The following is a 211,659-nucleotide window of genomic DNA, read 5'->3' as shown; positions in this document are numbered from 1 at the left end:
TTTCTTTTAGTTCAAGCCATGACATTTAGGCTCGATGAAAGAATCTTTTTTATGAAACTCAGATGAGATAGCCATGGGAAATTCCTTCTGGCCTCATTCTGTGAGCAAAAGCCTTGCTCCATTAACTGTGAAACAACCGGAATTTCATCCCATTATTTCTATTAATCTTCTATTCTCCTCTTTACTGCACTTCCTCATTAAACAGACATCGCTGAAGCATTTGATGGTATTTGAGACTAGGCAAGGAATTAGAGAAAGAACTGTACAGAAATCTTAGTTCCTTATGTTAAAACAGTTACTTTTAACCAATCAAACTAAAAGAATCATTAAAACACCCTATTTGACTAGGATATATTTTCCGCTAAAGTTCTTGACATATCCCTGTGAAACAGAAGAACATAAGCAGTGACAAACAGTTCTGTAATCTCACAGAGTAGTGGACTAAAATGAAAACTTTATTTACATATGAACAGACTACAACCAGTGGCCAAAATAAGGCTGGAAAGGCTACAGCATTAAATATTTTATACTGCAGTCGATAATGCTTTGCAGCCTGTGAAAAACTGCTCTTAAGCCACACAATTCTGAGTCGCCATGAAATAACCTTGGGCACGAGGTTACTTCACGTTAACTAGAGGATGGAAACACACATACAGCTACCGCAAACACTTCTAGGTTATAAATTCACATGCCCACTTGATCATGAGGACTGATAACTGACTGCTGCCCATGTTCCCTGCGTGTTTTAACAACACGCTCTGCAGAGGCCAATAGTACTACATCTTATTTCATAAACAAATTAAATCGCTGTACCTCCCAGTAAGCAATAGAAACAAGAGATGTCCTTTTTCCAGTAAATCCAAGGCCATGCGCATACCTGCCCGTTTTCATCACCAAGTAAAACGGTTGTTCCGTGCCTCTGGAGACATGGTCGCACAGCACCAGCAAAAGCTTAGGACTGACTGAAAGCTTTACCGAGGGCTTGATGCGTTTCTGTTCCTGAAGCAGCATCCTCAGCTCTGCCTCCTGATCCTGGGGACCATCTCCAGCGCTGCTGTTCAGTGCACTGAGGCACAGCAACCAGCAGGTGACCTCCTCGACTCAAAAAGCCGGGCCAGTTCCTCTGCCGTCGGAGCCGCACATGGGCGATATGTAAAAACATGCAAAAAACAATCTCCAGAAACGTTAGCTCGAACTAAAGATGTCTCCCATTGCCTTTAATTTTCATGCAGTCAAACGTTACTATTGCGATGTGGAACAGAAAGTCACTGTAATGGACAAAACGTGTTTATATTTATGAAAACCGTGTTTTCATCGTTATTATCAATCATTCTAAATTAAAGTAACAAACTATTGTAACTTCTCAGTTCGATTAGAGACCACAAAATGAATGTCAGTGCAGATTTATGTTAAGAAAAAGTGTTACGCAGCTGCAGCTTTGCCCCTTTTTAATGTTTGGAAACATAATTTGTCCAAGTAAGCTGGCATTGGAGCCATCCAAATGAACCAACAGCCTAGCCATGGCAACTTTAATGATTAAAATTGTTTCTGAACAAAATTCCCTGCTCATGCTTGAAAAGTTCAGGTTTCCAATGCCTTAAACAATGTGTAGTCTCTTAAATCTGTTCATACCGATTTTACAGGGAAACATTCTAATTTGAGAAGCCTTCACTCTGTACATGTAATTGTCTTTTGAAAAGATAATAATGAATCAATCCTGTCAAAATGAAATTTGTTAAATTGCTCTAAAAATAACCTTATTTAGATAACTGCAGCCTTTACTTTTTGCAAACTATTGTCTAATACACTGTACAAATTTACATGAGAGTTACAACCCAGTACAGCCATGGACTACACATTCCTTTAGGGCCCTCACCATGTGTGCAAGCACAGCAGATCATCTTACCAAAGAAAGAAAAAAGAATACTAATAAATAAGCTTGGGAAATTGTTGTTATATGCTGTTGGATCATTTAAAATCTCTGCAAGGATAGATGGGAACAGAATGGATTCAGACAAAAATTGCAACCATGTTTTCCAAGATTCTCAATATTCCTCTATTCTGCAAGAAGTACCCTCAAATGCATCCGCACAAATGTCTTCACTGTACTCTTGCCCCTATGAGATTGCTCTATAGCATCTCTAGACTCTTCAAGTTGCAACCCCACTAAATTGGAAGAATATAAAGAAATACTTTCAAAATTACAAAACAAGAAAGTTGCCAGGACATTCAGGGGCTCTGAACTTGTACAGGAATTTCAAAGCCAAAGGAATGACTAAGAAATAAGAGCAGGTATTTCCTTTCAGAGGCTGGCGCTGCTCCAAGGAAGAGCTAGCTTCTGCAAATAGGAAGTAGCCATCAAGTTTTGCTAAGCACAGTTGTTTACCTCCCAGAGCATTTTCCAACAAGAGGCTCCAGTTCTGAACCAGGATGTGCAAACAGACACATTTACCCGAACCGGAGCTTTCAGGCATGTGAGATTTCAACAGTTGGCTGATTTCCTCAGAGAGCTTGCTCAACATGTTAAATACTTACACAGAATCCAGAACATGGGGTGTCAGTTCACTGGGACAGCACAGCAGCAAGCTCAGTCTCTCTTGTATTGCCCAAGCACATTCTGCAACATCAACCCCAACGAGGCACTTGCCGCATTATCTCAACTAAGTGTAGTCACCTTTACCTTTCTTCTATCACATGTATCGCCATGCATCAATGCGCAAAGGTGGATGTGATACCTCTCGGGTAACATCACATCTAAAGACAGAACTCACAGTGCACAACTCTCTCCTCTACTTTAGCCAAGACCTTAATCACATTTGGAAATTACGTTAAAATGTGGCATCTTCCAGGACGTCCAAGCCCTGTGTAATCCACACAACTCTCCAGCCCATATTTTCCTGCCAGCACTATGAAGAGAACTTTGCAGGAGAACACTGTGCTTGGGACCAAGCTAGAAAGAAAATAGCCAAAGAGCTAAAGTAGGACTACAGCATGGAAAAAGATACTGCAGCCAGAAAAAACACTGCCAAGCAGCAGAGATGCCAACAGCCAGGCCTTCGAAAGGGAAAGGGAACCACGCAATGAAGTACGGACAAGGACAGAGCAATGGTCTGGGAAGGGAATGGGCTCAGCAGTGAGCAGGCTGGTTGGAAACGGAAGCCACAACAAGGCAAAGCCCCAGAGTAAGACACTGAACACCACAAGCTCCCCTTGACCTGGGATTCCTCCCCACACCAGCTAGCTGGGGCGCCCACCAAACACAGCCTGAGCTGAGCCTGCCCCCAGCCAGCTGACCCAACGCTGTTTGAGTCCCAGGTGGAGACTCAGGGACTGGCAGATGACATCAATCCTCCCAAGGACACCCAGTTGCTATGTATAAAGATCTGTTTACATGACCAATGTTTGCAAAGCTTTCCTGTAATGTTTCATTTTTGCAGAATTAGCAGTGCAGGGTTGCTGGGAAGCAAGCCTTTCTGTCCACTGCTGTGGGTATCTTGTCTTCTTTTCAATTCCCATGAGTGATGTGCTCCGGTCTCTGAATGTGCACGAGAAATGTGGTTCTCAGTCTGACAGAACAAATGAAATCAAGAGATCTCAAAATACCACAACGACCTTGTGATCAGGCAGGATTCCCCTCTATCATCAGCATTCTGTGGCGGCAGGAGGGGGGATCAGCTCTCAGGTGAGAGCAGGCTGCTTCTGCACTGAGACCTCTGCTGTTTAATAAGCATGTCAGGTTACTGGAAAAAGTAGTAAACTGGCAAAAAGTTGCAACTGCTACAGAATTATATAGCTTAGTTAATTTTTGGGTTTGCCCAAGACCAGAGAATTCTTGAGTTTCAGAGGAGTCTAACAAAATGAAGCAAATGGGAATTGCAATGCAAGGGAAATTCAGGGTAAAGAAGATACTATGTAGATGCAATGAACATTCTGAGCCCTTTATATAGGTTGCTTGGTCTTAAGTTACTGTTATCACTCCAAAAAGATATGATATTTCACTAGACCTTGTTAAGAAAAATCTGCCATCTTGTGTTCTGTAACATTAAAAAAAAGAAATTACACACACATAATGTTAGAAGCCATGAAGCATGAGACGATTTTGCTACCAAAACCCTGTGATGCAGAAAGGTTACTATAGGAGAGGGCAACAATGGAGGTTCATATTTTAAAAAAATCCAGTTTTTCAGTTTCTACACATGCAACTACGACTGGTGTTTGGGAAGTGTGCTTCCCCCCTGCCTTTTGTGTGAGGAACTGCATGAAATGTATTGTTACTAAGCTGCTGGTACACCTGTAATAGGGCACAACCCCTCTGAACGTCGGCAATGCCGCTGAGCTGCCCCGAGGAGCTCCAAGGTGCCTGTGGCTGCTGGAACTGCGATGGCAGTGAAGGGAGACCCTCTTCTCCCAAAAAAATGCCTTGTAAAAGGCCCGACCTCTAGTCACCCATCAGAATATCTTGTTTCAGAAACACTAAAAGCATTGTCTGAGTTAACCCAGACTTCTCTTGGGAACGAGAAGCAAGGCCTCATTGATGAGGCGATGGCAGAACGAATCCTGTTGGGACGGGCAGACGGAGCAGTCTGCTGTGCGGGCGTGTGATCTCTGTCATGAGATACACGCGGCCCCAGTCAACTGACGCTGCCTGCAGAGGCCAAGATGCTGCTGGGGGAGCCAGGCAGAACCCCAGCACCAAGTTCTGCAGGGTAACAGGAGGCACGCAGGGTGCCAGCGTGATGGGATCTCTCCCTCGCCACGCAATCAGCTTGGTCAGAGCACTGAGCCACAGAGATGACCCAAGTCAGAATCTCCAGCCCATGCCTGTGGCCCACCCCACAGGTCTGAGGTGGAGCTGAGGAGACCTACCCTGGCAATTCTGGGTAGTGGCAGGTACCAGTAATGTACGCATGTAGGACACGAGAACAAGGAACTGGAATGCAAGGTACATGTTTGTAAAATGCTTGCAGGAGAGGTTTAAAGTCGGGCTTGCTGGGTCTTTTCCACACTTTTCTGGTGGTACACTGGAAGCAATCGCAGTGGCCAGTGAGGCAGAGTCTCAATAAGAAGTATTAATGGAGAAGGGATGACAGCTGAGCAAAAAATCACCTTTCTGCAGGACTTGCTTCTAGCAGAGTTAAGAGAAGGCAAAGACAACATCACTTCCTACAGCACAGATAGGTTATCAGCTCCATACGGTAGGCAAAGGATACAGATGCTGCATAATTCCTCATACTATAGGAGTATCACCCTTTTGCTGAAGGTATATCACTGTTCCTATTAGGCTTGCCAGACTGCTGAAAAGTGCTATATCCTTTATTGACGTTGCCTGTAAATGTCTCCACCCACCACAACAATTAAGAGCAACCCTTCCACTTGGAGCAAGAGGAGCAGCATGAACCCCATGTATGTTTCCAAAAAGCCTGAACTGTTTAGAGCAGAAGGAAGTGTTGCCAGTACCCAGACAACAAACTAACATGGCTGAGGTGAAACACTTCCCTGCTCCAGCTCACCATGAACTCAGCAACTGGATTAGTAGAGTCTCTTATAGAAAGCTAATTGTTACTTTCCATTTTAAGAGTGAGAGCACTAGAATTTTGAGAGGTGCACTCTTGAATCACAGTGTGTAATGATGAAATTTAAGTAAAATGAATACCAAGTCCATTACAAACATTACAGGTTTGAATAACCTCATTTTAGGCTGCAGAACAGCTCCCTCATTTAATCAGCTACTGATACAGATCTGGGAATACTCCAGCTGTTGACACAAACTTGGGCCTTGGGCCACTTTCCAAGTGTTTTCAGATGCACATTGGGCAAACAAACTTTTTCTCAGACTATGTTTGTTAGTTATATTACCTTTTCTCAGCACTCTATTCTTCCATTTTCTTTCCCTCCCCCCTTTCGTCTTCCCTCTTTTTTCATACATAGATAACATTCAACTCATAGTTCTTTCTCTGTATCTGATATCACACAAGGGAAAAGCCTCTCCACCTTTGTTAAACAAAACTATTTCCTTCGGTGGGTTGGCCACCTGAAACATCCAATGTAAATCTATGTTAGTGAGAACTAATGTTGTTTCTGGCAGGACGGCCGCCAGTATCCTCATTGGCACATCCTTTAGTTAGATGGCGGTGCTGAACTAAAGGGCAGGGTGAGAAGCATCTGAGTAACCAGAGCACTGTCATGTGGGTCGCAGAATTGAATCCAGTGGCTGAAAAAAGAGAAAAATCCAAAAAATGAATGTGTAAACAGCGAGTTACTCACCTTCAAGTCTCTTAATTAAAGCTTTCTGAAAGGGTGTCTTAGTGCAAGACCAGCTTTATTGAACTTTTCTTTACCACTCTTTTCCTCAGTGGCTTAACCGTATATTTAATGAAAGACTTTATGTATCCTAATAGTAGTAAGGTGATATGTGAGAGCCTAAATGTATTTCCAGTAACTACATGACTGGCAGGCTTAGCAATGCTACTAAAATTATTCAACAGGACTAGATTGGAAGGTGTCGTGCCCTTCTTTTGCCAGGTATTACTGTCAACACTAGACATGTTAGCGGATGCCGTTAGATCCAGTAAGAGTGGACACCACCAGTGCCAAGCGCAGCTTCCACTTTTGTGCCTGGTCATTATCACAAAGTGTTTTATTCATGATGACAAGTGTTTGTTGCAAAAAGAAAAAGATGCTTTTGCTCCATATAAAATTAAATAGGAAAATTAAACCACATAGAGATAGGAAGTCAGGATTTTTCTTCAGCCACGGTGCTAAGAAATTGGTGTATCTATGCAATAGATCACATCTTAGCTAGTCTCGGCAGTATAGCTATAAATATCACAAAGCATCACAAGCAGGGGCAGCCCATTCAACATTTTTGTTGTAAAAACAGAGCAACTTACTTGAAATGAATGTCTGAAATCAGAAAAATATATTAATACTGGACCTACATTTTTTTTAGAAAACAGTAAAGTTTTTAATTGGGAATTAGAATTATAGAAAAAACCTGAGTTCAAACCCAGAAAAGACATACAAAGGAGAAGCAGGTATAATAATTTTCAACTATGGGTATCTGAGAGGCTTAGCAGGACCATAACAAACAACTTTTTTGCACTCAGGCTAAAAGGCTTATCAAAAAGTCCTGATATTTTTCACAAAGGTATCAAAGTAGAAAGGTAAACTCTCAGCCTTAACTAAATGTCATGCTGCAGTGAGTAAGGAAAGAACAAACACCAGCTTACAAATGCAGAGTTTGTTCTTTGTATCATAAAAGCCTGGCAGAACTCCAGCACTGGAGCAGTGCCAAACCAGAACACCAGCGCCTTTGAACTCCCAAAGCTCATGTTTTTCCTTTACTGTTTAACCTCTTCACCAATTTTAATTCAATGTACCAACAGATTTCAGAAATAAACATTAAGCATCCAAAGTTCCAGCATTTTATAACAACTCAGGTTGTGGGCACCAGCCACAAGCTAAGCATGGAAAACTTTGGTCGACGTTTCAGAACAAAGCCAGTGCCCAAGGTGGCTTGTATCACTGCTTGTGCATTGCTGAACAGCTGCATTCCCAGGTGCAGACTATTTTGAGGCCTTCTGCCTACAGAACTCTTACTTGTGTGGGCCCAAGACACCTCAGACCTGGTGCCGCCCCCTCAGACACGGGACCCCAGGACAGGGTGCGTTTCCCATCACAGCAACGGCCCTGAGAACAACCCCAGGTGTTCGTGTGCTCTCCTCCAACTCAAACCCGCCAACCGCTAACCTCTTCTCGGTTTTTCTGGTCTTTTAGCCCATTTTTAGCCCATTCTCATGGCACCTGTTACAGCTCCATTCTTGGTATTTCTGTTCCTGCCAGGGCTGCCCCTTTCCCTCGGGCTCTGCTCGCCACTGCTTTGGGACAGGTCACCTCTGGGGACGTGGCCACGGGGCAGATCGGGCTGTGCTTGGTCCCTTCTCGGGACACCCCCCAGCTGCAGCGGCTGCCCCCGCTCCCCCGGCGCGGTGAGGTGAGGTGAGGCCCGGCCGGGTACAACCGGGTACACCCCGGCACAATCCTGACCCCCAGCTCAGGGCCCGCGACCCCTCACAGGCCAGGCCGCGGTGACCCCGCCCCCGCCCGCACTGACACCTCACCAGCCCAACCCCCGCGTCTGATGCAATTCGTTTCCCCCCTTGCTCTCAGCCGCCGGCCAATCACGAGCCAGTCCGGGCGCAGCGTCATTCCGTCCTGGCCAATGAGAAAGAGCCACGATAGTAGAAATCCGGGCGGGGCGCAGGGAGCAGCCGGCTGCCACTCGTGCCGCTGTCCCCTGCGTCGTGTCCCGTTCCGCCTGTCCCGGCCATGGCAGCGCTGCCCGGAGCCGCGGCCCCGCGGCTGCTCCTCATCCCCAGCAGAGCGGCCGAGTCCTCCGGCCCCGCCGCTGGCCGCCATCTCTCCGTCGTCCTGCCGGCAGCGGCCGCCCACAGCCCGCCGGGCCCGGAGGCCCCGCAGCCGGCCCGCAAGCGGCAGCGGCTCACCCACCTGAGCCCGGAGGAGAAGGCGCTGCGCAGGTGAGTGCGGGCTGGCCGGGGGGCCGGCCGTGGGGACCGGCCGCGGGGACCGGCGGGGCGAACATCGCGCTGACGGCCGCGCTGCCCCGCAGGAAGCTGAAGAACCGTGTGGCAGCCCAGAGCGCCCGGGACAGGAAGAAGGCGCGAATGACGGAGCTGGAGCAGCAGGTGGTGGAGCTGGAGGAGGAGGTGAGGGCCGGGGGCTGCGGGCTGGGGGTCGCGGGGGTGCTGCGGGCTCCCTGCTCACGGCTGTCTGCAGAACCAGAAGCTGCTGCTGGAGAACCAGCTTCTGCGGGAGAGGACGTGTAACCTCGCTCTGGAGAACCAGGAGCTCCGCTGCCGCCTCGGCTTAGACGCTCTGAAGACGGAGGAGGAGGAGAGTGAGTCCCAGGTGAGCCTTGTCTCCCCTTCCTCGCAGGACCTGCGGGAGCGGCCCCGCTCCGCGGTGGCTGCGTGGCGGTGGGCGGGGAGCGGCCGCCCGGAGCGCTCGGGCTGCAGCGGCAGAGCTGCCACGGGGAAACTTCATGTGCTGGGGACGCCCTCACCTTCTCAAGAGGCTTTCCCGCAGTGAGCAGATACCGAGTCTGACACAGGTGCCACTAGTAGTGTAAGAGCGAACTGACTAGTTACAAAACATTTTGAGATTGTTTCATGTGCTCTTCTACATTACGTTCTAAAAATGAAGTAGTAACAATTAGTCGTATGCCTCGCTCAAAAGAGCAAGGGGTATGGTGGGGAGAGTCAGGCTCTCATTTGAAGCGGCAAAGGCAGTAAATCTGCAAATGTATGGATGTTTGAGTCAACACTGGAAGCGGTCTTACCATCAAGTTCCTACAAGCAAAAGGAGAACCTGATGTTGGAAGCCGTTGCAGGAAGAGCACGATCTTCAGGATTGTGTACTGTCTGTCACAGCACTTATGGTGACTGACTGGACTTTTCCCTTGGCACAGGTTGTGAAAGAATCGCAGGTGGATGAGATTAGATTGGTGACCGGGTCCGCTGAGTCCGCAGCACTCAGACTACGTGTTCCTCTGCAGCAGGTGCAGGCCCAGCAGTCACCATTTCTGATAACTTCCACATGGATTCTGATGGCAGTGACTCTTCAGACTCTGAGGTGAGCACCCACTCCTTTCCGAAATGCCCGTGAAATTCAGACCTATGCTGGGTTTAAGACTAGTCTTAAACTTCTTGTTGCAAAGTCATTTTAACTTCATAGTGGGCTTGTTTTCCAAGTCTTGGAATGCCATACCTGTGGCTCAAAACAGCTGTATTCAGCGAGTACGGGAGTTCATGCAGCTTGAACAAGTCCAGTTTCCAGAAAATCTTGTGGTATATTGCCTGAAACGGCCTCTTAGCTCTTGCAGCAGCAGTGTACTTGCTCTGTGGAGCCAGCAGGTAGTGTGGTATTTCTATCTACCTGATGAGCCAGGATCTTGAGTATTTAATGGTGTATCTGAATATCAAATGCATATAGAATTCTATGGGGATTGCCGATACCTTTTCAAAAAAGCTAATGGAGAAAGAATTTCTGAAAGATAAGCAATTGCCATAACTGTCTGTTCTGATGGTGTTCTTGGTAAAACTCCTAGTTCTATGGGCATGTTACCATATTTTAGTTTACAGATGAGGTTTAATAGATGCCACAACTGTCCTTCTAAAACAGTGTTTCATTCTGCAGTCTGATCTCCTTTTGGGCTTTCTGGACAATCTGGACCCAGAGATGTTTCTCAACTACGCTGATTCAGACTCAACGTGTCTTGAAAAGCTTGAAGAAGAGATCTGTGGAGAAACAAATTCCATACCAACCTCCTCCTCTCCCCCTTTGGGGTCCCCATCAGCTAAGCTGGAGGCCATTAATGAACTGATAAGGTTTGATCATGTCTACACAAAGCCCCTAATACTGGAGATTCCTGTTAAAATGGGCAACCAAACCAATATGCTAGTGAAAATTGAGGACGTATCTCTCTCTTCATCTGAAGACAAAGCTGTCTCTGAGGTCCCGGTATCTGTGAAAGAGGAACCTGTTGACAGCTTCATGCCTGAACTGGGCATCTCTCATCTGCTCTCCTCTCACCATAGCCTTGCAGCCTCAAGCTATCTGCTGGATGCCCATAGTGACTCTGGATATGAAGGATCCCTGTCGCCCTTCAGTGACATGTCCTCTCCGCTTGATGCTGACCACGTTTGGGAGGACAGCTTTGCCAATGAACTCTTTCCACAGCTGATCAGTGTCTGACTCAGTAGTGTTAACTCCCCTCAGAAAACTGTCCTGGCCAGATAACAGGACACATGACCCTCTGGGGTAGGGGGGGAATCATGTATTCTGAAATGCGTTGCTCGTTTCTACCTGTGCTAGTAGACGGAGCCGATGCATTTCTCCTGGTATGAAAACACCCAAGGTGTCCTGTCCTGCCCACTCCTGCAGCAGTATTGGCTTAGGAGGGACAAAAGTTTCTCAATAACTTGCCAATTCTACATGAACACAAAAACTTAATTTTGTTTTCTATTTCAAATAATGTTAACACCAAAAACTGCAGTGGGATATTCCTATACAGACAACTGCATTTAAACTAAATAGTCTGTACATCTTGCAGATTTACTATGGAAATGCTTGTTTTCCATTTGCTATGTAGAATTGCTTTCTTCATTTAATATTTAACTGTATTGATGCCATTAAAGTGCAATGCAGCTTGCTGACCCTCTTTTGCCTTGAATCTCAGTGAGGAGGGGAGAGTATCTGAACCCTGCAGAGTCTGAAACTAGCAGCTTTATGAGATTGTGTGTCTCTCTCATCCTTACACCACAGTAATGCACCAATCCAGCAGCACTTCCATGGTGTGTGTAACTGGATGCTTTAGCAACTTCTTTTTGCCAGCACTTGATGTTGCAAACTGTTGATGGTATGTGGGTTTGTATGGTGGCCAGAGCAAAGTCTGCAGCCTGAATAGAGAACACAGGTGGCAGCAGCTTGATGTCTGAAAAAGACTAATATTGTCCTGTGAGCAAGGACTGCTGTTCAAAATGGTCAGTCTGGGTGAAGGTGGGTGCATTATTAGGAATGAAGCATAGCCATCTAAAAAATATTTTAGAAAATTTATTGGAAACTGACATACAAAGGGTGATTTGGTCCCAAGAGAAGACAGACCAGAATCAGATCTTTCATATTTCAAAATAAAGTTTTTTCTAATACTGCACAACATTTCTCATCCTGCTTGTAAACAGCATTAATAAAAGTCTTTTAAGGAAGCCAACAACAAATGAAACTCATACAAATACAGAAGTTGAAAACACCCAGTGGCTTGTTGTCTCTCACCCTTTCCAAATGATTGCTACAGCAAGAATCTTGCTCTGCTCTCCCAGATACTTGATTCCTGCTCTGCCCCACTCTTCTCGCCCACCAATTTAAGCAATTCAACCCTGTCCTCTCTAAGGGTAGAAATGAATGATGAAAAAATTAAATGTTTTCCATCAAAGCAAATTTCTTAGACGCAGTTTTTCCCCATGTTGTAGACTTTGTCAATAGTCACTGCTATATTCTTGTTTCAGATGCCAGAATAACAGGTCAGTGATGCTGTATTAGCATCAAACGATTAACAGGAAACAGACCTCTGAAAGTCAACCTTTGGTATAAACCTAACAGGAAAGAAAGTATGCTTAAAAGCCATCTACAGAAACTTCTGCAAATGTGATAGGCAATTTGTCCTTTTTAAGAGGAAAAAACCTGCATATAGATTCGATGTATTTAGGCCTCCCACAGTTTTCTATACCCTCTGTTGCAATTTTAGTGTTGCTGAGATGGTTCCATCAATTTTTTTGAATTTTTTATCCTTTTCAGTTTATTTAGGATTCAGAGCTATCAGCTCAAACAGTTCCAAACCTGAACTTCCACTGTAACCCTGCAAGCTTAAAAACAGGTAATTATTTGGAGGTACCATGTCTTCTACCCGCAGGACCCCGACTTTCTCCAGACTGCACTGTTTTACTTTCTAAGCAATGCAGCACATCAAAGGCTGTAGATCTTAAGCACATCCAGCAGCTTAATAATAAATGAGAAGTTTTATGCAGTACATGCAAGAGATTTATAGCTGACCCTGAAATGAAATTAGACATAATAGCGAGATAGAGCTGCACACGTTCTCCAATTTAAGAAAAGTTCCAGAATGGTAAAGTTACACACTGGTTTCGAGTAATACCTGTTCAAATGTTGGAATGTTTCTAATGAAGCTCTGAAATATTTTAGTGAGAGTCAGCAAATTTCACTCAACCTTTGACAAGAGCAGCAAGATAGACAGGATTTAAACCTTTGAACAAAGCTGCTGCTGTCAGCCGAGAGAAAAGAAAGAATGACTGCAAACAGAGAAGCTTGATTTAAACTAAGGACTAGGGGTTATTCAACAGTAAAAAATACCATCACAAAGATTATGCAAACAGCTGCATTACTGTGTACTTGCTCCTTTATGTTTTGCAAGATGTCAAAACCAGACAGGGACGCTAAGACTCAAACCAGAACGTATTACTTGGAAAGGAATTTCTTACAACAAGCCTCAGTTTAGATATCTCCGAGAAAGCTCATGGACTTAAGAACAGCAGATGACATTCTCTGCCTTGTTTAAGGGTTTTAAGTGTAATAGAACTGCTGTGCATTGAGGAAAGGTACAAGCAATAACTCCTTGAGGACTCCTTAACACCCTAGGCAGGGTACAAAATTCTTTTGGCATACATCTGTATAAACTATGTGATGTTAGGTTAATGGCACATGTTCTGCCTCGAATGGTTACAAGTATTTGACCCTCTTTATGCCAGAAAATCAGCTGTTATCTGATTTTTAAACGATGCCATTTATTTAATCAAAGGTACACTGTCTTCAACTGACTTTCTAACTGGATGCATACAAAGAATCTCAGCGCAATGTGAAATGTGATTCAATTGGCTGAGCACCACTTTTCTCCAGACTTCACATCATTTAGAGAGGGGGGCATCAAAAACCCACAAACACAACTTAGGAGCCAATGAAACAAAGATGACTGAAGTTAGTAGATACCTTGCAAGTCATTAGCTGGTTTTACTTTCTAAAAAGCAAGAGGCTTATGCTGAGCTATAACATTCCTTCCCTACCACACTGCAAAATTCCCACATTTGAGTTTCCATTGAGTACAAACCAGCCACAGATAAAATAGCCATAGCTGAAATAGTGTGAAAAGCTGTATTTCCATAGGGATTGCTTTTCTATCTGCAACTGGACTCAAGTATTTCTTCCTTACCATATCTTTTTGTAGTTCAAATTAAACTAACTGACCAGGCATGGTACATGCACCAGAGTCTTAGTGGCTCAGCAAGTGAAAGATGTGGTTTAAGCCACAGTTACATTCAATGTTTGGCTTTTATACTTTACCAAGGACAGTTAAGAGGATATTTCACCATTAAGCAAGACGGAAAGCTACCTCCTTGTTCCAAAAGGCCTCTGGATTACCTTCTCAGTAAAAACAAGAATATCTAACAGACTGGAGTACAGAAATCTTGGGTTGTTTTTTTTTTTTCAGTTTCCTTAAATTGTGTCTGGCCAACCCACATTCTTATGATTGTTAGCAGGAAAAAACCAAAACCAAACAAAACTTCAGATTCACACATCAAACCAGAAAGAAAGAGGGAATAAAAAAAACAGCATCAAAAAACCATCAGAAGCTCACCACTTCCAGTCTAGTATCTGCCATCTACAACTCCATTTCTTCTTCTGCACACCCAGAGATTCCCAAACTCGCATATGGGTCTGGAGACATGGCAGTCTGTTGCGATTCAGGGAACGTTTCAGTCTGTGGGTCAAAAGCAGCTCTTGGTGTTGGCTGCTTAGCTTGACACCCTTCTGTACTCTGCTGCTTGAAGTTCTTAACAGAAACAGGCTTCAGTTTATCTGTGAGAAACTCAGGAAGGGGCTTCCAAAGCACCAGCTCCATAGACGGACGGCTCCTAGAAGGGATGGAGTCTCTGTTAAATTGACGTTCTCCTATCACAATTATTAAATGCAGGTATCAGTGAGAATTTTAATCCTTTGTGCTAGCCTGGAACTATATTCCAGATTCCATACATCTTCCCCACACCCCCATTAAATTTTGACTTCCTTAACTAGGTCCATTTCTTCTAGTTCTAACCCTGTATTTTCTTTATTTTCTTTCGCACCAAACTTGATGACCACTGTCGGTCACACTTCAGGATCTTCTTCTTTCAGAAACTCTCATACATTAAAAAATCAAGGTGTATTTTATTCAACAAATTTCACTCCATACAAATGAGGAGTACAAACCAGACAGCCTGATGACCACTATTGTTGCACTTCTCTTTTACATTAGCATAGTTTTTCCTATTTTTGACTGGATGAATGGTCTGTTATACAACGTTGGCTGCATCATGCAGTAATTACAGACACCTCCACAAACATGAGACTTGGTCTCTCTTTTCATTTGCATGTGTTAGCTACATAGCACCATAATTTCCTCCAGAACTTACATAGATTCTATTATTTTCTTTGTCAGGACTTCACCAAAATCCCTCTTCATCCCTTTTTTAAGGGTATCTGACAGGATAAGAGTGGGCAGATTGCTAACATTTCCATCAGCATGAACTTCCTCATCTTCATCAATTATCCTAGGAATGGAGGGGGAAGAGGGAGATAAACACTATTGAGCATACTGTGAACAGGTGTATGTACCACAGAGTACAGTTACACTTACGTGCGCCGTGCAGCGCAGACTCTGACCCAGGCTGGGTACCAGAAGCAGCGGGGCCGTGTTAGCACGAGTCTCTATTGGGCCAATATACCCTAAGAACGACTGTTACCATAGGAGCCACTTGAGCAGCTGTGCCACTTCTGGTACCTGCGCTGGCCTTGTTATCCCTGCACCGCCCAGCAGTGCGCAACGCAGGCACACACTAAGAGAAAATAAATAAACCCCTTCAGGGGAAAGCTTGTGATTCAGTCACATTATAGGAGCTTTGCCTGCTCAATTCCCCACATTAGAACTTTGAGAATTACTGAAAACCTACTGAATACGGTTCTTAACCTTTAAGGATGTTGCACAATTTTCTCAGAGATTAAAATGGCATAAAAAGTTGAAGTACTCAGAACAAACTGGAGGTATCTCCTTTGTTTTTGATAAATCTTTTAAAGAAAATTTAACAGAGTAGCTGGGAAGGATGGGGAATAATCCTCTGAGAGGTCCAAAGCAGACTTTGTAGTGCAGATATATCCAGATAATACAGATATACAGCACTACTGTGATTTACCCATAAAAAAATAAAGTCATCTAACAGTACCTTGCTTCCCTTCACGCATCATCTATGGAGTAATCATCTAAAAAAAAATCTTGTTTTATAATTGATAAAACTTTTGGCTTTTTTAACAATTGTCTGCAGTGGTCATTTTGGCTGTTTTGGAATACAACCTTAACTGCACTCAACTCACATATACACGTGACATTCCCAGGAATCTTTCAAAGGCAAGAATGCACAGTGCATGCATTAAATAATTGCAAGACGCCACCCATAGCCACCCCATTACCCCAATATCAAGCCATCTGGCATTTACGAGCAAGATTAACCTCAGTCTTACTGCATATATGCAAAAAGGTCTCTCTGGTTAATGCTATTCTCTACACTGACAAATTCACATCTGTCTTGAGCATTTAGAAGTAATAATCACAGAACAAGCTGCAATTGGTTGAAAAAAGCCGAGCTCAAGCCTGACCAGATGACGTCAATTAAAATTTGAGCTCTGGATACTCACAAAAGCACATAAAACCCCACCACGGTTTACTGATGATGCATGACTGTGAAAAGGTGGTTATGTATTCAGCATCTCTTGCTCTAGCACCCTCAATTTCAGATCACAGTATCAACCCCAAGACTTACAGGACCACAAGTAGCCTAAAAAGCAATCACTTGAACAGAAGGTTCATCTCCGATTTACTGCAGTGTTATCACACTGCTGAGTGCTAGATTTAACCCTTAACACCCACCAAAAAAGGGAAAGCTCAGCAAAGCCAGTCTGCTTAATCCCTGCATTTACCTGTCCTCAATCTCCTGAAGCTTCCTGCGAGCAACCTCGCATTGCTGTTCCCCCATTGTCTGATCCATTTCTTCACAGGGAATTTCTAACATGGCAGTTTCAGGACCGCTGCCACCATACTGACTGGCTACCTCCCCAGCTGCCTGCTGACCTGCACAGAGAATCCATTCTTCAGTGCTGGGATTCAAAGGGCAACTTTTGGCTCCTGTCAGTCTCTTCTTCCTCACAGGACAACTAGGAAACAAAGTAAGTTTACAGCTGTCAAAAGGGAAACATGGCATTCTACAGGAAAAAGTGCTACAGAAAGTCACGTGCATTTCAACAGATTTGACATACTATGGAAACAAAACCTCCACAAAGAAAATAAATCCACACTGTTTTTATTAAAATGTGGGTACCCGTGCAAGAAAATCAGTGCTATGAACTAATTTGGTAACTGAGAAGGATTTGGGCTTATGTGCAGTTCAGGGGAAGAGTTCCAAACAGAAAATGATAGTTTTCCTTCCTGTGTATGTTGTAGGTGAAATGTGCTCAAATCTTCACAGGAAACAAAAAGCAAATTAAGATTTTTTCAGGCTGTAAAAGACAAATTTAATTTACCCTTCTGCCTCTTCTTCTAGCTTATGTTTCTTTCCACAGCGAACAGAAACACTGCAAAAGAAAAACAAATAGTTATTTAGCTTCTAATTATACCTTCCAGTGACACTGAGATTTTGAAAATATATTTTCTTCCCTTTAAAATTCATTTGCAGCTCAGAGCAACAGTCACAGTATTTCATCAGCTATGAAGGGAGTGGAAGTCTTGGACAATAAATGACCACTTTGTTCCAAAGAAAGTCAAAGAAGACTGTAACTATTCAGTTCTTCAAGCAGAATTCCACGCTAATTTCTCCTCCTTTACATTACTTATTTTTTTCCACAAGGGGCAAGACCAACTTTTGCCAAAATTCAAATGCTTCAAGAAGCAACATGTGATTCAATTTCAGCCTCTTAATGTACTGTCTCACAGTGACATACTCAAATACAACCAAACAACAACATTTCATAGAAGAATTTAAGGGATTTGTGCTCACATATGAGAAAGAGGAAGGTTTTTTTTTAAAAAAAAAGTACATGAGATTAGAAGCATGTCAAGATGTTGATAATCACATTTCTTTCCTTTTCGAAGGCCCCTTCACACAGAGTCACAGAATGTCAGGGGTTGGAAGGGACCTCAAAAGCTCATCCAGCCCAAGCCCCCCATGGAGCAGGAACACCCAGATGAGGTTACACAGGAAGGTGTCCAGGCGGGTTGGAATGTCTGCACAGAAGGAGACTCCACAACCCCCCTGGGCAGCCTGTTCCAGGCTCTGCCACCCTCACTGAGGAGAAGTTTCTTCTCAAATTTAAATGGAACCTCCTGTGTTCCAGTTTATACCATTGCCCCTTGTCTTATTGTTGATTGTCACCGAGCAGAGCCTGGCTCCATCCTCCTGACACTGACCCTTTATATATTGATAAACACTAATGAGGGTGCCCCTCAGTCTCCTCCAAACTAAAGAGACCCAGCTCCTTCAGCCTTCGTCCCCCTCTAACACCCTTCAAGGGTATAAGATGACCACAATACAACTCAAACATCGCACGAGTGAAACTCTACTAGAAACAAACAAACAAACTATAACCCGTCTGGAAACCAACGGCCTTTCCCGCGGCCGCAACCGCGGTTCGTACTCACAGGCTGCGGCCCGGCGGGATTCCCGCGCGGCACGACCCCCCGGGCGGCCCGGCCGGGCCCTGGCTGTGACTGCCCAGCGCGGCCAGCGACGCGACGTCGAAGCTGCTCTGCAGATACAGGCCGGGGGAGCCGGAGGCTCCGTCGTTTCCGTTCCCCGCCATCATCACCATAGGGGGCTGCAGACGGTCGTGGCCGGCGGCTCCGGGCGCGCCGAGGCGGTCGGGGGCAGCGGCCTGCGGGAACTCCAGGGCAGGACCCGCGGGGATGCCCTGACAGGATCTGCCCAGCGCTGCCATTTCCTGCTGCCGGGGAGAGAGAGGAGCTCAGCGCCGAGCGGCCCGGGGCTCCTGCCGTGCTGCGGGCGGCCCCGGGACCCCGGCCCTCCCGCTGCTGGCGCCGGCCGAGGCGCTCCCGCAGGAGCCCCGCGCTGAGCCGCGCAGCACCGGGCCGGGCCCGCCGCCACAGCACACGCACAACACCCGCCGCCCGCGCTCACCGCCGGGCCGGGCCGGGCCCGGAGCCGTGCGCCACCGCCAGAGCCCCGCTCCTTTCCAGGCCTTTCGCCGCGCTCGGAGAAGGAGGGCGAGGGCACTCTGGGTGTTGTAGTCCCGGGCGGCCGCGGGGCGCGGCGGGAGCTGTAGTCCCGGTCCGGCCCGCCGGGCCCGATGCCCGCGGCCGGCTGCCAGGAGCGGCGGGCTGGGCTGGGCGGGCAAATCCCAGTCATGAGGCGCAGAGCCCGCGGCTCCCCCGCGCCCGGGGCCGCAGTGCGGGGAGGCGGCGAGCGGGAGCGGCTCCGGGGGGATGGCACCGAGGAACAAGGTAATCGGCGGTCGTTTTCTGTGGCAACTGGGTCGCGGCTGACTGGCGGGTGCGTTTCTGCTCTGACTTCAGTGAAAAAAGCGCGAGCTCTGCCGTGTTAAACATGGGAGCGCTCCCTGTAGCCGCTGTAACGCCTTATGAAAATTGGACGTTTCTGTCATAAAGTCACCAACCACTGAGAAGAATCCCAACGGCTAGAGAAGGAAGGCAAAAAACCGGTGGTTTAATACAATAATAACTTTCTTTGGCACCTTTTATTCCTGTAGTGTAGTTTACTAAATTTTGCAAAGGAAATCAAACTCAGCCCTCACTAAGAATGGAGTCCCAGCCCCTGCTGAGAGGGTCTGGAGCGCACAGCAAGGTAAGAGAACCGTCCTGGCCTCCTCAGGTGCATCTTGCAGGCAGTTTGTAGCTTTGACAATGATGCACACATGTGAAATTCTCTGATTGTTTCATGTTTACTTTTGAATAAAAATACATTAGGTGATCAGGCTTGTAAAGTTTTCAATTTTCCTTACGCACCTAGCTGTAAGAGCACGCATTCTGATGCTTATGTTTTATACTGAATGTAAATTGAATTTTGATGTGACATGTTTCTGACAAGAGGCAAAAGTGCTTATAAAGTGCCAGGAGTTAAGCAGGTTACAGAACAGATAAGGCTGTTGTCCATGCTCTGAGAAATCGGGGTCCAAACTCCTATGTGACACGACGTGTTAGTGCAATGAGCAGACTGACTTGAGCAGGAAAAATGGTACTGTCATAACCAAATATAAGTTAAGTGATGTATGTTCATGATGCTGGGCTTTTTTGTTTGTTTTCTGTTTCTTCTGGATTCCAGGTTGTATCTATGAGACACACAAAATTACTCAACAGTATTTGGTTAATAGAAAGGTCTGAGTGTGCAGTACCTGTATTTACTACTTCTAGTTTTATTTTTTCTACCCTTGTCACTGAAGTCTTTATTTATTACTCTTAATTAATTGGTTTGGTTGTCATTCACGTAAATACTTTTTATTCTCAGAAAACTGAGAGGAAATATTAATTGGATTTTATTTTAGTAAGATCAATTTCAGTTTCTTCTGAATTTCAGTCCCGAATGAAGTTTTGATGAATTATTTTCAGGAAAGACACAGCTCTTTCAGAATACACTATAGCATCTGGAATAACTCAGCGTTTCTGGGAACTGGACAAAGAATGAGAATGGTGAAGAACTACCTTACAATGAGAAATTCAGGGAGTACAAGCTTGCAAAAAAACCAAACCACACTACTGTCTTTTTTTATGAAGGAAGAAGAAATTCGATCACAAGAGTACCTTTAATATAGGAGACATTGTTGTGTCCAACTGAAGTTAGACAAAAAGATACTCTGAGATGAAATTAGAACCTAATTTTTAATGAAACAGTTGTTAAACATTTGAACTCGATGTTATTTTTAGTACTGTCACAATCCATAAAAAGTAGAGTCAAGAAGTATCACATGAGAAAGCCAGACGCTGTTTAAACCCCTAGAGATCTTCTCTGACCAAGAGGCCTCATCCAAAATATAATTTTTTATGACCAGTTAGACTCTCTTGGGGTTAGAATGCGTCATAATAGTGGTTTCTCTTTACCTTAAAACCTATGAGTCTGTGGATCTATTAGTTTTAGTTCCTAAATATCGATTTAGGAACCTAAATAGGTAATCAATGTCGAAAAATTTAAAAATACATTATTTAAAAATAATGCTATGTGGTCAGTGTACCATATGTTGTGATTTAGATACTACGGTTTAGCACCTGCTAACTTGCAGACATTTGGTAATGAACTTAGGGGCTTGCTGAGGGAAATAAAATATGGTTATTTCTCACATTTCAGATGAAATGCAAGTCATGGAAATGGGGGTTTGGTTAATTCTTTTATTGAGTCATTGTGCCTCTAACACCAAAGTGAAAACTCCTAACATTCTTTCACAAAAAACAGATCCTGTGAATGACGTGGTTCATGCAAAAAGCCTTTATACAGCTCAGTGAATGTGTCATCAGCAGTGCAGTGGTTGTATTGCCTACACTTAATATGCATACTTGTAGTTGTATCTCTGAAAGCCATGAGTGATCGTGGCCCAAGTCAGTGCAAAATGTTTCTCCTGCTGTAGGTGTCTGAGAGTTTTAAGTAGTTTTCTAAACAAATCACGGTGATATATTTCACCATTATTTCCTCCTAGATGTTACATGCACGTGGGTTCGTTGCCCTGTTTTCATGCCCGTTGCTCTCTTCTGTTCTCTAGTTCCCCAGCTGGACCTTGTTTCTGGCTGTTTGTGCTGTTGGAATTGGAGGGACCTTTCAGTATGGGTATAATGTGTCCATTATCAATGCACCCACCCAGGTAAAATATCGTCTCTGGTTCGCAGGCTTGTTTTACAGTAATGGAGGGATCTGTCTAACTGGCCAAATGCGCTTCCCCTGTGACTGCAGCAGGAACCAAGGCAGGCTGCCTCTTGTACGAAGCATTCTTGTTGGTTTCCAAAATGGTTTCATGTGGGTTTGTTTGTGAGTACCTCCCATCAGAGGTATTCTGTGTCGGATAAAAGTGCCAAACATGCCACAGAAATACCTCTGGTAAAGTCTGGTTTAGGAGGATTAACTGAATTAATAACTGATGTCTTCCAGTTACACTTTTGAAACTGTGAAGGCTGGATTTGCTACAACACGCTTTTTACAAAGGTTAAAATAAGCTGTTTGTGAAGGAACATGTAATATGCTGGGAACAGAGGGAGGGTCCTGAGAGTTTATTCTTCTGTTAAGTCTTTGTTTGCTGGCTAAGAACAGGAGCTTTCAGTACAGATAAGTGGCAGTTTAAGCGTTTCTAAAGACAAATTTCAGGAAGCCAAGCATGTGGAATAACAGTTTTAAAGCTCTGACACATGAATACTGTAAGAAAGAGAGTGGAATTTTACAGATGCAGAAAGGGCTTGTACTATAAATTGTTGGATTACACTAAGGCAAGAAGATTTAAACCAAGTGCCAGAATGAATCTCCTGACAATAAAAATCATTGGGTTACGTGAGACCTCCGTGCTCTGAGATGCTCCTGAAAAACAGCAGGACCTTCCCGTTCACCCTGTCCCCCTTCTCTCAGCAGGACCTCAAAGCTGTTCCATAGCAGTGTATGGAAAAGTTGTTTTTCCTCTAGTGGGACAACTTCTCAAGGTCGGGTTTGAAAGCAAAGCTGCTCAGCAGTCCTTGGGATATGTGGGGAGTATGAAATGGTATTGTGGTCAAGGCAGATTCTGCTAGTCATCAGTGTTTTTAATATAATACAAGTAAGATGGTATCTTTTGTTAGCTCTCAGAATTGGTTTTCAGGATTGAGGTGCAGGTTATTTATAGTGCTATGCTGTAGGGCTACACATAATGCCACGCATTCATAATTCTTTTCTACTGCAGCATATACACAAGTTCCTAAATGAAACGTGGAGTAGTCGGTATCACAAGGAACTAAATCCAGATTTGCTGACTTTCATTTGGTCTGTCATTGCTTCTATATTTTCACTTGGAGGCCTGTGCGGAGCCCTTATTGGAGGCGGCATGGCGATTCGCCTGGGCAGGTGAGTTACAGCAGCATGTTTTCCTTTCCTGCTTTCTTACTGGTATATAAGGTAAACGAATGGAAAAAGAGTGGGAGAAAATGTACCTTAGGCTACTAGAAATGTTTTTCACTTCAGAGTTTTTAGCAGAATTTTGCAGTTTGTTCCAATGTGGCTTTAAAAGATAAGCCCTGAATAATAAGCCTTCCAGTCTAGCCTTTCCATTGTATTTATTGAAATCTAAGTAGGAGTATGCATGTACCGTATGGTAGAAAACACAGGTCACCCCTACACATTTGCAGCCTTCATGCCAGTAAGGACATGCTGTGTAATCTGTAACATTGCATGCGTATTCTGGATAGATAGAGCGTAAGTGAACAAACCCTCACTCCTACCTTGTCAGGCATTTCTGTCACATTTCTCCATTATCCTTATGTTCAGACTTAAAAAAACCCCATGAGTAAACAGTTGTATCAGATATGTGGATTTCCAGTGAACCGTGTGTTTTCTTCAGTATAAAGCCCATTTTTTTCCCACATTACCAGCAAGGAAAACTTTTAAAAGAACATGTTATTGCAGATTTCCTTTATTTTTTTTCTCCTCTTCAGGAAAGGAGCTCTTTTGGTGAATAATATTATAGCAATAGTGGCCTCCATTTTAATGGGCATCAGTTTTCCTACAGGATTGTTTGAGTTACTGATTGTTGGAAGGTTTTTGATTGGCATAAATTCAGGTGAATTATTTCCTATTCCTACTTTCAATAACCTCTGGTGAATGATAAATGATTGTTACTGCTGATTCTTTAGGTGTTATGGTATGTGTTTGTATGCTGCTCTGTAGATATGATGACAGAAATGCTCTGTAGTCTAACTTGGAATCTAAAGGCAGCTAAACTAATAGAGAAATTAGCTAAGTCTGATTTCCTACGTGTTTTGGTTCAGTAATGCTTTTCAAAGCAAAATCTATTAATAGTAAAATGTTCTTCTTGCAGGTGTTGGGCTCTGTGTGCAGCCTCTGTATTTTGGGGAGGTTGCCCCAAAACATCTTAGAGGTGGCGTGGCTATGGGGAGTTCCATCTTTCTGACCGGGGGGATTCTGACAGGACAAATAATTGGTTTGAGGTAAGAAATACATTTTTTTTTTCCCTGACTTGTGTTACTCGCATGTAAAGAATTCCAGTTCCTGCAAAACATTATGGCCATTGTAGCATTAGCAAATCAACTTCCCACAGGTCTACCTGTAAGAAGAAAACCCTGCCATCGTCACCTTATTCCTACAACTGCAAACCGTCTGCACTATCTCCTCAGGAAAGTGTTCTTAGTTTAGGTGAGTCAGCCAGATCAGCATCAATAAAACAGGTGCATTTATGCTGAGTTCATTTTTTCTGCCAGTTTCTTGCTGAAGACGGTGGCTGTTCATGAGACAGAACTTGAAAGCAAATGTCTCGTCATTTCCATACTGTAGCACTACTGCTGGTTTTGTCCCCTGTGAGGTCAGATGAAGTTACAAGGGACTTTATCCAGTGATCTTACAAAATCCCAAGAACATAGAATGCACAGCCTCAGGATGGAAAGCTGCTCTAAGTCTGTGAGAAGCTTTTCACTGCCTTAGGAGCAACGGCCAGTACTTCAAGTAACAGCTCATTCTGATTTTTCTGTGTCCCTCTACCAAACACACTTAGACTTTTCTTTTTCCTTATTTCTAGCTTCTGAATTAATTGATTTTGCTGGATACTTTAGGTGCGAAGTGCTACAAAATAAAGTAGAACATGAAGTTCAGACTGTATAATCCAGGGTCAGCATTTAGAATTCGATACACTTTATATTGTAACAAGTTTACATTGTCCTCAATGCATCGTCTTGCTGATTCTAACTATACCAATTTTAATGATACCTTTCTATCTAATATACTTTCTCATTAGCTCAGCTTTGAATGGGAGGTGGGACCAGATGACTTTCTGAGTTCCTTTCTATCCCAGATTATTGTATGAGTCTCAAAAACTGATGGAAATGCTGCTGCTGACCTTAAGTCAAGTCTGTACGCTGTTACCCACATGGCCAGGAAACACTGCTTGGGCAAACCTGAAAGTAATACTTAGGAGCAACACAGCAGTAAGACAGTGTTGCTTATCTCGTCCAGGTGAAACCTGCTTTCAGAGTGCCTGGAAAATATTTTCCCAACCTCTTTCTGCTGAGGTTCACAAGACGTAGGTAACTAGTTATGGGAACAGTTCCTGAAGGACAAACATCTCATTCCCAAAAATCTTCTGAATGGTCACCAATAACTAATTACTTTGTTTTTTTTCCTTCTTTTTTCCACACCTCTCCCAGGGAGTTATTAGGTGGAGAAAGGCACTGGCCCCTGTTGTTATCCAGTAGCTGTTTCCCAGCATTTGCCCAACTTTTATTCCTGCCATGGTTTCCTGAGAGTCCCAGGTATCTTCTTATTGACAGAGGTGATGAGCTGAGCTGTGCCAAAGGTAACTCGCAGTGTTTATACTTTCTCTGTCTTCAGAAAGCCACCAGGAGTTGATTTGGTTCCAGATTCCTTTTTTGTCAACACAGCACAGTTGCTTAGTGCTTTTTGGCCCATGTTTTTTCCTCCAGTGAGCTTACAAGGAAAAAGGAATTGTGGAACTCAGGAGTCTGTAATGGGTTGTGAACAAAACTTCATTGTCTTGTTCCAAATATATGTTCATGTTTTGTTACTCTCAAATGAAATCTCTAAAGGTTTAAGAATTTTTCTCTTGAATGGAGTAACGTATCTGAACTACTGAACTTCTCACTGGATTATTTCGCAGGTCCTGTTGCAGATCAGTATCAGTTATATCAGGTATTTTCTTCCATTCGGTCATACTGTTGTACTTCTCCTGTAAGAAATAAGAAATAATACAATAAAAAAGAAACAGCATAAGTAGCTGAAAAATGAGAGAGCTTTTTACTGGAAAAAAAAAAAAAAAGATGTTAAAAAGAGATTAATTGGCTATTTGAGCAGAAAACTCCTTACCCTCCATTTTCTGAATATTTTGTTATCTTTTAAATACCTTTCCCCCTCTATTACATCATTCAGATTAGTTGTTGTGATTTCCTTGATCCTGAGATTACGCAGTTCTCTTTATACTGCAAGATCTCTTTATACTCACAAGAGAATTTCTTTCACAATAGAATGCCAAAAGGAGACGCTGAGGTAACGGTTTGTATCCTGATGTACCATGGATAGTGTTTCACTTCCCAGAGAGACCTGATGGAATAATACTCCAAAAAGTAAAGTATTAGTCACTATAAGTAAGCAGGCCTAATTAATTCAGTTTGAAGGTCTGCTAAAGAAATATGAAAAGAGCCTCTCTAAAATAACTAAATAATCAAATTGAGAGGACAGCCATAACCGAATTTATTTTCTTCTCTCTTTTTCTTTTTAGCTTTGAAGCGATTTCATTGTTCTTCAGAGTATCGAAGGGAGATGGAAGATATCCAGCGGGAATGTTTTGCCTTAGATGGGGAGAAACCCAAGAAGCCCTGGCAATTATTCACTGATCGTGGCGTGAGATGGCAGCTCATTACTGTGATTGTGCTGGCTATGGGCCAACAGCTCAGTGGGATAAATGCTGTAAGAGTTCATACAGGCAAAGAGCTTAAATAATTATTTGATTTCCATCTGTTTTTCAACCTTTCATTAATGTGAAGGATCCACATAGAGAAGCTCAGAGAAATTGGATAAGTGGGAAAGAATATCTTTGTATCACTTTTGTGTTTCTCTTTTCACCTCTGTGTTTCTGGTATGTAAATTTCTTTAAAGAATGACTTGATACTTACATCTTCTGAAAAAGTAAATAAAGTTAAATAAAGCTTATCCCATTGTATCTGGTTTAAAAATGTGAGGTATTATAATCAGTAAGTTGGATAATTATACTTGCTTTTATGATAGCAATGGATTTTTCTAGACAGGAATTCAACAGATTCTTTTTGCTCTTTACATCAAATTAATAACTCATAATATAAAATACCTTGAGCTGTATGTTTAGTATGAACTTGACTTTGTTTCCAGATGATGATTTAACTTCTGGGAATGCCCTAGTATTTTTTTTTTCTGTTGTAGATTTATTTCTATGCAACTTACATTTTTAAACAAGCTGGGATCTCAGCAGAAGAAATCCCGTATGTGACACTCGGCACTGGAGCTTGTGAATGCCTCACAGCCCTCACCTGTGTAAGTAACAATTTATTCTACCTCCAGCATAAAGGGCAACAGTTCTTCTTGAAGAAGAACATTGGTAAACATGAGCTCAATATAGTAACAGAAAATTATGTCTTGTCCACAGGGTTTACTGATAGACTACCTGGGAAGAAGAGTTCTCATCATCGGGGGTTATCTCCTTATGACCCTTTGTAGCGTTGTTTTAACGTTCTCTCTGACCTACCAGGTACGAAGAAGGACTCACATTAAACACTGTGACTATAATGAGTCAAAATCTGTGACAGTCAAAAGAGCTGCATAAGTTTAAACAGCAGCATAAAAAATTACAGCAATTGGAAGATTTGATCAATTCTGCTGCTGTATTTCCTTAAAATAAGAGAATGCTCTCAGCTAAGATTTGATCACCTATTTGTCTTAGAGCTGCAGTTGCATTTAATGCTGACAAAACTAAGTGGTGACAAACCAGCATTTATTCTAGCATATTCTCATTCTCTTCTGTTCCAGGAACTGTACTCATGGGTGCCTTATGTGAGCATGACATCTATATTTGCCTTCATCTTGAGCTTTGGGTTGGGACCAGGTATTTTTACACAGCAATGACCGTTTTGAAGTGGTGAAATGTGTGTCTGGGCCGGGGGATTCAGCAGCTCTGCAAGGCAGGGTTTCCCGTAAGGCTGTGGATGCTCTGGGAAGGAACACGAGTGAGTGCATCCCATCAGAACATTTAGTCTCCCATCGCCTGAAACTGAGCAACTGAATCTTTCTGACATCGGAAGTGCCGCAAATTTAGTGTAATAACCTCTGTTGTTTCTGGAACTCATTTCCTCAGGTGGCATAACCAACACCCTGACAGCTGAATTATTCATACAGTCCTCACGTCCTGCTGCTTACATGATAGGAGGGACTGTCAGCTGGATTAGTTTCTTCACAATTGGAATGCTTTTCCCCTTCATAGTGGTAAGTACACAAACCACGTTTTCCTAATCGACTCACCTCCTGTTTAATCTTCTCTCATAGGATGCACACTACCCCCCAACCAAGTATAACTAGATTCAGTCCCTCTTAAAATATTTTTAGATATCAACATAAAAGAATAAAACATGATAAGTGAAAATTAAAAGGAACACATAGGGGCAATTTTCATGTTGAGATGAAAAAAATGAAGAATGTTATCAAAGCTAGGAAAATTAAATATTGAGATTCAAATAACATATTTCTTAATAGTGCCTTGTACTTTTACGTCAAACTGAAGTACCTGGGGCTACTGATTCACATCTCTGAGAGCTCGCTCAGCTTACAGACAGCAGTTCTGTGATTGGGGCAGCATTAGGGAAAACAATATAGGCTTTCATTTCCAGCTTTGTGTTTTCAGTTTCAGCACTTGAGAGCAAAGCACACAGGAACAGCACACAGCATGGGATCTTGAATTCACAGCCCCTGCTTCTCACTAAGATGGTTGGGTTTTTTTTATGTATAGCATTGAGAAATATAAACATTCAACAAATCATATATAATCTTAAACTATGTGACAGCTAAGCAGCAAGTGCTGACTTGTCACTCATTACATTGGGAATTGTTTAATGTAAAGATAGGTTGAACGTCTTTTTGTTAGAAACTGAGCAGCAATGTTAGGTGTCAATGGAAACAAGAAGTGTTTTATTTTCCCAGACCCACTGTTACACTTGAAATATATTGCAACCAAACACATTTTATTTTCAGAATGGACTGAAGCAGTATTGTTTCCTGGTGTTCTTACTGGAGTGCTCCCTAGTTGCTGCTTTTATCTTCCTTGTTATTCCTGAGACAAAAAACAAGTCTTTTCTGGAAATCAAAAAGGAATTCAACAAGCTTAATTTTGGAAGAAATGCCCAAAAAAAGGAAACAGAACTTTATGAAAGAAGACAACTCCATGATGAATTTTAAAAGCATTCCATGTAGTTTAACAGAATTACCAACAGCAGCTTCTAAATTAGCAGTTTAACACCATGAACAAGTAGCTTATGAAATCCTCCCGTATATTTAGAGGAGGTTTAATTGAATGCAAGTCAATCTTTCTGAAATGCTGTTACAACATGTATCGCTGAAATGCTATTAAAAACATACTACATTATACATAGATGACTCAATGTTTAGATGCAACTTGGTGTTGTAGGGACACAGAAATGCCAGGAGAGGGTGTTCAATGAATCCCACCCCCTGGCACTCTCTTATTTATAAGCCCCTTCTTCAGATTTGGGTGGTCAAATATGTTATTGCTTTACTGAATAAAATATTCTGAGCCATTAAAACCCAAAGAACTGACCTACTGAGAAACTGATATTTGAATTACTGTTATTTGTAGTAACGTTTATTAGAAAGACTTGCTTCCTAACAGGGTACTAATAAAACAGTTTCTGGGGATTCAGTTTGGGTTTATTTGCCCTGACCTCACATCTTAACATTTTAAACTGCGCAACAAGGTAAAACCTCTTGCAATTTTAAGGTCAATTCCTGGCAGACTGAGATCAGCATCACACAAAGCACTAAGTAGCAGAGAGGACAGATGACAGGAATTAAATACATTTCACTTTTAAAGATTTTTTTCAAAGTGGTCTGATACACACAAGGGCACTGCAGGGAACTTGAAGGACCTATTGTATGAGCTTTCTGCTTTATCTCCAGCATTTCGTCCAGAAATTCTTCTTATTTTAGTAGTCAAAAAGAAGGAAATGTTAATTACAGACGGTGTTTGTGTGCCTCTGGGATCCTCCTTGCAGCTGTAGCTGCTCAGACACCAGTCCTGCCTCACCCGTTACACCTCTGCCTGCCTGGTGGCATCTCCTCATTCCATCTAGTACCTAATAAGTGCTACAGTAAGCACCAGATTTCTTTTACGTTCATCTTCCTTCTCTCAGAGTTAAAGCTTTTAATGAAAACATAGGAAGCAAACACGATTTTTGTGATTTTGTAGCTAAGTCAGCTGTTTAATTGAAAATAACATTAACTCAGTGGTGAAGGAGGCGGTATCAGGAAGGGATCTTCTTCTTCTTTAGCTTATCCTCTAAGTTTGCAAAATATTTCATTTTGCCTAGAAGCTTCTTAGCTTCTTGAAGATCATCTGAAATGAAATAAAAACATTACTAGTTTAAAGAGGGAGGCCTGAATTTTCACTTTGAAAATGAATCTCAAGATTCCAGTGACAGCGCCCATTCCAGCAGTAAGAACTGCAGGCTGTGAGGACCACACAGTAGTAAAATCATGTTGCCTATTATTTTCATCTCAGATGGTTTTGGAACACCTCAGCTTAGGTGTTCTACAAAACATGTTAAAATGTACAATTCAGAGAAGAAATGTGACATAAATACCTTTTAATGATTTTTTTTAAGTGGCTATAGTATTGATGTAGCCACTGCAGAATTTTAAGTATATAGACAAGCCAACCTTTTCTTTTTAAACAGACAGTTCCTTGCATCGACATTTCCACTTTTTATTTTGAAGCACAATGAATTAACCGCAACTTCTGTATTGGATTTTATTTAATGTGAGGTCCCAAATATCCTGAATCAGCAGAAATGTCAGCTTAGAAGTATTTATTCTAAATACCAAACAAAGAACCCTTGTTTATGCAGTGCTCCTGTTCTGTAGTTCAGGAAATATTCACCAATAAGAGATCGCGTTTTTTAAAACTATTTATAACTGATATGTATGGCAGCTAAATACTTCATAGAAATAGCTACCTCTTTCAAAAGCTGCAGTCACCTCTTTGGTCAGTTCTTCTTGTTTAACTGTAAAACAAATCATTCACATTTTGTTACATACTTAGTATTTAATACCACTGCATTCCCATTGCCTGTGTTGGAAAACTTCATTACTAGTCTTACAGTCTTTTGGGACCTAAGAGAGCTTTCTATAATATTGCTGTCATTTAAAAACCTTAATGTAATTTCAAACATATATTTACTTACATGGGTTTACAGACAGCAATTCCAATGCAAATCAGTGGCCACTACTCAGAAATCCAAGTTAATTTTGCTCTGCCAGCGTACGCTGCTACAGTTAATTTTCTTCTCTTAGTTTTTATTCTAGTTATTCTACATGTTTTTGGCACACGACTATTATTGCAAAGACTTAAATATAGCAATAAACTCAATGTTTTGGGTATCACCAACAATATAAACAAGATGTTTGTATAAGGATAATAATAATATAATGGTTGCTAAACTGAAGAAAGTAAAGTACAATGTCTTTAGAAAGTGTTTAATGCGGTCAAGTCAAGCATTTTATTTGACTTCATTTTGAGTGATTCCTTCGTTTGGAACAGTCTACTTGCCCAGATCTGCTGAAGGTTTAATAATGAGTTCCTTTTTATAATCAATACATATATATATATATATATATACATATATATATACACCTATTTTGCCATCAGAATGGGTTCTCTTATACAGATTTTCTCAAGACTGACTTGATGTTTAGGTGGCATAAATTGGTACATTATACTAGATACAGTAAATTAGTTCTGTACAAAACCCTCAAATCACAACTTGCCTTTAAGTAAAGTTTCAATTTCTTCAAGGGTATCCTCATTTTTAGGCTCTGCTAATTTCTCGTTAATTTCCATGATTTCCGAGAGAAACTCAGAGTCTGCCTCAGAGTCCGTTTCTTGTGCTGGCTCTACTCCCTTCAGCTCCAGCTGGTGAAGAAACAGGAATCAGGAAATACATATTCTTACATCTATTTTAATGTGAATTATTTTCTTGAACATTAAGTATTTTAGTAGGGCTCGCTCAGATTCTTATCTGATAAACTTCCGGTCTATTCCATGAAATCTGTATAAACAGTCTTAAAATTAAGATTAAAAATAGGTGGACCATAAAAATCAGCAGTTAACCAGAGCCAAGAAAATGTAACAAAGGCTGCCAAGGGCCATAGTGACATTTCAAAGGAGCAGCCATGGCCAGGCACAATGTGTGATGGAAACAAATTAGCGTGACATGAGCAGCAAATGCGATGGTAATAATCAATAAATTGTTAAAATAGAGGAAAAGCTCCTCAATTTTCAGACAAACTTGTTTTCAGTCTCCCTTGTGTCCCTGGTAATCCTCTTCAGAGGAACACAAATCGGCACGTTAACGATGGAGTCAAAGCTCTGATTCGTGACATCAGCACCAGCAGCCCCAGCCACCCACGGTCGGTTACAGGAGTGTTGATAAAACACCTAAGGGGCGCTTTACCAGGTAGAGACCGCGGCTCAGGGGGTTCAGGAGGGTCTGGTACGCCTTGTTGATCAAGGAGGAGTGCTGCTCCGAGTAGTACTGTTCTTCCTGCGAACGGACAGTAACGAGTTAATGGCATGTGGGAAAATACATCACATTTAATTACCAGCAGAGAAATAGTGTTCCTATAGCAATACAAATGTGTAAAACTACAAGCTGATTTATAACAGAAATGGGAAAACAGAGAGAGGGCGATCTGGACCTGCAAGCTGTCATCTTGCACAATTAAGATCTCAAGAACCACAGCAGCCCCTTCTCATCGGCCTGGGTGGAAATGCGTGAGGACGAGTCTTCTCTAAGACCAGGCAACAAAACCTGGGGAGTCCCCGTAACCCCAGACCGGGGGGCCGCGGCTCGGCCGAGCGAACGGCAGCTCCTGCCCGCCGGGCCCCGCCAGCCCGCCCGGGTCACCGCGCCACCCCTGCCGGGGGACACCGGCCGGCCCCGCGCTCACCGGCGGCCTCTGGCCGAAGCGATCGGGGTGAACGGCGCGCTGCAGGCTCCGGAACCGCCGCTGCAGCTGCTGCGCGTCGATGCGGAAGGAGCGGTCACTGCGGGCGACACAAGGCGGGTCAGGCTGCGGCCGGCCCGGCCCGCGCCCCCCCGCCGGCACTCACCAGCCCATCAGGCGGAACAGGTCAGGCCGCGGCCCCGGCGGCTGCAGCGCCCGGCAGCCGGGGCAGAAGTGAGGCGGCCCCTCGGCGCGGGGGAGGGCGGCGCCGCAGCTCCAGCACCGCGGGGCCGGGGCAGAGCCCGGCCCGACGCAGCGAGGCCGCGGGGCCGCCTGTGAGGCGCGGAGCGGCCAGAGCGGCCATGGCGCCCCGCCGAGCCGCCGCAGCGCCGCCCGCATCCCGCCGCGCCGCTCCCGGCAGCCCCCGCGCGCGCCCTGATTGGCTCGGTTCGTGGCGGGGAGCGGCGGGGCGCGTGTCCACTGAGGAACGCGGCGCCGGGGCCGCGCGGCGCGGGCTGCAGCACCGTGAGTTCCGGCCCTGCGGCCGCTGGGCCCGCCCGGCTCTCGGGCGGCCCCGCTCCGCTCCGCCCCGCGGCTGCGCCCGCCCCGGGGCGACCTGCGCGGCTTGTCCCGGCGGGGCTCTGCCGTGCGCTCGCCCGCGCGGCGCCGCGGGAGACAGGGCTTGCAGTGCTCGGGCAGGGCCGCAGGGGGCGCTGCCGGCAGCGCGCAGGGCCGGGGGCGGGGCTGGGGGCGGGGCTGGGGGCGGGGCTGGGGGCGGGGCTGGGGGCGGGCCCGGGGCTTAACCCGCGGCTCCGGGCCCCGCCGCTTCCTTCACAGCCGCTCGGCGCCCGGTCCGGTCCGGTCTCGCGGTCCGGTCCTCAGCGCCGGTCCCAGTGCGGCGGGAGGGCGCTGGCAGACCGCGCTCCCGGCGGTTCTGCTTTGCCTTTGTTCCGGGACAGCTCTGTGCAAGGGCGGCACGGAGGGGCACCGGGCGCCGCCGTGCTCTTGTGTCTGACAATGCAATGTAGCGAACGGGTAAGCGGGTGTGATTAGTCTAGGGTGTGCGCTGAGCTGCATGACAACCAGCTTCAGAACCGAGCGTTGCCGGTACCGGCGGGCACAGGTGAGCGCAGGAGAGCCCGGGGCGGCGGGAGACATTTAAAGTTCTTATTTTTCCTGTTTCACGTTTTCCCTTTGTGTTCAGGGAGCCGCAATAGTTACTGCTTTGTGGGGATGCTTTGTCAGAGGATGCTGCACATGCATTTGTGAAATGAAGTGTGAGCCCTGAAGACTTTGAATAAGAATCTGGGAATAACATTAACTTGTTTTAGAACCAGTAGAGCATCACATTATTTTTTAAAAGGGAAAACATGGCTTGCAAAATTATTGGGGATTTACATATAATGCACGCTTTGGTTGATGGTTTTACTTACCTGAAGAATAGGCTTGGCTATTAATAGTATGGTGTGTGAATGCTTGTCAGTTTTATTTTGCCCTAGTAATTGTTTTTATAAACATTCTGTTTGAAGCCAACATGTCCCGAGAGACTGGAAGCGAAGCCCAGCAGTCCCAAGGTGCCCAGCAGTCCCAGGGCGGCACCAGCTCCTCCTCCAGCGGCTCCCAGAGCACCAGTCAGTCCTCCTCCAGCTCTGGGACCCTCAGTTCCCTGGACACTGTTCCCACGCAGGAGCTGCCGTCGATCCCTGAGGACCAGGAACCCGAAGAGCTCGTTCCTCAGCCTTGGGGTCGACTCTTTGCACTTGGAAAAGGTTTCAGCAATTGTGGTATGTGTTTGCTGCAATGAGCCTCTTACTAAGTACAACCGCATTGAAGTACAAGCTTGCAACTTCTACTATAATGTTGTATTCTGTACTACATCCCAGTGTTTATACTTTTAGTCAGATACACATCTACAGACTTAGAGGAATTCTGGGGTATTTGTGTTCCTCGTTACTGTCTTCATTTTTCCATTTCATAATTTATTTACATATCATATGAGTCTCTATAGCTGAAGATGAGCTGAAAGCTCTACTGTTACTAAACACAATAAAATTACTAAAATATTGTACAAGGTGTTGATAGTGCATGGTGCTTTGTCTGAAGTAAGGCAAATGAGCTTGATTGTATGGGAAGAATCTTGTCTTTGTTATCTTACTTACTACCATTTGGCATCATTCTGTAGTGCCACAGTTAATAACTTCCTGCAATTTTGTGTTATCTCTCTGCTTTACTTCCCCATCTCTGCAGACTGTGTGAATGATGAATACTGGTTTGGCAGAGACAAAAGCTGTGATTATAGTTTTTCTAAGCTGGGATTGTCTGATACTGGCTTCTACCAAAACTATAGCAAGAAGCATTTCCGAATTTTCAGGGTAGGTAATAAAAGGTTAACTGTCTTCTTCTCTTTGGGCATAATTGAAAAAGGTTGGCTTTGGTGGGGGCAGATCTTAAAGAAATCAAAGTTTGAGTACCTTTAGTACTCCGTTAACAAGACTCTAGGCAGTGCTCCATTAACCCAGCTTTGGAAGTAACCTCAGTAATCTGGTTTCCTGAGGCAATGATAATAAATTTCTATAGTATATCATGTCTTTACAGTAAAGTAATTTTTTCCCTACTATCACCTTTCTCATTTTTAATTTTCTCTTTGAGGAAATGGGTCCAAAAAATTCCCATGTTGCCTACATTGAAGACTACAGTGCAAATGGAACTTTTGTTAACAGAGAGCTTGTTGGAAGAGGGAGGAGGCTTCCACTGACTCACAACTCTGAAATTGCATTGTCTATACAGAATAATAAGGGTAAAATGTACTCTAACATAAGTAGATTCTTTGTGTTGTTTCTGCAGTGATTTCAGTATGTTTCTTGCAAGTTGAGCTTTTCATGAGTGCTGTTAAAATACAGCTATGAATTGCTGGTTTACTACTGGCATAAAAATTAGGAAAAATGTGAGAAAAGCAAATGTAAAAGGAGCTGCATCAGGACCCACCTTACTAGAGCACAGACTTTTATAGTTGTTTTCCTTTTCTTGAGACACTTGTGCTTCGGTGGCTGTGGATGTGGTGGTGGGAACGGGAAACAGACTATTCAAGGGAAGCTGAAACCAACCAGGTACTTACCAGATGCTGCACGATAATAAAAAACCCCTCAAGAATTAGCAGGGTTGGGGGGTTGTTTCTTCTCCACTAAGATTCTGTCTTCCCAGTAGTCACTTTGCTTTGTTCCCTGCTGTGACGTTGAAATTCTTGCCTATTTTGTCCTTAAAGGCAGTGTTAATTGAGTGCTGTTGTGAAGTTAATACCACAGATGTTGGTTTTCAGTAATAAAATCACCTTGCTAACCGATAGCTGATGTCACTTATGACATCAATTAACCTTTTTTATATACTTATAGCAGGCAGCATTTTCATAGTTATGTTGTTGACTATAAAAGCTCAGGACGCATAGTTGTTTGTTATAGCAAAATTTTAAAGTTAATAACAGGAAAACGATCTCCACTCATCTTCCTAGTGTTTGTATTTTCTGATCTTACGGTGGATGATCAGTTGGTGTTTCCTAGAGAATTCAGAGAGAAATATATCATGTCCAAGACTTTGGGAAGGTAAGCATCCTTCTTTCCACAGTATTAATTTTGTTAACCGTGTTCAGTACCTTGTGCTCGAATTATTACCAGTGTTAATTGAGCTGCTGTTCAAACAACACAATAACACCTGAGTTCTTTAATAAGATGACGCCTGTTCTTTACAACAGCTTAAACAGGAATTTTGGCTTTATTCCTATAGTTGTCTTGGGTTTTATAGCCTACCATTAATTGTGAAATTAATTTTCTCTAGAAGAGACAAAAAAAAGGTGTAAATTTTTAACAAGTTCTAAAGTTTTGTGTATAAATATAATCAGTTATTGGAAGTAGAAGGAAGAGCTTTATGTCAGAACATGGCTTTCTACATCATCACTGTTGAGGCCTTCGGACAGAAGTGGAAAGACTGTTTGCAGGAAAAAGGAGAGAGGCTGTTATTTCTGTTTTGGAAAAAGATGGTCAGTGAAGAATTTGGAGGAGAATGGTTAAGTGGAGATAAATCCAAGTGCAAAATACGAGGATTTGTTTCTATAATATAATTGCTACTTAGTGGAAAAAAAAGTATTGTCATACCTGTTCTTCAGATTTGTTCAGTCTGGTGTTGAAAGAACTCTTCACTAGATTCTCTTCTCTTAAATGCATTTGTGTGATGGAAATGCTGGCAGAGCTCGTCTTTGATATTCACCGGTACCCTCTGAACAAACAGATTTGTTGCTCTGCTGGTTTACTCCTGCGTTTTTGAATGGGCGGCTCTGGACAGAGCTTGCGATTTGAATAGACCTCCTACTGAACGCTTGCTGGGAAAGTTCTGACAACGTATCATTATCAGAAAGTCAGAAAGCAGCAGCCTCGAGCTGCGTGTGATCCAACGCTTCTGCTTGGTTTGTCTGTGCTTGCTGTGCAGATTTATGAACAGCATTTGTGGGCATTAACAGAGCTGTGCTTTTATCTCAGCGGGGCCTGCGGAGAAGTCAAACTGGCGTTTGAGAAGAGCACTTGTAATAAAGTCGCGGTGAAGATAATCAATAAACGGAAGTTCATGGCCAGCGGCATTAGAGAGGCGGTGGGTATTTGTCTGTCTATCTGTCTTTCCGTCATCTTGCAGTGTCTGCAATATTTGATAACCGCTCTGACTCCCCAGCTCCCTTCAGCTAAAGGAGATTTTCTCACTTAATGTCTTCTGTATGTGATTTCAAAGTGCCTTTTGATCTTACAGAATCTGCAGAATTCTGTAGAAAGTGCTTGCTTTTATTCTTTGACCGCATTTCATTATGTTCATAATTCATTGTTAATGTGGTATATACAAAGGGTGGTGGGGAGTCTTGTGAGCTTTATCTCTTAAAACATATCAGATAAGACACACATAAGCAGCACAGCCTGACAAAAATATACAATCTCTGCTAATTTTGTCATATTTTCCATCATAATACTTCTTAATAAAGTTGTATGAAGCTTTTTGGGGAGGGTTTTTCATGAGTCTGGTCTTGTAGCAGTGGCCTGAATTTGAAGGAGAACAAGCCAAGTGGCTTCAGTCCAACAGGAGGAGATCTGTGCAGTTTCCTATCGGTGACTCGAGGAGGGAGCAGCATTGAACTTTAGGGTTAACCCCTATGGGAAGCACTTGAGGGAGGAAAGCTGTTTAAGGGCAGTGCTGGTATATGCTCTTCAAGATTATTTCTGTTAGTTTGGAAATCAGATGGAGATTTCTAACCTGCAGTGAAATGACATGTCTGGAGCAACATCTTGTTACATATAGCGAGAGAAGACTCTTTAATTCACTGAAGGCACCTGATCAATTTATGGAAAAATATTATATATTATGGTTGCTTAAAGTAGCAAGGGAGATGAACTAATGGCTTTTCTGGTACTGTCTCTTATTTCTGACATGTCTCATTCCAGAGCAGCACTGTCTTACCCAATATGATATTTGATTCTTTTAATAGAACCCGGCTTTTAATATCAATACAGAAATTGAAATTTTGAAGAAAATAGATCACGTGAGTGTTACTGTACTTTTTAATTCCTCTTTGCTGCCTGCTGTACTTCTGTAGTTCACTGTGTTAGTGTAGTAACTAAAGATCAATGGTACCTGTTTAGAAAATATGTTGAAGGATGCATATAATTTTTCTTTTAAATAAGTCTAGTGAATGCTCATTTTTTTCTTAAGTAGACTATGTCTTTACATGTTCTTTAAAACCTTGAATAACTGAGGTGTAATTTTGAGGGGAAACTTCACGGGACAAGTTTCAACCTGAACCACTTTTGTAGAAATCTTTCCTTGACGCGTGTTTTTGTAAATACTGCCAGATAACCGAATACAAAGATGAGATTCCACGGGCAATTTTTGGAATTTGTATCCCCTCCTTCACCTGCTTCTCCTGCCCTGCAAAAGACATTTCTTTTATTTTTGCTGAGTAGAAAGCTTGCGTAGCTTAATTCATTTTGCCTTGCTTCCCAATGTACTATTGCATATAAATAAAATACTGAGAGTTTGGTAACTTAAAACTGGAAAAAATAAGGGTACTTGTGCTGTAGTTACCACAAGAGCTGGATGTGTTAGTGTGTGGAGGTGCAAGGGAGAAGACAACAGACCTGAATATCATGTGTTTGCCAGAACCTGGGCACTAGTGAGTTGTGCTAAGTGTTAGTGTAACTGGCGAGGCTGAAACCATACTGAAATAGGAACTTTAGGAGGATAAACTGTTAATAATTTGTAAAAACTAACATTATATTTCCCTTTTTGTTTGTCCATTTGTGTTCCCTTTTTTATTAGCCTTGCTTAATCAAGATCAAAAACTTCTTTGAAGCAGAGGATTACTACATTGTTTTGGAACTGTAAGTGACTTGTTTGAAAGTAAATGTGTCAAATGAAATATTTTGCAGAGCCGCAAAGAACGTGTGTAGTTCCACACTGGGCTGGTTTTGTTTTTCTTCCGCTGGCCTCCACTGTTCTCTGAAACCTCTGTAAAATTAGGAACTAGGATGACGAGGAGAGCTTTGGGAGCACTCGGTGCTGGGGTAGCTGCCCACTATGCTGCTCTTCTGGATCGTTGCTACTTCTCCTGATTTTTGAGCTCATAAGAGGAGGCCGATCAAAAATCTTGTTACAACTCCCAGTGAAGACTCAGGAGATTAAGCCTAATTCAGCAGCCCATGTGCTGTGTTTATGACATTGCTCACTCATTTGCAGAAATATATTCTGTCTTCGTAGCCAAAATAGCCAAATGTTTTGGTCTCAGTCTTGTCTGATGAGATGAGTCTTTTGGAAGTAACATATCAACTTGTTGCTTGTGTTCGTTTGAGGATGGAAGGAGGAGAATTGTATGACAGAGTGTCAAGGCCAGTCAAGATGAAAGAAGCTACTTGCAAGTTGTATTTTTATCAGATGCTGCTGGCTGTAAAGGTGCGTAATCATTAATTCTACCAAGAAAAATACGGTTATGTGTATGAATGTCAGTCAGATGAATTTTTCTGTCATCTGTGACTTCTGAAACTTGTACAAGCAATCAGCACAGTACTCTTAAGTTGATTTCACAAGGTTCTTTACCTCAGTGCAGCCAAAGAACATTCGAACGCTTGCTTATTAGAAATAGGGACTAAAGTAATAATACAGGCTGTGCTTATTGATGGCAGGATTGTCAGGTGAGGCTTATACTTGTGTGTGTGCAAAGAGTCAAAGAGTAGTAGCCTTCAAAAAGTTAGTGAACAGGTGCTTTACTGTGCACTCCTGAATAAGCATTTCAGTCTGGCAGACAACAGATTAAGATCTAATAGATCTCAGATACTGAATATTAAGTCCTTAGATAAATTTCTTCTAAATTCACAAAATGGTAAATCTATTTCATTAATAACTTCTGCAAGATTCTTTTTTACATTTCACTTGTCGGGACCTGAATAGGTTTTTAGATCAATTATTTTCATTTTCTTTTGACTCCATTTTAATATCTTGCAACTGCCAAAGACAGAAACTTAATAGTTGTTCTGTAGCAAGTATTAATAAATAACAAACCTAGAATTATTTTACTCCTTAGTGAGTAAACTATTGTATTTTTTCCCAAATTCTCATTTTTGGGACAGCCGCTCAGATAATAAAAGTGGTGTTGTTACCTTCTGTTCCATAATGTCTTCAGATATAATAAAGAAAAGCTTCCCTTCAGTGTAAATGTGAAGACATCTTTGGTACGTATTTTGGACAACTAGTTAGAATCAACCTTGTTGCCAGTTAACACAGACTTCATCGTATCTTACTATATCAGTCACTTATGGCCGATCGCTGTCGAACGTTCTCCTGACGAAGGCAGAAATCTGTTCTCAGGTTTGGAGCTGGTATAAAACTGGACAGCAGACTCGCATGTAGACTTGAGAAGTATAAATAAGGGAACAATTCTACTCTTGCCTCAAAGAAGTCACTTTTTCCAAATTCCTGTGTGTATTTTCCTTGGTTTGATCTTGTATCTCCTCCTTACTCACTCTTACCAGTTACATCACCAGGCCCTGGAACCCTTTTCCAGCCTCCAGCTCTTTGACAACTGAGGTGTTTTAAATCTGTTGCACACCAGTGTGAGGACTGGTGTGCACAGTGAACTTACCTGTCTCTGAAACAGAAATGTGGGCTTGTATTTAAGAGGGGTATGGTCAGACAGTGATAATGACCAAGAGAAAGGAGAGATGGAAAACCAGCATTGCTACAAAGGCAACGCAGAACTTTGGTGTTCCTTCCTTCTGTTGCTTTTAGTACAGCTTTCCCGTGAATGGGGAAAACTGAACGCTTTGCCAGGTTCCTCCTGTGTTTGCATTGAGGTCTGAGCTCTGGAGCACAGTGGGTTCTAAAGCTGGTGTTGTGGTTTGGTTGATTTGGTTTTTAAGAAGAGAAGTTCAGAACCTGTGTAGCTTTGAACGTATGAAAGCCTCTTATGCACCCATTGCACTTATCCTGCCATTGCTATATGAAAAATCGTAAAGCTTACATTTAAAAAAAGTTAATGGTCTGGTTTTCTTTGATTCTATATTTTTATATGTCTAGTATCTTCATGACAATGGAATTATACACCGAGATCTAAAGCCAGAGAATGTGCTACTTTCATCTTCTGAAGAGACATGTCTTATAAAGGTAAGGAAACTTACATTTCTTCTTATCCATACAGAAACTTGGGGGTATTTCCTCCCATTCTTTTCCATATTTAGTTAAACATAGGAAAAAAACAAAGGAATTGGTCATACAAACCATGAAATAATTTGAAACACAGAAAACATTGAAACATTTATAAATTTAATTTTACTCTTGTGGATATTTCAACTCATATGCTTATGTAAGAACAACTGAGATGTGCTTGTATAGCACTTAATTGAGTACACAACTTAAGATGCCAATACATTTCTCTTTTAATTCCAATAAAATCTCAGTTCTTGAATGATGAACAGCATTTCCACAAATATCCAGGCTGTACAGTGACTGAGTGGTGGGTTTTTGTTTGCTTTTTGTTCGTTTGGGGTTTTTTTGGTCGTGTGTGTTTGTTTGTGTTTTGTTTTGTTTTTCCCCAGGGTGGTAGGGTTGGATCTTTTTTGTGGGGTTTTTGGTTTTGTTTTCCATATAAAACATTGAATAGATTTGCATGCTAAAACACCTATTTTTCAAGTTATCTTTTCTAATAAACTACATTTCCTTTATTCTGTGGTTGTCCATTTACATCCAAGTCTGAGAGTACTTTACTCCTAGTGTAAATGGTGATGCTCTGTCTTTCTCCTACTCCTCCTCTCCTATTCTCAGTTGTTGTTTACTCACTACTTAATAATGTTTGGGGTAAATTTTGTTCATAGTCATGTACTGGAACTGATTTGGAAAGAAGAAACTTAATGTTACCCCTTGATGTATATTGACAAGGTGATATGTTCTAGTCTAATCAATCCTAATAAGTAATGTGGTGTCACCATTTTTAAATACAAGATTACAGATTTTGGACAGTCCAAGATTCTTGGAGAAACTTCTCTCATGAAAACATTATGTGGTACTCCCACGTATCTTGCTCCTGAGGTTCTAAATTCACTTGGGACTGCTGGATACAGCCGAGCTGTGGACTGCTGGAGTTTAGGAGTTATTCTTTTTGTGTGGTAAGATACTGTGGAGATGGTTCCTTCGTTGGGCATTGACACATGTGGCTCGAGACTTGGCAGCTTCAATACCTTAATAAGGAAGTGGAAGTGTGTCTATAAAAGTGTAAAAGACACTGTGATAGCAGAAGCTTTAAAATGTGTGATTTTAGTGTTTGCTATGACAAAATCTGTGTTATTTAACTTGTTTTCCTCTTTTGCATAGCTTGTGTGGATATCCACCATTTAATGAGCAAAACACCCAGCTGTCACTGAAAGATCAGATTACTCGTGGAGAATACACGTTCATTCCCAAAGAATGGAAGCACGTATCGGACATGGGTACGACTCTGTTACAATGGGCAGCAGAATATTTATTCATACCTTTTTGCTTGTAGTGTTTGTTTTCCTTTAAGTTCTTTCAGCCCTATGGCACATTGCATGTTTCATTTTTAAAGTAGTCTCTAAACAATGTGGGTGTTTGTTTGTTTTGTTGTTGGCTTTTTTGTTTGTGTGTTTTTTTTAATTCCAAGTTGAAGCATTAGAAAGAGCAGATATGTTTTAATTGAAGAGGTTTCTTAGTAATATTTAGCTTTATTAACTACAGAAGTATAGAGTTTGGGCACAGGCATCTGTTCTTCCTATTTTCACTTTTTCTTCTGACTTTTTCAAGTTGTTCTACAAACTTTTGCCCTGCTCAAAGATTCTTCACGTGTTGAACCAAAAATGGCAGGGATTTAAGGGGTATGAGTTAGAATTCCAAGAGAGAAATGTTAAGAGGAATTTCATGGTGCTAGCCTTTGAGTTTAAAATATCAGCCACATTTGTGGAATTAACTATTAAGTTGGGCCCATTCTAAGCTAAATAGTTTGCAAAACTGATGAAGTTTTTGCATGGTAAACTAAAATGATGGCTACTGTCTTCATGTGCTTTCCTTCTTCAGGGCAATTTATACGCACAAAATAATTGTAGTATTTGTCTTTGATACTCCTTTGTATGTGCAGAGGAGTTTCTAATAAATGATGTGATCATTCTTTTTCCAGTAAACTTGCCAAATATAACTCCTTCCTGAATTATTTGAAGCTTATTCAATAATAAGTCAGACATAAAGGAGAATGCAAATCTATGTTAAAGTGGTACATAGTCCTCATGGTATGTATAACAGAATAATCAGATACAATGAAAAGTAAATCTTGCCAAAATTCCTTTATGGGAGATTTGGAGTCATAAAATATGACATAAATGCCATATTTTTCACAGTGTCTATTAAGCAGTTTCCTAAGAAAATAAAGTTTGTGATTGAGCGTGTGTATGTCTTGTCTCTTCTTTCCCATCTTCCCAGATAATCTGCTTTCCAAGACACTGTAAACCAGGACACTAAATTAAGCTGTCTTTGCTTGTTCACAGTATTACTGAAGCTTTTAGGAATGTGCTGAACTTCTGTGCCTGCTCAGAACATAAATTGTAGACTTCCTCAGTATATCTACTGGTAATTTTGGTATACTGAAAAGTGTCGAATCATGTGTGTGGTTACAGCCTGCAGCCCTCTCTAAGCATAGAAAAACAAAAAGTGATCTGCCCAGACAGTATTTTTTGGGCATCATTCTGAAGTGTTATAACACATATTGTTGCACAAAGCTTCTGTGTATGGATATTGCAGAACCTGTTTTCAGGTAATGAATTTACTGATCATGTGCCAACCAACTCTGTTTATTATCTTAGCTCTGGATCTCGTGAAGAAGCTGTTAGTAGTGGATCCAAGCAAACGTCTTACGACAGAGGAAGCCCTAGAGCATCCGTGGCTTCAGGTAGGAACTGAGTCTTGACAGAAGGGCAGCACAGTTGCATTGTTCTGGGGATAACTTCTTGATGTCAATTCAAAGGCAGTTCAATAGCCTGGATGTTATGAGGCTTTGATACTGTGTGATTTGCTTCTGCAAGGCAGCACGGGAACACTGGCTGCTCCGGTCAGCAGAGATGTAATGCGTGCCCGATCCATCTCCTGTGGAGAACACTACAAAAGGGATACGATGATGGGCCGTTCCAGCCTTGGATCATTTCTGTGGCTCCTCTGGCCCCTCTCCAGCAGGTCCATATCTGTCCTGTGCTGAGGACCTCAGAGCTGGACCAGCACTGCAGGGAGGTCTCACCAAAGCAGAGCACAGGGGCAGAATCACCTCCCTTCACCTGCTGCTCATGCTCCTTTGAATGCAACCCAAGACACAATTGGCCTTCTGGGCTGCAAGTGTATATTGCTGGATCATGCTGAGCTTCTCATCAACTGACATCCCCATGTCCTCCTCCTCAGGGCTGGTCTCAGTCCATTCTCTGCCCAGCCTGTGTTTGTGCTTGGGATTGTCCCAACCCAGGTGCCGGACCTTGCACTTGGCATTGTTGAACTTCATGATGTTCACATGAGCCCACTTCTTGAGCTTGTCCTGGTCCCTCAGGACGGCATCTCTCAGGTGTGTCACCGACACCGCTCAGCTTGGTGTCATCTGCAAACTTGCTGAGGGTGCAGTTGACCCCACTGCCTATGTCGCTGATGAAGACAGTAAACAGTATGGTCCCAGTTTGAACTCCTGAGGGACACCAGTTGTCACCGATCTCCATCCAGGCATTGAGCTGTTGACCTCTACCCTCTGGATGTGACCATCCAGCCAATTCCTCGTCCACTGAAAGGTCCGTTTATCAAATCCGTATCTCCCATTTAGAGAGAAGGATATTGTGAGGGACCATGTCAAAGCCTTGCAGAAGTCCAGGTAGATGACATCCACAGCTCTTCTCTTGTCTACTGATGTAGTCACTCCGTTAGAGAAGGCCACTTGCTTGACCAGGCAAGCCTTGCTTTTGGTGAAGCCATATTAGGAAGACATTTATTTGGGGGGAAGTGGAGAAACCTCCTTTTCTCCTTTATTCATTCATTCTTTAATTGCTGACCTGTTTCGTTAACCAAAATGTAGGCTTTTCCCTTAAATATTCCGTATACTACTTAGAGTTACTGCTTTTTTTCACAGGATGAGGATATGAAGAGTACATTTCAACAGCTACTGGCTCAGACAAGTGCTACTATGAATCCACCACAAACATCAAAAATGGTATGTGTAACAGATGATTTGGTGATTAATACTTGATGCATAGAGAAACTAGATTTTTAAGTAATCCATAATAAGAAAACTAATTAATTTTGAGAACTTAGAGAAATGTGCATCTTGGCTGTATGTAGCAGACTGCTAATTATCTCTGCTTTCTGAATAGGAGCAATGGACTTCTGTGCTTTGGCAGGACACTTTGTTTAAATGTATAGAAACAGCCTCCTAGCCTTTAAAAGTTTATTCATACATTTAAAATTAAATCGTTGAACATGTAACATCTGTAATTCTGTGGCAACCACAACAGGCTCTGTCTTACCTGATTTCATGTAGCCATCTTGCTGTGTCTTTCTTTTAGCCAACAACAATGAGAAAGCGTCTCCATGAAGCCGAGGGAGACTCTGGCTCTTCGAAGCGTGCTGTTCCTTCTACATCATTTCAGAAAATGAAGTGAAAAAAAAGAGAAAGTGGCTTATGTTAAGTATAGCTTTTTTATGGAAAGCAGAATTTTTTATTTAAGAAAAATCTTAATAATGGAATAACTGTTGAAGATGCAATTGCTAAATAAAAATAGCTTTATAAGACTGAAGTGACTGCTGTGTATGCATGAGAATCTACACAAATAGTCATGTTGCATTTCATCCTGCTGTCTGACTAGAGTATCAGAAAAACTCATGAACTAAGTCACTAAAAATTTTTAGGCTAGCTTCATCATCACCTACACTCTGTTTCTTGTCTTCCAGTTTCTAGTCCAGGTATGGAAATAATGCCTAGTCCTCATGCATGTTTTGAGATATTTGATATTAATCATTGGTGATGCTCGAAGGACAATTCTTGTACATTCATGTTGTTCTTAATAAACTGGAGGGAGGAACATCCTTGGGCATATGGATGAAAAAAATACCACTGGTTCAAGTCCACTCCATATACACAGGGTGATAAAGCAGAAGAAATGCTTGTCTGTCTTCTACTGACATTCCATTTGTGCGATAGCTTTGTGTGATGGATTGGCACATCCTCAAAGAGTTGTGGTACTTACTGTAGCTCATCTGCCGTTTGCTAGATAAAAGAATCGGAAAGGACGGGAGGGCATTGGGCTACATTTGTGATCAGGGTACTAGCGATTTTAGAAAGACCTGCATCACTACAGACAAGAAGATAAAGCACTAGCTACTACTTATGCTGCACATTAACTGCGATAGGTTCAACAGGCATGGGTCCAGAGCATTTGGGAGGCTCCAGTTTGGATCCTGGTTGTACGAATGTGGTGAGAAGGCAAAGGATGAGCCTAGTGTGCCTGGCAGGAGCCACGCCAGGATGTGGGACCCCGAGCAGCAGCTGCTGGGGCTGCCGCTGCCTTGGGGAGATGGTCTTCCACCTCTTCGGCACCGCAAGGATTTCGGAGCAGTGTTCTCGGTGAAGATGGGCCTTGCAAGCGTTCCCGGCGAGGCGGGGGCCCAGGCGGGCTGCTGCCGTTGCTGTGGGGCCCGGGCGCGGGCCGGCATCGCCCTCCGCCCCACCAGGCCCGAGGGCCCGGCCCGCGGGCGGAACGAGCTGCCCCGGGCGGAGCCGCTCCGGCCGCAGGACGTCCGGGCCGGGTGCCGCCGGGCGGGGGGCGTCCGGGGTCCGAGCGGAGCCCAGCCCCGGGGCGGGGCCGGGACACCGCGGTTTCCCCAGAGCCGGGCCCGGAACGTGGCGCCGCGGGCCGGGCGGCCAGAGCGGGTTCGGCCCGGCGGGGGCGGTGGCGGCCCCTGAGGAGGAGGAGCCGGAGCGCGATGGAGCAACAGGCGCCGCTGCCCGCCCCGCCGGGGGCCGTAGCGGGGGGCCGGGCTCGGCGGCGGCGGGAGCGGGACGCGGAGTCTCCCCGGGTGAGCTGACGCCGGACGGGCGGCGGGAGCGGCTCCTCGGCCCGGCCCAGCGCCAGGCGGCAGGGGGGGCGGGAAGGAGCCGCCGGGCCGGGCGCGATCGCTGCCCGCGGGCGTTGGAGGGAAGTTGCGGGCGGGCCGCTGTCCCGGCCCGGACGGGGAGCCCGCGGGGCGGGGAGGGACGGGGAGCGGCGGGGCAGCTCCCACAGCGGCCGCGGCCGTGCCGGCGGAAGCGGCTGCGGGTGCCCGGGGGCTGCGGCGCCGCCGGGCCTGGGGTGCAGCCGCGGCCGCCCGGCCGAGCGCTCGGCTCCCTCCGCCCGGGGGTTCTTGCCGGGCTGAGAGCGGCGCCGCTTTCCCGGGAGCCCCCGCCCGCTTGGCGGGCCCGGGCCAGCGCTGCGGCGGGAGCGGCGGCCCCGCGGGCCGGGCCCTGGAGGTCCGGGCTGGGCTGGGGACCGGCCCTCGCCGTGCGGACCCCGGGGTGCGCGGCCGCGTCCCGCCGCAGCTCGCTGGGGGAACAGCGGCTGCATCTCCGTGTCCTGCTCCGGCCCCTTCCCGGGTCGCGGCACGCTGGCCGCATGAGGAGTTGGTGGTCGAATCAAACGTGAGTTCTCGCCCCGCTCGGCGTCGAGCAGCGTGTGCGGCTGCGATGTTCGGGTGCTCGAAGCAGAGCAGTTTTCCTGCCGATACCTGAGATTTTATGAAGCTGCTGTTTGTAAACTTGACTGAAGTAGCAAAGACGTGTCCGAGTGCATTTAGAGAGGTGCTGCATGTAGAATGAATTTTCAGGATGCAAAAACTTGCCCTTTATAGAGGTGGTCATAATAATAGTTATAAATCAAGCTACCTATTAGCTTCTGTTAGCAGGAGTAATATAGAAAGGGCAATGATGCACACGAAAGGAACAACATTTTTGGTTTGGTCTACTGTAGAGAGGACAAGAAACAGTACATTTTCTGATACAGAGGAGATTTGGGGTGCATATTAGGAAAAATACTTCAATGATGAAAAACATAATGCAGTAGAACGAGATTGCCCAAGTAAACAATGGAGTCTCCTTCAGTAGTTTAGAAACAGTTTGGAAAAACACCTGTCAGAAAAAACAATGGTATAATCGTAAGGAAAATAAGAGATCAGTAGATTCCAATTTGATGCTTTGTTATTGTTGTTGTTTGACTTCAAAAAAAGGAAAGTCTATAGACCATTTTGATGCTTGAGACAGGATGTCAATTTGCGGCTTGCTTCCCTTTCCTCCTAAAAATACGCCTTAGTTTGCTCTGGTAATGTATTTAAATCCTGCAGTTGTTGTGTTGTGGTAACTATGTGATATTCTTAACCTTTTTCGGTCTGCAGGACTGAAAGTGGGTGACGCCAACCACAATTATAGCAGTCTAAACCTTTAACGAATATTTCCAAGTACTGTGTATGTTACCATACGCACACGTTGCTTGTTGCCAAATCCCAGCTTGGTTGGGTTGAAGGGACCTCTGGAGATCATCCAGTCCAACCCATCTGCTAAAGCAGGGTCACTCAGGCTGAATTTCAAAGATATAGTGATTTCAAATTGGGTCCATCTTTTTGAAACACCTTGTATGATTGCTGCAGAATTCACAACTGTCTTGTAATCAGAGTGGTACAAAGATACTCTCGCTGAGTTTTTGAGGGTCCTTGAGGGACAGTAGGGTGTACATGACAAAACAGTTACCGACTGCACATGAGGCTGATGAAGAGAAAGTGTGTACCAGAATCAATGGAGCTGGGACTTCTACACCTCACTTTAAATAACAGTCATGGTAGTTAAAAGGCTTATACCTGTTTTTCTTGGTTATGTTGTTTTACCTAAAGTTGACAATCTGGGAAGGTGGCTCTGCCAGTGATGACCGTTGTGTTGCTAAAATAGTGTGCCCCACTAAATATCTGCGAGTATCCCCAGTTTCAAAGACTCATCCTTCCCACCTGGAGGTGGCTTAATATAGAGGTGTGTGAGCAGATGTACCTGTGCAAGTTCTTTGGTTTGAAGAGAATTTACCCTTGCTTCCATTGTCTGTGCATACATGTGCTTCTGCGGGATCTACACATCAACCTTAGGATGTACTGGCATCATCTTCACATTCCTACCCGCTGCCTCTTCAGATAAACCTCCTTACCTGGTGACTCTGCAAAGTGTTGTAGAATCAGCTGGTACGGATTAGAAGGAAAAACTTGTGAATATGTGGATTGCTGCATGCTAAAATAGACACCACCTAGTCATATGCCCCAAGAAGGCAATATATCTTGTGGAAGACATCCTTCCTAGGGAATGATATATTTCATGAGGCTCTTTTCTGTTCCTTTGGAACCCCAAAATGTCAACAGATGAACAGTTTACCTTTTTAAGAATCTGATTCTGATTTCATAATTTGTTCTGCAGTAATTCCAGTGGCTTTAATTTTTGCCATATAGTTTTAATATTTTGATGAGTAGTATTTCTTAACACTAACATATAATTTCTCCTTTCCACCTCAGATTTCTTTCTTTGGATCAAAATCTTTTGGAAGAAGTAGTCCTGACAGTCCCATGTTGAGCAAAGCTGAATTTGTTGAAAAGGTTCGCCAGAGCAACCAGGCTTGCCACGATGGTGATTTCCACACGGCAATCGTGTTGTACAACGAGGCTTTGGGAGTTGATCCTCAGAACTGCATTCTCTACAGTAACCGTTCGGCAGCCTACATGAAAATCCAGCAGTACGACAAAGCCCTGGATGATGCCATCAAAGCACGACTTCTAAATCCCAAATGGCCAAAGGTAAGGAAGTGTACTTTATGGGAAAAGCACAGGTGAGCAGTACTTGTCTTCTGGGGAGGGAGTAACTCCTTTGTTCACATACGTAATACCTGATGTAAACAAGCGCATGTATTTCTGTACTAAAGTCTGCTTTTGCTAAAAGCTCCAGATAATAGTATCTTCTGTGTTTAAAAGTTGTTTGACTTGAGCTTCCTGTTGGGTATTGAACTGTTTTCTCTGTCGTTAATTTGGCTGCTCCACGATGAAGGTGACTGTTTACTTAAGGCATCTGTATCTCCACATTTGCAATTATTTAACAGTGTAACTAAATTGACAATTTCAATTAAAACATCAGCTAGGATGAGTGGAACTGAAATACTGAAGTCTGTTGGTGATACTTTCCTCTTTAAAAATAATTCATGTTAATTCTGTTTCCATGAAATACCAGCAAGGGCCAAGAAAGGGATCAGTATCTGGAAAGCTCATTTGGATGTCCAGTTAAAAGTGCAAGCTCATTAACGCTGAAAGCCACACCTATTAGCTAAGCTCCACTAATTTTTGGAGCTGTTAACGAAGTGAAATTCTTTCTGCTTTCAACACACCAGCCATAGCAACTGTCCAAGTGTGGTTAACGTAAATCAGTGCATAAGATAAACACTAATTACTTGTAATTATTTTACCACAAAGAGCTGGCTATTTATCTGCTTGTAGGGGATGGTGAATTGTGCATCTCTAGGCCGACCTTTACATATTTTACAATTTTTTTCTGCATTTCTGGGGAGCGGTGACAGAAAACGGCAGAGGGATTTTGGTGCTTGCGGTAGCTGGAGCTCTTGGGTTGCTCTCCTTCTTTATGGGAAAAGCACAGGGAAGTCTTTGTTTCTTTTTTGCTTAGTTGAGGATCACAAACTGGAAAATAACTTTTGCTCAGAGGAGGCAGAGTGAAGTCAGACGCTGTCTGCGCTACTGGGTAATTTTTTTCCCCTCTTCCCGTGTTACTGACGGATAAACAGGGTGGTTCTCCACATTGCTTGTTGAAATGCCGGTGCTTTGATGGGTGGTGAGCAGTAGAGGGTTGGTGGTATCAGTGCTCCTGGTTGCTGGCAGCCGTGTTACCCAGCAGACATGCTGTGCAAACCACAGCAGAGATGGAAGATCCTGGAGCGGAGGCAGCTTAAGTTCGTATGGTACGTTTTCCTCATTTTCAACATTTACATTTTTTAAAACGTGTATTCCTATTTTTATTGCATGGTTAACTCTAATTTTGGCTAGGACAAGGAAAGGTGTACTTTGGGGGCTAATTAACTAGTCTGATGTGTTTTGAACACATGAATTTCGGGTTGTATCGGATATCTGATATCAGAAAATACGCAGTGGTGTTTATAAACTTCCTATAGGTCTAGATGGCTGGTTGTCAGTCAAGCTCGGTTTGCAGTGCTATCCTTGCATAGTACGTGGACTATTTTTTGGTTTTGTGTGTGTGAAGCTCATCAGCATGAGACGACAGGAGGGCACTGACGTGGAACACTTACGTTGCGTATTTCAAAATCTAAGCTGCTTTATGGATTAAAAAGATTATTAGATTTTAAGTGATAGAACTTAACTGGAAAATTGAAACTTAGGCATATCAAATCTAAGCAATTTTATTCATTAGCCAGAAGAGGGAGCTTAACAGGTGTAGCTTGTATTTTTTTTGAAAGGCCTGCATTTTAAATACAGAACCCAGTTTCCCTTTACTTAGGAAGCTGAAAAATTAATTCGATCCAAGTTTTCGGAGATTTAAGCTACTAAATGTAAATGTCTTTGTTTCTTTTCCTCCTTTAAATGGACATAAAATTTTCCTCTGGCGTTTAAATGGACATAAAGTTTTGGTAATCCCCTTCAATTCAGTTACACTCCACATGTCTGGGTCTGTAGCTGTCAAAAATTCTTCAGATCCAACAATTGCTTGGGTATATTTGTTACATTTTATTGACTGAGCTTGACTGTATCAGTCCAAGTACACAACGTATCTCCAAGTGTACCTAGTTAACCTGTGTCCTGTGTTCATTGTTTTTGCTCTGCTGGACTCAGCTACATGAAACAGTGTTTATTTCACCTGTGGTCTCTGTTTCAATGAAAGCTGCAGTCCTGTGCAGAATGTCCCGCTGTACTTCTCAGATATTTTTACTTGAGTCTTTATAATATAAAATAGATCTATTAAATCCTACAGTTTTTGTTTGTAGACCAATATTTCAATCTTTATGTCTTCATATTAAAAAATAATAATAATAATTTAATTAAGCGCCCCAAATCTTCCTTTCCATAGCTGCTGTTTCTAATAACCCCTCTGGGAGGCCGGTTCCAATCTTCACAGTCTCTGAGATTTTATGATGCATTTTCAGGGTTTCTTTGGGGATGGGAAATGATGATGTTTTAGGGAAAAGATCAGTCTGTTACAGAACAGCAGGGTCGCTGTGGCCAGCAGCAAGATACCTGAATTATACAGAACAGCTCATTCTTATGATACAATAATACAGAGGTATCTGAACAAATTGAAAGATGACATATTAAAAATGAATGCAAAGAAACGTTATTTTTGAATAATCTATTTGTGGTCCATGGGAGCTGATTGTCACAGTGGGCCAGGAGCTTCCAGATGAGAGTATCAGAATTACAAACAGGTTTAGGATGTTGTAGATGGATGAGGAATAAGCTTTCACTTCTGGGGACATGAGGTTGCTCATTAGTGCAGAATTTTTGGAGTAGGAGGGAGAAGGAGAACTTCTATGTTCATATTTCTCTTTCCTGTGCGGTTCGCGGGCACATCCCTTGCAGGACCAGCCTTACCTGCGACTTCAGGTCCTGATTGTGTATTAGTCTGTGCTAGGATGAAAACATTAAATATTAGCTGTATTAAGATGTGGTGGCTGAGATGTGCGACTGCTGCCGTAGTGATCAATACAGGGATTTCCTGACCGTCTAGCCAGGCAGTGCTTGATGACCACAGTCTGTCTCACACAGAGATTGTCAGGGATGGTTTTGTCTTTGGAATTTGGAATGTTTCACTTTTTTGTTTGTTTATTTGGTTGGCAACATTAAGACAAACTCACCAAACAAACCAAGCAAATTTTTGTCTAGTATGCACATTGCAAGCCTCCAGATGTACACACTCTAGAAGATATTGATACCAAAGAAGCATTCTGTGAAATAACTTTAAGATGGCAACGACACTGTGGCATACACAGAGTTTAATAGTAAATGCTATCCTAGCATTGTGGAAGTATTATGGGATTTTCTAACCGCAAAAGTATTTTTTAACTGCAGAAGTGTTTTCTGCCTTTGACCAGCTGGAAAAGGAGATGTTGAAAAACTTTTGTATAATAGGAAAGTAGCAGCCTTGTTGAGACCACACCTGGAATATTGTGTCCAGTTGTGGCCTCTCAGTTCCAGCAGGACAGGGAACTGCTGGAGAGAGTCCAGCGCAGGGCAACAAAGATGCTGAAGGGAGTGGAGCATCTCCCGTGTGAGGAAAGGCTGAGGGAGCTGGGGCTCTGGAGCTGGAGAAGAGGAGATTGAGGGGTGACCTTATAAATGTTTACAGATATATAAAGAGTGAGTGTCAGGAGGATGGAGCCAGGCTCTTCTCGGTTACAACCAATGGTAGGACAAGGGGTAATGGGTACAAACTGGAACACAAAAGGTTCCACTTAAATTTGAGAAGAAACTTTTCAGTGAGGGTGACAGACACTGGCCCAGGCTGCCCAGGGGGGTTGTGGAGTCTCCTTCTGTGCAGACATTCCAACCCGCCTGGACACCTTCCTGTGTAACCTCATCTGGGTGTTCCTGCTCCATGGGGGGATTGCACTGGATGAGCTTTCCAGGGCCCTTCAACCCCTGACATTCTGGGATTCTGTGTGTGGAGACTCGATGAAGAGAATCTGTGTGCAGGTGTCAGCACAGGAGGTCACACAACGTAGCGGTGAGAAGTTTTTTCCCTTTGGTTTTCAGAAGTGCCTAACAGGGCAAAAAGCTGGCTTTATTTAAAATAAATGTCTGAACATTTGCATCATTCCAGTTCTAAGGCTACTGGAAAAAATTACAAACATGTGGCAGAAGAAGAATAAATTTATATGTGTCTTTATACCTAATTGGGGAGAACAGAAGGAGGTTTTAATGATAACTTTGCATGTAATACTGGGGAAAAATTATACTCCTAAGGTCTGCCACCAGTTGATTTGCTGCTGTGGCTTCAAGTTCTTCAGAAGCACAGAAAAGTTTCAGATTTCCAGTACTTTACACAAGGCAAAAAAGTAATTTAAGATATTTATTCTCTCTTTACCGTGTTAACGTGTGAACTTTTTAGTGCTGAAAAACTTGAGTCATTAATAATTGAGCTTATTATGATGATTTATTTTCTTGGAGAATAAGTGTTTTATCTTGAATGAGGAGGTTTGGGCATAATGTTTGAAATGTCAATAAAAATGTAGCATGATCTCTACCACCAAATGTGTGCTATTCACTGTAGCGTGCGTGAAAGCTCTTCTTTGTAACCTTTCTTACAGGGGGAGCTCAAAGCCTTTTTAAGCGACTTAATGTATTTAGTAAGAAATAATTCTGACTGAATCCTATTGTTAGACTTATTTCACTTGAAGAATGCTAGCTACTTGATAAAACCTTTGAGAAGTAGTATTATGCAAAGTGATTCATAGGTGAATGTTGAGGAGCCGTGTCCAGCCATGTGTGGTTAGTTGTGGAATATATATGATGTAGAAACTTGTATTTGTGTTTTGTGGCAGCTCTTAGGTATATGATGTCAGAGATGTTTCCATCCATCACTGTAGTTCTCATCATCTTGCAATGTGACTTGTTTTTGTGGTTTGTTTTGTTTTTGAGTATCTGGTCTTCAAACACTCAATATTTTCTGCATTTGTTTTTCTGCTGATGCTATGACAGATTTGGCAATGATGACTCTGTCACCCTGAAGTCTTTACTGACTTCAGTTTTCCGAATCTATGCTTCACAGCCCACCCTCAGATGCTGTGAGCAGAAAATCCCTGCTCTTGAGTGATAATCCTCAAGTATGAATGTAAATGTGAACTATGCCTAGTGGAATTCTATTTAAGAACTAAGTAACCTCCTTTAATCTAAGATTTGGTCTTTAGGAAAGAGCAGGCAGTATTTGAGTGAGAATAATTAATTGGTTTTTGGCACTGATGCGTGGTCTTAATCTCCTGACAGAAAAGTTGTTCGTTAACAGGAGATGCAGTGACTTTGTCAGACTTGAATGGACACTCACAACCAAAGTCTCACGTGGGAGCAAGAACCACAGAGATGGATGTTTTCAGCACTCTGAGGAGTACCTGGGTTTTATTTTAGTCCTTTGTGAACAGAAGGATGCTGTCTGAATGATTCTGTGTTGCTCTGCTGTTTGAAGCCCCAACAGAGTTTGGGGAGCAGTGTCCCCTGAAGAGCACAGCAGGTGACTGGCCGAGGGGCGGCCAAGGCGGCTGATGGGGTTGAAGATCGGGGTTCAACAGGGGCCTGTGATTATGTGCAACTGTATAAGCCACAGAGCAGGTAAAAGTGTTATTTCTTAAAACAGGGACACTTTTTCCTATCAGCCTGGTTTTGAGCTGCAGCACCCTTTAGAGAAAAGGTGAATAGCCTGGAGGGTTTAGTTGGTGTAAAAGGAACACACTGTGTGTATGTAATCTAAAAATAACTAGAATGAATTACTACCACTTTTTATCAGGCGCAGATTTCTCTTATGATCTTAGTCTGTCTCCTCCACTTCATTTAAAAACGTGGCTTTGTACGTGTTGGTGGAGAACAAATCCAGAAGATAGAACGGGAAGAAGGGGGAGTTTGAGCCGCAAGGCCTCTGGGTATTTGAAGTGCGGGAGGGTTTTAGATGTTGTCATGTAACTGTAGGGGAATTCAACAAAATAGGTTACGCTGGCATGTTGTTTAAGCTACTCCAGCTGTTAGTTATGTGAGCAGTTCTTTTATAAGGAAAAGGGACGTTTGCTGCTTCTCTCACGGTTCGGACTGCTCGGGGTCCTGTGTGTGTTCCCTGTGCTGCAGCAATCTGGAACGACCGAAAGTTTCTCAATGAATTGCCAGTAGAGTGCCCACCCTCAGCTGCATGTAAAACGGCTGAGCGAAGAATGTGACTTGACCACGTAACTTTTTTCATGAATAGGCCTCTTGTTTTTAATTTGATGAGCAAGGAACTTTCCAGTCCTGTCCTCTGGCTTACCATCTGTCTTTAATTTGCAGAAAGATGCATTCCAGTTTTTCAGGCATAAAACTGCTTAACAGATTTTTTTTGGCTTTGCTAGAACTTGCTGTGTTACGTTATCTTGAGATTTGTTCATTGGTTTCTGTCTTTTCATCTCGCAGAATCACAGCATAGTTGTTGGATGGGACTTCTGGAGATCATGGGGTCACCTGGAGCAGGTTGTCCAGGGCATTGTCTGCTTGGGTTGTTAATGTCTCAGGGACGGAGACTCCACAACCTCTCTGCACAGCCTGTTCTGCTGTTTGACCACCCTCACCAAAAAGTTTTCCTTATGTTTAAATGGGTTGAGTATCCCCCTCTTGGATATTTCTTTCTTTTCCAATATTATCATAATGGTCTGAGTTAAGGAATTGTGAAGGAGTACAATGAACAAAGCACACATGGGAGGGCGCTCTGTGCTTAGATATTTCAGACATAGTGATCTAATATAAGTCGTATATAGATATTTGCATTTAGTAGATATTTTCTAAGAGGTATTTAATTATTTTTTTTAAAGTCCATGCTGTTCATGCTGCTTTTTCCTTTTCTTTGACATCAAACTGGATGTGGCTGACATCACAGTGCTAATAAATCAGGGTCCCATAGGTGGAATTTATCCCTGATGCAGAGCCATAGAGGGAGAGCAGCTATGTCTTATGGTTTGCTTTAAAAGTTATTGTATATAACACATTTGTTTTCCTTTGTGTTTTTACTGTTTGCTCTATTTTTGGTTAACAGTGTCTGTCAGCCACTTACTCCCATTTATTGTTCCTTTTGCTACATTTATGTTACTTGCTGCTTTGATTAATCAAATCACAAACACCTGTGCCTCGGAGTGTTTTGGTTTTGTTCTGCAGCAAGTAGTCCTATTTTTGTTGGGTGTTTAGCATCCTGGATTTATACCGACTTTCTGAATTCGTGATGTAATTCTTGTTGTCCAAGGATTAGAATCTGAGCAGCAAAAGAGTGTCTTAGATATTGCGGATTCAAAGGCTGCTCCTGCCGTCCCGCAGCTCCGGGGGACGCGGGGTGTGTGTGATGGTGCAAAGGCAGGAGATGCAGCACAGGGATTGCTGCGCATCAAGCACAGGTACTTTCTGAGTCACAAGCACGATGACAGTTCAAACTAATGAAAACAGCGAAGAAATTTATCGCCATTCTTCTTATCTCTATAAATCCAGTGTTCTCTCAATGCCACTGCGCTCCGTTTGCTTCTGAGGGTGTTCGGGTCTCAGCCCCTCTTCTGAACTGCCAGACAAAGCAGGTGACAAATCCCTTTTGCCACAGCCTTTCTCCTTTGCTCCAAAGGGTAAATTACAAAGCCCCTTCTGTTATATGGAACAACATAAATAAATTACTAATAGTATGGCTACTACCCACTAGTAGAGAATTTACCCCCCAAAGTTTTTTTTCTTTTTAAAGTTGAACAGTACTGTCATTTCTGTCATATGGTGAACGGACACTCTAGTTTTGATTGTATTTTCTGGATTTGAGTTAGTTTTGATCTCGTTCCTTCTTCCCTTTGCTTTGGAATGTCAAGTTTGCCTCCTGGAAGTCAAATAACTGCATTTTTCTAGAAATTATTAGAAGTCTGTCCTAAGATCCCAAACAAGAAATAGAAAATTTGTAAGCTCTTCAGCGCAGTTATTTTTATAATGTCTGATGACTTCTGCAGAAGTTGGCAGTGATACGCAAATTCCTGTATTGCTTTTTTTCATCTAAAGCTGTTAAGGAGCCAGCTCATAGAAGTAATAGATCATATGAATATTGGTCCATATAAAATAGTGTAATAAAGGCATCCTTTTTCTTAAGTGTTCCAGTATTTGAGACTCTTCCTACCAAACTGTATATCTGATGGACTTTTTTAGTTGGACGTTGGTCAGAATCCTGTTCCATGGGCTTGATAGGCCTGTAACTGAAAACTGCGCCTTTAGTTTTTCTTGTGCTGGAGCTCACACGGTGCAGTCATGTGTTAGACAGACCTCTGCTCACTTCCCCTAATGGAAAACCTATTTTCTATTTGGACAAATGTTAAATTTATGGCTTTATGATGCATTTTTAATGGACTTCTTAAAAAATGTATACCAAGCCCTAGTTATTCTGGATGCTAACAGAAAGAAAATGTACTTGGATGAAACCTTTGTTAATAGAACCTCATCTTATGCGTGGCATGGAAAGGAACCGTCTTGGAACGCTGCATTAAATACACCCTTTGGCATAATTTTCCATTGTCGCATGGCATGAAATGCCTAATATGCCTCAGCTTACTGAATATCCTTAACTTTGTTGACTTTGCTTGTGCTGCTTTAGGATGTTCAGCTGATGTTATGATGTGTCTTTCAGGTGCTAGAGACAGATCCAAAATAAGGGTCATAAGACACAATAGAAGACAAACAGGACAGTTTACGTTTATGGCACACAGGGAGCATGGCCATTTCAAACGCAGTCCTTGGTGATTGTTGCGACTGCAGGACAGGAGCCTTTGTGTGATCAGAGCAGGACGAAGTGGATCGAGCACAGTTTAAAATCCTGCTGAGAATGCAGGAAGCATGACTGTCAATTCTGTCGTCAGCTCAATCTGAACTTCTCTTTATAGGAGTTATTGTGTCAGCTGCAGTTTTTATTCTAATTAAAAAAGAAAACAATAATGTTAATAACATGAACAACTGTCACAGTACAGAATAGGGTGGTCAGTGAAGGGTGGAAGAAGCCGCCTTGTGTCTCTTTGAATACTCCGTTCCCCTCAGCTGGTAGATGGTGAATATCGGCTCTTATTCCCCAAGTGGAGCAGGCTGAAGGTCCATGGAATGGAGTTTAGACCCTGGTGGGTATGAAGTGGTTAAGGAAATGGGATGTGCAGGGTGAACATTTACCTTGTACCTGGTGGCTGTCAGAGGTGCAGGGATGTTCTCACCCAGAGCTTGTGTCTGAGCTGCTGGATTTCCATGGTCACTGATGGACTTCTCCTGCAGAACGTAATCATTTCAGAGCCCATTTGTCCTATAGAACCGTCACACTTAGAAAGATTATTAAACTAAATTCTACTGAGTATTGTGTGGAAAAAAACTAACTCAAATGTAATATAGGTTCCCCCCCCCCCCCGTTGCCATGGTAACCGTCAGGTTGTGTTTGCTGGGCAGCATCTCTGTGGGTCCGGCCTGGGACACCCTGTTGGACTTTTGGAATTTTTCAGGATAGGAATTCTGGACAGATTTTCTTATTTTTATTTTCTTGCTATTGTTTCTTGGATAATAATTCACTCTTTATTGGTCTAAAATAAAAAATAATGTTCCTCTTTTTGCCTTTTTTTTACATGAGATGGATAGGAACTGGAAAACAAGCAGTCTAATATTAGATTCTATTGTAAATGCAACCTTTAGCCTCCCTCAGTTATCAAATAGGAATACATGTAAGCTTCTGGATTATCTTTTGTTTTTCATCGCTTGAGCATCTTGTTCTTGGCTCTGACGGTTCTCCTGCAGTGAGCCGTAGTGTTATCAGAGGCTCGTAGTTACTAATAGCAATTTATTTTAATGGCAGTTTCCCTGAATTCTCTGCCATGCCTTTAGACGTATGTGTCAAGCTTCAAGGCCCTTTACTCATATGAATCTTTGCTAGGAACATGGTCGAGTATTTTCACTCTGGAGAACTCGGATGTGCTGCACGCTCATGTTTATTTTATGTCGCTACATTTCATTAAGTTACCATTGTTGCCCGTGTGATCGAGGAAGTGACTTTTTATCATGAGTGCGGTAGAGATGAAATGCATGCAACTGTATTTCAGGGAGTAAATTTTTCATTATTATAGCCCACGGGTACTAAATAAAAAATGTCAGCTTCTTGGATTTGGTTGCACTATAAAGTGTGCCTAGAAATAATGGATTCTGTGACTGTTTGGGAAAGGACAGCTAAAGCACTGAACTCTGCGGGGTTTGAAAGCAGAAAATACGTGCACTTAACTGCGGAGGGAAGTGTTTGGTGTTGCGATGTACAATCGTTAAGGCTTTGGAAAGCTGTAACAGAACAGGGAATGCAGCAGAAAAGGAATGTGGATAAGTGGAGTGTGTGTAGTAAACGTAGCTTTTAAAAGAGCCGAACTTAATGTTCCAGAGGACAAAAAGAAATGGGTTGTCTCTGTGATTTCATGCCCTCCCACGCTTGTTCCGCTTTGTCTTGCACTCAGGCGATGCTGGTTCTGAAACCTGCCCGGAGCAGCCGTGACCATCAGCAACAGCCATTGTCTCTAATTCTTGCACACAATTTCCCCTCCTGTGTCCCCACACAAAATTGCGCTTAAACTAGACCAAAAACGCCCCTGAAAAGTAATTTGTATTATTGGTAATTTAGAGTGCTCAGTACTATTAAGCACAGTGATAAATCATTTCTGGAACTATAAATATTTTCATGCATTTGTAAATATGATGCACATTGTCTTGGTTTTGGTTGCTTAATAAAATAGGTAAATTTAAAACTTGTATGAAAATATCTTTATTTCAAGAACTAAAAATTTACTGTAGCTTCTGTTAATTCATATTTTATAAAATCACACTGTAGAACAGAAAGAAGCAACTTGAATGTAGCAGATCTACAAATCTTGGTTCTATTAATCTGAGAAATGACAGTTTTCCCAGTAAGGTAAGTGTGATGCTCTAGCTGGTCTTTCAGATACTGAGGCCTCTGAAGTGGCTTTTATGTTCGTTTAAGTTAATTTTTTGCATTTTATCACAGTAAAGACAAAGAAGGTGATGCTTACGTTTTACTTTAAGTGCCTCCGAGAATGCCGACGTGTTGCTACAACCCCCAAAATCCTAATAGTACAACATACAGATTGTTACCGTTTTTTTCCCTTACTCTGGTGAACGCCCCCATTGCCCAATGTCTGAATGAAACCATAACTGCTTCAGCTATATCGAGAAAAAATACAATTGGGAAGCAGTATATTTGTTCGTTCAGGTGAACACCAATGCTGTTCAGGTATTGACACATCAGATATTGTGTAGCTGTCAGGTTCGGTCTAAGTCTGCGTTTGAGAAAGTCGCTCTGAAGATGAAGTACTTACAGGTGTGTGGGAACTTCATCTGCTGTCGTGATTCTATGATTTTAATGGGGTGGCAATAATAAAGATGGAAAAACATATACCCTTTATGATCAAGGGCTACAAGGACTTTTTATTGCTGGTAATACACAGCAACCAGGCACAAGAAAATTTTGTTAGTCTTGGAATATTTCCCAACTGGTAAATATCTAAAAACATATGAACAAAATCTAACAGGTTTTTATTTTACTTGAAAACAAATACAGGATATGAGTATTTCTTTAGTAATGTAGACAAAGCTAAGTTTGCAGTCAAGAATTGGAGCAGACGTCCAAAACAACTGGCTTGTAAAAACTAAAGCATCCCCAATCACTTGCACCAACACAAGTTGTTTTGTTTCTTGTTCCCCCCTCACAAAAAATCAACCATCTGCTCATTAGATGTGTTGCAAATGGAAGAGTCGAAATGGAGCTGGTGTGGCTTGCAGCTTTTTGGCAGATGCTGAGAGACGTAAGGAGGACTTACTAGTACTTTTCAATAATAGTAAGTGGTACAGACAGGCCTATATCAGCAATAACATGACCATGTGAGAACTATTTACATTCCAGCAATGCCTATGCTGCACGCATAGCGAGTTTAATAGCCAGCACGGAGGCCTCTGCCACATGTTGCAGGCATGTTAAATACTGAAAACCGTTGGAAGACTATTATGAAATTTCTGTCGTTCACACCAATACAAAACTTGATCCTCTGTGACCTTCAAGTCTATATTTCATGTTTATTGTAACGTAGAATCAGAGGATCATGAAATGGTTTAGGTTGGAAGGGACCTCTAAAGACCATCTAGTCCAAACATACACTACCAAAAGCAAATGTGGAGATGCTTTGCGTCTGCATGAGGTGTACAATTTTTTGAGCAAGCTTGTCTGCCTAACATATGGAGGGCATTTTATAATGGAAAAATTTTCATTTCAGTGCCTTTTGTTTGCATTGAGTGTCTCTTGCTCATCTTTCCCAACTACCCCGAACAAAAAAACCCCAAAAGCTCAGCCAGGGGTCTGCGATGTCTTGCGGTAGGATTTGGAAGCACAAGGGGTTTGGTGGCATGTGGAATTAGAACAAGGAACAGTAATTCTTTTGAGATAAAGCAGCAAATTTGGGGCTTGCTCAAGTTTCGCAAATCTTCTGGCTGGTGCCATTATTCTTGTGAGCTGCAGGTGATAAGAAGCGTGGCCAGTAGCCAGTTTAAATCTCTGTGACCTCGAGTTGGATCCTCCTTGGAACTTGTGCAGGTTCATGGTGGAGGCTCCATCTGACACTTGGCAAAAAGGGAAAATACAAAAAGACATATAAGAAGGAAACTTGGAAAAGGCTAACTCAAAAAACTAGCAGCAATTAGAGTACACACCGCTGATTATAAATAGATATTTCTTCAGAGATAGACTGGATCTTACTGCCTTGTGGTTAAGTCCTTCACCAGAGCTGTTGGAGATGCACTTTTCAAATTATTCATCCTCGTTTCTGTTCCCGGTTTTCTAGGTGAATTCTTTAAACATTGGGTTACCTGATCTCTTGGTACCCTCTTGTCTCCTTTCATCTTCCTGGATGTGAAAAAATGTCTTTATTAATTTTGCATTGAAACAGGAATTCCCATGAAAAACTAGATTTCATAAGGCAGTGTTTTCAATCTATGATGGCTTCAATCAAAAATGCTTTTGACTGGCTTTATTACCCATCTGTTTCAAGGGTTAAAAGAACAAAGTCTTGAACAGTGCACAGGATGATAGTCACGATGTGACTATTAAATAGTTACTCTGTAATAGTGATGGAATTCAGCATCCTTGCAGCTAGAATAAACAAAAATTGATCACTGTAATAGTGAGCTTAGAAGAAGAAAACGACATCAAAATGAGGAGGCCTGTGGACAGACAATTTAATCAGAGAACAGTATAATTTCTCTTTTGATTTGCCCTACAAGGTAAAACCTATTTCCTTAAGTGCACTGAAGAGCTGCTTTGCTGCTGAGCTAGTGATAAGTAATGAGTATCACACAGCGTCTCACCTGCAGAGAACAATGAAATTATACTGCATCACCTACTATTACCTATAGCAAAGAAAAACAAATGTCTTTTGGGAAAGGGGAAATACAGGTTCTCCAGTTTTCAGGTCGATAAAGAGTTAAAAACCCCACTGTGAATAAAAGGAAAAAGTCAGAATTATGGCCTTGCGCAGAGAGAAAATGTTTACAGGCAGGATAAAATACAAGCAATTTAGGAATTCTTTGAAAACTGTTTTCAAGTAGATGGGAAGTAGAATGGGTGTGAGCGGGAGAGAACACAGCACAAGAGTCGAAGCATGAAATGAGGTTTTGCAAGGGAACAGCGTTTGGGTTGGAAGTCAGCCCTTTTCCCCGGGGGGCTCTGGGGCTCGTTCTGGTGGTCTGCACGGTAGAGCCCGAGCTTTGGCAGGCGGGAGAGCGCATGATGTCACCGCGTGTGGAACACACGCACCCGGAGCCAGGAAACGCTGTTCGCGCCGCAGCGCTGCCAGATGTGTGCGCTGGAACGCGCGCTGGGAAATGGAACAACTGGCTCTGTAAAGATACTGAGAGATGATATAAGAATGTCCCGTGCTGAGCCTGGTCCCAGCCGCAGTCTCTGCTGAGCACAAACACACGCTGTGGGGTTTCTCACTCCTGAACCCCGGGTTCCTGCTCTCAGGAGCAGCTCTTGAGAAGGCCGCAATCAGCATGTTTCTGGTGTTCAGAGGTGAGCTCTATTTTATCCGGAAAGCTCGTATTTTATCCAGCAAACATATCTGGAGCTTCTGAGTAGAACTTATTTGCAGCAGATGAGACTCAAAGGAATCCATTCACTTCAGTTCCCACTCCCCTTACGAACGGTCGCGCCATCCAGCGCCGCCGGTGCCAGCCGCTCTGCCGGGCCACGGCTCTCGCCACAGATTCACGTGCTTCCAGCGGTTGTTTGCATCTCTCACTCAACCTGCTTCACGTGCAATAAAGCCAAAGGTGGGTTTACGTTTTTCTGTATTTCAGGATGAAAATACAATTTCATTACCAATTTTGAGGTCAGTTAAGAACATCTGTATTCAGTGCAGTGTATGTTACTCGGTCATCTGTGTACAGAGAGTTAAATTCAGTTGTGCCCCTCCTTCCTTTTGCACAGGCATGTGAGATTCGAGGGAGGAGGGAGCTGTTGGAAGCCAGCAGCAGGACAAAGCCTGCAGAAAGCCAGCACTTCCCTGTCCAAACAGGACAGCCTTTCAAGCTTGAGAGACTTTTTTCTGTTTTGTACATTTGTGCTATTATCCCTGCTAAAAGGATTATTGCTAGCTAGTGAGACTGTGATCTTGCTGGTCTGCGTAAAGACCCCAAGCAAGTGTCCTGTAATAGTTACACAGATAACCTGCCCCTCTGGAATCTTCGGAACTGAGCTGATTTTGCAGTGTCTGTTTCAGGTGTACTCTGGTGGTTGCCAGCAGCACGTGTTGTGCTTCTCAGGCCTCGTCACCCTTCTGTGTCACTTTAATAAGGAAGAGCACAGTCCTGTAAATATCACTGTGCTTGGATAGACATGAGAAATGCTCCCAGATGTCAGACTCCAAGGCATAAACTTTAACAAGTGGCATCAGGAAGGAGTTTTCTTCCTCGTGTACAAGATGCACAATTTGCTATGTTCTTCGTTCTATAGAAGGGAGATCTCTAAGAGGTACGTTTCCCCACTGATCAGACGGATTTTGTCTGTTATGTCAGAAGGATCAAGACCAAGCAAACTAAATGACTGATTTAATAGGCCAGGCTGTCAGATCTAGGGAGCAGCTTCTCTAATCTGCCATGTGGTTCCTGTAGCAGATCAGTTCAGCAACAAGAACTCTTTCTTTTATTGAGGCTGAAATGATTTGGAATAAACCATTGTAAAACTGTTTTAATTTTAGGACTTTAAAGTTATGCTTATTAGGCCTAAGCCTATATACAGATTAATCAGATGGGATTTGTGATCAGAAGGATAATCGTAATCTTAAGTGTAAATATGAGCTTGTTGGCAGCACTTTACCTAAATTATGATACTTGCAGAATGGCCATTGGGTAGTGATGTGCAAAACTGGCGGTCACTCAGTTCCTGAAAGCCTGCTACCCTGTCATGTGGAACAGAGTAAAGGTCTGTGACCAGGCAGAGAGAATATATCAAACTGATCTGGGTCTCTTTTGTCTGTCATCTCTTGTACATGCAGCACATAAAGAAGGCATCGTATGTAACAGTGAAATCCTATAACTATAGGGCCTTCTCCATCCCTCCTGAGTCTTAATAGTGATACATGAGACGGCTGGTGGAGCCTGGGCTTTGAATTCTGCTGTGGATGCAAGAGGTAGTCCTTACTCTGAGGACTTTACACGTGTCAGCAATGATGTTATGGGGATGCGTATTACATTACTCACTCTTCTCTCTGCTCTGTGCATCTGCAAAGAGCTCCCGTTTCAGGGGTATCCACTGATAATCTCAATTTTTAAATGTCAAAATCTGTGTTGGAGAAAAAGGAGGATATAAAGAGTGCAGGTGACCCTTCAAGGACGAGTCTGTGCTTGGGGTCTGCTGCTGGGGGATGAACCTTTGTAATAAATCTTTAGTAAGAAAAGAGGCTAATTGTCAAAACAGATTATGGAGTAAACATCTGTTTACTTAGTCTTCTAATTGCATGGTTTAATTTTTTTCTTTAAAAAGTATTTAAAGTATTGAACCCAGGAAGTTACACTTAAATATGAGAAGAAACTTCTTCCCAGTGAGAGTGACAGACACTGGCCCAGGCTGCCCAGGGGGGTTGTGGAGTCTCCTTCTGTGCAGACATTCCAACCCGCCTGGACACCTTCCTGTGTAACCTCATCTGGGTGTTCCTGCTCCATGGGGGGACTGGGCTGGGTGAGCTTTCGAGGTCCCTTCCAACCCCTGACACTCTGTGATTCTGTGACAGTTAACATTTTATCATCAGTAAGCACTTACGTAGATGCAGATTGAATATTTTCTTATTTTTGGTTCTTGCAAAGAGCTCACCTCTCACCCTTCCCATCAGCCTGGGGTGGAAGTTGCTGCATGGTTGGCTCCTTCTGTTTCTCCATGTAGAAAGATTTCAGTACCTCTCTGAGCCTCACGCTCTTTCAGTGTGGATGCTTGAGCACACAATGTTAAATGAAGCAGCTACATTCTTCTGTATTTTTAGGCTGGAGCCAACAGCTGTCCTAGTTATTCTTAAATATTCTCACAGCTCTATGCTGAAAAATGTCTGGGCTGGCAGTGGGTCTCTGTCTGGAGATGCTCCTCCAGCAGCAAGTTGGACTACATGGTTATTGTAGGTCCCTTTCAATGGGAACTATTCTATTCTAAGAATCTGAGATGTAACCCCTCAGAGTCCAAATCATCCCTGCTCCAGTTATTTCAGTGGTGCTGTATAGTTTTACAGCATCTCAGGGTTGTTTCCCACTTTTAGAATGGTTATCTCTGACATGGCAATGATAAGTTGTTCCTTAAACTATTGCCTAAAGAAAGAGCTGCTCTTTGAACATCTTTCTGAAGAAGATTTATCTGGGTTTTTTTTGAGAGCTCATTGGCTGTGTATCTGTAGACACTTTGTCATTGTGCAGAAGTTCCACTTATTCCTTTCTTCCGTTCTCGTGATGCTGTAACAGTGAGAAGGGCTGCTGTGCAGCTTCAGCAGACTGTGGTTTGGGGAAAAGCTGATACTGCATATGGATGAATTGTGTCACATCTCTTATTCATACCGTCCCGACTGAATATGTGAACAGACACAAACGGAATTTCTGCTTCACATTTTACAAGAAAGTTCAGCAGAAGAGCTGTCTATCATTGTAAATCAGTAAGAGAAGACTCCTTAGAGAGTTATAAGTGCTGTTTCTGACTGTTACAGGATCTTTTGTTGAGTATCTCGGGCTCAAGGGTGGGATAGCTGCTGTAACGTACCTACATTTCCACTGTGGGGAAGAGACATTTTGAATAGACAAAACAGATCTTTTGCAATACAGTAGTTTTATTCTGTAGCCCTTTCAGAGGAAACTAAAAAAGAATTTTAAATTAAACCTTGCATTGCTTTTAATTTAGAAAGTATGTTCTGTGTCCTGAAAACCAAGACAAATTTAATATGCGGAGTATGTCACAAAACTCTGTAGCTTCTTACCCCCATTTCCTCTTCCAGGGAAAACTCTGAGCTCCAGAAAAGGTATTTGTTGTATTCATTGTATTCATTGCAGCAGTTTGTGTTTTTCCTGTTTTTTGCTAAGTACTATAGATTTCTGATCGACTGTCTCAAGGCAGAATCACCACCACTTAGCACCACTTGCTTTGCTTCCTGGGCCTCCTGGCAGACGGGCTGGTCCATCCCACTCTGCAGCTAGTTGCATTTCTTACATGAAATCAATTAACACACTTTGTCTTTCTCCCACACCTCTGTTTTTGTGTCTAGTCTCTTTGAATTACCCCTTTACTGTCCTTCCTGGCTTTTCATACTTCATAAACTTTTTTAAAGCTTCTGTTCTGCAAGGCTGATAAGTGAACACGGGGCAGCCGGCCTGGGGTGGCCCTGCTCGAGTGACTCCAGAGGTCCCTTCCCATCCCCTGGGATTCTGTGGTTTATTGCCTACAGACAAACAGCAGCCTCCAAGGCTCCCACAAAATGATCCAAGCCCTAAAGGAAAGAATGCTTTTTGGTTTTAGCCTTGCCTCTTTCCATTCTTAATTTTTTTATTTTTCAGTAGCCGGTAGTGGTTTAAGCTGCTGGTGGTTGGAAGGCAGGTCCTGCAGAACGGCTGGAGTTGCTTGGCAACGAGCGGGAGCCCGGAGGGAGGCGAGGAAGAAAGAGCAGCTTCCGAATATGTGAACAACAGCATCCCCTCTGAAATCACTGGCGTGTGAAACATGAGAGTTTCCTCAAAGACCTGCAGCACTTGGGAACATTTCTTGGGGACATGAGGGATTATTGTGAATATCGGAACATGGAATGAAATTGTGGTTGCCTTTGAATCCTGCTCCTTACAGTGAAAAATATTTATTTCTAAATTTCCCATTCAGGAGGTCCCCTTCCCCTCTCCGACTGACAGAACTCCCTGTGCATTTGTGTTCGTGGCTCCACAGCATTGCTGCCGGTTCTTTGGAGTCCATCGGTGCTGCTGCTTAATGGAGCGGACAAGGTGTCACGGGTGCTGTGGAGCAGGGGTGCAAGGACAGATGCAGACATGGACATAGACACACACACGCCCACGCACGTTCTCTTTTCTCTCTGTCTCTGGCTGTTGCTCTTTCCCATGTGTGTGCTTGCTTTCCTGCCCTTTGCTCCCCCTATTCCTCCCGCCCTGCCCTGCAGCCCCTTGTTTCTGGCAAGAGAAAACCAGCCCACAAGTTCAACCTGCTTCCTTTGGGGTTTTTATGGAGTTGTTTAAACTTGTTCAGTAGAAAAGATCCCATGGAACTGAACTACGTAGGGACAGGACGCGTCTGCCTTTTCCAGCGAGAGAAAAGCCCTGCTGCCTGGGTCTGCTTCAGAAACTTGACCAGAAGCCTCACCTGTGTGTAAGGTCAAGCTGTGTATTTGTCAGCTTTTGTGATCAAATTAGCAGTGTCACTAAAGAAACAATTAATTTCCTTGACAGCTGGATTTTTTTAAAAAGTACTAGTCTTAAAGATTTGGAAGGTGCCTATTGCACTATTAGTCCAACCACTGATAAACAATAAATAATGCCGAAAAATAAGGCACAGTTTCAGTGCTCTGAGGTAGCAGAACGTTCCCCCGCTCAACCCCAAGCTGCGTTCCTTTGGAACCTGCAGAAGTGTCCTTGCAGAGGGGGCAGCTGAGCCTGTCCTGCAGAGGGGGCCAGCCCCTCCGGTGCAGAATGTGGCTCCGCTGCGGCACGTGCAGATCCCCCCATTGCTACCGGCCTTGCGAGAGGTGCAGATGAGCTCCCTGGTTGTCCCGGTGTGATGCATGTGTCAGGTAGTTACAGGGCATTTATTTGGCTCTTTGAATTTATTACTTGAGAGCAGACAGTGATGCAAGTCAACAAGGGAAGGCTGGGGGAAGAGGCTTCTCCAGGTGAGGACAGAGAGCAAAAAGGTACTTTTTGGTAAATCTTTGCCTCCCAAGCATTACTTTGACCCGCATCTTGACTGAATTACATTTGTCTCCATAGCAGCAGTAGTTGTGCTTCCTATGGAAAAAGGGAGGGGGAAGTCATAATTAGAAGCAGGTCCCAAACACCATGTTTTCTGCTCTGAATCATGTAATGAAAGAGCTGAAGCTTCTTAAGCCAATAACAGAGTCACCATCAACCGTTTGAAAGCAGACACCTTCCTTGGGAAGGCAGAGTTAAAATTTAGTATATATTTCCTATCCAATAAACTAGACAAATATGTGTTTTGCTCTAAGACTATCACATAAACATTTCACAGGCACAACACTACATTTAAATAATGCCTCTCTTGATGAACACAGTTACTAGCCAGAAAATTTCTATTTGTGACTGGAACTTTTGTCCTTGGGCTTCTTGCTCTGGAAGTCCCCCATCTCTGTCTTGCTGGGTGCTTTGCATTAATAGCTTTTCCCTTGCGAATAATGAAGGATTTGGCCCCCGTATTGATTTCTGAATATTTTAGAATATTGGCTTATGTGTGTGCCCATGACGAATCAGAATGCTGTTTAGCTACTTCTTCCCTGTGTTTCGTTCCCGTTTGTCCCTCCCGCAGATGTGTTTGAATGGTTATTCTGTTAATATTAGACTCAATATTGTGTGGACAGACTTCTTTCTAGTTCCTCATGTGGAGACCTGGAAATTACGTGTTCTACATATATCTTGCTTGTTGAAGTGTAGGACATGGAGTGTGCTGGGTTTGGTGGGGATTCCGCACGGAGCCAAACACGCAGCACGTCCAGCAGAAGCCGTGTCCATGCGGGGGCCTGTTCCTCAGCCCCAGCGTGGGTGTCAGCACCTCAGAGGGGATGCTCTATCACAAGATTAGCTCTAATCTTTTATTAACCTATTTGATCATTTCATGGTACCACTGAATAATTTGTAATTAGTAACAGGCACCTACAGCCCTCAGATAATTTAGCCTGTGTGACCACCTCCCTCCCCTGCCCCTCCAGCTTCATGAATCCAGTTGCCAGCAATAAATGCTGTAGGCTTTTTCCTTATCTTCAGTTCTGCATCTCTTTGAACTAAATTGTGCTACAACTCTCTAATTAGTCTTAAGCAACCAGTTTTTCTCAGCTGCTTCTCCTGTCAGAAGTGGTATTTTCCAGATAAGTATATCCTCATTTTTCAAAGCCCTCTCCTTGGTTTTTCAGGCTGGATTATACTGCTGTGAAAGGAGCTTTTTCTACTTGACTAAACAAAGTATTTTCTGTAGTCATTTTCAGTGTTTTGAAGAGAGTCAGCTGCTGAGATGTGAACCCCAGGTAACCTAATAAGGAAAATAATCCCTGCTACTGCTATACAGCGTAGAACAATCGATATTTATTATCAAGAGGACATGGTGAAATGCTCCAGTCCAGAAGCAAAATGCAACAGGAACAAAAGGTAGATGGACCAGCAGACCAGTATAATGTGCAAAAACTTTCCAGGACCTTGAATTACTTTCCTAGTGTGCTGTATTCTTGCCCTTTACTGGGCACTTCCTTGGATTGCACGTGTGTCTGTAGAAGAGAAGGAACCATAGATCGTGTGCCCAAAGCACCTCCCGTGTGGAGGCTGGAAGTGAATTTTGACTAGAAGTTGCACGAGAACTTACCATAAATTAACATCTAGAGAAGACACTTTCTCCCTTCTGTGGTTGTTGTGTGCTTAGCAGCTGCAGTAGCTCAGATAGAGTGTGCTGTATCCGATCATTAAACAATTGCAAGGTGCCCTGTTTGTGTGCAGCATGCTAGTTTGAGGCAGACGAAACGATGGATGCAGAATCATTGTAATGAATTGAAGGCTGCTTTAATAAATTCAGAAATAAAAGGATTTGATTTTATTATGCTTCATGAATTTGCCAAGGGACCTGGCTATTAGGAGCTTGATCTGCATCCCTCTTGCTGTGTTGGTGTGTTGTTAACTGTTGAAGTGCTGGGGTCTTTCAGATTGCCAGTCCAGGGAGTTCACAGGAAACTGTAGGTTGTTAGATCAAGTTGTTACTCTAAATCTTTATGTACCTGCTGAATGCTGTCCAATTAGCTGCTTGCTAAACTGTGCAATGACACAATAAGTGTGCACTTTGGGTAGCCTAACTTGCAGTCTGCTCGCCAAGACATCTCCAACAGGACTATTTTCTACTTGTAGTACATGTGATTGCTTCTAGATGATGCACTTCGGTTCAGCAGAGGGAATTTCAAGGTGTAACAAAGTATTAGAACTTACAAGTTATTAAAAATGAAGGGTTGTGCAATGAGGGACATAGTATATCGTATAGTTTTAGTTTCTTGCCAAAGATTAATTTGAAAAAGACACTTAAAAGATTTTTTTGTTGAGTTGTAAGATGAGATCTGACATCAGATGTGTCTTAATAACACACAGCCTTTTTCTGTGTTGCTGGGAAGCGGAGCTGGTGGTTCCTCTTTGGCCATTTCACCTTTAATGCACTGAGAGGAATTGAACTTGGATGGACCAACACTATCTTCTACTTAGCATTCGTATTATTACATCACTTGTCCACTGATTCAGACTGAACTTTACAAAGCATTAGCACTTGAATTTCTTGGCTTTGCGGATTACTGGAGAAAATGAATTGTTTCACTTTGAAACGGACATGAGGATTCCGTCCTCGTGATGGAGGAAGCTGCCAGCATGAGAGGATGGTTTCAGCATTTTCTGGCAATTGAATCACTACATACTGAGTGGCTTCCAACCTGGGAAGAGAAAGTGGAACCTTAAAAACAAACCCAAAAATCATGCTGCGTTTTTTTTAATCTTAAAGAATTCGGATAACTCTCTGACTTTGAAAAAGTGAATAATGTTTGCCATCTCCTTCAGATGTCAGGCATTTATGCTGCCTTTATTCTGGATATTTTCTATAGCTTTGAAAATAGTGCCAACATTATTACTTTTTTGAACAGAAAAAACCCCCACAACTTTAAATATAGCAGAAATGCCAGTCATTGGAGTGGGAATTAAGATTGGGACTGAACTAGCTCGCTCCCTTTTGTGACAGGTGTATATGCACAGCTCCTGCTTTGCTTCCTCTTAATTATCGTTACTCAGAAAGAATTTCAAAAACCTCCTGTTGATCATGTCAAAACAACACATTTTGCAATCTGTCCGTGAGTTAAATTGTTTCTTTCTGACAGCATTATGGTAAAAGGCATTATCTGAGTTGGAGCATTTTTTTGTCTTTACTCGAGTACCAGCTCTGCCATTTATAGAACTCTGCAGAATTGTCAATGCTTGCGTTTTAATTTATGGAAATCAATGAGTTTTGGGGTACACAGCCGATACTATTAGTATGATAAAAGGGTGTAGCTCCATGGTAGGTGAGCTCTGATGAGTAAAACCAGATGGAGTTCCTTTTCATATGTTCTTTTCTGTCCCTACTGCTTTTCAAAGCTTTATTTTTCCCTTGCATCTTCTTGGCAATTTAATGTAGAGCATGCTGCCACAAGTACTGTTGGTAACGCAGATGAAGGTGTATAAACAGGAACATGGAACGGAGAGCAGGTGTTTGCGGGTGTTGCAGGGAGGATGGGAACTCCCCAGGTTGCTTTATATGTGGTGCTGATGTGTCTGGAGCTGCTGCCCGAGCTTTGGCTTTGCTGGGACAAGGAGCGGCCATGGTGGGGGGATGGCAGCCCCACCATGGGTTACCTGCTCCTGGCTCCCTGTGATCTGATGCGCATCTCTCAGCAGTGAGGAGCTGCCACAAAGATAAACTGACTTTTCTGTTTGCAAGGGACCCAGCAGTGAATATTTTACCCGTGTTTGGATACTACAGTTGCCATTATTGTTCACCTCTGAGATGCTGCACTGTTGGGTGCCAGTCATGGCAAACTATGGCTCTGTACCTCTTCAGTAATATAAAACCAAGTTAAATTGTGTCGAGTTCATCTATTAAGGATTTTTAACTCTCCTGAGACTCTTCCGTTTTTTAGAGAATTGTCTCAGAACAGTATCAAGAGCTCAGGCTGAAGCCTCTCAGAGGAGGGCAGAATGCGGGAGCTGCGCAGCTTCACCCCCGAGAGCGATGGAGCCGGTGGTACCGCGCCCCCCTGCGCCCCCCTGCGCCCCCCTGCGCCCCCCTGCGCCCCCCTGCGCCCCCCTGCGCCCCCCTGCGCCCCCCTGCGCCCCCCTGCGCCCCCGGGCCGGCACCGCTGCGGGACCCGCCGTCGGGCCACGCTGCTGCTGGGCGGGGGGCACCGCCGCTGTGCGCGCCCCCTGCTGGCCCGGAGGTCCGTGCGCGGCTCGGGGGCGGGCCGGGGCGGGCCGGGGGCGGTGGCAGGACCGGGGGCTCCCGGCGGCGCGGGGGGGCGGTGCGGCGGGCTCTGCCCGCGCCCCTCTCTGCCTCCGTGCGGCGGGCGGCGCCGGCCGGGGCTCGCCCCACACTCGGCGCAGGGCGGCCGCGCACGATGTGCCCGGGAGCCGCGGCTCCCTGCGGGCCGCGGGCGTGAGCGCAGCGGCGGAGCCGCGGGTGGGCAGAGCCCCGCTCCTATGGGCCTGGCGGCGGGGTCGGCTCCTCTCCCGCGGGCGCGGCGGGGCGCGGCGCGGGCCTGGCGGCGGGGCCGGGCAGCATGACCGGGGGCTGCCGCCCCGCTGCGCCCGCCGCCGGCACCCGAGCGCGACCTTGATGCTCCGCGACCCCGCTCTACAAATATGATGAAATGGCAGCCCCGGAAGAAGGTGGGTGACGCGCCGGCAGGGCCCGCGGGGGAGCCGGGCTGCCCCGGCAGCCGCGGGCGGAGCGGCGGGGCCGGCCGGGTGCCCGTCCCGATCTCCGTCCCCGTCCCCGTCCGGGACAGCCGGGCCGCGCTCCCCGCCCCGCTCCCGCTGCGGGGCTGGCCCGGCAGGCGCCGGAGGCGTCGCGAACTTTTCTGTCCCTCCGGGGGCCGTCGCTCCCCGCCCCGCCCGGGCCGCCGAGGGGCAGCGGGGCTGGGCCGGGCTCCGGGCCGCCGTGTCCGCCCGCGGGGCCTGGCGGGGTCGGGCCGGTTGTCGGGCCGTTCCCTAATATGGCTGCGGGGCTGGAGCAGCGTTCCAACGCGGGGTCAGCGGCGGGGCCGGCGGCACCCGGTGTCCCGGGGAGGGGCCGGGGCCGCCCGTTGCCGGCCGGTGATCGGCGGCATCGCCCCCCTTCCCCGTGTCCGTGCGGTGGCTCCGCGGGTTCGATCCCTGGCAGGACGTTCTTCAGCGCGCTTGGCAGTGCGTTTTATTGACATTCTTTTAAGGGAAAATCTCGCAAACTGAATGTGCTGGGCTGCCCCTCCTCAGCAATGACCCCTTGCTTCTGGCAGCTGTGGACTATTATACTTTTGGTTTTCTGGTTGGTTTTTTTTTTTCCTTTCTTTTGGAAAAACCTGCTTGAACCAGCAGGGCTCCTTCTTTCTTTGTAGTATGATGTGTGATACTGTGTTTTACATCAGGGAAGAAATAGAAATCATATGTGAAATGCATGAGAGCGTCTCTCGCTTGCAGTACTAGACACTGAAATAAATAGTGCTTCAGAACGTCCTGATTGGAGTGTGTATTGCCACTGCTTCTCCGGGTAATCCGTCAGGCTTTGTGTCACTGATACCTCATCTCTTTTCAGCTGTCCTGAAGCTGTTCTTTCAATTTTTTCAAGCAGGCAATTGCTTCTAATGAGTGGAGTTCTTATTTCACATAATTGTCTTCAACAGGATAAATAGATGAAGGGCAAGCTTGGTGGAGGTGTCTGCATTTTTCAAGCCCCTCTGTGCCTCCTTTCAAACCGATTTTAAGATGTCTACAAGCTATAGATTTTTAAGTGTCTGTTTTTACTATTTTCAACTGAATGTGCAGTCACTCCTGTGGTTATGGCTATGGAAACCCCTCCAGGCCATGGTTACAGCAGTATCGACTGAACCACTGAAATATTATTCTTGGCTGCTGGCTGGACTCCTCGGCTCTGGAAGATTCCGTTTCGAGTGTCAGGATTCACTCTGCAGTATTGGCTCACCCATTTATGCTTAAATCACATTGTCAGTTGTTATTTCTTTTTTCTCTGCATTATCATCTGTGTCCAAATCAAATTGATTTTGGGCAACCTGATTTGACTGTGTAAAGGGCACAGAAGAGCTGAATTTGTCTGAACTGTCAAGCATTTTACTGGTCTGAGCAAAAAATGATTCCTGTTCCTGCTATGATGTGATGGAAACTATGTGCATGTTGGAATAGGTTCTGTTTTAACTGTAGTACCAATAAAATCTCAGCAGAGGTTATTTTGTCAGTGTTGCCAGCATACTCATGTGAGCCAGGGTAGGTTTAGGTTGGACATCAGGAAAAGGTTCTTCACCCAGAAGGTGCTGGACACTGGAACAGGCTCCCCAGGGAGGTGTCACAGCTCTAAACCTGAGAGTGTTCAGTAAGAGACTGGACAACACCCTCAGACACATGGTGTGAACTGTGGGGTTGCCCTGTGCAGGTACAGGAGTTGGACTCGATGATCTTTGTGGGTCTCTTCCAACTCAGGACATTCTATGATTTCTGCTGGCCCGGGCGCCTTTGTAGCGTTGCAGTCATGTGCTTTACAGAGCAGTTTCAAGAAAATGACTCACGCAAACCGCTCGAGAAGGCACTGCTGCTCCATTTCTGAACAGGACACACAATGCGAAGGCGGTGTAGTAGCTGCAGCGTTCCTGAAGCCCTTGGCTCTTCATCGCTGTTGGTCGTTTGTGAAAGTGACTGAGCAGTGATTTGCCCGCCTCTTTCCCGTAAAAATATCGAAATATGAGAGCTGTCAGTAGAAAAGCTGAACATGTGTTCTGCTGTACTAGATTAGGAGTCTTACTTGATTTATTAGATTTGTACTCGCCTTCTTTTGCTCTACCCGCTTTTTTTTTTTTTTTAATTCTTAAATGTGTAAGGTGTTTTGTTCATTGCATGATATTTGCTTTTACAACTGTTAAACTGTGCAGCATAGGTTCAAATGCGGTCCTGTCTGTAAACCTGGAGTAAGCTCCTTTGTTTGGTGATGCTAAGTGGCAACTATCACCTGTAGTGTGTAAGGCGTTATCTTGCCTTCAGCTAATGAAAAAAAGTTCGCATGCGACTGATCTGTCAGAAACCACGTATATTTTTCTAAGCTTAGAAAATTACTGTTGTTTACTAAGTTTTTCCGTGAGCACCAGAACTAATAAAGACTCTTGCCCTGTGGTCTTCCCCGCCTCGCCTCTGGCTCCATTTCCCTGCAGGGTCCCAGGTGTCTCTGCCTGGCAGGTGGCTGCTCCAAGTGCGGTGATAGTGGAATACGGTGGAACATGGTTCTCCGCAGACGGTCAGCGGGGGGGAGCCTGTTTTCTTGGGATCCAGGCTGCAATTCCAGCGGGTATCCCGTGCGTTGGGGTGAGCACAGCTGCACTGCCAGGCTCTTGGGACGATGCATTAAATTATGCATGATCTGGATACAGATACGGCTGGTATGTTATATTGATTATATTCTTTGAAAAAGCATAAAGCTAGTCGTGTTAATACGTTGAGTGGCTCATGCTGCAGGAATTGCATCTCTTTCCATTCGGTCCCTTATCGCAGCATCTCTCTGAAGGCATCAGGGTTTGCTGGGAGGGTGGGTGTGCTGTATTCCTGCCCTCGGGGTGCTCGCTCGCTGGGCTCCTTGGCACATGAAACGAGCCGTTCTGCTGCCGTTCTGCTGCCGTTCTACTGCTCTCCGCTGGATCTTGTCGCCCCGGCCTCACCTCAGGTGCTCTGATCCATCATCAGCTGGGATTCGCTGCAGCCTCTCGGCTGAGGGAAGGAGAACGTGGCTGGGCTGGTGCCGTGGTTTTGGTTGCTACTGCAGCCTCTTTTATCCATTAATAATAATTATAATAAGCCATTATACTTGAGATCACATAAAGGCATGCTGGAGTTCAGGTGAGAGAGCGCTCCTTTCAAAATTATTAAAGCCAGCATGTTGAAAAAAAGTGGTGTTTCAAGGTTATTGAATTTACCTTGTTTGTTATGGAGGAGCAATGTTGTCAATTTTGTGTGTTTGAGAAGCCTGATAGCAGAGAGTGTTTTAGATACTAAAAAAAATTGCATATAGGAGTCATTTGCTACTAAGCTTTTATGACTAAATGCTTGACAAAACCCGAAATCACTGGCTGTGCCAGGTTTCATGAAAGATTCAATAAATAATTAGTAACAACACAGTGATGAACTGCAATATCCCTTTGTTACTTACATGCAAAAGTTACGTATGTTTACCAAGAGCATTCAATTCATGTGTCCTAACTCTGCTATGGACAAATACCTTTTTCAGTTTTCCTGCAGTACAGAAAATATGCTCTTAGTAAATTCATGCAAATCTCATTATATTTCCGCCATAACTTACTCTTTGAGCTCTATATTGGTTTTTTGAAGTCTGAACCTATAGTATTATGATATGCCTAAGCGCTCCATTAGGGTTTTAAATATGTGCTCAAGAACGTAACAGCACATTCCATCTTGGTCGCTGTCATTTTTGAAAAGCGTAACAGCAGGATCCAGAAACTCAGACTCTTTGTTTCCTTTTGGCCTGTAAGCGTGCACCACAATTCATGGCTCCGTCTCTCGATGCTGTGCTTTAATCTGGGCACACACGTCCAGTTCTGTGGGGATGGAGAGGAACCGTTTGCTGTGCAATCAGAGGTGGGGGCTGAATGAGCCCGAACACCTTCTGTGAGACAAGGCTCTATCATTTCTGTAAAACAATGGAAAACCTTTGCATGACCTGGCTCTTGTCAGTGGTGCCTGTGCCGCCTGTTCCGCAGCAGCGCTGCTGGGAAGATGCTGTGAGCACAACCCGGGTTGTATTGAGAAATGTCGGGTCGTAGAGCTCTTTTCCTTGGGGAATGGAATTGGCTGATCCCTGGGCGGCTGCTGGTGTAAAGTGACCTTTTCCCCTGTGTTGTGTGGGGAAATGAGTTGTGCTACAGAAGGGCTGAGAAATGCTTGCAAGGCAATGATAATTTCTGCAAAGGAGCATGAGCTTAGTTGACCCTTGGGCTCCTTTCTCTACAGATCAGTAGGTTATGGGCAATAGTGGCTTCGGTTGCATCAGGATTTACCAGTGTGGCAAGTGCTCTGATTTTTAAAGCTGGAAAATCGAGCCTGCTTTGCAGAATTCTGCTCATACTAGGTGAAAATAAGCAGATTGTGGGGTTTTTTTGTTGGTGTGTTTTGTTTCCACCCCTCCTTCCCCACCACCGCTTCTTCCCCCCCAGTTGTAATACTGGCCATTATCAGAGAGCACTTCAAAGCATTCACAGTAAGCCTTCCTATCCCGTATCTCTTAACAGGCTTTTAAAATCTAAATCTACCTTCTTGTATGCTTAAATAAACAAAAATGGCTAGTATTCCTGACCTGTTAAATATTGTAGATCTTTTCCATTTAAGGCCATCCAGTACTTGGCTCTGGAATGATGTTATGCCTGAATTCATAGTGATCCGAGCTGGTATCTGTGTCAGCAGCGTGATGGAGCTCTGTCCTGCTTTCCTCTTGCAGCGACCTGGGAAAAGAAGCTGCTTCTCAAGCTGTCAGGTCTAAGGAGATGTAGGTTCTGTGGCTGAACCAGCTGCCAACAACAGGACTTGGCTTTTTGGGCTTCTCGGGGTAAATGCTGATCTCCATATATGCACAAGCTGTGACTGCAGGGGATCGGCTTGCTAAAGATTTCTGAAGGTTGTGGCCTTCTGGTGAATCTTTTGTAACAGACTTCTCATTTTATAATATTCTGTTGAAGTTTAACCTGTTTCTTCAACAGAACCACTTAAATTTGTTATAGGAAATTCCTTACTGTCTCCAAAAGAAGACGTGCCCCAGATTGCTGTGGTTGTCTATAACAAATTACGTTGTCAGATAAATTCCTTACTGTCCTATGGAGGCTTGTTCTGTCCAGATTTACTTGGGTACTAAAAAAACCAAATCTGGCTGGATTTTTGAACAGTTTTGTTCGCTTACCGATTTATATCCACTGGAAATCCAGAGTAGCGCAAACAGGGTGGATGTATAATGCATCTCGTTATTTTCTGTGATTGTTGATGTGATAATCAAACTGCTCGTAGCAGAAGTAGTTGCATGTACAGCTAAGGTAGGCTCCTGGGTTGCTTACAGAACTTTCTGCATTTTCAAGTGGTTATTTTATTCCTGTTATTTATCACTTCCAGCCACCCCCACCCAACCCCAGCATTGCACCAGGGTTGTCTCAGCTGGATGAGGAAAGAAGTAGCTCGAGGCGAACAAGCAAACACAGGGGAAGGGAATTGCACATTGCTTGAAAAAGCAGGAAATGATAAACACCAAAGTTTAACAATTAGTGCGGTCTGGAGAATTACTCTGTGTAGTAGGTTGTCTGATGTGAAATAGTGCGTTAGAGGGAAATTTTCCTAAGGGAAATTAGACTGGAAGATGCAGGTGGACTGTATGTCTCTGTCTCATTGAGAAGGGAGGGCTTCTGAGACACAATTAAAATTCTTTCCAATTATTCTCACAACAGACAGTGAATGGATACGTGTGACAGTTGAGTGACAAGTGTATACGCAGACTAGAGCCGGCAGACTGGGTGAATTTGGTTTCCTGACTAAAACTTCTGTTATAAGCTGAATTCATAGTGGTTGTGATTGGGTGTGGAGCTGAATCTGCCGTTCCTGATGCTGATTTCTTTGTTTTCCCTGCTGTGTGTAGCAATCTCTCCCTAGCCTGACGAGGCTGTGGGACAGGGGGTCCATGGCTTCTGGTGGGGCAGGACAACAGTTTGGTCAGTCATTGCACAGAACCTTGGGCCACATGAGTCAGTCTCCTGTTTGCTTGGAGTGTCCAAACCCTTGAGGCTTAAAAGACTGATGACCTGCCAGGTACAACATTTATATCTTAGGTTAATAGATTTTCTAATTTTAACCTTAATCTTATCCTGTTAATCATCTCAGCATTGACCGATTAATGTTTTGGTTCCAATAAGCAGCTAAAACTAGGATTCACCCCATTATAGATGGTCACGTTAGCAACATTAACCTGTACCCTCTTTGTAGACTTGTGTTTCACTGCAGCATAAGTGACCCCAGGTCCTGCCCGTATTGCCAGAGGCATTATTAGCAAGATTATTAGTATCTTTATGATCCTGCTGGTGGTTGACCTGTCCACTTCTATGCAAAATCTGGGGTTTCTGTAATAAATCCTAGAAAACCTGGATCCCACTCCAAGATAATCTATGCCATGTACACAAATGTACTGGTTTGTCCCTTTGGAGCCAGAATATGTCTAGTGCCACTTGATACAAGTGTCAAAACAATAATTATCTTAATGTCAAGCTGTATCCCAGTTCTGTCTGGTCTCTGGCAATCAGTGTTGGTAAACAAGGACGTGTCCCCCTCACCTTCTGCTGTTTGACTTCACCATGTCCTGTTGAATCCATTTGACAAATGCAGATTCCACTGGAACCCAAGCATTTTTTTTTGCCTGATAGTTATTTTAATTGGGAAATAATGTTTTCATTTGAACAGCATTGACTCCTTTGAGGTGTTCAGCCCAGACTTGTTAGGCGGTCTGGATGCAGATAGCACTGAAGCTCTTGACTAGTGCAAATGAGCACTTAAAGCTGCATTAAAATCACTTGTCCCTGAGTCACCTGAACCTGCTTAAGAGGTTCTTACCCAGGGTTTATAGGCTACGGCCCTGCACCAAGTTTCTTTCTATTGTGCCTCCATCTGAAGGGGGAGGTCTGAGGCGCTGGGGCTCATGACCTGGCTTTGTCACGGACCGAGTTCAGAAGGGTTTTCATTTCTGTGCGTCTGGTCTCTCAGTCGGGAGGGAGGGAGCCAGCCCTCCCCTGCTCAGACCCTTTTCTGCGCTGCCATGGAGACATCACCGCTGGCCATCGAACCGCTGAGATGGCGGCTCCTGCTGCTGCGGCTCCTGCCGCTCTGCTGCCGTCAGCACTTTCCCGCTTTGAATCCTGCTTTGATGAATTCTGCCTCCTCTGCGCTTGTAGCACAGTGCCCTGCGCCTTTCTGGGCATGTAGTTGTGGGATGTAATGCTTTGTTGCCCAACAGAAGCTGTCTCTTTTGCTTTGATACCTTTTAATCATTGAAATGCAGCATTTTGAGCTGTTTTTGCCATCTGTTTTTTGCGTGCACCTTCTCCTGGCTGTCACTTGGTGTGTGACAAGGCAGGAGATGCGCGCTCTACCCAGAGCAGTGGTGTGTGCGGGGGATCCAGCTGCGAGAGGGTGACCTGTCAGACTGGAGTACACGCAGTTCAAGTGCGACCGGGGACCTGGTGTGATCCCTGTGCATGAAATGTGAAGATTTCTGCAACAGGCAGAGTCCTGTGGATTCTGAGAAAGGTGCCTGCCTTTATCAGAAATCTATTCTCTTAGCTGTAGTGAAGAACACGCTCATCAGGCAGCACATCTGTGGAAAGAATTTAAAGGGCATTTACTTACTGGCTGTCAAATTAGAATCAATTTGTTGTAGTTTATTTATGTGCTTACCAGAAAATGCACTAAGGGAAACAGTCTAAAATATTGAGGGCTGCTGCTGTATAGCAAAGAGTACGCGAGGAATTCGAGGGAGCAGCAGAGGGGCTGTGTGAGCACTTTGATCTGTGTCAAAGCCAGGAGAGGATGGTGATCCTGCCAGCTGCGTGAATAGTGAACTGTGAACATGGAAAATATCACCGAAAAGCTGGCTTCTTGCAGACAAGCTTCAGAATAAGCAGGTATATGCTGCTGGCAGCGGTGTAGGGTGTTCATTTCTCAGGGGTGGTGTGTGGGTGCCAGAAGGGCCGGCACAGCTGTTTGTGGAGCTGTTAGCGTTGGTCACGTCGCTGAACCAGGCACAGATTTTGTGCATGTGTTTGTGTGACCTGTGTCAGCTTCTGGTACGGCAGTAGAGCAGGAACACCTTCCTTACATTAAAGTGTGCCTCGTGTTACCTGGAAAAATGCTCTAATGCCTCTCAGTGTGTTAGTCACTTGTGTATTTGAGTTTGGCTGTGGGAAATGGTTCCTAACGGAGCCGGCAGCCTGGTGCTGACTGCACTATGTGGTGTCCCTCATGTACTTGCTGTTTGCTACATAAAGCCTTTCCTTACCATGAGATTCCCTGCACCAGGATTAACTTCTAATTTAGTCCCATGTCTCTCGGGTACTGGAACTACTGTAACCGCTTTGAAGCGATCAGTGCTTGTTGTCCCCGGCTGCTTTGTTCTGCTCTCGAGATGAGCTGTGCTGGAGGAGACCAAAGGGGCCGCAGCTTTGTCTGCTTGTTGTTTAATGCATTTCATTCCTTTTCCTCCGCATCCCTGAGCAGGCTGTGCGCTGTGCTGGATGTCACTCCTGCACCTCCTGTCCCTGCTCCTCTGCCTCGGGTGGGAGAAGCTGTAGCGTTGCCACAGCACGGTTGTAGTGAAAGTGCGTGAAAATAGCAAATGGAATACAAATTTGTTCTTAATTTGTACAAGGAAGTTGCCTCCAGATCCCCTTCATTTGTCTCATAGATGGTGGAGGAAGAAACTCGTATTAAAAGAAGGAAAACTGCAAAAAATCTAATGATCTTCTTACAACATGAAGACGTGCTACTGACAGCACTCAACCACTGAACTACTAATTAAAGCCATATTTTAACAATATTTAAAGTTTTTAAATATGGCTTGGAAAACACAAAAGTCAAAAATAGGGATCAGGAAAAGAAATTTTAAAAACTGCGTTCCTATGTTTTCAGGGCAATATTTATTTCATATTTTTTTCCAACTTGAGGGTAGTTTCCAAGCTGTAACGGGTAAAGTTAAAGCTCGTTACTTAACTGTCTTTTAGATATTATTGAACTGACTTTACCAGGCTTTGTGAACAGCACCTCTAGTTTCTTTTCCTCATGGTTATGCCATACTTGCTCTTTGTGCCTCGTGTTTGTTCTGTCCAGATCAATATGCAGATTTTAGAAGGGGAGCAGTAAGCTTCCTTCTTTCTCAGCTGTACCAGCTAGTATATACTAATACATAGTTTTTGTCAGCTACCCTATTGTAAACATATATATATATATAAAATTTAAGCGTGGCTTTAACTCAGCAACAACTCTGTAGATCTGGAAACTCTTCAGAAGTGGCCTTGCGTGCTGCACCGCTGGGTCGTGCCCGGCCTCGGGAGGCCCTTGTGCTGGCTGCTGTCTTTGGTGGAGGTGCTCACACTTCTCTGGGCTGCCAAGCGCCTTGTCAGCGTGACCAGGTTCGTATTGCTTGCCACTGAATTGCAGCCACTGCAAGGTGGCATTTGGGCATTGCTGTAGAGCTCTGGGGCACTGTGGGCAGACCCCGGTGCTTATCTGTACCATTTACCCGCCGCACTTATCATGAAGCTGCTGCGTGAGCGGTGGGTTCGTAGGATCCTGGGGCTGTCACCATCGCATCTTCAGAGCATCTGCAGACAGCTCTGCCTGTCCCCTGAATGTGGCTTTTACCCGCACGAGGTCCTGATGGCTGAGTAAAGTGCTGAGCGGTTCATCATTTTAATTCTCACTGTTTCCTTTCAGCTTCTGGCACCTCTAGTGTTCATGAGACAATTCCATCTTTGTTTCAGGGTCACGGTTTAATGCGTGGCGGCTGGTGACAGTGCTTGCGAGCGGAGCTTGTGAAGTCTGAATTGGTTTGCTCGCATCTGCGTGAAGAACTGAAGCCAAAAGCCTCTCCTTCTAGAGGATTAGAATCACATCATTACTGGAGGCAGTTCAGAGAAGAGTGAAAAAAGTGATTAGGGGCCTGGAGGGACCGACGTATGAGGAAAGATCAAAGGGGCTAAATTTGTATCATTTGGATAACTGACAGTAAATGGGGAGCATGAAAGTCTGATTATTGAATGCGTATAACCGGGGAAGGGTCCAGGAGAAATTATTCAGGGTGGGATGCTGGGGGGAATAGGATTGCATTAGCAAGGGGGGAGCAGCTGTTAAATAGGGAAATTTCCCAACAACAAGATATGTTAGGGTATTTAATTGTCTCTTGCCATAAACCAAATTACTTGAGCTGTTGCTTTTTCATTTACTGATGATCAGACATGAAATGTTCTAAATAGAGGTCGAAGTATAAAGCCGAGACTGGTGCAAAAAATGACTCTATGGCTGTATGTATCTCTGGCCTTGGTGTCCACGTCTGCAAGGTCCAGTGTCAGATTTGGGTGGAACTTGCTGACGAGAGCTGCAGGTAGGACACTGTGAGAAACAGACCTTCCCTGGCTTTTTTTCATCAGGATTAACAGAACAGAGGAGGTCACTTGTCTGTACAGTTTGTCCTTCTGCAGTTATCTGGGATTTCAAGAAGTAATTACTGCACAGGGTCATGAGTTGTGTCACTTTGATTCAGAAGTTTGGACTACAGCCTAGATATTAAATTGGGATCTAGGACTTCAGAATTAGCAATTGCAGGAATTAGTGATATTTTAGATGATGTTTCCAGTATGCTGCTTTAAACGTATGCTTTTTGCTACGCATCGTGTGCTTTTGCATCTCACGGCAGTTTTATATTGATGCCTCTCCTGCTGAATCACTTTGTGAACAACTTGAAATGAGCCCGGGCTTCTGTATGAGCTGATTGTTTATCTTTTCTACTAATAAATGCAAAACACATTTTGGAAATTTTAGACCTGAGTTCCAGCTGAAACTTTGCCTTCAAGCTGCTGTCTGTTTCAGCTGAAGTGGTGGCTGGATTGGGGTCTTTTGGGTTGTCTGGAAAGTTTGCTTTCCCAGCTGGTTGTAGCACCAAAGCCTGGGAGCGGGGTCGTGTGCCATCGCTAACTCTGTGTTTTCTACCCCAGTGCTCATTTAAAGCAAATCTTTTGCATTACTCTGAGCATATCTTTGCCAGTATAAACTGTCGTACCAATCTATTTTTTCCTGTCTAGCTGGGAATAATAAATCTCCAGTTTGAGGGGATTACAACTGCTCTGGACAAGTATGTTTCATGTGACCAGTAAAACAGGATTAAGCCTACGAGGGGTTCAGTGGAACAGTGAGCTGATGATTACGGGTGTGTGAGCCCATGTACGCGCGTGTTCGGACCAGCGCGATGTGTCGGTGCCTTCTCGAGTGCTGGTGCCATTTGTATTTAAAAGCAATGGGGACAGCGTATTCATTTGCTGTTGTGTATTTCAGAGCAGAGGCTTATTGATTCAGGTGCCTGAAATCGTGAGGCTTTGAAGCAGAATTTCCTTTGGGAACAGTCATGTGAAAGGGCAAAGGGGGGGATGATTACAATTTAAACCTTCAGACCCTGCCGAATTACTTTTGCATTGTTTTAAATGAGACTGTATTGTGGAGAGCTACCCACATCGCTCTTTAACTATTGCATCCCCACCTGGGGCAGGTTATTGATACAAGGGGGGTTGAAATGCTGTGTGTGGCAGTTGGGAGACGGAGTTTGCCATGCAGAGATGTTCCTGTTGGACATGCGGTGGCTCTTGGCTGCTGTTCCACCAGATCACTGTACCAGATCTCCCAGTTGTTTATGAAAAGCACAGTCACAAAATAACATGCCAACATCGTTTGATATGTCGCTTTTCTAAGCTTTCCATCTCCCCAAAGGAACATCGGTTGTGTGAGACGTCTGCCTAGTAACTAAGTTTGTATTTGCTGATACTAATGTAGGATGGCAGTGAGTGTCCAGCTAGCAAGGAGGCAGCCTTCTCATGCTGAGCGGCTTCTTCCAGACAGTAAATTATTCAGGTTTTCTGTTAAAAGTGTTAAATGTGTGGTGGCGTCGTGTTTTTTTGTTTGGTTGTTGAGTTTGTTTGTTTGTTTTTTCATGGAATGACTTCTAACACAATGTCAGAATGCAAATGCCAAGATGGTCCTCAAAATACTTTTGTCCTAGTCAGGCTTAAGAGGCTCCAGGTCCAAAGTAGTTTTCCTGAAGAGATTGTTAGAGGGTTTTCTGATCTACTAATGTATGTTTGACTTATTTTCTGATTGCAGACTCTCTTGTGGGAAAACTGTCATATGGTCCACTTCTCTGAGACTGGATGAATGTTTGCAGTTTTTCCACAGCAGCATAAACGTGCAGAATCTGTATTCAGTCCCATTGAGGAATAACTCTAGCGCATTTCTTATCAAACGATAATTATAATTTTTGTGTTACATATAAAATTGGAACATCTGATAGTGAATGTTCTACGCGATATTTATAACAACTCTCCATATTATTTTCAGTCTGTGGGGATCTGTGTTGATTCCTCACAGATCCTTGTCTTCCCCATATTTTTATGCACTGAGGTTGATCAGGAAAAGCTTGCAGCATTGTGCATTTCTGAATATGTTGGTTGAGAGCTGTCTCGTGGCAGTGAATCACTTCTAGTGCTGCCGTGCTGCTACAGACCTTACTGCACAATGTCATTAATAGACAACTGCTTTAAAACCAAGCAAAGGTTTTACAACGTGCAGTCTTATTACTCTGTTAATTATGTACTTGCTAACAAACGATGGTTTCTGCTTTCTTCTGCAAAATAAAAAGAATTGCGTTAAAGAGGAGCGGGTTGTTCTCCTCGGCAGTACCATGAAGGTGAGCACTGTGAACAGATGGTGATGCTGATACCGAGCACGGAGCCGTTTGCTCAGTGACCCGCTGCTGAGAAATCACAGAATCATAGAATGTCCTGAGGAGATAGGCCTGTACTTCACAAAACTGGTGTAAGTGTAGGCGGAAAGGGGAATTCATTAGCGGAAAGGGGGATTCGTTAGCAAGCGCTTGCCTTTTGTGTGGGGAGAGCTGCAAGCACACAGCTCTGCTTCTGAACGCTGCTCTTTCCTCCCAGAGATGCTCAGGGGAATAGCTCCGCTCAGAAGAAGAATTCTGTCGTTTAAAGGATGAACTAGGAGGTAATTGCTTATGCCACCGGGTCACTCAGTATTGATGGGCGCTGCTTCAGGACTCTTATATGTGTATAAGTCCTTGGTGGTTGAGAATTGACTTAAATCCCGCAAGCTTTGTTGTGGGTGTTAGGCGCCTGTGTGTTCATCTTATCTAAAGCAGATTTCTAGGAAAGCAGATTTCCAGGACAGATTGAGTTGTGCTCTTTGATCCTATCATGGGTGATTGAGAGTGGTAATTGTGGGATTTCCTTTGGAAATACAGGGATTTGTGCCTGCTGCCGTACAGTTGCTGGTTAAACAGAGCAGCTATGGGTTGCTGCGTGTGTGCCTGCCCATCAGAGAATGCTAAAAATGTGAGAAAATTAAAACTAAACCAGTAAAATTGGCTGTTAAAATCTGAGTGTGGAAAGCTGGAAAGCTGCAGATAATGGCTAGACAAAGGCTGCGCAGTGCTGGTTGTACTAGAATGAGTATTTCAGTGGGGTCTTTGTCCTCATTCATACTTTCTTGACTTGGTAGATTCCCTGTATTTTTCACTTACAATTAGGTACAGAGTTCTGCTGAGTGAATAGTGTTTAATGTCATCGAGCTATGACTGGGGGCTTCCAGATACTACAGACAGCAACAGTTTTTCTGCTATTGTTCATTTTGGATGCCAGGAAGAACACGTGTAATTAAACAAAGTGGGTGTCTTTGCCAGAGCTGCAGACACTGTACTTGAGGCAGTTGCAGCGGAACTGGGAAGCCGATGTGGAATTCTAATAAAACTGCATGCAGGGACTTGTTCTCACGGTTGTTTGTCCGCTGGGCCGCAGTGTGTGTTTGGCAGCAGCGGGTGTGCGGGGTCTGCGGCAGGTTTGGAGGTTTGTGGTAGGTTTGGGGGTTCGTGGCAGGTCTGGGGCTCTATGACAGATTTGCTGCAGCGCTGGGGACAGCTTGTGTCGCTGACAGCTGGGGACAGGCTTGGAGACAGGACAGCGGACACGGCTTTGTGAAGCCAGGAGCCCACAGGGAGCGTTCCAAATTAAGAGAAGCAGATTTGTAGTTCGTATTGTCAGTCATGTTTATTTTTCCCCAAATATACTTACCTTCCCGTTTACCAAGGCCAATAAGTCCGGTTCCTGGGCCAAGTGTCTCTGCTCACTGTACGTTTTAGAGTGGGAGGACGGGACTGACTGCTTTGGCTTGATGCATTTTTATTTTGCCCCGTGCTGCAGCTGATGCAGCTGGTAGGGCACTGGGAACTGGGGTGAGGCTCCAGTTTGAGCTGGATGAGCCCAGTCTGGTGCTGGTGGTGGGTGCTGGCCTGGGCAGCCCCAGTGAGGGGGTGTCGGGCGGCACTGAAGCGAGTTCAGAACCCTTGGGGATGCACATGGCGTGGCTGCTGGGTCTGCACGTTCTTATCTGAGCGTGGCGTTGGGGAGGGTGAAGAGGCTGTTTTCATCACCTCTTCCCTCTGGACCCTGCTCGTTAATCTGCTCAGACCCATCCGAGTGTCTCAAGGCATGTTGGACTATCGTTAGCTGTGAGTGAACAGCTGCTGACCCAGTATTGACACAGGGATAAATTATTCAGTGTGTCTTATTTGGGAATTCAAACGCTTCGTGATGAAACCTGCAGAACTATATTATGTCTCTGACACTCTGAGATTTCATTATTTTGCCATCAATTATTCACTAAGCCTTCTTGTTGAACTCCTGGCACCCTGATGGACTTGCAGGCTGGTGGCAAGCAGCAGACGGTACTTTTCCACGCTTTGTTCTCGTGGCTTTTTCGTGGTACCTTGTGGAGGAAATTTTCCTCTTGCTTACTGTCTTAAACCTCTTCCCCAAAGTTATTCAAATTTTTATAGTTCGCATAAAGAGGCCACAGCCATCCCTATTGTCTGGAGATTTCCCCAGCAATCTGTAATTATTACTAACTTTCCCCTTCCTTAGAGATGCGTTTTAGTTTTCACTATGGCTGCATTTATCTTGGAAGAACGCGCAGTGAAACAACAACATGCCGTTTCGCAGAAAATCTCCTGTGGAAATGCCAAAATAGAGGCCAGTGGAAGAGGAAGTTGCCTAAGGTGTTTAACGAAGGGTTTGTCCTCAGGAGCACTGCTGATGAGGCTAACGAAGGGTTACAGCGCCGAGCACTGGGATGGACACTCTTGCTCTGTGTTGTCCCTCCTCCGAAGGCACAAGGGGATCAGTCTATAGGTTATTCATTTCGTGGCTGTTGTGAGCAGCAGTGTGGAACCTCTGAGGATCATGGTGCACAGTAACTCTTCATGCTGGTTCTCACTGTCTTGGGTCAGTGCTGATGTGTGCCAGAAGGAATCCTTAGCCATTTGCCCTTAGCATGGCTCTGTATGATGGATTTTACAGTGCACTAGAGCACAAAAATTGCTAATTTTGGACTTATCTGTTGCAGCCCCACTGAAGAATGACACCTATTCTGGAGTCAGTCCATATACTGTTCTAAGAACAAAAGAGAGAAGTGGTAAGGCAACTCAAATGAAGCAGCTGTTTAGCAGGGAAATAATATACAATTGGCCAGTTTAATGGTACCTCTTGACCCTTTCAGGGCTACTCAATAAAGCTGGCAGTTCCCATAGCAACTACTAAATTGGTGCTTCAGAGATCTGTGATAAAGGAGGTGAGTCATTGTAAGTAAACACAGGGTTGCTGTTTCTCCCCTTTGCATTACAAGAGTAATGATCTGGCAAACTTGCTAAATGTGACACCCCTCCTGCAGAATTTTTCCCACGTTCACCTTGGCCAAAGAGATTTATATATTTAGTACTTTTGCAAATTTGATTTTTCCCCTTTCCCCCATCATCAACTTTCTCCTTCTTGGCAGGTGGTGCTGAGTGAGTGCAGAGGGGGCCGAGCCAGGGCTGGGATCCGGGGACACCCGCCTGGGTGTGAATACGGGACAAGTCACCATTATCCTGCACCTGTACTACTCTGTATTTCATCTTTTGTCTTCTGTTGGCTCTTGGAGATTGTGCTGTTGTGTTTTTTCTGTTTTTCGCTTGTTTCTATTCTGAGATAGGGATGTAGCTCAAGATCAGGGGGGTCTTTCAAATGGGCCCATGGAGATGTATGCTGGAAAAATGGCTTCACAGGTTGTTTGCCACAAACCCAGCATAGTTCTGGAGACTGTCAAGGCGTGTTCCAGCACACTTGCATCTCCACACACCTTTGGTTGTATGCAGAGCTGTTGTTTCAGTGGAATGCATCCTGTATGTTGGAAAAATGATCTGTGTTAAAATCCTGAAATGCCTGGTTAAGATACTGCAATGCACTAGTTCTTTTGACATTCAAATTGCTATTTACATTTGGTGCTGATCAAAGTTTATCTGACTTTCAGCAGTTATAGAGGTTTTGAGTCATTTGGATAAAATACATTGGTAGGAGACCTGATTCTCTAAACCTCCCTGTTCCCTCCTTTTGTACAAGCTTAGAACTGTGGCAGCTTTAATGAAATCTCAGAGGGTTTCTGCTGGATCTTTTCACTCTACTGTTGACTGCTACACCTAATATCCATCCACCTCTCTCTTAACAATGCTGATGAAAATACTTCCAGGTGAAAATGAGGAGCGAACTTGCTAGATGACCCCAGAAGTCCCCTGTGCTCCTGCAGTGATTGCTTGGAGACTGTAACTTGGCAGGAGGTCAGAATGAGTCTGTGTAAGACACTTCGGGGATGTCAGTGGACGTGAACTTCATGGAAACGCTGAGCTGTCACCTCTCCTTCACATTTGATTCAGATTTCTAGATGGGATGCTTCAGGAAGATGATACTTGATTTCCCAGTGTTCATTTAAGCCACAGAGTTTTGGTGTTGAAACCATAAGATGATTGCAGCATATGTAATTAGTAGTTTTAATTTTCATATTGGCCAACTCCAAAGAGATCATCTTTGATGTGTCTAGGTTTGTAAGATTTGACAGATAAGTGTTTGCGAGGGATGTGTTCAGACTCGGTCGTGCGGTTGGAGAAGGAAGGCTGAGCTGCTGCTGTGTTGGTTTGTGTAGGTGGTTCAGTGTCCTGAACTGATTTTGAGCCCTGTGCTTTTGCCATAGACAGAGGAGAGCTACAAAGCTGTGGAGATCTGTTATACTGCTTTTCCACAGCCCATCTAGTCAGTGGTTTGTTCTATAACACATTGGTGTAGCCGTACCACACCTTCGGTGTAACCATACCAGCATGGAGGGATTTTGCAGATGGTGAAGCCAAGAGGGTCCAGCCTTCTGGGCAGGGGAGGAGCACCTGGATTTGGGGAAAACCCAAAGCGTGGAGGTAGTTTTGCGTGACCGAAGTGCTGGGACCTGCCTGCCACTCAGGAGAAGAGCTGGGGGAGAAGGACGTGTTTTGGGAGGTGGGGACGCGGCAGGACGCTGGTGGCAGCGGGTGGCAGGTTTGGGGTGAGATGGTCTGTTGATGGATTCCATCCAGGCAGCCAGAGCACTGCCTAGGGGGTGACAGGGATTGTAATAAATTTGTCTCTCTTGTGGTAATTTAGGTTCTGTTGCTTAAGAAACACTCACCTGCAGTCATTGCACAATGTTAGTTTAATCAGCATTCACACAGCTGGAAAAGACCCTTTGTCTGAACTGTGAATCACCTGTTGGGACTGTCCAGTCCACGAGTGCTGCTCGAGCAGACACGGATCTGTGAAATATTCCCTGCGGGATTTGTTGTGAATGCCCAGCCTCATAACTGTGGGCTCACCAGATGCTTTAATGTCTCATTTCTGGATTTTATTGTGGGTTTTCAGTGTGATCCACCTAAACTCGCACAGCCTGCCAGCGTGCAAAATGGAGAAATGCTGAAGGGGGGGCAGTCATTTGAGCTGCTGCTCAGATGAGTAATTCGAAGTGAGACAATGAAACTCTGTGCTGGAACAGTCAAGCTGAACAGCAAAAAGAGTTCTTGTGGTGGATGTCTTCCAGTTTAGGACATGATTTTTATTATTCCCTCATTTCCCTTTGTACTGTTTTTTCATTTGTTTTTGCTTTTAAGAGTATAAGAACAAATAGTAGCATATGTTTGTATTCTTGAGCTCTGCAAAGGTTCTCAACACTTTCAGCATTGTTAGAATTGGGAGAATTGTGTGCAGATGTACACTGGCCATGAATTATAAAACATTAATACAATTTAAATCATAGTACAGTGCTGAAACTAAACAAAACACTAGGTAATATGGTGTGAAAACCAGTCCTGCCACTGCCCCAAACTTCACTGAGAAGCAGCCTACAGGTGTAATCTAATCCATTTACTGTAAGTTTTGTGTCATTCTGTATCTATTAAATCTCTAACAATACCTTACCAAGATTGCTATTACTTCTGAGTAGGGTGAAAGGTGTCTTATCTTTTCTTCTGCAATTTGTAAAACAAGTTGTTCAGCCAGAAATCGGACATAACCTTGTCCCTCTTGCTGGGGAATTCTAGAAGATGCTGCACTTGCATCTGTGCCTGTCAGCCTTAAATACCAGAGGCTGGTTGCACTTTCCCTGTGCTGGATTTGGGCATCAGTAGGTGCCTTGTAACTTGTCTGGAGCACTTTTCTCCACTTGTGACTGGTTCTTGCTATTAAATAAGGCTTAGGAGTTGTAGCTGATAAAGACGGGAGGATTGTCTGGCACCACACTGTTAGGAGGGTGAAGGATGCTCTGAAGGGGGGTCTGGGTTGTACTTGCTGCTTCTAGCGCAAGCCCAGATGGGAAGAATGGAGCAGCAGCAGCAAAGCTGTGCGAGGGGGTGGGCTGTTACCTTCTGTGCCAACCAAACCAGCTCAGCAAAGATTTGACCCTTTATTACTGATGATTACATTTAATTCAGGTGGGCAAGTGATCTGTGCACAGTCTCTCCCACTGCAGGTAGTGGAAGCACAATTAATAAGTAAATGCTCCTTGGATAAAGCAAGGCATGATATTTTACACCCCCATCCTGTTTTTCTGTATAGGCTCAATGTGGCTTAGAGGAAATTTCCATTTCCGAGTAGATTAGTTCCTGTAAGAGACACCTTGGCCCTGGGTAAAGGATAAATCATCTGTCTGCAGAGACAATAAACTCGTCAGGTCTCTGTTCTTTAGGGCAGGCTAAGGGTGGTGCTGCAGGTGCCAGCCGGGTGAATGGGCTGTGAAGGAAAATTGTTAATCTAGGGTGCACCCCTGGCTTTGTGACAGGGGTTCAGATCATACGGGCTGCAAGCAGTATGTATGCGTGTGCTGCATGTGTTCTGAATTAAAGCGCATTCTTCCCTCTCCTCACATTCCTGAAATCCCACAGCAGAGATTTGTCCTGTATTTTTCTCCAAAATTTGGCTGTAAAGCAGTTACAAGGGGAGAGGAAAGATTCAACCTGGTGCTTGGCCCCAGGAAGCCACAGCGGCTGTTCCCACGTTTTCCCCCGTCCCTTGGTCACACGTGTCGCGTTGGTGGGCGGCAGCGGGTCCGGCTGCGAGCATCCCGCACGGCCAGCAGCTCCGTCTGTCCCGGAGACGTTCTGCAGACTCAGGACAGGCCAATTAAATGCATCATAGATTATTTGTGCTATTTTTGGCATTGTCTCCTGATCTGGCAAACCAAGGGAGCATTGTGGAAAAAGCGTTTTCTATGTGTTTGCCTTTCCTGTCCAGATAGCTGGTTGTCCAAGGTCCGAAGCAGACATGAATATAAAGGTGTTTTGAATTTCCTCCCCTGTGTACAATGGGATTCTTTGTCTGAGGCTGAGGCTTTTTTTCAAGTTTTCCATGTTTATTTGACAGTAATTTTCTGCTCAAAGTTCTTCTCATGCTGTTCCAGTTTTGCTCTTCTGTCTCCATTATCCACTTACAAATCAGCTGGCAATTCATTATGTAAATGAATCTCTGAGTGTGAAGGTTGATGACAGACTGATCAGCTGAGCCCCAGCACAGCGGCTGGTGTGGGTGTGTGACAGCCGAGGGACGGGCCGGTGTGGGTGTGTGACAGCCGAGGGACTGTCCGGTGCAGAGGCAGCTGTCGGGGGGACAGAGAACCCAGGGCCAGGGGACTCTGTTGCTGTGACCCCAGGGCTCTGTTGCTCTGACCCTGGGGTTGGGGGCTCTGTCACTGTGACCCCGGGCAGCAGGTGCTCAGCAGGACCTGCAGGAGTGCTCGGAAGGGTCAGCCGTGCACACCTGCTCTGTTGGCACTGTACTGGTGATGTGTTTGCCCCACATCACGGGGATCGTGGGGTGGCCGTTTATTGGCCTGGCTGTCTTGGTGTGGTGGCAGAATGCTCTCACAGGGCTCCTACATGGCAGGTAATCCCTCAGTTCCAGCTGTCTTGAAATACTTTGGCCAGTGTACCATCCTGCCCAGGAAAGAGTGTAATATGGATTACTGTTAGACAAATGCTAAATCATATTCCAGAAGCATGAGCTCATGCTTCAGACGTACAAGAGACCATGGTAAGACAGGACTGAACTCCTGCGGCTGCTGCTTCCCTCTGACTCTTGCGAGTGTTGCGTACGGACACGTGAGGATCTGAACAATTTATTGCTGTGGATTCTACAGGGAAAAATGGTATGAGCCCAAGGAGTTGTTCCAGAGCCTGCTGTAGATGCCAGTACATCATGAGTATTTGCGTAGATCCCTGGTCCAAAAAATTAAAGTCTATTTTGATACTTATCCAGTAAGAAAAGCACTGAGTTTTCTTGGGCTTCCTTTACTGGGCTTGTTCTTATTTAGCAAAATCCTGGAAAATGTAGAGGTTCCATTCATCTTCATAAGTGCTGTTTCTTTGTACTGTATTTTTATCTTCATTGCATGTTTTGTATTAATTATAAACAAATTACTATTACAGTTCTTGCTTATTGATATTAGAAGGGTTAATACAAAATTCAGAACCTCTTTTAATACGAGCCATTTCAATTATGGAATTTACTTTCTAATCCTGTTTCAGATTGCACATGAAAATCTAATATTCAGGGTCTAGACAGTTATCTCAATGGGATCTCAGATGATGAAGATCAAAAAACTAACAAGCATGTTTATATTTGCATTTCCTGGACGCTGTAGCAGTCAACCCAGTGGAAGCTCTAGTAGGACAGACAGAAATTCTCCTTGTGCATTAAATGGGCTGTAATAAACACAGATGAAAAATACTTGCCTGTATAGAAACTACACTGGTCAATAAATTGAGCAGAACAAATACGACTCGTGCTTAGAATTGTAGGGACAAACGGTGCCTGACTGGGCATTGACTCTGCTGCAGCCCAACCATCGCCCACCTCCGTAAAGCTGGAGTGTCCTGCTAGGAACGTGTGCCGATTTCTCTTGTTCATACAATTTTTCTAAAACTAAGGGCAAAAAGGCAAGTCTGAAATAAACAAGGTGGGGCGGGGAGAGCAAAATCTGAGTGAGATGGAAAGACCTGTTAGTTTTTGATGAGTCCTGTGGATTATGAGCCCCCATCGCTGGCATTCTGTACTTGGACTTGCTGTATGAGCAGCCTCTGTTACAGGGACGATTTTCTGCATGGCTTTGAAGTCTTAAGTGCCAAATACATTTTGCAAGTTAATTAATTAGAATAACAACTATTTTTGCTTCCAGAATATCAACGGTGCTTTCAGTGGTAGTGTGGCTAAAAAGCACTATTTCTTCTCTGTCCTCCCTCCCTGGTCATCTGCACTTGGCTGCATGGGATCTGTAAACTGGCTGAGGGGAGGCTGGTTGTCCAGTGGACTGAAGAGTGACTGGATGAGACTGCAGTGTGGCCAGGTTTCCCAAGACTAAAGGTCCATAAGTGTGTGGGATTACTTCCTGGCAACCTCTCGCATTTAATATCAGTGGCTTGGTAAGATTTGCTGTGTGGTAGAGTTGCCTGTTAGCAGCACCTGTGCAGCAGCAGTGCAGAACCTGTGCAGAAGCCGTGCAGCACGGGGCTGGCTCTGGCTGCTGGCGCTGTGACCCCCGGCCACGCTGGGGTCCCCGGGAGAGGGAGCAGCAGAGCACACGCTCGGTCACACCAGCACAAGAGAGGAGAAAACAGGGAGGTGCATCTAGTGCCAAATTTCAGCTGAGAGTGAGGCTTTCTTTGTGCACAGTGCCTTGCTGCTGGGAAGTATGATGCAGAGATTTAACTGATGAAGATTATTCCAGCTCTTTGTATTACATCGAGTATGCAAAGAGCCACGGGTTAGAAAGCGCCTGCTGTTTGTTTGTCCTGTCATTCTCTTGTTGTTTTAATCTTCTTAAAAGGAATCAATATTTTTTTTCCTCACCCAGGATCACTGGAAACTTAATGGAACTTTTGTTGTAGAGTGAGTACTCTTCTCTCTTCACATAGTATGATTAAAAATGTATAGTTCGCTGAAGCGTGGGAAGACTCGGTCTTTGTCGGGACTGGAAAGCTGCTCCTTGTCTCATTTCTTCAGCTGCAGTTGCTGGCTCCCTGCCTTTCCTTTTCCTCTCCTCTTCCAAAGGGTGACTCTCACCATTTCCTCTTTGCAGATTTTTTTCCCTTGATAGAGAGTCTTCCTTCCAATGCAAAACTAGCTTGTGCATGCCTCTTGAGGAGGAAATAGGTGATGTAAATGCTTTTTGTTTGTTTTGTTAAAGGTCTCTGGGGAACACAATGTGTGGAGAGTGTTCTGTATATGCTGGAAACTGGAGGAGAAAGGAAGGAAGGGGTTTTTGCAGGAGAGAAGTTGGCCAAAATATTCCTTTCAGTTACAATTAATAAGATTTTCATTTGGGCTCTGAATGCTCTGTTTGTATTCAAATTAAGTGGTTTTGAGGGGGGCACTTCCAGGAATAGATGTGGGGAGAAGATAAAAGCACTTTCCAGAAAGGACGTTGGAAACACACGGTGCTGAACTGGATCCTGTTTGTGGGTCTCATCGCTGTCTTGTTCCTTCTGTCCCCTGGAGCCCATGGCGTCTCCTTGCTGCGCAGAGCTCAGGGCATGAGCACTCGGTTTCCTCAGCGTTCAAGGTGTGCTCAGTGCCCCACAAAAGTGATAGTGTTGGATGTGCAGGTGGGAGAAACCAATGTCCCCAGTGCGGCCGCTGGTGCATCCCCGCTGGGCAGTGAGGGTGGTGGAGTTCAGGACTGGCAATGGTGAGCAGGACAGGCCTGTCACTGAGTTCACGACAGCGATGATGAGCAGGACAAGCCTGTCACTGAGTTCAGGGTGGCAATGGTGAGCAGGACAGGCCTGTCACTGAGTTCAGGGTGGCAATGGTGAGCAGGACAGGCCTGTCACTGAGTTCAGGGTGGCAATGGTGAGCAGGACAAGCCTGTCCCTGGAGAACGCTCTGAGGCCATGGCCAGGTTTCCCCCCTTTTCTGATGCTGCAGCTCTGGGGTCGTTTCTCCTGCTGGGAACTGATGTTCACTTGGATTTCTGTAGGAAAACTGTAAGTAGCGCAGAGGCTTGACCTGTGTTTTATTTAGCTTGCTTTTTCTCTATTTCTCTTCATGCGAAACAGGAAAGCCAGGTGTTACCATATCTGTATGTTCCTTTCTGGCCTCTGCAGCCTTAGTGTGCAGGATGGGGTGAGGGAGGATCGCACTGTGCGTGGTCCCTTCTCAGCCCTGGGAACAGAAACCGCAGCATTCCCGTTTTCTGTAGGCTGGGGAAGGCTTGTCTGCATTGCCTGTAGCATCCTCTCCCTCCTGCCTTTTCCCTGAAACGCTGTGTATGAGTGAATTTGGGGTTTCTGGGCTGGGCTGCGTGTGTGCAGTGGTGAGGAAGCTGTGTGTCCTGGCAGCCTGTGTTCTGAAGGGGCCGTGGCAGGTCCCACCGCCCGGGAAGGCTGAGGTGCTGGAGACACCCACATAGTGTCAGGTCCTGTGCTGGCTGATGCGTTCGTGCCCTTGTCCTCGATAACTGGTTGAGGCAGGGACGCTGCTCCTGGACCAGCCTTGGTGGCTGGAAAGGTCCCTGTGAGACACACGCTGCGTCAAACTGCCTCTGTCACCCGGTGGTAAAGAAAGTAATTAAATGATAATTCTGGGAAAAAAAGGACTTAAAAGTGTGTGCCTTGATTTATGTGACAGCTCGGTCACTGCTGGGAGGGCTCGCGCTTGATGGCTGCTGAGCATTGTTAGTGCTTTGTATTTTCTTTGATTTAAAGCGTCATGCTAGTAATCTAATTAACATTGAATTGGGTTTCCAGTACAGTAGCTTGTTTGGTTCAATAAGAACACATTTATACTAAAGGTTAATGAAAAGAATTTTACTTTCATTGATTTCTTTAAAAGTGGTTCTACAATCAAGGCTTACTAATGGAAAAGAGATTAAATATTCATGTCTATAAATTTCTCATGTCATTTTTGATTTTCCTTAATCTCTGCCTCCCTGGATTGGATTCCAAAGTGTCTGAAAGCCCTAATGAAATACCAGTTTGGATATTAATTGGAGATTTATCCTGTTTATGTAAAAATACTTCCACAAATGTATACCTATTGTATCTTGAGCGCAGGTTTCCGTTACAGATGGAGAGAAATAGTGATGAGGCCTTATCCATGAAAGCAATACAGGAAGCCAGTCTCAAGGAGCTGTATTATGCTCTGAAAGAACTTGTAAAGAAATGCAAATAATGTTATATCTTCTGTTCTGGCAGTGTCATTGGTGCTATTGAAATAGCTTTGAATGAACCAGAAGTGCAGCAAAGTTTGCATCAGAAAGGTATTATTTGGGCATGAAGATAAATCCTAAATCATGGGCATCAAAGGTGCTTGAAGATTCAAGACCTTTTTATAATACAGGGTCCAGATTGTATGTGCTACAAACATACCGAGTACTTTGAGTAAATACTGGGTTGTGGTTTCTGTGATCTCTTACCTGCAGCTCTCAGGACACCCTTTGAGCCGGGGTTTTGGCATCGCTTTATCTGTGAGGAGAACACGTTTCTGCAGTTCTTGCTTTGTGTGTAGGTTCCTGGTTTCCCAGTTTAAGGAGATGTGGGAGCTCTGGGAATGCAGCTGCATATTGATGTTGTTGCCGATGTAGAAATGGAAATACATGGTGATGAGATTTAAGTTACTTTGAAGGTATTGTGTGAATTGTTTCCTTGGAAAGGAAGAAGAAAACCAAAAAATGCTCTTGTAAACATGTTTAATATTATGAATGTCTTGTGTCAATCCAAGTAGTGCATATATATATATACACACGTATATATATATGTGTGTATTTTATATATGTGTGTGTATACACTCAACAAATGGCACAGTGCTGAGCACAGCATTGGGGAACGCGATTTCGGGTTCTGTCTGGATCTTTGCATCGTGTTTCATTGCAACTTGAACTTTCAACACACTTGGGTCTCTACTAGTATTAGATGTTTAAATTGTGCTCATTGGCAAGAACTGATGAGAAAGGAACCAAGTTATTTGTGTGCTGCATGAGTCAAACAAACTGAAATGGAGATCTCGGGAGTGAACATTTGGTTATAAGTAGATACGAATAAGCGATAAGTGATTGGCCAAGTTCAAGGGGAAAACTTTGCCTTAATAGTAGCTACTGTTGCTGGTCTCCAGAACAGTTTGGAGGCCTTGCAAAGGTTGAGAGAGTCTTCACACCGAGGGGGAAGTGACATTGGCAGTCACAAACCAGACTGCAGTGGTGGATTTTTCTGATGGAGCCAGCATGATCAAAGAATCCAGAGTGTGGTCATGTAGCCCAGCATCCACCAGCACAAGGTGCCGAGCAGGTTTGTTATTTGTGACTCCTACCAATGAAGTAATGGTTGTTTCTTCCCCTTGATTTTTCAGGCATACTTCCGACAGGGTGTGGCCCTGCAGTACCTGGGACGTCATGCAGATGCACTGGCAGCGTTTGCGTCAGGACTGGCTCAAGATCCCAAGAGTCTTCAGCTTTTGGTTGGCATGGTCGAAGCCGCCATGAAGTCTCCCATGCGAGGTAAGCGCCAGGAGGTTGCTCAGGGGTGGATCTGCTGCTGAGGTACTGGCAGGTGGTAGGTTCAGTCCAGGGGTGACTCTGCCAGCAGCTGAGGACGGGAGAACCTGCAGGCCTGAAGGGAAAGATTTCAGGATTTGACTTCTCTGCTGAGTCAGCAGGTGCTGAAAAAGGAGCCCAAAGTAGGAGGAGGAGCACAAAAATATTCTGTTGAGTCAATGGGACAGCGAGATGGTGGTGCCCAGCTTGAGGGGCACTGGAGATGAATCAGCCTGGTGTTGTGCAGCAGTTCCAGTGAAGTCCTTGCTGGTTTGTCTTTTGTCCGGTCCTGGTGCAGAGAGAGGTGTGGGCTGCTGTGGCCACAGCTTCGTTGTTACCTGAGACAGCTTCCCACAGCACTCTGGTGCTTGCCCATGGGGAGCAGGGACTCTTAAATGCTGCAGCAGTGTTGGCCCAGAAAGCACGTCAGCAGCTTCTGCATGGTACTAATGTGTCTCAAAACACAGTGTTCCGCAAGGCAAAAAGCTGCTCTGCTAATTCACTTATGTTCAGGAAGAGCATTGAAACTGCATGGACCTTGAAGCCGTATTAGCTGTACAGTGTTTTGCCTCTCTCTCATAATGTCCCTGTTTCCAGGGTTTTCTTCTCCAGAGGAAGGAAGCAGTCTCCTCATTGCTCTGTTTCTCGTGCAAGCTTTAGGTTGCAGTGTCTTAATGGTGTTTCCTGGGAAGGAACATGGCAATTCTCATGCGCAGCAAATGCTGCTGGGGGCCAAGCAGCACTGAAATGAAAAAATATCCCTGTTGGTGTTTCCTTTTTTAGAGTGTTGGGGTTTTTTGCTGTCCTTTGAAATGAATTCATCTGGAAGTTTCTGTCCTATATAGCAATTACCTTTTGAAGCTAATTCCATTTGGTACCCAGAGGTACTGTGGCTGCTGCTTAGAATGCAGGCGATGTGGTGTTTCTCTGTGAGCATCGCGTTGCTCTGTTTCTTCCCTTACTGTTTGCTGTTGCACAAGAGCAGTGCTGAACTCTGGGTCTGCCCTTCTGTTACCGTGCTGGTTCTCTCTTTCATGCCGGACTTCAGGGTTACCAGGAGCACCACCCTTGTGTTTTCCTTTTTTCCCTTTCTCCTTGTCTGTGCCTCCCTCTCTCTCCCTATGTTTGCCTGGATTATCTGGCTAGGATCGTAATTAAGCTCCTTAAGACAGGAACTGAGTTTGTCCCTGCACTTGCAGTGCTAAGCATGATACGTGGTGGCATGCTACAGCAACTATTTCTGCCCTCTTTACATCTGCATTTAATCCCAGGATTCGATTTTATGTTGGTAACTGGCATTGCATTCGCACTGTTTGCATCTTCAGGGAAGTGTTTAAATCCTCTTTTGTCATTGTTTATACACTTAGTGTATAAATACTTAGTACACTTAGTGTATAAACACTACCTACAAAACTCTGCAGGTGTTTTCTGTGTTCCCTCTGCCATGAGGCCAGTCTGCAGAGCTCACTGTGAGGCTGCTCTGCTCGCTGGTGCTCTCCTCCTGAGTGCTTTCTGCAGGGAAAGCGTGAGCTTGCCCCTTCATCTGTCTTGGTATACTAGATATTAGATGATGCTTTTCACCTCTGCGCTCCTGTAGTAAATCTTGGTTTGATTTGGGCAGTCTGGCCCTTAGCTCACATGTATTTTGGTTGCCAGAAATGAAGATGAGTTGTGAAGGTGATTTCTAGATGCAAATAACTTGGTTTGTTGAGGGTAACTCTGCCTTTGTGTTTGTATTTCAGAGTCCCTGGAGCCCACCTACCAACAACTGCAGAAGATGAAGCTGGACAAGAGCCCTTTTGTGGTGGTGTCTGTGATTGGGCAGGAGCTTCTGACCGCGGGACACCATGGAGCCTCTGTGGTGGTGCTGGAGGCCGCCTTGAAGATCGGCACTTGCAGCCTGAAGCTGCGGGGATCAGTGTTCTCTGCGCTGAGCAGCGCGTACTGGTCCCTTGGGAACACGGAGAAAAGCACTGGATACATGCAGCAGGACTTGGATGTAGCCAAGACTTTAGGTAAGAGTTCTCTGCTTGCTTGCTTGAGTACTGGCTTGGTCCAGATGGAACAAATTGATAGTTGTGTTGACGGTCAGCATCCCTCTGTAATGCTCAGGTTCCTGTGGGATTTCACAAGCTGCTCAATCAAATCTGAAATTTCCAAAATGTGCAAACTACAGGTCTGTGCAGCCCTTTTACCTCTGTGTGTGAGGGGGCAGATGATGAGTGAATGTGCTATGGCTTTACAGGGTTGTGCTGGTTTGACTGAAAATGAGTTAATTTTCTTCCTGCAGTTAGAAACTTTTCTTTTTCATAGTTAGCACAGCCATTATTTGGACTTAGTTTGAGAACAAGAAGATAATGCCCCTGGACAGAGTTAGTGTTTTTAATTGCTCTGGTCTGAGAGCCAAGGACGTTCTGAGTGCTGTGCCCACAGGTGTGAGGCATCGAGGAAGAGGGGCAGTGATGGGGCAGAGCTTGACTGACATCCAGACTGATCAATAATCCCATCCCATTAGCATCACGCTTCAGATTTAAGGACAGTCAGGATCTTCTGCTCTCTCGCGCGCGTTCTCTTTGCCTTCTTTGCTCTTTTGTCAGAGCCAGGGGAGTTCTGCTCGGGGTGTTTAGTTCAGCCGTTTGCCATCCTGCTGTTTTGCAGAGGCCTCAGGGCCTTTCTGCCTTTTTCCTTTTTTCTCTCTTTGGGATCGGCTGTTGGGACCAGGTGCTGTTACCTGGGACTGTCTGCTCAATGTGGGTGGAATTGCATTGAGTATCTTTTATTTTTTATTCCATTTCGATTTTATGTATATATTTAGTAGTAGTATATTAGTATTTTGTTATTTTATTAAACTGTGTTTATTTCAATCCAAGTTTCTCCATTCCCTTTTAATTCTCTCCCCTATTTGGGGGGTGGGCACAAGCAGCTGTCATGGTTGTATTGCTAGCTCGGATTAAACCACAACAAGGGTCCTCAAATTTACCCATGTCATGTATATGGGTAATGATCTTACCCCTTTGTAGTCTTATGCTCAGAACCTTAAATGAGTCTTAAATGAAGTAATCTGTTTCTTTTAAGAATTAGATGGAAAAAGGTACTCAACTTGAGCTTCTGAAGCAGTTGCCAGGGAAGAGACAAATCGAAAGTGAGACAATGGGTGAACAAGGGGGCCTAAAAGATAAAAAAATTGGAAATTCCCTCTTGTGTATGGTATATCCTGCACAACACTGAGGTTTCAGGCTTTCAGGGTGCTGTAGGAGGGGAAACTATGTGTGAGACAGAAAGGCATAACCTTGCAGGGGTGGAGGAGACAGGGACTGAGGGCTGGGAGAACCCACTGAACATGGAGGGACTGCTGTCTTGAAGACAGCAGTGGATGTGCTTTGTGTCTGAGCTGAGCTTTGGAGAAAGCTGGCATCCTCTTTGCTTGGGCCATTGACTGACTTCCATAAACAAACTGCTGATGTTAAGCAAGGAATAAACATGGAAGAATGGGAGATTGCCAAGTGTTAGGCCAAAGAAGAAATTAAAACAATTCTAAAAATAAGATGGATGACTGTTGTAGAAGTTTCTGAAGGCCAGCAAAGAGGAGAGTTTTAGCTGGGTATTAAACATCAGGATGAGTCTGTTCTGATGCTGGTTCTCACACTGGAGCATCACTTGCACACTGTGTTCCAGTCTTTCCAGCAGCCGGTTCCAGCGATGCCTGTGTTGACCAACCTTTCTTTTCTTTGCATGTGACCCAGGTGACCAGACGGGAGAATGCCGAGCTCATGGGAATCTGGGCTCCGCATTCTTCTCCAAAGGAAATTACCGGGAGGCCCTTACTAACCACAGACATCAGCTGGTGCTCGCCATGAAACTCAAGGACAGAGAGGTAGGAAGCTTATTAAACAGACCTAATTGGGAGTCAGCACTGCATGGTGTTTTGGAGAGATGGAAACATGCCAAGAAGCCTTGTCTGTCTGGCCTGTTATTCTGAGAATTTGGAATCTATGTGATTTCTCCTCCCAGACGTTCACTTGCTTTTTGTTAAAGAAATTGTACCAGTAGATAATGTGTGAGTGAAAGTGGTGGGATGCTTGGTTTGTCCTTTTGCCTCTCCTGCCTCTGGTTTTCATGAGCTCTGAGCAAGTTGTTCTGCCTCCTCTCCCTTCCTCTCTGTTTTGCCCACAGCGCGTTGGCTCTGGGTCTGAGGGCAGGAGCTGGTGCTGAGCAGATGTCAATGCACCGTCTCTGCAGCTGAGCCCTGGCTGTCCCTGCTCCTGTGTTCCCTGTGTCCCAGGTGCTACCGGTCTGAACGTGGTTAGAATGCATCCTGTGTTGTACACTCTCCAGACAAGTGGTGAGCTAGCTCCCTGCCCAGAACGGTCACATAAAATATGCTTTGTTTAAAAAGCCGCAGAAAGAAAAAGAATCCATGCAAACTCGAAAATACAATGTTGTGTAAAGTGTAGGGTTTGCTTGGGCTGGATCTGATTTGCCTTGACCATTTACCATCCAGCTCTCGAGGTGCTGTGCTGGGCTCCCTGCCAGGCCAGGGAAGCGTGCTGCATGGGCTGGAGGGTCTGTCCCAGGAGATCTCTCCTCAAAGTTCACTGTAAGGACAGAATCATAATTCTAGTGCAAGTTACAGATACAAAAGCTGTTCCTGTCCCCTCTGATGGATTCCCCTCTCCTGTGAATGGGAGAGCAGGGGGTTTTGGGGCAGGTGGAGGGGTGTTCAGAGGCAGCGGGGCAGGTGTGAGTTCGTGTAAGCGCGGGTGGGTTTGGGCTGGTCTGAAAACTGGGGAAGATCAGTTTGCCACTGTTAAGTCATTGAAAAGATCCATTGGAATTAGCTAAGTGCTTTACTGAAGTGTTATTTTATAATTTAAATATCAAGTAAACCTTGGAGAGATGTGTCTTTCAGTAGGTTATGGAAGCACTGTGACTGGGGAAGGGACCTACTAGATATTTCCATGATTATTTTACCATCTGGAAAACCTCCTGAATCACTCCTGATTTCCTTGTTTCTGTTCATGCAGAACAGAAAAGCTGTTACTCATGGTTTTTATAGTTTTCTTGATGAGGGGTCCCTGTTCCCGCTCATAGTCTAATCTGCGTAGCTGCTCCTCCTCCGTGGTGTTTCTCTGAGTGACCGTGTCAGGGAGGGGTGAGGGACACGTGGGGACCTCCGCAGCCTGTACTGGCCTGGGGACACGAGCACTGGGGCATTTCAGTGACTTCAGATCCCAACGGTCGATCTGGGAGGAATGAAGGTTAATCGTGATAGTTCTTAGTGTATGACACATCTGGGCACATAATTAACAGTTATTGACAACAAATTACTACTTGGTTTAGCAAGAAAGCTGAGCTTCTTGGATTTCCTGTAAGATGTAACCGCAGGAAATTAATTTGGCGCTTTCTGATGACATCATCTTGACCACAGAACTTCCTCTGAACAAAAAACTGTTTTTCTTGGCCTGCTTCGCAGACATTTTTATAATGCAAATGTTATAAAGTTGCAGTAGTGCTGATGTGAATTCCACCAGAAGGGAATTTGGTGTAATGAGGTAGTTGTTTTACCTCCAACTGCACAAAGGATTGGCTGAGAAGGTGAAAAGTGCTCCTTTGTACGGGATGCTGCCGCCCTCGGGGGGAGCGTTGGGTTCCGGGGCTGCTGGGGCGAATGTTTGTACCAGAGGCTGCTGCTGGATTGTGTTGCCCATGAACCCAGGAGGGAGTCACAGAGGGTCTGCCTATACATTCACATCTGTCCTCCCACGCAGACCTTGGGAAGGGAAACTGGCCGGGACTCGGTGCCCGTTACAGTTACCGCCCGGGTGTCTCCACGAGTGTGTGTGAGAATCCTCAGGAGGGTGTGCTCAGTAACCAGACTGATGAACTAGATACTGCTACTATCTCAAGAATTTTTTTGGAAAAAATTGCACATAGAAGGCAGAGTTCATGTTTGGTACAGCTTCAGCAGATTTATTTTTTTTGCTCAGAAAGGGGGGGTGATGAAGATGGTGATTAGACCTGGGTAGTTAAGTGGCACGGAATAAAGGTGTTTATTAAGCAGGCTTTCTGTGGGTTTTCTGTGTCACCTGGATCTTGCATATCTATGAAATTTCCTGTGTGGTATGGGAGGCATCAGAATGCAGAAATTCCCATCATAAAGACCATATTATCGAAGCCTACAAGAGTCAAGAAGAGGTGCCACAGTTTGTGCTGCAGAGGAGGCATTGCCGTGGAGCTGACTGCGACAAGGCTTTGGCGTCAGGGGACTGTCACGGTGGAAGGTTGTCAAGGATAACTGGCTGCTGTGCATCTCTGGACGAGGAGCGTTAGTGACATATGGTTCCTGTGACACACACACTCAGTGTCTGGATTCAGTTGGGAATTTGCAGATGCTGCAACTGTCTGAACCGACTTTATGTGCAGCTCAGCCATGGGTGGTTGTTCAGGTTTGCAATTCTGGTAGTTTTTCCCAGTTCCTTTTAAAGCATGCCCGAGCCAGCAATGAAATGCAGCATAAAGCTCCTACACTTTGTGAACTACAGCTACTTACTGTCAGGCTGTGCAAGTCAAAGATCAAATTTCACTTTCTTATTTCCAGAAGGAGATGCAGAAGGATAGATCATTCCTTTCTACTGAAATCTGTAAATTCTGTAAAGCCAAGGTTTTCTGCCCCTTCCTGAAGGGAAAGGGAAATGCTTTCCAGGTGTCCTTCCTGCCGTGCTTTGTCTGTACAAGCCACATCTTCCACTGAATAGCAAAGCTGTAAGTATTTAGCCTTTTGCTTGAACTCCTTGTGTGCATTATGGTACAGGGCAAAACAATTATTTTCCGTGTTCCCTACCAGTCATTTTAGAAATATCTTGACTTCTAGTTAGATAAGGAAAAAGCCTGAGACGCAGTCTGAGTTAGAAGTGGCAGAACTGCCCATATGGAGAGGTGGTCTGTCCCTGGGGCTGCAGATTGTTCAGAAAGGAAAAATCTGAAAATCTTATGATTACAGTTCTCTTGTTATGTTTGCAAACAGTCTGGAAAACGAGGACAGGATATAAATACCTCACAAATGAGAACTGGAAAGAGTCTTCAGGCTAAAGCAATTTGTCATGCATGAAAACATTGACTAGGATGTCAGAAACAGGTTGTGGAGGCACAAGTAGTACTGGCTGCATTAAGTGACAGAGCTTTGCAGAAAATGAGCAGAGAAGGTATTTTTTTCTCTGCTTTTCTATTTTCTGTCCCTTTTCTTCTTCTGTGGTGAAGCTATTGCTTGAAAATAATTTATTACATAGTTGTCTTCCAGAAGTGGATTGTCTGCTGCCCATAGCAACATGAACAGGAAAGTCTAAGAGGAGAATATACCTCATTCCTTACAGCTTTATCGCCTCTGACTGGAGTTCCAGAAGTAAGGAACAGGCGGAGGAGGGCTTTGATAATTGATAATCTGTATTAGTGGTTCATGCAGCCACTGCTAATAGAAGTGCAGAGATGAAAAGTTTAGGGTGGAACCACTGCTACTCTCTATTAAACAAAAAAATAGCTTTAAAAAATTAGTGTCTCTTTGTTACTGATACCACAAGAACATCAAGAGATTACAGCCCCTTGTGTAAGCACTATGTGTGTATTGCAGAGATGGTAACTTTGCAGGAGTCTCCTCCTATTCTTATGTCAAAAAACCCCAGTATCTGATCAAAAAGGTCAAGCAGTGAGAAGAGGAATGAGTGACTGTGGTATGATATTCAAAAACATTTTTAGTGCATGGGATTACCTCTTCACTCTTGTTTCTCCATTATGCCTTCTGTTTTTCTCTGGGGTTCTTTTAGGGAATCTTTTGAGTCCTAGAGATACTTCCAAGAAATTGAAAGAAGCTGGTTTTTGATTCAGCCTCTGCATGAGAAACAGCTTTCCAAATCCCGTGGCACTTTACACAGGGTTTGCAAACAGCAGAGTGTTTGATCAGGTTGCTAACCACTCAAGCAAAGGCTGCTCCCAGCCCCTGCTCTCCAGAGAGGTGAGAGACCAGAGTCAGTTCCTCGGAACTCAGTGGAAAACCACCCGCAGAAACTGGTAAAAAGGTCAGGCCCTTGCAGCTCATGGACTGGATACTTGCAGAAAGGGTCACTTTTCCTTTTAAAGCTGTTGTCTAATGTGAGCCCTGGATGAAGCCTTGGCATCATGGAGCCTTCTTGCTGACCTCAAGCTGATTTTAACATGTATTTTCATTATTACTGGGGGTAAGCTGCTCAGAGTCACTCACTGCCCAGCCTGCAGCGTCCACCCACAGTCTCCCAGTGTGGGTTGGCTGCTTTGGGGGAGGCTGGCTGCTTTGGCAGGAGTTTCCCTGCTGGGGCCTGTCAGGATCTCCAGGGTTCAGCTGGGAAGAGAAGGGGCTCCACAGGACATCCCAGCACATGTGCACCACTACTTTCCCAGCTTTTTGAGAAGGTGTTTGCAGATCCTGGTCCATGTCTTCCAGCATCGTTGCTGATTTTGTACTAGACTTGAGGGTGATCGGTTTTATAGAACTGAAACCTCAATACTGGCCACTTGCTGGGAGCAGCTGGCTGAGCAGGTTGGGGTAGCACCGCTGTGGCTGCTGGAGAGGGCTGTGGAGCAGCCAGTACAGAGTCAGGTGAGACTGGGCCACACTGTTTTTTTCCAGATTTCCTAACAGGACAGAAGCTTTATTTTTACCACTGCTGCCCTTGAAGTCTCAGGTTCTGCAGGTGTTGTGATTTCAGCTTAATGAGAACTCATGAGAGATTTGTCTCAGCCTGCAGAATGTCTCCCTGGACGCTTTTTGCAGCGTTGTTCAGTTCACTGAAGTTCAGTCCTTGTCTGGCCCAGATGTTTGGCTCTGTTGTTGGATGCACGAAGTTGCAGACACACACTTCCAGTTCATATTGTTCCCACGTATACTTACACTTCAAACAGCTGGTCTTTGAGTGGCCACTGGCTACCCACTGGGACTCAGGGCTCTGACCTGTGATATGGGTTTACCATGAAACCCTCACTAAGAAGTGTGGTGCTATCCTTTGCTCACTGATCTCAGTCTCTCACAGCAGACTGTAACCAGCTGCTAGGAAAACACTCGCCATAGAAGTTCACTGGAGAATTCTGGGTCTTCTAGGGCACTAGTGCTGCATTACATCTTAGACTGGATTACCTGTGTGGGTGAGAGGCCGAGTTCAGTGATGTGAGCAACCGTAGTGCTTGAGCATCCAGTAGCTGGATTTGTATAACAAAGCATAAATTCTTTGTCTTTCTCTTTCTCTCTTTAGCAGCTCTTTTAAAAGAAAGTCATCTTAACTGGCTTCATACAGGTCTATCCAGTTCAAATGTGATAGGATTAAGCAGAACAAAGGGAAATCTGACCAGTGCAGGAAATTTGGGAATGCACTAAAAGGCCGTATGCTTTGTTTGGACTTGTGACTCAAAAGGGAAATGTAATACTTCCTGAGGATCTCCTTTAAGTGTCCTCACTTGACCTCCACAGCACACGCTGTTTAGCTGGAAGAAATGCAGTCTTCTGGTTTTACTTACCCCTCGCAGTATCTGCAAAACCCAGCACTCTGCAGAGTCCTGTACCCAGTTGTGGTAAAAGAAATGAAGCAGAACACTTGTGTAAGCTTGGGGAGCAGTGCTCTTTGCGTTCTCAGAAGGCCCACCTGAGCCAAGGCTGTACTGACTTTGCAGCAAAGCGGTATCTAACTCTACAAGCAAGAGTGCTGTTAGGATTGGCCCAGGTCAGCACACTGCTGTAGGAGTCAGAGGTTTCTTTGCTGGCACAAAGAGCTTCTCTGGGTTCTGTGAGATCTGAGTTTGTAATGTGCTGACTTATGCTTCCAGGACTGACTTTGACCAGGGCATGAGTCACTCCTCAGCATCACCATCTCAGAGAAGCCTGTGGTTTTAAATGAGGGCTATTTTTCTTCCATCATCACTCAAAATGTCAAGTCAGCCATCCTCCCTGAAGTGATTTCACACAGGAGCCATTTAGACTATGTCCAGAAAGCTACCAGATTTTGGCTACTTGGGATAAAGATCTGTGAGCCCCAGGCGATGCTTTGACTTGATGCTGAGGTCCACCTTGCAGTGGATTTTGAGTTCTTTGTCTCAATGGAACGGGAGCTCAGTGCCACAGACCCACCCTAGAGAAGCAGCTTGGTACCCGTACCCAATGTGGGGGCTGTGGTGGCAGCTCGCACAGCGAATGGGAACAGCCTTTCAGTGTGAGGGACAGCTCATCCTGTTAGTGCTTTCAGATTTAAGTATTTATTTGCAATTGTGTGTTCAGAAACAATCTGTTGAAACTGCCTTCCCCTCACCACCTCCAAAATACACTCAATGAATCCGAAACCTTTGCTTGCATTCAAGAACAAGCGTGTGTGTGTGAGGTGTGCTGGTTCTCCAGAAGAACGTGCTCCTGGCCATGCCACCAGCTGTCTGGATGCAGATGTTCTGGGAATACGTGGCTGCTCTGTTGGATGCAGCTCCGCTGCTGCGTGTAGGATCAGGCGCTGCTGTTACCCACACCCATAAGGAGAGTGGATGTGCAGAGGAAGAAGGAGCATGCTGCAGTCAGGCTCTTGAATTTCACAAACGCTTAGTCTGTGCCAGTGATTTCCCCACCTTGGCTATAAAAGCTCGATCTCTGATCAGTCGTAATTGATGTCTGTGTTTGGGGATTAAGGCTACTGTATAATGAGATACCAGGCAGAGCGTTTACACCTTGCCCATTTTAGAATTACTCTACAGTGTTTTCATTTAAGGAGGCTGTGTAATCACTTAAAGAATTGTTTAAATGTAACATAACTGGGACATGACCATTCTCTGGCAAGGGTGAAATATCTAAGAAACACATCTCTCCAAATCATCAGGTCCCTATTAGCTGTCATTCTGTGATGCACATCTGCTTAACATCAGACTCTTTACCTTATTCAGCTGAAAAACCTAAGCTGGCTGTTGCTCCCAAGAAAAAGAGAGCAGATAGAAACCCTTTTTAGAGCTCCTTTCTGTGCCTCAGCTCAGTGGCAGGAGAATCTGCTTTCTATTAAAGTGAAAAATTGCATAATTGGAGGTGTAAGCAACCCCCACTGTTAAATTTGTCTTTGTCAGATGTACAAAGAATTGATTTTCTTCGCTGATGCAAAACTCTGCTGGTATGAAGCTGTAGACTCCCATCACCCTGCTACCCAGCCGAGGTTTGTGCCAGCGCTGCTGGAGCCTTTTCACATGTGTCAGCCGTGGACTGTCACTGCGACGTGGGGACACTGGTGCATGTGGGAATGCCCTGTGCCACTGGCCCAACATGGAACTGCTTCGAGTTCCCGGTGGATCATATTGCACAAAGGATTTTATAAAGTATACAGTGATGAATTTATCTTCTGGAACCCTATTACTGACCTCTCGAAGTGAGTCCTTGGTGTCCCCCAGCAGACCTAATCACCAAATTGTTCCTGAGTGCTGCTTTAATGTCCCACTCCCGATATTTTGGCTGATGGTCCCCGGAGCACGTGGCAGTGCTGGTGTTTGTCTTGCTGGAGAAGAGCTCCTGCAGGTCCCTGGCCCAGGATGCCAGAGGTGCCGTGGGCTCCTTGTGCAGACTTTGAGGTGACTGACAAGTGCTTCTCTGGAGCACTCGGACCAGTGCAGACCAGCAGAACGAGCACATGGGGAGCATGGGGGTGCAGCCATGTCGAGGGCACAGGCAGCTCCTGCCTTTGTCTGGCCACCTGTGCCAGCACCGGCTGAGCCTCTGCAAACAGCCCATCATTCCAATCGAGTCAGGCTATTTCTTGTCAGCCCTTTACCATTCGTTTTCCATTTCTCTTTTTGTCTCCTACTTATTTTTATTTTCTGCTTCTCTTATCCTCCTCCCACGTGCCCTGGTTTAGATGATCCAGCCCAGGGCACTCAGACTTGTAAGCCTGGTCTTTTTGTGCGCGCTGAGAACACTTGCCATGCTTAGACTATTCATTCTAGGTCTTTACTGTGAGCCTGGAAATGCTGTTGGGCAAAGGGATTAGGAGCTGTGAGAAGAAACATTTCCAGCCACACAAATTTCACTTCATATGATCCACTTCCCAGTTTGAGAGACCTCCTGAAGATTTCTTCCCATGTACAGTATGAGCAGTCTCTGCATCTGGCAGGTCTGTCTTTGTGCACAGAAAGTCTGAGATCTGCTGCTTCCCATTTACACCTCTTTTCCCTGGCCATAGCCCATCAACATCATCCGAGTCTCTGTGTAGATGGCTCTTTGCCACAGCTCATCTTATTCAGCAATCTGCACACATAAATGTCCGCTTTATTTTTTTAGCAGCCGCAGGAGACACCAGTTTTCATTGACTCCTTGTTTTCCAGAAAGACGTTTCCATTCTCTTCCCAGTTGTATCAGAAGTGCTGCTGGTGCTGATGGCCTGTCTTCTACAATTAATTGAGGCTTCTGAACCACTTCTGGTGATTGCGTTATGCTGGTTTTAACTCTGCCCAAGGTGGCGTGCCGGTTTGTTTGGTGCAGCAGTGAGCGTGTTGCTCACCAGCTCCGCTGCACCCTGAAGCCTGGAATGGGCCCCGTGCGGTGTTTTGGTCTGGGCTTGTGTAAGGTGTCTGAGATTGAAAATGACTCAATACTATGTATATATTAATCTTAATGAAGATTTATGTAAAAATTGATTAAAATTCAGAGCAAAAATTTCCATGTTGCTTTTGTAGCAGCCTCAGAACAGGCCCTGTTAGACTCTACTTTAGATAAGAGCCTTTCCTCGCTGGTGTCAGCCAAGAAATTACTTCACTGCGCTGCCCCAGAGCGTGCTCAGAAGCTTTGTCCCCAGCCTGTCACTGGGGTGCAGAGCTGAGGAGTTGCTGCCAGCTGCTCCCCTCTCTGGGCTGCAGTAATTACAGCAGCAAAAGCAACGTGTTTCTAGTTCGTTATAGTGTGAATTGGTGGTGTGAAATCGGTGTTGCTCAGCCCTCTGTGGGGCTGAGTCCGAGGCTTCCCCGTCCCGCTGTCCCCGGAGCCCCACGCCCCGCAGGGCTGCGAACGCGGCTCCGCTCTGCCGCTGCTGCGCTCACCTCGTCTCGCACCTTGAATGAAGTTCATTGCAGCACTAAGTGAAAAAAATGGAGATGTTTTCAATTCTGGCAGTTCTTCCATTATAATTAAGCTGCCTGAAAGGATGCCTCGGGGAGAACGAATGCAGCTTGGCTATTTATGGAGCTGGCCAAGGGAGAGCCTCCTTATAATTTCTCTATCTTATGACCTATAAATTGCACTTAATAGCTACTCTGTCACGTCAGGTTCTTGTATCATAAGAGATGGTTTCCCTATTAATTTGGATCAACACAGCATGTTTACAGTTCCTCAGTGTGGAAATAATACTCTGTTAATGCTGCTGACCACAAAAATAATTTATCACCTGTGATATCAGCCTCTTGCTCTGGCACATAGATCTTCTTGACTTAGCATTACTCTTGCAATTGTGATGTAATTTTAGTAAAAAACAATCTTTAGGAAGGTTTCTCCTGCCACTGTTTCTGAAAGTCAGGGGATGCAATTTCAATAGCAAAATGTGGTTCTAGTTCAAGAGGTGCTGAGCAACTTTCCTCCTATTGAAAAGATTATTCTTTATATCTCGTGTCTAGATAGTGTGGCCAGGAAGAGGTTAATCGTTTGCCTTGGAGAAAGGAATTTAAATGCTGCATCTGTGGGGCATAGCCAGTCTGCAGGTGGGAGCCAGGCAGGAACATCCCAGTTTATGGAGGGGAGGTGAGGGAATGCCCAGGATGAGGGAAAGCTCTGGACCTGGGGTAGCTCCTGGTGTGACTCTGCAGGGAGGAGGTGGCAGGACTGCCTGCTGTGACACTGGGCGGCTTGGAGAGGTTCATTATGGCCGCTCAGGGCACTGATGGGAGTCACCACAATCCCTTAGCTCCTCCAGCTGCTTAATGTGTTTTCCTTCCAGCCTTTATGTCAGTGTGCGTTTGTGTGCTTGTAGTGTGGAAGAGGCAGCTGCTTGCAACAGTTGAAAGAGGTGTGCTTGAATCTACAAAGTCATAGGTGAGCTTAACCCTGGAGATCCTCTTGCTGTCTGGACCGTGCTGGGGAGTTGTGGTCTGAATCACCTCTTGTGTGTGCAGAGTCACTTCATACAGCTCGTCTTGCGTTCCCAGGGTTGGACTGGTGTCTTGTCTGTGCTGTTGCACTGAAGCCTTTTCCCAGCTCTGTGGTGTTCAAACTGGAGATGGCTGAGGTGCTTTCAGTTGCACTTCTTGTATGGAATCCTGTTTCATGGGAGAGCTGCTGGTGTTGCGCCTGGGAACAAGATACCCGCAACGATAAAGCGTGCTGGCTCCTTAAACCAGCACCAGCATCAGCTGTGCTAGGCCATCCAGAGTGAGGCCCATTCTGTGCGGTCACCCTGACCTCTCTGGGGGTTTGGAAAAGATGGAACTAGGTCACGGCAGCCGCCGGGCAGCGAAGGGGATGCACGTGCAGGGACCGTGGAGGCCTCGGGGTCAGGGCTGCGGAGTGAACAGCCGTGCTGAGGCAGCAGATGTGTGTTAGCAGCAGGAGCGCATCCCCGCGCCTGGCTCTGTGCCCTGCTGCCCGGCCGGACCTGCCCCGGCGCTGCCAGCTGCACCAAGGACTGTGTCCTGGTACATACGGTGGGCAAAAGAATCTGATTCTCAGATCATTTGTCTTGCTAAATACAGCTGTTTCTTAGTGGTAAGAACTCAGGTTTTCAAACAACTATATTTCTGTAAGATGTTCCCAGAGGACAGAGGCTCCAGCTGCTGAAATACTGTTGTCTTTGCTGCTGTCCCAAGGTTGTTTGGGACTCAATAACAAATGATGTGCTGGATGTGCCCCATCCCCACTGCCTTTTGCCCAAGCTGCCCTGAGGGGTGCAGAACAACTGCAGAGAGCAGGTTTTCTAGCTGCTAATCATATTCTTTCTCCAGAATGACCTTTTGTGGCTTTACTTTCTAGGATTGGGGCCATCAGACTTGTTTCTGTGACTACTTACTTTTTTTTTCTCATCCCTGCAGGCAGCGTCCTCAGCACTGAGCAGCCTGGGCCACGTGTACACAGCCATTGGCGACTACCCCAACGCCCTGGCTAGCCACAAGCAGTGTGTCCTCCTTGCAAAGCAGTCCAAAGATGAGCTGTCTGAGGCGAGAGAGCTGGGCAACATGGGAGCGGTGTACATTGCGATGGGGGATTTTGAAAATGCTGTGCAGTGCCATGAACAACATCTTAAGATCGCCAAGGAGCTGGGGAACAAGCGGGAGGAAGCTCGAGCCTACAGCAACCTGGGCAGCGCTTACCACTACCGGAGAAACTTCGACAAAGCCATGTCCTACCACAACTACGTGTTGGAGTTGGCCCAGGAGCTGGCGGAGAAGGCCATTGAGATGCGAGCTTATGCTGGCTTGGGCCATGCAGCGAGGTGCATGCAGGACCTGGAGAGGGCTAAGCAGTACCATGAAGAACAGTTGCACATTGCCGAGAGCCTGCAGGACCGAGCTGCTGAAGGCAGAGCCTCCTCCAATCTAGGTAAGGCCCCGACATGGAGCAGAATTTGTTCAGGGAATGCCGTGACTATTAGAGCTGCTGCCAGGATACAGGATTTTAGCTGTGTCCTCTTGTTAGCTACCCCAGTTTCACCAGACTGTCTTCATAAATTAAACAGACGCTTGGCAGATGGTGTGCCGATGTAATGTATCCCACGTTCAATTATTAACCTGCTCAGGAAGGCGCCAGAAAGCACAAGCTTACGGCAGAAGCGAAATGAAAAGGTAAAGAAGGTGCATTTGAAGAGCTGTTCAGGTTTTAGAAATTAACCTATGTCTTGCACCGAGGCAAGAAATGATGTGCTGTATTACCTGGCCGCTTCTCTGGGAGCTTGTCAGCTGGGTATGCCAGTATATTGCTGCCTTTTAAGTCAGGAGACACGTGGGTCAAATCCTGACTAAGTTTGTTTTCAGAATGTACATATTAAAATAATAGATATATAGTGGTCTGATATTCTTCCAAGGAGAGACATCAGCATCCAGCCGGCATGCTGGGGAGGACTGACATCGAAGTGGAATCCATTCCTGCTTCTTCACAGTGCCAGATGTGGAGGTGACCCAACATGCGTTGTCAACTCTGCCGTGGGATGCGGCATTTGCACTGATGATGTTCCAGCTGTGGTTAAGGATGTGTTCTCAGCTGGCTGGGAGTGGCACAACCGGGCTGTTGCTGTATAACAAAATACACGTTTGCTGGCGGCCCCTGAGCTCTTGCAGGCAGCCCCACGCTGTAAATTAGCTTCTGTTTCTGCTTGGCAGTTGGCACTTGGTTCATTTGTAGATGCTAATTGTACTCTGATGTTATCAACAGCAGGTAATTGAAAAGGGCTTGATGAATTACTTAACTTCTCTTAATAGCTGAGTCTTCAGGAGCTGAATGAAGAAGATAAGGTGAATGGGAGAAAACAAAACAGTTCTAGCTTTCTAATGAGCGTTTCGAATCTCCTCCTTTACACAAATTATGGCCAATGTGTGAGGCAAAATAAGCAGCTTTGGATTTAATGATGCTTTCAGCATGTGATTCCAGAAATTTTTCTTAAAAAGCAGAAGAGTTTTGGTGCAGCAGAGAATGTTTTTTTCTGTGTTGGATTTAAGCCTAAATATATCTTTCAGTTGGTATGCTGACTCAGCCACTCTACACTTTGTATTAGAATAGTTTTCCTAGCTACTGAGTGCAGGCTCTCACGTTTCAGCTGTTATTTGGCTGTATTTTTATGTCTTCTCTGTCAGAGTTAAGTTATACTGGAGAAAAAGAACACGCAGTTCTTGTTGAGAAAGTCTATTACCGTTGTTTAAAATGCATCCAGTACCAATTAAAAAGTCAAGTCTTAATTATCTCTTTCATCTAATCCACACGCAAAACAAAACCTCATCAAAATAACCATGCTGACAGGCAAAAAAATGTATCTAAATGTGTGTTTCCAAGCCAGAATGTTAGAGTTGGCCTCTTTGCTGAAGCAACAGAAATTTTCTGTTTGCATTTCCCTGATTTAGATGGAAAGCTCTCTTAAGTGTACTGTCTAATGCTGCGCGAGGCAGACGTAGCCTGTAACACAGCCCAGCTGCTGCGGCGCTCTGCAGGGAGATGGAACTTGCCCTGTTGCTCGGAAAGCAGAAGGTGGTGGACTGGGCACAAGTCACAAGTTATCAAGCCCTTCCCAACAAGGAGATGTGGAGCTTAACCAAAGCCTCAGATTGCCAGCCTTTGCAAAGCAGATGGTGTTTCCACATGCCAAGGCGCCACGTAGAGCTGGCTTTTCAGCCTCTGCAGCTCTCCCCATTGTGATGGCGAGAAGACACTTCAGATCATTAATAAAACTGGTTAAAATCTCTCCCTTAGTGCTTAGTATCTCTTTGCAGTTACAATGCCTGTCTTCCTGTGCTTGGCGTGTTGTCTAGAGGTGCCAGATATTTTCTCTTGAAGCATTTTTGCAGTTAGGTTCAAAAAACAGTGGTTATGTGTGGCCACGTCTTCCCCAATTGCTGAAGGACCAGTGAAGTCGCCCCAGACCCTGCACCGAGGAGGGGCTGGGACCTGGGTCTCTCACCACGCGGGTGAGCTTCAGAACCACTTCTGCTCTGTTCCAGCTTTTCCAGTCTGTTTGTGTTTCATTCCAAAAGAGCATGTTCAGTCAACAGCAATGTCACTTCGGCCTGAGCTGGAGGCCATGGTGCAGCCATGACCCATCACAGCATAGAGGTTTCTTCTGCACTGGCTGATGCTGGTGGGAGGCTGGAAGTCCCTTTGGCTGGAACCTCCTGCTGGGCAGCAGCAACGGAGCTGCAGACTGTTCCAGAGTTAGCGTGGCACCTTCTCTCTCACCTCACCACGTTGTTGCCTGACCTGGAAAAACAGATGATTTGCATAGGCACCGTATAACTTTTGGGTTTGTTTAGCTGGTGTCTTACTAAGGTTTCTACCCAGTTCTAACTGTATCCATCATTAAGGAAAAAAAGATGTGAATTACTGAGATTTGTTCTACTTTTGGTGCTTTACTCTGTACAAGGCAGTAAAGGCTGTCTCTGACCATCTCCCCTCATGTCTGCTGGGTTCTTGTCTTGGGTCTGTTCTGCTGTATCCTTGGGTGCTGTTCCCGAATGTAGTCTAGCTGTCTGACCAGGGACTATCTTTTACTTTAAAGTCAGTTGTTGTGGCTGTAAGAATGAGTCAGAATGCTGGAGTTTTGAAGTGACAGTGTTTCTGGATCTGTCTTCCTTAAGTAACCACAACAGATGGGTGACAGCTCGAGCAGACCAATGTGACAGCAGGCTCTGTGGGTGAGGAGAGCACAGTTTTGTTCTCTGTTACGCTGGTTGGTTTTGTCCTGGTAAACATTTGCTCACTATTTTTCTCCTTTCTTGGCAGTAAAGAGGCTGACTAAAACATTTAGAAATGTGAAGGCTTCATCTCCCATCCATCTACGAATCTCATTTTTGTCTGTTGAGGAATGCACAAAGAGAGAATCTATTTGGTAGGTGATGATTTTGGAGTCTGAGTCAGAACCTTTCCTTCCCCTGGCAAATGATGGAGGTGCTGTGTGGGGCCTCTTACCAGTGTCCTCTTTTCCCAAGAGCAACTTTAATTTTTTAGATGAAATTCTGGGAATTTGCTTGAGCAGGGCGTGTGACAGAGCAGCGTTTTCGGTGGACATGGTATCCAGGGTGGAAGTCTATCTATAGCCTCCCCAGAGAGTAGCAGCACTGGCTGTTTCAGTAACCTGTTGTCTTAACCTCTAGTACAAATTTTACTTCTCTGGCTGCTGTTTGCCTTTTAAATCCATGCTCTGTGTCTGACTTGACATCTTCCTCTCTAACTTTCCCTCTCCTTCATGTGAGACAGCAGAAGTTGGTGTCTTGGGGCAGGAATTCCAGTTATCTCCAGCTCCAGACACTCCTTTTCTTATCTGTCTTTGACTGTAGTATGAAGTGGCAGTGGGAGAGCATCTGGCTTGGGTTGGCATCCCTGACGCTTCCTCTGCCGTGAGTTCCTCCATGTTGAGGGAGAGTGGTTATAGCAGCGAGCACAGGACTTCTCGCTGGCATCCTCATCTTTCATCCATCACTGCTATGGACACAGCTGCTGTGCTGTCAAAGGGCATTTTAGTGGTGACCACTGTGTGCTGACTTGTCTTGTTCCTCACAGTGAACTGGAGTCTCTTCAGGATGCTTAAGCAAACTGTCAGCAGCAGCCAAGCGTTTGCTCTTTGGATCCTGTTTTGTTCTGCTTGTGTTTTCTAAAATGTCTTCTCCTGAAGCCTTGTGTTAGTAGGAAGGTGAATTTTTGAATTACTTGCTTTGATAGAAATACAGGTAAGCCAGACAGAATGCTTCACACTGACATAATGAAACTTGGGTTTTCAATCCTACATGAGTTTAAAAAATGAATCTGCAAGGTCCAAATTGCCTCAGGAAAGCAAATTTCAGCCCTCATATTTTCCAGGCTCACTCGAGAAGCCTGTCTTCAAATTTCTCTGTGAAAGCACAAAGCCAGAGGAGGCTGGTGCGCAGCCTGGGGCGGCTGCCTCCTCACCCTCCACGTCTCTTCCCCTCAACACGATGGTTGTGATACAGAGATGGAAATTGGAAGCTGTTTTCTTTCAGGGGCAGGGAAAAACCTGAAGCTGTCTTCAGATACCAAGTGACTGTGACAAACCTGCAGGACCTCCTTCAGTGGCTCTTGGATCTCCAGGCCTGTTCACAAGTGTTTGCAAAGGAGCCACGTGTTGCACAGAGCTTAATGGAAGCATAAGTTGGAACATTAGCAGATCCAGAGCTTCTCTTCCCATGTCTCATAACAACTACAAGATTATGTGACTGAAATTGAAAATCAAATACAAATGCTTTCTTGCTTGGTGTGTTGAGTATGGAGTAACCAGATATCACTGATGGGGTCGGGGAGGAAATAGCATAATTAAAAAAGAAAACGGGCATTTTATAAGGTCAAACTGTGCAGCTGCTGTGGTGAACATGTGCTTCCTGTGATACAAAGCCTTCTCCAGGATTTGCCTGTTAGGAGCGAGGAAGCAGTTCACCGAGCAGTATCGCACCATGGTAGCGGTGCTGGGGAGGGGGTTCCCTGGGGAAAGGGCCAGGCTGCAGAGGAGTCGTGGCACAACAAGGTGTTGCAGAAGGGTTAGCGTGGAGGAATGTTCTTGTTGAGCCTGTTTCTGTTATTTTTCAGGAATCATTCACCAGATGAAGGGCGACTATGACACTGCGCTGCGGCTGCACAAGACACATCTGTCCATAGCTCAGGAGCTCAGTGATTACGCGGCCCAGGGCCGGGCCTACGGCAACATGGGCAACGCTTACAACGCCCTCGGCATGTACGACCAGGCTGTCAAGTACCATCGGCAGGAGCTGCAGATCTCCATGGAAGTAAATGACCGTGCCTCTCAGGCGTCCACACACGGGAATTTAGCTGTTGCCTATCAAGCGCTGGGTGCCCATGACCGTGCTCTGCAGCACTACCAAAATCATCTCAACATTGCCCGGGAGCTGCGAGACATCCAGAGTGAAGCACGGGCCCTGAGCAATTTGGGCAACTTCCACTGCTCACGAGGAGAGTATGTGCAGGCAGCCCCGTACTACGAGCAGTACCTGCGCTTGTCCCCAGACCTGCAGGACATGGAAGGGGAGGGGAAGGTTTGCCATAACCTTGGCTATGCCCATTACTGTCTTGGGAACTACGAGGAAGCTGTTAAGTACTACGAGCAGGATCTTGCCCTAGCAAAAGATCTTCATGACAAGTTGAGCCAAGCCAAAGCCTATTGTAACCTAGGCCTGGCCTTCAAAGCCCTGATGGACTTCAACAAAGCAGAAGAGTGTCAAAAGTACCTGTTGTCCCTGGCCCAGTCTCTGAACAATTCCCAGGCCAAATTCCGAGCTCTGGGAAACTTGGGGGATATTTTTGTCTGTAAAAAAGACGTAAATGGTGCAATAAAATTTTATGAGCAGCAGTTGAGCTTAGCTCATCATGTTAAGGACAGGAGACTGGAAGCCAGCGCCTATGCAGCCTTGGGTTCTGCATACAGAATGATACAGAAGTGTGACAAGGCTTTAGGTTACCACACGCAGGAGCTGGAGGTGTACCAGGAGCTGGGAGATATGCCGGGTGAATGCAGAGCACATGGTCACCTTGCTGCGGTGTATATGTCCCTTGGGAAGTACACCATGGCCTTCAAGTGTTACGAGGAACAGCTGGAACTTGGGCAGAAGTTGAAGGACCCGAGCATAGAAGCGCAAGTCTATGGTAACATGGGCATCACCAAGATGAACATGAATGTCATGGAGGAAGCTATTGGCTACTTTGAACAGCAGCTGGCCATGCTGCAGCAGCTCAGCGGGAATGAATCTGTGTTAGATCGGGGCCGAGCATATGGGAACCTAGGAGACTGTTACGAGGCTCTGGGAGATTTTGAGGAAGCTATAAAGTATTATGAACAGTACCTGTCTGTGGCTCAAAGCTTGAACCGTATGCAAGATCAGGCAAAGGCCTACCGGGGCTTGGGCAATGGGCACAGGTAAGGAGCACTGCGTGTGTATTCTGATGACAGGCAGTGAATACCAGAGCAAACGGATGCATTGTGTTATGGGTGGGGTGTGTTTGTGTGGCCGTTGTACACATGAGCGGGGCTGTGGCATAGGAGCGAGTAACAGAGTCCTCTGTGTGCTGAGGACTGTGCTGCTGGCTCAAATAATGAAGCTGCTGTTGCTCTGCCCTGAGAGGAAGAGAAGTTTATAGCGTGACAGAAGGAGGTTAATTCAAAGGTGCAGGGAAGTCTCCTGGGGGGAGCGTTTGTCTCTGCCTGAAAGGCTTGAGTTGGCCTCTAAAGGAAATGACAAAAGATATTATTTCAAGAAAATACTGGCAAAATACACGCTGTTGTTTTCTTCCCTTGTAGGGCAATGGGAAGTTTGCAGCAGGCTCTGGTGTGCTTTGAGAAGAGGCTTGTGGTCGCACATGAGCTGGGGGAGGCTTTTAACAAAGCCCAGGCCTACGGGGAGCTGGGGAGCCTGCACAGCCAGTTGGGGAACTACGAACAAGCCATTTCTTGCCTGGAGCGCCAGCTGAACATTGCTCGAGAGATGAAGGACCGTGCTCTGGAGAGCGATGCTGCCTGCGGCCTCGGGGGCGTCTACCAGCAAATGGGGGAGTATGACACAGCCCTGCAGTACCACCAGCTGGACCTGCAGATTGCAGAGGAGACCAACAACCCTGCTTGCCAAGGCCGGGCCTACGGGAACCTGGGCCTGACCTATGAGTCCTTGGGCACCTACGAGAGGGCGGTAGTTTATCAGGAGCAGCACCTCAGCATTGCGGCACAAATGAATGACCTTGTAGCCAAAACTGTGTCTTACAGCAGTCTAGGGAGGACTCATCACGCTCTGCAGAACTACTCTCAGGCTGTAATGTACCTGCAGGAAGGTAAAAGGCTGAGTTATGTGGTACAGCATGTAGTGGTGAGTCAAGGGGACAGGAGGGAGGCCTGAAGACAGGGAGTGAAGTGCTCTGAGTGTGGCACTAAGAGGATGTGTTGGACAGTGGCCTTTGATACAAAAGCTCTTGAGAATAGCCTTGAGCATCCATGTAAGACGCTGTGCAAGTGGGCTGTTGTGGTCAGCGTGCTGTGTCAACCGGAGCCTTCCTGGCATCCTGCAGACAAAGCATCGCAGAGCACGGTCCATGTCTTCCTGGGGCTGTGTCAGCCAGTTCTGAAGCTTGAACCCAGACGACATCTGATAGTCTCTTTATAAAGTCAGTCTGTGCCTCAGTCTAGGTGTAAACCTCTACAATAGCATTGTGTACCAGCAGCTGGCTTTGGGAAAACCACATCAGGTTGTGATGGATCTCTCTGATCCTGAGAACAGGTCTCAAACTGACGTATGCCTTGCTGGCAGCCACCTGGCTTTTCCTTCTGTGTTCAGTGGGGATGAGACCAGGTGGGTGAGCATCCTCGAAGCTGTGAGTGAAAAGACCTTGTGTTTGACGGAGAAGGGTTCAGCCCTCAGTATCCAGAAAGCGTCCACTACTGCTGAGCACCACATCCAGCGCTGGCTTATGAGTTGTGGGGCTGCAAGAGATTCCAGTGTGCAAGCAGCATCTGTTCAAGGTGGTGTCTCTCTGGTGGAGATCAGCAGTGTAGCTGGTGTGTGTGAAGCTGGGAGATAAAGGATTAATTACATCAGTTAGTCTGGTTTTCCTGAAGCTGACCTTGGCAGGATTCCAGTACGCTGAGGGAATTCAATTAATCTGGAAGGGGAGAAACTAAATACAGCTCCTTCTCCTGGTGTGACACACAATTCCTGAAAAGCCCGCAAACGCTAGCTGCTGCGGAACTGTGCGGTTGTGGCCGGGGTTCCCGCTCCCGGGTCTGTGGGAAACAGAGGTGCCTGAGAGGTGTCCCTGTTGTCAGCAGGGCCCATGGAGGCGAGAGGTTTGGAGTGTGGTGGAGAGGAGAATGATGCAGAAGGTGCTGCTGGTGCTGGCAGCCCATGGGCTGCTGGGGCAGATGTTGTTCTGCACTGGCTGTCAAAGCCCCTTCTCCCCTTTGGCCTTCTCAACTCGGCTTCTTTTCAGGACTGAGGCTGGCAGAGCAGCTGGGACGCAGAGAGGATGAAGCCAAAATCCGCCACGGCCTTGGCCTCTCCCTCTGGGCAAGTGGGAACCTGGAGGAGTCTCAGCACCAGGTATATGTGTGTGTATATATATCCTGTGGTCTGCCCTATGCTCGGGGGCTTGTGTCCTGAGAGCCCTTGGGGTCATTTCTGTCCCCGGGGAGATGCCTGCTGCATCCTGAGGAGGGTGGTGCACCAAGCCGACTCAGGCCCATGTGCCCTCTTGCTCCATCCAGTCACTTCCCCTCTGCCAGGGATGCTGCTGTCCCGAGGGGCTGAGCTCCCCTGCCTGAGGGATGTCAGCCCTGGATGCTGCTCTCCCAGCCACTGCTTTGTGCCGTGTCTGTGAGGAAGTCACCATTGCTGTTTTCCCTCCCAGCTGTACCGGGCCTCAGCACTGTTTGAAACCATCCGACACGAGGTGCAGCTGAGCACTGACTACAAACTGTCCCTCTTCGACCTGCAGACATCCTCCTACCAGGCCCTGCAGCGGGTGCTGGTCAGTCTCGGTAAGAGGAGCCATCATACGCTGAGTCTGAACTCCAGGTTCATGCCAAGAGTTCAGCTGAAGTTGCAGGGATGCAGTTCATGTGATATATCCTTCCCTCCTCACCTGTCTGGTGCAGCACAGTATTTCTTTGCCAGGGTCTCCTGCTTTGAGTTTCAGGCAGCTTTGGATCTTCTTTCTTGCTTCCTTCATTCATTTCCCTTTCTGTGGCTCGTTGTCCCACACATTGTGTTGTTGTCTGTAGCCAAGAGCATTTGTGGGATTGTGTTCTAGCACAAAGACTGCTTCTTCCACAAATACATACTGTGACCCTGCTTCCCCGCTCCCTGGGTGTTAGTTTGGGTTGGGATAGCAGCTCTGCACAGGCTGCCTTGCTGGCAGGTCTGAGAGATGGCTTTGTCTTTTCAGGTCACCATGATGAAGCTTTAGCAGTAGCAGAGAGAGGACGAACGAGGGCATTTGCTGACCTGCTCGTGGAACGCCAGACTGGGCAGCAGGACTCTGATCCCTATTCTCCAGTGACCATTGACCAGGTCCTGGAGACAGTGAATGGCCAGAGGGGACTTGTTCTCTACTACTCTCTGGCTGCAGGTTATCTGTACAGCTGGCTGCTGGCTCCTGGGGCAGGTGAGGTCCTTCTTGGAGATGAGAATGTGTGGAACAAGCCTTACAAAGGGAGAATTGTACCATTTTTAGCTAGGAATTAATCTGGGAGTAGAGCGAATATGTGAGGGAATCCTTTCCATCTAGTACCGTACAGTTAAATAGACTGAAAACTGTGGCATAACCCCAACAATAATGACACAGGAGTGCTTTTTCAGGGCTTTCATGTTCACCTGGAGATGGAAATGTTTCATGTGCTTAATATTTCCATTTTTCAACCACCAATCTGTATGTATTTCCCACAGGGCAGAGCAAAGCAGTAATGAGATTCCGTGTATGTTGGCTCTGTGAGAATCTTCCATGCATAAGAATCCCGACTATATTTCTGTGCTTTATCCTTCCAAAAGCTTTTGACATTTATTCACTGAAGTGGATTGCAGAAAACAGAAGGGCGTCCCTGCTTCCTGATATGCCATTGAACTGCCTGATCCTCTGAATTCTCCTCATGTGAATGTGGAAACACTTATCACAGAGGAGCAAGGAGGATTAATTTGAAGAGGATTTCTTTTTGCAGACAGCTGTTGTTCATTATCTAATAAAGTGATGACTGTAAATTTTCATGAGTTCTTTCTGAATATAATTTAATAATTGCAGCCCTTCACCATGACAAAGCTAACGAGATAAAAAGCACTATTTAGATTGCAGCAAAACGGCTTGGGGAAGGGAAGCAAACATTCACACATGCCTGCCTTCAGATGGGGTGGCAGTGATTGGAAGATAGGCTTTGGGGGGACATTTTGCAATGTTGTATGTGTAAGTGTAAGGTGGTGTTGTCCTTGCTACTCATCCGGTCACTAATTTGCTTTCCAGGCCTGTAGTTTGCACAATCAAATGCCAGTAATTCTATAATGTTAATATCAAGCTGCGTTTACTAAAATTACATGGATCAGCAGTGTGGGGTTTGCCAGCAGGCTTCACGAGCGGCCCCCTGGGCAGTGCGGGTCTGGCAGCCCAGCAGTTGCGCTGCTTGGGTGCCGGGTTGTGGCTTCTGCCGGCACCGCCAGCCGCAGGGACCGCGGTGCTGCCGCTGGAGCAGCTTTGCTGGGGAGCTCTGCAGTGGGGGCTCCAGCCCAGCCGCTGCGACCTCTTCTCTCTTGTGTCGGTAGCGCTGACAGAGAGAGCAGCGTGGGTGGCAGCCCAGGATCCTCATTATCCAGTTGAGATGGTGCCATTAGAGCCTCTTCGCTCATTCTGTATTTGCTGCTGTTTTTGCAGAAGGAGTTGCCTAGTTCTTTATTCCTCCACTCTTCTTAACTGTTTTAATAATTTATGCTGTCAAGGCAAACAGGGCATCCAGAGCAGCCTTTTACTGTTGATCACAGGCTGGAGAATTAATTATATCAGGAAGGATATGCTGGTCTGAGTGGAGGAAGGTTTTATCTGCAGCAGTAATGGAATTCTTAACAAAATAGTGCATGTCCTTTATCTGGTTTACCCATTACAAAATGCTATCTTTTAATATTTTGCTATGCATTAATCCATCTTTTTCTTTGTATATAATGTATTTTCATGCAAATGAGTGAAACGAAAAATCTTTGTGTGAGGCAAGGAAGTTCTGCTGTAGTAGTAACACTTCTGCTCAGCATTTGGGCCTTGTGTGTTCAGTTATGTGATCAGAGGCTATTAATAAGTATTTCTCATGTGCATCTATTGAAATGTGAATTACTCTAGTAGATTCTTGTATGAAAGATCTGGTTTATAATTTATATGAGAGTGCTGCAATAGCAAATGCATTCTGAGAATCTCGTAAAAGTGCTGCTCTGTCTTCGTACCTTTGAGCCATCATCTGCAAAGTACAAAACCAGACTTTACAAGCGAGGCTGTTTTGCAGAATGCTGGAAAAGCCCTGCGGAGACATGGCACAGAATGCTTTGCCCCAGTTGTACTGGAAATGCCAAATGCTGTGCCTCCCTAGGCAGTTGCTGGCACCACTCTTCCTGCCCTGCAGAAATAACCTCGTGATTCTGGTGCCTTGCAGGAATTCTGAAATTTCATGAGTATTATCTGGGTGACAGCCTGACAGAAAACACTGGGGAATTCCATGAAGCCAACAGTGTGGCCCTGCAAACAATAACGAACTCTGCGCTGGAACAGTACATCTCAAGCGTGCGGGAGGCTCTGGGTGTGGATTCCTACTATACCCGGTAAGCTGGGCGGGGGGATCTAACCCTGAAAGCAATTTATAACAGTCCGGGTGAGCTGATGAGCTGAGAAGTCTGAGAACTGAGAGTCAGCGGAGGGGCAAATTTTCACTGCAGCCACAAAACAATTGCTTTATTTTTGTATCCATGGCTATTTTTGTGCCAAGTAATTCTATATGCACGTGCAAATAAGGTTTGAACCCATAGGCTGGGTAATGAATCTATAGATTGGATGAGGAGGCAGATGCTGTGTCTGACTGTATATGGGTTGATTCCATCGTACTTAGGGTTTCCAGTGTAATTAGTTCCCCTTCAAAGGTTTACTTATGAAAAACTGCAAATACCGTAGGAATTCCACCCCTCATCCAAATACATTCCCTCGTGGCTATAGCTGAGTAAATAATTTACAGTGAATTAATCCATCTGATGCGTTTCAGCAAAGATTAAAAGTAAAACCTTACTCCAATCTGTTATTCACGTAGGTCCCACAACTATGTTTCCTCCTTTTTTTTTTATCCTATGGACTTATCACAAGTCAGGATTTTCTGCTTATTTATACTCGATCTTGTGATCTCTCATGGTACTTGGTTTGATTTATTGATTGGATCAGTACAAATATAGTTTCTATGCTGATATTTCCAAGTAGTATTTTTCTGAGCGCTTCTGTCTGACAAGCAGAGTTGGGGATGTCCCTGTCCCCGTATGTTCTTGGCGGATGGAGCATGCAGGGTAAAGGATGTGGTGACTGTAGAGCTTGCTTTTATAAGTGAAGCTTGCTACGTAGTCAGAAAGTGCTTTACTTTGGGTGGCTGAGGGACACATTGGCAGTTTGCAGGTCCAGTTTGCTACTAGTGCAACATGCGCTAACTTGTCAGGCAGATCAAGTGCTGAGCTGGCATTGCCTGCAGAGCTCAGCTTTCCTGTGTTGGGCTACAGCTTCCAAAGCCCATACCTGCAGTGCATGGGAATTGGGGTCCTGCATTTCCATCGGCATGTCCCACTCTTTAAACCTTGAGGGGCGCCTAGGAAAAGAGGTAGGGTTGGGGTTATGAGTCTTTCCTGTGCCTAACAGGAGGAGGTGATGCGATCCAGGGAGAATTCAACTTCAGCATTTGGTTGAGGTTCTGTCTGAAAACATTTTCTCTCAAACGGGCTGAGCATTTGTCACAAAGCTGTTGCTCTGTCTTGCATCGATGACTCCTTCCCCCTGCAGAGCCTGTGCCAGCAGCGAGACTGAGAGTGAAGCTGGGGATATCATGGACCAACAGTTCGAGGAGATGAATAACAAGCTGAACTCAATGACTGACCCGACTGGCTTCCTGAGGATGGTCAGCAGGAACAACCTCTTGAACAGGTGAGAATACAACACTGCACAAGTTGGGATCTTGCAGCTCCAGCCTCCAGCTCAGCTCCTCTGTGCAATGACTTTTCTGCCAGCTGGTATTGGAGTGAGTTCCCGTAGCTGCAGGTCAACGCTGGGTGGATTGTTGCTGCTGTGGTGCTTCAGAGGATGGTAAATTCGTGGCTCACCAGCAGCGAGTGAAGCTGTGGTGTCTGTTTGCTTTGGCTTCTGCACTGCAAGGGACAATGAGGAGCAGGGCTTGCTTGGAGTTGAGAACAAGAGCTTGTCTTCCCTGCTGCTAAGGCAGACTCTGGTTCCTCATGTGGGGCCTGGATGCATGTTCATATCTTGTGCTGGAACACTGGAGATCCTCAAGGGAGTTTGCATGGCTTGGGGCCAGTGCAAGCTCCCTCACGCACAGGAATTGCACATGCTGTTAAGGTTTCATGTTAGAAAAGGAGGCCCTGGAGATAGAGGGACTGTTTGGAGCCATCCAGTCTACGTGTCTGGTGACAGGCAGGTGACTGAAAGGAAGCCCTTGGTTTGGGGCGGGTGCCTTCTGGCTCCTGTCATCAGGTAACCTGGCTTTTAAGCAGAGAATAATATGATTTTTTGGCAGTTCTGCTTAGAAAAACAAAAATGTGGGGGTTTGGCAGTTCACTTGTGGAACTTCTGAGAAGAAATGGATGTTGAAGGAGAAAGAAGCACTGAAGGGATTCTGCAAGGATCCCAGTACTGGCCATAGCTGTAGGTGATACAGCCCCCAAGATAGTCTCCGTTGCTCATGTCTTATGCAGCTTCTATTTTCTCTGCTCCTGGCCCAGGACAGGCGAGGTCTTTGGAAGGCAGATGAAACACAGTGGCTGCAGAGTCTCTTGTCTGTCTGGTTCTCTACCATACAGGGTGCAGCACTGGAGCTGCCCAAGTACAGACCACACAGGCAGAGAGCGCTGGGTGGTCTGCGGGTTTTGTGCAGCCACTGGTGGGTTCTGGAGATAATTGTGGGTCCTTGAAAGCATCCACAGGGAGCTCATATCTGAATGCTTTCTGGAGCTCCCCACAGCTTGGCTTTGTGAGTGTGTCGAGGCCCTTAATGTGGATTTGGGGCCGCCTCTCTAGGAAGGGTCTTTCTGAGGAGAGCTTGCAGTGTGATGGGGCTGATGGATGTCCCTTGTCCTGAGCCTGCCATCCACCACAGCAGTGTCCGGCTGCCAGCCCTCCAGAAGGGCTCTGTTTGGTCATGAGCAGTATTTGACTTGTCCAGAGCCCTAATGAGGGTCAAGGCAGGAGCAGCTCTGTGCTGATTGCGGTTTGAACCCTCCTCCCTGTCTGGGCCGGGCCACCTTCACCTGCTGCCAACAGAGCCTGTGGGGCTGGTGGTGGGACCTGTTAGTCTGAGCTCAAGGCTTGCATGACACCCATCCCTGCCCCTTTCTCTGAGGCTGCCATGGGATTATTGCTTTGTTTGTGCATCTCCTGGACAAAGGCTGGAAGCAGAGGTGATGCTGGTGTATGCAGGCACATTTGCGCTGTTCCCTCTGCTTGCTGCAGCTCAGGCTGCCTTATAGAAAGGGTTGTAAATAAGCAACCATGCGGAGTCTGTGCAGAGGTTTCCAAATAAGCAATTTTACTGTTCCAGAAATCAGGGGACCCCTCTACATTGTGAGAGAAAGGTAGAAGTGATCAGTGCAGCACCCCAGAGACCAGCACTCTGTAGAAGGGGCGTTTGGCCAAAAGACTCAAAAGTCTCCCTCTTGTCACACTGACATCACCTGGACTGGGATGCCTGACGAGCCACCTGGGAGCTGTTTGTTTGCCCTGGTTTGGGCAGAAAGGGAGTGGGCTGGCCAGGGCTGCAGCTCTGCTCTGCTGCAACAAGAGATCCTCCCCCTATGGATTTTCTTACTCTTTGTGTACACAAACACACAGGCAAGAGATGGAAAGATTTATGATACTCCCTTGGTTTTGTTCTAATCAAAAGCAATCCTAGTGGTGAAGAAATAAATCTAGAGCTGCTTGGCTGTGAAACCAAGATGAAGGAGGCTCTGCCGATTAGAGTAATCAAGCCCCTATTCTCTGCAATAAATTAGCACGTTAAAATCGCTTCATACAGCAGGTGAGGCTGGCGAGTGCCACCTGCTGACAAAGAGCTACTTCTTGGGAAGGCCAGGGCTGGTGTGCTAGGACTAAAGCTCTTCGTGCTCCCTGGTTCCTGGATAAGCGGTGGGGTATCCCTGCCCTTCTAAACTGGTTGGTAGGGCAGAATACACTAGAGAGATGTGCTTGAAGCACAGGGTTCAGGGCACTAGAAATGCATGAGGCTGGGAAAGCACAGTTTTTATTTCCTCATCTAATTTTAAAATCTGTGCTACATAAAATGCGGCAATGTCTGAGCACTGCAAAGCGCGCTTGGCTCAGTCAGCTGCAGCGGCGCTGGGCAGAGGGTCCGGAGGGGAGTGCGTGGTGCTGTGTCCATGCTGATCCTGCAGTGAACTTGGGGTTGTGCAGGTCACCTCGTCCCGTGTCAGCAGCTCTGAGTGGCGGCAGCGAAGTGGCTTTGACAAGAACCTCTGCAATGGAGAGTGCGGGCAGTTGGACACCAGGCTTCCATTTGCATTCTTGAATTACTCCTGGAGGCCTGTAAGATGTAAATTCCTCATTGTTTTGGGGCATGAGTGGTGGCATTGTTCCTCCTTTAGAGAGCAGGTTTTAGACATGATGAAAGTTGGGTCTGGAGACTGGTTGTGGCAACTGAGGAAGGAAATTTTCTGACCTCTCGCTTGCCTTTTGCCCACAGGAGCTGTCAGAGCATGACCAGTCTGTTCAGCAGCACCGTGTCTCCTGTTAAGGATGGAACATCGTCTCTTCCAAGGAGACAGACTTCCTTCACCAAACCCCCACTCCGTGCGCTCTACGACTTGCTGATAGGACCTATGGAAGGAGTAAGCCTTCGGCACTGACAAACGTAGAGATTCACTTACCAAACTCGGTGTTATAAAGCAAGAACAGGCAGCTTAGGGATTGTATGTGAAGTGTGGTGGTTTTGACTTGGTCTTCCCAGATGGTGAGACTGGGTGTGCTGGGAGGTGGAAACAAGGGATGTTGCTGTTGATACCACTTCAGTCACCTGCCAACGTTTAATGCTTCTGATGAACTAAAGCAGGAAGCATATCTGTAATTCACTAATATTAATTGGCAAACTTGGCAGCTCCATCTGGGGATGGATAGGTCTGGGAGACAGAAAAAGCAGCACTGGGAGCCCAGCAGCACCACCCTGCACCTCCTGCTGCCGGGCTGGCAGCCAGACAGGCTGGGCCTGGCTCTGGGCCCTGCTCCTTCTCCATCCCGGGACTGGGGCTGCTTGGGTGCTTGGCAGCCATGGGGTTGATGCCGGTGTCCCAGCGCCTGGCCCATTCGGGCCCTGCTCTGCAGCATGATGCTGTGCAGGGCTCGGCTGCCAACGCGATATGGGGGCACAGGCCCGGTGTCTCCCGGGCAGGGATCCTTGTGTGCTAGATCCTTGTCTCTGTCCTGCAGTGAACACTGCAAAGTTGGCTTGCCTGATGCTTGGAAGGTGCGGGCTGGGGCGCTGATGGAGTGAAAGAGTTGTACTGATTCTCTCTCTTTTCTTTTCAGGGTTTGATGCATTCCAGTGGGCCTGTTGGCCGCCATCGCCAGCTGATACTGGTTCTGGAGGGAGAACTGTACCTCATTCCTTTTGCTCTCCTGAAGGGCAGCTCCTCCAACGAGTACCTCTATGAGCGCTTCAGCCTCATTGCGGTGCCATCCATCCAGTCGCTGAATCCCAGCTCCAAGGTCTGACATTGCCTTAGAAAACCTCTTTCATAAAACCTGTCCTGTGCAGTGCAGGTTCCTGTACATGCTGGAATAGGAGCAGCTCTGTCATGCTGTGCCAGATGAAAGAATAGAAACCACAAATGTACCCCCTTCCCAGGGCACTCCCAGTTCTCATACGCACATTGAGCACCACATCTGTGAAGTAGATTCTGATGTAGTTCCTGCAGCATGAAATCCCAGCCCCAGGCGTCCCAGGAAGGACAAGGGGAATGGATCGTTTGGATATCCTCATCTAAAGGACAGTGTGTCCTGGGCTGTGGAACTATATGGCAGGCTGCAGAAGTGTAGGTGTTTGTGGTCAATACTGAGCTTCCTTGGAAAGCTGCCTGTCCTGTCACATTCCTCCTGTCTTTGCATTCATTTTAGGATATTTTATTACCAGCACCATAACAATCAGATCTTTGAACTCCATTTTCTCTTTCTCTCTGCAGTCCCATGCGAGGAAGACTACTCCTGCTTACTGCAGTTCTACCTCAATGGCAGCTGTCATAGGAAATCCCAAGCTCCCTTCAGCAGTTATGGACAGGTGGCTGTGGGGGCCTATGCCCTCTGCAGAAGAGGAAGCATATATGGTGTCTGAGTTACTGGGCTGCCAGCCCTTAGTTGGCAATGCAGCAACAAAAGAGAGGGTCATGAGTGCCCTCACCCAGGCAGAATGTGTCCATTTTGCGACCCACGTCTCCTGGAAATTGGCTGCTTTGGTCCTGACACCCAACTCTGACAGCAATCCAGCCAGCAGCAAGAGTTCTTTTGGGAACACGTACACAATCCCAGAATCCCTTCGGATGCAGGATGATGCCAGTGATGTGGAGAGCATCTCAGACTGCCCTCCTCTTCAGGAGTTTCTGCTTACAGCAGCTGATGTCCTGGATCTGCGACTTCCTGTCAAGTTAGTGGTTCTTGGCTCTTACCAAGAATCCAGCAGCAAAGTCACTGCTGATGGAGTGATTGGCTTGACAAGAGCATTCCTGGCTGCTGGGGCTCAGTGTGTCCTGGTGTCACTCTGGCCTGTTCCTGTGGCTGCTTCCAAGATGTTTGTGCATGCCTTCTATTCCTCCCTCTTGAATGGGATGAAAGCCAGCGCAGCCCTTGGGGAAGCAATGAAGACTGTGCAGAGCAGCAAGCAGTTCTCCCATCCATCCAACTGGGCAGGTAGGAAGAAGCTGCTTTTTAATGAACAGACAGGGTTTCCAAGAGGTGCTCCTGTTCCAAATTGAGTTAAGCACGGAGTGGCACTGGCAAGTGGCTGGGAGTAGCATGTGCCCTGTGCTCTCCTAGAATTCAAACCCTGATTCAGCTGAGTGTGGTTGAGTATTGGTGTCATGGAAAACATCGCTATTTCACTTTGTATAATAAGTGGGTTATGAATTAGATATAACTTAATTGTGAGGTGAAGTGTGTTTCCTTACAATGGTTTCATGACTGGAAAGAAATAATGTCCAATGCAATAACTCATTCCCTGACTTTAGGTTACAGTCCATAGTTGAGTTTGTGTTTTATTTTCCTTCCAAGATTTTTCTGTCTCAAAGGGCAGAGCATTAAGAAAATCTAAGTGATAGCTTCCTAGGCAAAACAGAGTGACCGTGGGCATGGGCACTTGGTGTTGCCACCAGGTAGAGCCTTCTGTTGGTGCTGCCCTTTCTGTGGTGTGTAAACAAGTTCATTACACACAGTCACCGACTTTCACCTTGAACTCTTGATGGTGTCTCGGACAGACTACCAGAGCAAGGACAGCGGCTGTGTACCTCAGTGGTGAGAAGGGGCAGGCAGAGCTCCTTGTGCCGACGTCTGGAGAATCTGGCCTTTACACGGTGCATGAGCCAGGACAGGTTTCTGATTGAGACAGGGAAAGCTCTCCATTTTGTGAGTTTTGTTTCTGCAAGCACTGTTCAGCATGTATCGATTTCCACTGCTGTAAAGGAGATGTGGAGCATGCTAGGACAAGTTTAGCTGCAATACAGTGTTTTTCTACTTGCTTGAACAGAAAACACGTGTTTTAATAGAGGAGGACAGTAAGAAGCGTCTAGAAGCTTTCTGGAAGTTTATTTTGTGGGACTGGACAGCGAGTGGGCAGCTGCTCTGGGAAAATAATGTATCTGCATGGTGCAGTAAACCACCATCCCATTAGTCTGAGAGGGCAGAGGATATTTGCTGCTGTTCTGAACATTTTTTGTAACAAAAGGAGATTGATCATCTCTTATTCTGGATCCTGCAGGCTTCATGCTTATTGGGAGTGATATGAAGCTGAACAGCCCTTCTTCGCTAGTGGGACAGGCCCTGACTGAGATTCTGCAGCACCCTGAGAGGGCACGAGACGCTCTGCGGGTCCTGCTGCATCTGGTAAGAGAAAGGAATCACTGCCATGGGGAGGGATGTTGCAGCCCATGCGGTTGTGAGATGATGTTACCTGTGGGTATTCATTGGTAAATGATGTATGAGATGAGAAACACCCTGGAATATACACCTTCAACACTTCTCCCTTATCGTAAGCTGGTCTCTGGTGGAAACTCTGGGTCAGTATGAAAAGACCGGGACACCTGCGGGAGTATCCAGAGCAAAAAGAGGCAAAGTGAGCGAAGCCTTACATAGTATTGTTGCAAAATCCTCCCTTAGCTGTTGAATTGGGTCTCTGCTTTAAAAATAAGGTAATCATCGGGGTTAATTGTTTCTACAAGAAAATAGCTGTGAACATTGCAGCCATGGAGCTGCAGAGTGCAGCGACTGCTGTCTCTGTGCATGCTCGGAAGACAAGAGGCACTTTTGTCCCAGTATGTGCCAGTAGCCTGTTGTGGGGAGCAGCAGGACTGAAGCCAAACTGCCAGCTGGCGAGAATTATCTCGTGACTTCTCATACTTTGCTTTCCGATATATCTTCTGTGGTCTCACAGGAATGTGGTGTATCCATAGCATGAAAGAAACCTGTGAATATTGCTAATCATGCCACTTGCTGGGTTTTGCGATGCACAGCTCTCTTTTGCCCTTCACTATGTAGCCACAGACTCCTGCCTGGTAATACACAGTGTGTGCAAGAGCCTGGAGCCTGACCACATGTCACCTTTTGCGGAGAAATGCAGCTGCCAGGCTTATAGCAAACTGTCACCATCAAACTGGTGCTTAGTTTCCTGTGGCATTGCTTTCCGCAGTATCCAAAGGAATGTTGATATCGCAGTGATTTTAGAGCTGTGAGTGCCGAGTTACCGGAGCTGCTGATTTCAAGGGCACTAACATCCTGCTGTGTAAGATGGGCCACGTTCAGCGCTGGTTTGCATCTCTCAACCTGCTCTTCCTGCCTCTTTACTGTGTAAAGAGAGGCAGTTAGTAAAAATCTCTTCTAAAATAATGCTGTACTTTCCCTAAAGGTGGAGAAATCATTGCAGCGAATCCAGAATGGGCAGCACAACTCCATGTACACCTCCCAACAGAGCGTGGAGAATAAAGTTGGTGGCATTCCCGGCTGGCAGGCACTGCTCACTGCGGTAGGATTTCGGTTGGACCCTCCCGCCAGTGGCCTCCCAGCAGCCGTGTTCTTCCCTACGTCAGACCCCGGGGACCGGCTGCAGCAGTGCAGCACCACCATCCAGTCCCTGCTGGGTAAGCAGCAGAACCACGAGCTCTGTCCTCATCTGTCCCACCAGACACTGGCCTTTCCCTGCCTTGCTTTGGTGCAAGCCTGTAAGATGGTAATGTTTGATATCAATGAAATAAAAGTATTTAACGGGACAGATGTTCTAGAAGTAAATGTTTATGAGAAGTTCGTCATAGATGGGATAGTTTTCTACTGGGTCCAGTATCTGAGAAGCGTGATGTGACTCTTGGCTTTCTCTCAGCTCTCAGTCAGAAAATGTATAATCACATGCAAAGTGGGAAAATCTTTTGCTTTCTGGAAATTGCTGCTGCTTCCAGAACTATTCAGTGATGTGGGGGAGAGGTTTTAGGAATTCACTGAGTTTGTGTTCTGTTCAGGTTGTTACATTTCTAGCAGTCAAAAAACAGATACTGAACAGTCCCTGTTCCTGCTGATGTTTTTCAGGTTTGCCTAACCCTGCACTTCAGGCACTTTGTAAACTTATCACAGCTTCAGAAACAGGAGAGCAGCTTATCAACAGGGTGAGTTGGGAGGTTTTCCTCCAGTCCCAGTTTCTACATGGTTCTTCCCAGGTCACTACATTCAGAAATGCACAGAATGATGTATGCCCTGGTTTATCAACCCAGAGCTTGCTAGGAGACTTCAGGATTGAAACTGTAAACTTGCCTGTTTGTGTGAATGAAAGCGTGTGTCCAGAAGAGAAAAATGCAGGTATGTTACTGGGCTGCATGGTCTTGGGTCTTCCTGTTCAGTAACAGAAGTGAAAACACAATACCTACTACAGTGAGGGGGAAGCAAAATAAGGGAATGCGTGTCAGAAGCACTAATTGCTATTTGGCCATCCTGCCCAGGGCCCACATCGGCTGATCTTTGTCCACTGTAATTACCCAGGTCCCAGTGTGTGGCTGACTTTGGGCAATGCAGGGTCTCAGAGAACTTGAGGAACCTGTGCTTGTCCTGGCATGTGAGCTCATAGCTCTGCTGACAGGACTCATGGTCATTCAGAGACAGGCAGTGCTGCCTGTTGGACCCCTCCCTGCCCCCCTAGTCTCCTCACATTCCTCCCTCTCCCCAGCCTTTCCAGCATGCCCAGCCTAACCTGACGTCTCTCTGTGCACCAGCCTGGCTGGCTTTCCATTACATGTTTCCTACTGTCCTGATTGCTCCTCTAATGAGGTTTATCTTGATCATTTGCCTGCTTTAGTAAATGAACACACTGCACATAGTGAATGGGTATATAGCTCACTTTCTTTTCCCCTTTCCCCTTGCAAAAGTGTTCCGGGGCAGATGGGATGATCTCTGTGGAGCTTCAGAGGTCTTCCCTTTGTTCTGTCATGTTGAGTCTCTGCATAAAATGCACAATCAGGCCCATTTTGTTATTACCCACTAAGAAGCCTGCTTTGTCAATCCACTAGACTGAGTCTGCATCAAGGAAAGAGTTTCTTGTTATGATCTATGGCAGTGTGTGAGATATTTCTAATGGCTTGTCTTTTATGGCATTTGGCTTCCTTGCCTTGGCTCTTTCGTCAGTGCCTGAGACCAGGGTTGCTTTTTCCTCATTGCCACCAGAGGGAGGCCCCGAGTAGAAGGGATGTGATGAGCAGAAGACAACATTCCAATAGACCAGAATGTGCTACAGTGTCTATGAGATTATGTCACAGTTGTCTTCTTGCCTCAGATAATTAAGTCACCCAAGAGAAAACGTTCATACGGCTGTACACAACTAATAAAAGATACACTCACCATTTCTTCAGCTGCCCCATGCAATAAATACTGGCAGGGGTATTGCATTGTTTTTGCAAATGTTCTTCCAGAACTAAACCCCAGGCAAAATTTCCTTTTGCACAAGAGTTCATCCAGTTACAAGTTAGGGGTTTCAACTTAGCTCTCTCTTCCTCTGTGGTCACTTGCTTTTTCCACCTCCTTCCTCTCAGCCATTCAGTTGGTGAGCAGCTGAGGCTCTGCCTGTCCAAAAGGAGAGAAGACTTTGTTCAAAACTGGAGCATAATGACTGATAGTTGTCAGTGGGTGTTGCTTACTGTCTGTCTCGTGTGGGTTATGAGTGTCAGAAGGGAGCAGGTGCTTTTGACGTGAGTGGAGCAGTAAGACAGGGAGCCTGATCCTTTGCTCTGGATAGAAAATGGGGTTTTTTTAAGTGCAAAACAGAAGGCAGGAACCACAAAAGAGGGAGTTTCAGCAGTACCACGTGTGCAAGGAAAAGTTAGGGATTGCTGACTGCTTTAAGTGCCAGTAATGCCTCCCAGAGGAAACAAGAGAAGGGCTTGTTTTGTGTTCAGCCTTCTGCCAGAATGTGGGTTGGTCTGAGGTGATGGTCATGAGCTGGGCACTCCCATGTTCCAGCTGTTCCATGCTGTTGGGCTCCTGATGCGCAGCTCAGGGCATTTCCATTGCTCCCTCCTTGCTCTGGATGGAGTATCTTGCAGTCAGGATACTGGTTTGCGCATGGACGTGTCACTGCAGGGTCCCCTGTCACAGGCGTTTTGTAGCACAGAGTAACTTGTGTTCTTTCTTTCTTTGTTTTCTCCTCTCTTTTCCTTTCTTGTTATCTGCTGCCCGAAGGCTGTTAAAAATATGGTGGGAATGGTGAGTATTACGCGCCCTGGGGAATGACACTGCTGTGCAGGATGAAATGCCGTGGTCACTGCAGGCCCGTGTCCCTGCGCTGCAGAGTGGTGTCTTCAAGCCGCTTTCAGGCCTGGAATTTACTCCATAGTGCTCCTATGGAAAAAGGACCGTGTAAGCTGGTGTGGGTTGTAAGAGATGGGTGGTCCTGAGTTTAGCTGGTCCCCGATAAATGGCTTTCCATCCTTCCTGCCCCGGCTGTGTTTTGGAATTACATGGGATCCTTGCACCTTAATTTGTGTCAGATCTTCATAAACTTATTTTTTTCTCTACTTTGCTACTCCTGTCCCTTGAGCACAGTTGAGAAACTTCTTTCCTGGAGGCCATGGAGGTATTGGGAAAGTCTTCCATGGTTTCATATGACTTTTTCTGCCCGGTTAAATGCTGAGAATGAGTTTCTTGGGATTTGCGTAAGGAGTATGACTCAGTCATGGAATGGGCTTCTGTGTATTTCTGTGAGCAGCCCCAGAGTATCTCTTTCCCTTTCTTCCACTTCACAGATTCTCCTGCTGTGCTTCCTTCTTGCTCAGGTTCCACTGGTCACACCCCAGCCCTCACCCCTGCTCTGTCTACACCTTTGCTGCTGTTCAGCTTTGCCTGTTGTTGCTGTCCCTGGACTGTCCCCTGCCCAGACCTTTTCATCTCACTGTTCTGTTCAGGAGCAGCAGCTGAGTGTATGAGTGTACAGGGAAAAGGATGTTTGTGGTGCATTTCCTTAACTGTGGCTGTCGGAAAAGCAGTGATGGGATTTGTAAGGAAAGGCTAATGTTTGTGTTGTTATCTTCAGCTGCATCAAGTCCTGGTTCAACTTCAGGCAGGCGAGAAGGAACAAGATTTCTCCTCTGCACCAATCCAGGTTTCCATCAGTGTCCAGCTCTGGAGGCTTCCTGGCTGTCATGAGTTCCTGGCAGCTCTAGGTAGGAAAACACTTCTTACCATTGTCTTCCTGAAACTACTGCAGGTGTCTTGTTTGGTGGCTTGGATGAGATTCAGCCTTGAGATTGGTTTGTCTGGGTGCTGTTTGGTCTTCACATCTCTGGATGTGATCCCTGACTGCTCGGTACCTCTGCCAGTTCACAGGCACGGAGCTCTTCTGCTCACTGCTTGGCCAGTGGTCAGGGTTGGTTTTATCCTTACTTAGAGTTGGTGAAAGGCCATTGCAGGGAAGAGACAGTGCTACAGAAATAAACATCTAAGAAAACTGCTTGAGGAGCTCATCAAAGCCAGGCATCATTTTGCACACACAGTCATGCCCTCATTCGTGAAATTCAGACACATTTCTGTGAGAAAACTTTGGATTAATGATGAATGGTAGGGGCACGTGGGACACTGTCCCCTGAGATGTGTTTAGTGTATCATTCCCTGACAATTCCAAATAATTCACAGCTGAAACAGTACTGACTAGTGCATTTTGTCTGTCAGTTTGGACAGGAGCAATTTGTTTATGTGTACATGTTCACACTCCGTAAAGCTCCCAACACCTGCTGGAGAAGGCTGCTAAATAGTAATAAAAACAAACCAACAAACTCTACGTTGTGGGTGGAGAGTCAGAACTCCAGGACACTGCAGGATCTCATATCTTTTTGTTCTGTTTGTGTTCTAAATGAGATCACACTTGTTTAAGACGTTGGATCTTTCTATGAGATGTGATTTTTTTTCACCATATTCCACTACAGGTTTTGACCTTTGTGAAGTTGGCCAAGAGGAGGTGATTCTGAAAACTGGGAAACAAGCTAACCGGAGGACCATGCACTTTGCTCTGCAGTCCTTGCTGGCGCTTTTTGGTAAAGCTTCTTACAGTAGTTTTTGCTCCTATATCATCTGATTATTTGATCAGAATGGCTTCTGTTGAAATCTCGCACTTACCCCTCCTGCAGGAATCGTACATACATCATAACGTGTCATACAGAGATACATCATGCAACAGCTGCAGCAAATGTTAGTTTTATGTGGGAAACAAGCACTAAGACTTGACTGAGGCCAAAGCTGGGAATAGAGTCCAGCAACTGGAGGGTGTATAACTCACCCTTGGTTTTGAGATATACAATCATAAGGAATTAACAGGTTTCATTTAGGATACCCAGACTGTGGTTCCTGCCTGTGCGTTCCTTGGGCTGTGCAAATTTTTTTCTCCACCTAAGTCGCAGTTGGGTTTTTTGAAGTAGCACAGAATCTGAGTGCATGTTTTGTAGCATTTCCTCCTAATTCCTATTAGAACATTACCGGGTTTTGTTTGGTTTTCCTGTGTATCCAGGGACACGTCTGTAATTTCTTTTTTCTTTTTTAGATTCCACAGAGCTGCCTAAGCGCCTCAGCTTGGACAGTTCCTCATCACTAGAGTCACTGGCTTCTGCTCAGTCTATTTCCAACCCGGTGCCTCAGTATCAGAACCCTCCGTTCTCTCCTACTTGTCCAGACAGTGTTGCATCCGATGCCATCTCTGTCTATAGCCTGAGCTCCATTGCTTCTTCCATGAGTTTTGTTTCCAAGCCAGAGAGCACGCCGGAGGGCGTGGGACACAGGGGACGCCAGGACTATGAGAGGCCCAAGAACATCTATCCGCATAGGTCTGCAGCACAGAGCCAGTTGTCACCACAAACCAGCACCATAGGCAGCAAAGATGAGGAAGAGTATGAAGGTTTTTCTATAATCAGCAATGAGCCTTTGGCCAGTTACCAAGAAAACACAAACCCAAGATTTTCCCCTGATCACAAACAGACCAAAACTGGTCGGACTGGAGGCATTAAAGAGTCTGTCAACTCCAAAGGGAGCATAAGTACTCCAAATTCTCCCGTTAAAATGACTCTTATTCCCAGTCCAAACTCACCTTTCCAAAAAGTTGGGAAACTTGCAAGTTCTGATACTGGGGAATCTGACCAGTCTAGCACTGAGACTGACAGCACTGTCAAATCCCAGGAGGACAGTAATCCAAAGCTTGATCCACAAGAGTTGGCCCAAAAAATTCTGGAGGAGACTCAGAGTCACCTCATTGCTGTTGAACGTCTTCAGAGAAGCAGCAGCCAAATAAACAAGAGCAACAACTCAGATGATGGGGCGTCCACCCCAGCAGGTGTGTCTGCATTCAGATGTTCCGAGACCAGTGCGTTCAGTCGGCCCATCAGCTCTACTCAGAAGAATCAGTCTTCACCCCTTGCAATTAAACCAAAGCCTCCCACAAGGAGTTCATCCCTCCAGAAAGTGAGTTCTGGCTACAATAGCCCTACGACATCGGAGATGTCAAACAGAGAAGGCACGGGCCAATACAGCGGGCAGCCGTCCCCAAGTTGCGATTCACACGGCTCTTTAACTGAGCAGCCTCACTTCAAACTCAAGTACCCCAGCTCTCCCTACAGTGCTCATATTTCTAAATCACCCAGAAATATCTCTCCAAGCTCAGGGCATCAGTCTCCTGCTGGCAGCACTCCATCTCCTGCTCTGTCTTACTCCTCAGCTGGTTCTGCTCGCTCAAGTCCAGCTGATGCTCCAGACATAGACAAACTAAAAATGGCCGCCATAGATGAAAAAGTGCAAGCAATCCACAACTTAAAGATGTTCTGGCAAAGCACTCCCCATCACTCTACTGGCCCAATAAAGATTCTCCGAGGAGCTCCTGGAACAATGACTTCTAAGAAGGATGTCCTCAGCTTGCTCAATTTATCTCCACGGCACAGCAAAGAAGAAAGCGCAGATAAGCTGGAACTAAAGGACCTGTCTATTGAGCAACACCTTGCTTCTCCACAAAAGAACCCTCCGAATGGACACAGGCGCCCTGAAACTACAAATGCAGCGACATCAACTCATTCTGCACCTTCCAGTAGCACTCCAGGAACTGCACGGCCCTTGAGGCTGCCGTCTGGGAACGGTTATAAATTTTTGTCACCGGGAAGATTTTTTCCTTCCTCCAAATGTTGAAATGTCATGAGTACCAGCTGATGACTTACAGTCTTGTGAAAGTATTTGCTTCTGCCCACTTGCCTTTATCAATACAGAACCATTACCTGAGCAGCCGTGGTCGCAGCGCAGTTGGCACCGCGCAGGAGTGTGCCAGGCGGCCCTGCCCGCCGCTGCGTGGGCACACGGGCCTCGCACAGACGGGTTTAGTTTCCCTCAATCAGGGCCTTGGCCAGACTCGCTTGATAACAGGGTCTGTGTAGTGTTCAGTATTTGCAGCAGTAGGTCCAATGAATCTAGTTGTCTGTTCATAAAATACGAGCTTTTAAGCCACCTACTTGTATTTCTTAACAAGCAGTTTTACAGCTGGCTTTTTATACAGAAATTAAACATATCAGGGACTGGAGAGGGAGGTGAGAGGAGGCAGAACTTTCATTTGTACCACAAAGTATGCACAAGTTTCTGCCTGGAGAAGTACAAGCCATTTATTTGATTGCATTCAAAGGCTGACAGAGGGCAAGATAACATACCTCTAGATAGCTCTGCTATGTTAGCCAAACACAAGAAAATGCTGGCAATGAAACTCCATAGCAGTGTGATACTGGCAGTTCTCTTGCATCATTTAGAGTCTGGTGAAACAAAGACAAGAGGACAGAGGTGCCCCATTCTAAAACCTGCATCTCAGGTAATTCTTTTCTGGAGGGAAACTTTCCAGGTGGTATTTTGCTGGTTGGTCTGCTCAAAAAGAAAGTTTGGGGCATAATGAGCAAGGTGAGCCTCAGCGTGAGGTAGTGAGCGGTGTCAGAGAGTCAGGCTCTGGTTGCATTGAATGCTCTGATCTTTCTGGCACGCAGCATTATGATGGTGAAACTTCATCTTGGCAAGTATTTGGGCAACACAGATGTCTCCTGTCTAAGTGTGCACAGAACAGGGCTACAGACACAGAATTTCAGAACATTATTTTACAGTTCCACAGTAGGCAGGAATGTGACATCGGTGTGTGTGATTTAGAAATCACTTGACCAAATAAATCCGCTGATCCTGTTAAATCATTCCACGTGGCTCATCACGGGCACGTCTGCAAACCTTTCCCCAGCTGTGGAAGCGAGTTTCTTGTGGAGCACGTGTACAGTCTGAGCGATGTCGGTGCGGCCCCAGCACAGATGTGGGGCAGCAGCAGGGCAGCTGTAGAACGCCTGCGCACTCTGCTCTGTGGAGAAAGGGAACTGAGAGCACCCTGGGGATGTGTCGAGTAAGCTTTCCTAGGCCAGGCGGAGCTTAGCTGTTGTGGATCAAGTTGGAGATTATTTCCTTTAAGTGGCTATTGAATACAGTGATGTAATGGGAATCAAAATGATAATTTACATGCACTGAAAACTGTGGGCATGTGGTAGCGTTAACGCAGCCACAGTGCACACTCTGATCCAAGCAGAGTGTTTCCCAAGCCACGTGCTATGGAGTCGGAGCACTGGATCACCAAGGCTTTTGGTTTCTCTTCTGCACTCCCAGAATTTGCTGAGTGACTGAAGGCTGATCACTTCACCTCTCCGTGCCTCGTCTTCCCTTTCTATCTAATGGGGATAGTAATAATTACCTACCTACCTCACAGAGGTGTTGTGAGGCTTAATTCATTAGGCCCTGAGTTTTGGCTGGATCTTAAGTCAACTTCCAGTCTTACAGCTGGTTACCTGAATGGTGAATGCAGTCAGCTCTGCAAACATCTTAGGGGCATGTTGCTGATGCAGATAATTGTTGCACTTGTCAAGTCTGGATGCTCTTCTTGGAAATATGGATCCGATCATTTATGATTTTCTGAGGGATCTTGGAGGAAAAGCAAGATAGCAGGACAGAGGACTCGATTCTGATATCAGAATATAAAGTTCCTTAGGCTCAGCTTACTCATGGTGCATATATCAAACGCTTACTTTGAGTATGTTCTAGAATACACTGGTTTCAGGAGAATCTTTTCCTTTTTGCCATCGCAAGATCTTAAGCACTAAAGGCAAAGAATATAGGGCTGTGTTGCTACAGTCAGCTAACAAGGGATGGGTGATCACAAAAGTTTCAGTGCAGAAAGACAAAAAGAGTAGTTATTCATCTACTCATATTATGCAATGTAGCAAAACAATTGAGTAAATTGTTCAACTCATATGATGCAAGTTATTGTCTGTACTTTACATCTTTCTGTGATGGTTTGGTGCTAGACATCATCTTCTCATCATTTGGCAGGAAAAATTAGAATAGTGGGCCAGAATGAGTCAGTACAGTGTCTACCCGTGGTGTAGACTCTGATATTGCTGATCATGCAACTTGCTGTGGTCACACGACTGAGAGACTTCATGTGACCTCAGCTGTTTCTAACCAGCGTAACGACATCCCAGGAACACCCAGGATGGAAGTGGGCAGCTTTTTGTTTATAGCAACAGCAAATACTCCCTGTAGTGCTGCATAACATGCCAGAAATAAGCCTCTTTACTTGTAGTTTACTTCCATAACTAAAGGATCTTTTAATCTGTAGAAGTTCTATATTGCCATTCTGGCACAACCCCTTTCCATGCTGCCAGTACATTTCGTACTGGCTTAAAGTTTTCAGAAAGATCTAAATGGGGGTGGGAGGTCGTTCTTCTGTTGCTGTTTTTTAAGGGGGGGGGGGGGGGGGCGCATTAGAAACAGGGATGGGTTCAGATGTAGAGGGAGTTCAGTGTTTGGGAAAATTGGTGTTGTATAAATACGGGAGGTGAGTGTCACTAGAACAAGTCCTTTGGGAAACATGTTTCCATCGGCTTGACACAGGGCACTTGCATTGGCTTAACGAGAGCCATGGAGCTGCATGCTTGCTCGTGGCTGGGAGACACTTCACACACCTCGTGCCTCACCCCTCCACCCCCTGAGTGAGAAACAAGCCCTTTGTGAGGAAGAAAGTTTTATCAGGTTTGCCCAGTATGTGGAGAAATTCAGGAAATGAAAATAACTTGTTCTCCGTTTGATATTAGAATTCCTTCTGTGGAGTTTAAATGCATTTGTCGTTGTTGTATTTGTGCATGGTACAAGTGACAACACTGCTTAATACAGTGAGCAATAAGAATTAGGTGTTATCCACTTTCACATTAAGCCTGCCACATGCAACAATTCTCCAGAACCACAGAACATATTTTAGTTTGGTTTTGCCCAGTTCGTTTTACCGTGTGAGATTACAGACCTTTTATTGACTGTCTTTAGCTCCAACTAAATGGGAACAGTAAACAATCTCTCTGATCAAAATCTAGTTTAATTTGATTTTGTTGGTTAGCCTGCACTCTGGCCTGGTACTGATTTTCCTTCTTTTTAATCATACCTGCCTTAAAGCAGGAAAAAACATTGAAGGGGTGCTACACCCACATATATCACTCTGGGCCATATTTCCTTTCATTAGGTCAGACCTGTTCTGTGACCATCTCTTTCAAGTTGCAGAATAGATGCGGGTGCACAGAAGTATCTGTGAATCTGTTAAGAAACACTGGCAGTTTCAGGCGAGGTGGTAATAATGGGTTTGAGCAGTTTCGGGTTCATTGCATTGCCATGCTGTCCAGAAAGGCTGCAAATGCGCGTGGAAAACGTGGCCCCTCGGTTGCAGAACTCCTTCCCAAGAGCGTTGGGTGGTAACTCAAAGCACTGTCAGCAAAGACTCTTCCAAGCAGCAGCTCTTTAAGCACTTGCTCTCCTTGTACGCAGTGTTAGCCATGTTTGGCCTATATGGACTTTCTTTGTAAATTAAAACTCTGTTTCCAGACAGCATTAAACTTTTTATATTATGAAATTTACCATGTAAAAAGATTTTCATATTTTTATTGAAATTGCTAAGGCATTTGGCCTTCTTCCTTTGTGATTTCAGTGTCTATTAAAGCATGAGTTGTCTCAGTACTTCAGTCTCTTGGTGTAGGATGGTGTTGGGAAGGAATTTGTTAGCACGCTGCTCCCTGTTGCTGGGCTGTTCCTCTGGCCTGTGCCTGAGAAGCGAAGAATTCGTGTGGAAATGTGTGTTCTGTGGCTGCAGAACCACGCGGCGTGACCGACGTGCGGCAGCTGTGCTCAGCGTCCCTGCGCTCTTTGTGCGGCAGAACGTAGGTTCGTATTACAAATAATGATTGGAAATTGCTTTTCCTTTTCCTAGCAGGTGGTGGGAGCAGCGGTGTTTGCTCGCTGTTGTTAGCCATCAGCAAAAGGACATGCAGGGTGGGAAGGACCTTCGGGGGTTGCCCGGTCCCAAAGCTGCATGGGGAGAACTGAGCGCCGGAGCTACGGTGGATCTTCCCCGTGAAGCTACGATGGATCTTCCCTGTGAAGCTATGATGGGTCTTCCCCATACTGATGCCAGCTGGAACTTGCAGACTTAAATCTTCCTTCTGCCCTGTGCAGAAGGGGACGTTGAGCTGAGGTAGGTGTTGGTGACCAGGTGGAACTAAGCAGCTTCCTGGGGAAATGTCCCCTCCATGGGCAGAGACTGTGGTGAAAACGCACGGGCGGGTCTGAAGTGATCAGTCTACGCGGGCTCTGGAACCAGCAGGATGCAGCTACTTGATGATGCTATCGTGTGTGGTATAATTTATCTATAAACACAGAGGATGAGGGTTTTGGGGAGAGTACACGTTGCAGCTGCTGGAGTAAACAAAAGACAAATGGTGTCCATATGGGGAAGGAGCCGCAGCAGGGGACTGCACTCAGCCAGGGTTTTGCAAAACCAAATAAAGGAAAATACCGAATACTCGGGAGCTTGGGGAAGAAGCCACTTAGAGCCCCACCACTGTGCCCTGGCACAGCCCTTTGGCATTTCTTTGCCTTAGACTAAGCCGGTGCAGGCGCAGGTCTGAGCAGCAGTTTCCATAGCATCCGCCTTTCACTTGAATGAAAATATGTTTTCAGAGGCAGAGCCTGTTGAGGATTTTCTTTAAAGCCATTTATCTGTCGTTTGGCAACATGTAATTTTCCTGTCTGTGAATTTCTGCTCTCCTGTAGCGGAGCTGATGTGCAAATGCATCATTCGCTCTTGCTCCCGGCAAACAGAACGTGGGGAAGGGGGGGCAGGGGTGGGGTGGGGGGCCGGGTCAGCGCTGGCTTTGGGGAGAAAGATGCACAACAAGCAGGGGAACACGGGGGGTGTGCTGAGAATGATGCTCAAACAGCAACTCATCAGGGGCCGAAAATCTGCCCCAGCCAGTTTGGGAGACCAGCAATTACCCCACGGAGGAATTAAAATGCAGTAGCTACCCATAAATTAAAGTTGTGCAGGTAAGCGTCCTATGGGTTGAGAGTTGACACAAATGTCCATTTGAAATGCACCTGGTTAGCGACGGGGCAGCTTATTCACAACAACAACCTCTGCAAGTGGAGGTGCCGCGAATGGCTCCACAGCCAGAGCTATTCCTGGGTTTGAGGCGGAATCGTGTCCCTCCCGCAGTGCTGAACTGCAAAGTTTCACCCTTTGTCGGGTCTTTAAACGTGGGGTTGGTTTTTCTGTCCAGAAACTAGAAATAAATTCAGTTGGAATACACTATTTTAAGTAAATCCTGTGGTTTTACCTGAATTACGGCATTAAGTGGAAACGCTACCCAGCTGCTTTGCTCTGAGCGCATCGTTAATCACACCGGGAACACGGTAAAGCCGAATAACGACCGGCGGACGCTGGAACCGGCTCCCGGTGCCGCCGAGCGCTCGTTCGCCCCATCGCTGCGATAAAGTGATTTATTTGCCGCTGGGTCCGCGGGGGCTCCGGCCGCAGGAACCTCTGCCCGGTGACTCCGTCCGCAGCGCCGCCCGGCACACGCGGGGCGGGGCGGGAACGCCCGGTAACGCCGCTTTTCCCGCAGACCGGGGAGCGCCCGGCCCGGCCCGCAGGGGGCGCCAGCACCGCGGGGAGCGCCCGGCGCTGACGTTGCCCAGCGATGACGTCACCGCGCCGACGCGCGAGGCGAGGGCGGCACCGGGACGGAGCCGGGCTGGGCGGCGCGCCCTGATTGGCTGTCCACGGGCGAGGCGGGGCGCCTGCGGCAGCTGCGCGCTCTCGGATTGGTGGCGGCCGGCGCAGGCGCATCGCGCGGCGTGCCCGGGTGCGCCCGGGTCAGGAGCGGGCGCCGGGACGCACGGCGCGGCGGGATTGGGCGCGCCGGCCCGCGGGGGGCGGGGCTTCCCCCGGAAGCGCGCGGTGCAGCATGGGCAGGCGGCGCCGGCCGCGCGTGCGCAGAGCGGCTCGGGACGATGGTGCTGATCAAGGAATTGTGAGTCCGCGCTCCCCCCGCCCCGCGGACCGAGCGGCTCCGGGCCCGCCCCACCCCGCGCCCCCGGCTCCGCTAAGCGGAGCTCGCAGCGCCCGGGCCGCCGCCTCGGCCGCTCCCCGGGCGCGGGCGGGCCCCGCCGCGGGGCCTCGAGGGGCCGCGGTGTCCGGCGGGCGCGCCCCAGAGCGCCGCACCCATCCGGCCGGGCTGCCGCCGCGGGGCTCGGGGGGCGGCCGGAGCGCCGCGGGCCCGGGGCTGCTTCGCGCTTCGCCGCCGCTCCCCGTCCCGCGCTGCGGCCCCGGGTTGCTGCCCGTGTCCGGCCCGGCGGGCGGTCTCAGCCCCGGCCCGGGCCGAGTCGCGTCCGGCACAGCGGGTGTCCCAGCGTGTCCCGCACCCCTCCGGGGCCGCTGTCCCGCCCGGCGGCGCCGCCCGCGTGTCCCGGTGCTCGGGGGTCGGTGCCGGTTCAGCTGGGGAGCAGCGCGGCTGCCCGGGGCCGTGTCGGGCTCCATCGCCCCGCGGTTCTGCCCTGGTGCCGGGAGCTCCGTGTCCCTGGGCAGATCTTTGCCCTCGGGGCTCCAGCCGGTTTGTTCCCCCCTCCCGCCCCTTCGCAGCCGGTAACGTGGAGCCTGCCCTCTGGCTTTAAAGCTGATGCGTAGGTTCAAAATAATAGACGGTGGCAAGTGTGTTTGTTGGGTTCCTCAGAGGCACCCGAGGACACTTCAGAGATTTCCCTGAGCTCTGTCTGGCAGGGCTGAGCTGCCGCTGTCCCCGCACACAGGGCAGAACCGAGGGTCCCGCTCTTGTGTGTGAGCGGCAGCCTGTGCTGTCTGTCTGTCTGTCTGTCTGTCTCGTAGCTCCCACAAGAGATGGTGGGCTGTACTTATTTGTGACTTCTCATCAGATTTCCATGATATTGGGCTCTTTTTTAATTATTGTGTTGTTTGTCATCATTCTTAAGTTTAAAAAACCCCTGTACCTTACAGTTCTCTATTTCTTCACCTTTCCTCGTGCCTATACATTTGCTGTACTTTCCTGATGACACTCGTATTTTACATATTGTCCTGTTGAAGACTAAGGCTGAAGTTGCCCAAAAATTTCCTGTACTGCCTCGTGAGGCACAAATGTGTCCTGACTAAGTATTGAGTCAGCGTCTGCTAATGCCCAGACAGGTGATAGATATAATAGAACTCCTTATGGGAATTTTATTGCGACTGCCCTTGGGCTATGCTGTGTTTGGAGGTAACATCGCTTAAAAGCCCTGGGAACAATGCAGTTCGCTTATGATGATGTTCTGCAGCAATAATGACTTGTGTTGTCTTTGTCCATTTTATTGTGTTAGGTGAAACTGCAAAATGCTGCCCGCACAGTGCAGTATTGCTGTAAAAAATAAACTTCGGCATCCTCGAACGCTGCTGTGAACTGTCCAGTGTTGTGTTAGAGCGACACTGTGCATCAGAAACATGCCGGCCTCTGCCACTTGAATGAGACATGGGCAGTGGTGGCTTTTAAAATGATTCATAACTGCTGTAATTGCCAAAATTCACGTGCAGGCTCTGAGGGCCCGCACGTTTGTCATTCTAAATTGTACAGATGGGACTGCTTACTGTGTAACACATGAAAAAAGCTCACGCATCAAAGTTTAAATGAATTCAGCACAATAGAGGGTTGTGAGTAGATACTAGATTTCCTGGCTCCTCTCTGCAGATTCTAATGTCCACAACTCTTTTTTTTTTTCCTTTTGTAACATATCTGTCATTGAATTTTGCTTGAGTTTGTTGCATTATAGCCACACAGCCTTACTGTCACAGCGTATTTCTGAAAAGAACACTTGAATTAGCTCATTTTGACACTTCTTGGATGTCTTTGTTACAGTTTATGTCTCTTATGTGCAGATGAAGCCTAATTATTCATTTTGTTGAATTTGCTCTTTTTCAGCCGAGTGGTTTTACCTTGCTCCGTGCAAGAGGTATGTCCTGACCCTACCCGCTCATGTTTTGGGGCGCTGGGTGGGAAGGTGTTGGTGTCTCATTGGGATCCAAGCATTTCCCGTGCGTTATCACGTGTGTAACCCCCACGCAGGCAGAATCACCTCCTGCACACCAGTGAGTTTCCAAGGAGGCAAATGCCTGCAGGGAAAGAACCTTTAGTTGTGTCTGAGCCACTCTGGCCTATGAGCCTGAAAATAACTGTGCAGTTCTGTGCTGCAGCAGTTTTGCTGCTGATCAAAGTACTGGGTGACTCCAAACCTTTCCCTAAAGGTGAAGGCAGGAATCATCTTCCAAGAGCTGAAGCTGGCAGTTTAAATTGAAATTAAAGTCACGAGAGATGTCTGAACATACATCTAAAGGAAAATGCTGTGCTTTCTTCCTTCTGCAGTTTGCATTTGATGGGTCCAGTGAGGGCGGAATCTAGATGGTTTCAAGTATTAGTTTGGGAGCCTCAGAGCTGGAAATCAGTCATTTGAAAATCTGTAAACTAAAAATTCTATTTCTTTTATACAATTAAGAACAACGTACATACATACCGTGCTTTGAGGATGAGAAAAATGAAGAACAGCATATCTGTTATGCTGTACCCGAGTGTTGCATTAATACGAAACAATCTGATTATAGACCTGTTGTTTGTGAACTAAAGATAAATTTTACCAGCAGATTGTCAAGCTTTCTTAAATATTTTTATATGGTATATTTTACTTTCCTGATAATTTTGTTTGCATTACCAAATTTTCACTGGGAACAGCTAAATTTTTAATGCATTAAAAGTTTTCACTAATACTGAAATTTTACTTCTGTTAACTTTTCAGTATCAAGTTGGGCAACTTTACTCTGTGGCAGAAGCTAGCAAAAATGAAACAGGAGGTGGCGAAGGAATTCAAGTCTTAAAAAATGAGCCTTATGAGAAGGATGGCGAGAAGGGACAATATACTCACAAAATCTACCATTTAAAGAGGTGAGAGGAACCAACACATAATATAGTCAGTTGCTATCGAGTGAGAAATGTTTAAAAGTAGGGGCAGCCTTCCATTGTTTGCTGTTCTGGGGTGCTTGTGGTTTTGTACCACTCTGTAATTTGCTGAGTTGTGCATGAATACCCTAGTGGGTGGGAAAACATGTGAAATACAGTGGATTTTAAATAATGTGGGATAGAGTAATGGAGAACAGTGGAAAATGTCCCATCTGTGAATAGGCAAATGCATCTCTAAGTAGGAGTAACTTGAATTCTTTGTATATAGCTGAAATGATGGGCTTGGTACCACAGATACTTTGTAGGATAGTCAAAGGACAGGAATGTTGATACAGAAGGACAGAGGAAAGGAGGATAGTTATTACAATATGAAGGAGAAATGGTTTTATGTGTTCGGGTGTTTAAGAAGGAGTTCTGATTGCCTGAGTGCTCTTTAAAAACACTCTATAAGTTCTTATGGTGTGGTAGGGCGATGTTTTTCTGAGAGAGAATGAGTAAGGTAAAGAATATTTTTTGAAGGCAGCATTCATTTCAGAGCAGGTAAACCCAGGGCTATGTGGAAAACTGACGCAAATGGGGTCTGAACCTGCAGGGATTAGCAGTGGGTATTACTCAGGGGGCTGCAGCACCACACGAGCAGCCGTATTGCTGGGATTTGTGATGTGTGGCAAGTTGTGAGGCTTAATATTCCACATGTTTGTAATTGGAGAAAGATTTTTAAAGTGGGAGAGCTGAATACATTTACAGTTGGGGGCACAAAGACAATGGGGAAATAAATGCTGTACAGCAGCGCTGTTGAGTGTCACCCTCACGTTGAGTGTCGCAGCCGCGTGGCAGGAGGTGTGAGGGCAAACGTGGCTTGGGGCTGCGTTGTGTGGGGTTGGTGCCCCCAGTTCCTGTGGGTTGGCTTCAGGCATTGCGCTTTCAGGTGTGGACAAACTAGAGTGGAGACAAGCGTGGGCAGCATGGCTTGTGTGCAAGAGCTGAAAGAATTGTGTTTGCTTTTTCCAGAAAAAGAGAAGTCCCAGCTGAGTGGGACATGAGGTTCCTGCAGTGTAAAAAAGGCATCATCAGATGGCTTTTTTTTCCCGAATCTAAAAGAAAAGAGAACAGGAACAGAAACTGAGGATGGAGCGCCTACAGAGATCGAACTCTGTCCCTTATGCACATGCATACATGTGGTGTGTTTAAAGTCTCCTACTTCAGGGCTCCAGCCTCAAGTAATCTAGAAAATACCAAATTGCTCTTGTGTCGGATTTTGTTACGTTTTTCTCAAACATCCAATTTTTGGCAGCAGCCACGGGCGCTCTGCTGGCCTGGGGAGTGATGGTGAATGTGCTGCCCGGGGGGAGCTGCAGGGTCCAGTACAGCTGAGGGGGCTGGTGGCACCGCTGAGCTCCAGGTCACTTGCTGAGGACCCTGCGGTGGTGCTGGAGGGTTTGGAGGTGACATCTCTTAAGTGGTGCCTTCCCTCAGCAGTTGGCGTTGCTGTTCTTGAAAAGCAAGTGCAGCTTTCATCGTCATCATAATGCTTCCAATATTATGGCTCAGTCTCAATTAGCTCAATTACCTGCCCCATTTTTTTTCTTAATTATCATGTGATCAGTAACATTGTTGGATTTCCTGCATATTTAACAGTGGGTACCTTGGACATCATCACCTTTAAAGCGCTTAGGTAGAATGTGCCTTTCTTATTAGAGTGGGTGAAATCAATGAGGAATTTCAGCTGGCAAATATTGAAAAACTGTCGTGGATGTTTGTTTTTCCCCAGTAAAGTTCCAGGGTTTGTGAGGATGATCGCTCCAGAAGGCTCCCTGGTGTTCCACGAGAAGGCCTGGAACGCGTATCCCTACTGCAGAACAAGTAGGTCACCTGTTGTGTGTTTCGCTGTCAGTGTGCAGTCAAGGGTTATTCTTAAATGGTTTAGGAGAAAAGAGAGTGCCATCAAGTGGAAACTATCTTTCAAATTTTAATGTGATCTCTTCTGAAAAGGAGAGTTTCTGCAGAGCAACCTCGACACACCAGTTACTGGTTCCCGCAGTCTGGGTGTCCCTGGGATAAGCTGAAGAGGTGATTTCTCTTCAGGTCTAGAACAGAGCAAGTTTGAAAAGAATTTAGTTGTTCATAGTCTGCTAGAATAGGTGACTGCTTTGTTTTATTGCTTTTGATTCCGTGCATTCTAAGAGTAGGCTCTTTGTGTTGCTGTCGATCCATTTGAACTATCGTATCTCAGACTCCTCAGGCTCAGGCTGGCGGGTCAGTGTGCTGAGCGCTGACCTGCTGCACACAAATGCTGTCACACTCATGTTGAACGTTTTTTGTACTGAGCAGCAACTGTGACTTGTGGGACTTTTCAGAAACTATTGTATCTAACAATGATTTGTGTTTCCTTTTTGTTTTCATTGCATGTGTTTCCAATGACCAGTTGTGACGGTGAGTATTCGAATTACTACCCATCCTATGTTGTTTTATTTGGAAATGTGTATTATCTGTTATTACTGCTACAATTGACTCTGACTCTAGCAAGCTCGCTCCAGCCTTTTTTATGTGTCTTGCCAGGGTTGCTGGCATAGAGCTCCGTGTTACTTTGTCTGAACGTGGCTATAATTAGAAAGAACTGTAATTTGTCAGAGAAACACTTTCATTTTTTTGCATATGCTTTTATGCCTTATTAATGATTTGAAAATTGCTTTAACATAGAGGTAAAGAATTTCAGGGTTGAGGAAAAGGGGTGGTAAATGACAGTATTATTTCTATTTGTGTGCACAGAGTTAGAGTTGAATTTCTCAAACACGACTGGGTTTAATTTAGTACTTACTGCTGTAGCTGATACTTAAGATTTTGATACTAGTTATCTCATTGTACCTATATCTATGTGTAGGTAAGTGGGCTAGTTTTTTATAATTTAAATAAAATCTGTCACTAATCAAGTCTTTGTAGTGGATTATATGTAACTACAATTTATTTAAACTTTAGGCAGAGAGGTTTAATCAGACTCATGACTTGTTATTTTAATTCTTACAGAATGAATACATGAAAGATGATTTCTTCATAAAAATTGAGACCTGGCATAAACCGGATTTGGGGACATCAGAGAACGTGAGTTGGGATTTAGATGCCAAGCACTAGTAATACTTTCAATACAGAGTCATCCAGATAAAGTGTTCTATATGTGCTAATGGTGGAGAATTACTGCATAAAGTCAAAGCCCTAGCAGTGATTAATGTAACACAAGAAAAGCATTATTCAAATCCCTTGGAGATGGTCAAGCTGTCTCACCTAATGTGATACAAGAACAAGAAGAGGTTGGGTTTTTATATAGTGAGGTCAATGCAGATGCTTGATTCTCACTGAAATATTTCAATGGCTTTTCAGTAAGTTCTTTTTAATTTCATATTCTCTTACTGTAGACATGCTAGTGCTACTTAGGCTGACAAGTTTGTTTGAAAACAGGATTCACGGGGCTTTTGGAGTTTATCTGTAGAGTTATGTATTGAAGCTGCTTCTGTAAATTTTCCAGGCTGGCAATACTCTCATTTTCCTCCCTAGACAGTCGATTTGGTTCACCGGTCTCTTCAGGAGATTTATCTATAGTGACAAACATATTTAAAACCCATCTGCAAAGGAGCAGTTGTCAGTGTATTTTCAGCGCCTGGATGAAGTGCAGCACGGGCTGTGCTGCAGAGGAGGGTGTTTTTGGAGAGCCCCGCTCACTGTGTCAGTTTAGGGATGCTGAACAGCGCACGGCTGGTTACATCGTCAGACCTTTGTACCTTCGTGGCGCACACACTTCATCTGGTCCATACTACAGGCAGCCCTATGATTTGGGGAACCTACTAGATTTAGGCAGATAATTGAAAGCTGCCATATTTGCGCTTTGGAATTCGTGCGGCTTCTTGCTAGATCAAAAAGCTTGTGCAGATTACTGAATGGGTAATGTTTCTAATTAGAGCTTGATTTCATTAGTGCTAACAAGTGTCACAGCAGAATAGAGTTTAATCTTAAATCCAGTTTTCTTGAATGTACGAGAAGTGAAGACACTGTGCTGATTTAAAATTGGTTAGTGAGTGAACCAAACTGTAACTGGAGGCTGTTCCCTTTTAGAAAGGCAGAGGAAGAAAGGATGGGGTTTGAGAACACTGCCTAGATGAAGTCCAGAAAACAATCCATGGCATGCATACATAGTGCATGAGGTGCACCACTGTGTCAGGTGCCAGCATGGAAATCATTCCTTTTTCTCTTTTTGCAGGTGCACAATTTAGATCCAAACACATGGAAGAGTGTTGAAATTGTCCATATTGACATTGCAGATAGAACTCAAGTAGAACCAGGAGTAAGTACACGCTCTGCTGCTGGGATGTGGATGCAGCTTGCAGTTGGTTCCATCGATGCTTTGTGTTGATTGCGAATAAACTAAAATGGTATGGATTTTACCCAACTCATCTGTGGATGTACATGGGCAAAATATTTGGAGAACCTCCCTGTAAACCAAATGAATGCAGTGAAGCATCGTTTTGCTGCCCCGTGTTGTTTCAAACATTCCATGTGGCTGTAGGGCTGAACTGGTAGGTGAATGTCTGCCGCGTTTGTTCTCTTGGACGTGCTCTCAGTGCCCAGCACGGCTGGTGCCGGTGCCTCCGCGCAGTTGGGTGGTGCCGCTTGCCCGTGGTGCTGCCGGGTCCCTTCGTGCCCAAGGCTGGCAGACACTGGATGATAAATGAAGTTTTCTTCTTGGCTCAGGACAGAGATCTGTCTAACTCAGCATTCTGTTAGCTGCCAGCAGCAGATACTTGTGGAAGGATAAGAAACTTGGGATGTACCAGAAGCTGGAAGATGCATATCTCTGAGAGATCAGTCTGTATTTAGTGGTCAGACCTGGCCTGTTGCGGTTCTTAGCCACCTATACGCCTGTGAGCACATCTAATCCACTCACAGTGTAGCCCATCATAGCGCAGGAATACTTGGGACTCGTTTTCACCACGTGATTCGTTTCCATTTCATCTCCCAGAAATTCAGTTTTGCAAAGTCCTGACTTCATTAAGTAAAGACTGACTTTGTGCTCAGACTCCTGGGCAGACTTTGCTAAGTGAGTTATCCGCAGCTGACACCCTTTCCACCCGCTTGTCGCCCCTTCTCTGGACAGGCAGGGGTTAGTTGGGCAGCAGAAATTCTCTGAGACCCACACTTGCAGTCTCTTCTGCTCCAAAAAGTTGCAGTTTTAATATCTTTATGAAGTTTGGGTGATGGAACTCGAGGGCTTTTTCAGCTACATCAGGGTGACAAGCCCGTCCTGCCCCACATGCTTACTTCATGCCTTGGGAAGGCTGCTGGTTTTGGGCAGTGCGTGTCCCTGTGCAGCATTAGGTGTTCTCCACCTGTTCTATTTCTCCAGAGATTCCTTTCCTACAGTTTCTTCATATTTGTTTGTGGACATTAGTGCAGTCAGTCATTCACTCTGTGGGGTAGTTTCTGAAATCATGTGCGTCTCATGGTACTTTTTTTGTGACTGTGCTGCTTGTTTGGGAATTATCATTCTAAGTGGCTGGGTGGGGGTTTTGGTGAGCCCATTTTTTTAGGAAAAAGGAATAGTCAGTGTTGCCAAAGGAGAGTTTTTATTTGTACATTCATTTTCTCAGTCACAGTTCAGCCTGGAAAACCAACTGAAAGGTACTGTCTTGGGTACATTGGGGCTACATTCATAAGCTTCAAAAGATTTAATATATTCAAGATTTATCCTTTTGTTCAGTGAACGAAGCTGGTCTAATCCATTGTAGTGTAGCAGTGACTTTAGTTTCGGAACTACAATCAGCATAAATATAAAAATAGCACATTTCTTTAAGATACTAATGGCATGCATATGTTAACTCATGCTCATTTAAGTATGTGTAGAAATAATTTGGCCAACATCTGTGGCTTTCTTTAGATATAAATTTAACCCTGCCCTCTCTTAATCATCTCCAGCATACAATCTATTCAGCTTTATGTGATTTGTATATAAAAACCACTTCCTAGGAGAATAAGCCTTTTGAAAGAGTAAGCAGAAGTGAACGCTTGGTTGACATCAGAAGAGGCAACATTTTTGGAAACAATTTCTAAGAAAGTAGAGTGTAGTGGAAACAAAGAAATTGAAATCAGGTTTATAGCTATTTTTGTACAATGAGAAATCAAAACTAATGCAGTTTTGAGTTGAAACCCCATACATGGTGTCCACCTGCCTTGTTAGTCTCACACCACTCTGTGCTCAGGGAGTTTTTTCCAGGAATCTGCAGATAAGACATCAGACTTGTGTCATTTTTATCTTGGGTTCTAAGTTTTCTTGAAGTCATTCTGTCCTGTAGATATGCTTTTGAGTTCTATACTACCTGATAGAATGAACTATGTGCTATCAGCAGTACTGTTATTGCTTTTAGCAAGTCTTATAAATAAGAATGAGAACTGTAAAGAAGCGCCCAGATTCTGGGTTTGTTGCAATTATTACTTTATTGTTCATGGCTCACAGTTTCTCTGAATAATTCTTTATAATGATTTGTTGCATTCATGCATATTATACTGAGATTTTGAGCAGAAACTGCCTATGAAATTATATTTGTGTATTTCTTTGGAAAGGTTTTTAGCTCCTCTGTATTGTTATGGTGCTACATAATGATGTTTTGCCTGTCTAGCTTTCAAGAGGGCTTCAGGGCTTTTCAGCTGTAATATTTGTTCCAACACCCGCCCGTTTTTCTTCCTAAGAAGGACTTGTTGCCGTCAGGAGTTAAGCTCTTGCTGCACAGATATTTTCCTTGAACTGTGCAAAGAACTGTTGTTTATTTGTGCTTTGGCTCGAGTCCAGTCTTCTTTCCTTGCATGCTGGTAGGGTTTGTGTATTGAGAGAGCTCCTACAATGCTCCCTTGTCCATCTCAGCTTTATTCTAGGCAGGGTTTTTTCTATCCTTAACAGGCTTTGGGTTAACCGAGTCTTGGCTCAAAGCTTCTGTCTGTGGTCTTTAGCACAGAAAACTTTACCATGACTCATCTGTTTTCTTTGTATTTTTGTTTTCACTCCTCCATTTTACTTGTAGATGGCATTTTTTCCCAGTGTTTCCAGCTGTGCTTATATGTGAGTCCTAAACGCAAGGGCAGAGTTGCTTTTTGTCTGTCCCTGTGCAGTGAGGCAGGATGACAGGTGATGTCCTGTCCTGGGGACTCGGGTGTCCCTGTGGCATCCAGCCTGATGCCACGGCGTAAAACACCAGGTATGTAGGTGAGTTTAAATGCCAAAACACAGATTGCATATGCAAGCAAAGTTCTTACCTTAGCATGTTTTCTGATCACAGCATATTTGAAAACTTGCATCCTACAGTGCGTTTCTATAACCTTGTGTGGTGTATGTACCATAGTGTAGAGCTATGAAGAACTTCTGGTACGAGACACCACAAGTTTTGTTAGTGAATGCGATTTTTAATATTAATGTTTTGGTGGATTTTTGGGTGAGCAGTCTGCTACTTGGAAATATTGATGGGTTTTGTTGATATTTTTGCTCTTACTATTTTTTCAGGAAGGAGGTTGCACTGCAAAGGCATAAATTGCCAAGTATATTTCACTTCAGTCATTCTTTATCCATTCCTATAGCTTGATCCTTTTCCCATTGTCTTCTATTCAGTGTTACTGTTAAAAGGCAGTCATAATCAGTCGTTTTTTTCCACCCAAGGACTGAGGGGGTGGAAACACTATTGCATTCAGCCTCCAGAATATGCAGGACCTGAGGGCCCGAGTAGGTTGCAGTTGGTGGCAGGCACAGTAACTCGTGTGCTGTCTGCTGAAGCTCTTGTACATGAAGGAAAATATATATATATATATATATATATATATATATATATATATATATACACACACACTGGTTTTTTTCCGGACTCTCAGGTGGTGTTTTTTTTATATTACAGGACTACAAAGCTGATGAAGACCCTGCGTTATTCCAGTCGGTTAAGACAAAGAGAGGACCTTTGGGGCCAAACTGGAAGGTACTGAGAACTGACATTACAACCTTATGAAAGCTTTATCAGCAGAAAGAAAAAGTTCACGGTTCCATGGAGACTAGCAGTGTGTGTCTTAAAGCAGAGGGCAGAAATTGAATACTTATTTATAATCATAGTAAAATAATTCCGATAAATTAATAATATAATTTATAATTCTAGTATATGACTTCAAATTATAATTTCTAATAATTATATTAACTAAGTTTCACCGAAGTGAATTTTTTAAGAAATTAAAAATTTCTTCCTGTTACCCATAAACAGAAAGAGCTGGCAACTGATGAAGAGTGTCCTAAAATGTGTGCTTACAAGTTGGTGACTATCAAATTTAAATGGTGGGGACTGCAGAACAAAGTCGAAAACTTTATACAAAAGGTAAGTGCTTCCCTGGTGCTGGGGTGTTGCTGGGAGATGGGGCGCACAGGGCAGATTTTAAAAGCATTCTTCAGCATTTTCAAATACCATGAATTGCTGAACTTCCTTGAAACTTTGTTTTGATAGTGAAATTTGTGGGGTTTTTTTGGTTGTTGTTCCTTTGTTAAAGCGTGTGAGAAGTGACCCTGCTTTAAAATTGGATCCAGGAATGTGAGGGGACTGAACCTGTAGCAGTTTGAAACTGCGTGCAGCTAAAGATTATAGCTTTTCCAATTGAGCAGCGGCAGTCACTTCACTGGTCTTTGGCAGAATGTAAGCCTGTTATCTAATGTTTCTTTATCCTCTTAAAGCAAGAAAAAAGGATATTTACCAACTTTCATCGCCAGCTGTTCTGTTGGATTGACAAGTGGATTGATTTGACTATGGAAGACATCAGGAGGATGGAGGATGAAACCCAGAAGGAGCTGGAGGCGGTAAGGATGCTTTCGGGAGGCTGATGTTGTGCTGTCTGGCTGTGGGTTTATCTGTCGGGGAACTGACGCAAGCGATGTTGTGTCCACCCCTTGTGTGTGTTTGGGCAATTCCTGATGGACATTACAGCTCCTTTAGTGATTCTCCTGCGCAGACCCATGCACTTCGAGCTTCTGCACGCTCTGGTGTGTCAAGCTGGAAGTGGCTGCACGATGACTATTTCTGATGTCACTGAATCCAGAATGTCCAGCCTTGGCCAGCTCTTTATTTGGTACCATACCCATTGCACAGAGTCCCATTCAGTCCCTTTTTACCACTTGTCAGTTAGAATTCAAAGCTGTCATCTTGCTTTTCCATCATGCACCTTGCTTTGTTTCATTTCTAATCATCGTTAGATCTGATCACTTTTTCTCTTCAAACGTCTTCAAGCAAGCTTTACTATGCCACACGACAGTGGTTCCACTCATCCTGATTAGCACAAAACTGGGCATTTCACTTGCAAAAAGGAAGTCAGTAAAATTAAGAGCCCGATCTGTCTTTGGAACGATGGCTGGAAGGAAACTCATCCATTAGGGCACTTTCTCTACTCTTTTCTTGAAGCACTAGAGGACCATCACAGACAGGATGTAGTGGCTTTCCAGAGCCTGACCTTTGGCATGAATCTTTCTCATTTTAAATCCTGCTGGTTTTTAAGTTCTTTGCAGTCTTTGGATTTGCAATTCTATTTCCTTCCCATTTTTGCCAATTGCTTTAAGCCCCAAACCCGTTCAGCTTTTCACTTTCCTTCCATTGTCTTCCTGCTCTCAAGACAAGATATCTTCAGATATAACTTGCTTTTTTGCCCAGTTTAACTCATTCCATCTTCCATCTTTGAACAGATCGCCTGGTGCTTTAGACCTGCTGTTGACAGTGGTTCTGAAGTGCGGTTTTTGGTTTGTGCCCAGCACTTCTTTTCTTTTAGTATCAAAACTGACTGCAGCTCCTCCAGCCTCGGTTGTTTTGCTCTCCACGTTTGGACTTTATGAGCTGTGTGGAGCCATCTTGCGTTGCCTAGAGAAGTTTTCCGGGCTGGGAAGAGGCGTTTCTTCACTCTTCTGTGTGTCAATAGGTAGATGCTCTGAGCTAGTAAAACCAAACTTTCTTTTCAAATAAGCCAAAGGGTTTGTCTGCTTGGACAGTTCCCAGAATATGCTTTGGAAAAGAACGATGTTCACTCCCTCTTGCAGATGTTCTGCTCTCTCATTGGCATTTGGATATCTCAAATGATGTGGATTTCTTCTTTAATTCTACTTAAGGTGGCTCTAGGCATAGGTTATGGTGTTCCTGGGGGTGTAACCACTTTACTCTAACAGATTATTGTCCGAAGTGCTCTCTTTGGCACACCTCTAGTTCTTTATTTGGAGTGAGATGGACTTACCCCATTTCTCTGGGGAGGGTGGTGGCAGTGCAGGGAGTGCAGCCCTTGACACGTTGTGTGCGTGAGGATATTTCCCTTTTGTGTCTCTGTGGATGTTTGTCTTCTGGTAGACAAAGTTCTGTTTCGCATTTCTCACTGGTAAGTAACTTCCTTTAGATATTTTTTTGCAAAATATTTGCTACTTTTTAGTTCTTACCTTAAGCAAAACCCAGAACACCTGTCTCTGGGTGTAACACTTACCCTCTTTCTTAAATATCAAATGTATTTATTTAGTATTTTCTTGTTTTGCAAAGCAATGCAAATAATTTATTTCAAATAGCTTGTTGTGTAAGATGTTAGCATCAGGAACTTAAGTGTATTATTTGCCGAAGAAGTCAGTTTTTCACAAGAGAAATGTGTTTAGTTACACTAACACAGGTTTTCTATGTATATTGTGAAATGTGAGAGGAGTGGGGACCTACTGTTAAATTTTAGTCTTTTAAACTGTTACAATAGAGGTATCTACAAACACCTATAAATGATGCAATTTTGAGGTTTTTGTGGTGAAGTGCATTATTGGACAATAACCTAAAGGCAAAAATGTCACTGCCAAATAAAACGTGAATGCTGATTTTATCCCAAATCATTTGTTTTTAAGTTTCATATTCAACTACATCATCCATTGTGCTAAACAGTAACTTTGATTAAATCCCAAGTATACCACAAAGCATTTGTTTTATGGCCACTGGGAAGTGAGCACTGAGCGATAAGGTGCTTAATGTGACGAGAACATCGTCACGTTTGCATCCCTGCGGATGAACAGCGGCTGTGTTGGCAGCGTTGCACCGCGCAGTTCTGTGATGCTTAAAAACAAACCACGGCAGAAAGGAAGCCGAGTACCATTGGCAGCGTTACATTTCCTTACACACATCGCTTTCTGTTGCTGTTCCCTTTCTCATTAACACCCTTTCTTCTCCCTGCCTTGCGCTAACCCTTCTCTTCAGATTCTGTGCAGTTTGGTTCTTTTGTCCTGTTCTTCACGTTCAGTTGATTTTTCTTAGTTTTTTTTTATAGTCAGGATTTCTGCTTTTGTTCCTTTTTTCTTACTCTCTGAATCCTCACCAGTGTTCTTCCAGAGTTTCTCTGTCCCAGCCCATCCTTTTCTCACTGTTTCTCTTTCACTGGGTTTGTGTGTCTGATTTGGGGAGGTGAGGAGCACCTGTGCTTCGTCAAACACCCACCAGCTGGTCCCCACCAAAAAACCCTGTGTACCCCTTGCAAACCCTCAGCTGGAGCTGAGCCGGCCTGGCCAGGGAAACGCCGTCTGGTCATGTCGATGGTTACTTCTCTCTTACTAACCAACAGCGCGAGAGGTTCTTTATGTGGGAGCTCACAGTTTTATTTTACGTTTAGATGCGTAAGAAGGGTTCCGTTCGAGGCACTTTGGCTGCTGACGTCTAGAGGAGTTCTCTGTAGGTTCTGAGGCATATCAAGCTGTGTAAGTCATGCTGGTTGGAAAAGGAGAAAAGGGATTAATGTTCTGATGGATGGGAATTGCTGGCAGAAATCATCTAAATGGACGTATGTCCAGATAACACTTCTGGGCCTTGCCTCCCTCCTGTTTGATAACCTGTGGTGATCAACAGCTGGAGGTGACCCAGGTGTCCAGGGTACAGAGACCTTCTCCCGATTCCTTGTGCTGATCTGGTGCAGATACCCGGAGTGTGTGACCTGGTGTCACCCCAGCGCTGCGCTGAGCTCCGCAGCCTGCGAGCACCCCGGGGGACAGTCAATGAGCGTCATTCTGCTACGCACCCAGTAGCAAAGTGACCCGTGGACTCAGTCCACGCCGTTCAGGGATGCTGTGGACTGTCATCTTCTGTTAACGTGCTTGAAATCCAATTCCACACCGATATTTGTGTTAAAACTGTTGCTGTGGGAAGCACGTTGTCTAAGAGCTGCGAGCTTTTGAGTATGTGTTCCCGTACTTTAACGCTGCTGTTTCCCGCTGTGAGTGTTTTAATTCGGATGGGATCCCCAGCCAAAGCAGTTTTAAACTCCTGCTGACCAGCATGAGGCTCCTGCGAGCCCGGAGCTGCTGCCCACCAGCGAGGACAGCGCCCAAATTAAGATTCCCTAACGAGTCTTGCGTTGCTTTGGTGTGGTTTGCTCAGTCCTGGTGGCGTTTTGACTGCCCTGCCCTATTTTTCTTGGACATGAATAAAACTGCTTATTTGAGACTTACGGTTTGACGAAATTATTAATGCTTAACTGTGTATTTTCTTTCTCTGCAGTTACGTAATCAAGGCCAAGTCAGAGGAACAAGTGCTGCCAATGATGAATGATGGATTTAACCGTCACATGCAGTGTTATACAAACGTGTGTGTGGATGCATGATTATTTGTATATAATTATATATACGCACATGCATACTGAAGGGGGTTGCTACAGTGTCTCCAGGGTACTATACCTGTCCTCGGCAAAGACTCAAAGGAAACTGCTTTCATTATGTATACCCGAAACAAATAAAAATCAACTGAGTAGTGTCATTTAAAGGATGAATTAACTGCGTATGTTTCATGAATGTCAATACTGGACCAATTTATTCCCTACTTGTTTTTTTCCTGTCTTGAGTCACTCTGCTATAACTTGCCCATATCTCATTGTAAAGAAACAAATTCAAATAAGTTAATTTCAGTTTTGTGTCTTCCCTATGTGACTATTTTTGGAATAGGAACAATGAATGTATTTATAGCTATTTATTTCTGGATTGTCATTATCCTGTAGTCAAAACAGAAAGGAAAAAAATCTATTAGTGGAAATTGGAAGACTTTTACTGTTGAATAAGTTTAACACGAACTTTACCCATTCACTGATTTAAAAGAAAAATCATGTTTTATTGGACTTTTGTATATTGAAATGCTAATGTTTTTTCTTCATTAAAATTGGCAAGATTAAGGAAAAATGGCTTGTGATTTCTAAAATAATTACAACTTGAAATTTCCCAGAAGCTGGCTCTTTTAGACAAAGATACTGACAATACTTGTGGAGTATTTCAAGTATAGCTTAGGCCGTGCGGTGAAGTTGAAGGGGGGGGACGAGCCCTTCCCTAAAATAATACTTAATGAATTCACTGTTTTCCAGAGTTTCACTTTGGAAGCTACGCAAATGGTCTTGATTTCATACGCGTTACACAATGGAATATAATTGTGATTTTTAGCTCTTTTCATGTTGAAAATACACTTTGAAAGAGATGTATACTTTCAGATACGGTGAAAGTTTAAATTGTCGCATCTGATGTATTTCTCTGATATTTGTTAGGAGTAGACGCATAAAAGATGGTGTAATAAAGACCTCCTATAGATCGCTCTCAAATAGGGAAAAAGTCTTGAGCGTTTTGTAAGGAAATATTCAGGGCATGTCATAGGTGTTACCAAAATGCTTGCTAGATCAGAAACAAGCCAAAGTTCTGTTAATGCCTGGTTTCCTCCCAGCATCCTCAGAACCCCCGGTGGGGCAAGCCCTGCCCAAGCTTCCATCTTCTTCACCTCATGGCCACCCAGGTGTCCTGGTGTCCCCGGGACCCGCTGTGCTCACCGGAGCAGCGACCCCGTCTCCAGTGCGGGCAACGATGGGTTCTGGGGACCAGCTGGATATGCCCCAATGGGCGCTGCTGCTGCAGCTGCGTCTGCTGGACTTGGGCACTCATGCATCTCTCGTCTCTGCGCCCTCCTGCCCTCCCTGCTGCAGGTTTGGGCTTTTTTCCCCCTTTGTGTATTAGCAGTTAAATGGTTATTTGTCCTCTGTACCAGCAGGAGGTTGCTTTTGTAAATATTCATAGAGAAATGCGCGCACACACACACGCATGGTTTTAACAGTGCTTGCAGCCAGGAGAGCTGCTGCACACCTGGGAACCCAAGGGCTCGGTTCTCTCTTTGGTGCTGCAATACGAGTCCCGCTGACATCAATGTGAGTCGTAACGCAAACTGAGGGAAAGGGACCCTACAGCTTCATGGGTTTGGACTAGTTGTGAAAATTGGAGAGAATCTTGTAGTGAATGTAAAATGTTTAGTTTACTTTGGCAGTCTCTGGTGTGACCTACAGTAAAACAGTCAATGAAATTTAATTAAATAAATTTGATCATAAAATGCTCTGTCTCTTGTCTTAAGGTATTAGTATTTGCAGCTTGCTAATGGGCATTTAGTTTTATTGAGCTGTATGGGAAGGTTGGAGTCCTCTGAGGCTGCTCCCCAGCGGTTGTGAGCTCAAACCGGTGTGAACGTGAGTAGTGATGGGGAGGAAAGGGCTTGTCTGGAATGTTTTGCTTTAGGATTTCAGGCTGAGCAGCACATCTGCAGCTGGTCCCTCGCTGCTCTAGAGCGGGCAGAAGGTGTTTTGCTGCTGTGGTGACTCCCCGCTGCAGTGCCAGGCTGGTAGTTCCGCATGCACTTGTGTTGGATGCTCTTGGTCGGCAGTGGGTCTGTGTGTGTGTCACCGCTGCCGCTGCTCCTCGCCGTGCCAGGGGTCACCCCAGTGTGTGGAGGGGACGGGGTCTCAGGAACAGAGTGTCAGGGGATGGGGTGTCAGGGGACGGGGTATCAGGGAATGAGGTGTCAGGGAATGGGGTGTCAGGGGACGGGGTGTCAGGGGGCGGCTGCAGCCGCGTTAGCGCTGGGGAACGGGCTGTGGGACTCACCGGCTGCAGAGCCTGGTGGCCACGCGTGGCTCCTTTGTGCTGAAGTAGTGAAGAATCACCCCTGCACCACACCTGAGGAGGCGGCACAGACATCGGTGTCTCCTGGCAAGGATGTCTGAGAACCCTTTGAGGTCGGGGTAAGATCGCATGAGTACAGAATGTTTCTGTGGGGTCTGGTTCTCTTCGGGCCGGCGCGAAGGGTTTCCCAGGGACATGTTCTCAGGTGGGTCTCTGCTCCAGGGCGATGCCACTGTGTGAAATGGTTCTCGGAGGGACAGCTCTGCCTCTCTCCAGGCAGGTCTCTGCCCGCTGAGCCCGTGTAATCGCCTGCTGTCAGTTGAAACTTGTATGGCTTCTTTTGGTAAACGCAAAATTGAATTCTTCTTTTTACTACACAGCTTGTTTAGCTTCCAGATGGCAAACCAACATGAAGTAATGGAAGTGCAACACAGTTTTGTTATAATGGATATGTAAACGTGATATTTATTCACTGCAATAGACTGCTGTGAACCATATTCCAGCAATAACCTTTTAAATCCATCACTTGGCTGCACATAAGTGTGGTCTGAAAGGTACTTGTCAGGAATCTGGTTTTTGGTTTGTTTGTTTCTCTGGAGGATTTTTTTGATTGTTGGAAGAAAAGGAGGAATGTTTTCCATTTTTTTGCCTTAATGTGTGGATTGGGAAATGTCAGGAAAAAAATCTGCTGAGGTTTGTCTTTTGAGATTTTGGGTGAGCTGGATTTTTCTTTCACCCTACCCCCTTTCTAACTGCCTTCTGAACAGTCTGAGAATGTCTTTGATAAGACAACTTACTAGGAATTTCCCAAAACTCAGACAAGTCAGCCATATTTAGGAGCTACATCACATACTAAAATTGCTCTTGCCCTGTGAGTCGCACACGCTGGCAGGGTGAGCACAGCCCGGTCCCTGCTGTTCCCCCCGTTCTGGGATTCCTGACTCCAACATCACCCATTTCACCGTGTCCATCACCACCAAATATGCATTTCCAGAGGTAAGCACCTGTGTGTAAAACGTGGTTGTTCTTCTTCATCACTCCATGGACCTCCAGTTCACTGTTTCTGTAAATAAAAGGGACCCTTTTGCAGGAGGGTGCTGGAGGCACAGCAGTGATCTCCCTCCATGAAGACCAGTGGGACTCGGTGCCAGGTTACTGGGTAACCGTGTCATTTCTCCCCATTTTTCAGCTTCTCGGGCAGAAGGCCGGTGACCCCTCGCTCCTGTGGGCAGCAGCCGGTGCTGGTGCCGGGGCTGCTCCAGCCCAGTGGGCGCTTGGTCCAGCCAGCGCTTGGACCAACGGCTTGGGATGGAGATGTTCAAAACTGGGCAGGGATGGCGGTCAGAGGTGATGGGCTGTTTGCAGGCAAAGGTGATGCACCTACCAGCAGCACAACCGGGGCTGCTCCTGCAGCGGTGGGTAATATCGATCTAAAACGTTATCTTGCCACGTGCAGCTTCTGTTTTCTCACTTGTTGTTGGATGCGTAGTTTTAACACCTCAGCGCACTGATACTGTCTGCCAACATCCACCAGCAAAAGCGGAGGATCAATATTGCTCCTGTCATTCAAAACCTACACATTTACAGCAGCTGAACTTATGACCAGCAGCAGGATGGCAGCGACATGGGACAGTCACAGTGTTGAATGGGCAGATAAACCTGCCCTGGGTCTGGTGGTGATGTACAAGAGATTCCACGTCTTTGCTCTGCATCCTATGAACCCCCGAGCTGCTGAGCAGCATTGCCTTAAGGCCTTATTCCTACTTTGTTTTTAACTGTGCCTGACAGATGGATTTTAACATCGTGATCTCTCCTCAAAGAGCTGGGCTAAGTAAACGCTTCACTTTAAATATTGAAATAGTGTGATTAGGCTTGTCAGGAAGAATAAAATAGCCTTGTAAGAAGCTTGCAACCTGTTTGCCATAGAGCTTTCTCGTACAGATGTTGGCTGTGACACAGCACATGAGCATCCCTGTGCTCTCCTGGGCGAGAGGCATTGAAGGAGTGGTTTGTGCCAGGAAGGGTGCAGCGAGCTCCGTCACCTGCCACAGCACCGTCACCACGGGTGCAGGTCCACGCCACGCACAATGCAGTCACCAGCGCCCGGGGATGCAGGGGCAATCCAAACCAGCCTTCAGCAGGTGGCACCGACCACCCTGCGTTGAATTTTGATCTTGCCATCCTCAGTTGGCAGCTGTGATTTTAGAAGAAAGGCCGGTGTTTGCAGAGGTGTGACGGGAGAGGTTTCAGCCCTGGGTGGGTGTGTGGTGCCCGTGCCTGCCGGCCGGGCTCTGTCCCACCACAAACAGCAGGAATGGCTTGTTAGTTGATGCCAAATTCTTCTGATCTCAGTGCCTTCTGTTTGCCGTCACTGTTCAACATTAACTGGCCTCAGCATCTTCCTTCTGTTCCAGCCGGCAGAGCGAGCACTGCTGAAACCCCACGGGTCCTCTCTGCTGCGCAGGGACTGTGTGTCCTGCTCACACCTCTGCTGCCCGAGCCCTCAGCGTGCTCGGAAGGTCTCACTCCGCTCTTGGCTTCCATCCGAGCAGATGGTAGAAGTGCCGTTGTGCACGTCCTGGGCCCCACAGGCCCCACAGAGCCCCTGTGCTGGAGGGTGGGGGTGCACAGCGCAGACCCTGCAGGTTTGCAGCAAGCTGGAAATATTGCAGGTGGCCAGAGCCTGTGTCCCCCGCGCCGGGGTGGGGGTCCCTCCTGCACCTCCTGCTCTCAGCTGCTCTTCTTGTATTTTTGGCTGAGAGGAAGAACTTGTGGTTAAAGCAGTTGACATTTTATGTATCGCTAAATCATAATTGCTTGGTCAGAAGTGATTGAACGGTAAGAATTGCAAGTCCATGTTGGTTACACGGGTGGACAGCACTGCTCCGTGTGCGGCTGGTGTTCACCTCTGCAGAGCTGTGCGAGAATTCGGACCTGGCTCACAAGCAGAAAAGCCTGGTGATGTTGAAACTGCGCTATCTCAGGTATCTCAGCCCGTTGCTTTCTGTGCTTGTTTGTCCTTTGCCACTGTCAGGTGTCCCAACCCATCTGCACTTCTGCTCATGCAAAGCTCCTTAAGAAAAAGGCTAGAAAGTAATGTGGTTTATTAACTTAGTTTGCAATGTTCGTAAGATTCTGAAAGGTATTTCCTTTAAAACAAGTTCTAAAGTGTTCTCTGTTTTATAGATGCAGTTTCCCCTTCGCCTCCCCTGCAGAGCCGACCACCGCCGAAGCCGCTCACCTCTGGATTGGGTAACCACAGCGCTAACGGCACCGCGACAGCTGCAGAGCCGCACAGCCCGTCATTTCCTTTGCTATCGGGTGAACTTGCTACGGTGGAAAAGAAATAGCTCAGATCTTAGTGCTGATGGGTATTTTGTTCTCACTCCGTTTCCTACCGGTGTCAGAATCTCTGCAATGTGAAACTCTCTGTTACAGTCAGCGTACGCTAGACCACGCTTTAGTGGGGCAACACCGTAAAATGAACTCGGCCTCCTTCATGCAGGCTGGAAATGAGCAATTTTAAAGGAACTTGCTGACGTAAGGAAAGCGTCTGTGTCTGTGAGCTCTGAGGAGAGTGGGCAATGAAACGGAGATGGTCCCGAGGACAGGGACGGCCAGCCTGTCACTGGGCGGCCAGCCACCGGGATGCTTCATCCACTGCTGCTTGTGATCCCCCCTCTCCTCGTTACCTGTTGTGGGCAGAACTCACAGAGCAAACCGTGTCAAGAACAATGTTCTGGCTCTTGCAATAATTTAAAACAACAATATGACCAAAACAGCTTTTGGAGGTGTATTTTCAACAGCTGCCACCTGGGCCACTGCCCACATGAGGACAAGCTGGACCCATAATCAGACTGGAGTGAAATTGTGATGGTTCAGGTACAGGCAGGACCCCGTGTCACTCAACCTGCCTCTGTTTGAACAGCCGGTTGTGGTTCTGGTGTTTCCCTCCACAGAGGGCACCTGAAGTGGCTGTTTTGGTGCACAGAGACACCCTCAGCAACAGAGCCCGGCTGCTTTGCTGCTGTGAGGGTATTTTGCATTTTGCTTTGCAATGCACTCTGCAAGAAATTCAAGGTATTCGTTGAATCTGAACTTTGCAATTCTTCTCCAATCCCACTTAAAATCTTGATACACTAATTTAATGAATTTCCCAATTTTAAAACCTTGTTTTTAGTACCCTCTAGAACAGTATCTAATGTTGTTGCTGCTTTTGCAATGGGGTCTCTCTCTCTCCTCCTTGTTTCTTACGGCCATAGAAATGAAGTCCAGGGTAAATTAAGGGAACGTGATTATAAGGACTTTTGAAAGATCCAGTAGTTACCAGCTAAACCGTATCATAGCAAGAACCGAGCTACGCCAACAAGTGAAGTCCCTGAAAAAGCCTGGAAGCAAAATGTCTATAATTAAAACCTGAAAGCAACGACTTCATAAGGAAGCAAACGAAGAGGCGGGCTCTTTGTAAATGATGATCTAAAAAGTGTTCTGGGTTCTGAGACCTCATTTCAAATGTATTCGTTAAATAATATTTGAATCATTTAACAGTTTGAACTCTACTGCACTGCTAATATCTTCAGGGGATTTTTTTTTTCAGTTACAAAGAAGCCTTTGTTCCTGCTCGATGCTTGGGCTGCGCCTTGGATATTAGTTGGAAACCCGATAGCCCGACATGGCTTGAAGTCTGGGAGCACAATGTGAGTCGTCTGCAGCCGGGATTAAATCCGGCCTTTTGTACCCAGATGCTGAGGGGCCGGTGATGTGAGAGAAGTGATGGCTGTGAATGGCGGGAGATTTTTAACCCTTTGTGCCCATGGCGGGAGCCGGGGGTCACGGCTGCGGGTGTTTGTGGGGGAGCCAGGGCTGCCTGTGCACCTGGGGAGCTCCTGTCGAAAAGACCAAAAGAGCCTGACGTGGGGTGATGGAACCAGCCCTGGGGTCGTGGGGGTGTCGGGGCTCCCAGCCCTGCCCAGCCCCGGTGTCACCGCCTCCGGGACACTCGGCACCGCTTCACGTGGGCTGAGGTGCTTTGGGTTTTATACTGGACAAATCAGACTATGAGATGAGGTTTGTCAATGGCTCAGAAACATGAGCTGTTCTGCCAAGTGAGGTAAGATGATAAATCATAAATACAGGATTATCTTGACTTGCCTGGCAGCAAAGCGTTCCTCTGGCCCGCAGGGCGCAGCTCACTCTTCAGCCAAGCCCGGGCGGTTGGGACCCCAATGCGGCGGCACCGGGACAGGAGCGTTTCCAGCCCCTGAGGCTGGGCTGGGCTCGTACCGGCTGCGCTCGGCGGTGTTGGATGCCGTGAGGAGTGGGAGATGCTCAGACCCATGGCCCGTGGGGACGTTCTCCGGGAAAGGCCCCGCTGGTCCATGCTGGGTGAGTTCCCATGGAATCGCCACATCCCAAACCGCATCCCGCATCCCACTGTCCCCCAGCACCCTCGGCTCTGCCTGGGCAGCAGGACCCCGTCTTGCACGTGATGGAAGGGAAGGGCTTGAAAACACCACATGGGGAATGCCAGGGGATTTCAGGGAAGCACTAAGGTGAACGCTCTTGTGAGCTACTGCTTAAGGAAAATTAAGTCATCAGGACTTTACAAAATAGCCTCTGGTTCTCTCCTTTCACAAGGGTTCGATTTATAAGATGCTGAAAAATGAATTAACTTCAGTGGTTTGCTGGCACCACCCGCAGTGAGCTGGACTTTCCACATGCTCAAAGATGGCTCCTGCTCCGCAAAACTTACACGAATTCCCACCTGGTTCAAGTTCAAGAAAACAACAGAACAAAGTCAATCATACAAAGTCCATCATAAAATACTGAGGAGAGCTAAATGCTGACTACCCGTATAGAGAGGTGCTATTTTTTATTTATGTTTCACTGAGTTATTTTGGGAAATATAAAACTTTTACAGTTCCTGCAGCCGAACTAATTCTCTTGTGCTGTATATATGATCTAATTTCTTTTTTCCTTCCCTCCCTCTCAGTCAAATGTGTGACCCTCTGGTGCGTGTTTTAGAGATGGGAATTTGAAGGGGGAAAAATAAGCCCAAGTGGTATGCTGTCGTACAATTAGCATAGATGGGAAAACTTGCTTTAGCATTTCCCAGTGTTTTTAAGACTAACCGTACAATCTCAGTGTTGTATTATTTTAGCACTATCCTGTTTTTCAGTGATCTAAGTTAGAAAAACTTAATTGTATTCAACATGAACACCTACGTGTCCCGTATGCCGTAAAGGTTTTCACCTAGCTGACATAAATGGGACCCACAGCATACTTAATGGATGCAAAAAAGCTGTTTGCAGCCATGGAAAAACATACCAATGTTGTGGAAATATCATGATCCATTCTGAGGTACCTGAAAATCAAACAGGAAAAATATGCAGCTGAAGGTTCCAGAGATGTGAAGGAACTAAACCAGCCAACCAACCTTGTAGAAGAAATAAATAGGAAAATTATTGTGTGGCTGAGTTCTGAAATTGCTGCCAATCTCTGCTGGAAACAACCGGAATAGTTTTAGTCCCTTAACTCTTATTATTCAGTTATGCATTTTTTTTTTTAAATAAGAAGCAGTCAAGTGCCTGAATTAATTCGATCCAAACTTTCCAGAAAACAACATTGTTGGAAAAACGAAGCATGAAATATTTACATCAGTAAGGCAAGCTCTTCAGAAACTGAATGTAAGTCAGGTTTTACAGTTGAAATTGTCTTTAATCTTGATTAGAAAACAGTCACCTCCAGACGTTCATGTTGGGAAGGACAAGACGTGACAGAGGAGGTCGGATCCCCGTGCTGCACGGTTCCCAGCGCTGCCCGGCTTGGGGAGCCAGTGGTGTGATCGCCCCGGAGCCACCTCGTCCCTGCTGGGTCCCCATCACCCACTGACCCCCCATCACCCGCCGAGCCCCGTGTGCGCAGCCCTGTGCCCACAGCCCGGGGAGCTGCGCCCCTGCCAGAAAACGGCCCTTCTGAACCCAAACCTCTTGGCCGCGTTCAGAACCACAGCAGGTGCTGTCGACAGACTCTGTCTTGTCCCAGGAGCCCCTGCCCATGTGCTCCTGCTCCGCGGCCGCTGCGCTGGCAAGCTCATGTGAGCTAAATCATGTGGTGATTTTACACGTTCACCTTCTGAGTCGGTCCAGTCACCATGTTCTCTGTAATTCTGTGAGGAAGAAGATGCAATAGTTTCCCTAACCGCTGTTGAAAACCATCCTGATAATGTCAGCCACCAGCCTTAGAGACCTGTCTTTCAAAGCATTCAAATTCCTTCCATTGACTATCCCTGCTAGGACCAGAAATCACTGCCAAAAAAAAAAAACAAACCTATTAGCTTTTATCCAAAGTAAGTTTTGGGAGCCCATGTTCTAAAACAGGACTTGTCACTTTGGTGGGTACATGCCGTGTAGTGGCAACCAAATGCTTTTTTGTATTGTTCCAGATGGCTGCACTACCAAACACTCTAGAGGTTATTTAGTAGCTAAAATTTATATACCTGAAGCCTGACATATTAATGAAATGGCATCTTTATAGAGCTGGGGGTATAAACACCACAGAAAAGTAAGATGTGGTTTTGCTTGATGGAAGGGTTTAAAAGGCTCCTTGCTGGTGGCTAGCTGGGCTGAAGGTTTTCCAGCATATGGGCTTGTTTTGTACAGTTTATGTGGTGGTTTCTTCATTGGATTTTCAGTGGTAATGAGCCCACACAGTTGATTGCTGCAGGGAGAGAAAAAATCATTCTGAATAGGTTTGCTGAATAATTATGAACTGAGCTGAACTCTTACATTTGCTTACTAATTGTATGGTTCATGATGTTTTATGTATGATGCATTCATTTTGTTAAAAAGGTTTTTCTTTTTTTCTACGAGCAGCAACTTTTCTCAGCGCAAGTTAAACTGGCACAGTGGAAAAAGCTGAATTCAAGTCTGATGAATTGATGTTGTTTGAATTATTTTTTTAAGCATCAGCCCCACCATTTCGTTTTTAGAGCTTGCAATATGAAACCCCAAATTGTGCTATTGTCTTGAGAGTCAAAATAAATGAATCCCCTCCACTTTGGATTTGGCAGGAGCAATTACTATTGTTAATTTAGAAAATAATCCCCTGCAGCTACAAATATTTAAATAATGCCTTTTCCTGCTTCCCCCAAGATGACCAAAACCCAAAGACTGAAAGTAAAAATATTTTTTTGTAAAATATGCTTTTAACTACTGGCCACAATTTGAGAGAAGCTTCCTTTTGCTTGGCTGGGTGACCGTGACCCTTTGTGACCGTGGTGCTCCAAGGGTGCTGGTCACGGCAGCTCCGCAGCCCCAAAGCAGGTTCCAGGTTAAAACCAAGGCTGAGTCGCCTTCCGACATTCCATAAACAGGGAACACTCACACCACGAGCCTGTGGAGCACTGCAGCTAGTACAGGACCTTGCCATTTCAGTCAGCTCACTGCTCTCACTGTCAAAATGTTTGGGCTGATATTATTTCTGTATTTGCCATCGGCCAGTTCCACGCTGCTCCTGAGCCGCAGCCGGATCTGGGCTGTGCCGCTGGCAGGTTACCTGCTGAACGTTTGCTCTGGGAAGACAGTGCTGCCTTGCCAGTGGCAGAGGAGCAGAAAAGACCAGTAGAGTGGACGGGGAAGGAGAACACAGTAGCGAGCCTGACTGCTGGCCCTGGCAGAGACGTCTGCACTCCTGCTCCAGGCAAAGCCAGAGAGGAGCATCAACGCTCACCCAAAAGTATTTGAGATGGCCAGCCCATGGACCAAAGAAATCTCCATCCCTCTCTTAAATCAGCTGTCTTTTCTGAAGCTTTTGCTCTCTTCCATGGAAGCCAGTGTTACAGGAGGTATCGTCCGAAGTGCTCGACCCCCTGCTTTAGGAAAGGGGTGCAATTTCAGAGGCCTGAGGGCCTTTTACGTCAGCAAAAGTAATTAATCAGAGGAGAAGTCTAACCGCCTTACAGGAGCAGGTCTGGCTCCCAGGAACATCAACAGAAGTTGTCTGAGTGTGGACTGAGCAGTTCTGAGGAGCTGGGGCAGGCTGGGGACAGGCGACCAGCAGGATTTCTCTGTCCAGCAACTCCAACAACCATGGCAAGGACCTCTCGAGGTGCACACAGCTCTGGTTTATAGGTGGCGTTAATTGTACTAATTACCCTCTGCCCTGATGCATGCCGCCCCAAGGGAACGGCGCTCGTCCCTGCGCCTGGAGCCGTTCTGTGCCCACCGGGGCAGCACGGCGGGCGGGAGGGGGCCCGAGGGGGCTATCCCGAAGCCCGTCTCAGGGAGCTCCGAGCGCCGGCGGCACGGCCCGGGAACACGGATCGGGGACACGGCGCGGCCGTCTGTGGGACCGGCGCGGGGGGCGGCAGCGGCGGCGCCAGGGGGCGCTGTGCCCGTTCGGAAGAGCCGGCTCCGACGGCGCGCACGCAGGCGCAGAGAGAGCGCGGGGGGAGCCCCGGAGCGGGGTCGTCCCGGAGCCCCGGCGGGGTGCGGGGCCGCGGCGGGGCGGGCCCCTGTCGGTCCGGAGCGCTGCCGCTCTGTGGGGACACGGGCGCAGGGGCCGGCGGGTCCCTCTTCCCGTGGCCGCCGTTGCCGTAGCGAACGAGACTTTCACTTCATCCCTTTGTGCCGCTGTCCGCGAGTACTTCATTTTCTGCCCTGGTGCCAGCCCCGCACCCCGCGCCCCCCCTTGTCACTTTGCTAAGTAATAATTTCCATGTCCAATTCCATTTCTTCTCTAGTTCTGAAATCTCCAAGCCATCAGCAAGGAGGATAGTTCACATGAAAACTAATTACACAAAATCAATATTTAATCACAGCGCGGCATCCTGATTCTGCAGAAAAAAATCCCTTTAAAACTCTCCTGCCATATACAAATACTTCTCGGTCGCTTATTTATAGATCTCATTTTTTTTGTGGGAGTAATTTTCATTTTTATTTTTTTAAACTATTGACATGTGCGAGTCGTGAATACCTGAAGTGCCTTATCCTGCCGGCTGTTCTAAACCCGCCGCACCTGATGGATGTTTCTGCCACCAGGGAGGCTGGGCTCTGACATCCCCGCTCCGGCTGACGCCCGGGAGTTAGGCCGCCCGGGTCTCCCGAAGGAGCCGCCGCTCGGGGACCGGCTCGGGGTTCGCGGACGCTGCGGGACGGCGGGGTCGCCGGGAGCCTTCTCCCCGCACCCGACCGCCGGGCGGGTTTCGTCCGGTCGGGCAATTGGCTGAGAGAGCGGGACTTGCCGTGCCTGGCGGGCAGCGAGGGTCCCCCGGCCCCGCCGGTCCGTTCCAGAGCGCGTACCCCCCGCCCCGGGCGCCCGCCGCCCGCACCCCGGGACTCCGCGCGGCTCCTCGGCCGCCCGCGCTCCGTGCGCCCCGGAGAGCAGCTGCGCCGCCGGCCACGGAGAGCGACCCGCCCCGGGCCGGAGCGAGCCCCGCTGGGCCGCGGGGCGGGCGGGGCCGGGCGGCGCGGCGGAGCCACCTTAACGGCGAGCCCCGCCCCGGGCCGCGCGGCGCTCATTGGCGCAGCCCCGATGGCTGAAATTCATCGCTGAAATGCAAAACTTGTTGCTGCTCCGTCAGCGCCGGGTGAGAGCGAGGGAGCGCGCAGGGGAGCGCGGCGCAGCCCTCCCAGCGCCCGCACGCAGCGCCGGCCCCGCCGCCCCGGCCCCGCCGCCGCCAGAGCCCTGCGAGCCGCGGGCAGCGCACGGCGGGCCGGCGATGCGGCGCGCAGCTCCCGGGCGCCGGAGCCTGTGAGCGGCGGCGCGCCGCCCCGTCGGCTCTCGGGCAGCGCAGCGCGGCCGGCGGCGGGCGGCAGCGAGCGGCGAGCCGCCGGGGTGAGCGCGGGCGGGCGGCCGGTGCCGGCGGCGCGGCAGGATGTGAGCGGGGCGGCCGAGCGGCGGCCGGCGCGGCGGGGAGCGGGACGGCGGAGCGGCGCGGAGCGGCCATGCCCTTCTGAGGAGCCGCGCAGCATGTTCGGGCTGGAGCAGTTCGAGCCGCAGAGCAGCAGCCGGAGCGGCGGGCAGGCGGAGCGGGGCTTCGGCCAGCCCGGACTGAGCATGAGCGCGCACTTCAAGGCGCCGGCCTTCCCCGGCGGCGGCCCGGCGGCGGCGGCGGTGGACCCGGCCCTTGGCGCGCTGGGCGAGCCGCCCCTCCTGGGCATGAACATGAGCCTGGCCGGGGACGCCTACGGCTTCCCTGGCCGCGGCCCCGCCGAGCTGCACGGCGGCGGCATGCAGCCGCCAGTGCACGGCTTCTTCGGCGGGCAGCAGCCCCACGGCGGCCACGGCGGCTCTCATCACCCCCACCAGCACCCCCCGCACTTCGGCGGCAACTTCGGGCCCGACCCCGGCGCCTCTTGCGTGCACGGCGGCCGGCTCTTGGGCTACAGCGGCGCGCTGGGCGGACAGACGGCGTTCGCCGACGGCTACGAGCACATGGCCGAGAGCCAGGGCGGCGAGGGCTTCGGGCAGCAGCGTCCCGGGAACCTGCCCGACTTCCAGCACCACAGCGCCGGCGCTTCCAGCCACGCCGTGCCGGCGCCCTGCCTGCCCCTCGACCAGTCCCCCAACCGCGCCGCCTCCTTCCACGGGCTGCCGGCGACCGGCTCCTCCGAGCCCCACGGCCTGGAGCAGCGGCGGCTCCCTGCGCAGGGTGGCGTGGACTCGCTGGAATACAATTACCCCGGCGACGGCCCCGCCGGCCACTTCGAGCTGCCTGTCTTCTCCCCGTCGGAGCCCGAGGGGCAGCTGCCGCACTACGGCGGTGCTAGGCAGGTGCCATCGGGCGGCAGCTTCGCGGGGGCACCCACCCTGTCCCGGGCACCGGGCATGGCTGTGGCCAAGGCGCACCCGCCGCAGCAGCACAGCGTCTTCTTCGAGCGCTTCGGGGGAACACGGAAGATGTCCACCAGCCTGGAGCCAGGGGCCAACGCCAGGCACCCACTGATGCAGCAGCAGCAGCCACCGCAGCCGCCACAGCAGCCACCGGGCTTGCTGGCCAGACAGAACTCCTGCCCGCCAGCCATCCCTAGGCAACAGCAAACAGAAGCCAATGCTCCCAACCCCAACCTGCAGGACAATGGGCCCATAATGCAGAACCAGCATGCACAGTTTGAATACCCTATTCACAGACTGGAGAACAGGAATATGCATCCCTACACCGACCCCGTGTTTAATATGCAGCACCCTCCTCCGCAACAGCCACCAAATCAAAGACTGCAGCACTTCGATGCCCCCTACGTGAGCGTCGCCAAGAGGCCGCGGTTCGACTTCCCTGGCAACCCCAACGTCGAGCGCTGCGCCTCCTGGGGCAGTGGCATGCATGGCCCCGCCATGGAGAGCCACCTCTCCCCGACGGCCTATCCTGGCCTGCCGGGCGAGTTCACCCCGCCAGCACCCGAGGCCTTTGGGGCGCCACTGCCGCACGGCGGCCCCGAGCACCCGGCGCTGGCGCAGCGCCAGAACGCGGCCCTGGTGATGAAGCAGATGGCCTCGCGTAGCCAGCAGCGCCTGCGGCCGCCCAGCCTGCAGCAGCTGGGGCACCACGGCGAGGTGGGCCCGCCCGGCAGCCTGCCACCACCCGCCTTCGAGCGGGAGGCCGGCAGCAGCGGCCGCAGCTTCGATCCGCCCGCACCACACCTGGCCCCCGACAGCGCCTGGTTCACGGGGCCACCGCCGCCTGGGGAGCTGCTGCCGCGGCGCATGGCAGCACCAGGGCTGCCGGCAGAGGCAGCCCCCCACGAGCTGGGCCTGCAGCCGGGTGGTGCTGCCATGCTGTTCCGGCCGGGCGCCGGCGGGCTGGGGCTGCAGGAGCCGCTGCGGATGGCAGGTGAGGGGCCGGCGCAGGCCCTGTCATCGCCCGGTGTCCACCCGCCTTTCGCGCCTGCCATGGGTGGCCTCTCGCAGCTGCAGTCGCCGGGCGGTGGCGTGGCGCTGCCCAGTGCCCCTGCCGAGCGCCGCGGCCCTGCTGACTTTGCCACCCAGCCTGGCTTCCCCTTCACGGCAGCAGCGCGGCAGCCGGCAGCCCACGGGGCTGCACCCGCGCTCAGCGCCTCGCCGGGCGCCTACCCACCGCCCCCGCCCGAGTTCCCCCCGCCGCCGCCGCCACGGCCCACCGCCAGCAAGCTGGGTGCCCTCTCGCTGGGCTCCTTCAGCAAGCCGGCCAGCAAGGACAACGTCTTTGGGCAGAGCTGCTTGGCCGCCCTCTCCACCGCCTGCCAGAACATGATTGCCAGCCTGGGCGCCCCAAACCTCAACGTCACCTTCAACAAGAAGAGCCCGGCTGAGGCCAAACGCAAGCTCAGCCAGGCTGAGCCCGACCCGCCGCCACCCGCTGCCCCGGACTACTTCCCAGCAGGGCCGCCCGCGGGCGGGGGTGGCACGGGCAAGGCGGCGAGTGTGGCCCCGCTGCTGCCGGCCGAGAGCAGCCTCTCGCCTGGCTACGCGCTGGAGCCGGCGGCTGGCGGCGAGGGGAAGACTGGCGGCGGGCGGGGGCGGGGCCGTCGGAAACGGGACAGCGGGCATGTCAGCCCCGGCACCTTCTTCGAGAAGTTCTCGACCGCGGAGGGCGGAGGGGCTGGCGTCAGCCCTGGGCAACCGGCAGTGCTGGCGGCGGGGGGCCCGCCGGGAGCTGCGGGCACGGAGCGTGGCGGGGGCACCCCCCATGACAAGCCCCTGACCTCACCCTCTTGGGGCAAGGGCGGTGAGCTGCTGCTGGGCGAGCAGCCCGACCTGATGTCCTCCCTGGACAGCGGCATCCAGAGCGTGACCAAGTCGGACGGCAGCTCCCCGCACGTGGACTTTCCCGATGAGGTCAGCACCAGCTATGGCAACGAGGACGAGGTGTCCTCCAGCTCTGACAATGCCACCTCCAAGCCCACCCGCAGCCCGCTGCTGGGCGGCTCGCCCAAGCTGCCCCGTGGGGAGCACGCACTTCTCAACGGACAGAAGCCCCTGGCCCTCGGCCTCCTCAGTACGTCTACCTCGACCCCTGACAGCTACGGGCTCAGCACCACGGCAGGCGCCCACCCCAGCACGCCGGGCATGGAGCAGGTGCGGACCCCCACGAGCACCTCTGCCCAGGACGAGATCCACCCCCTGGAGATCCTGCAGGCGCAGATCCAGCTCCAGCGGCAGCAGTTCAGCATCTCGGAAGACCAGCCCTTGGGGCTGAAGAGCAAGAAGGGGGAGTGCGCGGGGCAGAACGGGGACAGTGACCTGGGCAGCTGCTGCTCAGAGGGCGTCAAGGGCACCATGAGCACCATCGACCTGGACTCCCTGATGGCGGAGCACAACTCCACCTGGTACCTGCCTGGCGAGAAGGCCCTGATGGAGGGGCAGGAGGAGGACAAGCCCATGGCGCCCTGGGAGAAGCCCAAGCCCGCGAACCCCAGCAAAGAAGGTATCTGTTGTCTCGCGTGGGTGCTGTCCCCCATGGGGACAGAGAGCTGCTTGGGGAAGGGGAGGTGACAGGGCTCTGGCCCTGGGTTGCTGGGTGCACACTGGTCCCAGAGCTGCTCCAGCCCTGGGCAGGATCGCGGTGGGTGCCAGGCGCCTTCCCGCTGTGGAATGCCGGGTGGCTCCGCCGGGGTGGCCAGTGACAGGGACAAAGCTCCTGCAGCCCGGCCGGCCCCACGGGACCGCCATCCCCATGGTGCCTCCAGGGGAGCAGCTGCCGCTGGCTGCGGCAGCCCGGGCTGGTGGGGGTCCCAGGGCTGCTGGGCGGGGGGCTCACGGTGGAGCCCCAGCTGTGCTCCCGGTCCTGGGGTGCCGAGGGGGGGAATGCGGGCATGGGGTGCTGAGGGGAGGGCTCCCGCAGAGCCCTGTGCCAGCTGAGCCTTCCAGCTGTTTCCCCAAACTGTTACAGAGATCTTCCTATACTGTGAAAGCACAGATTTATTAGTGGTGCTGCCTCTCAAATTCGGGGTATTTCCCTGCTAATTAAGAGCCTACTAATGGTGCCTACTGAAAGACTCTTAACGTGGTTTTTTTTTTGTTTCCCCTTTAATAGAAAGGCAATTTAGAATAAGGCTCTGGGTCTACTGGTGTAAAACTTGTTTAGTTGACAGATGTTTAATTTCTACATTAGTTGTCATTTTTGATCCTTCCTCATGTCTGGAGGGCATCATAATTCCCCAAGCTCAGGAAAAAAATATTTTAACGGAAAGCCCTCTATTATAAAAGCTGTTTAAGATAAAGATGATTATAGATTCAATTGGTTTCTATTTTATCTTATCAAAGCCATATTTTCCAAGCTGCCCGACCATGTGTGTGAATATTACAATAGATGCACGTGCATGTACCTGCTGTATGAGTGCGTGCAGGCAATTTTTTTTTGTGCTAAAAGTACACGTGTGTAATTTACACAATATAAACTCATTATTCATGCCTGGGGAAGCTGATGTTTTGGTACCGCTGGCGTAGTTCAAAATTGTTTCCATTACATCTGGTTCTACAGACTGACTTTGTATGGTACTCTGTGTTTAGTAATTTTGCTAAGAAAGGTGTCGGGAAAATGAAAAGGGAGCTGAGCTGGTTTGAAAACTGGGTGATTTCTTACCTCCAGTTCTGGTTGGGTTTCCAGCTTTGGCTTTCTGAAGCGTGAATCCTCGCCCCCACGGCTTGTCTCTTTGTTCATGGTTAATGCCCAGCGCAGGAGACTCTCATTTCGAGCGGGAGTGTTTAGCATGCACAGCAGACTCTAGAAAGCCCATCAGCATTCTCCATGCTTCACCCAGGCAAGGACATAAATTGGTTTGTTTGGGGCCCTTCTTTTCCATTTTTAAATGGAGTTGCACACAGCATCCTTCCTGGCCCCTTCTCTTTTATTGTTTCTTGTACACAACATCTAGATCTGACTGGATCAATAGCTAGTTAGCACAAATCACAGTTCCTGTCACTTCTACCTTGGCAGATTCGAACACATATATATGTTCTCTCACAACACACACACACACACTCTCTCCTGTTACGTGTGCACCCTCACACGCATACAGAACTGAAGATCTACACACCGTGCTGTGTTTAGAAACGGATTTTAAAAGAGTAACTTATTCCATACATCCTAATTTCATGGATTAAAAAAAATCCTAAGAAGTGATTTAATCCTGAACAGCACTTTTATTAAAAGTGTAATTTGGATTAAAACTATGTCTATTTTGTGTATGTATGTCATATGGAGCGATGTTTTCTTTAGCGTCTTTAACAGCACTCCTACGTTCACTTTGATCACCGCTATTCTTAGTAACATCTAGTGAAATAAGTAATTGCTTTCTGGTCGCAATAACCACAATGTTGCTGTTAAAAGAGTTCGTCACTTGGAAGGAAAACCATTTAATCAGTGTTCCTATATAAGGATATGTTTTAGTATTTCAGAGGCTTAACATAAAATAGCAAACCAGTTTTACACAATGCACAGAGGCACTCATTTTGTTTCACACTTTAGTCACTCAAAGGATTTGAATGGGCTGGTTCTTCAGATGAGGAAATTCATATAGACCAGCAGAGATTTACTTTAACTGTTGTTGGAAGGGATAAAGATACAATAGGGGAGACAAAACAGGCTCTTCTCCTTGGTTAGCAGAAATAATTTAACTTTACATTGCCATACCATTGAGTGTTTGAAACTGCATTTTAAGAAAAGGCTCCATTTGTCCGCTGGCTGAGTTTTTAAACCTTTTTAGTCGATTGGGGTTTGCATCCGCGATGTTTGCTCCGGCAGTTCCCCGGTGTGCGGGCGCAGGGCGGGCACGCAGGCTTCAGACAGCGCTCCTTGGAATTCCGAACAGCTCCTGGGCGCGCGTACCGCGGCGCTGGGATGCTCACCGTTTCCTGGCGCTGCGCGGGATTACCGAGGGTGGGGGCTGGACCCACGTCCCCTCGGCACACGCAGGCGTTGGTGGTGGGCTGCCCCGCCGCACCTGCCGCCACGGGCGGGAGAGCGTAGGGGGATTTACGCTGTTGTGGCACAGCCGTGGCCAGGGCTCCGTCCCTCGGCGCAGCGCGGTCTGTGCCGCTGCCGGGAGCGCTGGCTCCGGCTGCGCCGCCGGCCGGGGGGGCAGCTCTGGGACGGGCAGCACCCTGAACACAGCAGAATCAGGAGCTGCTCAAATGCCCCATTAGTACCCAGATTACAGGGGGAAACTTGTTGGGATTGATTTAATGGCTGGACAGATTCCTTAGAGCTCATCTCTATTTTTCTCGTAATGACATTAAAATGTTTTGCTAATGTCACGCAGTGTGTGTGAGCTGTGAGGTGTAAAGGTGGACAGGAGCAGAGAATGTTATTTCAGACACCTGTGCTGTGGGTGCCTGTGTGACACGTACACACCTACATCGTTTAGTGATAGCCTTTAGTTCTGTGCCTGCGTTTGCATCTCGTTTCTGAACTTAACGTTATTAATGCTGGATGGACGTGGCTCTTGGCTGAAACGCGATTTTCCATAAGGAGTTTTCTCTTATACATCTTATGTGAAGTGGCTGATTGTGTTTTTGCCCCCCTCAAAATACTTTATAGAATTTCACGTCTTCCTCTGCCGCGCAGCTAGAGCTGAGAGTGAGATATAATAATACTGACTCTAGAGATGTCGTGTTGACTTCCAACACCGCAGCTCCAGCTAACAAAGAGTGGCCAGATCAAATTAACTTAAAAAACCAGGGCCAGTTTAATGGGGCTTTGCTTTGCCTGGTTTGACTAAACCAGAACAATTTCCCCTTCAGTGAAATGCTGATTAGTATTCTCTAGAAACGCAGTAATTAAGTGCTGGTAGGGTTTGGGGGTTAGTTTTTAATTGAAATTTTGAAGGTCCAGTGCTGCAGATGTCAGGTGAAGATGTCAGTATGTGACCTAGAACCATGCGGGTGTTGACTGGAAAAAATGGGAAAGCATGAGTGACTCGGTGGCCATTGGGCTCATGGGTCCGAGCTGACAGGCACATGCAGTGCCGCGCAGCGCCTTGTAATCTTTTTTAATGTTTTCATCGTAACACCAAAACCTATCGTTTGAATGAGCCAGCGGGCCAAAACTCTTGATGAAGCAGTATGTAGTGGCTGTAAATTACTACCAAATACATTAACAAAGGTCAAATTCGGTCCAGATGTGGCTAGGAGCCTTTGTTTTCTTTCTCTTCCTAGTGTGTTCTGCTGCTTGCCTTTATTTTACGTACTGCTGAATTCTTTTAGAGGCTTTACCAGGGGACTAGGTTTGTTTACCAAGACCGAGTTTGTCAGACCTCTTGTGAGGTATTTAAACCACTAAAATATCACTGAGAACAACGTGTGAGTTGGAGCGGGTTTGTGCTGCTCCGGGGGCTGTGGAGGGAGCTCAGTGCCGACGCTCAGCGCACCTCGCAGCGACGGCTCCGAGTCCTGACGCTGCTTTGTTTGCTTGAAAGGGCTGTTTAAACTTACACAAGGAATTTTAAGAGTGAAAAAAATGCTGTTGCCTTTGCCAAGAGCTACGTGATACACTCCACTGATATGAAATACACATCTTTAATAAATGATCTGGATTAGCATGCAGATTTATGAGGAAGAAATGCTCCCATTGCATATCATAGGGGAGAGTTCAGTGTGCATTGGATTTGGGTTTAATATGGTCTTTTAAACTCTTCTGACCCGTTTAAAAAAGAAAAAAATGTAAAAGTTGCCCCTGCTTGCCTTGGCTTCATGTGAATGACAGTAACGCTCTATTGTTTACTTTGACCTACTATCAGTGAAAATATTTTCTACTAGAAAGTGGTCCTGTTTAGAAACGTTTTCCTTTGTTTTATAAACGTTCTGCAGTAGTGTGTTTGTAGACCTTTATGGCGGATATTGGAGAAGGCAAGTGACAGAGTTTTCAACAGTATCTGCTATTGCTGCTGTGATGCACTAAGATATTTAACGCGGAAAGTGTGTGAATTTATTGGCATTTCGGTAACTACCACAGCCACTCTGCCTTTCCATCCATCCATCTATCCATCTGCCTATTAATATTTGGTCTTTATATTTACCTGTTCCCTTCATTGTAGTGGACAATCTGGCTGTATTTTAATTAATACAGATCACAAATCTGGTTTGTGCCGTGATGCTTTCTTTTACCAAAGTCTTTTATTTAATAATGGCACGTTTCGTTGTGAGGTCAGTTTTAACTGGGTTGGTTTGTGCATGAGACAGACTTTGGGGGATTATTTCTCGAAAGTGGTATGTGAATGTGCTTCAGATCTTTACGTATGATGTAAAAGGAAATGAATTAGACTTAATATTTATATATGAGCTTAGTTGACAGCATAGATTTATGCTGATCTGTGATGTATTACACCATGTCTGCTCTTAATTTTTAATGTGCAATACCTGTTTTTTTACCAAAGACCTAGTGGAATTCTCTGCCATAAAACTGCAAGTAATTTTTTGCTAAAAAATGTTATTAATCAGCAATACCTACAGATACAATTTGTTGTTACTGATATAGAGCAAAGGATAAGACATTAAACAAAGGTCTAACCTAAAAGTGTATAGGCTGCTTTTATTTGTAACAGCTGGCTCCCAGCTTCTACACTGTTCTGTACCAGGGAGAGGTTTTGGTACAGCAGAATGTCTTTATGTGGCCATATAAAATTTTAGTAGTAGACAAGTTACTGTATGTTTTTAGTCTGTGGTTTCTTGTGTGCTTCTATTAAATACAAGCCTGAGTACAGTACGCACAGAAAGTGTAAAGCCAGCTCTAAAATGAATCTTCAGGTGGCCTGACACAGATGCTTTTTTAATGCTAAATTTACTGAAATACCATAAACAGTCCAATTACGTAATTCCTAGAGCACACTGAGAATGTCACAAGAGACCAGTCAAATTGTGGTTAGTGGGATCCTTCCCCGTTTTGTCGCTAGTGGAAAACAGACGGTCCTTGGCGCGTTTCGGCTGGAGCGTTTCGCAGGCAGGGGACGCAGATACCGCATCGGGCACCCGCCTGCCCATCGCGGCCGCTGCTCCCGCGCCGTCTGTCAGACCCCTGGGCTTCTCCAGTGAAAAATATTAGCCCTTGGAAAGCACAGAGTTTACACCTCTAAGTACAGGCTTATAGTTTGCAAGGCATTTTCAAGATCGATATTTTTTTTTTCTTAAGTTTTTCTTGTTTCATTTATTTGAGGGGCGTTTTTAAAAGAGCTTCCGTTAATGAGGTATATTTAGAATGTGGCTTGCTTGTGCACTTCCTCGGCATCGGTTCTTGGGTGAGGGACACAGGACAGGGAGCCCTGTGGAAATTAAATAGGTGAAGCTGCGGAATCTTCCAGGAAATTCACGGTCCGCCCCTGACTTTCCTGATCTGGGTTACATTTCTCAGCTTTTAAAATGTAAATCTGAGGGTTTGGTATTCTGTAGATAGACCCAGTTTGCACACAGTGATAACATGACCAGCTTATGTAAAAATAATTATATTCTTTGTAGTTAGCTGCTTTTCCTTTGCAAAACACCTCTGTGTTGGGGCAGTTAAAACATTATGAATTACTAGTGACCTTTTTAAATGCAAAATTTATTTTTTTTTAATACAAATTTAAATATATTTTATGGATTATGTGCCAATGCTCCGAAGTCAAATACCTTTTAAATTTAAAGCTGAGAATTGAACAGCTGGAGGTCTAATCCATTAATTTTTACAAGCTGACTTTCGTAATACTTCAAAGAGAACATCTGAGGTGATATTGCTTTGCTGCTCCCCCATCAGCACCCCTTCTCCTCCTCTCCCCTGACTCCCTCTCTTCCAAGTCTTCACGTTCTGCTCATCTCATGGCAAATGGCAAAAGCGAGTGTGTGCGGAGATGCATTTGCCTTAGTTGAGATAATAAGTTGTAAGGCTTGACGATCTGGAGATGCACCCTCTTAGTGTTGCACTTTTAATCTATATACTGGTGCAAAAGATGTCGTGGTTACTGCTTTTCCAGTTGTCTTCTCTCCTGTACTTATTTTTTGTGGCTGTACAAGCCTTACCAGAGAGTGTTTCTTTTTCTGGGCTTGTGCCCCAAACCTGGAGCGCATCCCTTTCCCATGGGGTCGGCTCTGATCCATGCTGGCCCTTTTCAAGTCAAGTTTTGTCTTACCCCTGTGTAGACGATAACTGCTTTATTGCATCCTACCATTTCCCTCCCCAAGATACAAATATATGGAATTCCTGAAGATGAACCGTTTCCATCTGCACGCTTAACTTCGGCTGGGAGCCTTCAGTGCAACTCATGCCTGTTTGTTTTCAATTTTAGGAAATCTATTTGTGTCTGTTTAGTATTTTAACGTAAAAAAAACAGTGCATGACGCTGCGCCGCCTAAGTTTTTATTAGCTTTTAAGATTTGTGTAAAGAAGCGTTTTTTGGTTTGGTAAGCAGAAATCTGGTTGCGTTTAAGTGCTGCTTTGATAGTTGTGGGCTGGTTTTTTTTAACATTAAAATAAATAGAGTTTATTTGAGTTTAAGCGCAAACAACGTGTCTGTGAGCTGAGGGGCTGCGCTGTTCCCTGCCGCAGAGCCCACTCGCCTCAACTTTGGGGTATTTATTTATCTCTTCTTCACCTGGTCCACGTTTGGAACATTTAAAAAGCTAAATGAGTAAACTGAGTCACTACCTTTCTTTCTTTTAACTCATATACCTTCAGTTCTGACCACGGGGCCTTTAGGACTTTATGCTGTTGATCACAGAAAAGCCCATCAGCAGTTGGGACGCAGCGTTTTTTTGTCGTAAAATGTATGTTTTCAAGTTGAGCCTGCATTTAATTAGTTTTGTGAATTAGTATTCACAAAATATTAGAAAGCATTTGTATTGCTAATAGAAAGATCATCCCGAGGCTGAGGAAGCACAGTTAATTGAAAAAGCAGCCATTTGTAAAGTGAAGAAAATTTTAAAACATTTCATACCCTAATTAAGAATATACTCCTGATTTAAAATTGAGAATATTAATTTGCTGTGTGAAGCAAGTGCGCTAAAAACCCTGGAAACAGTCATATCCTTCCTCCTTCCTCTTAATCCTCTCCCAAAATGCAGTTTAAGAAGAAAGGCATGACTTTCTTTTTTTAAATGTAGCCTGAAACCATTTTGCTAGAAAGATGTAAATTGATCTATTAACATAGGAAATGAAGACTGGATTGGGGTTATTACCTGGTCAGAATTTTAGGATCTCTTTCCTAGAAAAATCTACTAATTATTTTTGGGGTGTTATCTACACTGATGTTGGGAGGCGTTTGGTGGAGCAGTCGGGCAGCAGAGGATGCCGTGGTTGGAGGGTGTTTGTGGGTCACAGTGCGAGCAGGGCCAGGTCCCTGGGGACCGGGACCAACCTCCCCTGCCCTCCCATGCCCTGTGGGGTGATGCTCCAATTGTCTGTGGGTGCGAACGGGCAGAGAGGGAGCATCAGCACGAGCGTTTCTATCCCCTGGCTAGGTGGCACAGTCGGTCAAGTCATTGCCATTGCACTTATGGGCTTACGTTTCATTTAGGTGGCGGTGGAGGCCGTATTCAGGTCCCACTCTATTATTATTTTTATTATTTAATATCGTATTTATTGCACCATAAATTGACACAGTGCTTTAGAAGCCCGGAAGATATTCCTGCTTGCTAAAGATTTACAGTCCAAAGGAGGCGAAACAGACGTGTGGCCGCGCAGCTGCCGGGGCACCAGGGGTGCCGAGCTCCGGAGCACAGGGTGCCGGGAGGGTCTGCGCTGGCAGAGCCACAGGGCACCCTGGGGACGAGTTTGGGTGCCCAGCAAAGGCTGGTGTGCTGCATCAAAGGGTCCTATGTCTGGCTGCGGTGGTTGGGATGTGCATGGAAAGGGGAAGGAAGAGCCGAGGGTGTCTTGTCCCACCGGGAATCTCATTTTAGTGTTGATTACTTCTTCCTCTGGCACATCAGGTGGGGATGGTGCAGCCAGACTGCCGCCCCGCCGCAGCGCTTCTCCTCTCGTGGAAAAAAACAACCATCCGAAAACCAGTTATGGTACTTCTGATCCGCTGTGTGGGTGAATTTCTAAATTAATTTCTCAGTCTGAACAACAGGGAAAGAAACTGAAGTGCTGCGGAAGTAGTTTGATGCGAGGTGGGTTTACCCTCAGCAGATGCTGGGGGAGGGCAGTGTCACCACGGGTGGGCTTCTGCTCCGGGCCAGGGGAGGGACAGGAGGGTCCTCACCGCCAGGGTTGAGCTCTTTTCATCTGACTCAACTTGGTTTTCTCGTTTTTATTGGTGTCAAAATATTAGGCCGAAAAACTTACTTTGCATGGTCTGAAGACGAGGCAAAATTTCAGCCCAAATACAGCAAGAAAATAGTAAATGTGCCTATTGTTTGTATTCTACAAAAAAAAAGGAATTCCCCAGTAATCATAATTAACACAATCTATGAGACAATAATTCTGAAGCGCTTTAAAAATAGTATTATCATCCAAAGTGCAAAGCAGCTGGTATTTTATGATGGAACAGATTTTATTGTTGCTGGATATGGGGTCAAACACTTGCAACACATTCTCGATTTAAACAAACCAAAAACACAAGCGCTTTTCTGAAGATAAAATCAGTATGATTCTCTTTTTTTTTTTTCCTGGATGCTGTAGTTCCCTTCTCTACCTCTAAATATAGGCACATGCTGTTCTTTTTATGCTGGGAGATGCAGCTAGCATCCCAGCTCCCTGCGCTCTCTTTACCACGCCGGCACTGTAGAGGCAAAGAGGCTGTTTCAGTATAATTAAAATCCCATACTAGCTATTTTGAGATAGGCAAATCACCAAAAAAAAAGAGAGACTAGCAAAAGGTTTGTTCATTCTGTGGTGTCTTTTATTATTATTATTATTATTATTATTATTTGCTCTCAATGGGAAGTTCCATGCCATGGTCTGTAAATTCGCCGTAGCTGCAGATGGGTACGAACAAGACGGCTGTAAAGCTGCGCAGGGTCTGTCGTCTGAAAAGCCACCCGCAGGTTGGGGTGGCCTTGGTTACTTGGGTGATCTTAAAAGTGTTTAAAGTTGTGTGTGCAAAGCAGTGTTCCATACTACACAATACAGGGATGCGTCCGGCAGATTAATCCAGTTAGTCCTGCGTCCTGATTTTACTTATTTCAGCTGAGGTGCTCACAGGAACGGAACTGAATTTGCCACCTGCAGCCATGAGGGTCCTGGGGGGTTTCCAGGGGGCCCCGGGGGCTCCCAGAGGGTCCTGGACTCTGCCAAATGAGCTGGGGGGGGCTGGTAAGGGCTGACAAACCCCCCTTTGGAAAAAGTGGGGGTTAACAAAGCAATGAGGTTTTACTCCAAATAGTTACCCAAGTGCTCCTGTATTACATGTAGCTTTTTCTACAGTCATTTACACCAACGATGCTGAGAGATTTGAGTTACAGATATGAATAGATTGAAAATCTCGTCCTCGTGCCAGACAAGTGTGAGCTCCGGGAGCTGGAGAAACACACAGTTGGAGAGATTGTGATACCATTTCGGTTTTATGTCTACCTATTAAACATAATGAAGGGTTGGTTGCTGGCCTTAAATTTGGAAAGAGCTTAGTGTAAAGCTTAAAACAGAAGTAGATTCCTGTAATTACTGCTTTGCAGTGAGGAGTACGGCTAGGTAAAGAGAATAAAAACTAGTCATTGTCCAATTGTATTTCCATAACTGCTGCACTTTAAACATCTGTTTTGAACGATACATTTCTTTGTTATACTAACTTTCAGAAGTAAGCTAATAAAACCCAACACAGGGGGGAAAAAAGAGGTGAAGAATGTCAAATGAGCAATGCTTAGCCAATATACAGCTTAAACTTCTGTGAGTCCTGCTACATTATTTGGAGAATGAGTTGATTTGCTTATTAAACTCAAGGCCAGGATATTATTTTAGTTTATGTTTGCTTGAGTTTGAGATATTTGATGATAAAATTCAAATTTTTAATAACATTGAGTTTTGTTTGCCTTTATTAGCACTAGGTTAAGCAAACCTGGTAAAATGTGGTTCAGTTAGTTCCGAGTCTGCCTTGGCTTTACGTGACTTCGTTCTCGTTGCCTGATGGCAATATATCAGGCAAGCTTGGATCACAGTGCCAATTGTTGGAAATGATTGTTTAGATTATATTCAGTTTCAAATGTTAGGAAACTATTTGTAGTGAGAAACGAGCATTTGCTTATGATGATAAAAATAGGTTTTCATAGCCTACATTTTATTTCATTGTACGTAATAGCAACTGTTATAGCTCAGAATATCCCAGTGCAGTTTTTCAAAGTGATGATGCGGCACCGTTTGGGTGTTTGTCTGTGTTTGGGACTCTGTACTGCACTGAAGAGGAGCTGCTTCTGCTTCACCCAAGACTGGGGAGATCAAACCTTTCCCTGTCCCTTAGGAAAAAGACTAAACCACATCCTTTTTCCTCTCCTCTTCAAAAATGTGACTTACATCTTGAGGATGGAGGGGTTTTTTCCTTTCCTTTTCCTCCCATCTTTTGGGATGTGCTGTATGGGCCTTTCTCCTCCTTTCTGTGGAGCTTCTCTTGGAATCTGTTTTAAGGGGCTACATTGGAAATCCTGTTGAACGCTGCTCCTGGTTTCCACAGTGGTCTGGCCCAAATAGAAATGTGAAAGGTTCCCATTACTGAACTGTAAAAGAATACTGTAAATGAGTTATGCAGAAAACAACGTTTAGATAAAAATGCAATTTTCCCTTCTGCATACACTGCTAAGAATTAATAGCACATTCTTCCGAAATGGGTAATTCTATATTTTCACCTTAATGAAATTCTTTCCAAAACAGGAGTGATTAATTTAAAATTTTAGAGCAAAAATTGATCCGTCTTTATCCTCAGCGCTTTCCCCCCGTTAGTTAAATCTCTCTGGAACGGCCGCTGTGGGCTGTCTGGGTGCTTTATAGAAAAAGAACGTTGGGTTCGAAGGTGAGTGTCACAGTTTGTCCCTCGCCCGGGTGTATGTGTCACAGTTTGTCCCTTGGCTGGGTGTGCGTCCCCGGGCACCACTCACCGCCCAGTCTCACACTTGTGCTTTTGGATGGGGTGGTGTCTGGTGCGTGCCCCCAATCTGCTCCTCAGCCTGTGGCCACCACGCGATGGAGACGTGAATATGTCACTTGCTGGGTCGTTTTTGCCAGAAATCCTCCGAAAGGAGAAGCGGGGAGCGGTGCTGCCCCTTCCCTCGTCGAGCGCACGGGGACATCGCAGGGGACATCGCAGCCCTCGTCAGAAACAACCAGCCCCGGGCAGCAGAAAACCAAAGCCTGTATTCATGCTTTTTAACGGTTTCCTTTGTAATAAAAGGGTTTCAATATAACGGTGAGAACAAAACTGTAGTGTGGGAGTAGGCTTATAGAAAGATTCCTGCTTTAAGCAGCTGCTCATGACTGAGTTGCAGTGGGGAAGGTGCTTTTATTAAATAAATTGTTTGGTGTTTTCTAGTATTAGTAAAATGGTTCCCAAGTATAAGCAATACTTGTAAAGATGGAGACATGGATAGGAATTGATAGAACTCAAAGTCTCCATGTTAAAAAGAAAAACTACTTTGACAATAATGCTGAGCAGCCTTTGGTATCGTTTTGGTAACAAACTCCTTTTCAAGGGACTCTGTGTTTAGGATATCTTCCAAAACATGAAATACGGGAAAAATGTAAGCCCTGTTTTGTCACAGCAGTTCTGATACCTGTGAAGACACTCTGGTGTTCTTCTCTGTAATACTGCCTGAAAATGTATTGTTTGGACACCTTAGTCGAACCCAAAATCTGGCTGGGCTGTGGCAGGTGTCCTGCACTGGGGTTTAGTGGCTGTTCCTGGCACGTTAGTGAGGAGACAAATGGCTCCAGTGGATTCCCCCTCCCTCTGACTTGCAGATTCCTGGGGAATGGATCACCAAGTTGTGCAATTCATTATCCAAAATGTGTTCTCCAGCTCCCCCAGCAAACAGTTACCGGTTCGTACACATCCCTGCCTTTCCATTCCTGTCGATATCTCACTTAGAGATTTGGCATCCGTTTGTTTTCTTTCCGACTCTTACTCCTAACAAACACTGAGCTTAATCCAAATTCTGTTTTCGAAAGGGGTATTTATATAGCCAGTGAGGCTTTAACTACTTACAGTTGTCTTCCGATAGTCTTCCAATCAAAGAACAGAAAAATACTATACTGCACATTAGGTGGGTTACATAATGGCTATTTATTCAGTCACAAAATTCCCCTTCTGTGATTCACTTTCTGTGAATCACAGCAGTTCAGTGAAGATTGCGAATCATGACTTTTACAGCCAAATACGCAATTCCTTCAAAGCAAATGTTGAAAATGTAAATATTTCAGTGCAGTTCTTTGTAACTTGCAAGCTCTGTATTAGTGGGACATCATTTCTTGAGTTTTCGTATAGAATGAAATTTTTAAAATCCCACAAAAACGGTTGCTAAAAGTAACTCTTGAAGGCAGTATTTCTGAATAGTTACAGTCTGCTTTCTCATTTGTGGTACTTGAAGATGTGCAGTGGCGTGTACAGCGTCACACCAAGTGCTTTTCCATTGGAGCTCGGTGTACCTGGCAGGCGCGCTGCTCATGCAGTTGTGTATTTAAGCACTGGTTGCTACAGTAAACATCTTGATGGCCATTGTTTCTATCAAAAAAAAACCCCTTTCTCATCTTCAAAGTCACTGCTGTTACAATAATTTTCTCTTTGAACATGTCAGGATTCTGTCTTTGATTATATACTGGATTGTCTCTTGTCATTGCATAATGATTTATTTTTTTGGGTAGACAGACATTTTTCAGTTCCTCACAGTTCGTCGCCCATCCCAGTACTTCTTTAAAAAAGAAACTATGTTGAAAACAGGTATTTAAGAGTATAGATCTTCAAGAAAATAACTGGGTTTGGCTTTTTATTTTGCTGGGAGTTTTACAAAGCTGATGTCAAATATAGCTTGCTTTCACAATTTGAACTTAGATTTTTGAAATTTCCACGTTTCCCTCTCTTCTTTTTGCTTTTGTTTGTCCCAGAAATCACGATTTCAGATATTTTCTTCCACTTTTTCATGCTCTGTTTTTGCAACTTGTACCACGCAAAAAGAATAAACCTCTGTAATTCTACCACTGGTTTATTCAGCTTTAGACAAGTTTTGGAAAAAAAAAAAGAACGGAAAAGGGGGTTTAGAAAATGAAATAATGCTTATTCTTTTACCAAAAAAAGAATGTGAAAAACTAGATTTTTCCACTTTGTGTGTAGCTATTCTCTGAAGCTGGGAAGGCTTTAGAAAAGAAATGTTGGAAAAGAAAATGAGGGGAGATAAGTGATTAAATAAGCATTAGCACTCATTTTTATGGTTACTGAAAAGGAGGAGAGGAAAGGATGAACTCTCATGGCCAGCTTTTAAAGAATATATGTGAAAATGAAAAGCCACGTGGAACGATGTGCAGGCTGGTGCTGCGTTAGTGATGCTGATCTGGTGGCTGCTGTTGAGCATCCTTGCTCCCCGGGCCAGGAGGGGGCTCAGCCACCCCACGGCCTCCAGGGAGCTGGAAGGAGCTTGGGGGCGGGGGGAGGTGGTTGGTTGGCTAATTGGCTTGTTGGATGGATGGATGGATATTTGGTTGGTTGGCTGGTTAGGTGGATGGTTGATGGGGTGGATGGAAGTTTGGTTGGCTGGCTGGTTAGGTGAGTGGTTCGTTGGGTGGCTGGTTAGGTGGGTGGCTGGTTGGGTAGATGGATGTTTGGTTGGTCGGTTGGTTGGCTGGTTAGGTGGGTGGGTGGTCGGTTGGCTGGTTAGGTGGGTGGGTGGTCGGTTGGCTGGTTAGGTGGGTGGTCGGTTGGCTAATTGGCTCATTGGCTGGCTGGTTAGGTGGGTGGTTGGTTGGTTGGTTGGCTGTCTGGTTTTGAAGGTGCCTGGCAGAGCTGAGGGATGAGTGCTCTGCTGCCAGCCCTTCCCTGACCTACCCTCTGTTGAGGCCTGGTTCAAAGCCTTGGCAAACACTTGCCAAGGTTGCTTTCATCAGAAGCTGTTTTCTGGTTTATATGCTGTGTACTGGTGGTCTGTCCATGTTCCAGGGACAAGAGTTGCTGTTGCTGCTGGGGTGGGTGCCCGCTGGTGCGTGGCAGGTCCCCGAGCACGGTGGTGTGATGAAGGTACCTGGTAGTGAAGCTCCTTTCCCTCTGCTGCTGAGGAAGGGCTTGGGGTGCAGGGATGTGCCAGATTTCTGGCTATTTGTGGCTGAAGGCTTAAATTGAGCACTAGTATGATGTTCTCCTTGGATCAAAGGGCAGGGGCCTTCTGACATGGAAGGTTTCTTGGAAGGTCCTCCCAAGCCTCCCCACGTGAAGTGAAAGCCCAGGGACAGGAGTGTTTGCAATCGTTTTGCTCCATGTGTATGCGCAGACTCTTCCATTGCTGAGTAATGTAGATGCCACCGGGGTAATGGGAAAACTGGATGAAAATGGAGCAGAATTAGAACTGCGTCAAACACGGAGCAGATTTCTCCCTTGGAAAATGGATATTCTTTGAGAACAGGTAATATCTGCAGATCTGTATCTGGTTACGATTATGTGTGTGCATGCTTCCAGCAGGTGGTTGTAAAAATGCATTACTTTATGGGTGTATTGCTTCAGAGGGTTAAGTACAACTAAATTAAAGATGCCCTCTTGGTGGGGTTTGCCTGTGTGGTTTCACGCGATGGAAGTTTTTGTGTAGAGTTTGTAAATCTTGGCTGTGGTTTTAAACAGGCACTTTCTGCCCTTATGTTTTGTAAGGGAAAGAGGTAAAAAGGACTCACTGTATCTTTAAACTTGCAGATCCTCAAATCCTCCCTGGGACCTTGAAGGGGGAAGGGACCCTTTCAGGATCAATTAAACAGAGATGTCTTGCTGTAGTCAGGGTTTACTGATGAACGCCAGTCCCTCACCCGTGTCTGGTGGTGGCTGCTATTATTTAATCAGGGCTATTACAAGAAATCTGATAAATCTTTCCCTTTCTCCTCCTCTGTCTTCCACGTATCTGTCCTCCCAACCTGTTTGTTTGTGTACGGTGAAGTTTTCCATGGCAGGGAGAAGCCGAGTGGAAATGTCAGGGGTCAGGCTGCAGGCAGGCGCAGGCAGCCCAGCTCCCTGCAGCCTTTGGCTTTCTGAGAAACCGGAGATATGTTTGTTCCAGGCGGGATTAACTCTTTCAGCACAGCTGCCTTCTGAAGAAGACATGGAGAATGGGAGACGAGGTGGGTACGTTGAGACACAGTGTTCAGCCTCTGCTCATGCACACGTCCCATTGGTGACGGACGCTGCTGCCACCATGTCCCTCACCCTCTTAACTGAGCTCAGCAGGTCCAACATCTCATCTGCCTTGGCAGCCGTGCAGCTGGAGATGAGGCTGCCTGGATCTCAGCCTCTGAGAGGACGAAGGACAGCATAATTTGTAGCAGTGCTTTATGGATACCTGTATTTCTCCACACATTTTCCAGTAAACAAAGTGTTCATCTAGGAAGGGCATGATGCTGCTGTTTTGAGACACGCTTTTGAGTGGAGGCGTGACTTGGGGCTTGCCGTTCAGGAGATAAGGATCAGACTTTGCCTTCAGAATAAGCAGTTTTGATGCGGAGCCAATTGACTCAGTATCTTGTGGGCCCTACGTTGCGTGCGATGCGGTGCTTTACACGCGGCCCTGGCTGGTGGCGAAGCGAGAGCTGGGGTTTGGTGAGCGGGTTGTTTGTATGACTTGAGCTGTAGCACCTGCATCTAACCCTGCCTGTGCGAGTGAAACGTGTGGGTCAGCGTGGGATGGAGGGTTTGGTTTGTGTGGTGCCTTCTTTGCATTTGCGTTATGGTAGCAAAACGGGTGCCGAAGAGCCATGTGTTGCCTGGTTTGACAGAGCTCAAGGAGCAAACAGGGCCCTGCCTGGGACAGCTGCAGGTGGAGGTGACAAGGTGGTCCTTATGCTGCTGCATGGTAGATTCTTCAGATTTGGCTTTATCTGGGTAGTGAGGTGTTTGTGTGCAACTTGCACACGTTGAGCTGACAGACCTCACTGCAGGGCAGGACTGGTGGGGGGACAAGGTGACAGTCACCCCAGGGTCATGTTTGTGAGCAGAGTCCTTACACAGGGCATCACAGTCTCTCTGCTTTGTTTATGATGTTACAGCAATCCAGGACCTGCCCTCTGGTAGGACAGTCTGTGCTTCTGCACCCACGGGATCTACGCCAGGTTCCCAGCACTGGGACAAGCGGCTGTGGTTGTGAGTGGGACAGGAGTGAAGCTCCCGGTGCCGCAGGGCAGATCCCACGCTGCTGCCGGCATCGCGGGGCGAGCTAATTGCCTGCCACCTTTTCATTTTCCTGGGATATTGAAATTGTTGTGGGTCATAAATCACGTGAGTGTCTGGCTGGAAAGGGAACACAGGCCTGTCTTTCAGCTTTGGGTTTGAAGATGAGACTGTCCATTCTGTCTTGTGCTGGCCCATTTTTTTGATTTACCGACCTGTGAAACTTTAGAGTTAATTTCTGGTTGAAGCCGTGAAAGTCTGTCTACCCGTGACTTTCTTGCTTGAACAGCTGTTTGCTCCTGATTCGTTGCTATTCTGAGAATTTCGTGAAGACTCTCCACAGTGATGTGACAATTGGAAGAAAAAGATGAGCTTATATTTTTCTCATCCTAATAGTGGCACTTACAGACATACTGAAGAAAGCCAGGTTTCTTTGTGTGTGGCTCTTTTTTAAAGGTGAATTTTTCTTGTTGCTGTTCCTCTTTCACATGGTTGTGTATTTTTTCTTCTGATGATTTTTTTTTTGGTGCTTTTCCTTCAGGTAAATTTAATTCTAAAACATGCTGTTCAAACCAACCCTGGTCCTCCATCAGGTTTATGACCCTCAGCTGAATCACCACACCTTTCTGCTGCTTTATATGGGATGTTTGTGAATACTGCAAACCTGTTATACAGCAACATTTCCTTCTCTTTTCGTAGCCAAAATTTTGTGTATACCAGAATTTGGGATTTTTCTGTAGCAGAAAAGACCTAGCAAGAATTTAGCCAAAGGGTGCATTTTGGGTTGATAGCATCAGATATCAGTCTGATTTGCAAACACTTCAACGTTTTCCAGCAGAGATCTTGACCCTTCTTTGAGCACTCAGGCTTCCTGACAATTCTGCTTTTTTAGGTTACTTTTCTTGAACTCTTTAGAACTTGACCATGAATTTTTAGGAAGCTGCAAACCGTGAATTGAAAACCATTGTTTTTGGAGAGTCACACGTCTGCCTTCTGTGTTCCTCAGCGCAGGCAAGCGAGGGGTGTCCGTCTCCGACCCGTGTTGCTGCGGTGCCGTGGTGAGACCCAGCTTTGTTCTGGGGTCCCCACTCTTGTTTTTCTCTTACTCTGTGAGCAGTGGAATTGAGCTCCATTTGATTTTAGGGAGACTGTTTCCCAAGGTCCCCTCGTATCAGCTGCTACTTTCCAGACACCAAACTGCAGTTGGAGGTGTCCTGAAGAGGAATGGGATGTATTTCAAGGCAGTGCTATAAATAAATGAGATTAAAGAGCTGAAGATCCTGGATGCTGTTTTTTCTCGCTTACTGTTAGCCTTTGGCGAACTCCAGTTGTATTTGCGCGGATATCCTTGAACTCGTGTGGTTTAACCCTGAGCATTAATGTACATGATCACCATTTCTTGGTGTGCAAGAGCCTGGGATGTGTGTGGCCCTGGGAGGGTCTGGCTTTGCCCAGGGCAGTTCTGTACGAAGGTCTCTGGTACCCGGGAGCTGTAGATGGGGCAGAGGCACCTCCAGGAGCCACAGGCAGAGCTGGGGCAGGGAGACAGGGACAGCAGCCAGAGGTCCATTGGTCCCCAGCCGTGGCACTCAAGCTGGGTGCGCGTCTGGATTTGGGATATGAGGACATGGCTCTTGTTGATTTCTTTGGGAACAAGGCGACTAGACACATAAAAGTCTTTGTCCAGCTGTATCCAAGCCTTCACCTTACAAGAGGCCGATAATATTTGAGAGACAAATTCCCTTTTTTTACACTTGGCTAACAAGTACTCATTTAATTTGCATCCTGAAACTGAGCGACCACAAACAAAGTTCTTTGAAGGGAATCTTCTTTCATTCTGTTTTCACTTCATTTAAGGAAAATAGAGATTTCCATGTATAATATGCAGGGCATAAATATCCTACTTACTGTTGTCATTTCTATTTTTTCCCCAGCAATTATGTAGAAGCTCTTGCACAAATCTGACGAGAGAAAGCTGGAATTTACATGCTCCCTCCTCTTTTGCACTCAGTGCATAATCACCATCTATTCATTGCCTTTACAAGCCCCATGGTACACCCACTTTCCTTGCCAGTGTGAGTGGGCATTTTTGTGCTATTTTTGGAGGCCTGCTCTGTGCATTGGAACTCCCCTTAGGCTGAAGGTGATACTGGTACTTCTGACCTGTGTGTCCTCAAGAAGAAACAAGCTGCCGCAAAATTTAGCAGAATGATGCAATGGGTTATAGAATGAATTGTTGGGTAAATATTGCTCTTTTGGGCGTCATCCGCTGGTGAAGGATGAAGCCGGTGGTGATGGTGCAGTGGCAGAGCAAAGCTCGGACCAGCTTGAACCATTTCTCAGTATTTAATGTGCATTAAATCCATCATATAATGGGCAAAACCAGCCTGGGGATTGATAAAGCCAATAGCCTGGGACACTGTCTGAGCTTGGCAGTGGGGACCAGTTGTGGCCACCAGTGGGTGGCCCATGGGTGAGCGCAGGTCTGTGGGGATGGCAGACATTTGTCACCCATAGTTGGCTTAGGCCCTTGTTACATGTCAAGGCGGCAATTTAATGCAGAACATTTAAGTAGTGTTTTTTTTCAATTTTGGCCTGTCCTGAAATGATACTAGATAGTGTCCAGGAACTGGTTTTAGTTAAATGAGGGTGTATTGAACAATTTAATATGACTTCTGTGCTGGCAGAAAATTCCGCTTTGGATTTTATAAAAAACCTTTTATTTGCTCACGCATTTTGGCTGTCGAGAGATGGATTTCACATGGGCTAGAGTTGTGCGTAGAGCTGCCATGTGATAATTTGCGTGCATACGAAATAAATTTAAAAGTATTGGGTGCAAAACCCAGCGTTTCCTTACTCATCACGGATGTGTGGGTTGTTACCTTCAATGAAAATAGGCTCAAAGCGTTTAGTTAGTGCGAGTGATGTACGCCACCAGCAGAGAAAACATGGGATCAGTCAGCCAATATTCACTCCTACTGCTGAGTTCTCCTTTCCACGTTGCATGCTGGATGCAGAGGCAGGGACATGGCTGAGATGGCCACAGCCCTGGGGACAGCACTGGGAGGAGCGTTTGTCCCAGGCCAAGGACCCAGTGGACATTCGATGGAGCGGAGACGTGGGGTTTAGGCAGTTGACTCCTTTGGAGATGAGCAGCAGTGTTCTTTTTTTGTGGGAGGAGGAGGACAGGCCCCCAAAAATGGCTCAGAGCTCTCAGAGGGTCCACTGTTCTGGGATGGCAGTTTGTGGGCTTTGGGAGCTTTGAGTTGGCTGCGCTGGGATGGGTTGGAAGTGCTGGACTCCCATTTGTTTTCTCTTGAAAGCATCCAGAAACAGTCTGACTGTTGGTAGCAGTTGGTTTGGTTTGATTTTCAAAGCCAGTTTTCCTCAGTTGGGTAGAGTTGTAGCTTCTCATACCGTGCACAGTGTTGGTGATGGCACTGGGGAGCCCGACTGGCGGTTCGGTTCGGAGCCGTGCCCTTGTGCTGGGTCAGCTTAGACTATGGTTGGAAGTTTGGTGGTCGGTAGTTGATCTTTCCGTGGCTGTTGGACACGAGCCATGGTTTGCCCAGCGGGGAAGGCAGGTCCAGCCGGCAGAAAGCAGCCCTGCAGTGCTGTAGTTGTGACAGGACCCGCTTTGCAAGGGTGGTCTTTTATTTTGTGAGAACCAAAACCGCGACATCAGCCTCTTCGCAGGAGGAGCAGGCAGAACTCGTCCTGGCGGTTTGCATGTTTTGCAGTAAAGCCAGTGTGAGAGTTAATGTGATAACTAAAAAGAGGAACTGGAGGTAGCCAGAAGAGAGGAAGGATGTGAGTTAAAAACAGTCTGTTGTCCCCGTGGCTGTCTGACAGGGTACAGGAGCGGGTGCTGTCCCAAGAGACGGAGCTTCTGGTGTTCGCTCTCGGACACGGGGCCTATGCTCCTTCTCAGAGAGTCACAGAGTTGGAAAGCAGGAATTTAACAGTAGCTTCCAGAGAAACAATTCAGCATAGGCAGTTTTACACTTTCCTGTGAGGCCATGGCTGCGTGTTGCTCTCCTGCTGGGCAGCAAAGTGGGGAACCGTGTGTGCCCCCTTTCTTGTTTCCTTCCGGCAGGGCGGAGGGAACATATTTTTTAGAATGGCACCGTCGTTCTGCTCATCCACACATCGTTTATCCTGCATCTTCAAGGTCACGCTATGTGTAAGATGACTGCTGCCTCTTTTGCTGATAGGGTTTGCATTTTTCCTTCTTAACGGTGTCTTCACCAGCTTCTTCAGGCACCAGCATGTGGCTAACAGTCTGGGTTTGTCCCCAAGGGATATCTGCCCTGGCTCGCTGCTGGAGCTGTGGGGTAGGACGCTGCAGTCGCTGGAGCCCTACAGCCGTAACAACAAACCCGTAACGCTGCCGTGGGTTGGGGCAGCCTCCCTGTCGTGGCATGCGCATCCTTCCATTGCTCCTGGTGAAAACAGGAGCGTGAAAAGAGGTCGGGGAGAAAAAAGAAAAATATGTATTCACAGCAAGCACTCTGTGTCTCCTGTTATCTAAATTCTGAGCAAGCAGCAAGCGCCGATGGAGCTCCATCCCAGCTCTGAGACCACTGAAAGCAAAATAAACATCTTTGCAGCATGGGCTGATACATGCTCCCTTTAGAGTCGCAGACGCCTCCAATTAATCATGCTGTCTGTGGAGGAAGAGGATCTGAGGATGTTGCCAGAGCTGATGGAGGAGTGGGCAGCTCTCACCATTAAGGTAAACGGGCTGTGCTCCGCAACTGAGCAAGCAGGGATGGCTGTGCCTTTCCTTCCCGTGCCTTCAGTTGAGCGGTGTCTGTTCTATACGCGGCAAAGTCAAGTGCTTCAGTCCTGGTTTGTGGATATATTGGTGGTGTGGGACAGTGCTCAGTGCTGTACATGTGCTTTCGACTAAAGAGCGTTCCCTCCTTTGGGAGAAAGGCTTTCACAGTGCGGTTCAGCACTTGGCAATAAATCTGTGGGCTGACCAAGCCAAATGACTGCTGGAAATGTTAATGAGTGAGATGTGGCCGATACTCCTGAGTTGGGGTGTCTCTGCACAGCACTGCTGGGCAGCAAAGAGGGGAATCGCCTGCTCCCCATTTTGGCTGTGCTTATTGAGCCCTCGGCATCAGCTGTTCATAACCACAAACACTTCTGACTTTTCCTTTGCTTTTGTTGATATTGAGGAGCATAGCACCTTTAAACATTTCGTGGGCTTTAGAAAATGTATGCGTTGCACAAAATAAGTAAAATCCGAATTAAAGGAAGGTTTCGGTAATGGTGCAGATGGGGCAGAGGGAGCGCCAGCAGAGTACTCAGAGCTGCAGGGTCCAAGGCCAGGGACAGCTTCATCCGAGACATTCACAGCAGAAGAGACAGACCCAGTCCCCAGCGAGGCACAGGCTGCCAGAGGTGACGAACACTGGAAGTGGTGCAAGTCCTGGGGAAAAAGCAGGTGCCATGTCTGTGTTTATAAGCAAATGCAAACCACAGATTTACTTTTACTCCTGGGTCAAGAAAATGCCTTTGTCCAGGATTTAGTCAGTGGTGCCTCGGTAAGGGAGGAGATGATTTATTTGTTTATCAACATAAATGAACTAGTTGTGTTTAAAAAATACAATTTTAGGAGTAAATTAATCTGTGGAGACTAGGTCCATCCAGTGTGCAGGGAAACACGGAATGTTTTCAGACCTTATTTTTCTTGAAAACTGAAAAAGATGATTCTGTGGTGTGTACAAATGCAGAGCTATGTGCCTGAACCAATATGTCAAACTGTCATGTGGGAGATTTGGTGAAAAACATCTTGTCCTAAGGGAATAATTTTAAACACTATATGTAGGTTTGCTGCCTCATAAGAGATCATTACTCAAATCTATTCCCTCTTATGGTAGCTCGGCCTCTGCTTAACGGGCGCAGAGTGAGCAGAAGCCTATTAATGCATCCTTTAAGAGCGGTTATCAGATGGTGGAGGGGAAACAGATCTCTGATAAGGGAATATAGTGGTTTTGGCCAAATCTGATTCAGCCTTAAGGAGATCAGTGGCGATGCAGGGGCTTCACGCTCGGCTGGCCATCGAGGGCGGCGGCGGGGCCGGGCGGCCGGGCCTGGGCAGCGCGGGCGGCCGGGCCGTTGTCACAGTGGGTGACGGAGTGTAAGGGACGAGCCCTGGGGCCAGGAGCCGTTCTAGGGATCTTCACCTCCTGCGTGTCACTTCAATCTCACGGGAAAGCTGAAATGTGGAGTGGAACCCATTCCCAACCAGACCCCTACCAGACTGTGGCTGTGCTCTCGCTCCTTGCCGCTGCCTCCTGTTCCTTTTGGTGGTGGTTTTGGCAAAAATGAGAGGAATGGTGTGAGCAGCACCTGAAGAGCAGCAGAAACTCCAGGTGCCTCCCTGTAGCATCCACAGTTGCCTTGACTACACACCAGCCCTCCCCCAATTACTCTCTCTCCCCAGACAATGCGTGTAACACATTCTTGCATTGCAAGTGAACTCATTTTTAATGGGATTAGCTTATCTGAAAATTGGGGCACATCTGGGTTTGCGTAGTGTTTGGTGGGGTTGTCCCAGTTAAGAGAACACGTTCATTTTTAAAGAATGCATGTGAAGGTGCTACATGAGGCAAGAGGCTTTGCTGTGCATAGCAGCTTAACATGGGCTGAGGAAGACGAGGGAGTGAGAAAGAAGCTGGAGGGAATTAAAGTGTCTTCACGGTGTTTGCAGGACTGAGAGAGTCAGGATCCAGTCTCACTGGCGAGAAATGCAATTCCTGGGCTGACATGCAAAGCAGTCCATGGTGTGTGTACTCAGTTTTTTGGCAGAGCAGAACTTGTCTTGTCCCGGTGTCCCGGCTGCGGGCTGCCGGGGGACGCCGAGGCTCCCATGTTGGTAACCACGCTGCCACTAGCACAGTGTAAGCAACCAAACCAACCTTTTTTCTTCTGGAGGCGTGCGTGCCTGCGCAAAGTAGAGCAGAACAAAGCAGAGGGTCCGGGCTGGGTGAGTGTGCCACTGCCTGTCAGCTGGTTTGGTTGGGACTTAGAGATGGAAATGTGTTCCTGTGGGTAAAGCCTGTTCAAAAGCTTCATGTAGAGCTTTTACCTAAAAGCAAACTTTAATATTATTGTTTAAAAAAAGCTTTTCCAGTCTTTAGGGAGTGTGAAGCTGTCTGTGTACACATCTGCCTCTGCAAAGGAGAGCAGCCTGGCGTTTGTGTCCCAACTGCTTGATATACCATTCTTACCATTGCTTTTGTATGTTGTTGTAACTGACGAATCTTAGCAAACTATTCAGAAAATACTTGGAAATATTTACCTAAAACATACAGTTTGAACTTCAATAAACAAACTTGTTGGAATACTGGCTGAACACAAACATGTAAGGGCTGTGAAAATGGCTGGACTTAATTCACTTTCATGTTCCAATGAGCGTTTGCAAATATTTCTTTGCCATAGCCACCCAGCTCTTCCAGATGTTGTGGCTGGCTCTTGGAAGTGCCTGCGCGCAAGCTGAGCTAATAATATTAATCAAACCTCGTGTTAACTTCCAGGGCATTCAGCGATTATTGCAGGAATTTTCTCTGCTGTGAGCAATTTTTCACAGTTGGCTGGGACACACAGCGCTGGGTTTTCCTCATCTTTATCTTCCTCTGAAATCCAGACTGTGGGTTGCTGCTCCGGGCAGGATAATGATAGGATGTGCCACTATAATCAAGGTAGAAGGAAGAAGTAGCTTGCAGTGCTGGAAATGTAAGCTCAATCTGTGCAGTAACTGGCTTTTGGGACCACCACGGCTTCCCCTGGTGGGTGTTGAGGAGGTGCTGTGGTGCTGGGACCGGGCACCCACCATCGCATGCAGAGTCGCGGAGGCTGCCATGGCCCAGACATGCACTGGGCACAGATTGGGAGTGAGGACACCTTCATTTTCAGACTCCTTTTTGTCTTAGGTCGCTTTGCTTTCAGTTTCGTGCCATCCACGTGAGCACACTGTGTGCTTACGTGGGATGTTTTATCTGCACTTCAACAAGCAGCACACACTGTCCTGCAAACGGGGTAGTTTACTTGCGTCTGTCCCAGGTTCTGTTGTGTTACGTCCTTTGGTTTGGAGAGGAGGGCTTCAGCCAGACCATCTTGAGATCTTGGGTATGGAGAATGGCTCTAATTACAAGGGTATTGCTTTTATTAATAACATTTAAAACTTTCTTGCAGTAGTTGCTAATAGAGGCAGTTGTGCCGTTTGAGCATAACTTGTCTGAAATTTCCTTGCTTTCAATTAGGTGTGCTTCATGACTGACAGTGATTTATCTGAAACTTGGCAACTGTGAGGCAATGATGTGATGACACCATCTTGCGTTACCTGACTCATTTTAACCTGCTGAGTCCCAGCAGCCTCTACTAACAATACCCCTCAGGACTGTGTGCTGCAGGAGGTTTGAAGGAGGCAGAGAGACAGCGAGGAAGGCTGGGGAAAGAGTGTGACTGTTTTGGACAAGCATCAGGCAGTATCTGGTCCTTAAGAACATAATTCTCATCAAGAGAATCAGCTCAAGTGTTTGATACAAAGGGTTTTTTCAGAAAAGCATCATAGCTTTGTCAAGGCAGAAATATTGGAAGAAAATTAATTGCACTGCATATTTCCCTCCAGGTTGGTTTTGAGAACACTTGTGTCAATGCAAGCCTTGCTGCAAGCTCTCATCCTCTTTCTGTTTTGGATTTAAATGCATCATGTTCTGTGCACTTCAAAAACAGACTGAGAAAGCACAAGCTCCCCCGCAGCGGTGTTGAGTTGGGTTGGTGTGGACAGTGGCGATCAGCATTAACTTTGCAAACTCAGGATCAGGTCACCTTGTTTGCTTGGGTTTTCCTGTTCATCACTGTGAGACAGATTTTGCCTTGATTCCTTCATCAGTAGTTCGCTAATGAGTTTTACGCACAGAAAACATTTTTAGAAATAATACAAGTAAATAAGACAGATTTTTTTTATTCTTTAGATGCTTGTGGTGTATGAGCTTCCTCGGTTATGGTTGGCTGTGGACCAGGTCTGTTCTGGTGCCGGTGGTGCCTGCAGAGCCGATGCAGTGAGCTCCAACCCTGGCTGGGTGCCGGTCCCGCTCTGGGGTTGTGCTGCTGCTGTGCTCGACTGGTGCCAGCAGCCCAGCAGTGGATGGTCCCTGCAAAAACACCCGAGACCCCCAGAGACCCCAGGCCCCTCACGGCAGCAGCTCAGCAGTGGGACTCTTTCCTCTTTCTGTGCGGGAGAGGAATAACGCTGCTGTCACAAAGACTAATCGCAAGGCGCTGGCTTTTCCTGTGCTGAGACCAGCATGTCCTGTACAGTCAGGGAGACCTAAGAATAAAAAATACTGGGCACTGCGTGCCTTGGAAGGGATGTGAAAAAACACAAATAAAAAGAAAGTTTCTTGTTCTCAGTTATATACAATACCATTTGAATTTTAAACATTTTGTATATAAAAAGATGGGTAGAAGTTCCAGCGCTGGAGCAGATGCTGAAACCATGCGTTTGGGTGTTATGTGGTGAACTCTGACTAAACTGACTAAAACAACCCCGTGCCAATTCCAGGGGACGCAAGTACCTGTGACCTGCTGATGTTGGATTCTTTGTTTGAGCGGTGAGCGAGGGTGTCATATAGAAACGCGGAGCCGGAGCGGGCTGTGCTGGGCTGAGGTGTGTGACGGAGCTTTGTGTGGAATTTGCACATGGTTGCACTGAGGCAGCGCACGGCTGAGCAGGCAGCAGCGCGGCTCTGCAGCCCCGTGCCTGCTCCCATCATTTACAGCCTCATGTCCCCGGGTTCTAATTAGCTTCTCTGTATGGTGTTATGATACTGATTTGAATATGAGCATCTCTGACATCCTATAATCAAGGATTAAAAACATTTTCCAGTTTAAATCAGTGACTTCCAGACTAGTTGAAGATTATTTTTTAATATCACTGTGGTTGTGTAACAAGCTGTTCAGTTCCTGCTTTGTATCTGGTATAGCAGCTGGTTAAGTGAAACAAATACAACTTGCCCCATGAAGTGTGGCAAACCTGCACTGCTGGGCTTTGTGAACCATGAGAAAGATGACGTGAAGAAAAGTCTTGAGGAGGTTAAACATTCACAGCCATTTTTTAGCATCTTCGGCACGCTGCAGCATCACCCTCAGCCCCGCACGGTGGGAGCTTGGGGTCTGTCAGGCGTTACGTCTGCTCTGGGTCTGTGCTCTGGGGGAATATGAACGAAATGGTGGAGCAGCGGAAATGCAGGCTGCCTGTCGAGGTGTTGTTGGCTTCTTTGTCTTGCCTTGCACTGTTCCTCTCTTCACTAGCTGTTTTTATCCCACAGAAAGCCCTCTGCCCAGGGCAGGGGTTGAGGCAACTCCTGGGCAGCTCTGGGGGTGCAGCTGTTCTGGGGGGGGGTCTGTGAAAAATGTATTTGCAACAGAGAAGATTACTCGAAAGCTTTAAGAATTGAATCAAGGAAAAATAATGGAGTGACAGTGGGAACGAGTCACGAGTACATGGTAGTATACTTCGGAAAGAAAAATTTTAGCTACTCTTCACAGCAACTGTAAAATCCAGAGGAATAAGGCCTGGGACATAATTTAGGATGTTTCAGTTAAACTTTTAAGTTTCTGTGCTTAACAGGAACTAATGGTGGCTAAAGATCATACGAAGTCCCAAAATTAAGAAATTATAAGAAAAAATGTTATTGTGGTAATCTGTAAAGAGGTGAACAGGGAGGCCTGTGCCTGTACAGGACTAACGATGGGAACGACCCAGAGGACACGAATGGTTGGGGGCAGGTTTCCTGCGTGGAGAAGTTTCAGTATTGATTTCAAATAGTGAAGGGTCCACAAGAAGTGAAGAATCCCAGTTGTGCTGCAGCGCAGGACACACATCATCCATCACGTACCCGTCCCCAGTGTTCAAACGAATTGCTGGTTTAAAACAAGTGCATGTGGAAGAGAGTATTTGTGGTGGTTTTCTGGCCCGATGGAGAACTGTGCAGAGCTGCGGGGCGGGAGTGGGAGCTGCGCCGCGGACAGCGGGGATGCCGCGGTGCGGGAGCCGGTGCCGGTGGCAGAGGCAGGTGCAGCATTGCGGGGCCGCGGCTGCGTGAGGTGGCGGGGTGGCATTGCATGGCTCTCCTAACGCTCTCTCTGTGCACCATTTCCAGCCCACGACCTTCCCCCGAGCAAGACGTCGGCCGCGGCGCAGACGGGCAGCCACCTGCAATGCCTCTCGGTGCACTGCACGGACGACGTGGGCGAGGCGAAGGGCCGGACTGCGGTGCCGACGTGGAGGTCCCTGCACTCGGACATCTCCAACAGATTTGGGACTTTTGTGGCTGCCCTGACTTGAACAAAAGAAATTATTTTTTTTCTCTTTTTAATTTCAAAGGGCCGCTACTGCTAGGTGGACTATTTTTCTAGGTTGGTACCTGCTTAGTGGCATACGGACTGGAAAGGGTTAATTTAAAGTAAACCTCAACTTTTTTTTAATCTTCTGCCACAGTATGTTACCAGTGTTAACCCTTCTGCAGTTAGCACACTTTTGCTTAAGATTTTCCTGCTAGACCACTTTTTCCCATTATTCTGTAACCTTGGCATACATTTGTAGATGAGGCCTTTTCCTTTTTCATCTCAGCGTATGTCCAAGTCACGTATGTCAAAATAAGACAAAGATCCTCCTCCTCCTCCTTTTCTTCCTCATTTGCTTTGTTTTTCTTTATTTTTGTTTTACTTTGTTCAGTGCTTATTACAATGGTGATCCTGAAGAACAACAGTTCAGGAATAAACACCGGTTAAAGTGAAACGGTCATCATTATATTATATATTATATTGACACCCAGCTTTTGCCAGTCACATACAAACCAAACAGTTAATGCTCTGTTGAATATTCAGGTGATGAGCCTGCCTTTTCCTGAGAAAATGATGTTCTGTTGCTAATAATGTTCAGCCTTGTTTGCTCTCCACCTCCCTCTGCAAGGCGACGATGCTGGTTCCTGTGTTTGCCGCACTGATGCCCAGAGCTCTGTCACCAATGGGCTGGTGCAGACCCAGCCAGGGAAGGTACAGAGAAGGTTTTCTGAGTAAGTCTAACAGGAAGTTTACCTCCTGGTCCTGGTGATGCTCCCACAGCTCCCACTTCACTGCTGGAGAAGAACATCCCCCCGCACCACTGCGCACCGCCCGTGTGTCCGTCCTGTGACGCGGTGTCCCGGTGCGGGAGCCAGCGGTACGGCTAAGGCTGGGTCTGTGCCAGCTGTGCCCACTGTCCCCAAACCCTGCCAGGCAGCACTGCCACCCCTGCCCATTTCTCACCCATTTTTAGCTGAAGGCAGATGCCATCGATTGAAGTGAAATGCAGCATCCCGTGCCTGTGGAGTGCCCCAGCTCCCGCTGCAGCTGTCCTGGTGTGGTGACAGCGGTCGGGGGACAGCCTGAGCAGGTGGATGTACACCCAGGGTCACCCCTCCCTAATCTGTCAGGGCAGGGAGAACCCCCACTAGACCCCCCGAAATTGTTCGAGGCTCTGTTTTTGCCATGCATTGAAGAACAGTGTTACTAGATGCACACAATAAAAGGAAAACCGTACTTTCCTGCTCATGATAGATAATACTAATTTGAGAAGAGAGTTGGAAGCAAACCAGATAAAAACATGACTGACAGGATGATCCGACACTCCTGTGGTTTTACGTAATGCTGTCCATTATTTGTGTGTCCTCTGTGTCCAGGGAGCATGAGCCGTCCCCCCCGTGCCGGCCAGCTCACTTTCCTCTGCTCCCTGAAGCTTAATAACATCACTGGAGATTTAGGTTTGAGCTGTGAAATAAAGGTCGGCCTCTCTAGAGTTATTTATTACTTCTGTCATGAATTCACAAAATGTGTCCCTCCTCAAGGGATGGAGTTTGAAGACTGCTTTGTATTTTATCTTTGAGGATTGTGCTGGGCCTTTAATTATTGTGAAGTAATGTTCTCAGTAGACACCAATGGAGAGGAAATTTCTGCCTAAAATGCCGATGGCACAGGGTGCTCTGAAATCCTCACTCTCGATCACGTGTGGCTTCAGAGATTCACAGTGTTTGGTAATGTTCTTTGAATGTGCTCTTTTTAACTGCATGGATTGATTTCCTCTTATGGGTCTGGTCGGTGACTTGAATTTGGATAAATTTAAGGGTTTTGAACCTTGATTGTCAATATTGTTTTGCTTTGTATTGAAGCTGGAGCTGCCACGAGGATGAGGATTTTTGCCCATCCTGGAGCAGTTGGCTGTGGAGCTGCCTCACACCCGCTTGGTTGGGAGCAGAAGGCTATTTGGTACGTCAGTAGGTGTGTGAGCTGCCAGCAGCATCGAGCTCCTCCTGCACCTGCAATAGCTCCCCATAAAATACCTGTCTCCTGGTAGAATAATAATTGCCAGCCCCTACTCTGGAAGATGCCTCTTTGCCTGTGATTTCTTAAGTCCTGGTTTATCCTGATACGTGTTTAACTTTAAATCCCGTCTAGCAAAGCGCTTGGGGCTGCTGAGCTGCGGGGGCCAGTGCTGCCGCCGTGGGCTCTGTCGGCGGCTCCCGCTGTCCCAGCAGCTCCTGCCCGTGGAGGAACCTCAGCCACACACATGCCCAGACACACGGTACCGTGTTTCAGCACTCAGGGCTGAAAATGTAGGCAGAGTTCATGGTCTGGCGGCATTCCTGTACCTAGTGCA

General features: G+C 46.3%; 8 protein-coding genes across 16 annotated transcripts; 6 read left to right on the top strand and 2 right to left on the bottom strand.

The window, feature by feature from the left end:
• The first annotated feature begins 8,265 nt into the window (after positions 1 to 8,265).
• Positions 8,266 to 10,541, top strand: XBP1 (X-box binding protein 1). Its single transcript, XM_080355045.1, has 5 exons — positions 8,266 to 8,537; positions 8,630 to 8,726; positions 8,797 to 8,928; positions 9,488 to 9,651; positions 10,216 to 10,541. The coding sequence occupies exons 1-5, from the start codon at positions 8,329 to 8,331 to the stop codon at positions 10,400 to 10,402; spliced, it is 789 nt and encodes a 262-aa protein (XP_080211171.1). The 5' UTR covers positions 8,266 to 8,328; the 3' UTR covers positions 10,403 to 10,541.
• Positions 10,542 to 11,616: 1,075 nt separating this feature from the next.
• On the bottom strand, positions 11,617 to 18,871 carry CCDC117 (coiled-coil domain containing 117). 3 transcript variants are annotated; one of them, XM_080355042.1, is made up of 6 exons: positions 18,807 to 18,871; positions 18,311 to 18,612; positions 17,197 to 17,247; positions 16,597 to 16,830; positions 15,039 to 15,176; positions 11,617 to 14,501 (listed from the first exon to the last, which is right to left on the bottom strand). In XM_080355042.1, the coding sequence occupies exons 2-6, from the start codon at positions 18,604 to 18,606 to the stop codon at positions 14,249 to 14,251; spliced, it is 972 nt and encodes a 323-aa protein (XP_080211168.1). In that variant the 5' UTR covers positions 18,607 to 18,612; positions 18,807 to 18,871; the 3' UTR covers positions 11,617 to 14,248. The 3 variants fall into 3 exon arrangements, with proteins under 3 accessions (XP_080211168.1, XP_080211169.1, XP_080211170.1); XM_080355043.1 differs by having other exon boundaries at positions 18,311 to 18,609; XM_080355044.1 differs by lacking the exon at positions 15,039 to 15,176.
• A 104-nt stretch (positions 18,872 to 18,975) lies between these two features.
• Positions 18,976 to 28,849, top strand: LOC308046867 (solute carrier family 2, facilitated glucose transporter member 11-like; the record flags this gene model as incomplete). Its single annotated transcript, XM_080354951.1, has 13 exons — positions 18,976 to 19,152; positions 19,401 to 19,490; positions 21,394 to 21,492; positions 22,552 to 22,712; positions 23,300 to 23,424; positions 23,683 to 23,812; positions 25,022 to 25,170; positions 26,110 to 26,297; positions 26,787 to 26,897; positions 27,010 to 27,111; positions 27,390 to 27,465; positions 27,715 to 27,842; positions 28,605 to 28,849. 13 exons carry the CDS (start codon positions 18,976 to 18,978, stop codon positions 28,806 to 28,808), a joined length of 1,740 nt encoding a protein of 579 aa, XP_080211077.1. The 3' UTR covers positions 28,809 to 28,849.
• A 912-nt stretch (positions 28,850 to 29,761) lies between these two features.
• On the bottom strand, positions 29,762 to 32,990 carry HSCB (HscB mitochondrial iron-sulfur cluster cochaperone; the record flags this gene model as incomplete). The annotated part of the gene is made up of 6 exons (XM_080354968.1): positions 29,762 to 29,982; positions 30,602 to 30,649; positions 31,413 to 31,557; positions 32,099 to 32,188; positions 32,595 to 32,691; positions 32,758 to 32,990. 6 exons carry the CDS (start codon positions 32,988 to 32,990, stop codon positions 29,891 to 29,893), a joined length of 705 nt encoding a protein of 234 aa, XP_080211094.1. The 3' UTR covers positions 29,762 to 29,890.
• On the top strand, positions 32,954 to 45,891 carry CHEK2 (checkpoint kinase 2; the record flags this gene model as incomplete). 5 transcript variants are annotated; one of them, XM_080354963.1, is made up of 15 exons in its annotated part: positions 32,954 to 33,116; positions 34,121 to 34,375; positions 34,839 to 34,963; positions 35,241 to 35,388; positions 36,097 to 36,187; positions 37,118 to 37,226; positions 38,107 to 38,160; positions 38,937 to 38,998; positions 39,467 to 39,566; positions 41,187 to 41,273; positions 42,108 to 42,271; positions 42,477 to 42,592; positions 43,973 to 44,058; positions 45,268 to 45,348; positions 45,701 to 45,891. In XM_080354963.1, 15 exons carry the CDS (start codon positions 32,954 to 32,956, stop codon positions 45,794 to 45,796), a joined length of 1,737 nt encoding a protein of 578 aa, XP_080211089.1. In that variant the 3' UTR covers positions 45,797 to 45,891. The 5 variants fall into 5 exon arrangements, with proteins under 5 accessions (XP_080211089.1, XP_080211091.1, XP_080211090.1 ...); XM_080354965.1 differs by lacking the exon at positions 32,954 to 33,116 and adding an exon at positions 33,395 to 33,626; XM_080354964.1 differs by lacking the exon at positions 32,954 to 33,116 and adding an exon at positions 33,395 to 33,714.
• A 1,226-nt stretch (positions 45,892 to 47,117) lies between these two features.
• Positions 47,118 to 142,572, top strand: TTC28 (tetratricopeptide repeat domain 28; the record flags this gene model as incomplete). 2 transcript variants are annotated; one of them, XM_080355054.1, is made up of 23 exons in its annotated part: positions 47,118 to 47,210; positions 49,710 to 49,988; positions 100,049 to 100,196; positions 101,975 to 102,247; positions 103,976 to 104,106; positions 115,278 to 115,785; positions 120,484 to 121,825; positions 122,207 to 122,730; positions 123,883 to 123,992; positions 124,300 to 124,429; positions 124,837 to 125,055; positions 127,070 to 127,235; positions 128,446 to 128,586; positions 131,372 to 131,516; positions 132,211 to 132,390; positions 132,864 to 133,584; positions 134,648 to 134,772; positions 135,791 to 136,022; positions 136,462 to 136,538; positions 138,598 to 138,621; positions 139,448 to 139,577; positions 140,337 to 140,444; positions 140,948 to 142,572. In XM_080355054.1, 23 exons carry the CDS (start codon positions 47,118 to 47,120, stop codon positions 142,570 to 142,572), a joined length of 7,431 nt encoding a protein of 2,476 aa, XP_080211180.1. The 2 variants fall into 2 exon arrangements, with proteins under 2 accessions (XP_080211180.1, XP_080211181.1); XM_080355055.1 differs by lacking the exon at positions 138,598 to 138,621.
• A 6,104-nt stretch (positions 142,573 to 148,676) lies between these two features.
• On the top strand, positions 148,677 to 165,095 carry PITPNB (phosphatidylinositol transfer protein beta). Its single transcript, XM_080355550.1, has 10 exons — positions 148,677 to 148,802; positions 150,735 to 150,765; positions 151,603 to 151,748; positions 153,535 to 153,658; positions 154,788 to 154,862; positions 156,013 to 156,096; positions 159,686 to 159,763; positions 160,040 to 160,150; positions 160,501 to 160,623; positions 164,312 to 165,095. Exons 1-10 carry the CDS (start codon positions 148,783 to 148,785, stop codon positions 164,360 to 164,362), a joined length of 843 nt encoding a protein of 280 aa, XP_080211676.1. The 5' UTR covers positions 148,677 to 148,782; the 3' UTR covers positions 164,363 to 165,095.
• Positions 165,096 to 177,702: 12,607 nt separating this feature from the next.
• MN1 (MN1 proto-oncogene, transcriptional regulator) lies at positions 177,703 to 209,333 on the top strand (the record flags this gene model as incomplete). 2 transcript variants are annotated; one of them, XM_080355191.1, is made up of 2 exons in its annotated part: positions 177,703 to 181,132; positions 209,126 to 209,333. In XM_080355191.1, the coding sequence occupies 2 exons, from the start codon at positions 177,703 to 177,705 to the stop codon at positions 209,308 to 209,310; spliced, it is 3,615 nt and encodes a 1,204-aa protein (XP_080211317.1). In that variant the 3' UTR covers positions 209,311 to 209,333. The 2 variants fall into 2 exon arrangements, 1 of the variants encoding a protein (XP_080211317.1); XR_013922966.1 differs by lacking the exon at positions 177,703 to 181,132 and adding an exon at positions 206,032 to 206,114 and having other exon boundaries at positions 209,126 to 209,260.
• Positions 209,334 to 211,659: the final 2,326 nt, after the last annotated feature.

This window comes from Nesoenas mayeri, assembly GCF_963082525.1.
Source record: "Nesoenas mayeri genome assembly, chromosome: 17".
Classification (NCBI taxonomy): domain Eukaryota; kingdom Metazoa; phylum Chordata; class Aves; order Columbiformes; family Columbidae; genus Nesoenas; species Nesoenas mayeri.
The sequence above is the reverse complement of the archived record's forward strand: the minus strand, read 5'-3'. Positions and strand labels throughout refer to the sequence as shown.

Excerpts from the sequence above, each read along its gene's own strand:
- XBP1 (XM_080355045.1), top strand. The coding sequence starts at position 8,329 with ATGGCAGCGCTGCCCGGAGCCGCGGCCCCGCGGCTGCTCCTCATCCCC. Across the intron at positions 8,727-8,796 it reads TGGTGGAGCTGGAGGAGGAG|AACCAGAAGCTGCTGCTGGA; the intron begins GTGAGGGCCGGG and ends GGCTGTCTGCAG. Across the intron at positions 9,652-10,215 it reads GTGACTCTTCAGACTCTGAG|TCTGATCTCCTTTTGGGCTT; the intron begins GTGAGCACCCAC and ends TTCATTCTGCAG.
- CCDC117 (XM_080355042.1), bottom strand. The coding sequence starts at position 18,606 with ATGGCAGCGCTGGGCAGATCCTGTCAGGGCATCCCCGCGGGTCCTGCC. Across the intron at positions 16,831-17,196 it reads CTAGAAGAAGAGGCAGAAGG|TTGTCCTGTGAGGAAGAAGA; the intron begins GTAAATTAAATT and ends TTTGTTTCCTAG. Across the intron at positions 15,177-16,596 it reads CTTCAGGAGATTGAGGACAG|GATAATTGATGAAGATGAGG; the intron begins GTAAATGCAGGG and ends CTCCATTCCTAG.
- PITPNB (XM_080355550.1), top strand. The coding sequence starts at position 148,783 with ATGGTGCTGATCAAGGAATT. Across the intron at positions 148,803-150,734 it reads ATGGTGCTGATCAAGGAATT|CCGAGTGGTTTTACCTTGCT; the intron begins GTGAGTCCGCGC and ends GCTCTTTTTCAG. Across the intron at positions 156,097-159,685 it reads GAACTCAAGTAGAACCAGGA|GACTACAAAGCTGATGAAGA; the intron begins GTAAGTACACGC and ends TTTATATTACAG.